Raw genomic sequence first — 244,988 nt, 5'->3', positions numbered from 1 at the left:
TTTGTCCTCTCTCAAGAACGAAACTTTTACCGGTGATTAACGAATGTTGCCGGCCAGACCCAAGCATGTATTGCAGCGTTGTTCCTTTTTTGTAGAAGCTATGTAGAAACACACGCAATATAGCATAGTGTGTAGCCACCTTGGTACATAACAAAACATTTAAACAAGTTACAAATTAGATCATCTCTTTCGTTTAATGCCATAGGCGTTTCCCCCCAGGTACTACTGTTCACTGCTCAATGCTCATGTGTTTGCTTTGTCTCCCGAAGCTGAAAAGCGTGCTCCTTCTCATATATCTTTATGAACAAATTGTTTTCAATATGTATAGCAAATTAGCCTATATGTATCGGCTCAGCTGCGAGAAACGACCAGAACATTGTCAGAATATTGCTAATTAAGTTAAGCGTCGAAGCAATTAAGTCCGTCATTCCAGTGTTTGTGTTCTCTTTCCATTGCACCTAACCACCAAATGACGGTCAGCTGTAGGACCCAATTAGGCTTAGTTCGTTCTGATGCTTACAGAGACATCAATGCTCAGTGCGCACTTTTAAGTCGACCTATACGATGTTTGTTTTATATATGTATTGGTTAATTCAATCTGTTGTTGCTAGAGTTCTTTGCATCCCCTTGATAACCGGTAAAAGCTTTTTTATCACGACACAGCACCTTGGGCTTGGCTCATTGTAAGGCATCATGCATCTCTCTTTGAAAAGGAAACACAATGCTGAAAAATAAAATAATGACACGTTTTGTTGCTCTTATTACCCCCACCACGGAAGGCATTCGGTAGGAGCGGTTTAGCTTCGACTTTATCCCTTTGCTCTTTATACTCTCGTGCCGATTTTACTTCGCTGCGAATGTGATTCCTGGTATATATTATTCAATATCATGCAGTGTACGCTTCAGCCTATGATATTTGCAGTGGGGAAGGATCTTGTCCGCTGGTTCACTGGGAAAGCTTGCTTTTCCTCTTTTGCTCCCTTTATTTGAACAGCTTCTATTTAGCTCGTTTTTTTTTCATTCCCCGCCGCGCGTACATGATGCTTCTTATAACATTGACGAACTTAGATTTGTGTTGGTTGGTTGGATTTAGACTGTTAGGAGTATGCTTTTTATTAATAATTCAGCTATATTTCTTCACTTTAAAGCAGAATCCTTATACATGGCGTAATACACCATAACGATGTCATAACCCATTCATAAGAGCTTTGTTAAAGGTATTTTACAGCTGCTTTAGCTTTAACCTTTTACCTGCATTCATATTTATCCCTTGCTTTTGAGTTTGTTCTCGATTTGGCATGTTTTGCCACTTGCGATGGCTTTTCGCACATGCTTTCGACATCTCATTGGACGTGTTCCTTGCTTGCATCGCAAAATTATGCACGAACTGGTTATCACTTTTGGCATACATGGTCTCCCCATGAAATATTTCACTGGAATCGGCTGTGTGTTTACTGCCCTATTGGCTTGACGTGACACTGAAGTCCTGAACCTTACACAGCAACTTTTCTTTGTTTACACTCCTTTTCACATTGCTCGTATTGGTACGTCTGCCGTTGCGAAGATTTTTTCAACCAAGTGTCCCAACACCCCTGAAGCTTGACCTTTGAGTACCCCCACCACCCATCTAAACCCCTCTGACTCCTATGGCTGCGGCGACTCCGTGTGACTCTCAGGGCCGCGGCGGCGGCGGAGTCACATGAGTCACATGAGCTACTTCAGCCCGGCTCCAGAGCCCGTGACCCGACCCCTGGCGCGCTCTGTGTCCTGGACTACAGACAGGAGAGGCGGCGACTCACAGGTCAGTCCGAGCTGTATACAGATTCGGCACAGGTGATCGAGATATCCCCACTCTCTTAGTTTAGACGGAAGGGGTTACAGCAGTGTTGCTGTCCTCAGAAGAAGCTGATATATTGTCGATTTAATGTGAAAGAAAGTAAAATGTCTGTGAATTAGCAGTACTTGATCTAACGTGGCCTAACCCTAGCCCACCAGGTTTTAAAATCTGTCCTGGCTTGTCGCTTGTCCTGGTGCACAGGGCGTCCTGCCCACTGGTGCCCTCATTTGATCGGTGTACTCCTACCTATTGGTGCTCTCCTGTAAATAGGCGCCCTCTCACCCGAGTCCCGAAGGCGCCTCCTGTAGGTCGCCACCCTGCTACACATTGCTACCCTTCTGCTGGTCGGCGCCCTCATATTATTGGCGCCCTCCTATCTATTGCGCCCTCATGTGAAATTTTGATGGCCGCCCTCCTCCCTTTTGGCACCCTCTTGTTGATGCCGCCCTTCTAGCCATTGGCGCCCTCCTACCTATTGGTTTCCAAGTCCCTCCTGTTGAATGCTAATCGGGGCCCTTCTACCTATTGGCGCCCTCTTGTTGATCGCCGCCCTCCTATCCACTGGCACCTTCCCGTTAAATCGGCGCCCTCCTCACAGACGCCCTCCTGTCAATGTCATGCTCTTGGGCAAAGCGCCCTCCTCACCATTGCCACCCTCCTGTTAATCGTCACCCTTCCACTCATTGACGACTTCCTGTTGATGACCGCCCTCCTACCCATTGGCGACCTCTTGTTGATCGCCACCTTCCTATCTATTGGTGCTCTCCTGTTCCTTACCGCCCTCTCACCCATGGTGCACCCTCCTGTTGATTGTTTATCGGAGCCTTCTTACCTATTGGCGCCCCCTTTTGATCGCCGCCCTTCTACCCATTGGCGGCCAAGTTTCGGTGATTGAATGTGCTAACACTGTATGCATCTGTGAGAAGGTCATGAGGGCTGGTCAAGGTAATTTGGATGAGAAGCCCGAGAAGGCTAATCGATCTCATGAGGTACAGCCCTGTTATGGTTTCTCTTTCTGTTGTTGCCGCCTTCTCGTTGTGCGCTTGTGTTTACGCACCTCGCGCTCCGGTATCAATCCGATATGGTGATCTGGTGTGTATGCCACCGCCAATAAACTTTTCTACATCGTCACCCATGGGCGAAGCTTTCTATACAGCTTGTGTGGCACCGGCCCCACCAAACCTTAGGTATTTTTTACACCTTCAAATTTGGTAAAAGAGCGGGAAGAGCTTTGAACAGTGAGCACGCAAAAGATGTGCCTAAAAAGCGGAGGAAAAGGTTGTTTTCAAAAATTTCGCGCGCCTTCGGCACAGCATTTCACAAACTCTTCTTTACTAGGAACTTAGTACCATGCCAATAACTTGCAACCTTTTTGTCACGTGTGAGATGAGCCCGCGCCAGGAGGTTTCTTCAGACATGCGGTTAAAAAAGATCCGAAAAAGGTGTCACTACGTTACGAGCTTCCGTTTTTTTTCCTGGGGGAGAGAGGGAAGTGGTTGAGCGGGAGGGGCACACCTTTTAGTACATTGCTCTTACACGTGCTCTAAAAATGCAAACCATAGTCGCTAAAAGCAAGGTCATCAGGTCATGTCAAGTGATCTAACTTAAAAAAAGTTTTAAGCATTGTCACTTAAGCTGAGCGGGTGACTTGACCTTTTTTGGCCTGGAGTAAAAACAAAATACACACGATGCCAAATCAATGCAGCATAACCTATATACCAAGTCACGCAAAAAAAAAACTGGTGGCGTGGAAAAAAAACACCTCCACCCCCCCCCCCCCCGCTGAGCGGATTTTTATCTCGCGACCGTATGGCGCCCTCCTGGGGTGAGGTGGCGCCCTCCAAACCCTTGCCCCCCCCCCCTTCGCGATTTTCTAAATACGCCGCTGCTGGTGCACCTTCTCTGTCGTGTTCCAGTCTTACCTTCGCTTCACCTGAAATTCCCTGTAGGGCTATTTTGAACCTATCCTGGACTACGTGAAACCCGCCCGATCCTTTTCTGACCCTAATCCACCCTGATCCTCACCAAATCTTACCCTATGACATCTCTCCAGTGACCTGCCCTTCCGTGATCGAATCGGATTTCATCTGACTTAATCTGACCTAAACTGACCTGACCTCGCCCCACCAGACGTATCACACCTCACAGCTCCGCCGGAGATTATGATGCCGATCATCACAAGGACGGCGGCCACGCCTCAGTCATCTCCCCACGCCACGCTGGAGAGCAGGCACAACCACCGGCACGCTGCCCTGGCTGACGTCATACAGGTGAGAGGGGAGAGAGAGAGAGGGAGATAGAGAGAGAGAGCAGGCACAACCACCGGCACGCTGCCCTGGCTGACGTCATACAGGTGAGAGAGAGAGAGAGAGAGAGAGAGAGAGAGAGAGAGAGAGAGAGAGAGAGAGAGAGAGAGAGAGAGAGAGAGAGAGAGAGAGAGAGAAAGAGAGAGAGAGAGAGAGAGAGAGAGAGAGAGAGAGAGAGAGAGAGAGAGAGAGAGAGAGGAGAGAGAGAGAGAGAGGAGAATATAATGTCATAAAGGGGACAGAACTGTGAGGAACTGATGATTTTGTAGACTTTTAGGTGGTAGTGGGTGAATTGTGCATAGTGATTCTTGATTGAAGGAAACATTGACAAATATGTATGTCCATGGTATTTTTTTATACTTTTTATTTATACCATTTTTCATTAAACTCCACTTTCCTCGTTTTGGCTTGATTTTACCCGGCTTTAATTTCTAACTAATGATCCCAATAAATGCTTTCGATGTCCAACATCTCCCGATGACTCGTTTCCATCTATCCCGCAGGGTGGCGAGTGCCGGAACGGCTCCGGCCTCTCGGGGGCGGGACACTGTTCACTGAGCTCCTGTCCGTCGACACCGGGCCGCTCTGACGTCAGCAGCCACGAGCCAATCGCTGAGGAGGGAGAGGAGGGCACCTCCGAACAGGAGACACCGCAGCCCACACTCAGGTACGCCACCGTTCCCTCTGTTCTACCCTCAGGACAGCCAACTTCTGCATGTCTGCAAACCCCTGTTCTGGGCCGGACGGTCACCGTCATCCGTTGTGGGTGGTAGCTGCAGCCTGCAGCTATTTCAGAACCTGGGTGGTCTGATCAGGGGTGTCAATATGACATGTCCATTTTTTATTACAGATAAGTTTTTTATTATTAATATCGACTGACTTATATGAAACTAGTAAGCGATAATACCAAACTCGCGCGCTGCTAATACGCGCAGATGACTGCTGTGGCAAACATCTGTTTTCAACACGAGAGACAAAACGCTCCATTGTCTAATTCTCATTGATACCGTAACGATTTTGCTGTCCAGTTAACTGGGAACATTCAACATTCAGCTCTATTCAGTTTCTGGATCTCAAACGATTTACTGCTTCAGAGCTTGGAAATTGGCCAACGCGTCTCCCGGAGCCGGCGTCTTCAATTTGGCCGCTTAGTGTGGCGCCGTTGTCGCATTTAAAGCAGACGCTATTTTCTTTCTTTCCGCTTATTTACGCAGAAGGCAGCCACTTAGGAAATCGATGTGACTTGTCGGTAAAAAGCGTTCAACTGCCGTTCGTTAGTTGCTTGTGTGTCGCGGTTCTGCAGTATAGTTCTGTAGTATGGTACAGGCGAGGGCGTATTTATATCGGTTAGGTATGTGAGGAAGAAAGTTTAAGTTCGAACCTATCAACTGGTAGCCCAAGGTCCTGCTTCACAGCAGAAGACGTCATATCCGAACAGGAACGCGGGGTCTCGTTGTCGTTTCTTATATCAGTTCTAATCACGCAGAAAATTACTGTGTGCAATCTTATTTTGTTGCTAGGGACAAAAAAGTTAAATCGATTTAATTGTCGAATTCGAAAAAAAACATCCTAGCAGCATTTCGCTCAGCGTTCGCTTTCCTTTCAGCTGAAGTAAACCCTTCCTATTTCCCACATACAGCTCCAGACTACATCATAGCGCCTGCACGCTGGTCTACCGCGGTCTCTGAGCCAATCAGAAACCCATTACCAGCCCCTGTCGACGTCACCGGGACGTTTTGTGACGTCACAGGGGGTGTTGACCGAGCCGACGCCTCGGTATTTGCAGAGTCCACCGCAGGCCTTTTGATGTGCCGACGCCGACCGCGCTGGGCTGGACCAATAGTCATCGGTTGATCACGTGAGCTGTTGCTGTCACTTGGCGCTAGGCTGTGCAGAATGGCAGGGTCACGTGACACTATGGTGTGGAAATGTTGGCACTCACGTGATAGGACCGATCTGAGTTGACGGGAAATGTGTTTTGCGTTGTTGTTGAAGGAGGTGTTAGCAAGAAGCATACGATGCAATGCTTCGACAGGGTGCTTGTTGTGTTTCTGGGCTACGGGCGCTTGTTAACAGGTGCTTGTTTCGTAATGCATAACTTGTTTTTGCTTATTTTCATCGCTATTAATATTGCGACATAAGCTCGGTTTTAAGCTACAACACTGTCGATCAGCCAAAACATGCAAAAACACATGTCAAACATCGTGGCTTGAAATCCCCGAACGGAAAAAGTTGACTACATATTTATTTGCCTCATCCCTTACTACATATTCCGCAAGTGTTCTACGTACTCGCCCATATGCTGACTGTTGCTTGCCCACCGATAAGCTTTAAAAGTCCCATTTGTCCCGCCTATTATTCAGACGAGCGTTGTTCGTCCTCGGGTCAAATAATGACCTCCGTGTGTAGGATCCCTCCCTTCCGCTGTTCTTTCATATCCTTGGCTCTGATGAGTCTTTCATCGGTCCACGAATGAACGCCCTTTAACCCAGACTCAGCTCCTGTATTTACACGAGTCTTATCGGCTCCGTTGCTTTTGCAGGCATACATGTAGCTACTAGTGGTGTCAATCGGAACTTGAATCTTCGGAATTCCGATTTTGTCCAATGTCCAATTCGGAATTCGGTTGGACAATGACAGCAGGCTTTCGACAACTTTGGACAATCGCTTGCTACACCTTAACATTTTTATAAAGTAATCGTGTTTAACATTGATTGGCTATTAGAAAGCTCAGCTTTCGATATGATTACCACTTTTGAGCTGGTAACGATACATTAAAAGCAAATTAAATAACGGTGTTGAGTGTAAACTATTTCTTAGATGTCGGACATCTTTGAACAAATGGCTGGCTTGGACATTTTTGGACGGACAGTCGACGTAAGTATTGGACATTGGACGGACATTGGACATACGTTTTCTGAAATTGACATCACTAGTAGCTACTAATCACTGTTCATGTCTCTACCGCTGAGTTTTTCTGAGTTCTGATGAGTTAACTCCCTTTTCCAGTCGTCAGGCGAGCGTCAACCGCGGCCAGCCTCGCTCCTGTCTGGCCCGCAGCAGGAGTGTCAGGAGCGGTCACAAAGTCGAGATCGATGACCCGGCGTCGGCACCGACGACTGACAGGTCAGTGGGGTCAGTCGGTACACAGGAGAAGTTGGTGCAGGTCAACAGAGGTCAGTGTATGTAGGTCAGAGGGGCCAGAAAATGACAACAGCGGATACCGGCTGAGATCATGACGGGCCGCCGGGAGGCGTTATTTGGCAAACGAGCGGCGTTGGAATGGGTCCATAGAGAATTAAGCAAGGAAAGGTTGGAGTAGGTCAAGAGAGGTCAAAAGATCCTCCCCGCATGCTGTGGGCAGCTTTGTCAACACCTAATCTAAAACTGTACAGTCATATTTCAACCATCCACCACGACCGCCTACTACGAGCGCTAACTCCTATAGCACTATACGCAATCCATCAACTAGCACCATCCTCTAGCTGCTAACAGCATCCACTAGCACCATTCGCTAGCACTCTCAGCTACCATCCGCTAGCACGCCTAGCTTTTAGCACTATTTACTAGCACCATCCACTAGCACTAGAACCACTATTCTAGTACAAGTGCTACCCCTGTGAGAGGAAGCTCGACATTGGCAAACAATATGCTCGTCTCGAGTGGCTGGCCCCTGAATGGCTGACTAGAATCGAGCCGAGCACAGCCGAGGAGACGACTTTGGGAGGGTCTCATTTGGAGCGACTTCTGAGCACCGCCTGCGAAATGTTCAAACATAGATCTGAAGATGAATGGGAGGATGAGAAGGATCAGACGGGAGAGAGGGAGAGAGAGAGAGAGAGAGAGAGAGGGAGGGAGAGGTGAGGTGAGGTGGGTGAGTGAGTGAGTGAGTGAGTGAGTGAGTGAGTGAGTGAGTGAGTGAGTGAGTGAGTGAGTGAGTGAGTGAGTGAGTGAGTGAGTGAGTGAGTGAGTGAGTGAGTGAGAGTGAGTGAGTGAGTGAGTGAGTGAGTGAGTGAGAGAGAGAGAGAGAGAGAGAGAGAGCGAGGGGGAGAGAGAGAGAGAGAGAGAGAGAGAGAGAGAGAGAGAGAGAGAGAGAGAGAGAGAGAGAGAGAGAGAGAGAGAGAGAGAGAGAGAGAGAGAGAGAGAGAGAGAGAGAGGATCGTGCTGAAAGGGAGTGAAACTGACTGCATAGGAGACGAAGAGCGTTGATGGAAAATGAGAGGATGAAGAAGAGTACGATGGGATGCTAAAAGGGAGGTGTAAGAGGGAGGTCAGAATTAGAGGATCCGAGGTGAGAAAATGAGAGTGCGAAGAATCGGAGATAGAGAAGCAGCAGTGGACTAATTGGGAAAGAGGAGTGAAAACCTCTGTGAAAAACTGTTCAGTGGGGAGAGAGAACGGTATTGGAGAGGTGGCGAGAGAATTGCGTTGATCGTGTTGGTCTCAGAGGCAGGTGCAGTACGAATTGCAAAAGCCCGATAAATTGGAACGCTTTGAAGCTGCAGCTACAGCCGCAGTGACATTCATCGAGCAGTGGCGGGGGCGAACGACTTTTGGTGTCGCCTTTAGCTGGATTCGAATCACTGGTTTTGTATGGGGTCAGGGGCGAAAGGAGAACGATTCGTAGCCCAAAGAATTGATTGAGAAGAGGCAGGAAGCATCTGACAAAAGACGGTTGTCCAGGGCACAGTCGGGGAACAGGCAGGATATATATTTTACAAATGGTCTGTATGTAACGTACATGAAGATTCGCACAAATGCTATTGCTAAAATTGCAGCTTTGTTTATTGAGGGCGACGTGCTCATATTTAAACAAATCGAACAGTGTTTTTTTCTGCAGCGAGATCTGAAAACGCCAAACGCAGACCGACAAACGCTAGTGCACTTTGGAGCAACATTCATAATTCACTCCGCAAAATGTACGCCCGCCCGACGCGTGTCATAAATGTTCGTTAGTGTTGGTCGATCCACGCGGGAACACGTTGAACGGAGATTTATATTCTCCACAGACAAGGCAACGGGCGGGAACTTTTGTAGGCAGGCAGAGTGCTACCATGCACACGCGTGTTAAAGATTCGTAACATTTTTTTAGGTGGTGAGAAGCAACGATCTCTCTTAAGTGTCCGAATGTTCGAAAAATTAGGTACTGCATTTTTTTTCTCCCACAAAAGGTATGGGTAAACAAGATATCTAAGTATTTTGCTTGGTTTATTTTCGTAATGTTAACCCTAATGTATTCTTATTCCCTAAATCACAACCACTGACTGTAATAGAATTGCTTCTTACTGATTCATGGCTCCTCACTTCCCAGACTGTCGGGGCGAGACGAGCTATACCAGCGGTACAACGGTCGCGTGAGGAAGTTCTCATGCGACTCCCAGCAGCGGCCACCGTCCAGCGACGGCTCCAGAAGGCTGAGTTTCTCCGACACACCGTCCAGCTTCATGGCCAGCCGTCATAACTCCTTCGGCAGTCGCCGAAACTCCACTGTTAGCCGGCATAACTCGTTTGGGAGCCGGCCTAACTCACTGAGTAGTCGGCAGAATTCCTTTCGGAGTCGAAACAACTCGATTGGAAGCCGGTACTATTCGATTGGCAGCCGTCAAAACTCAGTTGGGAGCAGGAGGAATTCGGTCACCAGTCGACAAAACTCGTTTCGGTTCAGTCGACAGAGCTCACTGCATCGGCAGGTAAGCGGAGCTGTTCATTAACTAAAATCCTAGAAATTTATTGCTACATCGTTCCGTCGTCCCATCCTCAGGACATTCAAATCCTTCTCCTCCACACCTCAATCTCCTGTTCCGGGATGGACGGGTTAACATTATCCCATGCGGATAAGGAGTAGCCCGTAGCCGGGCATGCGGTGACTGTCATGGGGCTGGGTGGCCTGTCCACTGGACGGGCTCAGCCCCGGTGACTCACTAGGGTGCCCGCCCAGACCAATATCTCCCCCTAATTTCTATCATCCTTCCGACTCTGAAATGGTCTCATTAGACCAAAAGAGCCTAACCCAACAAAGCAAAAACAAACTATTGCTACTAGAAATCCTGTTGCTAAAAAAGTACCTCCTCATTCGTCATCGCGATCCCCATGACAAGCCCATCGGGATCCTCCTCACACTTCCCTTTCCGGACTGGTGGTCATTCCTTTCAGACACCCGGTGGTGGGGACAAGCCCTCTCTGGATTTCACCCTCTCTGGGTGACCGTTTGAGCGGCAGGGCGGGCTGTCCTATTGGGACAATGCCGTCCTACCGGGTGGTCTCGGCCACTGCGACGCACCGTCGGTGGTCCGCACAGTCCAATGTTTACCTCCCATCCTGTCATGCTCCAGCTCTGCAATGGCCCGTTTAGCCAGAAAGAGTTTACTTCCAACCAAACAAACAAGCAAGACATGCCTATTTGCTTGTTATTTATTTACGGGTATATCGTAGGAGCTGAAGCGGATCTGTAAATAATTTTGAGTTTAATATAGACTTCAGCTTTCTGCATTTATTTTTCACCGGTTGTTTTATGGGATGAGAGCTGGACCGGTTAATAAGAGCGGATAATGATTGCAGCACCGGCTAATGGAAATGTGCGTTGAGACGTCGTGCCTATATCCAGATCAGTTAAATTTGATTAACTTTTGAGTTGTCAAGGATCATTTTTATGTGTGTACTCAACGTGAATGCTAGCGACATGCTAGCAATAGCTGTTTTTTTTTTTGCATCCCTCGCCCACTTAACCCGGCCGGGCCCGGGGGGTAATCCCAACCACCGCAGCTCGGGGGGGGGGGCGTTTTTCGCCCCCCCCTGTCTAACTCCGTAAATAAGGGAGCTACGGAAACAAAAGCGATACCAAACGAAAGGTCCTTACGAGACGATTCTAATGCACCTAAAATTTTTGACCTCAGGTCAATTTTCAAGGTCAGAGGTCAAGGTCAAAGGCCAAAACCGGCACATGTGTAGTGATCTCAAAGGAAGCCTTCTAGAGGACGGCAGGCTGCATCAAACCGGCAAAATTGGGTGTCAAACGAAAGAAGAGAATCTGAGGATTCTGAAAATGTGCTCCAAATCAAAGGTCAAGGTCAAGGTCACGCTCAAAATTGACCTCAAACTTGGCACTTTTTCGCACATCTTGCGTGCTAACTTCCAAGATGTTTTGAAATGTTTTGAGGCTTATCAGTTCCCTATTTGTGATTCATCTTACGATACAAGGCTGCTCAAAGGTCAAGGTCACAGAAGAGTATCCCTGCTAGAGGCTATTTCACTGATTCAAGTTAGTAATAATAAATAAGAAAATTTTGCCATCCGGAAGCTCTAAATGAAGGCTTAGAGGAAAATAGATGCCAGATTCGTGATCAGCGGGTACAAATCCATCATAAACGACCTTTCATGTGTCAAGGTCAACCAGAGGTCATTCGAGGTCACATGAGGTCAACATGAAACTTGACCTTTTCCGAACAAAATATATATCATTCGACGCGGCTTGACAAGGCGAATGCGATGGTACCACTGCCGTAGCTCTAGGACCATTTTTGTCGAAGTTATTTGCGAAAAACTAAAACCACATTTCGGGGTCGTTGACCTGACCTCTGACCTCAGGTCACCAAAACTATTTTTCTATTTTTCTCTAGATCAAACGCTACACAGCCGTGCTCGTAATTTGTCTTTATCTCTAAAACTCTATTTTTAGCAGCTATTTGAAGTTTGCGTCTGCGACGCCGAAGTTTGCCGTACAGGGGTCTAGAAAAATGGACCTTGTGACGTCATCAAGGGGGCTAGGTCAAAATTTTTTACTTCAGAAGATGTCAAATTGATGTGAGAAAAGGTATTGAAAGTTTCGCCTTCTTATCCCTAAGCGTTCGGGAGTTATCGCAAATATTCGCCAGGGGGGGGCCGAAAAACGCCCCCCCCCCCCGGGCCCGCGAGGGTTAAACTCTTACCCTCTACATAACCTCATACCTCCCCCCTCACACCCGCAACTCTGATGTCATCACACCGTCATGACGTCACCATGGCAATCGCCTGCAGTCCTCGGTGTGCTCCCGGTCGTCGGCGGCGCCCAAGTTCACCGTTCTCGCGCTGGACACGATACCCCTGGACCGGAGTGGCTCGGCTCTCACCAACTCCATATCACCACATAAGAAGGTGCCGAAACTGCTGGGTCTCTTCGAGCCGCTCGAGTGTATGAAGAAGAGGGCTGACTGGTCGCTGTATCTCTTCGCCCCGGATAATGTGTAAGTAGGAGGTAGTATAAAATTGGGGTAGGAGAGTTGGCAGTCCCTTAGTGAAGATTGTTAGGAGAGTGTGTGGGTAACGATGTGAGATAGATTGAAAGAGAGGTGTTTTGTCTTCAATCCCTCCTTCAATCCCTTTCAGTCCCCATTGCGGGGTCGAAAGGAGTTTGACTAGACTGGTCTGGATCACGGCTTTGTTGAGGCTCTTCTTTGAAACAGTGATCTAAGAGTGCACCTCTAAGGCGATCATAAATGTTCTATCGAGGTAATATCAAAACGACATTATTTGACGACTCATACCAGCTCGAATATAGCATTAGCTAGTTCAACGTTCAACGTTATTGCTCATTATGTTTGGTTACCTCGCCTCCAAAAGTGCTCGTTGGTGCAAGGCCCACATTATCGGTGAGCCTCGCATTATATCGGTGAGCGTTCCCCATTACTACTGTCTCCCCCCCCCCCTCTCCTCACCTTCATGCTACAGCGTGCGGCGACTATGCCGATGGCTGACGGCGCAGCGCTGGTTCGACCACACCATCCTATTCTTCATCGCCCTCAACTGTATCACGCTGGCCATGGAGAGACCCAACATCCCTCCCGACTCGTACGAGCGGGCCTTCCTCGTCGCCTGTAACTACCTCTTCACGGTGGTCTTCGGACTGGAGATGCTGGTCAAGGTGGGTGCATTTAAGAGAGAGGTAGGGTGTTGGAGATGTAGTTGTTGTACCGACCACTCGGTTGGATGTGGTACAAACAGCTAATTGAAAACGTAATTGCTTGAGTCCCTAGTCGGCTTAAAAACGTGACATAGTCCGTGGGTTCTAATATGATTAATGTTAGATTAAATCGCATTGTATTCAATATTCATAGTTGTTCATGTGCACAGGCGACACTGCGAACGGTGAATTGAGAATCGTATCATGATAAATATCCTTGTATTAGTGGTATGAGGCTACCCGAATCCGATACTACTTACCCCGCCGCGCTTTAGCAGCTAATCAGAACTGAATGTTACAAGTTCGACTGATTTCCATGGGAGAATGGAATGATTAGCTGCTCGCTTTCTACTCCTTTCCTCGGCATATCTTCGTCATTTCATCTAAATTGCAAATGATATTGAAACAGCGTAACAAATATGTACATACTCTGCCCCAATCTCCGTAATCGCCATATGCGGATTTTTTGAAGGCTATATGCGGATTTTTGGAAGACTTTATGTCAATACACACATGCCTACATACATACATATGTAATTATTCTGACCTTTTCCCCTTGCAGGTGATATCCCATAACCTGTTGTACGGCCACAACAGCTACTTCAGTTCGGGCTGGAACGTCATGGACGGCATCCTGGTACTCATCAGCGTGGTTGACCTCTGCATGTCTCTCATGTCCACCGGCTCACCAAAGATCTTCAACATACTCAGGGTTAGTTGTCTGAGAGAGGGGGAGAGAAAGAGAGGGAGAGAGAGAGAGAGAGAGAGAGAGAGAGAGAGAGAGAGAGAGAGAGAGAGAGAGAGAGAGAGAGAGAGAGAGAGAGAGAGAGAGAGAGAACACGATAGCGTTTAGAGGTTGGTCAAGCGTAACTTTATCTCATCAGTGGTAACAGAAGGTAGAAGGTGTCGTCTAGTTTTCGGAAAACTATTACGCTCACTGTTTTTATTCTCTGTCGGTAAGTTTGTCGTATGTTGCGCTCATTTTCGGTTGCTATTCCGTGCTATGTCGGTATGTTTGCCGTATATTGCGCTCACTGTTGGTTGTTATTCTCCTGTTGTGTTGGCAGGTGTTCCGCTTGTTGCGCTCACTGCGTCCCTTGCGGGTCATCAACCGCGCACCCGGTCTGAAGCTGGTGGTACAGACGCTGCTTTCCAGCCTGAAGCCCATCGGTAACATCGTCCTCATCTGTATGACCTTCTTCGTCATCTTCGGCATTCTCGGCGTTCAGGTTTGTATCAAGGCTGAAACGCTCTTTCTGCATTCAGGAAATCGCATGCGAGAGCCTATTCAAATACATTATAATTCTTCCCGCATCAATCGCATCCGAGAGGTGCGTGCGATTGATGCGAGCGTGCTTCCATGTATGTTATTAGGCTCTCGCATGCGATTCCCTGACTGCGGAAAGAGTCTGTTTCAGACTTCAGGAACTAGTGAAAGGCAGAAGGGTCACATCCGGTAGAAAACCTCTGTGTCCTTGGCTTTCTTAGGTATTTATATATTTAATTAGATGAGGGCAGATTGTTGCATTGGGTAAGAGGCTTCAGAATATTTGCTAATGTGTTCTGCGCAGTGAACACCATATCATTATTATTTGCATGCAAACATAATTGATCAATGTCGGGAAATAACGGCTCGGAAGCACAAAATTAGAAGCGACATTTCAAACTGTATATTGCCGAATCGATAATGGCTATACCATTAACTGAATGCTGAATGATTAGCTTCAATCAAAGGGCACTTCAGCAAGGTTTCAATAAGCAATTCCAAACACATCTACCTACGACGAATAGCGCTAATACTACCTCACTAGCATCCCCCTTTCCTCCACAGCTGTTCAAGGGCACATTCTACTACTGCGACGGTGACGACTTAGTGGGTGTCACCAACAAAACTGAGTGTCTCAGTCGACCGGGAAACGTCTGGGTCAACCGCAAGTACAACTTTGACAACCTGGGCACGGCGCTGATGGCCCTGTTCGTGCTCTCGTCGAAGGACGGCTGGGTGAACATCATGTACACCGGTCTGGACGCAGTGGGGGTGGATCAGCAGGTGGGAAGGAGTTGCTGAATCGTCTGGAGGGTGCCTGGAAGGTGGCGCCAGTTTGTTGAATTTGTTGGTTTTTAAGCTTCTTTTGGTTGTTGTCTTTAGATCTTCTTTGCCAGTATTGAGAAGGGTTGTGTGAGCTGAATAAATGCATAATTATTTTCAGTCCATGCGATTGAACGAACAAGAAAGGAGCCACAGGGGAACTTAACGGGACAATGAGAAAGCTTGTCGATATTGTCATTTTGATAGTGTGATTTGTAAAGCTGTCGATAATGGTTTTAATTCTAGGTTTATGTCCAATTACATATTTGCTCTTTCCAATCAAACATTATCGTGATATTTCTATAATTGACAGGCAGTCAACGCCTACCCAAAGCGTGGTGTGTAAAATCAGACCTATATAACATACCGTGCCGTCCCACTATCCCTCCGCAGCCGATCGAGAACTACTCCGAGTGGCGTCTGGTGTACTTCATCTCGTTCCTTCTCCTGGTCGGCTTCTTCGTGCTCAACATGTTCGTCGGAGTCGTGGTGGAAAACTTCCACCGGTGTCGTGAAGAACAAGAGAAGGAGGAGAAGGCGCGCAGGGCCGCCAAACGAGCCAAAAAGATGGAGAAGAAGAGGAAAAGTATGATGCTGGCCAACGGCTGCGGTTGGTGGAGACATCTTGTGGCGACTTGTCAAAGCTTAACTTGGTTTGTCACCGCTGCTCGCAGCACCCGTTTGCTTGCGGCCGGCCGCCCTCGGGGTCACCTGGTGCAGCCAGAGACCCAGGCCATGTTTGACGGTACGCTACTAGCGGGTAGTAGCGGCTACCAGCGATTTCGGATTAAAATCAACAAACTGGAGGCTCACTTTGCAGTTTATTGATGTTTCAATGGGAACCGAAAATGCTAGAAGCCACTACTACCCTCTAGAAGCGTGCTGTGAAACAGGGCGGCGGGGTGCGGTCAGCCGCTTCACGGCCTGCCTTGGTATGGTTTGTCAGCCGCCGCACGATGCCTACTCCAGGACACCGTTTTTTTTTTTTTAAATAGTGACGTCATTAGTATATGACGTCATCGGTATGTGGCTCAAGAGCAAATCAACGGTGGACGAGACAGGTATTATAAGCTCATGCTTAAAATTTTGATCTCAATTCATCCGTGAGATGTTTTCAAATCAAATTGCTCAGCTTGCTTCATTCAGTGGTTATTGATGCAAGGTGACATTTGGTCTTGCAGTCTCGATTTTTCGCCACCCGTTGCATGGTCCACCGCTGGTTTGTGACACTATTTTTAGCTAGGGATAGACATTAGCATTAGACTGCTCATTGTGAAGTCACAACTTGCGGAGTAATTGATTTTGTGTTTATTTGAAACAAGGTTGACTCCCCGATAAGCATAATGTATCTTCATCTGTCATACAGCTCACTGTGGTAGTTGCGCTTATTTCCTGAACTAACATGAATCAATCACACGAATAAAGCCTGTTTCTTCTTCGCGTTACTAAAAATACGACACCGTACTTTCCTGAGAGCATTCCGCATGTTTTGCTATCAATAACAAAACATTAAAATGCCGGACTCCTATCGCTTCATTGTTAACCCTATTAGTGGCAGGTTCCTGGCTACCCCTATTAGTGGCAGGGGGGCTGTTTACGACCCCCCCTTGATATCTCGAGATCTAACGGGCCGATTTTCAAAATTCAAACGGCATTCGATTTCGCTCAACGAGATCTACATTTCTAAAAAAAACAAAAATAAAAAATGTCAATAGGGGGGGTAGAGGGGGGGGGGGTAAAAACGGGCAAATTGCAGATACACTTTAGACTGTTTATCACGGCCAGGTTTCTGAACCAATCTTAACGCAACTTTTGCCGATCGATAGAGAATGAACCAGGAATTCACATGGATCCTAAAAATATGCATTTCCAAAAATCATAGGCGGATACAGATCATTGAGATTGGGGGTACACAAAAAGTATAGTAAATAAGGTTTTTGTTGGTACTGTTTCTAAAAAGGGTGGCAATGGTCTTGTTATGTTACAATTTTCTTATGAGAGAACGACTAAAATTGTATTGGTCATGCATAGGCGGTGTCAGGGCACCTATGTTGGGAGGTAAAAAATAACCCCCCTTTTTGGACGCCTGGATCCGCCTATTATAGCAAAAACGTGTCAAAAGAGGATGCACAATAACTTTGTATATGTTATCACATGATACCTTTCATTCACTGTTCGTAAAACTGGTGCAGCATCGTGATCTTCGCCCAAATGACTCGCTTCACGAATAGGACCCCCCAATTCCCAGTGCTCTGGAGCCGCCCCTGGTAAAGTTATGAACTTGAAAGTTTCAGGGAATGTGCCCAATTTAGTTTTAGGAAAAGTCAGAAAATTTCAGCATCGTAGCTTCAGCGGTTTCGGAGATATTCCCGAAAAACCTGAGGGGTGGATAAAAACAACCCCCCCCCCCTGCCACTAATAGGGTTAAACAATCCAGCAATAAAATAAGTGCATCGTCAATTTTTGAGCACCGCGTGGTTTTCTAGCTTGGAACTAACAGCATGTTCAAAAATGGCTCATCTCGCTGTAATTTTGTCCAACGACACCCGAAATCGAACTCCACTGCCCACTTGTTCTTCGCTTTAATTTTCAATCTTAATGTCCTAACACCTTTTCAGCACCAGTATGGGCTGACTGTGAAAACTCCGCTCTCAATCAATCTTGAACACTTTCTCATCACCTTTTGGATGGTTGGCTTATGCCTCTCTTCACCTGTCATCACACAATATTGATAAGTAATGTTTTACGTCGCTTTATTACGCTCTCTGACCTTCCTTTATGTGCCTCTCTCCACCTATTTCTCCCCTCTCTTCCACAGAAATGCGCGAGCAGCCCTACTACGCCACGTACACGCCCGGGCGCCTTCTCATCCACAACATCGTCACCTCCAAGTACTTCGACCTGGCCATAGCCAATGTGATCGGTCTGAACGTGGTCTCCATGGCTATGGAGTACTACAAGATGCCCGAGGTAGGCAAGTGCTCTATGTGAGCCATAAGATATCCGAGGTAGGGCTCCAATCCACTGTTCCGTAATTTTCCATCCTCAGGGCAGTCAAACCATTGTTCTCTAGACCCTCTGTACCGGGATGTATGGTCATTTTTATCCGATGTGAGTAGCTCCTCAGGAGCAGGCTCAGGTGCGGTGGTGTGACCGTTAGCGGGGCTGGGTGTCTGTCCACGTGATGGGCTCAGCCCCGGTGGAGAACTATTGTTGCCGCCCATGACAATCTCTTCCCTAATTCTTATCATCCTTTCGAGCCCATTTGGACCAAAAAGGCCTAGCGCACGACAAAAAAAGGAATCAAAGTACCCTATGCCCTAATGATGCCCGAGATAGGACTTCAAATGTCGTCGGTGGGTCTCACGTACCCGAGCTGAGTTTTAGATGTCGAGTTGTGTCTCCAAGTGATCGTGGGTGTTTTTCAAGTCGACAGTGGGATGTCCCTAAATTCAGGGGAACTGAAAATTATTGGCCAGCTGTAAATAGAGGGAAGGCATCTTGTTGACGGTAAAAAAAAACAGCGTGATTTAGTTAATAGGTATGAAGATGCGCTTAAGAATTTCATATACAACACTATAGTGTTGTGGTGAATGCCTCTATTTACTCGGTATTTATGAAGGAGGCAATGTGAATGACAGCTTACGGTGTTATGTGGCTGATCTGTTCCTAACATAACCGTGATCGTTAGGAGTTGCGGTACGCGCTGCGCGTCTTCAACTTCTTCTTCACTGCCGTCTTCACGTTGGAGATGCTGATGAAGGTGGTGGCACTCGGCTGGAGGCGCTACCTCAAGGACAGGTTAGTGAACAGGTCAAGGTCATCGGCTGTCTGATTCGGCGTTTTGTCACAGATGTTGGTAAGAAATTTGACCGCAATATAAGGTATGCATTCTACTAGTTATATTTTAACATTCATTTATCTTACGGTAAAAAATGCAGCACTTGGCACTAGCTTTGGTGGTTCATAACATGCACGATAATAATAAAAAACTGGATTTCGGTATCATGGTTTTGTCCATGTCCTTCGACTTTGACCTCTGTTTCCTTTGTGACCTTGCTGTTATCCTACTTTGACACCTAACCTATAACCCTAGATCCCTAACCTCTGGTCTCTAACCGCTGACCTTTGACCTCTGACCGCTGACCTCTGGCCTCTGACTTACAGGTGGAACCAGCTGGACGTCGGTATCGTGGTCCTCTCGGTGGTCGGTATCGTACTAGAGGAGATGGAAAACGACCTGATACCCATCAACCCGACCATCATTCGAGTCATGAGAGTCATGAGGATAGCCAGGGGTGAGTATGAGAGTCATGAGGATAGCCTTGGGTGAATCTGAGGGTCATGAGGATAGTCAGGGGTCAGTGCGCCAACTTGGGACGGGCTGAGGTTTCAGAGGTGGGTGACCCTTTGGTCACGTGTCTGCAGAGGTGGGTGACCCTCTGGTCACGTGTCTGCAGAGGTGGGTGACCCTCTGGTCACGTGACCGAAAAGTGTACATTGCATGCTATGTATCTAATTGAGCAGGGTCTGTTGATTTGTTGATGTAAAGAGGTTTTGATGGAATGACTGACGGAACGAATGAATCAACGGATAAATGAATGAATGAATGAAGTGATGAATGGATGGATTAATGAAATAAAAAGGTATGAATGAATGGCATAATATGGTAAGGAATGTGTTTTGAACTCTAACCGAAAGGAAATAACCCATGTCGAATAAAGTATTCAACTTTGATGCAGAAGAAGGAATAAAATCGTCTTTAGATATGACGGTCTATTAAACAGGTGGGTGCATCTGTATTTAGTTGATATCTTTCCGAAATTCCGTCTCCTTTGTTACGATTTTATCGTTCTAATTCAACGCCAGTCTGACTGCGAATTGTCGTTTTGTTTCCAGTGCTGAAGCTGTTGAAGATGGCGAAGGGAATCCGGGCCCTGCTGGACACGGTAATGCAGGCGCTGCCGCAGGTCGGCAACCTGGGCCTCTTGTTCTTCCTACTGTTCTTCATCTTCGCCGCACTGGGAGTGGAGCTGTTTGGTCGGCTTGGTGAGAGAGGAAGAGTTCGGGAGGGAGAGAGAGAGAGGGAGAGAGAGACAGAGAGAGAGAGAAAGAGAGAGAGAGAGAGAGAGAGAGAGAGAGAGAGAGAGAGAGAGAGAGAGAGAGAGAGAGAGAGAGAGAGAGAGAGAGAGAGAGAGAGATGTGGCCTTGGATACCAGGGAAAAGGGGACATGGGTGCTGGGTAAAATTCAGGTTTGTTGACATGTGATGAGAATGCGGATACTTTTGAATATGACAGGCCTTGCTTGGCTGACTGCTGCTGTTTTTATTGTTTCATGCGTACTTTTTTAATGAATATGATTCTTAAATTTTAATTGTAGGAATTATATATTCGTTTAGACGTCTATCAATCACATTGGCATGAAACCAATGCAATCAATGCAAATAGTTACTGAGCACCAGGAAACGTCAGTGTGCTTACCTGCAAGTAACACATCAATTATGACACTCCAATTCATCGCGTTTTTCAGAGTGTAAGGAGGAGTACCCCTGCCAGGGTCTGGGCGAGCACGCCAACTTCAGAAACTTCGGCATCGCCTACCTGACGCTGTTCAGGGTGGCGACCGGAGACAACTGGAACGGCATCATGAAGGACACGCTACGGGAGAACTGCGATTCGTCAGGTCAGAAAGTTGTCAGTTTGGTAATCGGGACTCCCATGAGTGGCTGCTTATGGTGATGGCCAGAAACTGTAAACTGTTGGCCATAATACGGAACAAGAATTGTGTGCAGTTGATGATTGAAGTCCCAAGAAACGACTTTATTTAGTAAACTGTATTTCATCGGATGTGCAGGGTCTCTGTACATCTCACGATGATGATTTTTTTTCGCAATCTCTAACTGATGTTGTTGATAAAAACAAAACAGGGCGGGTGAGTCGGATAGGATTATAAAAGATAATGTGCTGGTCCATTTATGTACAAGCGTTACGCATGTATCGTTGGTGAAGATGAGGGTTTCAGCAATCAATACGTTAAATGCGTTAAATACCGTCATCCTAAGAGAGTTAAGACCATAATTACCCTAAAATGATATCCATCTACTAAACATATGTCGACACGACCATGTTTCTTCGCCGTGTTTCATCAAAGCACTATGCAGCCACGCATCGACTCCAACTGACCCCTGGCTCGCTCTTTGTCGCCAGCGGACTGCATCAAGAACTGCTGCGTCTCGCCCGTGATAGCCCCCATCTTCTTCGTCGTGTTCGTGCTGATGGCTCAGTTTGTGCTCGTGAATGTGGTGGTCGCGGTGCTGATGAAACATCTGGAGGACAGCCATAAACAGGTGAAGTGTTACAAACAGATCACAAACATGTGAGGTGCCACAAAGAGGTGAGATGTCACAAACAGGTCACAAACAGATTATAAGCACTACACAAACAGGTAAGGTGCCACACATATGTCACAAACCGCTCACAAATGGGTGAGGTGTCACAAACAGGTGAAGTGTTACGAACAGATTGTAAGCACTACACAAACAGGTGAGGTGTCACAAATAGGTCACACACAGATGAGGTGTCACAACTCACAAACAGGTCACAAACAGGTGAATGAGGTGTCACAAACAGGTCACACACAGATGAGATGTCACAACTCACAAACAGGTCAGAAACAGGTGAATGAGGTGTCACAAACAGGTCACACACAGATGAGATGTCACAACTCACAAACAGGTCAGAAACAGGTGAGGCGTCACTAACAGAGCACAACCAAATACGGTTTCACAAACAGGTTACAGACAGATGAGGTGTTACATCTCACGAGATGTAACACATAGATCACAGACAGACAATTGAATCGCATATAGGTTGATTGTCACAAACAGGTTACATGCAAAAAAGTCGCAAACAGAAGTCACAATTGTATTGGTTGTAACTGTCAAACGACAAACCTTCAGAAGGCTACAAACGTGCGAAATTGAGCCCGCTTAGGTGCTCAAAAGCACAACAATCCATAAGTATGGGTGTCGTCACCGCCGTGAGTGATTGAAGCGCGTTTTATGGTTTGTGAGAGTGTGTAGTTAAAATGACGGCTGGTTAAATGAATCAAAATCATTTAGTGGTGCAGCACAGCCCGTCCTGAGAGATATATTCAATTTTGGCTTGGCAAACGGTTTCTGCGAAAAAACAACAACACGATTTTGACACAATGACGGAACAAATAACACATAAACACAGCGCCAAGATCACCGCCACTGGAACAGTCCGCACACTTACCAAACGTTACTCATGTCGCCTCGGCGGTGATGAATGTTCACTTGTTCAGGCTTATACATTTATCGATATAAACAAAAGTTCTGTTTCGTTTCAGGAAGTTCGTTCTTCGTTCGTGTCTTCGTTATTCTCGGCTTCGGTAACTTGTACAAATTTAGTTGAAATATAAGTCGTAATTTCACATCTTCCAATCAAAATAATGGGCTTATTAACTCAATAGCCCAAAAGCTCACTGGCTTTCAAATTCTTCTCATATTTTGCCTTTTCAATTTTCAAATATTTACACAAATAAAACATTTTTCGCCACCTCGTGCATAAGTCGCTCCTGCTCCACAGCAGCGATGATCGAGGTCGCGACACCCTCCCCCCGCCAGTGTCCCACCCCTTGGGAACACTATACGTCAGCGTCATCAGCGGCCCCTTCAAGAAAGCACGTAACGTCAGTGAAGGGGCCGTGAAGTGGGCCGCTCAAGTTCCGTCTCTGCACCAGTCCAGCACACCATACCGCTCGCTCTCTCTCGTCTGCTGCTCCTGGGTCACCAGCTGATGTCGATCCTTCCTGCATGACGGAAGCGCCTCAGACATTCTCGTAAGGCCCCATGGTGTCGAGCTGATCCAGCCAGGATGACGTTCTCCCGTTGACGTCCACAGGTGCAGAGATAACGGCGCAGTAGTCGGACGGCTGTCTTGGCGGACGGGCTGTGCGGACTAGGTCATCAGGGTGTGTCTATCTGAAAGTCTATCGCCGAGACTAGCGCTGGCATATGTTACATGATATGAATGATGTGAATGATGTGTATGATGTGGTGACTGCAAACTAATCTGCTGTACTTGCTGTTACTTTGTGTTTGTGTGTCTATTTGTGCATGTTCAGTGCCATTCTTGGATCATATTCCTTGGCATCAGGATCACCACACATTCGTTCCTTCTGTCTTTCTTATAGTTGGTTTGCTGCTTCCTGAGGTCGTTCGAGGAAGCACACTTTGTTTGCTGGCCGTTGGTAAGTCAAACCATTGCCAGTTCTGAGTTGCAAGGAGCGGACGTGGCCATCAGCGCTTGGCGTAGTGCGGGTCACGGTCGCTAGCGGCCAGTACCCCCGTGGGGCTTGGTCGTCCACCATCATGACAACATCCCCGACTTCAATATCTCCGGTTCCAAGTGCCCATTTTTCACGTCGCATCAGATTCGGGAGGTATTCTTTCCTCCATCTTGTCCAGAAGTGGTTGGCGATCACTTGAGCATGTTTCCACCTTCTCTTGCTCAGTAGAGCTGAGTCATCAGTTGATCCTGGCGGCAGATACAGTTCTGGCGAGCCCAACAGGAAATGATTCGGAGTCAGTGGCTCGGGGTCATCTGCGTCGCCGCTGCAGTATGTTATTGGTCGACTGTTGACGACATACTCGACTTCTACCAGGGCTGTCGACAGAACCTCGTCTGTCACGACTTGCCGACCCAGCACAACTCGCAGGGCTCTCTTCACAGACGCTACAAGACGTTCCCATATACCTCCCATGTGGCTCGCCGTGGGAGGATTAAAGTGCCACTCGATCTGTTCTTGGCTGAGCTCGTCCAAAATTTGAGACTGGTTCCACTCCTTGATTGCAGTTCTCATCTCCTTTTCACCGGCTACTATGTTCGTACCGTTGTCCGAATAGACCACTGATGGCTTGCCTCGACGTCCAAAAAATCTCCTCATGCCCATGAGGAAGCTGTCAGTGTCTAGTGACCACACAACTTCTAGGTGAACAGCTCGGGTGCTCAAGCATGTTACCAAAAGGACCCAGCGTTTCTCGGTCTTCCGGAATTTCTTCACTTGCAGCGGACCGAAGAAATCTAAGCCGACGCAGTGAAATGGGCGGGTCGTGTCAAAACGGTGTCGCGGCAGATCTGCCATCTTCGGCTGAGACGGCTTCGCCCTCCTATTCCGACAGAAGGAGCACGCATACAGCACGTGTTTCACGGTCGCTCGACCCCTCGGTATCCAATATTTGCTGCGGATCATACTCAGCGTGTGCTCCACTCCAGCATGCAATGCTCGTTCATGGGCGTCTTGTATTAGCATGCGCGTCACCTCATCCTTTCTACTTAGGATGACTGGATGTCTAGCATCTTCACATATAGGAGCGAGGGAGAGACGGCTGCCGGCTCGCAAAAGTCCCTGTTCATCCAGCATAGGTGACACGCTCAGCAGAGGGCTGGAGGGATGCACTGAACCGCTTGTTGCTATCTTTTTGATGTCAGTTGAAAATGCTCGCTGCTGCGCGTCTTTCAAAATCATCATTTTTGCCGACTCGATTTCAGGACCATTCAGTGCTGTAAGAACCAACGTACGTTTTTGCACAGCGGCTTTCAGGTTGTCGATGTATCTTTTGATCCATGCTACGATTCTAGTATACTTGTTCCATGACGAAAATCGTGCTGGATCTGGCAGTACTGACCGGTATGTCTGGACCTGAGTGCTCAAAATATGCGGAGTCCTTCTCACCTCTGGATCGGCGTGGTCCAGATCTGATGAACCCATTCCTTGAGAGGGCCAAAATTCTTCAGTTTTCTTCAGAAATTCTGGACCTTCCCACCATGACTCTAGGTCATTCAACGTGGCGCCGGAGGCTCCGCGGGAACAGGCATCCGCTGGGTTCAAATGGCCCGGGACGTGCTTCCAATCTTCGCAGGAGGATAAGTCCAATATTTCGGCAACTCTGTTCGCCGTGAATGTATGAAAGCGGCGGCTCTCATGCTGGACGTAAGCCAGTACGATCTTGCTATCTGTCCAGTACAGAGTACGGGAGAGATGGTAGGTGATTGACTGTTTGATACTTGCAGCCAGTCTACAGGCTAACACCTAACACTAATATCCAGTCTACACTTAATATCCAGTCAATCAAGCCCAAGCTGCTAGAGCTATCTGACGTCCTCGACTGCAATCAAATCGACCTGCTGTGTCTTTGTGAGACATGGCTACGACAGTGGTCGATAAAACTTCCAACGTGCCAACGCTCGTTGGAGCAAGATATTAGCAATGCTTCGAAGAGCTGGAGACAGTCCGCCCGTCTACATGGATGCTTCCTAACGCCTAAAATACAGCATTGACTTATGACTTTCTAATCGTCCGGTTCTAAGCGTACCGCGTGTATGTTCCCTACTCCTGGTCACCCTTCGGTCACCCCTCGCCGGGTCGGGCCAGTCGGCTATTTTTATCCTCTTTCCGGCTAGGCCACCCGCTGAGCTCCCGACGTGCCGCGCCGTCTGCGAGGGACCTGACCCTTCTGCCGGGACAGGTTTCTCCAGGTGTCTCCAAGGAGCCATCATAGCGCTAAGGGTGTGCTCCGCATACACATACATTGATTTTCGGCCTTACTAGCAGGGCCGCTGGCACGCGTTGGCAGCGCCCTGCGGGCATTTTTTTCGCTTAGGGTCATTTTGTGGTAAGGAGGATCAGAAAATCACCCTTCCAACTTTCTCCAGGCCTGGGTGTTTTATCGGGCGCGCCTGAAAACGCACAGTGGACCGAAATCGCACTTCGATTGCGTTACTTCGTATTAGGTAATACGATAAAAAGTCCGCTCTTTTCTCAATCAATAAGGACAAGTGCGTTAAAGCACACATATAAACTTTTGAATTAGAAGCTTTAAAATGCTAAATTTCAACATCTCTAGCTGATGATAATCGTTAGTTGTTTCAGACTTTGGCGCGAAAACGTAGGCATTCAGATCCACCGTGCGACCGGTCACCGTATGCAGTAGTGTGATGGTGTGAGTTGGGGAGTCAAGGCCGTGTGGGGAGAAGGTGAGGAGATACCGGTGTGCCGACGCGGCGGATGGCAGTGAATTTTCAGGATAGGTAGCAAAAGGCTCATTCCCAGACGTTGTGCCAAATTTTGCGGCGCTACGCGACACCAACTTTTACGCTATTCGCGAAAAAAAATTAGGGAGGCTGCCCCCCCCCCCCCCGCCAGGCGAGGGCTAAGTTGGAGACAGTGGTGGGACTAAGATGTTCGTTGGAGCAACTCCAAGCATTTTATCGACCTCTGGGCTACGACCGGCCACTCCGAATCGCCTGCTGGTCCTGCCGGGCTACAATCTGTACCGCGCCGACCGTCCTGATAACAGTGGGTATGGAGGGGTGGCACTGGTCGCCAGGGAAGGGTTGAATGTTAAGTTGGTAAAAATTTCCACCGAATCGGTTCCAAATAGTAAACTGGAGACACTGTGGACAATTGTAAAGGCCAAGAGCAAACGGCAGCTAATCATTGGCATATTATACCGGCCTCCAAGGAAGCTTGTGGGGGATGTCGAGGCCGATTTTATGGATCTTGACAACCAGTATCAAAGCATACTAAGTGCTTATCCACTCACTAAAATTGTGCTTTGTGGTGATTTGAACTGTGATTTGCTAAAACCACGCTCTGACCACTGTAAAAGAAGTCTTCACGATTTTATCACAGACTACTGCTTAGTGCAATGTGTGACTGATGCGACGTACTCTACAGGATCATTGCTTGATGTTTTGATGACAAACTGCAGTCAGATGATTCAGCATTGTTACACTAGTTTTTGTCATTTTAGCCCTCATAAGATTGTTTTCGCCTGTATGCCTATCCCTCGTGTCCGCCAGCCTCGTCGTATCACTAGATCTCGCTGTCTTCGTCGCATCGACTTAGATGCATTTAAGCTTGACCTCACTCTAGCTGATTGGGATCAGGTATTTGCTGCACCAACAGTCAGTCTGAAATGGGAGTACTTTCTCCAGTTATTTTTATCTATTCTCGATGTACATGCTCCATTGAGAACATTCCGTATCCGAAATGTTGCAGCCCCGCCAGTAAGTGTGGAAACGAGAGAGCTCATGCGTTGCCGCCGTGCAGCACTCGCCACCGGCGGTCATACCTCATCTGAGTACAAAAATCTGAATCGCGCTGTACGATCGGCCATCAGACGCGACATCCGGCTAGACATTCAGCGGCGGATCAATGATGGAGGTCCAAATTCCACATGGCGAGCAATAAGGTCTGTTGTGGGCACAAAACAGGCTGATAGAAATTTACCTACAGCAACGGCTGATCAGCTGAATGAATATTTTGTTAGCGTTGGCCCACGAGCGGCGAGCGAGGCAAGGAACTCAGGGCCGACCCCTGACCTCCCATGTCGCCTACCGCGGGTGGGTGCCTGTGCATTTAAGCTCACCCCACTGACTCTCCCAGAGCTGCGTGATGTGATATTTCAGATGAGCGGATCATCTGCCAGTGGCCAGGATGGCATCAATATCCACATGATCCGTATATCTTTTGCTGCAATTGGCAATGTGCTCCTGCACATTGTCAATTCTAGTATTTCTCTATCTGAAGTACCTTCTTCTTGGAAGCACTCACTTGTTTCTCCAATTTATAAGTCAGGAGAGTCCTCTAAACCATCCAGTTATAGACCGATTTCGGTAGTTCCCGTGATCGCCAAAATCGTAGAACGAGCCGTTCACCAGCAAGTTTACAGTTATGTTTCTAGTAATCATCTTCTTTCCTCTACTCAACATGGTTTTCGTCCACGCCATTCAACCGAAACAGCTCTGCTGACCGTCTCTGATTATATCCTCTCCGCTAATGATCGAGGAGAGCTTTCATTCCTGTGCATGCTTGATCTAAGTAAATGCTTTGACGTAATTGACCACTCCAAACTCCTAACAAAATTACAGCTACATGGGATTGATGTCTCATGGTTTTCAAGCTACCTTATGGGCCATATGCAAAGTGTCACATTTTCTGACAGCTTGGGAAACCTCCGATGCTCCAAGCCGCTCCCTAATAATATCGGTGTATTTCAGGGCTCAGCGCTAGGTCCATTGCTTTACTGCATTTTTGCAAACGATCTCAGTCTATTTGCTGATGATGCGATGATCGTGCAGTATGCAGATGACACACAAATTTTAGTCAGTGGTAAAAAGGCGGAATTCAATCTTGTTGTTAGCAGGCTGGAACTACATAGTGTTGGAATCTCTGGGGTCATGGTTCCGAGCTAACGGGCTCAAACTTAATTCTGAGAAAACTCAATTAATGTTGTTAGGTAGCCCACAGAATTTGCGAAACATTTCCAGCTATGTTGTAAAATTTAATAATTGTAATTTGACTCCTGTTTCCGAAGCGAGGAATCTTGGAGTTCATTTTGACTGTGCCCTTAGCTGGGACACTCATGTTTCTGTTGTTGTGCACCGTTGTTTCGGAATTCTTACCGGATTGTCGCAACTGAGGGGCCATTTACCGCCATCTACCATTTCTATTCTAGTGGATGCCTTAGTTTTATCTCATATCCGCTACTGTTTATCCGTTTATGGTAATACCACAAACAAAAATCTTCTTCGGATTCAGAAAGTGATCAATTATGCCGCCAAAGTCATTTTCCGTCGCAAGAAATTCGACCATGTGTCCGATCTGCTTCAACGTTTGGGTTGGTTGAAAGCTAATGAGCTCGTCCAGTACCACACTATGTGCATGGTTCATAGAGAACGTCGCGCAGGCGAACCTGAAGCACTGGCTGAAAATCTCATTAAAAGCTCAGAGACCCGTGACCGCAATACTAGACAAAACAACACATTGTACGTACCAATGTCACATACAGAGATGGGACGAAGGCGTTTCTGCTGTCGTGCACCTCGCCAGTATAATGCGCTGCCACATGATCTGACGTTACGCTCGACGCCAGCTTTCCGGAGTCACTTAGTAAGCCACCTATGTGACAGTCGCACCGTGACTGGGCAAGAGTGACGTGGTCCGATGTCCGAACTATTAGAGCAATGACTATCGAGCGATTGTTGTTAAATGTGGATGATTCGTCTCGTGTGTGTATAAGATGTGCTATTTTTTACAGCAACCTATAGGCGTGGTTTATGATAGGGCAGGAAATGCTGTGTACATATGTTGCATGCTTTGTACTACATAACTGAGACTGTAATAGCCCCGAGTACATCGAGGATTGTCTCATTAAATACATTACATTACATTACATTACAGTCGAGCTATGGTGAGCTGTTTCAGTGGTGCTAGTCGTGTTTTCGCCATAACGAATGAACAAAGAGCCGTCTGCTCACCTTCCCCACGGCGCTCGTTCGTCATTCTAACGTACGCCACAGCGCCAAAGGCCGCTTCTGATGCGTCACAAAACACATGAAGCTGGTATTCATCTGGTTCTTGTGTCAGCCTTGCTTTATAACAGCGAGGAATGCGGATATTTTCAAGGTAGTGAATCTCGGATTCCCATTCAAGAAATTCATGGCGCTCAGTTGCCCGCAGTTGGTCATCCCAGCCGTAGTTTAGTGACCACAGTCGCTGTACCAGTATTTTGGCGCGTAGCGTGAATGGGGCAACAATACCAAGCGGGTCAAAAATCATTGCCACTCGTCGAAGCACTCCTCGTTTCGTCTCTGGTACCTCTGTAAAGCGGCTCTTGACACCGATCAGGTCCATTTCCGGTATCCAAACACATCCCAGTGCCCGTTCCAAATCTCCCTTTTGACGCATTAAATCAACGGCGGGAATACCAGAGTTGTATTCTGAATCTTCAAGAACCTCTGAGTGACTGCTTACCCACTTTGCCAGTACAAATCCTCCCTGACCAACTATTTCCGTGACTCCATTTTTTATCATTTTGGCTTTCTCGACTGTTCTAGCCGAATGCAAAAAATCGTCCATATAAAAGCTTTGACGTATCGCTGAGACGATAACAGCAGATTCTGCGTCATCCCTGTGGTCATCTGCGGTTCTCTGAAGGACGTAGCTGGCTGCCACTGGACTACATCTAGCGCCAAATATGGTCACTAGCATCCTGTAATGGTCGGGCGTCTTAGACGTGTCCCCGCCTCTCCACAGAAACGTCAGCGCGGGCTGATCTTCGACTCGCATCTTCACTTGATGGAACATCTCGGTGATATCCCCCATAATTGCTACACGTTCCTCACGGAAGCGGATGAGGATCCCCACCAGGTTTTGCAGCAAGTCTGGCCCTGTGAGAAGATTGTCATTTAGTGACGTTCCTTGACATGATGCTGCTGCATCAAACACTACACGCAACTTTTTCTTGTTAGGATTTGAAACCCCGTGATGTGGGAGAAACCATGTCTTGGGGTTCATCTTGGCAGCTTCAACTTCCTCTTGTGTCAACTTGCGCGCATAACCCTTCTTAACGTATCCCATGAGCGCCTCATCGTATGCTGCCGCCTTTTCTGAATTCTTGCTCATGTTCTTCTCAGTTGAAAGTAGGCGATGGTAAGCTATATGGTAGTTGTTAGGCAAATGAACATCGTCTGTTTTCCACAACAGGCCCACCTCGTAACGGTCCCCAACTTTCATCGTAGTCTCGTCTAAAATCTGTATGGCTCGTCTATCTTCGGTAGACATTGATGTTTTATCCACGTATTTTGTACCAAAACATTCAGTACTCCACCATTCTTGGACATAGACTGGCACCTCTTCTGACTCTGTTTTTTGAACCAACATAATCTGCCGTACATGCTCAGGGACAAGATTGTGCAGTGAGCCGGAGAGCGCCCAACCAAATGCCGTCTTAACGGCGACAGGCTCCCCGGGTTTGCCCATCCTAGCCTCCAGTTGAAGTACAGCCTCGATAACATTAGCCCCAAGAAGAAGCTCAACCTTTTGTCCATTGTAACCGGCTATGTCAAGATCACGAATGTGTTTCCAGCTTTGCATGCGCTTTTCAAGACTCGGAGTTTTAACGTACAAATCGGGAACTGAAAATGCCTCCGAGACAAATATGGGTTTTGACCATGGCTCGTGGGCGGGGACAAGACTCAATGTCACCCTATGGGAAATTTGTTCCGTGCCGCGACCTCTCACCGTTTGGAGTTGGAGTCCTTGTTTCTCTCCGGTCAGTCCAAGATCAGTAAGAACTTCTTCACAGCAAAGTGATGTTTGTGATCCGGGATCGAGAAGTGCGTTCACGGCCCGGGACCGCCCTTCATTTCCCAGAATGCGAACACGCACGACCTGAAGCAAGGTGGCTGCGCCGTGGTCAGGCTTGGACGCAGCAGCTATAACTCGAGTACCGGGGCTGTCCGCCGTGTCCTCGATCCGCCTGGCCTCTGCTTCTGGGATAGGTCGCCGTACCCTCTGGCTCCCATGCAGCAAACGATGATGACGCATCCTGCACCCCTCTAGACCGCACGGCCTGGCTGTTCTGCAATAGCGCGCCCTATGCCCCCGTTTGAGGCAATAGAAGCAGACGTCAGAAGAAGCGACAATTTCGGCCCTTCGATTTGCGTCCTTCTCTAAGAATGAGGGGCATGTGTCTACGTTATGTTTTTCTCCACAGTATATACAGGCCCCGGAATGTTCCACTTCAGTGCTGAGGGCGGCTCTGCGAAGCGGAACAGCAGTCACGTCATGTTTTTTGGCTCGACTCTGTCGGTTTTCTTCTGTTGCCACTGCCGCGTAATTTATAGCTACCCGTACTTGCCGACGCAGCCACATATCAAAATTTACCAACGTTGGTCTGGAGGGCTCCAAATCAAGCACATATTGGCCCCACTCTCTCTTCAGTTCAGAGGGGAGTTTTCTCGCCACGTTATGCAAGTTCTCTGAGCTATGCAAGTCACTTTCATAACCCAGATTTTCCAAGACCGAGACGGCAGAATGAACGGCCGCGTGGAACCGATCGGTTGATTCGGGATCTAAATATCTCGGCGAAGGACAGGAAAAACAGCTGCTAAATTCGAATGCACAATGTCTTCCTCTCTTCCATAACGATCTTGTAGCGCAGCTATAGCGGCGCGGTAAAGTCGACCGTCATAAAGCATTCCGGAGATTGTTTTTTGAGCTGGACCAATGACGGCGCCCTGGAGATGCGCCATCTTCTCTGTGTCAGTCAGGGCAGACTGATTGCCAACCAGAGTTTGGAAAAGCGCAAACCAGCGCGGCCATTCCCCGGGAGCTCCACTGAACTTGGTTAGCTCTAACCTGGGGAGATTCTTCAACAGACCGCCATCGGTACCAGCGTGATGTCCAGTATGTATGGCCCGCTGGAATCCAGCGGCGGCAGGAGCGGAGGATGTTGAATCAACAGGGTTGGGCTCTCCCGTCACTTGACGGCTTGGATTTCCTTCCATATCCACACAGGGTCTATCGACAAAATCATCACGCCTCTCCCATTGCAATTCATTTTCGGCAGCGAGTGTTAACTTTGCTTCTAACTCCGCTGTTGCTTGTGTATCTCTCGCATTTTCAAGTTCATTTGCTCTTCTCAACTCTTCTTCTTTTCGTTCTCTATCATGTCGATTTTTAAGCTGCTGCAGCTCCATTTCTTTAACTTTCAATATTATTTCCGTTTTCTTTGCTTCAGATATGTGAGAGACTGAAGAACACTCGGAGCCATTGGCTGATGCATCCGGTTCGTCCTTCCTATCCACCAATGCCTTCTCTATCTGATCCATTGTATCATGGTACTGACATTCTGCTTCTGCCACATAGCTTTGGGCCTTCTTTATTTCATCTGCACCATCGAGAGTTTCGATATATTCATCATTTTTTACTTGCAAATTCGCCAAAGCTTCATCGAGCTCAGACATCATTTTCAGCAGACTAGTCCGGCTCCCCTTAGCATCGACCGCGACTTGTGCCCTTCGTCTGAGTCTTGTGAGTTTTGCCAACGCGTACTGACGGCTTTGTTTCCCCTTCGATGATGCCTCAGACATGACTGTTTTTAGCTAAGAAACTTCTTGGATTAACAATTCAGCGAAATAAGTCAGATAACTGAGAGGGATGTATGACAGAGACCTTTGAGCGTTTGAAACTGTCGTCACCGCCGTGAGTGATTGAAGCGCGTTTTATGGTTTGTGAGAGTGTGTAGTTAAAATGACGGCTGGTTAAATGAATCAAAATCATTTAGTGGTGCAGCACAGCCCGTCCTGAGAGATATATTCAATTTTGGCTTGGCAAACGGTTTCTGCGAAAAAACAACAACACGATTTTGACACAATGACGGAACAAATAACACATAAACACAGCGCCAAGATCACCGCCACTGGAACAGTCCGCACACTTACCAAACGTTACTCATGTCGCCTCGGCGGTGATGAATGTTCACTTGTTCAGGCTTATACATTTATCGATATAAACAAAAGTTCTGTTTCGTTTCAGGAAGTTCGTTCTTCGTTCGTGTCTTCGTTATTCTCGGCTTCGGTAACTTGTACAAATTTAGTTGAAATATAAGTCGTAATTTCACATCTTCCAATCAAAATAATGGGCTTATTAACTCAATAGCCCAAAAGCTCACTGGCTTTCAAATTCTTCTCATATTTTGCCTTTTCAATTTTCAAATATTTACACAAATAAAACATTTTTCGCCACCTCGTGCATAAGTCGCTCCTGCTCCACAGCAGCGATAATCGAGGTCGCGACAATGGGTAATGATTGATGACTAAAGGACAAACCTGCGAGCGTCACAAACATGTGGGCTGTTGCATTGTCACAAACACCCTACAAACAAACTACAACAAACTGCAAACAGGCTACAGGCGTCAGGCGCGGGTTTTAAGTGCTTCACATTATACTTCGATCAATTTTGTCGCAATGCTGTTATCTGTGCAGTGTGTGTGCCGTATAAGCCAGTAGATTTACCGTAGCTGTGACCTCTGACCTGACCTGACCTGACCTCTGACCTGACCTCTGACCTGACCTCTGACCTGACCTCTGACCTGACCTCTGACCTGACCTGATCTCAGATGGAGGATGACGTGGACATGGAGCTGGAGCTGGAGCGACAGATGGAGAGGGAGCAACAGCTGGACAATATCAAACAGGTTCAGAAGCTGGTAAGGAACTTATTCATTATCCAACCACACCTAACATCTTTTTTCATAAAATCTTGGAGTATTCGGTGGTTATATGTAACAAAAGGGGATCATTAGGCTGCTCCATGTCACTGGACGCACACAAGGAAAAGAAAATTTTGCAACGAAATACAACGTGTGTGTAATGCAATTACATACCTAATAGGCATTGTGTCTGGTCTGTTAGTACCACAACTTATTGTGGCAAGTTGTTACATACCAAACTTCCCCATGGGCTACGGGCTCTCGGGACAAGCCTCCCCTGCATGTTGCGCCATCTTATTGCGACTTGGTTTCGCGAAGAAGACACTCGGCCTACATTTTAAGAGGCTTCACCTGAACGTTTGATTTGCCTGTTTATGGAACTATGTCATAACGTTGAATCATAGCCTATCTATTTGCCGGTATTTGTAAAACTATACCAGAGTGTAAGATTATGACTTTCCTGTGTGGAACAGGTGGAGGAACAGTGCAACAGTCAGAGAAGGCGGGCGGCGCTCGTCAAGACACCCTCACTGCCGGCAAACTTTGTCTTTCACGACTCTTCTGAGGGTAAGATACAGATTATGTTGTCTTCAGCTAGCCGTTAGCCTTGCACACCATGGAGGTAATCGGGTTAATCTAGCCATATAAGCAGAACACTGTATTTGTTGTTATCCTTGTAGGTCGCATTGTATAAAAGATAAACCACACACAGGCAACGCCCATTTAAGGTGGTCAATGTCATGCCATTTCTGCCAGTCTGTCAATTCGTCCATCCGTCCGTCCGTCCGTCCGTCCGTCCGTCTGTCCATCTGTTTTCCTGTTTGTTTTCCTTTCTGTCTATCTGTCCACCCTGCCAATGTGCTCAGGATTACTCACTGCGGGGGTTCAGTATTTCCGCCCTTAGGAGAACCCAAAATGAGCCGTTCTAGAGGCTCAGCCTCAATCTTACCAAGCGCCGTCAATGCAATTTGATAGCACTAGCCACAGATAACAGTAGTACTAGTAGTACTACTGTTATCTGTGCACTAGCTAAAGTTGAGCTTTGGTGAACGGCTATGAAATACAACGTGTTTTCAAGCATTTCAGTCCGCTGTATAATGATGCTTTCCAAGGAAAAAGGCTCTGATACAGGTTTGCTTATTTGACACTGGTTTGCTGACACGAGTACAAATGCTATAAAATACAGTGAAAACGAAAAGGCAGTTCATCAGGCTTGCACCAGGCTCCGGCTGGGGCCGGGAAGGTGCAGATAGAGCGTCCGGCCGCTGCCGTCGGGACCGCCAAGGTGACCCCTGTCCGTCTGAACCAACAAACGCCCTTCCTTGCATTGTATCTACACCCCGCTGTGAGAGAAAATAGTTCAACACTGAGGCTGCAAGAGGTCAGCTCAGGCTTAATATCAAAGTAAAGCACGGCCACAACTTTGTATGCTTGATTTGGTAGTCAGGCCCGTTCGGTTCCAGCTCATTCAGGGGAGGGGGGATGGGGAGACATTGGGCTGGCGGACCACCGACGGTGCGTCGCAGTGGCGGGGACCACCCGGTGGGACGCCAGTGTCCCGGTGGGACAGACCACCCACCCATTCAAACGGACAGTCCGGGGGAGCCGTACCCCTAGTGGAGGACCCGAAACGGCCGGACATCGAGCGGCGTGGCCGTGCACACAAACAGTGTGAGCTGTGAACAAGATAAGGGGCGGGTCATCAGGAAAGGGATGTTGGAAATGAAGCATATATGTTGATAAATGATCATTTATTAATATTTCATAACCCATCTTTGTTGCCATCAAGTTTTTTTTTCGTTAAGCATTCTCATTGTGAGGTCACATGAAAACCACAACCTCAGTCTATGAGAAATTCGAGATAAAGAAATTACGATCGATGAAGGGCCAGGCACATTGTTGCATGGTTCCTCAGAGTTTCATATCAACCCTGCCTAGGCCCCCTGACACTGAGGGCGTTGCGAAGACGCGTCATTCTAGCACCTTACAGAAATTCGCTAATGACGTTTGGGGTCAGTGACCTTAGCTGGCTTCAACATACGGCTGATAAAAGGTCCGGCTTGAATCAAAGATCAGTTATGGCAATTGTTAGCTCTGTCCTCTTTAACCCTCGCACTTTAAGGGGGTCGAACGGACCCCCTCAGTTTTTCGCGAATAACTCACGTAAAAGCGGCCGATCGCGACGAAACTTTTAGTGTACTCGAGTTAATCGATTGTACACATACTCGGGAAATTTCATGATCCTGACCTAAGTGTTCTTTGATCTGTGACCTGATTCTCAAGACCATGTTCGGCCGGGATCGCGATTTGGCGTACATATGTCGGCTCACATTATCCGCGCATTTCCAGTCTGTTGGTGGTTATAAACGTTCAAACATGTGTAATGATGTTGGTCCCATGCATTATTGCGGGTGTTAAAGTCACTTGAGGGTCAGGTCAAGGTCATTGACCTTTGGTGACCTCGGTTCACTTTTTCGAGTTTTACATGTTTCTGGGATAGTGTTTGGAGCTTATTTCGAACTTAGCACCCATTTGAACATTTACGAAGTTGTAAACTTAGGGGGAGACGGTCGTCCCGGTTTACAGTCATCCGATCGTGGTGATCGGGAAACGTGTTCCTTTCCGAGCACTCGTCAGCCACCAGGGCTCTTCATGTCGCCCTCGCTTCCTCGTCTTCCGTCTTCCTCCAAAGCCTTGGTTTGATGAGTAGAAAAGTGTGTATTTACAAATTTCAGATTTTACTAATGTACAGCACACACGGACGTTAGACGGTATACTAAAACTACGCGCATGCGCTAGACGGTCTATCTAGTAACATGCGACATGCGCAGCGTGTGTGCGCGGATATACGAATATACATAAGCAATGGCGCACCGACACATGCGCAGCAGGTGTGCGCGGCTGTAGGGAACTCCTACACTACCCCCTCCCTAGACGGGTCGCGAACGTGACTCGTCGAGATCGCTGTGGGGATCGAACGTCGCGATCGGTGCGAGAGCGCAAGATAGATCGCGGCGGAGCTGGTTCCGGTGTTGCTGCTCTTGGATATGGGTGTTCTGCAGGCGGCGTGTCTTGCGGCAGCAGCTCCATGCTGTCCGACTGAGCAGCTGATGGTGGCACAGTCGCAGAGGCAGGAGACTGCTGCGCAGGTTGGTGTGGCGTCTCTTCCGGAGACGCAGGCTCGCAGTGGTCGATGTTGCTGGTTGGTGCGCTGGCGGCCACCGGCTGCTTGTTGGGTGGAGCTGGCGTCGGCGTCGGTCGCTTCGGTAGGTTGCCGCGAGGAGATGCGCTGAGTGAGGCGTCAGCGTCGATCCGTTGCTGTTTGGCAGTCTTCGTGTTCCGCACGAAGAGAAGTGTTGCGGCAGATGCTTTCGACCGGCTGCACGGAGGCTCGCAGCGGCGGGCCTTGTTACCGAAACGCTGGTGGTACCAGCAGACAGAGCTGTCTGGGTACGTCGGCGTCGGAGGGCGTGACGGGAGAGGCGTCTGACGGCTGCGATGTCGACCTTTGTTGCGGTGGGAGAAACTGCACGGCGCTTTGCAGCGACGCGCTCTGGCACCGAAGCGCTGGTGGTACCAGCAGATCTCGTAGGTTGACGGATGCGCTGGCTTTAGAGGGCGGTTTTCATGGCGTCGTTGATGCTGGCTTCGGCCAAGTTGCGATGCTGCGCCTTTGAGTCGACGCTGGGTGGCCTCCATTTGCCGTACTCGGACGATGAGGGTCGCGATGGTGGCTAGCAGAGCTGTGAGCCGACCTGCTGCCTCGGGTTCGGGTGCCGGCGAGCTGAAGCTGCTTGCGGGAGGAGCGGTGTGCTGCCGGGTGGCTTCGCTCGACTCCATGGTGTGGTCCACGAGTAGCCCGGATCACGTCGGGGTCACCAGTGTAAACTGAGGGACGGTCGTCCCAGCTTACAGTCATCCGATCGTGGTGATCGGGGAGCGTGTTCTGTTCCGAGCACTCGTCAGCCACCAGGGCTCTTCATGTCGCCCTCGCTTCCTCGTCTTCCGTTTTCCCTCCAAAGCCTTGTGTCGATGAGTTGAAGAGTGTGTGTATTTACAAATTTCAGATTTTACTAATGTACAGCACACACGGACGTTAGACGGTATACTAAAACTACGCGCATGCGCTAGACGGTCTATCTAGTAACATGCGACATGCGCAGCGTGTGTGCGCGGATATACGAATATACATAAGCAATGGCGCACCGACACATGCGCAGCAGGTGTGCGCGGCTGTAGGGAACTCCTACAAAGTAGTTTTGGTGCCTTCGTAACATGTTACGAAGCTGTCAGTGGTGGTTGACACCTACAATGGATAGCCGGCAGGACGCCTACTGGTTGACCTGACCTGACCTGACCCGACCTGGCCTAAATGCATGCAGACATCATCTGTGATCACAACTTACATGATATTCGTGATCAGCACCCCTAAAAACCTCACAACAGCTTCACTTTACTAAGTTCTAACAGGTCCCGATTTTTCCGTCTTTTGGGTGGTTGACCTGTTCTGGAAGGTCACCCAATGACCTAGGACCTTAAAATTGGGTATCATCGCCTTCCTCTCGTCGCTCGCAACACGCTCGTTTTTCCGCGAAGCTCTAGCTCTATCAGGGTCCAAACGGCAAGGGGGTTCAACGGAACCCCCCCCATTCGTTAGACGCTGGCAAAACACGAATACGGGCGAGGGTTAAGGTGTTCCGATCAGTCGCAAAAAAAAAACACGCCAGAGGGTTGCACCAACACTTCTCTCCCGGGGAGGGATAGACACATCAATATGAACGTATTGATTTGTATGCCATTATTGTCATTATTAAACCATTATAAATCCATTTCTGCATCCTCCAACTTGCATCTCCCAAAGCATGAACCTCTATAGTCTATACCTTTGTATGGCTGTCTATGACCTTTTCGGGAATGCAGGGCAATGTAGGCCACTGTCCATAGGCTTCAGAAGCCATTGTTTATTACAGGGCTGTCGAAAGTGCATTGTAATGATCATGAGCAAGCCGATCCCTGCAGCAGAGTGATCAGGGAGGGGCCACTTTATCGCTGAGTTTGTCGATCACGGGACCGGGCCGCGTCACCGGATGTGGCGCCTCTGACAGAGGCCAGCCGCACCGAGCTCTAAAGACGCCCTGCCAGCTCCGAGCCGTCAGTCCGAGGGCGGCAGCCGACGCCGCCGGCACCTCCTGCCAATCCAGCATGGCAGTGCACACGGTGATCGGAGTGATACTTGTCGTCTGGACCGCCCTGGCCGGGCGGTCCGCGGCGCAGCAGCAGCAGCCGGCCGCCCTGCCCAGCGCCACTGCCAACGAGACGTATAGCTACATAGCAAGAGCAGTTCATCGAGGGCTACAGCCCATCATCAGCAAACTTGAATCTCGGGTGGAGTCGCTGAACAACAGACTGACTCTGCTCGACTCTCGAGTGACGGAACTTACCACCAGTATTTTGAGAAGCAGACAGAATGAGCAGCTGGAAGAGCTGTCCAGTCAACTGACTGCAATCACTGCCAGACTCAACAGCCAACAGTCACAACTGAGCGAGCTCAACGCTCAGCTGAACGAACAAAAATCCCAACAAGAGGAGACTGCAGCCACAGTGAACAGCCTCATAGCGAAACTGGATACCATCGTTACTCAGCAAGGACATCTCACACAGACGTCTCAAGTGACTACAAGGATCGACAGCCCGCAGTCTCAATTGAGCGAGCTCAACACCCAGCTGAACGATTGCAGCGACCTGCCTGTTGACTCCCCATCTGGAGTCTACCTCCTTCTGCCCAGTGGTAACATCAAACAACCACCCGTCCAGGCCTACTGTGACATGGATACTGCCGGAGGGAACTGGACGGTGATCCAACGACGAGATGACATCAAACCCCACCAGGACTTCTACCTCGGATGGACCGACTACAAGGAGGGATTTGGTAATGTTACCAAAGAATTCTGGTGGGGTTTAGAACACCTATTTCAGCTGACGTCATCAGGCCGACGTTACGAGCTTCGTGTTGGTCTTGAGGCGTTTGACGGCATTCGAAGATACGCTGTATACCAAGGGTTCAGCGTCTCGTCTGAGGTGGACGGCTACAAACTGAGCGTCTCCGACTACTCTGGAACTGCCGGGGATGGTCTGATGCTGAGCGTCAATGTGAAGTTCTCTACCCGTGACCGTGACCAGGACGTCGACTCTGAATATCACTGTGCACAGTACTACCAGGGGGCCTGGTGGTACGGCGAGGGATGCGGGTGGAGCAGCCTGAACGGACGGTACCGGGACGGCGGTATTAGGAACCCGACTGGAATATGGTGGTGGGAGTGGAGGTTAGATGAGTCACTGAAGAAGACCGAGATGAAGATCAGGCCAACGTACTAATCTTTATGCAGAAGAGGACGTCACAGTGATGTAGCTACACCGGTGACATGTGTACCGAGCCGGTGTCACGGTATTTACTCAAACACTAACACTGTAGTATGGTTAGAGTATGAAGCTTTTACTTACAGGACGTTGTATGAGGATGCAAGTCGGCACTTTTCTGCTGATAAAAAGCATGATGTGCGATTATCCATGTATACCACACAACATGTTTCATTAATGTTATCTATATCTAAACACATGAGTTATATTTTACTCAATGGGCCTTATCTTTGACTTGATGGTGCTAATTTTTGTGTAATACTTATATTTGGGGAATATATAATTGAGATTGTTTTTTATATTTGACTTATATTTACAGCTCATTGCTATGCAGGGTATTCACGAAAATATATGATGATTGTATTTGTGAAAAATATAACTATGAAACCTAAATATGCCTCGACTTGTTCATAGTAACTGCTATTCTATAGCCATAGTGTGACAGAGTGTTATTCTTTACACTCTGCTAAGTCAACGAGCGAGCAATTGCTGCCCGAAGTGAGAGAGCGAGGGAGTTTATCTAATGGTTTCGAAAAAAAATCTCAGTATGAGCGGTCTGTCCCGGTCGCCCCGAACCCGTGAGGCTTTTCACAGTTTTATACCCATCACCCCGCAACGGCTAAACCGATCGACAAGTGGTCTTCTAAAGAAGTTCTAAATCAGATTGATCTACTCTTTAACTCATGAACTCAGCTACTTTCGATGCATATTAGTGACCAGCACGCGGCATGTGATAAATGCAAGGCCAAGAACGTCCAAGTCGTTCCGCCCACGTACCGCTTTTGAGAGGTTTGTGTCTCAGTAACCAGAACATGGTCCACTGAAAATTCGGCCAGTATTTAATCCTCGCGGACCGGTGGGCGAGCTTTTCGTCCCAATATTGACTAAGAGTTACGCGATTGTTCTTGAACGTTTATAGACAGAAGCGCGAAACGTTTATAGCATTTTCCCCCATCACTTTGACATCTTCAGAAATAAAAAAAGAATATCGTGTCCTGATGACCTCACTGGGTTAATTTCGCTAGACCTCTGCACGAAAAATATCGACGTCACAAACGCAAGCTTTAAACAGCTGCCAAAAAGAGAGCTTTTGGGCTCTCTTTTTGTAGTTTGCATGTTTCTACTTCCCAGTATTTTCAACCGATTTCGAATTTGGTACCAATTTAAACATTTACGAAGAAGCTTTGGAACCATCGTAATATGTTACGAAGCTGTCAGTGATGGTTGACTTCTTCTATGGATAGCCGGCAGGACGGCTACTGGTAGACCTGACCATACCTAACTTCATGCTAAATGCAACCTAAATGCTAAGTGTACATAGTTCTAGGTGGTCCCGATTTTTTTAGACTTTTTGGTCCTTTGGCCTGATCTGAGAGGTCAACCAACGACCTAGCACCCTAAAATTGGATATCATCGGCTCCCTATTGGCATGGGCTCGTTTTCTCGCTCGTTTTCTCCGGAGAACTTTAGCTTCATCAAGGGCCGAAAGGCTGCGGGTCCAACCCTGTTCGTTAGCGGCCGAGAAAACTCCATTACAAAGACAAATGATGAGCATGGCTGTGTAGCATATAAGCTGGAAAAATACCTTAGGCCAAGTCATTAGGTCAGGTACAGGTCACAAGCTCAAATATTGTCACCGACTGCGCATTTAATTACACATTCAAGAACCGTAACGTAAGTGACATAAAAGATCGTGGTAAAAAAGATGTTGTAGCCTTAAGGATGAGCTACAGGGGCGCAGATTCGTGATGGAATGAAGGTCAGGATTAGACACAGAGATGAACAAGTGAACAGGAATAAAGATCACGCTATACGGTCAAACCATTTCTGATCCTCAGGTGATATCGGATGTGGGAATCGAACACACCTCCCGTGCTATGCCTCGATGAGTTACGGGAAGTTGCAAATGCAAGTTGTAGCACTGAAAGTAAAGAAAGGCAGATTGATAGTGCACAGCACGAGAGGAAACAAGAAGGGAGAGCCAGGTTTACGATCCAGCAATGAGCAATTCTAATGCTTGGTTTGTCAACGCTTAGATACTGAAAATATATTGTAACTTATCTCCACACATCACATAATAAGGAAAATAAAAAATGCCTACAATCACAAATTTGCATATTTTTACTCGGTCAGCCTTAATTATCAGAAGCAGACTATGACCAACCAGCACATATTTGCACAAATATAAAACCTACGGCTTGTATCCTGATCCTCTCGTAAAGACTCATGCAGCTGTCAAGTTATGTCTAGGTGTCTGCCGTCCACCGTCCATTAGCTGGGACTATAGGTAGGTGTCAGGTAAACCAAAAATGCAAGTACTTAAGAATTTCAGAAAAAGCACCTACCTATTTGGAAAGGGACGACTTACAACCAGCTTTATTGGTTACATTAAAATACATTTGCCACTTTCGTACATCTCAAGCGGCATACAATATGTTTATATGTTATAAGCTTTTTCCAATAATTCCCCAGAGACAGTGGATAGTATACATAGGCATATCTGAGCAGTGGGTAGGTATGCCTATTATCAGCTGGATTAGCCCAAATTTGGCGGATCCAACTTCCCTGGGCCGGCAAGGAGCTTAGATATGGCCCTAACCCTAACAATGGCCCTAACAGCCCATTGCTTTGGCACTAATTTGTTTTGTTGGGTTAGGCCCTTTCGGTCAGAGCCGGAAGGATGATAGGATTTAGGGGGGAGACATTGGTCTGGGCAGACACCCTATGAGAGTCGCCGAAGCTAAGCCTATCCGAATGGACAGGCCGATCACCCCCCCCCCCCCCAAGTACTCACGGCACCTGAGCAGCGGCGCCGCTCCAAGGGAGCAGCCCGCATGAGATAAAGTTGCCTGTCCAGTCCGGACCGAAGGTTGCGGCGTGGAGGAGAAGAATTTGGTTATCCTGAGTATGGAAACGACGGACGGGCTTTGCACTAAAAGCCATCTAACACTATATTCGTAACCTCTGAAGTGTGCGATGTCATTTTCAAGTGACAAATCGCACAGGAGGATGTAGGAGGAGGGTTTCAGGATTCAACCCTCGTATGTAGGAGGGTTGAAGAAGGGTTAATGTGATTATCATCTCTCTCTCTCTCTCTCTCTCTCTCTCTCTCTCTCTCTCTCTCTCTCTCTCTCTCTCTCTCTCTCTCTCTCTCTCTCTCTCTCTCTCTCTCTCTCTCTCTCTCTCTCTCTCTCTCTCTCTCTCTCTCTCTCTCGTCTCTCTCTCTCTCTCTCTCTCTCTCTCTCTCTCTCTCTCTCTCTCTCTCTAACTTACCTCCTCTGTTTGCAGGCGACACATCATCGGTGTCTCTGCGGCCTCCTCTTCAGCGGAGTTGCGTCAGCTTTGATGCCGAACATGTGGCAGGCCTAGCTACACCCAGTGTCAGCCAACTGAAACTGCCGGTGGAGACAACCACTGCAATGCTGACAATCGAAACCAACTCTGCTAGTCGGTCTGACAACCAGGGAAGTAGCTTCTACGGCGACCGCGGCATCAGGCGAGGAAGTCAGGGAGCGGTGGCGGAGAGTGTTGGTCCAGCGGACATATCAGTAGAGCGGGCGCAGGATCAGCGCCCGACTTCCTCCGCAGTTAGTTATCTGGCCTCCTGCGTGGCGGCCTCCATGATGCCTCCAGGAACTCTTCAGGAACTCTCGTCTAGAACTCCTGGAGGGGATCACTCTGTGGAGCTGACGCTGAACCCGGGTCTGGCTCGGACCGCGGATCCGGTGGTTTTCTTAGCGAACCGCGCCTCGACTGGGCCGGGTGTGTCGTCGTTCGACCAGTCCTCGGTCAAATCCATGACTTCTGCGGGTCTGTCGGGAACCGCTGAGACGTCCCAGGCTTCTGGTCAGTCTGGAGGAAAGGCTTCCAGTCAGACTGCGCGTCAGACTTCGGGACGGACTGCAGGGAAAACTGGCGCCGGGCCTGCGATCTCAACTGTGACACAGCTTGTCGCTCAAACGCTGAACCCGTTGGCAGCCATCGGGAGGAGTTTGACATCGCCCTCACAAGCTCCGCCCCTCTCCCCCGCTGTAGCTTCCTCTGCCTGTGCGTCATCTGCAACGAAGTCTGCGGTTTCAGCGTCTGCTTCTTCTTCGTCTACTGCTGTGACGCCTGCTTCTCTAGTATCATGCACTCCAGTGTCTTCAGTTTCAACATCTACTGCTACAACAGGTTCAGTTCCAGCTTGTTCAGCTTCAGTGTCAACAGCTATAGCGTCAGTTAACCCAACATCGCAAACCTCGACATCGTGTCCTCCGTCAGCATTGCCATTATCACCAACGACAGAGACAAACAGTCCCGTATCGGAGGGCAGAACTGCGCCCTGTTCTCCTGTGGCAGAGGACGCGTCACCTCCTTCAGACTCTCCGACGATTCGCAGAGGCTCTGAGAGTGTCCCTCCCGAGGCGGCAAAGTCGACAGAAGGTGAGGACAGAGTGGAGAGAGCAGACACAGCCGGGAGCAGGGAGCGGACGACGGGGTCGGAGCGAACGCCCCTCCCTGAGCTGTACTCATTCGAGGAGGCAGCGCGAGTGCTTCTGACGAGTTTCGATACGTGTAGAGCGCTACAGCGGCCGATGGACGTGGATTCGACCAGCTGTTCGGCATGTTCGTCTCCGGCTGATACTGCGGGGAGCTGGTCGGACCTCGCCTCATAGCGATAGTGACCGCGCTGGGAGCCCGGGGGCAACGGGACAGTGACTGTGAATCACGCAGGTGATGACTGTGACTGTAGCCATAAGCAAAAACTTCAGTGAGCGAGAATTATTTAGGGATATTCGCCAGGGGCCACAACGAGTAGTCTCGGACTAAAGTCGATTGCATGCCGGGCATGAGGGTCTTAGCGATAATGAACTTATGTCCAGGACACCTTACCCCGAGTCCCTGTCGGATGACTCGCTGTCTTTGCTATGTAACATCCTTGGTCACCGTGTAGCACGATGTGCATCAGAAACGTTCATTGTCCAGCTCATACCATCCGAAGAGTCAGTGATATGATACTTGGCGAGACTTCGACAGCATCGAATGTATACCAGCAGGTGGATTCCAGCAGTAGGCCGCAGACACGGACGTATAAATAAACGTTTATTTATGGCGTTTATTTATAAATTACGTCCGTGGCTGCAGCCAATGGAGCTGTTCAAACCCTCCTAGGGCTTGTAATACCCTCGGTTCAAAGCTTTCCAACTCATGTGGACATGTCTCACTAGATTACCAATCACTGTGGACGTGCGTCACCAAATAATGTCGATTCGTGATACCAGATCACTAAAATATCCACTGTAGACCTGTGCTGCCGAACTGGACGTCAAAATGCTAGCATGTGACCCCTAGTGACACTGAATGCCCGACAACTGGAACAATGATCTGATTCGTCAACCAGAACAATAATTTGTATGCGCCCGGCCGGCCCGGGGACGGACGATCCCATTCAGATCCCGTGTGTGTGTGTCAAAGTATTACTGCAAACATGTATGCCTACATACGAAGGCCTAGCGCACATTGTTGTACTCAGAGAATGTTTATTGAAGTGTTTGTGTGTCTGTGTGCGCTTGAGAGCCGTAAGAACGTGTGGTTGGGTGGCGGTGGGCCGAACTGTGCTCACCGGAAGGTGATGGTGCGATATGGTCAGAAGTGCTCCCTGATTTAGTATCACGATACTGAGCATGGCGTCACAAACTCTGTGTTATAGACGGCGGTGGCGATAAGAGTGTTATTGTATTGCCATGTTGGTAAAAATGAGCGTTGTTGACGTTTTCACCCTGAACGCTAGCAATACATCGGTTCCGTTAAGATCGCTGGTGCCTTTTTTGCTATTTCACATCAGCACCCCCTCTTAAAACCGTATTATTTATCCCCCTTATGGTGATAAAGCTCCCGAACCATCACTCACTAGTCATGCGATATGCAAATATATATAGGATCGTATAATACAGGTCCCGCTCTTACAATCGATGACGGGTAAAAAAGAAAACGCCTGAATCCCTCCAATGCTACCAGAACCCGAGGCTCTGCTCCTGCTTTGATAATGGTAACCTAACCATTAACTATTTTAGTATATCCGTTTGTTGATGACCCCATGGTAACCGTAAGCTTTAGTTGCGACAATCAGCAACTCTTGAAGCAGGTGTGGGGTGGTACGACTGAAATCTGGTGCATCACAAACTACATCAAGCACGGACACGATACCTACTGCACCCGGAGAATATCGAGTAAGTACTATCTCATTTATATGGCGATGTCACATCAGAAGTAACTCGCCAATTATTCCACCATCATGTTATCGTTCATGTCATCATCATCATCTCATCATCATTTCATGATTCGTGTTATCTATGAATAAGTGTATAGTTGTAAAGTTCGATCGGCTGGAAACGTTAATAGTTCTCGGATAGGCTAATCAGTCTTTCACATTGTACGATGGCCCGGCTGGATTAAATGCATTGATAAAGTCGGTAGTAATAAATGTGTTGGAGGAATGCTAGTAAAATGAGATCAAATACCAAACTGATCGGTGCACAGTATCCAATTTGATAAAATGATGTCAAAGCACGGTGGGAGGTGAACTCTAAATGGCATTTCACCACCTGCTGTACACTGTGCAGTGATGCATAAGAGGAAGCCGTCGAAAATGGACTTATCTTTTTCCTATATATGTTTTCAAATATAACCTTATGTTCAATGATTGCGAAATGCAAAAGGTTCCAAAAATAATTACAAAATGAATATATTTCTGACACTGTCCTTCTTCAGTTCAGAATTGCAAATTAAATATTTGCAATTTACGATTTAATTTGCAATTTACGATTTAATTTGCAATACTGAACTGAAGAAGGACAGTGTCCGAAATATATTCATTTTGTAATTAATTTTGGAACCTTTTGCATTTCGCAATCATTGAACATAAGGTTATATTTGAAAACATATATATGTCATAATGCTGTTCAATGTTCATACAAGTACTTCGCCATTTACTTGCAATTATCTTTTTCCTTTTGAATAATTTTAATCGTTCACGAGCAGTGGCATCTCTAGGAGAGTCCATTATATTTGGTTACTAATGCTTTCAGCTTTTCCAAATGATTGCTAAGGAAACTGCAGTGCTATTACTGTTGTAATATTTTACGAACTTTTAACAGTTGTTTATTTTGGCAAGGTAGCCCACTTCATGTCAGACACCATCTCCGCTGCTCAGTCACTGATGTCCCCCCCCCCCCCCACGCCGCCTCTGTCTGCCACTGCCGCCCGCCCCAGTGGCTGTGCCTGGCGCCGCCCCTGCCGCCCCGACCTGGCCCCCGGGCGGTGACCGGCCGGCCGGAGCGAGGCTGGTCCGTCGCGCCCGCGAGCTTTTGCTACCAGCGCTCGGTGCGTGTGGTGCGGCTCCCGGCATGGTGACTGTTTCTGGAAGGAATTCGGATATTGCCTGTAAAAGGTGAGAAAGCAGCGGGCACTGCAAATTAGATATGTCGTTGTTTCGTGTGTTAGTAAGAGTTTTAAATGTTTTATATTGTTTTTGAATCAATTACATTGCGAACTTCCAAACAGTAGACTGATGAATGATGATGCGCTGCTAAGCAAACGAGTAAAAGACAAAGTAATTATAAACGCCGCTTTTTAGCGATGCATGCTAATGAATTTTAGTGCAATGGTAAATAGAAAGCATAAAGCCATTCGAGTATTTCTTACTCTCATCCTTGTAATATCTATAAATGAAATTACATAATGTTTCGGGAGTGCTTCGCTTCCTTCGTCAGCCGACATTGAATGGCATCTCGAGTTTTTTTTTTTGTCTTTCCATGTTTTGACTTTGCTGACGAAGGCACCCGAAGCGCTCCTGTTACACATGATTACTAGCAATAGTGTCGGAAGATCGTTGTTACATTTTCCAAAGTAGATGAACCACTCCGTTACGTTATTGATTACCGGTAGGCTCTGCTGCTCAGTGATAGCCCAGTACATACATCACAGTGGAGTGAACTGATTCCCCTGGTGTCGTTTCAGTACTCCGTGATGCCTGGGCGGTCTGCCAGTGTCTGCTCTAGCCCGCTGCATTGTTGACCCGAGAGGGGGCGGACCTGCCACCGGTCCGATGCTCGACTACCTCCGACCTATCGCCACACAGACTCTGAACGGTAAGTGCGCGTCTAGAGCGGCAGTATAATTTGTGTTTTACCGGTGCCGGTCGGACTATCAACGTGTGCTGTAGCTAGTTGCATTAGCATATTAGTAATATTTGCTGTCTCGCTGCGCAGCTCGATGTTTAAGATTATAGTTTGAAGTTTAATGTGTGCACTTTAACCAATGTTTTCTCGCCAATTTTGGTCATAAGCTGGGGTCTGGCTGATCCAATTATTTCGTTTGTTGGTTCATCTGCTATTCGTTTGGGTATTGAGCAGTGAACATGCGGGGGGGGGTCAAAATTCATCTCCCACCATCAGGGATTGTTCTGCCGAAAGCCACAGATATCGTGGAGCAAGCAGTCAGTCGAATGCACTTTCAGATTTCCCGATCGTCAGCCCCCGGTCTATTTAAAAGCGATACCCACAGTGCATTCGATGCTTTGTGGCTACATCGGGCGTTATGTTATGCGGCGCAGCATAACTTCAGGCGCCGTGCACTAGCGACATCTATGATCTGGATTCTAGCCGTGCGGTGCAGCATGCCTTCAGGCGCTGTACACTAGCGACATCTTTGAAATGGATTCTAGCTTTGCGGCGCAGCATGCCTTCAGGCGCCGTACGCTAGCGACATCTATGATCTGGATTCTAACTGTGCGGCGCAGCATGCCTTCAGGCGCTGTACACTAGCGACATCTATGAACTGGATTCTAACAGGGCGGCGCAGCATAACTTCAGGCGCCGTATACTAACGACATCTTTGGGCGGGATTCTAATAATAGAGCGCAGCATACCTTTGAGCGCTGTACGCTAGCGACATCGATCTATGCCAATTCTGTGCTCTAGGTTCATCTATGGGTAGGGTCGCACTTATGTGACGACTGACGAAGCTTCCCTTCATAATATCATGCCTTCATACTATAGCTAATGGTGTTGAATAACGGCAAACTTAATTATGTAGAAGGAATACGATTTTATGGCTTTAGGAGGGAGGACATAAGGGTTCTGTCGTCCCCCTCCGTCAGTGGTGTTTAGTTACCTACAGTTATCGCGCAAACATGGCCATCTAGTATTTTCTTAAATCAAACATCAACACTCAGCTTTAAGTCGGATAAAAATTCACAGTGTCGTGATTTGAAAACTAAGCACACATTTTCAGCGTGTGTTGACACCGCGCCATCTCTGTGCGACAGGTGCAGCAGTGTGGGAGTGAGTATACGAGGAGTGTGGCTCCGGTACAGCTGACACCAGACGTCCGTCCATCGGCCAGTCGCCACTGAACGGACCTCCACCGAACTCCGAAATCTCCAGCCGCCTCGTATCTGGACTGAGGTAAGTTATTTTGTTATTATCTGCGAGTCTAATTTCAAATGGAAAATGTTTTATTGTGTAAACTCAATGAAAGTGTTACGTAAACCTTTATCTATTTTGACATTCCTTTGGCTTTTCAGCTTACATCGAGTCATGCTCCGAAAATCTCATGAATTCGATCTCTGATTTCATATTATAATTGTTTTTATCCATGCTTTTCTGCATGCGTTAATCCCTTCGCACTGGTTTTTCAGGTTCAGCTCACCAGAGGGAGATGCCGGCCCCACTCCAGCACACCACCGGGACCCGCCACAGGAGTCGGCTTACCAGGTGGGTCGGTACACCGAAGAGGCGCTGTATATCTGTTGTGACATATACAGGGTGTCCGGAAAGTTCTGGCGCCTCTTTTGGACGTCGTCTAACGCGCGCTGTGATTATTGGACTTTCAACCAATCACCGCAGATATGACCCCTCGTTCACCGCTCAGCTAGGGGTCGCGTAAATATGACCTTGAAACCGTTTTCAGTGCTAGGTATATGGGCGAAGATGCGCCTTGTCGCTGAGAGCCCGCGCGCGGGGGCCCGGTGCGGCTTGAACGAGGCGCGAGTTGCAACGCGATGCGGCGTTTCCCGGCGAACGGTTGAGCAGGCAAAGGTGCACTCCAGATCGGAAATGTCTTAGAAAATATTCTCACTCAGCTACAACCACGGTATGCCAAAGCTGCTGAGACTGAACCAGCATTTCAGCGGCAATCGAAGAAAATCTTGGGTCTGATGGACACAAATGTCCCATCATCTTCGTCAAGGTCAAATAAATGACTGATAGGCTGGTCCACGAGGGGTTCCTGGACACGACAATCAAGGCGACTTGCCCTAAGGGTCATGTCGCACTTCAACAGCACGGAGCGCCCCCCAACAACGCCGCTGCCGTCCAAACCAAACTGACAGAGGAGCTCGGCGGACCAGATCACCGTGGTGAAATGAGATTAGGCCACCTTATTATCCCAGCCTTAACCCGCTCGACTAAGGCATGCTACGCGTTTTGCAGAATAAGCTCTAGGCCACCTCTCATCCCAGCCTGGAGTCCCTGAACACTCGCATCATGACAGCATGGGAGGACAGGAAATGTCCTACACCGTCAAAACCCGCAGGCGTTTCCGCCCTTGCGTCGAGGCCGTCGTCGGCACAGACGGTGGTTACAATGAATGGGCACTTAGCAGAAGGATGTGGCTTGGTGTTCCTGGTCATTGTTTCGTTCTATTGTTGAGTATCTATGGACCAAAGGCATTTATCTTAACAATGTTGAAAAGCGCCAGGACTTTCCGGACACCCTGTATGTATGGCTACGGCAAACTGGTCCTCGCGTGCGAGTCTACGAGTCTGCGAGTTTTGAGTCCTTGCGAGTCTTTCAAAGTTCAAGAATCCTTTATGCGTGTTACGACACATAGAACTATCAATTTGCCAGCCTATGAGTTTTCAGACGAGTTAATATTGGGCGAACTGTTCGCCTACAAATGTTGCAAGCGTGCTCCGATAGGCGTTCTATGGATCCGATTCCGAGTCGCAGCAAGTGCTTCATCAAGTACGAAAACCGGGACAAAGTCTTACTCAGTTAAAGTTAAAGAAACTTTTTATTATTTGAACTCGTTTACAATTTAAAAAGATTTTATAGGTCTTATTTTCAAACTATCTTCTACTTCTGACAGAATCTCTGACGGAATATTGACAGCGACCAGAGTCAATTGCCCAAAATGTGTTTCATGTAAGTGCACAAAGTCGAGACTCCAGGATTATCCATTTTCAAATCCCACTATACGAGTGGTGTTAACTGTAAAGATAACCTCTGTTTGCAAGATATCATTCACTCGGGCAGTGTGATATGCGTATTGCGTACGCATGTCAGTTTGTCAACGACGATAGAAAATTACTAACAATCTATAAATTGCAGCATATTTAAAAGCTACTTCTTCGCATCCCGCGCATGTAGTGACAGTGAACAACTCTCGGAAACTCACAGACTATTAGAGTTGCATGTTCGCAGACTCGTGGGTACTTGCACGTGAGGTCCAGCGTGGGGCAGCCTGTATTGTGTCGTATTAAGTACAACCGTTCAACCGAAAGTGACGCAATGCTACCGTGGTTTTACGCACGTTTCTTGATCTGTCTAAAGCGTGTTTTTATACGTCAATTTCAAACTTAAAACTTGTTCCCCCCCCCCCCCCCCCCGTTGCCGATCGGCCTCTGATAGAGCTAGAGCTTCGTAGAAAAACGAGCGTGTTGCCCGTGACGACAGGAAGCCGATGATAACCAATTTTGAGTTCCTAGGTCACTGATTGACTTTCCAGGTCAGGTCAAGGCCCAAAAGTCGGGAAAATGGAGCCCTGTCAGAACTTCGTAAAATGAGGTTATTGTAGGGTATTCAGGGGTGCTGATCACGAATGTCATGTCAGTTTTGATCACAGATGATGTCTTCATGGATTTAGGCCAGGTCGGGTCAGCTCTGGTCAGGCCAACCAGTGGGCGTCCTGCCGGCTATCCATAATATGCAGGTGCCAACCACCACTGACTGCTTCGTTACATGTTACGAAGTCATTTGCGAAAAACCGAGGGGGGGGGGGTCCACTCGATAAATGCGCTGGGCAGGTACTCGGCGTCAACAGCGACGGACCGAGGGGGTGTCTGAACACCTCCCCTCCTCTGAATCGGTTCCTGGGTCAAGAAGCGGCACGCGGTAAGCGGCATTCGAAAGAGCGTAAAAATCATGACGACTTTTTCCAATCATTTTCTTTTTCAGTCAGGTCAAAGGTCAAGTCACCGATGGGTATCCAATGTCAAAATTCGGCTGTTTGGAAACTTTTCGACGAACTGACGCATAACTCGGAAAAGAATAGAGCTACGCGGAATAGCGCATTCGATAGCTCTTTCTTTTAACGGCCTTTCTGTGGTATGCCCTCAACTTTGCCCTAAGATCACGAGATGACCCCCATGACCTGAGATGACTTCAGGGACATAAGGAGGGATGACGAGAGCAATTTTCTGATTCAGTGCGTCAAGTTTACCTGCTTCCTGATATTTGACAGTGTTTAGAATGACGTTCGTCCAAAAGGAGCGCCTTTGAATTTTCTTCCATTGACTTATAATGCTACACCGACGCAAATTTGACCGATCGCTCAGTCGTCGGTGTAGCTATGACAAACATTTTAACCTTTTGTGAGGAGAGGTCACTGCAAATTTGACTGATCGCTCAGTCGTCGGTGTAGCTATAACGAATATTTTAACCTTTTCTGAGGAGAGGTCACTTAACGTGACCTGGTGACCTGACCTTGAGAGACCAAGGTCTTTTACAAATTGGGCGGAAAAGATGCATTTGCATGAACACTGAACAGGTGTGCTAAAAACGGCGGCGCGGAGGTTTTGGAGCTAACTGCGAAAAACCGCAGTGGGTGTACGAACACTCCTCGGCACGGCGCGGGTTTACTACGATTTATCGTTTGTAAAAATGACGTGGTTGTTGGGCTTAGTATTATGAATCGATCGAAAATAATCGATTAGGGTGCATATGTTTTAAAATCGTGTCGAAATATAGCCCAAGGATCGACGGCTGATATCTGATTATCATACGCGTCACCTTTATGTGAATTTGGGAGAAAAATCATTGCTTGACATTTTGAGAAATACTTTAATTTCTTAAAATTGCCAAAGATACTCGTCTTGGCACACTCTGAAATCTGGCTGGAGAAATCCACCGGGAAATCCAAGAGCAGGGCCCAAAACGGGCCGCCATTTGTTTACATTAAAATGCTTCCTATTCCAAAAACGTCACCTGTCATTTGAAAGAGGTTAATTCCCTTAACAAAATAGCCCAAAAACATGTCTTTATTTGACCCTCCTGGGCCCAGCTAGACTCAATCCAAAATTCCAACCTAATGGGGCATGCCCTACGACTTCCTTGAACTTTATAGATAGGCAGTTGATATGGTCGATTGTTTTACGTTTGTTATTTTACTTTTTTTATTTTACTTCTTGCTTCCGATCCTGTCATTCCTATAGCTCAACTCATAGAAATTTGAAACTCGATGAATTACATGTAAGACTAAGTACTAAAAATTGCATACATCGGATAAGTTTGATAAGTTGTTATTTCAATTTCATTGACAGATATGTCTTCCACTTGTTCGATGCGTTTAGCTACTATTGGAAGAACCTAGCTTATAGTGACACCAATGGGCAGGTTATAACTCCTTGTTTGTAAAACCAATTAACCTTCCAGGCGGGGGGGGCAATTTTTTGCCCCCCCCCCCCTTTAGTTTTTTCGATATATCTCGAGAACCGCTGCGCCGATCGTCACCAAACTTTCAGTACCCTCCCGGGAGCAGCTAGCGCACATGGTGACCAAAAATTTTTCCAAAGGCTACGATAGGTTGGCTGCTAATGACGTCAGAGTGACGTCATTTTTGCCATTTTCGACCCAAAAAAAAGGTTTCGCGGGAAGAGCTGTCAGGCCTACAGCTTTAGAGATACAGAAAAATGTTTTGACATAAAAGGTGTGGAATTAAAAGAGCTACAAAACTGCGATTTCGGTTTTTCGAATTTTTTTGGATTTTGACCCCCAAAAATCAAAAAATAGATTTTTTGAATATAATAGCCAAAAAATCCAAAACGTTTTTTGAATTTCGAAAAAAACCGGAATATATGTGATAGCCCCTACCGCCTTCTATCTACATACCAAATTTGAGATCGATACCTCTTTATTTGGCCAAGTTATAGCGAAAAAAATGTTCAAAATTGATGACGTCAAATTTTCAAACTCAATTTTTAGCAATTCTAGACCTCGTAGCGCAAAACAAAGACCACCATTAGACTCCCCGTGACTAGCTGCATCGAATCGATACCCATTTTATGCAAAAATATCAACTTTGAAATTTGACCTTTTTTGACCTGACCCTGACCTGACCTCCACCAGAAAGTGACCTAAACCGTACCTGATGGTCTTATAACCAAACCAACACCATTGAGTTGGAAATGAAAAACTGGCCATAAAACATGCATCGCATAACCTTAGTAAAGTTGGGCTCATGTGGTGACCCTTTGGTGACCTGACCTGTGACCTGACCTGGTATGACCAGTGACCTCTAATAGCAACATATGTACTAGACAACTGGCGCCTTATCGCTGATTTTCGACAAAATGCGTTTTACTCGGTGTTATAGCGCTTTCCCTAGAAGCCCCGTGAACGGTGAAACATTTAACCCTATTAGTGGCAGGCTCCTGGCTACCCCCTATTAGTGGCAGGGGGGGCTGTTTACGACCCCCCCTTGATATCTCGAGATCTAACGGGCCGATTTTCAAAATTCAAACGGCATTCGATTTCGCTCAACGTGATCTACATTTCTAAAAAAATAAAAATTAAGAAATGTCAATAGGGGGGGTAGAGGGGGGTAAAAACGGGCAAATTGCAGATACATTTTAGACTGTTTATCACGGCCAGGTTTCTGAACCAATCTTAACGCAACTTTTGCCGATCGATAGAGAATGAACCAGGAATTCACATGGATCCTAAAAATATGCATTTTCAAAAATCATAGGCGGATACAGATCATTGAGATTGGGGGTACACAAAAAGTATAGTAAATAAGGTTTTTGTTGGTACTGTTTCTAAAAAGGGTGGTAATGGTCTTGTTATGTTATAATTTTCTTATGAGAGAACGACTAAAATTGTATTGGTAATGCATAGGCGGTGTCAGGGCACCTATGTTGGGAGGTAAAACATGACCCCCCTTTTTGGACGCCTGGATCCGCCTATTATAGCAAAAACGTGTCAAAAGAGGATGCACAATAACTGTATATGTTATCACATGATACCTTTTATTCACTGTTCGTAAAACTGGTGCAGCATCGTGATCTTCGCCCAAATGACTCGCTTCACGAATAGGACCCCCCAATTCCCAGTGCTCTGGAGCCGCCCCTGGTAAAGTTATGAACTTGAAATTTTCAGGGAATGTGCCCAATTTAGTTTTAGGAAAAGTCAGAAAATTTCAGCATCGTAGCTTCAGCGGTTTCGGAGATATTCCCGAAAAACCTGAGGGGTGGATAAAAACAACCCCCCCTGCCACTAATAGGGTTAATCTTTGACCTAACCTGTGACGTCATCGGTGACCCCAAGGTCAATGAAATTTGGTTTCCCTCGACAAATTTGACAGGGCTATCGAACGCCGTTTGAATTTTCCGGATCCGTCCAGTAGTTTCGGAGATACGGGGGGGCAAAAAAGTGCCCCCCCCCCCACCGCGCGGAAGGTGGCTGGTAGGCCCACCGCCTACCGGGTTAAAGATAAGAGATGACGTAAAACTGATGTGGGAGAAGGCACAGTAAGTTGTACGACAGTCACAGTATTGCACTGATAGGTTACTGAGTTTTTCTTTTTGCGAGTATCCCTGCCTCAGTCAATGGCTGGTTAGTACTATAATAGCATGTCTTAACATGAGTTGGCTTTAAAAAGCTTGAAGTTGTGAAAGTCATAAGTTTTGTGAAAATGCACAACTAGCTGATATTAATTGGGCTTTAAATTTATTTCGGATTTTAATTAATTTATTTGAATAAATTTTACAATTTAAATTATAAGTTAAAACGAATAACTTAGAGATCATTTCTTTCGAACAGGTTATCGCTGGGAGGTAAAATTTGCATGAGCTTTGGACATCTTTTCAGCAATCCTCGTATAACTCTTGAACAAGAAGAACTAGAGAGTCTCAGAAAAGCGCGTTCGGTATGTCGTTCCACTGGTATTTCAATGAGTTTTACTGCAGGTCAATGGTTAGCCCCACAGAGAGGGAAAACCACCAAAATAAACGAATTTTGCCGAAACAACTTGTTCCGCAGAAACTTTGGCGTCGATATTTGTATGATGCTTATTCTGCTAGCGTAGTATTACGCTGGAATTGTCAGACGCGAAATGAACTAAGCGGACCCGAAAATGCCAATCTGATGATTTTATTTCACGTAAAACTCATGACCTGACCAGAAAAGGCAGTGTTGCAAATCAATCGATCAGTGTTGACTACCCAAACGATATATAGTTATTAGTATATTAGTTATTAGTATTAGTATTAGTATTAGTTATCAGAAGTTATTATCGAAAAACCGCTGGTGACCTTTCATGACCTAGCAATGCATGTCCTATTGAATGACTGCAGACTGCAGACGAACCCTGTCATTTGCGTATGGGTAGAATGTTCATGTTTCCTTTAATATCTTGTGGTTTTGACAGATTTTGTCAAAGCAGTATGGAATTTGTGCTTCCCCTTGCTTTAGGAGTATACCGGCTACAATGGTAGGGTCATAACTCTCCTCTAACCCCAAGGTACAGATATGAAAATCCGAGATATGCAAATTGTTAGTACTAAGGCTCTGATGCAATTCGTCGAGTCTCAAAATTTTAGGAGTTGAGCTGTAGGAATGACAGGAACGAAGTCATCGGAGAATCAAAGGGGGACAACAAGTTTCCCCTCCCCCCCCCCTATCGGCTAGCAACGGCCGCTGGGCCGCCGCCAACCGCTACCTCAATAATAATATTGGAATGAGTTGTTAACACACGAATGAATCTATTTCATTTTCGCAAATATGTGCATTGTGCAGTATATAATTTGTATGTAATGTGAGTGTAAATGTGTGCGAAAATGTGTTCTTTGAGCATGATGAATATCAATAAAAATGTTAGGATTGATATTAATATGAGCATAACGTCAATCCTAACATAGCGTAAATGTCTTAAATGTTTTCGTAAGTGTGTAGTCCGTTCGTCTGAAGTTCGACCCTCACTGTAACCATATTTTTTAAAACAACACGAGATTTCATGAGTCAATGATTGGGAAGGTTCGTCAAGGCACGTTGTATTAAAGAGATGAATAATATTTATTCTAAAAATAATCCAAGTTCATCATTTGCGAATTGCAATGAACGCCTACAAGTTTTCAGACTAATTTCTCCACCTAAGTTCGTGCTCTGTTCAGAGCCGTTTACAGTAAGGGTCAAACTTAAAAACAGGCTGTATAGTTGTGCCCTACGTGTTGTACTTTGTATATATGGGCCCCAGCCATCGTCTGATAATCAGGAGTCAAATGTCTAAATAATGTTTTCATTCAGTTTTACGTCCCGGTGTGATTCCTGTGTAAGATGTAGAAAAATGGCTCTAAAGTTACGGTGGCCGTCTTGCTCAACTTTCCCTATACATTAGGTATTTGACTATGCCTACATATTTCCAAACCCCAATCATATATTCCTGACGTTCTTCCTTCTTCTTCCACAGGTTGTTTGCACGCGAAGATCTTCAAACAAGGAGCGTCAAGAGTCGGAGAACAGAGGAACCGCGTCTAACGGGGGAGGGAGAAGGGGGAGAGGGGTAATCAGGTCGGAGGTAGCGTGCCTGCCTTCTCCCTTGATTATCCCCTCCCCTATCATGTGTAAGGGAGAGGGGTAATCCGGGGGGACGGAGGTAGGCGCGCCTGCCTCCTCTCCTGATTATCCCCTCCCCCTATCATGTGTGGGGGGAGAGGGGTAATCGGGGAGACGGAGGTAGGCATGCCTGCCTTACCTCCTGATTATCCCCTCCCCTAGCGCGCGGAGGGGGGGAAGGGGTAATTTGGGGAGGTAAGTGTCCCTGCCTCCCCTGATTATCACCATGTGCGAGGGGGGGGGGGTAATCCATCCCCTGCTGTGTATAGTTGTGCGCGGGGGGGGGGGGGGCTATGTCATACATGTGAAGGAGAATACATACATGTCATCTACCGGAAGGAGAAAAATACATGTGACACCACTTCTATTGATCTTTTTATTCCATGCAAACAACACACGTATGCCACCATCCCTCCCCACGTACACCCCCCCCCCCGTTATTGGTTGGGAGAGAGGGTAACAGGGGTCCCCCGGTGGACCTGTGTCGGGGACGCGAGTGTTGGGTGGGGGAGGGGCTCAGCCAGGTGGTGACTACCGTTCCCGGTAGCCACCACCTGGTGACCAACACCCCCCCCCCCCCAACAGACACGTCCCCGACCAGTGCCGCGGACGTGCGGGTTGGGTGGGGGGGGGGCGGTCAGCCAGGTGGCGACTACCGTTCCCGGTAGCCACCACCTGGTGACCAACACCCCCCCCCCCCCCCAACAGACACGTCCCCGACCAGTGCCGCGGACGTGCGGGTTGGGTGGGGGGGGGGGCGGTCAGCCAGGTGGCGACTACCGTTTCCGGTAGCCACCACCTGGTGGCCGACCCCCCCCCCCCCAAACACGCACGTCCCCGACACGAGTGATCCACCAGGGACCACCCTGTTACCCTCCCCCACCCAGTATAAGTACTTGGGTGGTATGTCTGGGCTCCAACATACCACCCAAGTATGGGAGGGGGTAATGAGGAGAGAAGTCAGGTAAACCTGCATTCCTCCGATTACCCCCTCGGACACCATCAGTCACATTCAGTGACTGTTGCGCGACACCACCGGCTCTCCTCCGATTCCAACCCGCTGCTGCGATGTTCTTCACTGTGCTGATGGTGTCTGTGGTCGCCCGGACTGCAGAGGAGACCGGCGCCGGTCGAAAAAGACCTGCGGAAGAAGAAGGAAGGATGTCAGGGATGTGTATTATCTGACTTGACATGTTAGAGAAGTCATGCTGGCCAAAAATACACGATAGTATAAGCATCGGTAGTCGGTACCATTGTATATTTTTTGTGTATTACAGTGACATTGTATATTTTAAACATGCAAACCTATGGGGGTGACTATCTTCATCCGTGTTTTGAACATAAAGTTTTGTTATCGTTTTTTTTTTTTAAGAAGAACTGAAAAAGGGGTGACTTTGCCAAATTGCCACCATGCAAAAGAATTTAAAAGAACATAATATTTTCAAGTACTTTTTCCATTGTACACCCTGCACCCTGCACCCTGCATTGATGACATTTAAAGTGACCATCCACCTTAACATTAGTTTTGAGTTGAGATTGCCAAATTGGTGGCCATGGCCTGAAAATACCGGTTTGGGCACTCACAACATCGAAAAATGCTTTAATTCGGAGATATGGAATTTCAAACTTGCAGTTTTCGGATTCTAAGGGGCTAATGCATTGGAATGCCCCCTTAGAATTTGTGACGTCAGCGGAGATCTAACAATTTTTAAATCTTTTACTAAAACGTTTGGTAGCACGCGGTGGTACATGCTGCTTTGCGCGCAACAAGTGCCGCACTTTCAAATAAAGTCGCCAGGAACAGCGGAGATCCCAAAAAGTAAACAAAGGTAAAAGTCTAATATCTTGAAAACCGGTGAATATTTTTCGATGAAATTTGGTAGATATTCGTTTTCGCTCTTTCTGAACCGAGCGACATCACTTTCATGCCAATTCATTAACTTTTTTGAAGGTGGGAGGGTCCCTTTAATGACATGAAAAGAGGGAAATGGCATTTCGATTATAAATGACAACTTGAAAATGGTCGAGAATAGCTAAAATAGACAGAGATATGATACAGAATTCGACAGAAAAGAGAAAGAGGAAATTTTTGCGGCAATTTACCGCCACCCTCATTACCAGTGGTTTAATCTATAAATGGTGCAGATTGCCCTAAAGCCTTTTCGAGAATCGTGGCAAAGTCACTCCCGTTTACGGTATCGTTTGTCGATAACAAGTGTCACTTGTCAGACATATCCGGGCGCAGCGGCCCTCGGTGCCAATAGCGGACCGCCCGGGGGCAGGTCGGGCGGCAGGGGCGGAGCCAGGCACACGGTGGAGTGGGGTAGGGAGGGAGGGGCAGCGGCCGAGGTGGCACCGGGTCCGAGGTCCGACCACCGTCTCCCGCCGCCTCGGTAGCGAGGTTGGTGAACATCAGGCTTCCACCCGGCAGTCCAGGGTTCAATTCTGGTCTCCGCCCGGCAACCGGGGGCGGTCGCGCTACGGTGCGACCGCCCCTGCGGCCGGCGGTGATCAGAATTGTTCCTTGGATTGTCGGGTGTAAGTTGTGATGTTCATGAGGCCCCGGGCCAGTAAGTCCGGGGCCGCGCACACCACAACTATATATTTGTTTCGACTGCATCTCCCCAAATTTTGGTAGCACAACTAAATATCCATGCCACGAATCCAACTTGATTCTTGGCGTGAATATAAACAGTTGTGCTACCAAAATTTGAAGGAATGTAGCCGAAACTATACGGTTGCCAGAGAGTACGGTCATGAAATACAGGTGTAAACCGTACGTACAAAAAGGGGTTTGACACCTATCATTTAATTAACCGATTTAGGTACAATGAAAGCCATGATATTATTATACAAATAGAATAACGCTTCATTCCAGGAAAGGTCGCAGCGTAAATATGTTTTAGAACGAAGCCCGTCGTGCAGCAATCATTAAGCATTAATAATATTCAATGAATATCCTAAATGAAATCTACTCGTTCAAGATATCTTTTCCGCTTTATGACCTTCTTTTTTAAGAAATACGTTTAAGTATACCAATATCACTTTTATGTTCGTTTTGGTACGAGGCGCTTGAATAAGACAGACGAATTTTTTGTTACATGGTAAAACGGAAAACGAGTGAATATATCCTTTATCTTTTATTTCTTCGCCTGTGATTTATTGTGTTCATTGCCGCTTGAGCATCATTTCCCAAACGTGATTAAACGTTAGAGGAGACATGGCAAAATGGTACAGAGGGATGCATTATTCGCAACCGATTTTAACAGAAGCTCTTAACCCGCGACCCGTTGGGGTCTGCCGAGCTACCGAGCAGCGTTGGGGGGGGGGGCATTTTGGCCCCCCTTCCTAAGATCTCGAGAACCACGCAACATAGCGACAAACAGCAAAGTGCAAACCGTGTTGGATAGCCCCAATGGGGAACTGTGACCAAATTTCATTGACCTCGGTCAAACCGATGACGACACAGGTCAGGTCAAATGTCGAATTTTCACCGTTTAGAGGCATTTCAAGAAATGTATTGTAAAATCGAGTAAAATGCTTGTCATTGAAAATTATTGATAGGGAATTGCTCGTCAAATACATATTTTGCTATTTGAGGTCACTGATACCAGGTCAGGTCACAGAGGTCAGGTCACTGAGGGTCATAATATGAAAATATCATGTGATGCATGTTTTATGGTTCATTTTAGATGATAAATGCGATTATGTGGGCCAGGTAGCCTTTGGGGCCAGTTTAGGTTACTTTCTGATGAAGGTCAGGTCAAATTAGGTCAAATTTCAAACTTGATATTTTTGCCTACAATGGGTATCGATTCGATGCAGCTCGTTACGGGGAGTAATGGTGGTCTTCAACGTGGTGAATCCAACGTGAATTCAACGTTCAACAAATTCAACGTGAATTGCTCAAAATTGAGTTCAAAAATTTGACGTCATCAATTTTAAACAATTTTTTCCCTATAACTTGGCCGAAAAAGGAGTTATCTATCCAAAATTTGGTATGTAGATAGAGGAGTTCAGGGACTATCATATATATGCTGTTATGGGAATTTTTTATGCTTTTTCAAAACAAAAAATATTTTGGGGGTCAAAATCCCAAGATTTTCATACTCTAAGATAGCAGTTTTGTAGCGCTGTCTTTTCTCTACACGACCACATACAGAACTTTGAAATTGCTTGTTAACTGTAGATTTTGTGAGCGTTTCAAGATGTCATGTTTTTTGCTCATTTTTGCTCGAACATGACCTCAATTTGACCTCAGTAACTCCTGACCTAAGGTGACATATGACTTAAATGAAGGTGTCAAATTGATGCCGGAAAGGTACCTACTGAAAATTTGGCGGCGCTGCGCGCCGTTGTTTTCTTGCTATTCAGGAAAAACCACAGGGGAGGCCATATTGCCCCCCCCCCCCCCCAGGGGGACGGTTAATAAGCTAAATTCAAATTCATGAGAAGCTGTAAAAAAAAATTGCTAAGCTTATTATTGATTATATCAATCCTATCATATCCTAGGCTCCTAGGTTGATCTCTATTATGGTGTGCCCCCAGTCTGAAAGTGGTTCCCGCGCCCCTGCTTTGGTCCTTTCTTTTAAGTCATGTGATATTTCAGGCCAACGGAAATCACATCAACATTTTCCTATTCGGGCTTTCTTGGATTAAGTTACTATGAATCGCGAAATAATACAGCCACAATATCGCAAGAATTTGATAGCACTTTTAACGGTGCTTGGCGCCGGCCCGGGGGTTTTTACTCACCCTCCTCTAAATCGGCCCCTGGGCCATCTAGCGACGCGCCGTACCCATGACTTTAAAAATTATGACGAAAATACTTCAGTCATGTTTTGGGTCAGGTCATCAGAGGTCAACAAAGGTAAGAGGGTAGGGTACCCCAACTGTGGCACGTGAAAATGCATTGCCTAGTGGGTGCCTACCTACATGCCAACTTTCAGCACAATCGGCCCAGTAGTAAAAAAAAATATTGCAATTGGTACAAAACTGACACCTCTTCGTTTTGCACGTGGCACGTGCCTAAGGTGTCACCCACGTGCATCGAAAATAGTCCAATACTTGGTAGAAGGAATAAGGCTGCCTTACAAAAATTAACGCAAATGATTCGGTGCTGAATATTTTTCGGTCAAGTGGTTGCTGAGATATAAGCTTCGCAAAAGCGTCCGCACGGCCGGCTGAGAAATTTCTTGATGGTGTGAAGTGCTTTAGCGAGGAACATGGCGATAATAAATACGTGAAGAATCATTGACCTTTTCCACGAAAATGTAAAAACAATGCCAAATTTATATTTAATGCGGTGAGCTTTCGGCTACAAGCCTCCGTCAAACCAACAAAATGACTGGTATCGTGTCATTTTGTTGGTTTGACGAAGGCTTGTAGCCGAAAGCTCACCGCATTAAATATAACTTTTGGCATTGTTTTTAATTTTTGAGAAATTTCTTGCCCATTCTTTCTTTTAAAATCGAATTTCCTTTGATTTGTTTAGTAGCTCATTTAAACCACATTCCTCGCACTAAAAAATAAGCATGCATAGCAAACGTATGGGTAGTCATCCATTGTGTCGATTTTCAACACGATATCCAGAAATAGTCCGCAGATCTAACAGTCTATCCCTCGTTATTAGGCTTAATAAAGAGATCATTACAAATGACATTTACGGAGCACCTTACAAACAGCAAAATGGTAATGCAACGTCATTGGATTCATGAGCTGAACATGCCGCTAGTTTTTTTTTGTAAAGATTTGTCAGCCGGAAAAAAACTTTTACCTGACCCTTACCTGAACCACAACTGAAATGGACAAAATTGGTCTCCAACTATAGTCAGACTATGTTTCTAAGTCCCAGCAAACAAAGTTGAATTAGTCATTAATAACTTCAATAACGCTTTATCAACATTTTAGTTGAAAGAAGATCGATATCTTAGACGCTAATTGAATGTGAAAATGTTTTATTTTGAACGTTGACTTGAATATAACCTGTCACATAAAATCATAATTCAAACTCTAGAATTATTTCAGATGCATATTCGTGAGACCCTCGCAACGCCGCCTCGCGCATCTCGCTAGGCAAAATTCAGTTTCGGTGATGATCGGGGGGGGGGGGGGTGAGCGATATTGTTCTGTTGGAGTTTTAGTGTAGCGCGGGACTATAAGTGAAACATTCCAGGTTAAGTCCATTTTTTCAGATATGGTTTGGGTCTAAGTTTTTCATCGAAGCTGTCGCGTGAAAAGGGACATCGCTTGAATCTGAACCAAAAAACCCAATCGTTTAATTCTTTAAACTGGCTTGTTCTGGTTTGCACTACATAAATAAAATAGGCTTACAAAAATGTCTTCTATGACGACGTCACCACAGAAATGTAGCTATCGAAATCTTCCCATGATGAACGGATTATAATGGGAATTAGGGAATAAGTAATGTGATACAAATTTTGTTTACGCTTCATTTTACTACGTTCGCATTAAATCGCTTAACCCTATTAGTGGCAGGCTCCTGGTATACCCCTATTAGTGGCAGGGGGGGGGGGGGCTGTTTACGACCCCCCTTGATATCTCGAGATCTAACGGGCCGATTTTCAAAATTCAAACGGCATTCGATTTCGCTCAACGTGATCTACATTTCTAAAAAATAAAAATTAAAAAATGTCAACAGGGGGGTAGAGGGGGGTAAAAACGGGCAAATTGCAGATACATTTTAGACTGTTTATCACGGCCAGGTTTCTGAACCAATCCTAACGCAACTTTTGCCGATCGATAGAGAATGAACCAGGAATTCACATGGATCCTAAAAATATGCATTTTCAAAAATCATAGGCGGATACAGATCATTGAGATTGGGGGTACACAAAAAGTATAGTAAATAAGGTTTTTGTTGGTACTGTTTCTAAAAAGGGTGGTAATGGTCTTATGTTACAATTTTCTTATGAGAGAACGACTACAGTTGTATTGGTCATGCATAGGCGGTGTCAGGGCACCTATGTTGGGAGGTAAAACATAACCCCCCTTTTTGGTCGCCTGGATCCGCCTATTATAGCAAAAACGTGTCAAAAGAGGATGCACAATAACTGTATATGTTATCACATGATACCTTTCATTCACTGTTCGTAAAACTGGTGCAGCATCGTGATCTTCGCCCAAATGACTCGCTTCACGAATAGGACCCCCAATTCCCAGTGCTCTGGAGCCGCCCCTGGTAAAGTTATGAACTTGAAATTTTCAGGGAATAAGCCCAATTTAGTTTTAGGAAAAGTCAGAAAATTTCAGCATCGTAGCTTCAGCGGTTTCGGAGATATTCCCGAAAAACCTGAGGGGTGGATAAAAACAACCCCCCCCCCCCTGCCACTAATAGGGTTAAGCGGGGGCACAGTCGGGAAAATCCCTGTGGTCAAACCATGTTTGAATAAAATACGAACTATAATCAACAGTCAATACACTTCTGCAGTATGGCAAACGTTAGAAAGGCCGATCTGAATTTTGAAAGTTCAACAGCCACGTGCATTTATATTGAGTCGAATATATTTGAGAACATTTTTCCCGGAGTTTTCAGACGTATTTTCTTCAGCAGCTATGCATTTACAGTGACCATAGCATAGCAACCATAGTATGTGATTCAGGGACTACCTGCGGCCTTTCGTACGTATGCCAGACTCATGGTCCCCGGCCCTTCCCAAATATGACCCACCTACGAGCGGCTCCAGCGGCAGGTCACGGAGGACGGTCAGTTGTCAGCTGGACACCAGCGCCACCTGTCAGCGACAGGACAAACCATTAGTTCATCCAGTTGCCAACGAAAATTACATGTCAGTCAGTTCACGGTCACACGATAACGAGGTTCGTAATAAAAGACACGGAAGAAGGTTGTCTAAACAATATTTCATGTTAATAATACAACTTAAATCGCATGTCGACAACATACCTCATTGATTTCAAAACAAGTAGGCATTCAGACAGAACAGATTCAGTCGGTAACTCAATGATAAACCCAACGTCATCCCAGTAGGCGACTTACCGAGTCAAGTGGGTCACGTGATCCCTGGAAGTGACGTCCATTGGTTGGTGTACTGGAGCAGTGTCCCCAACTCGCGAACTGCCAGCCGTACCTACATGAAACAAAAACAAGGTTGAAATCAGTTTAGGAAGCTAAGCAAAGTCTCTCATCCAAACTATTTAGAACCTAGTGCGAATCGCGTGTAACGTGTGAAAAAGTGTAATTAGCTCGTTAATTGGTACTTTGACGCGCACCAATTGCAATAATCATGTGGCACTCATACAGAGTGTATTTGGTTAATGTGACTTTAGGCGCACGACTTCCAAGGTCAAGTGCAGCGCCCATATAGAAAGTTGGCTTCACTTGAACACACATTTGATCCGTAATTGCAGGCGTATGTCATACCTAGTTGTGAGAGAGCTGGAGTTTCCATATGCCGCAGTCCAGTTTTGACCGGCAGATGGACGTTTATCTCGGTACCAACAGCGGTACACGTACTGCCGCACATGAGCTATGGTCTGTGGGAGAAATGACACAATGCTATAAATACACTGCAGTAATATAGCCGCTCTATCGCAAAGCACAACATATGCAGTGAAAAGTAAATGGAGTGGCAAAGTAGACGATGGTGTCATAAATTAACTGCTGCAATATCATTAAAACATTCCTGCAAGATAATCCATTGCAATACTAAACCGCTGATTAAGATCCGTTGCAGTTTTGCATTACAGCGCGGGAGTCCCTGACACTGTCCACAAGGCCCACCTGTGAGGGGCTCCTTCGAACAGGATGAAAGGACCAGACGCTCGGACGGCCCCCAGCAGAAATCAGCACCACCTGTCGGCGACAAGACGAACTATTAGTTCACGCGTTTGACGACATAAAGTACAATACGCTAGGTTTCTATACAACACGGTTACGACACAAAAAATCAAGTTGTCACGACAAAATTTCCTTTAAAACATACACTTAAGATGTTATATCGAGACGATACCTCATCGATCTTACAGCTAGTAGCAGGACAGAATAGTAGAAGTCGGTAATTCTATTCTATGTGTGATAAACTCATTTTAGTCTCGGTGCACCGACTTACCAGGTCAAGTAGGTCACGTGATCCATTGAAGTGACGTCCATTGGTCGGTGTACTGGAGCAGTATCCCCAGCTCGCGAACTGCCAGCCGTACCTACATGAAACAAAAACAGTGGAATCAGTACAGGAACTCTTGCAAAGCCATTTCACAAACCAGAGAGGGCGAGGGAGAGGGAGAGGGAGAGGGAGAGGGAGAGAGAGAGGGAGAGGGAGAGAGAGAGAGGGGGGAGAGAGAGAGGGGGGGAGAGGGGGAGAGGGGGGAGAGGGGGAGAGAGAGAGAGAGAGAGAGAGAGAGAGAGAGAGAGAGAGAGAGAGAGAGAGAGAGAGAGAGAGAGAGAGAGAGAGAGAGAGAGAGAGAGAGAGAGAGAGAGAGAGAGAGAGAGAGAGAGAGAGAGAGAGAGAGAGAGAGAGAGAGAGAGAGAGAGAGAGAGAGAGAGAGAGGAGAGAGAGAGAGAGAGAGAGAGAGAGAGAGAGAGATGAATGAATACTGAAGAGCCGTTTCACTCCAAACCAAAAGTATCGATATTCGGTAGTTGATTGTGGCTAAAGGTTGAATCAACTGAGTATGGCGATGTGGCGCCCCGCCCACACTTAAAATGTATTTCATTTGGAATTTAATTTAATTCATAGTTGTAGGCGTATGTCGTACCTTGAGAGAGCTGGAGTTTACGTCTGCCGCAGTTGAGTTTTGACCGGCAGATGGACGTTTCTAATATCGGTACCAACGGCGGCACACGTACTGCCGCACATTGTGGTCTGTGGAAGAAATGGCACGATGCCATGATTACACTGCATGGGAGCACAGCCTCACTATCACAAAGCATAGAATGCGTACAAAAATTACTGCTGGATTGACAGTCGGGAAGATGCGATCGACTTACGATTTTAGGAAGGATGCACGTATGATTTTCATTTTTGCAAGAAATATCAGAATAGCAAACCACAACACAACTTGAACTAAAATGTAAACCTCACGCTCGGACCTCGCTGTAAGTGTAGGAAAAGTAAAATTAAATATTACATTGACGAATTGTAAGCCAGACCAAACAAATTCGAACCGAACCAGCAAGCATAAATCTTGTTGATGAATTATAATTCTAAAAGGGAATGAAATTGTTACTTCTGACTTTACTTCTGAATTTCCCACAAGTGAACTTTTAACCCATACCGACATTAATTACATTAATGAAACGATTAATAGAACATTAATAAACCGACCGGAGAAAAGCGTCCCAACCCAAACCATTCGGTGATTCGGCAGAAAGTACTGCTTGATGTTCAGATATAGGTAGCGCCAGCTAACTGCCCCTCACCCACCACTTGTGCACGCCAAAACAATCTCTTAAATAATTCTAATATCGGGCTGGCTTACCTCGTACAATAATTGAAACTCCATCCAGAAGCCGTCACCGCGCCGGGAGCAGCACCGCACACACCGGCCGCTGGTAGCGAAAGCCCGCGCGCGCGCCGGACCAGCCTCGCTCCGGCCGCCCGGCCACCGCCCGGGGGCAGGTCAGACGCAGGGGCGGCGTCAGGGATGGAGCCGGGGAGGGCGGCGGCAGACACGTGGGGCGGGCAGAGGCGGTGCCAGGCATGGAATCTGGGGGAGCAGCGGTGCTGTTTTCTTCAACTTCTTCGCATTCAAATGCTTAGTACCACTAAGCGGTACAAAGAATTGGTACGCCTTGGTACCGAACAAGAAAGGACGTGACAATACTTGTCAAGAGAACGACTACAGTGAAGTTGGACGCCTGGGTCGCAAGGCTTCGCGTAATATTCCAGCAGCAACAACAACGATAACTTCTTCGCATAATGTGTATGGCGTGTTGTGTCCGTATATAAAGCCCCATGACTGTTGATGCTGCAATTTTTTATCCTGCAATGCCTAAAATGACCTGTTCCGATTAAAAGCATCTCACGTGTAAGGCATTCTCCATCCTTCTCTCGCAACCTCAGCGACAAATTTTTGTTTCATTTCTAGCGTTCCCGCGCCCAGTCTAGTCGTGTCGTGTAATATTTTGGGCTTTATATCAGCATAAGCTTTAGCTGCCAATTAGTGGCAAGCTAAATACTTTTTCTGCAAAAGCTACTCAGCCGAGATTTATACGATATTTTGTTCCGCTATGATCGAAACAACGAATATTGCAAGCACTTCAATGCCACTGTAAACACACCATTTAAATATTTGCAGGTAAATTTATTACAAATCTATCTTTGCACATAGCGTATAATGACATAACAAAAGCGTATCTACACACATTCACAAAGTGCGGCGTCACATCTAAAAGGGCCGCTGCCACACAATATGGACAGAGGACGTATTTATAAAATGCTCTCGGGGACAACACAATGTGTACGTCCGGACGTCTCTGCCCCCAGGCACTGATGTGTGACGTCATCTCCTGCTCTGGTGACGTCACCGACACCACAAAGCCGGCGGGCCGGCAGTCAGGTACTTACAAGGAGTCGGCTCCGTCCCACAGAGCAGTCAGACACGCCTAAATGCCGCCCATGGCGCGGAATCTACGCCAGACGTAGTTTGAATGATGAGCAAGGCCTCAGTTGTGAAGCCAAGCGATGTCTAAGTGGCCAACCACGCCCGGTCATCGCAAACTGTCGCACAATGTCGCAAAACGTCGCGCCCCGTCCACAGCACAGCCTTCTTACCCTCACAGATCTCATCTCTCCCTCGTCTTTCTTCATTCTTAAACTTTCCATCGCATTTTGTCGTCTAGCCATAAGAGCACACAACGAAAAACGTCACTAAAACGACACGCGCCCGCTCTTCAGTGTCCCTCGCTCTCCCCAATCCCGCCAAAACAGATGCCAATCACGCATCGCCACGTCACAGATGACATCACACACATGTATGACGTCACACGGCTGACTAGAGGCACCGTCTCGCCTCTCGTATTCAAAACAATACCTCCACAGCCACACACTCGCTCAGAATTTCCAAAATACCGTTTTCCGTTCATAAAATAGCAGAGCGACATCTCTGGACAAGTTGACGAAGCACACCTGATATCGGTCTTAGCTGAACCGGACCTCGCCGCGGCCAAGGCGCATTGTCAATGTTTCAGAGGAAAACATTACACCATCTGGGGGTGTAACATAGCACAAAAATAGACAAACACCATCTCTGTGTGTTCCGAATACACTCGGCCGTGTGCGCTCAGCTAAGTGCCTGCATGATTAAACACAAGTGAGACGGCAGAGCTTCCATCTCACGGTTCACATCAATTACGGTAAATCCGTTGTACTGAATCCGTTCGCAAGCCGCCTCCTGCGATTTGATTGTCTCAAGATGACCCCTTTCTCCTCTTCCCGTCTTCTCTCTTCTCTTCCTCCCCATCCCGTTCAAAACATCTCCCTTTCTCTCAAACAATCGCCGGTTAACCATCCCCCACCCAAATCCTCCGGACGCACGAGTCAGCCGCCCCGGCGCACCGGTCGTCCGCTCCCCTACACCCCCGGCTCTCGCCGAATGGTCTGACAGCGCGGGTCATAGAACCCAGCCCGGTAGAAGGTCTCGTTGTCGCCACTGGAGACCGTCTGGCGGTATTCCGCCAGGCTGAGCACCTGACATCGGTGGCTGATGGTCTGGACGTCATTGTCGTCCATGTGTGGTGACTCGAACAGGCCGCCCTGTGGGGGAGCGGGGAGGGTTATTAACGGGACTAGGGACGCAGCAAATCTTCCTATGAGGAGGCGGAAGGTCAGAATTGAAACCAGAGACACTGAAGATAAACCTGTGGGAAAGAAGACGGTCAGAAACGGAAAGTAGGGACAAAGAGGACTACCCAAATGGAAGGTAAAGAGGGTTAGAAATGAGAGCAAGGGACAGAGAAGTCTTACCTATGAGGAGGGGATGGGTCAGAAATAGATATAAGAGACACAGAAGACTACTACTCTACAGGGAAGTGGGAGGGCGAACCCACAGCAAAGTACTACCGCCGATGTAAACTACTGTGAACTTCTATTAGTCATAATTACTGCCATAAAAACTATCCTGTGGTAGAAAATAAGGTACCATCTGTGGGGTTACTGATACGTCACCGTCAACAAATTACCCTATATTTCATCCACCTTCTCATTCACTCCCACGCCACACACACACCCCGGCGCGTCATCTCACCTTGGGTTCGGCCAGGGGCCGATCCAGGCCACACGTCTCCTCCGGATGATAGAACCAGGCCACTTGCACCAGCATCTGACCCGACGTGGTCTCCCAGAGAGCCTGAATCCTCCCCACGTACGGCCGGTCAGGCAGGCCAGCGGACAGGAACACGGCACAGTCTCCGACGGCAATGCGCTCAGCGCCGCGGACGATCGCCTTGTAGACCTCTCGCTTGGCCTTGCCCTTGCTGGCGGAGCGTTTGACGCCCTTGCCGTCCCAGTCCCAGAGCTGTCGCTCGGGGAGGAAGGCCGCCATACCGGACGGGTGGCGCTGGCGGTTCGACTGGGGAAAGAGCGATACTGGGTTAAACCAGATAAATATACAATATGGAATCAGCTACCAGACCAAGGGCCATGCAATGGTTTACCACTAAAGCATTACGCCTTATGAGCGTCGCATGCAAAGAAACAACTTTGAAACAATGAGGTTAGTGCTTGTGCGAGGAACATGTTCATAAATAGTAGAAAATGTAAAAACATGACCTTATTTCCTCGATAATTGCCAAAACTAATGCTGTACAAATATATACTTTATTTGAAAAAATGTAATATTTCGACCACAGGTCTTTCTCAAACAGTTTCAAATTAGAAAAGATGATTGAAATTTTTCTAATTTTTCTAATTTGAAAACTGTTTGAAAAAGACCTGTGGTCGAAATATTACATTTTTTCAAATAAAGTGTATATTTGTACAGCATTAGTTTTGGCAATTATCGAGGAAATAAGGTCATGTTTTTACATTTTCAACTTTGAATCAAGTTTAAATAGGTCTTCATCCGGTCTAGGGGTCAGCCAGTGGCGTAACATAGAACGTATTTAACAGACAAGATAAACCGTACTAAATATAACGACTGCCTTTCTCAACAACACATTTACCCTAGCGTCACAACACGAGTGTCATGTTCGTCAATAGGAAACATGGTATGTACTGATAAAAACAACGAAAGTCAGCGCGATGGTACCTCACAGGCATGAAAAAAAATCAAGATCCAGCATTGTCACTCACCTCGCCCTTTTTCTTCTTCTTCCCTTCAGCCGAGTGGTGTCGATCTCTCGTCTCCTCCTTCTCCTGTTTCCGGCTGGGACTGGGCGACTTGATCCTCAGCTTCAGGTCCGACTCCTGTTCCACCACGTAGCCGTCCGAGGCGGCCGACTCTCGCCTCTTCGCCGCCTTCTTCTTCTTTTTCTCCGCGCGCTCCTCGGCGGTGAGAGGCGGCGAGCCGTCCACAGAGTCCCTCTTCTTCTTCTTTTTCTTTGGTGCCTCATCGCCATTCTTGTGGCTGTGATGTTTCTTGTGGCCATTCTGTAAATGATGGTTCCCGTTCTCCTCATGTTTCGAAGCTTTCTTCGATTGTTCGGATTTCTTCTTTTTGGACGGTTCTGTCTTTCTATCTTTGGTGTGTGCGGACTTCTTTGATTTACCGCCCTCGAGATGCCTCTTCGAGTCGCTAAGCATCGACCCGTCTCCCTTCTTTTTCAAGCTGCCATCAACCTTCTTCCTCTTCTTCATCTCTCCCTTCTTCCCTTTCACTCCATCCGATCCTCTCCCAGCCTCTCCTCCATCCATTCCATTAGTGGACTCGTCTACCGAAAGTAACCTCCCCTCCTTCTCCACATTGGACTCGTCCTTCGCCTCCTCCGTCTGTCTGCCGTTGGCGGCCGGGGCCGGGGCCGGGGCGGGGGCGGGGGTCGTGGGTGGGTGATGCTCCCACCGCTCCTCTCCCACGCTCTGACGGCTGGCGGCCCTCTGACTGGAGGTCACTGAAGTCCCCGAGGAGGCCCGACGCCTCCTCCGACTCAGTGTGTCTAACGGGTCTTGATCGTGTTCTGTGAACATAGATAAATACAAAGTCGTCAGGCGGAGAGAGTCACCAGTTACTTATAAAGTAGATTTTCAAAGCTACGCCACGCATTCGTCAGCCAACTTTAAAAGAGCTGACGCTCTCGCAAACAGAATTCAGCGATGAAAAATAAATAACTTTCATGGGACAAGACACACTGACAGACAGTACATGCTTCAGTACATCAGTACAGTACATGCTTGTACATGCTTCTCCACAAGTTTCCATTTCAAGAGCATCTCCAACGAAGATCGAGATCTAAAGAACATATCTCAATGCTTCAACACCTCTACACATCACGACACTTTAATGAAGGGCTTTCCTACAACCACATCTTCCACTTACCAACAGTGGGGTAGTTGGCGGGCAGCATCCTGATGCCCTCCAGTCTCATATATCCGCTGTCTCCATCGTCAAACTCCACGTACAGCATGCCCGGCTCTGGTGATACCCCTTCGGTGACTGTGCCCGGGAAGAGGCCGCGCAGCTTCGGCGACCAGTTGGCCAGCACGCGGGTACCCGGGGTTAGGGATGAGAAGGAGGCCGGACGCACCTCCCGTACCTGAGGGAGGGAGGGGGGGGGGGTAGATGTGAGCCAGGGGAGAGGTGGATCACTGAGCAGACGCCGACGTTTGAGTGAGTTCAACTTGAACTGAGTGTGCCCAACTGAGCCATCAGACTACGTTGATCTGGGTAATGAGTGTGTGTGTGTGGGGGGGTGGAGGGGAGGGAGGTGGAGGGAGCAGCGACGACGATGACGAGCTGATTCAAACAACTTAGTATTGAACACAACGATAGCATCCCCTCTCTCTCTCCCTCCCCTCCCCTCCCCTCCCTCCCTCCCTCCCTCCCTCTCTCCCTCCCTCCCTCCCTCCCTCCCTTCCCTTCCCTCCCCTCTCTTTCCCTCCCTATCTCCCTCCCTCCCACCGTCCCCACTCCTTACCGCCTGGTTGAGCAGCTGCTCCTGTGTGTAGATGTTCGGCCGGTGGCACCTCTCGCCCTCCACAGTGACGCCGTACAGGTCCGGCGGCTGGATAGGCTCCAGTCGACTCCGGTAGAACAGGCCGTCAATGAGCACCAGAAGCTGAGTGATCTCACTGAGATCAGCCGCCGACAGCGCCGGGTCACGCGAGCCTGCGGAGGTCACACGGAGGTCAGACAGGGTCACGGGGGCCTGCGGAGGTCACACGGAGGTCAGACAGGGTCACGGGAGCCTGCAGAGGTCCCATGGAGGTCAGACAGGGTCACGGGAGCCTGCAGAGGTCCCATGGAGGGTCAGACAGGGTCAAGGTCACGAGTCGGATCACGGGAGCCTGAGGAGGTCACACGGAGGGTCACACATGGCAATGGTCACCGGTGGAGGTGACGGGTGAGCTAACATGGGGTCTTTGCTACTTGCGCAGCAGAAATAAGGTCAGAAAAGGTTCTGATCAGTTTAAAGGTTAAAATATGACGGGTAGATCAGGTAAGAGAGAGCATGGACACGTCAGCAAGCTCACGTCACATAAAGACTGACAAGGCTTAAGTCTGAAGTCACGTTAACTGTCAACGAAACGATTTGAAAGAGTTCCTTTGATCACGAAATTTCGTTACTCGATTTGTCAATATTTCGTAATAAGATGCCGAGCGGGGTCATCACATCCAACATCAGCAGGTTATTCGATTCATATAAGCTAGCCAACGCAACGCCAGGAAGACTATTCCTAATCGTAGCACAAAAACGACATGCACTATCATCTTACCCGAACAGCTGAGTCCGTTAACAGCACCAGACGACTCGGAGGTTGACCCCGACTGGGGCGCCGCTGAGGGCGCCCCTGTGGGCGCCACAGCTGCCGTGGGCGCCGACTGGGTGACCCCGGGCGCCGAGGGTACCGCCGAGCCTCCTGATGACACCGTTTTCACTGTCGAGACACCAGCTCTGTCCCCACTGCTGTGGTTGAATCCGTTGCTGCTGTAGCCAGGACCTCCAACACTAAGTGACCGCTCAGTTTTACCCATTCCCGACAGCTCTCTGTGCTTCTCTGCGTGAGCGTCAGAGCTGCTCTTGCGTCGTTTGGCAGGCGTGGAACCTCCCGCTTCTCGCGAGTCAGCTTGTCGCTTAGCTGGTGCTTCGCGACTCACTGATCTAGACTTGGACGATGTGGAGTCTTTACTAACTGATCGTTTTCTCGGAGTGGGGACTGGTGGCGGTGGTGGCGGCGGCGGCGGCGGCGGCTCCTCACCATCGCTGAAGCTGTCCTTCATGATCACCTCGGCTTTCAGCTTGGGCTTCAGCTTGGGTTTCAGCAGAGGATAGCACTTCTTCTTGGCCACGATCGTCTCAGTGTCATCGGGAGAGAACGAGTGCTTCTTGGGAGGGCAGAGCTTGCGCTTCTTTCGGGCGGGGTCGGAGCCCAGGTGGAAGTCAGATGTCTGAGGCACGTGACGCTTCTTACACTCCGCCAAAGCCTATAAATAGGTCAGAATACCGGTTAGAGACTCTCAGATTATCGTTAAAAACGCTTCTACTATCGTTGAGACTCACCTCAACTACAGTTAATGACAACAGACGATCGCTACATATCATGTGCTGATGGTGCATGATCTAACGCGGGTGAAACCCAGCACTTCGGCCTCCAGCACGTTTCCATATCTGTAAGCTACGGACTGTATAAAATCGTTTGGTGGCATAAGAATGCAGAAAAGTTTATTAGAGAATTGCCATTTTCAGCATCCTCTAACTGACACTGTTTCTCAATGCCTTGTCCGATAGCCAGAGAGATACCATTGTGCCACAGTTCAGACGTCTAACTCTCTATCATTCCCCAATCCCCAACTCACCCGTATTCCGTTGGAGTAGTTGTTCTCCCTGCGACTGCTGAACGAGTAGCTGATGGTGTCGGCACACGCCGTGTCCTCCCAGACGTCCAGTCCTCCTTCCTCGCTCTCTGTGTCCGACACCGCGCCCTCCTCCGACTGTCGGGAGGACACGGCGGCTGGAGGAGGGGACGCGCGCGGCGGGGTGCGGGTACTGTCCGACCGACGGCGCACCGCCGAGCGCCGAGCGCCGCGCACCGACGGGCGCCGCTTGGCCGGAGATTCCGAGCTGTTCTTGCGCGGTGAGAGGCGGTGGAGTTTGAGCTGCGCGCGGTAGAGTCGCTGAATGTCCGCGAGCTTTGAGTGGAGCTCCTGGATGCGGGGAGAGTCCTCCCAGAAAGGTTCGATGGTAAACCGGACCTGGGGAAAGATGAGGGAACGTTAAACTAACATTGCGGTTGGTGTCAGGTGAACATTGCGTTCAAATGATGACACAGCGCCAGGCAAAACAATCGGTAAGCGGACTTACACGGGCAGGACTGTTTTATGACGGCTGAGTAGAGAACGGACTTTTTTTAAATTTGATGGCGAAATTAATGCGCGGACTATTTGGGGTGTACAACACCTGCATTTATTGATACTGAACTGCTCGGAAACAAGCTTGCCGTTTAACAACCAGCAAACGCTCAACAAGACAATTTATGGGACGCGAGCGTGCGATATAACTATCAAAGAGCAGGAAGCCAACGGGCAGCACTTTACCATCACGACACACACATAATCAATACGATATCCAAACCACCCAAGAGCCCCCCACCCCCACCCCACCCCGCCTATCAATATCTACACATCCTCCCCTCTATCTCCCACTCATTCTCACCTGCATCTGGTCGACTGATGCGCCGGTGCCGGCCGCCCGTCTCCTCAGCCAGTCTCGGGCAATCTCGGCACTCTCCACGGAGCGGTAGTCCCTCCTCCCCGCCGGATCCACTGCCGGCCTCTTCCACATCTCCCATCGGGGCGGCACGAAGAACACGCGAGGCTCCACCACGCGCGATAGGTGCTGTTCGGCCACCTCGCAGAGCGCCGAAAACGGCCCTAGAGATGGAGTAGAAGTCTGGGCGGGCGCGGCGGCGGCGGTGCTGGATAGAAGATGAGCGGCAGCCAGTAGGGTGGCTAAATGATCAACCTGGGTTGGACGTTGTATAGAGGCAGCCTCACAGAGAAGTTGCAGCCCATCGGTCGTTTCTGATGAGGAGACTGTGGTTGAATTCGTGACGGCACTTGAGAAGGCGCTCGTGACGGCGCTCGTGACGGAGCTCGTGACGGGTGAGATCACTGTGACGGCTACCGTGACGGGTGGGAGGGGCCTCAGGTCGGCCGCACAGCCCGCCAACACCTGTAGCGGGTCCGCGCTGGCCGACGTAGGACGAAGTGGAACCGACGGAACCGGCGACGCCAATCTCTCGGGTCTGTCGGCTGTTTCTGTCACTGATGACGCCACTGAGGACGCCACAGATGATGTTACAGACGATGCCACAGATGAAGTCACGTATGATGGCAAAGATGTCATCACGCCAGAGCTAGACTCCGTGGCTGACTTTACAGACCGTGGTGGTGCCAAAGTCACCTTAGATTCTGTCGAAGCTGGAACCGTCACAGCCTTCGCGTCAACTCGTGTCGTTTCGCTTATCTCCTGTGATGACTCATCGTCTTGAACCACAACGCCGTTCGAATGTCTGGAAACTGTTACAGCTGTTTTTGCCGATGTTTCGTCTACTGTTTCGGCAGCTGTTTCCACAGCTGTTGCGGCTGTTTCAGGAGCCGTTTCAGCAGCTGTCTCCGCAGTCTCAGCTGCAGCGTCTCCTTCAGCCGGAGACAAATCTCCCTCGTCGGACGGAGATCGTTCGGAGATCACCAACTCCGCCGGAGACCGGTCCAGCGGAGATTCAGACGGAGATCGACCGCTGGGAGATCGCTGCGGAGAGTTTACACCCGACGGGGAGTGTTCTACCTCACTCTTCACCCCCGCCCGAATCGAGTAAGGCTCTTCCGCCGCCACCGTTTGCCGCGGTGTCTCCTTCGTCTCCAGATGCGTCTCTTCCGTCTCTTGCCGCATCTCTTCTTCCGTCTCCACTGTGGTCTGTTGTGGCGTCTCGTCATCCCTGGCCGCCTGAACGGGAGTCACCTGTTCTTCCCGCGAGGCCCGCTCGGGAGACGGACACTCGGGTGAACTTCTCCCGTGTGAAGTGTGACTTAGCACGCCGTTGTGGTGTGACAGGTCGACCCCGTTGGTCTGTAGAGAGACCTCGGAGTGGTGTTCAGTTACAGACGCCGAGGAGTGGTCCTGTGTGAGACGGTTGGACACGGGGGATGACGCCTGGTAGCTCAGTTGGGAAGGTAGTCCTGTCCGGCCCGCCACCGACACAGGCGGGTCAGGGACCGCGGGCACAGACACCTGGTCGTGGTATACCGGTGAGGTCGCCTGGAACGGATGGAGGCGACAGTCAGATGTGCGTTAATTGTTCATGAAACGTAATTACATCTTATTGTAGATACCAACCTTAGTAGGAAGTGAAAACGTAAATATTACAATAAATGTCACTTAAATGATTACATTATCAAAAAGACAAACCAATGAATGAATAAATAAACGAATGAATGAATGAATAAATAAATGAGCATGAAAAACGAATAAATGAACGAACGACAATGAATGAATGGCGATGAATGAACGAATGAATGGGAATGAATGAATGAATGAATGAATGAATGAATGAATGAATGAATGAATGAAAATGAGCGAATGAATGATGAAAGAGTGAATGACCACCCGTCGGCCGTCCATGTGCCGCACCACTGACCTGTGACCGGGTGCTGACCTCCCGTACAGTACCCCCGAGGTCGGCAGAGGGCGCCGCCTGAGACGACGCGGCCGGCAGGGGCTCCGGGGCCAGCACCGGTACGGCAGACACCAGCTGCGTGTGTGACGTCACACAGAAACAACACGACGGTGACGTCAGAGGGGGGACGATAATTGAGGTAGCTGGGAGACATAAACTTTGCTTTACGCAAAAAAAAGTGAAAATTAACGTCACAATTTCATAGAAATACAAGCCGGTCACGAGGTTATTCGCATTATTTGAACATTTCTTCAAAAATGAAATATAAAACTGATGAGCACGGATGGAAACTGGCAACTGCAATCAAAGAAACATTTGGCTAATTTCATTTTTAACGAAAATCCATCTTTCGAAGCTCCTGTCACCTACCGGCAGCTGGCCGACGGACTGCATCGGATGTTGAACACCAGGCGGCGGCGCCGGCACGGCCGAGTGTACACCGGGTGCGCCGGGCACAGCCGCATGGTGTACACCGGGTGCAAGATGCTGCGGCTGAGCAGCCGGCGCCGGCTGAAGTATGAAGGAGGCAGGCGGCTCGGCAGCGTGCGTATAGTAGACCGACTGTGAAGAAAAACAGGAGACACAAGGGTTAGAACAGCCCCGGTACAGGTCTGTACCGTACGGACAACGTACTACGATGGTGTATGAGCTGTACGACTCGTAGGTGCCATAATCAGCAGCTGTGATAAACGTAGATACTGTGCAACGTGCAATGTGATCAATTGAGTTAGCAAACCTCGGCGGTACGATTTCTTTACGAATACGCCCCTGAATACGATACGCCCCTGTGACAAAGTATCGAACGAAACTTAGCTACGTCAGCCGTCCGCACCGCACTGCTGTCGATTATTCGGGGGTGGGACATCCATTTATGAGGGACCCTGGTGTTTTAATTGAAAGCAGAGCTGTTCTCATCCACTCAGCAGCAAAAGTTTCACCGGTTGTAGAATCTACCTATTTAGACCAAGTCTTCAATCAAATCCACATGCACAACCGTCACTGATAGAGCAGCTTTTATTGAAGTAAAGCTAAAATGGCTTGGAATTCCCTTATTCCTTAAATTTACGTCAACGATGACGAGAAGAAGAATGATACGAAGAATGGCTGGCATTTTAAATGCAGCAGTCAATACTGTTTTAGCCGCATCATTACACGTAAGCTGAGCCTGGCCAAATGGCAAGCAGCCATCAATTGTTTACACCCACCACCCAAGAAAATGAATGAAACTGAGCGAATGCAATACAATTAATCATGACATCCGGCGCCGTTCAATAAAATGAATGAAATGAAAATGAAGAAACGAAAATATGTTCCCAAAATGAAACGAATGCCTACAGATGGATAGAAAAGACATAAGTATACCACATCCCAATGATGCACAAAGAATTCGCTCATATTGCAGTGTCCAAAATATTTACCTGTGCGCCATTATCAAGGAGACCAATACTCATAGTACCAGACTGCCGTACAAAGTCAAAACCAATTACGTTGGGGTGACCTCTGAGCTGAGGTAAGGACCTCTGACGGGGCGTAATCGTCTATGCCTTTGCACAGCAGAATGGACCTATACAGAGGCCATCAGATATCATTGAACATGTTCTAAATACGTAAGTCAAATATGCGTTGCTTCTTTTCGCAATGTTCCCCCGTACTGGCCTGTAGTGGTGCTGGTATGAACTGACCAGTATTGGCGCTGATATGACCTGTAGGGGCGCTGGTATGACCTGACCTGTATGGGTTCTGCTATGATCTGTAAGGGCGCTGATATGAACTGACCTGTAGGGATGCTGGTATGAACTGACCTGCAGAACGCTGGCATGTACTGTAGGGACGCTGGTATGAACTGACCTGTACGGGCGCTGGTATGAACTGACCTGTATGGTTGCTGCTATGACCTGTAAGGCCAAGGGTGCTGATATAAACTAACCTGCAGTGGCGCCGGTATGATGTACTGCACATTGACGGGCGGCGGTGGGGGATGGTGGCCGCCGGCCGGACTGGGAGCCACGTGACTGGGGGCCGGCTGGATCGGCTTCAGCCGGCTGGTGGGCTCCTCCTTCTTGATCACCTGAAAATGATACAGAGGTTATCGGCGATTGTTCACGGTAGGTGTTTAGATAAGATACTTTTGGGCCGAGGTGGCTATCTGAATACGTTCAACGCATCACTGAAGCTAGTATAAGAAAATATCTGGAGAGAAGGAAGACAATGATCGGCACTTTGCTTTGCTCGAGCTTCAAGTTGCGGCAAAACAAAACACTACAGACAAGGAAGAGCATGAGCCTCCGTTCCGTCGTTTCCATCCTCAGGATACTGAAATCCTTCTCCTCCACTCCGCAACCCCCACTCCGGGCTGGACAGGCAACTTTATCTCATGCGGGCTATTCCCTTGGAGAGGCACCGCTGCTCCCGAGGGAGCGCACCCCGTAGCCGGGTGCAGAGAGTGCTTGGGGGGCTGGTCGGCCTGCATCCTTTCGGACGGGCTCAGCCCCGGCGACTCTCTAGGGTGTCTCCCCAAATCCCAGACCAATGTCTCCCCCTAATTCCTATCATCCTTCCGGCTCTGAAATGGTCTTGTCAGACTGGAAGGTCCTAACCCAACAAAACAAAAACAAAAAACGAAGAGCTTGAGAACAAAATAAAACAGCACTTCCCTCGGTCACCGCTAGATGTCTGGCTACAGCCACCCCACGACTCGATCCCGAACTACAGCTTACCTGCGCGCCGGTAGATGTCAGCAGCGTCTGTTCGGAGGTGGCCTGGATGTAGAGCTGGGGCGGCTGAGACGGTAGCACTGTGAGCTGCGGGGACTGGAGGGGAGACACGCACTGGTACGGAGACCAGAGAACGGTGGGCCGCGGCGCCGGCTCTGTGGGAACAGCGGGGGAAGGAGGTCAGTTTGGGGTCACAGGTCAGGGAGCTGGGGAAGGTGGGTTGTGGTAGTGACTGGAGGCACCAGGTCAAATGACAATCTGAGTCCTGAGGTCAGAGTCTCAGATCAGGACCCAAAAGACAAGCTGTTATAAATGTATCCGACGTCGGACTCCATCGAAATTAAATTGTTTGATATTCAGTTGAGATTAGCGATCCAAGCGCAATCTCATACCCACCAAACGTACCTAGCTCATGAGTCATGACCATGGGACCGAATCAGCCGGATGCACACGCAAACAAATGCTTTCAAAGTTCCATCACCACGATATCCCTTGACATAGCACCTTCTAACACAGCTTCATTCCTCTCATGACGTCATTGTCCTCCAGTGACGTCACGCGCCATATACACTCACCGACTGATCGCGGTACGAGCATTAGATGCCCGGTGGCCGGGTCGCTATGCAGCTGGACCTGATAGCTTGTATATAGCTGGGTAGCTGTGGAGAGAATACACGGGGAATCAGTTATAAAGGAGGAGCGAGACAGTAGGGGTGAGAGTTCGTAGGGTCACCGCTAGGTGGACGCGGTAGTTACTGGACCTGTCGCTAGGGTGCCTGCTACTATTAACGTGGAGGGGAGCTTTTTTTTTGTAAATTTAGCAAATGTTCGAATGGATAGATTGACAGAAGTAGAACCGAGGCCCACGCTAAGCAGAGCTTGTTGCGTAGAACGACCCCTGCCGCCCGATCGCGCAATCAGAAGCGGCGGAACACCTTCAATTAACCCGGCAGTTGCTGGGGTATTTCGCCACCCACCGTTTGCTGGGGGGGGGGGGGCGTTAAACGCCCCCAGCCCATAACTCGAGAACCAATAGGCGTAGCGAAACGCACGAGACGGCAAACGAAAGAACGCGACAAGACGCTTCAGATGAGTACTTTAAAGTTGAATTTTGAGGTCACAGGTCGGGTCAAGGTCAGGTCAAACACCTGAAATCGGGCTTTCAGTAGCATGGATTTCAGGACTTCGCAATGGGCGCCTCTCGTCATAAACTCTGTCAAAACGGTGCACAATCCATCATATAAGGCCTACAAGAGTGTCAGCTCCATGTAGGGGTCAATCAAGCATAGGTCAGGGTCAAGGTCAGGTCAACCGGGTAGGCACATATCCCCGAAAATCAAAACTGATATTCGCGGCCTGTGACACATGTTTAATGGGTACTTTGGGGCGTAGAACACGATGGTGACATTCATTTATCATATGTGTACGTGTTTGGCTCAAAAAGTTCAATTTAAGAAATGCATGTATCATGGTCGTGAAGTAGTCACGAGAAATTGCCAAGATTCAGTTCAAGATTTTGGAAAATTCGGAACGATAATCAATAATCGAAGATAGCCATCTGATTGTGCATGGTATTGGCAGTCTAATGGCGTTTACGGCATGTCTGTATGTCTATTCTGTGATTTTATATGATTTTTTGAACATATGCCGTTTTTGGTCGAAAACTCAGAAATCATGACGTCACTAAAACCTCGATATCTCAAAAATTTTCCGATCGATTTTTTTGAAACTTTGGCACAATAAACTTCAATCAATTGCCTACAGGTACGCAAAATTTGGCGCGCCTGCGGCGCGCCGTTTTTATGCTGTGGCCCGGCGAAAAAAGTGGGGGCGTTTAACGCCCCCCCCCCAGCAACTCGCGGGTTAAGGGGGGGGGGGGCATTGCCGACTTTAGGTCCCATTCTTTCTATGCAACGCTCATAGGGCTAATGGTAAAATGCCAAAATCAAAGGGGGGCACGGTGCCCCGGTGCCCTCCCCGTTCCGCCGCCTATGCGCGCGATGCCGGACAACGGTACAAGTTAGATGTCCAAGTTTAACGTGCCCATCAAAGCCGGACACGGCCTGTCCCACTCAACTGACTTCAACTGGCTGCGGCTGCTCGTGCACCAACCGCAGACCATTCCCGCCAGGAGTCTCAAATATCGAGCGCGGAGCGACTTGAGCCCGGCTATCACTACCGGTAGTCTTTAACCCTATTCCTGGGGGTCTACGTCAAAACAGCTAGTGACATTTGAGCTAGTGACTTTTGAGCTAGTACAAATCAGCTAGTGCCTCAGAACAGCTAGCGACAAAATCGCTAGCGTCAAAATAGCTAGTGAAACAAAATAGCTAGTGCTTCAAAATAGCTAGTGCTATAATCGCTAGCGTCAAAATAGCTAGTGAAGCAAAATAGCTAGTGCCTACGAAGTGCGAGCAGCTAGTGTGATTTCTTTCCCGACGGGTCCTTTAAGAAGATTGTGACATGAACATTGGCATTGAGGTGCAGGCCATGGCGCCAAAATGCACGAACATTTCTTTAAGGCTTCAAAGGAAAAGAAGGAGGCTCGAAGGCTATGCACCAGAACCGGTTACTAGAGCAGGAATCCAAACGCCAGAAAAAAAATAGAATTGTTAGGCTAGGAGAAGCAGTTGTAAGTATAGTTACGACCTAATGACCGAATCATACTTTTGTGACCGATCAGATGCTTGACGAATTGGTGAAGAAGAATGCATGGATGCTCGAAGGTACTTTCAAAATCTGACCAGTAACTTTCAGTTTCAGTCAAATATGCAAGATTAACGTGGTTGTACGCGGTGCTTTAGAGGGGTGCAAGTGGTCTCAGAGGGGCGCCGTACGTTTACGTCTTCTGGGAAAAACCTTTGGCAACATAGGTACCGAAAATCTACGAAACTAAGTCATTTACGACAACGCACGTGTATAATTGACATTGAATTTGGCCAACCTAGAGCCCTCCGCGATGTCTTTCCTACCATCTCAGTAGAGGGATTTTTTTCATTTGACTCAAGCTATTCTGTCACTAGCTATTTTGATCCACTAGCTATTTTGCTTCACTAGCTATTTCGACTCTAGCGATTTTGTCACTAGCTGTTTTGAAGCACTAGCTATTTTGCTTCACTAGGTATTTTGACGCTAGCGATTTTGTCACTAGCTGTTTTGAGGCACTAGCTGTTTTGCACTAGCTGAAAAGTCACTAGCTCAAATGTCACTAGCTATTCTGACGTGCACCCTCTGGTGACCTGACCTGAGGTCAGATCAACTCAAAATTTTCAGACATGTTGCGTAGAAGCCTTTTTTGGCGGGCTCCGCCGGGACAAGAAACTGGCGGGGGGGCCGATTCGGCCCCCCCTTCAGATCTCAACTACACATCGCAGCGACAAACGGTAAACGGCATCGGATACGCACGGTCAAGATCTACAATTTTTACTAAGGTCATTTTCAGGTCAGGTCAAAGATGACGTCACAGGGGTCGAAAAAGTCAAAACGGCGGCGATAGATATGGAGAGAGTTTTTCTCGAATAACTTTCGAATTAGTCAAGATAGGAACAAACTAAGGGCATCATCGTGATCCTCTCGTCAATCCGCATCGAATGATATAGGTATATGTTGACCTCGAAAGGTCAAGGTCAAAGGTTGACCTCAGGTCACGTGACCTCGAGGTCATCATGTATATCATTCGATGCGTCTTGACGAGCTGAACACAATGAGACCATCCACGCGTCTGTATCTTGTTCCTGTACGGAGTTATTGGCCAAAAACCTTTGGTGACCTTTGATGACGTCACATGACCTCACAGCTGTCCAACAGCAAAACAGACCTCAAGGTAGTGAAGGTTGATCGTATATGAAGTCATGTATGGTATATGGGGCCATTCCGACCCGTTTTAGTGGTAAAAACAGGGAGTTGATTTTTCCTCCATTGACTTATAATGGGGAGGTCGCGAAACTGACCTGACCTTAGGTCACCGATATCAAAATTCCGAGATATACAAATTGCACATACTGGTATCCTAACTAAAGCCTGAAGAGAAGAAATTGATCGGTCAAAAACTCTAGCTCTGGCGTGATTGCAAACTTTTCTGAGGTAGGGTCACCAAACCGCCTCTGGTGACCTGACCTGAGGTCAGATCAACTCAAAATTTTCAGACATGTTGCGTAGAAGCCTTTTAGGAAAAGTCAGAAAATTTGAGCTTCCTAGCTCAACGCGTTTGGGAGAAATAACCAAAAAACCTCAGGGGGGGGGGGCTCCTGAGGCCCCCCCGCCAGGAATAGGGTTAAGATTTGCCAGCTGAGCTACGGGACAGGCTAACTTCAATTAACATAGGGGCAGGGCAGACACGGGTTGTGGGAGACAATGACAAAATTCACATTTATCTTTTAAACTTCTATTGCCTATGCCCGTAGGCCTATGAGGCTGTTGTAAGTGCTGCAAGAAAGCCACTACGAACTTCCGAAGAACTTGCAAAGCTGAGGCTTGGCCCAAACCTAACCAGAATGGTCCTTGGCCATCGTGTTTTTTTTTCGTTTTTCGTTTGAGCTCTCCGATGCTGATGATGGTGAGTTGATGTAACAGGGCGCAGCAGCAACGAGGCTTTAGGTATTGCGACTATTTCTACGGAAAACTGCAGGACCTTCGAAGGCCATTTTGGGCTCTCCAGGGTACAATTCTTGGACCAATTAACTGCAGGTTGCGGGCCATTTGAAAATAACACACAAACACATCCGTTTAAATGCTGGGGATATAAAAGAGAGATGATAGGTATGTCTCTCTCCTCGAGTTTAACAAAGGCGGCTTAAAACGGGGCTGAAATGGTGAGGAACTGGGAACCGCTCAACGGATGAGGTAACCGATAGTCGTGGGTGCGCTGTTCATTTCCTTTCTTGCGCTGCCAAAAGCATTATGTTTATAATCCGATGTTGTTGTAATGTTCATAATCCGATCTTTAAGAGCCGAGAGGGGCCAATGATAAGGAGCCACGACTTCCACCCCCCGGTCTCCTTTCTGCCACAAGCCGCAGGTAGAACTCTGAGCATTTGACATCTTCAAACTTCCGAGCACCTGGGGCATTCCACGATAGATCGTACCAGGCCCGTCACCCTCATCTCTCAGATTTGAATGAAAATCGGTCCTAGGGGTAATCATAGGCCCTAAAGACGCCTGGCAAAATATCAGACTTCTCAGATCAAAACTTTTTGAGTTATATTGCATTACATTTTTTTAACTTCGGTATGTAACGGTGAGTTTGATGGCTTATAACTCAAGAACGGGTTAAGCAACCAACAAAAAGTAAACAACACTAAGCTTGCGATGAATCAAAAATTAATATTATTATTTAAAAATTCCAAAGAAAAAATTTCATTGTTGAGCAAAAACCTACATCTTTTTTCATTTGCCTCTAATGACTTTTGGGACCAAAATTTTTCACATTTTTATTTTTTCAAAATAATCTTCATGTCATTGCAAATCGACATGCAAAAAATTAGAAAGGTGTTCTTTCTATAAGTTCCTTATTTTCCCTCAAACAAAATGGGTTTCGGAGGGGTTGATACGACCCCAGCACGCCGTTTCGCTTCTAATAGAGCTAGAGCCTCGCGGAAAAAACGAGCGTGTGTGCCGTTACAAGTCGCAGCGATTGGTACCCGATTTTAAGGTCTCAGGTTAACCGGTAGCGTCTGAGGTCAGGTCACGTGACTGAAGTTACGGGTTCGGTTTTTAGTAAACAACTTCGCAAAAAATGGCCGCAGAGCCGCGATTTTGGCATAATTGTGTTCGCCTAGCTCAGGTGCATCGAATGGTATACTTTTTGCTAGGGTGAGGTCAACTTAAGTAGTTGACCTCGGGTCAAGGTCAGGTCAGAGCCCCTCAGGTCACGAAGCTGGGCAAAGGGTATCATATGGCATATCATTAGATTCGGAAGGTCTTCCCGAGTCCATTGGTGGCTTTCCCGACTCTCTAGCTTCATTTGATCGGGAGTTATTGACGAAAAACTCGTACGACCCTAGTGACGTCATAAATGACGTCACGCAAGGTTAACAATGCAAAAGTAAAGCATTGGACTTTGCAAGGAGTGCATGAAATCACGATATCATGTACGTGGGGTAGTTTTAGATCATTCTCGGTGCCAAAATAACAGTTTTTATATTTCCCCATTGATTTATAACAGTGATGTCACGTGACCGACCTGACCTCATGTAACCTTGAAAAATTCCCAGATATACAAGTTGTGAGACCTCTGGAGGACACCATGTATGCGTCCTGTAACTTTCATCTCGGACAGCTATGGTCATTGGCGTCCAAAACAATGTCAGAACCAAACAGCCTTTTTCACCCTCGCGCTTATAGGAAAGAGGGTTGAATGAACCCTCTTTTCACTTTTTTCAGATGACTCAGACTTGAATTGAAATTTCAGCAACCCGTGATGTCACTAGGCAGCTTTACCACGCCATTTGAAAGCTCCCCTCCCGAAATCACTATTCGAAACCGTTATCGTGACGTAAAATAAATACATTTATAGAAAGAACACCTTCCTAATTTTTTGCATACTTCTTAACAATGAGCCAAATATTTTTTTAAAGAAATAAAAATTCAAAAAAATTTGGTCCCAAAGTCCAAAAAATACAAATGAAAGAAAACTCGATATGTCATATATCAAAAATAGCGTATTTTTCGAAATTTCAAAAATACATATTAATCTCTGTTTCATTGCAAGTTCAATGTTATATAACATTTGGCATTTGAATAATCCGTCTTAGAGTTACAGCCCGCCAAACTTCGCGCTGCAAAGCAAGATCTAAAAAATGTTATACACCATAACTCAAAAAAATACTTATCTGATAAGCCTGAAATTGTTACAGGTGGATTCAGAGCCCCTGATTACCCCTGAGACCAATTCTCGTCAAATTCCGAGAGATGAGGGTGTCAAATTGGAAAAAAAGTGGTACGATCTATCGTGGAATGCCCCACCTAACCCATTATCGGTTCCACCTAGCTCAGATTGTGGACCGGAATTCCACCGATCATATGACTATGCTGACGGGACCAGCGAGGTCGCTGATCAACACAGTACCGACGGGCGGACCACACCGGTCGCTGACGTCACGGCCCGTCAGACTGGGGGGCGGGGCCAGCTGATTGTGACGTCACAGCATCGTGACAGCTAGCGACGCCACGCGGTCGGGAGGGGAACTAGCGCCGACCGACCCGTCGACGCGACGGTAAACCGAATCGGCGACTGCCGGGCCCCGAGAGGCTTGAGAGAGGCGGGACCGGCCAGGCTTTGGACAAACTTGCAAACGAAAAAGGTGGTGGAGACGGATTATCGCATGTAAACGAGACGTCAACGAAAATACGTGCTTCCTGTTGGAAAGTCTACCTATAGAAAGATGTGAAGTTTTCAGCACCCTTCAAAGTAAGTAAATTAATTATCATTTATCTGCGTTGCACAGAAACCAGCAACCAATAACCATGTTTCTCTCATTTTAGGTTTGAGGGAGGATAAAAATGTGAACGCAACCATTTTTGGAAAAGTTAGCGACAGGTACTACAGGATCAGCCTGAAAGTCGGTTCACCTCTAGACGCGGTTGGGGCTGGCCGTCTTCCTATTCCGTAAAACTCTGAAGCCACCATGGTGGCCACGAACAAGCGATGGAAGCCTATCCATTCGATTCTCGGAAGGAGACGTTTTGATTTGAACACACACCTCGATGACCATACGAGTGCAATCGTTCACCTTTTTCAGTAGCATTGGCCATTGGACCACACACTCTTCATGTCGGGGATCGTATGTAACGCTGAAGGCATTTGCAATAAACATAGAAGTAGGTAGGTATATAGTTAAAATGAATGGTGAGGGACATTCACACAAACACAAATATTCCCTTTTCCACTGCATCATCTCGGAAAATATTCCAAAAGGAAAGCACTGAGCAGAGATGCCGACACTTCCCTCAAATGCAAATTCACATCGAAACCCCTACTCCGAAAGAAAGGGAAATAAATGTTTCCCCTTATTTCCGCGCACCCTTTTCTTAATTCTTTCTTATTTGTTCCTAGCAATTCAGCCTCCATCGGCACACACTTTTCTGACACCGCCCTTCACCCCTGCCCAGTCCAATGTTGTGTCCTTACCTGCATAGGGCTGTGGTGTGGGGCCGAGCCACATGGGCGGCAGGGGCGCCGGCTGGGGGGCTGGGCTGCCCGGCACCCCCCAGGCGGCCCCGGTCAGGTCACGGCCCGGCGCCGCGCCCGTCCAGACCGGGCCGCCGAAACCTGCCGAGAGGAGGACAGACAAATGAGCATGACACTATGACAGAGACAGTATTAAACCTGCCGGGAGATGACAGATACATGAGTGCGACAGTGTGACATAGACGGTATGAAGCCTGCCGGGAGAAGACAGACAAATGAGTGCGACAGTGTGACATAGACGGTATGAAGCCTGCCGGGAGAAGACAGACAAATGAGTGCGACAGTGTGACATAGACGGTATGAAGCCTGCCGGGAGAAGACAGACAAATGAGTATGGCAGTGTGACATAGACGGTATGAAGCCTGCCGGGAGGGGGACAGACATATGAGTGCGACAGTGTGACATAGACGGTATGAAGCCTGCCGGGAGAAGACAGACAAATGAGTGCGACAGTGTGACATAGACGGTATGAAGCCTGCCGGGAGAAGACAGACAAATGAGTATGGCAGTGTGACATAGACGGTATGAAGCCTGTCGGGAGAAGACAGACAAATGAGTATGGCAGTGTGACATAGACGGTATGAAGCCTGCCGGGAGAAGACAGACAAATGAGTATGGCAGTGTGACATAGACGGTATGAAGCCTGCCGGAAGAAGACAGACAAATGAGTATGGCAGTGTGACATAGACGGTATGAAGCCTGCCGGGAGAAGACAGACAAATGAGTATGGCAGTGTGACATAGACGGTATGAAGCCTGCCGGGAGAAGACAGACAAATGAGTATGGCAGTGTGACATAGACGGTATGAAGCCTGCCGGGAGAAGACAGACAAATGAGTATGGCGGTATGATATGGACAGCATGAAACCTGTCGGGAGAGGACAGACACGTGAGTATGGCGGTATGACATAGACGGTATGAAGCATACCAGGACTGTCCAGGGAGAGGACAGGCACATGAGTATGGCGACATAGACGGCATGAAACCTGCCGAGAGAGGATAGATACATGAGTATGGCTGTGTGACAGCATAAAACCTGCCGGGAGGGGGACAGACACATACATAAGTATGGCGGTATATGATTATGGACGGTATGAAACCTGCCGAGAGAGGAGGATAGATATACTCGTACATTAGTATGGCGGTATGATATGGACGGTATGAAACCTGCCGAAAGGGGATAGACACATGAGTGTGGCGGTGTTACACAGACGATATGACAGAATAAGAGTGTGACACAAACGGGGTATGATGGCTATAGTCTGATGATATATATTGATGACAAGTAGGATATTTTGGAGTCCCGGAGAGCGGTAATCCGCTCCGAACATTCCACTTCATGCTTCAATCATCTTCCGAACTCGGTAAGCGTTGAAACTTAAAAATATGGACAACGGACAATGAACGGAGATGAGCTAGCCCGAGGAACGATCGCAAACCATGATTGTATATTGTATTGTATATGCCGGGCAATGTATAGCAAGCAAAGACATGCAATATGTAGAGGGTGAAATAATGTGAAAGAAATTACAGATGCACCTTGAGGAAAGATGCACACTTGTCCGCACCGCAGGGCAGCTGCATCTTTCCAAATACACGTTTGGCTGCTTTAACCGGTTTCCAGCGATCCCAATCGTGTACCACATCTGTGGCAGCAGTCGCCAACCCGCTCTGTCGGTTCTGGATTCTGGACAGAGCTCCAGATCACCTGTCTGGATTCTGGCCTCGGCTCCAGACTGGCTGTGTCGGGTCCTGGACGCGCGACTCCGCGTCTGGGGCGAACGAAACTTGAGACGTGGACAGCGCACATGTGGTGGGAATCTGTGGGGTAAGCGGGCCGCCCGGACGGGACGAAGGGACGGGACGAGGGGACGGGACGAGGGGACGAGACGAGGGGACGGGACGAGGTGACGGGACGAGGTGACGGGACGAGGGGACGCCAGAATGAGTGATGGTAGCAGGTCGCCGTCGAGGGGATTTAAACGGGACGATCCCATGTCGGGAGACACATTTTGTGCATTGTAGTCATGGATAGCTGTTATAGGTCGCACTATAGCAAATAAGCGCATTTTTCATTTCCCGTGCGTCGCCCACACAACGAAACAAAAGGCAAAATACTGCTCGCTCAGCAAGCAAATACGAGCATTCTGAGTGTCAAACGAAAGTCAACGAAAAAAGATAACCAGGAATCGAAAACAAGTGAGTTCAGACAAACTACTGATAGTTCAGAGGTTGAATTTGTGTTTATAGCTGGAGCGTGGGATTTCCATTTACACCATTTACAGCGTGCACAGCTCAGGCCGTGCACTGCCAACTAGGCAGCATTTAGGACGGTACAGCACACACCGAACCGTCCGAACCGAAATGCAGCGCGAGCAGCACGAAACATCCTTTATCTGGCGCGACCCGCAACGAAGCAACGGGACAGAACGGTCCCGTCTTTCAGAACTGATGTGTCACAGTCGTTACAGGTGGTGGACAACTGGGGAGGACTTTATATCGCACAGGCACACCCATCAGGCCAGACCAACGCAGTCTTTAGGGCCAGTGAAGCGCAATCCATACTTCATAGTAGACCAGTCCAGCGTACGCTATTGGTCAATCCAGCACACGTTATTGGTAAAGTCATTCAATATCGCACACTCATTAGACCAGTCCTGCGCCAGCTACACAGCCGGTAAAGCACAATTCATACCACGCCTCCATTAGAGCGATACCCACGGCGTCCGAGTCAGCACGGCGCAGTTAAAAGGACAATACAATAGCGTGGTTATCTATGTGGGATCTCCCTGTGCACCCCCCCCCCCCTCCCCCTGAGTGTTCACACTGAGTGACGGCGGAAAACTGGGCAAAGAACAGGCAACTGTATGGCCAGCAACACGAATGGATAGCACAGGCTGAGCGGAAAGCCCCAATCGTGTTCAGGGGACGAGGCGAGGTCCTGTCTGGGTAATGGGTAATCAAATGGGTAATGGGTTGTGGTATTGACACCTCACACTTGGCACGAGCTCCAGCTACGGTCCAGTCGAAATCTGACTTTCATTATTTCAATTCCTAAACGCTCGTCGCGCACGCGATAAAATCAATCCACATTCAATGGAATGGGAGATCTTGTTCTTTTTTATTTTAGTCCAGAATTTGGAATCAACGAATTTTCAAGACAAGCACCTCGCAAATTGCATACGCCAGCAAGACGCACCATAGCTGACTCCACCATAAACAATTATTTATCTCAGACTTCAAATGAGCCTCTTTCTTCAGCAGTGCCTTGAGACGCCGTGAAGCGGCTGGCGGCCGCGCGGTCCTCTCGGGCCGATCATCGGGGACTGGGGGCGCGCCGTCCCCCGCACTCATTCAATAAAACCACCCCACTGGAAACAGGCCCACAATCGCCGGTCACTAGGGCCATCGCGCCGCCCTGAGAGGCGGCAATGTCGCCCTTACGGCACCTCCCAGCGCCGCGAACGCCATGCGAAGGTGACTTTCACTACGCGGGCCGCAGCCGCCGCCGCCAGTCCGCAGTCAGTCCACCGCCGCCGCCGCCGCCGCCGTCAGAGTCGCAGTCAGTCCGCCGCCGCCGCCGCCGCCGCCGCCGCCGCCGCCGCCGCCGCCGCCGCCGCCGCCCGCCGCCCGTGCGCCTTTGAGCGTGTCACGCGCGACGACTGAAGATTCACGCCATCCGCACGCGCTATTTGAATAAATGAGCATCTGGCCCACAATTGGAAGAAAAGATCGGAAAGATCGTAGCGACGATCTTTTCAGTCGACGACAAAAAGGTAATTGTTTAACAGGAAGGAGATAAAAAGTGGTATTTGGGTGCCGCCCGCGGCGAGGCAGGTGGCTCGCGCACGGCGCCATCGCGGGCACCCCAGCTGAGTTGAATGATGTCAGAGATGTGAGGAGATCTACAGGACAAGTGTGGTGATGACGGCAAGGAGATCAATATCTTCAGAGCTCTGCAATATGCAGGACGCCTCCTGACGCTTTTCAATGTCAGCAAAAACCAGGAAATACTCATGATTTTCAACATCTCTAACTGAATTCTTAAATGTCAAAGCAGTTCAGCATTCATCCTCACGTGTACAAACGAAAAGTATTTGTTTAGTATGCGTACTGACAAATGTCGAGCAGCCGTGCAAACTGCGAGACTAGCGCATTTCTACGGACGGACAAGCGTCCACTGAGGGCCTGCACTATGCACTGTTTGCCTCTCAATCTATCGACGCAATAATCTATCATCGTTCGATGCACGATCAGTCTCATTGGTGAGCGATTCGCTGCATCAACACAGTCAAGTGACCTGCGGATGGACTTCGACCAATTGACTTCGAGGAGAGTTGACACGGCATTGGTTTCGTGGCGTCCTCGAGGCTCACAGCGCAGCTACTGGAGGTCACATCAGCATAGCCAATAGCCATGTCAACGCCCCCAGGATCCCATCATCGTCCCTTGCTCAAATCACTTTACCTCCAACGGTACATCTTCACCATTCACGGCCAAGTTTCACCCTCTTGAGCGTCGTCGCCCTTCGAACGTACCACATCACCAACCCTCGGGGTCGGGTCGACATTCAACATCGATGTTAAGCATTCAACAATGAGGTCAACTACCATGAGCAGATGATCTATCCATAGGCGGCGGAACGGGGAGGGCACCGGGGCACCGTGGCCCCCTTTGATTTTGACATTTTAACATAAGCCCTATGGGCGTTGCCTGGAAAGAATGGAGCCAAAAGTCGGCAGTGCCCCCCCCCCCTTAATTGAGGGTGTTCTGCCGCTACTGCATCTATCATCGTCCTCGAGGTTCACAGGTCTCAGCGGATATAGATTGGTATTTGTTGGTCTATGGGACGCCGTATACGGCCGTCTTTGGTATGAACATGTGGCCAATAGCCGTGGACGGAATCCAGGGAGGAGGGAGATGACGGGAACAGTGGAGCGTTTGTTCTTCACGGAACGGGACCATGGATGTTGGTGCTCGCCGCGTTTTAGGACCCATGAAGTTGGGGAGCGGAGCGGTTGGTGTGTGGTGGTGTGGCATGCTCGAAACCAAATTCTGCCGTTGTTCTGTTCCGCGCCTCCCGCTTGAACATATATCTCGGGGGACGGCGAGGGCCAAAGCAGCTTAAATGCATCGATAGCTTGGCTTCCAAACGAACTGAAATTTGTTCAGGAGGGGCGGAGAGTGGTACTGCTCTGAGGAGGTAAGCAGGTAAAGATATCTGGTATTTTAACGAAGGCTGCAAAGATGGCTTTGCGATAGGCCGTGGCAATGGCCCCCAGATAAGCCTCTCTGCTATAATTTTGCTGGCATATCCTTCTCACCAGATGTATAGTCTCTGCTCACCATTGACGCTAAAAGGAGAAACGTTTCTCCGCGAGCTAACTCATCAGTGATCATACTGACGGAAAACATTGTTCATAAGCAAGCCTCTATCATAAACACGATACCTGCCTGTCTGACCACATTGAGGACTGGTCAATACGTCCTGTCCCGCGGACTCATTCGAGGAACAGTTACCACTTACCTGGTCAGCACTATGTGATCAATACCTCCGTCCAGCTCTATTTCAGGCCGGCTCAGATTCCCCGAACGAATCTGAGTGGGTTCGACGAGGGCCCGGGCTCGGCCGACGTCAGGATATGACGCCGCCGTCAGTATATGACGCTGCCGTCTAAATATGACGCAGACTGTCCCCTGTCGCAGCCTTTGAAGTCAGGGCCAAGTTTGAAGTTCACAGTACGCTGACAGGAATTGACGGCAAAGTCACCAAGTTCATGAAGTTGGTCGAGCGTTGATACCTCGAGCCACAAAACAGCCCAAAAAGGACACAGGACGTCGCAAAACATGTCGGCTTTGACAGAACAGCGCTGGTTCGAATTCGGAGAATGTTCTCAAAACTTCGAGCCATGAGACAGGAGTGCATTCCTTCAGCTGGATGCTGCTAAGCTTGATGGGTCTCCCGGATCTAAGCCCGTTGAACAGCTGAGTGTCTCAGGTTGAACCGCTGTGATTTTGCAGCTCAGTTGAATCGGCAGGCGCAGCTGGTGAATCCACTTGTAAATGAACCACAGTTGAACCCAGTGTAGAGCGACTCAACAGCTAATGTTACACAAACTCTCATTTCTAACCACCAAACAGATCAAAGCAAGAGGGTGCTTCGGTTATCCATGCCATTACGAGTGAGGTCTTGGATTTATTTCTGCTACAGCGAAGCTTCAATGTTTGCCTTATAATTCCGAGTAGAATCAATGAAAAGCGGGTTGAATTAGCAATATGCAATGGCTCACGTAACGTGGTCATTACTGAACCGTAATTTTGCTGATCGGTGAGCTTCGAAGATTGGAAATACGAAGAAGCTATTGCCGCAACTTGAAGAAGGATCATGTTAAGCCTTTAAAAGAAATTCAGACAATGTAATTGGTGATTTAATGATCAAGCATTCAAAGAAATAATAATGGATCTGGTAATAGGGTTAAATAAGACATATCATTGGCGGAATTGAAATAAAAGAGTGCGGAATTACCTCATTAAAACTGAGTCAGTACCTTTACCTTCATTATTTCAAATACATAGGTAGAAACTAGAAATTCTGGCTCGCTTCGCGCGGGCCTGAAAAAAAATGTCAAAGCCCCCCAAAAAATCCAGTCCAGCTTGAAGCAATCATGTAAAAAAAGGACAATTCCTAAAAGTAGTCTCCGAATAATGCATCTCAGTTCCGTCGGGTCAACATGAGACTCCTGCATTCTGCAATCCACAGTGATGAGATGCGAAAGAAGAGATTATGACCGTATAAAGATGTGCCCCATCAGTCCGCAAATAGTCGAGCCGAAGTGAGACACTCACGAGTGTGTGCTAGGAAACGCAGCAGCAGCAGCAACTGTGCACAGTCGTGCACATCATTCAGCAACCGAATCAACCCAGTCTTTCACTGAATGCTCCTGTGCCAACCAAGAGCGTTTCTTCCTATCCAACGAGCTTCGAGTTCTGAGCAAATATGGCCCACAAAAGTACATAGAAAGATAGCGATGAGTCAGACGTCAAATGGGACTTGCAGAACTGATACGGCTCAGCAAACAGCAATGTGATATTGCTTCAGTAACAACTGACGCACACTTTGGCCAATGAAAAAAAAAACATTTTTTTACCACGTTTTCGTTCAACAATAATTACATATGTAAAGATGAAGGACTTCAAAGAATGTAAATAGAGTGAATAACCTTATGCTCATGTTATATGTTGCAAATTGATATAATTAAAACTAAATTGATATATTTCGATATTGCACCGTCATCAGAATGATGACAGAATGATTCTGATGACGGTGCAATATCGAAATATATCAATTTAGTTTTAATTATATCAATTTGCAACATATAACATGAGCATAAGGTTATTCACTCTATTTACATTATTAATCATGCTCAGAAATACCATAGCTTACCTCCAAGGACTTCAAAGAAATTCGGATAACTTTTTGGGACACATTCTGTGTGTTCAATAACAAAACACGCATGACATTTCCCCAAATAAAAAGTGTTTTCAGCAAGTAAACCGCAAACAGTTTGCATAGGTCACCGATAGACGTCATTGCTGGCATACCTGGCAGACTCAGCCGGCCGGCGATAGATGTCAGCACCGTCGGCTGGGCCGCACACTCGGGTTCCCGCTGCCGGGCCTTGGCGATACCCACCAACTTTCCCCCAGAGGCTGTGGAAAACATCAAAGGTTAACGGATAACGTCAGGGGGGGGTCAAGGGGTCGTTATGGTATGTGGAGAGGGATGGGTGTAAGACACATTGCTAGAGAAGAGAGATGAAAGGGGAGGATGGGAAGACACTACGAGGCGAGGGAGCAACAAGGAAAGCTGCCTCACATTTACATGCTTATGAAGCATCCAGGATGGAGTAGGTGTGTGAAGCATTTTAGCCGCGCTTCATCCAGCCGGGCATTATCATCCTTCTTCAGCTAAACAAAACTTTAGCACAATTGACCGATCAGGCAGACCTAGGTTTGAGCGCAGCGCCAGGCCTTAGGCCTTCAAAACACCAACAGATCTGGTGTTGTTCTGACCTCACGATGACGCCCCTCTCGCAGCACCCACCTGTGGCTGGCAGCACCGTCCTGGGTGCTGAGCTGACAGCAACCGGCCTCCCGGCCTCCCCGGCGCCGGGCGAGGCCACCTCGGCGCCCGGCCCCGGCCCCGGCGCCGCGAAAGGCCCCAGCCCGCTGATGGAGATCATCTGGTCGGGTGTGACGTCACCGATGACGTCACTGCTGGCGGCAGCTGAGCGCCGCCTCTTGCGCCGCCTGGGGGGAGGGGAGGGGGGAGGGGGTCAGCCGGCTGCAGCGGGGCGGGCGTGAGCAAGCGCAACGAGAGGTAAATTGGAAAATGATGCACTGTGTATTGACTAGCATAGTAAGGAGGTTTATGAGATGGCCTTACGTCTAGCTGTCTAGCCGCCGTGCCTAATTGAAAATATAGCATGCTTCTGCTCGAGGTAAAAGCGCGGGAAACTCACGGCCTGGGGCCATATAATGCTGTATTGGAGGAAGCCAATGCCTTCAAAATTTGCTAAGAAGTGGCAGTGTTTATGTTGCTTGTGATCGTCTCTCAATGCTGTGTCTCGCACGGTGTTGAGGCAAAACAGGATCTGGATGTTTGCTTCACCCATTATAGAGTTCAGTGGCTTCACCAGAAACTATCGCGTGTCAGCCCAGACCAGACGTCAGCCGTAACATTCATGGAAATAATCACCAATCTGGCATCTGCCCGCTCGTTGAAGAGGCAAATAAACAAGTCCTTAACAGGAATGATGCCACGGGATTTCCCATCAAACAAAGCCGCAAACTTCAACAAATCTGAAAATGAATTACAAATAGAGCCACACCCCTTTTGTGTTTAAATGAAAGTGGACACAATAATAGGGATGGACGTTACCATTTCGCCTAAGCCTTCATCCCACCTGTCCGCAGGACACCTACTTAACTCCAAAATCCAGTCTAAAACTTAGCAGATTTGAACCATGTACTCTTTGACCCTATAATCTCGTACGAGGAAGTAAACAGCATTTACATTTTACACCGAAGATCTGTGCTGGTTCTAGTTGCACACCGCTAGCTTTCGGCTCCATCCAGGATTCAGATAAGGGACTAAGTCTCGGGCTAAGTCCCTGGTAAACAGTCACAAACTGCCAACTCACGGTGGTCGCGGTGTCAGAACAAGTTTGACGCTTAGTGAGGCGACCCCACAGGAAGGCGAGACGTGGTGTCGCGAGCCATGCGGGAATCGAAACATCGGAAGGGATTGTCGTTCTCCTACCCAACTTGAGCTTATTGACGTACAGTGGCAGTGGCAGCACTGGCAGCACTGGCACTGGCAGGCAGTGCTGAGCAGTGCTGAGGGCAGGCAACACTGGCAGCGGCCAGTGCGGGAGCCATGGGAGCCCGATGGGTAGGGAGTGGTGGAACATCAATCTGCCCCCGAGTGAACAAGATAAGAGTTCACGAGTTCACGCGGAAGGTACAGGTATGCACAATGCACAGGCACATGTATGTAGTTACTCTATCCACACTTGGAGGAATTTTTCCACTTGGACTCTATCCACACTGGAGGTCTTTTTACATAAACGGAGTGAGTCTGAGCATTTAACAAGAGAAAATACTATCTTATTCAGTATTCACGAGAGCAGAGAAGTGGTAATCGGCGACAAATGGAGAGAAACATCTCGTTAGACACCACGACTAGACTTTGAGCAACTTGCGTGGCGTGTGATTCACACAAACCGTTGGTGCTGTCAGCATTTACCGGGATTTGCCCATGTTTATACGTGGTTGTATAACATCTAGCGATTTTAGGTCTGACCGCCTTTGCAGGATCTGACCAGCCTGCTTCGCTTCACGAAAAACCTCACCCCGTCGAAGTTGAAAGTCATGTCAATACCGACTCGGAAATTCCGATTTCCATGGTAAAACCGTCATTTTAAAATGTTGTTCAATGGATGCCTAAGAACAGTGTAAAAGAGGTCCGGACAAAAAAGGAAATTTATGTAAAAATACACGAGAGACATGGTACATCCAGATACGGCTAGGCCTTCCGTGCAATCTGTCACCGATTTTTAAGGCAACAGCTTCGCGGAAAGCACATAAGACAACAAATAAGACACAAAAGGCAATTAACCTTCCAGGAGTGCTGAGACCCAGCCCGGCGATTCATGAGAGCTGACAGCAGAGCTATAGCACAAATTTATATTTCCTTTATCACCTTAGCCCTTGACTGTGTTCAATCCAGTGTTCAAATGTTTCCACAGCAGGGCCTCGTTTCTTTCATAAAACGAGTCCGTAACTTACGCCGTTTTTTTTTTGTCTTGTATTGCAAGTGCATGTGAAGCGATGACGATAGTTTGAATCGTTGAATTTATTTATCTTCGAAGCAAAAACAGAAGGGAGAAAGGGAAATAAATTTATCGCTTCACATTCGCTTGCAATACAAGCCCAAAAACCGGCGTAAGCTACGGACTCGCTTTATGAAACGAGGCCCAGGTCACGGTGACGAGTGACGGAGAATTGGAAAAACATCGATGACTGGCGAACTGAAATCTGAATTCAGTATGCTTTCACATGGAGGCAGTGATTAAAATTCAACTTACTTCAAAAAAAGTTTTGTGTGATTTTTTATCCAAAGAGACTGCATTGTGGAAATATCGCAAACATAGGTCGAGGTATGCCCTCAGGCGTGTGACCTCTGGCCTCACGAGTCCAAACTGACACCCACACGCGTGTATGCTCATTTGACACGGCCTAAAGTTGGCGTCAATATTTATCGGCTTAGTTAGTCAAGTGTAAACTATGCGCTCGCGGCCAAACGAGTAAAGTTTCACAATATCAGGCCCAGAGAAGCGATGGGGCCGTATAAAGGTCGAGGCTATACACCGTGCGTGTGTAAATAACCAGAAATGGAAGTAGGCTGCTTCATATACGAAGTGCATAGTTGTGCACCCGTAAACCAGAAACGCTGTTATTCACCTGCACAATAGGTACAGGGCATGTAAACAGAAGGCATGACGGGACATAGGAAATGTAGGCATGAGTTTGAAATGTGGACAATGTGTACGATAAGCACACAACTAGGCGCAGTCGGTGACAGACGAGTCGCTTCATTATACTAGATGCCGGCAGCGCTCGTGCGTTGCCTTGGGCCAGAATTGGAGGATCCATAGCCCAATGACTTCATTAAAAAGAAAGCGTTGAAACATCCATGAAATGCTTGAAAGCACGTGAGATTCATGTGGAGATCTACCTACAGTAAGATATGAATTAACTGCACGTGCATAGTTCATGTCCCAGGCACCCTAGTGCAGTCATTTTCATAACATCATGTAGCGTTTGTCTAGTTCTATCAGTGTACCGACTTTTGTGTCGCTAGATCGACGTTTCCCGGGATCAGAGGATCCCTCGTCAAAACCGTTATCCGCCCCCCGCACGCGCAGCTTGCACCCCTCGGATATTACCTCGCCGGAATGTCGTGATCAAATGTATTCTTCTTATGACCTGCAAGTTTTGAACCAGTTAGAGCTGCCGTTTACCCTGCAGGCGTGGCAACGTACGAAGGGGTGCAATCGGCTTGCACGTGCATAGCTCATGCACCACAGAGTTTAGCTCAACCAAATGTGCATTATTTTGGGGGCCTTGCCTGGGACTACCATTGAACCGATTTTCAGGTTGATAGCTTAAAATTTCTTTGAGCTAGAGGACCTCACGTCAAAACGGTTTTCCGACCCCAGCACGTGCAGCCTGCACCCCTCGCAGACGGTGACCCCCCTGGAAACTGGTTCAAGGTGTTACCGATGTGTCCCGCCAGTATGGCTTTGCCCGTGACCTCGGGTTGACCTGTAGCCTTGACAAAAAAATTCGTGTCACCGAAACTTTGAAGCGGAATAGCATGTGCCACGAAGCACCGAGCGAACCGAGGCCAGCACCAAAAGTTTACCTCGCCGGAGACGAATCAAACGGTCCCACTTTCGTCCCGATCGGTCCACCCATTTTGACTCCAGGTCCAAAAAAGCTTGGACAAACTCGCACACATACTCACTGACAAACAGGCTCGGCCGAACTTTTTTTCAGCGACCCACCAATGGGAATTTCCGGATGCAAAAGCATGCTATCGCATGCTTTTGATCCTCCAATTCTGGAAAACGGCACTTATTCACTTAATTTGTCGTAAGAAGATAACAAAAGAACCTATGATTCAGACCGTCAAAAAACGCAGGACCGGGACCGCAGCAACTTTATCCCGATCGCATTCATACAGTGTCGATGTCCATCGCCCTTCGATAAGGCCCTGTAAGCGTTCCCTCGGGGATGTCCAGCAGCCGTCGCGACTGAGTAAAAAAAAATCTACCTCAAATGATCTCAACTTTTTTAAAATGTCAAATGTCTATGTAAAGTCACGAATCGTGCCACACATTACAACGGCTACAGAAAATGCAAATGACAACTACACATCTGCAATAATAACCAGATAACCGTAATCCCTCCCAAGTTTGACCTGAGTACAAACTCGATTCTACTCAACTCCACTCAACTCATTACTCAGAACTCACCGGCACCACTCGCTGTAGCGGACCCATGTTTGGCTCAACGGCCGGGTCCTACAGCAGTCCGGTAGTTCGCCGCCCGCTCCAGAGATGTCGCTCTCAGCGCCTGGTTCGTCAGCCTCTCCAGAGATGGCGCTGGCAGGCGCCGCCTCGCCCCCGACGGCCGCTCCTGCAAAGGCGAACGGATTTGCGTTAGACTACGTCATTTCCGTAGCGAAATGCCGATGCGTCTCGCGAAACGCTCGACCATTTATTATCAAACGATTTTGAGTCTGAGAACGAACAAGCGCACAAGATCATGATCAAGGCGTATGCTAAACGTAAGCTGCAGGACCGAAAATCGGTGGAACGGGGAGAGATCGGGAAATACGGCACGGCAGACTCGGTCACACATGGACGCGACACGAAAAAAGCGGCATCGGGCTAGGCGGGAAACGGACGAAAAACGGTTCCTCCAGGCCCCAAGCACAGAGGGAACACGATAAATGTGATTGTAATTTGTAACTGTGATCGAGCAGCCGTGAAACAAATTTCTCAGTGTCAACGGAGATTTGAAATGTAGAAGCGTACGCAAGCTCAGTAGGTGAGTGAAAACAACGGGGACATAAAGTGTGAAGCATCCCGCACGCCATTTCCGCAGCCCCACGGAACAGAAGGTGATCACGATTTTCTCCCGCGGGCCTAACGTCATGTCAGAGGTCACACACCGCTCCTCGCCCCCGTTCATTAGTTTGCAAAACTTCAAGACACATGGCAGTGCAGTGGCGGCGAATGAGCGCGGTGTGCGTCTGTTCATTTACCATAAGCAGAGCAAATGACGGCTATCCCCGACCTTAGGCGCTGACAGTGAATAACATTGGAATTGCCTCGGCGCAGTTTGTGTATTTTATTTTTGTCGAACTTCATTTACGAACGCCTTTCCATAAGCAAGTCATTGCCTTCATTCATTCTCTTTATTGCGATGACTTCCTTTAATTAATTTATTGCACTAACTTCATTGTGTCTCTCTTTGACTTTTATCGGCAAAAATAAGGAAATAATATTGATAATTGACAATAAGTGCAAAAACTGCAGGTAGAAATCCGTCAAATCTTACAACCACACCAATCAAGTTTGCAACTATAAGCCACCAAAACACCGGAAATACCTCACCTTATCTCTAGAGTCTAGATCATCAACCAACAGCCGAGCGCATTCCATATTTCCCAGACTGTCTGGTTAGCAACAGCCCCCCCCCCCCCCCACTAGCCTCTTGCCTCCCACGCGTCGTAAACACCGAGCCATAGCAACAGACAGCGTGGGATGAGGGGTTGTGGCCTGGGGGGCAGTCGGAGAAGGCGTGCGCTCCCCCCCCCCCCCTCCTCCGCCGGAAGCGATGGATATGCGCGGGCATAACACCAATAATGGGTTTTTAGTTGGTCATAAGACGCGTAAAAGATTCCAAGAGCTCGGGTACGGGTAAGCATCTGTTGTGGTTTTGTCAAAATGTTTTCTGAGTTCTGAACACTGAGAGTTGATCAGTAAGCTAAGCATCCTTAGCAGACAGCGCAAATGTTAAGAGATAGCAGCAGCGAGAGCTTTCGTCGGGCCTGGTCATGATAATTCCTATATGTACACGGATTGTCTTCAATAATTGAATGGAGATAACATTCCAAAATACCGCATGCTTTGGCAGGTATTTTCTCTTTCATCCCCGTGTCAGCTATCGTAGAGATACGACCTAAAAGCATGATAATACCCAACAACGTTGCAAATCACGGTATGCTAGAAAAAAGCAGCTTGACCAGTGGCGGCGGAAGCTAATTTTGGATGGGGTGCAAAGTTTTCTCAAGGGGCCCCTCTGGAAGTTTTGGGCCCCCCCCCCTCATTTTTTTGAGTGATAATTATTGATTTATGAAAAACAAAGATTTTGGAAAACTATCCCCATACACACAAGTTCTGTAAAAGGTTTGAAATTGCAATTTGCAGTGTACATACCTATCTCAAATAATAAAAGCATAAAGAAGCAAATGCAGCTAGTTTTTTATCGGCCAATCTGTTAGTCTAGCCACCACCTGCAGCGTCTCAAACCACTTTGCTGGATCCGCAGTGGACCATTGAGGGCCCTACGAGAACGTTCTAAGAAGACCGTGTGTTAGAAGCCCCTTGGAAACCGACCACATAGAGATTCATCCAGAGACCTACATGACTCCCCAGACTGAATGAGCCCTCCGATCAGGGTCGGTCCCTTGAAAGTTGCTGAAAGGTTTCAGAAGGCAGTATAGGCTCGAAAGTCTTTTGAGGGCTCTCAGAAACCGGCATCGGACCCCAAAAAAGCCTGTATGGAGGCCCTCCAAAGCCGGGATGGAGGCCACAGGAGCCGATGTTAATCCTGAAGAGCTGGTATGGAGGACTGAATAGAGGAAAGGGGTCTCCGTGGGGCCTTCAGGGGCAAGCGTTTGAGCCCAAAAAGCATGTGTGGGGTCTTAGAGGCAGGTAGACCCCAGGGGTATGCACGGGGTCCCAGGAGCTCGCGTGTAAGCCCAAATATTCGGCTGGCGGCTACCAGAACCAGCATGGGGATTCTTAGAAGCCGCTTAGATCCACATTTCATTGGTCACGAGTCCCAAGAGTCGATGTAGGGACCATAAAAGCCGTGTAGGGTCCATGGCCCTACACCGACATTGAGACTCTCAGAGGCCGGCGACGGGGCACCAAGAGCAGATAAAGTGCCTCAACAAGCCGACATGGGGCCTGAGAATCAGTGTGGAATTCCAAGAGCCTGCGTGAGCTCTCGGAGACCTTCGTATTTCGTAAGGTCCACAAAGGTCGTTGGGTCCTCTGAATCTGAACTCTGCGGGGCCCTCAGAGGCCAGCATGTCTCCTGGCACCTGCCTGCGTTGAGTTGAGACCCTCTGAGGCCGTCGTAGGGTTCTTCAGAGGCCAGCGTTGGCCCTTGAAGCCTTCGTTAGGCCCTAGAAGCCGTCAAGAGGGCCCTCAGAGGTCAGCATGGCCCCTGGAGCCTGCCTGCGTCGAGGCCCTCAGAGGCCGTCGTGGGGCCCTCAGACGCCAGCGTGGGCCTTTGGAGCTTGCGTTGGGTCTTAGAGACCATCGTGAGGGCCCGAGAGGTCGTCGCCAGGGCCCTCAGCCCCTCAGGGACCGTCCTGGGGTCCTCAGAACCGTCCTGGGGTCCTTGTGAGGGCCCTTAGAAGCCTTCGGGAGGATCATCAGAGGTCGTCATGAGGGTCCTTGGATTAGTGAGGGTCTTCGTGGGCCCTCAGATACCTTAGCAGGGCTCTCAAAGGCCTTGGTAAGACCGCTAGAGGCCATCGTTAGGGCCCTCAATAGACCGTTGCAGGGCCCTCAGATGCCGGCATAGCCCCTGCAGCCTGGTTGTGTTGGGGTCCTCAGAGGCCGTCGCTGGGCCGTCTGAAGCCAAATGGACCCTCAGACTTGAGTTGGGTCTAGGGCCGTCACGAGGGCCCTCAGAGACCGTCGTAGAGGCCCTCAGAGGCCAGCGGGCCCCTGGAGTCCTGTGGGACCCTCAGCGGTCGTCATGACTCATGAGCGCCCTTAGTGGCCGTTATAGGGCCCCAGGGGACAGAGGTCGTCGTGAGAGCCCTCAGAGATCATCGTAATGGCCTTCAGAGGCCGCCATAGGGGCCCTCAGAGGCCAGCGTGGCCCCTGGAGTCTCCTTGGGGCTCTGGAGTCTCTGTGGGACCCTCAGCGGTCGCCATGAGGGCCCCAGGGGACAGAGGTCGTCGTGGGAGCCCTCAGAGATCGTCATAAAAGGGCCCTCTGAGGCCGTCGTGGGGGTCCTCAGATGCCGCATGGGGACACCAAACGCGCCGCTCGGGACACTTCTACCCGGTGTGGGGGCCCCAAAGACTAGCATGGGGCGCTCCTGACCATAATTGGACATCCCGGATGATTCCACATCAGTGTTCGTTTCCCGAATCCCGATCACTGGTTTTCAGGAGAAAATGTACTGGATGGTGCGACGGGCCCCTTGTACGGATTTTGGAGGTGCAAAAAGATATGTTTGCACCCCCATGTTTTTCGATGGGAGTGCAGCTGCACCCCCTGCACCCCCTATTCCGCCGCCACTGAGCTTGACTCGCTAATACTTTTACCATATTATCATATTGCCTCACAGGGCATATCTAGGAGTTTCACAAATAAATGCCTTGTCGAAGTAAAACAATGGACACATTCGAGCAATGCATTCAAATGCATGCCGTTTCGCAAACAGTGTCACTCCCCTATTCAGCTCACAGACAAAGCCATAGCCTCATGGGCGGGAACATCCTGTGACAATTTGAATATCGCATGCCCTATCGTCTTTAACTTCCGACGCTTGTCAAAGCGAGTGACAAGCCATATCTAAAGCCACGAGGGACGGCATCGCACAGAACGTGTCCGTTCGATAGAATATCTGGCCGGTCTGATCGGGCACCGGGCGGAAATCCGTCGACTCTAATCACCGAGCGTGACAATGTTATGTCCCATGACATGTTTGTCAGGAGCGTGTGCTGTTGGTTGGTTTCCGGTTCGGCTGAGCTCCTGGTTTGGTTCAGGTTTGGTTTAAGAGTCACGTTTGAAAAAGCGCAATGCATTTAGCATTCACCGCGCGCTTCGTTATCAGTCGGATGCAGTGTCTCTGGCAATGTGTCTCAGGATAACAAACGAGTTTCCGCTTGCTACCCGTCTCCGTCTCGTCTCCGCTTCGTCTCTCGTCTCCATCTTTTTATTTGTCCATTTCCGCGCCCCTCCACCTTCGTTCCTTAATTTCTGTTCCTCAGTTTTCGTCAATCCGTCTCTTTGTCCCTCCGTCTACGCATTTACGTCTTTATAGCTTTGCCTCTCCGTCAGAGTCCATCCCCTGTTCTTTCACATCCTGCATGCCCGATGCCGGCTTCAGCGTCCGCCTAGTCATCCAAAGTTTCGCCTCTGCCTGTGTCTCTCAATCTCCGTCTATTTTTCCAAACTTCCTTCGTCTCCCCGCTCCCGTCTCCATTGGTCCATGTTCGTTTCCCCATATCTACACCTCGTCCCCGTCTCTCCGTCTGTCTGTCTCAGGAATGTCTCGGGACCGGAAGGGACGCCACCCCCCCCCCCCCCCTCCCGTCTAGTCCGGCTCTGGGGCCCCCACGTCTGCTCGCGTGTCCGAGGAATGCCATGGGCTGTTATTGTTACCTGAGAAGGCGACAGGCTGGCCGGTCGACTGAGGACGGGGGAACGAGGGGTTCAGGTGTCCCCGCGTCCGAGAGTTGGATATTTGTAATGTGAGTGAAAACAAATATCTAGACCTAACGGTCTTCCCGACAAACTACGAGGGGCGTTCAAAAAGTTCTCGCCCCAACCATGAAGGAGTTGGAATTTCGGCCTGCAACGCGGTGTGTTCAATGATGTGTTATAGGGATGTCCACTTACGTAGCCATTAACCAATCTGCCCTGTGATTGGTTCAGGCTGCTAATTAATCGTAACATAGTTTGCTATTCCCGGTCAGAATGGGTGAACCCCAGAATAGAACAGTGATTTGGTTCATGTATTGCAGAAAAATGCACCAAACGTTATTTATGAAAAGCTAGTGCCAACACATGTTGAAGTTTGTCTTTCTTACAGTAGCGTCAAAAAGTGGGCATCTCTGTTCAATTTTGGTCAACAGATCATTAATGGTCACCCCCGCAGTGGCCAGCCATCAACAGCATTGACTCAAGAAAATATGAAAAATAAGCACTTCTTAATGAAAAATGACAAATGTTCTGGTCTGAAACAACGCAGCAGAAGCGGAGTTGTCTATCATGTTCCTCAAAGCCATTCTTCGACAGCGTATTAATATGTTTAAGATCTCTGCAAGATGCATCCCCCGTTTGCTGACTCCAGAGAAAAGGCAAACTCGAAAGGAGGCGTAACGCGAAAATTTTGGCCCCTATATCGAAGATCCAAAAGAGTTCATTGAACTACTTGTTACCGTGGAGGGATTGTGGGTGTCACACATCAATGTCCCAAAATTTGTCGATTTGGGTGGGAAACGACATCTAAATGAAGTTCATTTTCCACTCTCACCACCAATTTTTAAGAACAATTTTCCACTCCCAACCAAGAAAACCTAGATTTTTTACCTATAGAAAGAGCAGTTGTGTGGATGCTCAGTTAGCATCAAACATTCTACACCATAAAATAAAATGTATGCTTTTTGTCGTTTCTCACTCTTTTTGGATCTCATTGAATCAGCAGTTTTCCACTCTCTCCCCTCTTTTTGGTTGGTAATTTCCCCCTCTGACACCCAAGACAAAACTCAATTTTGGGACGCTGTCACACATTGACCCTCAGGGCGCGACCGAGTTGCACAAGTGGCAGCACACTGAGTAAGGGCCACCAAATGTGTGCGACGTGTGTTAAAGTCAGACGGCAAGGTGACAGTGGTTTCATTTTTGGATGATGGCGGGGCTCTGCTCGTCAACTTTCTAAAACAGGGGCGCACAATTAATGATGAATGCCACACCTCCCTTCGATAACAGTAGCGAGCAGCAGATATCAAGGAGAGACTAGGGAAGCTGACTAAAAGTGTGCGCCTGATCCAGGACCACGCACCAGCACACATGAGCAGGGTGACGATCAGCGAAGCAGTGAGCTGTGGCTTCGGGTTGTTGTCACAGCCACTTTTTTCTTCGTACCTTGCACCCTCAGGTTGCCACCTCTTCCCCAACATAAGGAAATTGCTTAGCAGTGGCAACTTCGCTGACGGCAAGGAGACAAAAGCAGCCGTCTTGGACGTGCCAGATGCGTCCAAAACCCACTTGGCTATGGAGACCCAGGGGCCTCTCGCGAAGCGCTGCGCGAAATATTTTTGTCTTAACGCTGGTTATTTGACTAAATGAACATTTTTGGTCTAATAAGTCGACGTCGTATCTCTGCTCCTTCATGGTCGGGCCGAGAACTTTTTGAACGCTCCTCGTATGAGGGAGGGCAAGAAAGGATAGCTAGTCGGTGCATCAAGGGAGGCAGATTCAATAGTCTTGGTCCGTCCTGACCAGGACTGCGGAGTCGATGGATTTACGGCGACTCCGACTCCGACTCCGACTCCGGCTTTCAAAAACCAACTCCGACTCCGACTCCGACTCCGGGCAGAAATGTCGACTCCGATCGACTCCAACTCCCGACTCCGACTCCGCACACCTGGCAGGGCTGCGGAGTCGACAGATTTTCGGTGACTCCGACTCCGACTCCGGCTGGGGTTTCCAATATCGACTCCGACTCCGACTCCGACTCCGGTCACAACTGTCGACTCCGACCGACTCCGACTCCGACTCCGACTCCGACTCCGCAGCCCTGGTCCTGACCAGTCCAAACTCTTGGTCCAGATAAAGTGAACGATGGGGCGTCACACAGTGGCAAATCGTCTCTCTGGAACACCAGTGCAGTGGTCCTATAGAAAATGTGAGTCCCAGTGCAGCGGTCCTATAGAGAAACTTCGCCAGACCTGCATTTTGGATCGGGGTTGTCTCTCAGCCTTACAGCGCAAGCGAGTACTTTAGTGTACACATACACAAGTTCCAAAATGTCATTGACCTCTTCCCCGCCACGGATGTCTGAAAGAGCCCGGTCGGCCCCTCCCCGCGGCTCTGACACCCCCCTCCTCCCGTCTCCCTCTCCCTACCTCATCACGCTGTGCGGCCGCTCCCCATTCAAAGGCAATATTACAAAGCGTATTTAATTGTCGCCGCCGGGTGCTTCCATAGATAAGCCACAATTACCTGCCGTGCCTCTTTAATCGGACAGCGCCGGCGGCGGCGGACGGCCGGCCGCTTCCTCGGCCGTTTGTTTACTGTCCGATTATCGAGTAACTCGGTGCCAGGTGCTGTGGGACGGACGGGGTTGGTTCATTTGGCCGGGGGCGCCGGCGCCCGGGACGGAGCCGCGGGGCGCGCGCGCGGCCGGCACGGGCGCAGACGGGCGCCCCCAGCACGCGCTGCCGGCTACCGGGCACAACATATCGACCTCGGATGTCGGATGCTGTGCCAAACGATGCTAGAATGTGGTTAGATTGACTTTCAGCTAGCAGTTCGATACACTCAACGCATGAAACGCATTATTAAAAAGACGCAAGGTAATTTTATATTGTGTAGAGTAGACTCTTGATTTTAATAATTCAAGGGCAGATCGTTTTTCTCTGAAATGTGGGAGAACGAAGCTCGAAAACCATCACTCACTTGGTTTCAATATACTACCTAGAAAACCGCATGTAACTTACCCTTTTCGTAAGTCTACAACACCTTTTTACATATCTCAACATATGGTAAAAACATCTTCCCTGTCATCATTCCCCAAACTCACAACCATTTCCGAGTAATCTCAAAATATTCAAACACATTCGGTGTCTTGCGGCGCACGACTGTTGAATTCCGTCCCTGAGTCACCCCAGTCCGGCCCGAACTCGCCGATACTATCGCAGACCGGACTGATGACGTCAGCAACCGGTGGTGACGTCATCTGAGAGCGCGGCACGCAGCGCGGCCTCTGCTGAGTCTACGCTTTGCACGAACCGACTCGACCATCCGATCACATATTTCTAGCCGAGAATAAGCCACTAAAGACTAAAGAGATACGTAGAGAGTATACCACTAACTAAAGAGGGACAAAATATATAGAACGGATGAGGATGACGTAAACCGGGCTGAAGTCTCCCGTGTTGTCGCTGTGCAAGTGAATTAAGGTCAGTTTATGTCACGCACCGATTCCATATTACACATTTAGGTATTTGGTTACAGTTGCTTGTCGCAATGTCAGCATATTGCGCTGGAGTTGAAAGTTGCTGTCAACTAGATGCAAAATAGTGATTCAGCTGCTTTAATCATCACATTGATGCCAAATGGCAAATGTCGCCGAAGCCTCCTTAAACTCATACCATCATCACACTGAATGTCTGTCGTTCATGATTCGGATGACCAAAGGCTGACATAAATTGGAATTGGGACAAAGACTGCGAAACCCGGATTTCAAATACCAAACAGTTTGCTTTACAAAGCATTGATCTACAAGACACTGAAATGAGACATTCCATTGGCCAGTTATGATTGAGACAGATGCGTTGGCTGTTGAGAATTTGCGGTATGCGCCGCTTGTCAATGTTTAAAGGGGTAACTTTATTCACAAACGGGTAGCATGTCGACACGCGCAGCGATGAACGAATGATATGTAAATTCAGGTTATATGAATAAATAAACGCACACGCATGAGTAGTAAGGCTAGAGTGTTCCTAGGGCATCGAATGCAATGGTTGCGGGCTATATTGAGACAAATACTATGCAATAGAGGAAAGGGAGAGGGAGAGAGAAAATAGGAGTCGAGAAGGACAGAGAGAAAAAGAAAGATAGAGCTAGAGAGACGAAGAGAAAAGGAGAAATGAAGAAAAAAGGAAAAGACGTAAGTGGGAGACAGGGAGAAATACTGGGGGAAGGAGATAGAGAGAGAGAGAGAGAGAGAGAGAGAGAGAGAGAGAGAGAGAGAGAGAGAGAGAGAGAGAGAGAGAGAGAGAGAGAGAGAGAGAGAGAGAGAGAGAGAGACAGACAGACAGACAGACAGACAGACAGAGACAGAGACAGAGACAGAGACAGAGACAGAGACAGAGACAGAGACAGAGACAGAGACAGACAGAGAGAGAGAGAGAGAGAGAGAGAGAGGGAGAGAGAGGGAGAGAGAGAGAGGGGGACGAGAGCTGAAGGTGGGCGTGGTGATGGGCGTGTCCGCGCCTCTCAAACCCATCACACTCCTGTCCGTCTGTCACATGGCGTGCCGGCGGAATGACAGCCTGACACATCCGTCATCAACGCCGAGCAGTCACAGACACATGACCCGCCGCCCGCTCCGACGGCAGAGCTGCAGCTTTTCGACAGCCGACGGACACATCAGAGCTGCCGGTTTGTGACAGCCGCCGGGCACATCAGAGCGGCCGGTTTGTGACGGCCACAGGCCACACGCCCGGATGCGTGGGTTGAGGCCATTTTATAAGCTGGTTTTTGATGGTGCAGGTATGATAGTTCGGAGAAATGATGCTGATCTTGATTGATGATCACTAGCAGAAGATAAGGCCAGATTATCTATTCAAGTGCGCTGGGATGGGTACCACAAAATCCATGACTGCATCTCACTGGAGCGCCATGGCCATACTCCCTTCCCTTTCGTTTATGATATAATCGCACGTGCTGCTATAAATGAATTCTGGAAACTGGAAATTTCTGTACATAAAACAAGTTTTAGCGAGCTGTTCCGACAAATGTAGGTATGACGTAACTCGAACAGCATTCGTTTAGAATGACCAGACAGGTTTCAGGTTTCATAAACATGAATACAGCGTCGCAAGCAAATTTAACAAATACAATCACAGACGATCACGTTAGAATCACTGACATAAATAATTAGCCAATTGGTGAATGTACTGGAAGGGGGTTTTGTTTTGCTACATTAAAAAGGTGCGAGCCTACCGCAGCGCAACTAGCGAACGCAACTATTGACACCGCGCGCAGAACACGATAGCAACGAGACGGCAGCATTCAGTACCGAGTAGTTCATATGGGACAGTCGATGGGGAATGTCGCCGGGAGAAATAGCGTATTCATTTCTGGCGAACTACACGTACCCCAAGTTTTCTCCAAAGAGTGGAACATTCGTAATTTTCACATCGTACATCAATTAATCTGAGCATATTAAGCTACGCACATGTTTAAAATAACGCCGCGTTTGCTTTCCATGACTCCAAGTTGATAAACTCGAGATAAACGAATGTTAATCAAATCAGGTAGGGCCGTTTTGCCGTGCTTGCGACGCTAACTATTCGTAGAAGCCCAGCGAATATTGCTCAGCAGCAAAATTAATGATACGGGCCGAGAGAGCGTCAGAAAACGTGTTTCCCAAATCCCTGGAATCACTGAGGTAAATGACGCGAGAATCGTTACGCTATTGCCGGATGCTCTCAAGAAACAACGCAGAACGACGGTGAATAACATTGTGTACCTATTGTTCGTTAGTTTCGTCATCGGCAAGAAGCTAAATATAAATGCAAGCGTAACAGGCATGAACCGAATGAAATATTGCTCTTTTCTTTTCACGCATCATCAGTTTGCAATTTAACCACCATCAGATTGTACGAGACAATTTGATTGTCACCCAAAGATAAACGCTAACAGTGGGAACAAACAAGGCGTTTAAAATCCATGATATTTGGGCCCTATATCACTGCGACCATTGTCTCTGTATCGCATTCCAATGAAAAACATAAAAACACCTCCCCGTTCAGCAAAGTCAAACTCGCCCTTTTCATCCTCACGCTTGAACATGCAAGATAAACTCGTATATGCCCCAAATGTCCCTGGCATGCGTCTGATTTTACATACTCGCTGAATAATTTAGTACAATATGCAACTCGGCCCGCGTCTGTCACCAAGAAGAACACGGTTCTAAACGCGACTCATCACCCCGGCCATCTCTGACGGAGTTCTCGCAAACACGATTTTATAAACATAATTCATGAGGCGGGCGCACGCTACACAAGCGAAATGGCGGAGTGGTTAGGTGGCGTAGAATTCACCCAGGGTTTGCCGTTGCCACCATCGCTGCCGTAATGCCATGCCTATCGCCGTGCACAAAATGGCGGCGCCTGTGCACTGTGCACAGGCGGGCCATAGCGGCGTGCACTGTGCACGTGTGCACGACCCGCTGGCACGCACGGAGCGGCTCGTGGGCTCTGTGCACTTTTGGTGCACACCGCACACGCTTCTGAAGGACCGTGCGGATAGGGAGGGACACTTGTGCCGTGACGGCATAGACAGGAATGACGTCACCGGCGAGCTATGACGTAATAAGGGGTGGTCCGCCGCGGCATGCAACGCATGATGAGAACGTAACTTTGGGCTGAGGGGAGTGAGGGAGGAAGATGAAAGGGAAAGGGGAGGAAAGAAAGATTCAAGATAAGGAGGAAAATTGCAAAGGCGCGGGTGAAGCATTTAGGGAATTAGTGACTTGCAACCAAGGCCATGAGACACCCACCACAACCGTCCAAAATAAACAGAAGAGGTATGGCGTTACGAAACCTGTTCATAATGCGGTGTTCACGGAAAAGGCTGACGGTTTCTCTCAAGTCTTGCCACGCCAAACATGGCCGTGGGTTTCATGCACCTTTACATCAGTTCCAACTTCCATGCAAACTTTTGACAACGCAAAAGATAGAGAGCAAGCTATAATAAGGCTCATCGTATGCGTAACGTTCAAATTTTTGTGGTAGAAGATGAATTGAAACAGCACTGCAATAGCATAGGACGTTTCAATAGCATCCGCCTGGAAACTCCACGTGAATGCGTAATATAAATCGTTCTAGTCACGTCACACGTTCCAGACGTTTCGCGTGTTTTCTGGTCCGGCAACTTCGTGACGAGCCGTTTCAGAGCGTGAATCTTTAATCACGGGAATGTCCGTTTTGCCATGCTCCATGGAGTGCCACCCTCTGTGCTGTCTGCAAATTCGTCCGTCTGTTGAAGTTCATTATTCTGTATTTGATAAATTTTTCTGTATTTGATAAAATTTTTCATTTTGACATTATTATTTTTCATTTTCTTTTTAAAACTGGTGCCAGAAGTGCACAATTCGCGAAAAAGTATTTAAAACTATTTAACATATTGGTACTATGTTGATACTCTCTACGGCACCTACTGTATGATGGCATAGCGATGACGTCACACTCAAGCCAATCAGCGTTCAGAAGACAGACTCGTCGGATTGTGTCAGATAAGCTGATTGGTTAAAGCTGAGCTAGTTGGAGCTGATTGGTAAAAAACCAAAGCCTCGCCGCGGGTGGCTGTATTGTCGGATAAGAACGCATTCCTGGGATAAGGACGCATTCCTGGCGTATTTTCTTTTAAAATTGCCGATAACTACGAATGGAGGCCGAAATCGGCCGTAAGGAGGTCGACAGATGGGTTTTCGGACACGGGCTACAAGATGGCTATCTCAGTTTCAATCCCCATGTTAAAGGTGGCCCTTTTCCTTTAAAGGGACTATCCAACCTTTAACATGGGGTTTGAGTTGAGATAGCCAAGTTTGCGGCGAGGTTCAGAAACCACTATCTATCTAGGTTGCAACCCCCGCGGCCTCTTGGTGTTGAAGAAATTCGTTCCCTTCATTTGAAAATGGGCCTTGTACAAGGCCCTATCTTCAACATGGAGCGACCGTTAGTGTGACGTCACCTCGTTTAGTCATTCTGATTTAAATGGGTTTGTTAGTTGAAAAATCGCTTAAAAATTGGTCTGAACTTTGTTGTGGTGCCTACAGAGTAAAAAGAATCAGCTTTATGACAGTAATGTGGCCTGGGGAAGGAGGTAATTTTGGGCTGTGACGTCACATATTTGAAAGTTTGTGTTTGGAATATGGGAAGCCTAAGATGTTTAATGAAAAATAAATGCCAGAACCGTGTTCCTGGTCATCCAATCTATAAAGTCGGGCACAATTTAACTGGTTTTAACAACATTTTAGAAGGTGGGATAGTCCCTTTAATAAGGGTAACAGGAAGTACAAAATCAATATCTCGAAATTTGGATGTGTGACCTAAGGTCAGGTCAATTTTCTCCATTTTAATTAGAGAAAATTGAAATGCACCTCTTTTGGACGAACGTCGTTCTAAATACTCTCATACTGAATCGGAAAATTTGCCCCAGTCACCGTGATCCCTCTGTGTGCCCCTGAAGTCATCGCAGGTCATGAAATGTTCCCAGCAGTTTACTGGCAATAACTTAAATATGGAGGACTTCGGTCAGTGTCATTGGTGACGTCTGAAATGCCATGCAAACGCTGATATTTTGAGCGCATGTGGCTCAGAAGCCCACATGCGCGAAATTCGAAGTAGGCAAAAATAAAGGCAAACGAGTAATACATAATATAAAATTGATGTTTCCGAATGTCAGGAGAACTATGCTTAGGCGGAGAAAAGCCGTCAAACTTAGTCAATGCCAATCCTAAAGAGGCAGACAATGAAGAAGACGCGAGAAGAAAGGTAAGCGATTACCCATCATCCAACATGCATAGTTCTTGATATCTGGCTATCAAAGACAGTCAAAACCACATTGCCACAACTCACCAGGCACCATCGTTTCCGTAATTAAAACCAGTAATGTACGTTAATTAATTGTCCAAGCGATTAACATTCCTGGCTGTCCTAATTACTGATTCTGTCTATTCTGCCTAACATTTTAACTGTCTAAATCCTCCCTAGATATCGCTCTTCCCACGGTTGCTCCTCCCTTCCTTCCCCAATTCACGAATCTTGCACAAGCTCGGTTACGAGACGAAGAGAAAGTCACCCGGGCGTTAGTCTACCAGTGCACAGTGCACCACGGTGCACAGTGCACACAATACCGCACACGACTGGGCCAAACCGCCCTCGAGCCGGATTAAATGGAACCGCCGCCCGGGGCGCCGTGGGCAGCACGCGTGGCGGCGGGGCAGGACCTCCCCTCCCCCATCCCCTCCCCGGCGGCGGCGGCGGCTCCCGACGCTAGCGAATGGGACGGCGATACGGGGCTGCAGAGGCGCACACAGGGACACAGACGACGGGGTAAGACCACGTTCATATAATACACTCCACCGGACTTCCTTACTTAGCAAATAGCAACTACCTACCACAATTGAGAATCATATTTGTGCCAAAGTCAACTCGATGTAGACCCTCCAAACTACCCCACCTGACTCCGCCCGTGGCCGGCGGCGGCGGCGGTGCCCCGAGCCGCCCGGCCGGCTCATTGTTCGTGAGCCGGCGGCGGCGGGCCGCTCAGATCCCGGCAGACGACCATAATACACGGTAATTGGCACGCCGGCCCGCCAGCAAGAAGTTTGGAAAGGACGGGAGACGCGGCCACGGCCGGTTCGGCCGTGCTGTGGCGCTCCCACCACTCTTTTCTCTGTTCCTGCTCCCCTCCACTCTGCATTTGGCCACTTGAATATGCTGGATTTTCTCATGCCTATGCCTGAAGCATAAGATCCATACTCCATTTAATCTCTGTTCCTCTACTTCACTTTCCTCCCTTCTACTTAAAACCTAAAACATCTAATTTTCATCGTCTCTCCTTTAAGTATGTTTTCCACTATCCAGCATCCACTGACCCGTTGTGCCATGTCCCATGTCCAGCGTCCTCTAGTCCTCTCCCTCACCTTCCTCCCACTCCTCTCCTCTACCCCATTCATCCCGCTCCCGTCGCGCTCTCTCTCGTCTGGGACCGCTCTGCTCCAGACACACCCGCCGCCGCCGGTGTGTCCGATTATCGAATCCTCGTCGACAATCAGAGTGGTGGCTGTGCTGGGCGGCGGCGGCAGCGTGTCCGATTATCGAGTGACGTTTGTCTGGGAGTCGGCGGTGGGGACGACAGGCCGGTTCTCCGGTAAACAAGTGGGGGACGCACGGACGGGGCCGGCCGCCGCGCCGCATGGGGTCTGCTGGGCGGCGGGGAGGACGGTGAGCGCATGGGATGGTGAGGGGAATGGGACGCGAGGGTGCCTTAGGAATAGGAGGGGAAACTAAGGCAGGTGCCTTGAGAATAAGATAGGGCAGAAGGGTCCCTTGGGAATAGCAAAGGACAGGAAGGGAAGGGGAATATCACAGGACCAGTGGAGAAGAAAAGGCGAGGCCGTTCCGATTTACATACAAAACTGAAGACGTGGAATGGCATCAGCGCTATAAATTTAGAGAACTTCTCAAACACGACATGAGGAGAAGCCAGTGGCGGAGACCGGCGCGGCGGAGGCATGGGAGGACCCGGTGGTAAGGACAAGTCATGAACATTGAACCGTTTTTTATCCTCGCATAATTCGCAGCAAAAGCGTGTCATACATATCAGAATTCGTTATTGCTTCAACTATCAGTTGGTCATACAGTTTGTAAACCATGTTTGCTAACCATCTAAGAGATATGACGAAAAAAAAGAATGCCCCGCACTCGTTAATCAATCAGGGAACAGCGAAAATAGCCGAAGGTTTGTTGTCAATAGTTAAAACACTATTCTTTAGAATTGTGTTTTCTATTGAAAAACAAACAAATCTGAGTTCCCTGACAATTTGGCAAAAGTATAAGCGGAATGCAGACCAAATAGCCATTCCACCAGCCGACGTAATAGCTCGTAATGGGAGGACAATGGCGTTGCAAGGGATCCCAAAGCTAAGCACGACAGAAATGGACATTGAGATAATAGTCAGGAAGACCAAGGAGACTCGAGTAGGCATGAAAAGGTGGAATGCTGCATCCACATATCCTCATCAATCACAAGTGTTTCATTGCTAAATTAATAATTACTGATTGTCCAGCTAACGAGAAAAATGATGCATGTTAGAGCGTTCATCTTTCTAGCAGACATTATAGGCCCATGCATGTATACCATGTCTAATGAATGGTCCTGCGTTGTTTAATATGGCGCCATGACTCCATAATCAAAACTAATTACTAAATTGCAATGCAACGTAGGTTTTTATATCAATTCATGGGCAATTCAGAACAAACGTCGCCATTGTGTCGGCTAAGGATCACTGAACGACTGTCAATAGGACAACTAAGCCAGTAACAGCCATATATTAAACCTTCCAAAAAGTCACCGCGATAGTAACACAGTAACTAGGAAACTCGGGAAGTAATGAGCCATTGGAATGAGTCAGTGACAAGCGTGGTCACTCAGACACACAGTCAATCGTCGAACACTCACTACGCCGATCAGGAAATAGAATATAACACAACTTACCAAGCTAATCAGAGGGTTCCTGAGCTTACTAAATGCCCCTCCAACCCCACCCAATGCCACTACTGCTACTGAGCCAAGCACAGAACTCCGAACGTTGAACGCAGGTAACCACAGCTTCTGGGTTATGGTTCCGCTGGTGAGGTGTTCCAGAAATCACGTCATGCTGCCTGCGGCTACCGCAGACACTATAATGACGGCAGGATCGGCCACGGCAGCGCAGAATAGGCCTTCAGTTCTAGCACGGCTTCTGGGTGGCTTGGAAAGCAATATGGACTTCGGCGGTGGCGACAGTCAAAATTCAGAGATTACTAGATGGCATGTTTTGCGCTATAACTGTGCGTTTTGGTAGATGCGTTTGAGGGGGCATTAGTTTAGGTGTGGGAAGTTATGATTTTTATTTGTCTTATTTCGTCGGAGTTGGATATTTGTTTGAACGGCACGGTATGCTAATGCTGGTAACCTGGTTGCGGGTTGTTAGAGCCTTTTTTATGGTTTTCCTTTATCGAACTCAAACCCAGACTACCCTACCCTAACCTACCCATACCCTACCTTACTAATAACCTACACATAGTTACCCTTCTCATACTCGATTAAAGTAACGCACCAAATTTGAGCGCAATCGGCCCAGCCGTTCTTGAGATATAAAACTGGCCCACTGCACGTGCGCACGCGCTAGCTGAGACTCCAGATGACTTGTGCCAGCCACCTTTCTAAATTGTCCCCAACAGTGTACAAAATTTGAGCGAAATCGGCCCAGCCGTTCTTGAGATGTAGAAGCGGACCCCTCACGTGCGCACGTGCAGTCGGTCCACCCCACCTGCGACACATGACCATGCATCGCCAGATGAGTGCCCCATCCACCCACAGTCAAAGTTTCAGCGCAATCGGCCCAGTAGCAGCTGAGTTATTCCTAGTACAATAATGTGCTGTTTACTGGTAGGCGCTTATTTTCAGTGTTTGGAATTCCCCTTGGCGGGCGGTGCATTGCAGCCCATGCTTTGATGGCTATTGTCAAAAGTTGAATGGCCTGCCGGCCATAAGCCATCGATCGGATTTTGTCGAAAAATACGCGTAACGTTAACCAAACACGGTCGTATGTTTGAGTCATTTAATCACAAAAGTTTATTGACTTTTCGATAATGTTTTGGGTGGAAATTGGTCAGAAAAGAATGTTCATTCCGAATATGTAGGTTTCATAGCGATTGATCAGCGTTTCAAATACGTTTTGATGTTGTGAAGGACATCGCGCTCCGCCCGAATCAAATTTTCAAATTAATTTTTCATTATTAAAGAAATGGTACGGATCATCACTTTTTGTTTGCTATTCTCTGATTACACGTACATTTGCCTGCAAAATGATACAACATCGATTTCATTCCGTCAAGCCGTTTTCCAGCGGCATCGATTTTCCCGTCACAATGCACGAAATCGGTCATTTTTTCGCAACTGGGGGTGCTGTCTTGCACGTGGCGCGTGCTATGCTATGAAACCATATCGATACGCTAGTTCCATCTCTCCTCTATCCAGTGGTGACAACCGCTTTTTGCTGCGCCCACCCGTTGCCGATTTATACAGCCGGGAAGCGGGCACCGCAGGCCGGTTTTCGTCCGATGTTCGTTTTGACCGTTTCCCGTGTTAACCCTATGGCGCACGCGAGCGCGTGCTGACGGCGCACCCCTGGGCCAATCCGTCCCAAATTTTAATACAGAGGTGACATCAACCCACCGATTCGGCATGCCAAATTTCACGTCGATACGCGGCGCCTTTCAGGCGCAATAAGACACATAAGGCATGACAGTCGCAGGCACGCACGCACGCACGCACGGACAACTTATAAATCATAATATAGATCTGGCAGTGAAGAAGAAATGTAGATCGCAAGCACGATCATTTATCAACAACCCAGGTTGTCAAGTTATTTTCATATCAAAATCAAATGAGGTCGTCAATATGTGGTCTTCTGTCCTTTCTTCCAAGCACTTGCAAGTTAAAATCAAGCAGAAATTCAGACACAACGAGCATTGCACATGTTACAATGTTCACTGCTCTTGATTTTAATGGCAACTATTGGCAGACAATGAACACCACTTTGCAAGGCAGACAACAACAGAAAATGGCATCGAAGCTCCATTTCTGAAGCGTGATCTGTTCCTTGCCTTTTCCTTTGCAATCGCACTGAGCAGCTTTCAATGTTTCATACGTTTGGCCCACATCACGTCACATTTCACGCTCAGTGGTCGTTACGAGAATACCGCGAAGTGTTCGCTCAGGAAGTGCATTATATCACCCAATTATAAGACCGAGCTATGCAGGAGCCCTTCTACGAAACCATTGAACTTCAACCGAGCGGGACAGTAGACCATTGGAAATGATGGTCTGCAGCTTTTTAATGATCCTCTCTTTTTTAATTGTTCTTTTGGAAGTCAACAAACTTCACATTAATGAGAATGCACAATGCGCAATGCGCAAATTGCGCATACCCTTCAAACACATATACAAAAGGAACAGAAAGGTATGAAATGTATGGGAACAGGAATTCCGTGTGTCATAACAGAACACAGGGCAGCATTCGCTAAACGTATCGAATAAGGCAAGCAAGCCAGCGGAATAATCAAACTAGCGATATCACGGAAAATGTCACGCTAAATCGGCGGACGTCAGAACCAATAAATCAACCATCAGCCCATCCCCTCCCTTTCCCTTTCCCATCCATTCGACCCCGCGCGGCGCTTGCCCTGAGCACAGTGTGCACTTGACCACTTCTAGGAATCGTGTAGTGCTTCCAGCTCCGCCGCCACCGCCGCCGCCTCCACCGCCGCCGCCGCCGCCGCCGCCACCCGCCGCCAGCCCACCAGCGCGCGCTGCGATCTCCAACCTTGCTAGACCGACGGAACATGACGGCGGCGGCGGCAGCAGTGTCTGACAGTGAGGCTAAGGATGGCGGCGGTGACGGTGGTGGTGCAGAGGAAACATCGAGTGGACGTACCGTATTTAGCTCTTATTTCTAGGCAATGGACATTCGTGAATAGACAGCGTTAAATGCTGGAAGTCTGCGTCTCTTTTGCATTTGCACAGTGCATCTAACGCATCTTGCATTTTATCTAAATGTCGCGGTACAATCCATTCTCTAACGAGACTTCTCACCTACAGGTTCAACTTTCTACCACAGCTAATGGTCAAAAGCGTCACACCTGACTTGCTTCTGTCGCAGACCACACCTCGACAGCAACAACCTTCCCCAATCGTTCATCACCGATGCATAGACTGGGCGAGGGAGTCCGGGGGGAGGGGAGAAAGGATCAGGCGTGGGGGAGAATAAGGGGATTTTCATCTCGCGCGCGAGGGGCTCTCAGCTCCCTCGAGCTGGCCGTGGATCAATCCGCGCAGAGAGCTGGGATGGAAACAGCTGAGTCGCCGATCGGAGGGTATATGTAAAGGGAACGGCACGAGCAGCTACTCAGTGAGACTGCAGGTGGTGGACGAGTGCGTCGACACTGATACTTCAGCAGAGGGCATGGTTGGAAGAAGAACTGGGCATCGGAAGTTGGCTCACAGTCATAGTCATTAGTCATGACATGCCATCATAATCATTTGTCAGGTATGCGGTAAGCCCCAAATTTAGATACATCAGAAAAAAATATGTTACGATTTCAGCACCACTTATTACTTAGGACCCCAACAACCTTATATTCGCGGTAGGTACTTAAAGCAAAAAACTAATAATGCCGACTTTGAATCAGCTTGAAATGAGACGTAACATAAAACTGAGCTCCCTCTTCGCGTCCGTCCCCTCAACGATATAAAGATATATATTCGCGGTAGGTACTTAAAGCAAAAAACTAATAATGCCGACTTTGAATCAGCTTGAAATGAGACGTAACATAAAACTGAGCTTGCTCTTTGTGTCCGTCCCCTCAACGAATGATCTAGAATAAATCTGACCTTGCATGGAAACCCGTTCCAGGATTTCCGCCGCTCCTCACCTAGCAAGCTTTACAACATCGCCAGCTGAGTGCCTCTGAATACATCTACGCCTGCTCTGTTCAATAAAATGAAACCTACTTCACTCAGCCCTAATTATCCCGCTCTTTCCTGCCATTTCCGTGCCGCACTAGTAACTTATACCAAATAACCACACTCTGGTCGGTCCAGTCCTGCCACCATTGTTATTTCATGCAGCTGGGCGAAGCCATCCAACGCATGGCACGCACACTCCACCCTCCCCTCTGCCGCCGAAATTGCCGTCGCCAATCGATGCCAGAGACGGTCGCGAAATCAATGGCGCACGTGCGTCGGCTGTGCGTCAGCTGATGTGCGTGTAGGGGGGGGGGAATAGGTGGGATAGGGGGGAGTGGAAGCCAGCTGGGGTATAGGTGAATAGTTCCTGTTGTTCACAGAGGGAGAGAGAAGCCGCGGCGAAAGAAAGAGAAACAGGGGACTCGGTAGCAAATAGTGTATGGAACGTGATCAAAGGCACTGACTGAGCCAGTCGCTTACGGAGAGGTGTATAGTTAAGACTGAAAGCTACAATAAATGGAGGCTGCACCAGAAGGTTTATAACCAAAGCCATCCTCCGGGCACTATAGCCAAAACCAAATACCCGACCAATCCTCCGTAGCCTCACACAATTCATCAATTACAGACCATTTTCATTCTATACAGCTTACATTAAAAAGTATACTGAGATGAAACTCGAGGGGCTTTTCGAGGACGCGATGCAAAATCGATCCTGGTCCAACTCGGACGACCTGACCAGCGAGAAGTCCATCCTCGAGCCCCGCACATCATTTGGGCGCCAGCAGCTGCACAGTCCACAAAGGCTTCCCGTATGAAAAGACCACATATAGGCATCAAGGAGCCCGGTGTAAGACCCTCACAGGTGTAGGGAGGGAGAGAGGCCACCAGGCTTTCAGCATGGGGAGTCTCATTACCCGCTCCGGTCACGAGGATTCTACGAAACACAGAGAGCTTGGAGCTCAGCTTAGATATTTGCTTGCTAAGCTCGTACTTATGCACTACGCGCCAGACGCGTGGCATTTGAAAGAACGCTCGTCTAAAGGGCATGAGTATTTACAGACGAGTCCAGTAAGTTATACTCAGTCCGGAGGTTATGATATGGTGTAGATAGACCTAAACCGTAAGCAAGCCACAGTCCCTCACTTCTAAACCACTGAAGTTGCGAATGGTACACAGCTTGGAGCAGTGCGTCTACGGTACTAGCTTTTCATTTTCGGAAATGACAGTCTTAAGTAATGAGCGAATCAACCATTCACATTGAAATGTAGCCTCGCTGCTGCCTACACATCACTTGAACTGCTGCTATGTCCCACGGGCTACAGCTCTTCCTGACTAGAATGAACCTTGATTTTAGAGATTTACCAGAAACTTCTCACATACGATTCAATATAGTCATAGTCGCTAAAACGCGTCCTGCAAGGACAGCGCAGATTACTCAGCATATCTTAACAATGAAACGATGAAAATTGCAGGAACAGTTTCGCTGTGCCATTTGTTAATTGCCGTCTCGTCCAGGCACTTTAGGCGAAACAATGCCAGTGCCATGGAAAAGGATAAAACTGTGATGCAGAATTAAGCGGCACCACCGTTTCTTAAATCAAATAACACAAAACATCAGTACCTATATGCAATTCAGTTGCACCCTTCATGAGTAAAGGTCGCTCGAAAATTAACAAGCGAATGACTAAATAAAGAAGGCCGTGAAGGCTCAAAGACCAAACCGTCTTTTTGTTTTAATGCAAACTCAACAATTTAAATGTCATCAAATCATTAAGTCTGCAGAAAAGGCTCAACGTTCGACAGCTCCAAAACACAAGACAAAATTCGCTTGCAACATCGGACTTCAACCTCAACCAATGTATAATCCACCCCTGGTCATCTGCATGAAACAAGCACGACTCGGTATAAAAAGCCAGTTTATCTATCAAGCCACAAATTAATCAACATTTTAATTGCATTTCACTTCATTATACGTCACGGCTAATTTATTTCAACAATTAATCTCATTAGTGCCTTTGCGGCAGATGCAGGAGGCGGGGCTTGTCGTTGAGGTAGGTAATGGAACAGTAAAAAATACACAGCTAATTCTTTGAGAAATAGTGGCGAAAATCTCAAGGGAACACACAGACTCATATGACACTCGCCATTGCACAGTCTGATTTAAAAGTCTCCGCCGCCGCCGCCGCCGCCGCCGCCGCCGTGCAGGTGGGGCGGCAGTCGGAGGCGGTCGGAGGGGAGGGGTGAGGAGGGGAGGGGAGGGAGGAGCTCCGAGCGGTGGGGTGAAAGCATGTGCCGCGGCGGCGGCGGCGGCGGCGGGCGACCTCACGTGCGGGCGGCGGCGGCGGCTGACGGGCGGGCGGCGGGCGGACGGCGCAGTGGTAGCGAGCGGGCGGGGGCGATTAGAACAGTTTGTTACACGAATCGAGCCCTCTGTTTTATGATCACGCTTTTTAATCAACCGGTTTTACTACGAAACAGAGGAACATAGTTCCAATGGCGCTGTAAATGCTATCAATCTACCACTTTCACGAAGGATTCAGGATACGTCCATCCCCGTATGCATACGAGCGCACGTTGCCAACCGTATTTCCTTGAAGCTAGCTAGCATCTGCCAGCGTTCTTCCTTTCCCCAACTCATCGTCAACATTTTCTCATCCCTCACGGCACAGACGACCCAGTCCAGCGGGACCATGACCCCGCGCCACTATCGGACACAACAGATACCCTATCTCCAGTGTTTGTGTGTCTGAGCGTGTGTGTCAGTGTGTCCCCGAAAAGTCAACAGGCCGCCAGAAGACAGCACCAGCGCATAACACTGATGACGCGAAGAAGAACTGAGCCGGACACTGTCGTCTCGGAGGGACTAACAGGCTGGGCGGACTGGCTGGAATTGCCTGTGGATCCTGGCTTCTGATAGAATCAGATTCCATTGGATCCACGACTGCCGGTCGGACTCTTGTACCCAGTGGACTCTGAATCACGTTGGACTCTGTTTCCGATGGGCTCTCCATTCTCAATAAACTCTGTTTCTGAGCTGATAGAGTACAATCTGTACTGACTCGGATGCCAGACGGAGCCTACAACTGATATTTTAGCTTCTGCTCATGTCAAATATGAGGTGCTACCTTTATCGCTGATGTTATAATATTCCATCTCGTTTGTGTTTAGAAAGGCGCACCAGCTCCAGCAGACAAATCCTTTTTTCCAACGTTCTTACTCAAAACAACTGTGGAAGCACTGGACAATATGTAACTTGCCATCAGTAACTAATTCCAAGGAAGCTTCTAGTAAGAAGCTTACATAGCAACGCTCAAAGCCGCCGACTCCCAATGAATGACGTGGTCAGCTGTCCGGAAGTGGCCACCGGAAGTGGGGACCGGAAGTGGCAATCGGGACGCGAGGAACAGCCGCGTGAGCGTGAGCTCGTGTATAACGATGACCTACTATGTACGCCGTACGGTCATCGCAAGCACACAATCACATCTAACACTTATGGAGAGTCTCCTGTCAAAGATCCACGCTGTGGAATTAGAAGTAGATGCTAGATCCATGGTTACGATAGACAGGCGGTGTGAACAGATCATATCAAGGATGGAAAAGTCTCCGTTTTCAACATAATCCGAATCGTTGAACGAGTGATTTGAGCCTGCAACATTCAAGATACTAAGGATTTATATCCAATGACTATTCGTTTATGTTCACCATGGTTCAGCTTCTTCTTCTTTTTTCTTTTCGTTGTTAAATTTTGATTGTTTCTAACGTCAGCATTGTAGACAGACCGCACCCGAACAGCGCTATTTTCGGCCATGAAAGAACGCTATTGTGATTATGGTGACGATATGAGACAGGAAAAATGATATCTGCGACTATTTCTGCCGTCATAAGGTCACAGCATGAGACCAGAAAATGCCACAGTGGAGAGAAATACAGAACACTGGGAGAGAGAGAGAGAGAGAGAGAGAGAGAGAGAGAGAGAGAGGGGGAGAGGGAGAGGGAGAGGGAGACGAAAGATGAGGCGTGAGCAAGCATTTTTTTCTAGTTTGGTGTGACACATAAACCGAAAGGCTTAACTTTAACCTTCTCCTAAGATTTAGAACAATTAAACCAAGGACAATAGCCGGATATATCTATCAGAATCGATAATGGCGTATCTCTCCACATAAAAAGCTATCTTCTTCGGCAAAACGCCAACGAACCCAGGGCGGTCTATAATGACAACAAAACCCCCATCCTCACCAACTCTTATCACTCCCTCACAGAACCCGTTCTTGACACTGCCTCTGACGTCACTGCGTGTCCTGATGACGTCACTGATGACGTCACAGGTCGGTATCGGACACGGGCGTCTCGTGCACTGTCAGCGGTGGTGGGACGACACCGAGCGCCTGGAGCGTCCGCGGCGCAAACAACACCGAAATATGGCACCACTGCAGTGCCATTGCAGTGCACACCGCGTGACCGGAGCGCCTGCAGACGCAAAAACGATCTCGGCGTTGGTTTACAGCGAGCAGACAGCACGGGCAGACGACGACGCCGGTGACTCGGCATCGGTGAGAAACTCACGTCCGCTCACTGAGAACTCACATAAGCTCACTGAGGAACTCACGTCCGCTCGGACTGTGTTCGAACTGCGCTCACGGGTGAAGTGAACGAATATGGAAATCTAATGCAGATTGCAGGGGAAGCTCGTCTTAAATTTGCTCGCCATTTCATGTTATTTGAACGACCTCATATGGTCTACGCCTACATTGTTTGTCGGAAAACTTCCCCGCTAAAATGTTTCTGATTGCCAGAGACATTGTGGTAGAGCCACTGTGGTCCTGTGTGTGCTCTGCTTATATTTCGGGCCAGAATCTATGCGTGGCCATGTGTGAACAGTTGGTAGCCATACTGATTGCTGACAGCTTTACCGCAGGTGTGCTCTGATATCGGGCAGATATTTCCAACTCTCTGTTCACGCAAGCGAACGCATCGAAAAGCGGACATGCGTGCCCTCGCAGTCGACGCTCTCATTACTCATAGATTCGAAAATGAAGTATTCCTTCATATTTCACTCTAGAGTGAGTCAAAGCTTAAAAATGTATTCTAGTCTATACAACAATGGCATATTGTAGAACATTTCGGTCCACGATTCACTGTAAAGTGCGTCAAGTCTCGGAGTGCAAAGATCCGCAGCACGATAGAGAATCGAAACTTGTCGTTGAGTTCCGATCCCTGCTCAAGCTAAACCAAGTCAAAGGTTGAAGATTTGCTAGAGGCTAGACATATGCAATCATCTCAAACTGGAGACGAGACTTAAAGCCATTCTCGATTTCCACTGTCCAGTTCATTCTACTTGACGGGGATGGGCAATGGCTTCTGATTGTTTCAATGGGTAGGATGTAGTTTACGTCAGGCTTGCGATAGAATGGATAAACATATCGTTTCTTACCCAGTGTGAAGCTTTTGACGGAACTCAAAGCTACCATACAATGCACAGCTCCCGGGAAAGCACAATTTCCTTGGTGCGTACTGCGCGTCATAGCTAACCACTGCTGGCAATTCACGTCTCTTTAGGCACACAAGTCGCAAATGACTTATATCGGTGGTGCAACAGTGTGTTTATTTTACATGCCCATTGTAGCAGGGCGGTAGTGTTTTACTCCTTGTGGTCCACTTAGTTTCAGTAAAATTCATGAAATTTTGCAACATCATCGCTGTTTTGCAGCGGTGCATATGACCGCAAATCAGAATCGCACGTTGGCCATAAAAAAATTACTGAAGACTTTCGATATCACAAATGCCATAATCGTTACAAAACGAGTGAAAAGCTTAAATGATGCAGGTAAAAGTATGAACTACTATCTTACCTACGTCACATCGCGAAACAGTAATAACACCAAGTGCGCAGTCCGCTGGGTAAGGGAGGAAACTCGCCATAAACTTACAACCTTATGTAACACATGCACGCTTATTTTCACTCCTACCATGAAATCTCTATTCTACCTTTCCAGGTAGCGTAACAATGCTGGTGTGCCTCTAGGCTTGAATTGAAGTTTTGCACACTAGCATTGTGTCCAGGCTATTCTTAGGTAGCTATGTAAATAAGGGAAATCTTAGGTCCGGCTATGGAAATATTATTCTAAAAAAACAGTCTGTGGAAAATAATTACTGTAGCCCCAGGCAGCTTCTAAGATTCGTTGCTGAATCCTATTGGGAATACTTTCCAGATGAATATAAATGTTGCATCACATCTATATGAATTTCAGATAGGGAACCAGCTTCAACAGCGTCACACATGACGTAAGCATGGAATGGATAGACTATTACGCTAGTTTCAGTGAATAATAACAGGCATTGACGCTGATTCCAGAGAACTGATTAATATTGCCAAATAAAACAGGTACTGCAGTAACTGGTCACAGGAGTTCCAAGTCTTATATCATCGATGAAAACGAATATATTAGCTGAAAACATGTAACTTGTATGTGCTCTGATATTTTAGATTTACAGTGAGCTTTAATATCTTTTATATTCATCAAAACTCAAACATTTGAAGCATTCAAGCTATCGAAACATAATATAATCACGCCAAAAGGCGGGACGCTTTGCAGGCGGTTGTCCCAGGAAGGCGGTTGTCTGGTATGACACAGGTCTTTTGGAAAGGCCACTACCGTCCGAACTTCATGATGTCTAGTGGCCACTACAGCTCTGCAATTCATACCGCTCGGCGCTTGCGCATACCATCTCATTCTTCATGGCTACTTCCCCTCCCCCTCCCCTCCAAAAAAACTAATTCTCCGATCTAGGCAAGAGTCGTTTCTCCAGTGCTATACACAAATGATAATGGCTGAGCTCGGAAAATGGCATTGGCATCTGTGAGCGACAAGGGACTTACGCACGCAAAAACTGCCTTCAAACAAAAATATGTTCAGCGTCTTTAGTCTGCACGTTTCACCCAATCCATACAAAATCCACTTTTCAACTTCGGGGGTTGTTTTGTCAGTAATGCGTGAAATGACCAGTGACCATTTCCAGTTTGAGTCTAAAATCACAATAAATTGTGATCCAATTTGACATTGCCATATTCAATCTCAATTTACGTCCACCCTAATCTCGTTCGTTCTCTAGGCTCGACCGTCGGCCCATGGTCGACCGTCGCCTCACCACCTGGGCTGGGCCTCGTATCATAAAGCGAGTCTGTAACTTACGCCGGTTTTTGGTATTGTATTGCAAGTGCATGTGAAGCGATGACGATAGCTTGAATCGTTTAATTTATTTATCTTGCAAGCAAGAACAAAAGGGAGAAGGGGAAATAAATTTATCGCTTCACATGCTCTTGCAATACAAGCCCAAAAACTGGCGTAAGTTACGGACTCGCTTTAAGAAACGAGGTCCTGGCCTCGCAAACTCCACCCATGGCCCAAATCCCTCCCTACCTCCCTACCCCACTACCTGGTCCCATTTACCCTCCGCAAACACGTTCAACCCTTCCCGAGCGAACCCGTCACGTAAACATCTCCCGCGAACACAGTTCGTGGCCTCCGGTGTACCGATCTCGAGCTCTCCCCGGCGGCTCCGAGACTCGCTTTGTCCGCCCGCCGCCGCGCCGCCCGCGCGGGTCGCGGCGGCGGCGGCGGCGGCGGCGGTGCGTGGCTGGAGGCGCATCGGCGGCGGCGGCGGCGGCGGCGGGGGAGGGAGAGAGGGAGGGAGGAGGAGAGAGGGGGTGGTGTCAACGACCGACTGATAATGCCGCAGGCAAAATACGCCTCACGCAGTACGCACACACGTGGGGGACACGCATACAAGTGGCGGAAGTGTGCGTGGGTCGGGTGGGTAGGTGGGGCTGACGCGATAGGGGCCATAACGCTGGTCAGGTTGGTGGGTATGTGGGTGACATCCCCCAAAACTCACCTTTCGCAGACCGCTGGGGCGACTTGGATCGTCTCTCTCCACACTTTTCGTCGGTTTCCCGCTCGTTTCGTTTCGGCTGGACGGTCGCACCGTCTCGAGTTCGGCTCACCACATTATCACAGTAGGGCCTGAATAGCGGCCGCGGCGGCGGCGGCCCGCCGTTTGCCGACACACCGCTTGACACACGTTCACTGCAGACGTTCGGCGATCCTCGCACTGCGTCGGGTGTCACTCCCGACGGTAGCACACTCTTCTCTGTCCTCACAGTCGCCCCGCGATCGCCGTGCAATTTCGCGTCGCTCTCCGCACGCGTCCGCAGCACCACGTCGGGTTTCTCGGCCCCGTGCGACTGCCGGCGTACGGCCGGGGGCGAGCGGGCGGCGGCAGACAGGCTCCGCCCCGCGCCGTCGGCCGGCGCAGGTGATTGGCTGCCGTCCGCGGTGGGCGGGGCGTGCCGGCCGGCCGGGCTGGCCAGGCTGCGGTCCGAACTCGGGTGCCCTGGAAGAGAACACGCGGGTTGTAATCGCGACCCGTGCTGTAAAATTATACGGCCAGTCGCGCCGCGCGTGGTGGGTTGGCCGACGCAGCTCTGGTTCAAGACAGGTCAGGGTGCGGGTTCCAGACCAGCTGATGGCCAAAAGATTGCACCAGTCGACAGTAATGGCCGCAAAAACTGCGTCAGCGTCGTCACGACATCTGGACATGGGTTTGCAGTCGGCTGTGTGCGTTAAATGAATGAGCGGCCTGGATCATGACGTGCGCTTGTCACACGACGGTGACGTTCAATCAGCGCGAACGGAACAGTTTGAGTGATTTCTATGGTTTGCTGTTCAGATTTCCGTCGGGTTGTCAGTTAGGTATTGCCACTTCGGTTTTCATGTTGGCCTAGCGTTTCCGCCAAAAATAAGCGGGAATGGAGAATTTCTATAATTTCACCGTTAACCCACCAAACAAGCCTCTACCGTTTTAACACCACGATCGCATTAATATAGCCGTAAATAACGTAGCAACTAGCCAGAGCATTCCGCCCATCAGGCAAGCTGAGTCAAACTGGGCTATGTGGGTTTATGTTTTTACTCACAAAGATGTCTTCCATTTAAGCCGTTTAATTTTCTTGAGAAGGCGTTGAAAATATCAAACCCACATACTAGGGTCTACAGGATTCTTCCCACGGCATGGTAAAGTGACTTGTTGACAGACATTACCATGATAATGCAAAGATCAATGTGAAAAGTGTTGCTGATTCAGACGCGTATCCCCATTGCATCCTTACTCTGAGAGCCGACTCCATGATAGCCCGATCTAATCGTGTTCGTGTCACGATTCCCAATTGCTTTCCAGATTCGCGAGCTAACGATACACCTTACCTACTCGCATCCTCCTTTTTAAATTTTATCACAGCACATTCATTGATCCGTGGCGTCAAGTGTCAAGCATCATTGGAATTTCAGCGTCATTGCTGTTAGTGCAGCTATTGAAAATGCAATGACAACGCTAGCAATAGCTTAACAACCATGATGATTTCTTATTTTAATGCTTCCGAAGTTATCGGCGCCGCTAAACAATAATCAAGATTTTCCTTCCGAACTGAGTCACGGTGTCAACTTCCGCACCAGACAAATACAAATCACTATCCACTATCCATTGCTAAATGAACAGTATAAAACTGCGCTTGAAAACATAGGTTTCTACCCAAACATCCACCAAAGCAACGAACAATAACATAAGTCGCCCCTCCAGCGTAACATATTCCATTAAACTATGGGACTACAGACATATGGACGCAGACAAACTGACACGACTTTTGATGGACACTGACTGGGACAGACTTTTGGACTGTGACTTGGACGACGCAGCATATAACTTGACTGACGCTCTATTAACTGCAGCCAAAGCAGCCATTCCAAGTCGGAAAATTACAATAAAATCTCACGACAAACCATGGCTTACCATTGAACTTAAACGAGAAATACGCAAGCGGAATAGGCTTTTCAACATAGCAAAAAGACGTAACACGGACGATGACTGGGAACGATGGAGACGACAGCGAAACAAGACCACAGAGACAAACCAAAGACTTAAAAATAGACACATACAAAACCAAATTGACAAACTTCTTGACCATAAAAAGGACCCACGATCATATTACAAAATTTTAAACAGTATTATCGGAAAAAGGACTCATCGTAGCATGCCACCGCTTATAAATCAAGACGGCATACCAATCTCAGACGACTTTGACAAAGCGACAATCTTAAATGACCACTTTGCATCCCAGACTCGACTAGACACACACAACTTGCAAATGCCTGAAATCCCTATTCCTGTTCCCCCTATTCCTCCGCTAACGGATGTCCAAGTCACCGAGCCCGAAGTTCTCAAAATTCTAAATTCCTTAGACATCAACAAGGCAACAGGCCCGGACAAAATTCCTAACAAATTATTAAAAATGTGTGCACTTTTACTTGCTGAACCTCTGTCCAAACTCTTTAACAAATCACTTCAACTAGGAAGGTTCCCCTCACTTTGGAAAAAAGCCTGTGTCACTCCAATCTTCAAGCAAAAGGGATCTAGCTCAGATCCAACAAACTATCGTCCTATTAGTCTTCTTCCCAATCTCTCTAAAATTCTCGAAAAAATCCTTTTTTCCAAGATATATTCTCATTTGAATGGAAACAACTTACTTTCAGAAAAACAAAGTGGATATCGTCCGGGCCATAGTACACAAATTCAGCTCTTGTATCTAACTCACCAGCTATACTCTGCTCTAAACAAAAGTCAAAACTTTACAGCTATCTATCTTGACATCTCGAAATATTTTGATAAAATTTGGCATGATGGACTCCTTTTAAAATGCAAAATCGAGTGCAATATTTCCGGTTCTCTGCTAGCCTGGCTTAACTCTTACCTTACAGATCGCGAACAGGTTGTTCGTGTTGGAAACAGTCTATCATCATCCCAAAAAATACTATCCGGTTGCCCCCAGGGCTCGGTGCTTGGACCTCTTCTGGCCTTAATTTACCTCAACGATCTATCAAACAAGACCAAAAATGACGCTCTCTTTTACGCTGACGACACTTCACTTTACTCTTCCCATCCCCACGACAGTCAGGATCATAGACGCTCCTTGCAGAACGACCTGGACGAGATTAAACGATATGGGACTGACTGGGCCATCACCTTCAACGCTAAAAAGACACTACAACAGACATTTACAAACCGACGAGACAGCTGTCCTCCAGCACTCACATTTGACGGGCAGGACATACCGACCGTGACAAGTCATAAACATCTCGGACTGACACTCTCGACGGACCTTCACTTTCGCGCACACATCAATAACGTCATTCGGACAATTAACATTCTCCTAGGACCGATATATCCCGTGGCTAAGCTTCTTCCTAGACCAGTCTTGAACAACATTTACTCTACCTATATAACACCTCATTTCGACTATTGTGATATTGTTTACGACGGACATTTGACATCAACTGACGCCATCCGACTCCAGACGCTTCAGAACCGCTGTGCCAGACTTGTAACAGGGACGCTTTATCGAACACCAACTACCGCATTACTTACCGAACTAGGATGGGAACGACTTGAGACAAGACGATTAATTCATAAGCTTCTATTCTTTCACAGACTTTACTTCAATCATCCTCCTCTCCCTTCATACATTAAAGACATATTGACAGAAACCAGACAAGACGCCACGGGACTTAGACTTCGCAATGCTCAATCTCTTACTTTCCCCCCTACCAATCTCACTTCTTTCTATAGAGCCTTTTTTCCTTCGACAATAAGACTCTGGAATACTCTCCCAGACACATTGCGTAACACCTCATCCCGCTCCGCTTTTGCTCGTCAAGTCTGGCAGCGATTTGGGGCACCAGAGCCACCCACTTTCTTTTCTTTCGGCAACAAAACGCGTAACACACTACACACACGATTGAGAGTGGGCATGACGACTCTCAAGGCACACCTGTTCAATATACAACACCCCAACACACCCAGCCCAGTATGTGCTTGCGGTTATCACGATGAGAACACAACTCACTTCATACTCTGGTGCCCACTTTACCATACACAAAGAGTAAAACTTATAAATGCAGTTCGAATCATCACTCCCAATTTTGACAATTTCTCAGCGAAATTAAAACTTGATACCCTTCTCTTTGCAAAAGACTTAAACAAGCATCAAGGCACACAAATCACCCATCACCTTCAGACATTTATTGTAGAGACAAATCGGTTTACCAATACAACATAACTGTTTAGTTAGTGCATTTAAGTACCATTGATATTAATGCAACACACTGCTTACATAACACTACACTACATTACAAAACACAAAACATGACACTATGACGCAAGCTGGCCCGATTGGAGTCGTCCGTCGCCTGGGGCCGGGTACTGTCTGCTTTTTTGGCTCGGCGGGTTTCGGGCGGGGTCGACGCTTTCTGATACTTTGGTTTGGTCATGTGTTCTTTGTTTAACTTAATTGGAGAGGCGCCTTTGATTTAAGCTTTTTGCTTTTGCGCCAATCCTCTATTGTTTTGTTCGTTGTTCTTGTTTACATATGGAAAAAATACAATGAACTGAACTGAACTGAACTGAACAATGACTTCGAGTTCCACGGCCGCTAAATTCGGCGGCACACGGACTTAACCCTATTAGTGGCAGGCTCCTGGCTACCCCCTATTAGTGGCAGGGGGGGGGCTGTTTACGACCCCCCCCCCCCTTGATATCTCGAGATCTAACGGGCCGATTTTCAAAATTCAAACGGCATTCGATTTCGCTCAACGTGATCTACATTTCTAAAAAATAAAAATTAAAAAAATGTCAATAGGGGGTAGAGGGGGGTAAAAACGGGCAAATTGCAGATACATTTTAGACTGTTTATCACGGCCAGGTTTCTGAACCAATCTTAACCCTCGCCCGCACATGGGGGGGGGGTTGCCACCCCCCCCCCAGGCAGTCTTTTTGCTCTGCACTCCACATTTTTAGAGCTAGAAGGCTGATTTTTCGTATAGCTGCTCGTCTATCCTTTCTTGATGTCCACTGAAAATTTCAAGTTTCTGTGATTTTTGGTTTTGGAGATATGACCTTGTTTTTCAGGTCATGTCATGACCCAAATGGCCAATTCTCAACATCTTGCGTTTGCCATGGGCCTTGTGAGCTTTTGACACCCTGATTTCGGCCTATTTTGCCAGTCTTACCTCCCACCTATCATGGAACATGTTGTTCGACGATGTACAGGGGTCAAGGTCAGGGTCAAGGTCAACCTAGGTCATCTAAGATAATTGCGTTTTAGGCAAGCTGAATTTACTTTTTGTGAAGTTTTTTGACTGCATTTTTGGTAAAAGCTTCTCAGATCATGATTTCATGTGATATGGACCCAAAAACAATCGGTGCACACATCAGTATACACACAGACACACACAGACATACAAACACATATAATTGACCTTGACCTAACTTGACCTGAAATGACCTCAGCAGCAAAATTCTGGTCGGATAGTGTGACAAAGAGGTTCTAGCTGGCTTGGCACCAGAAAACAGCATCGTCTTCGGTATTTGATAAGCAGCGCACTTGATATCCAACGGTGACCCAAAACAGCAACATTTTTTAGTTTGACCTGACCTGGAAGGTCAATGACTGACCTGAGAAGGTAAAACTGGGTATCATTGGATTCGTCTCTTCCCAAAGAATCTTTTTGGTCTTTACTGCTAAGCTCTATCTCCAACAGGAACGAAATGGCGCGGGGGGGTGGCAACCCCCCCCCCCATGTGCGTTCTAGGATGGGAAAATGGCATGTGCGGGCGAAGGTTAACGCAACTTTTGCCGATCGATAGAGAGTGAACCAGAAATTCACATGGATCCTAAAAATATGCATTTTCAAACATCATAGGCGGATACAGATCATTGGGATTGGGGGTACACAAAAAGTATAGTAAATAAGGTTTTTGTTGGTACTGTTTCTAAAAATGGTGGCAATGGTCTTGTTATGTTACAATTTTCTTATGAGAGAACGATTACAATTGTATTGGTCATGCATATAGGCGGTGTCAGGGCACCTATGTTGGGAGGTAAAACATAACCCCCCTTTTTGGACGCCTGGATCCGCCTATTATAGCAAAAACGTGTCAAAAGAGGATGCACAATAACTTTGTATATGTTATCACATGATACCTTTCATTTACTGTTCGTAAAACTGGTGCATACAGTTATAATACATCAGCATCGTGATCTTCGCCCAAATGACTCGCTTCACGAATAGGACCCCCCAATTCCCAGTGCTCTGGAGCCGCCCCTGGTAAAGTTATGAACTTGAAATTTTCAGGGAATGTGCCCAATTTAGTTTTAGGAAAAGTCAGAAAATTTCAGCATCGTAGCTTCAGCGGTTTCGGAGATATTCCCGAAAAACCTGAGGGGTGGATAAAAACAACCCCCCCTGCCACTAATAGGGTTAATAGTTATTGCTAAGTGCCAAAGCGTACATTTCAAATTTTTTTAATCAAAACAAGTTTTTAACACAAAAATAAAACCCTACTTTAGACAGAGAAGCGGCAGTGCACTAACGACATTATTATTTGGTCCGCATGCTAATTGTGGATGTAGCAATCGTCTCAGTAAGCAAACAGCAAAGGGGCTGGGCCTCCCAACTAAAAAGAAAACTCACAAAAACTCAGGAATTGTTTGTTTTCAAAAAGCCATCTTTTACTGGGACCATCTTTTCGTGTTCTTCTTTTTATGAGGACCGAGAAACTTAGTCACGAACACTCCTTTAGATTCGAGGCCTCATCAGCCCATTTCAGTTTCTTAGACGATGCTAAGTTGCTATTGATGTGGCAAACGCTGCACTGAGTGATGGTGCAACACTGAAGTTTAATTCCCGCGTTTTAGGAGAGGTGCACCTGCCTAATACACGTGATAAACTCCCTTCAACTCCACATACGGTGCAGGTGAAACACTTAATGAACAAATGGAAATAATGATGCAGTGCAAATGCTAAATTGAATTATTGAAGAGCCATTTAGAGCCAACAATGTGTGCGGTTGTTCACCATTGTAATAAAAAAGAAATAATAATTACGCATGTGTCAATGTTTAATACAAAACTGCAGGTAGATTGAAAGCTTGGTGCATTCGTGTGTACCTATCATTGTGGGTTTGGCTTTGGGTTTGTCGGTGCTACTTATAATTTGTGAAATTGGCTGCATTTAGCCCAAGTTGTCTAATCAAACTAAGAATCGACCAAATGAAGCCGAGACTTATAAATAAAGGCCGCGGTGGGACGCACGTGAGTTCCCGGTGCACGTGCGGCGGTGGAGGGGTTTCGCACGTGCCCACATGCCACGTGACACGTGGTGGTGGTGAACGATGCGTCACAAGGCTTCATCCGCGACGGAAACTTATCGGAGAGGAAGGACATAATAGACAAGGAAACGAGACGCCCAGTCAGGGTGACCCCTCTCCCCCCCCCCTCCTCCAGGTCACTCATAATGTTTCCGTCATAATATAACGCCACCACCACTTCCCGGCAATCAGCTGATTGCTGCCGGCAGTCAGCTGATTGGTGCCGGAAGTGTCGCTCAGCTGACTGAAGTCTGAGAGGTGTTTTATGAATTATGAATTGACACGGAACTGCCGACGACTCGGTGCAGTGAGGCTCGGGTCTGCCGAGGGATAACTGAGACGCACTCTAACCAGAGCTGTGCCATGATTTTGATATGAGATCCATGATCCATCGTGTTTTATTTGATACTTTAATATTTGTAAGCGCGGTTCTCGACAACCTCAAGATCAAGGTGCATGTTTAATATTTCCTACAGGGGCGCGGGAACTACTTTCCGACTGGGGGGGCACACACCATAATAGAGATTAAAGGGACCCTCCCACCTTCAAAAAAGTTTATGAATTGGCATGAAAGTGATGTCGCTCGGTTCAGAAAGAGCGAAAACGAATATCTACCAAATTTCACCGAAAAATATTCACCGGTTTTCAAGATATTAGACTTTTACTTTTGTTTAATTTTTTGGGATCTCCGCTGTTTCTAGCGACTTTATTTTAGAAGTGCGGCGTTTGCGGCAGATGTTGCGCGCAAATAGCATATACCACCGCGTGCTACAAAACGTTTTAGTCAAACATTTAAAAATCGTTAGATATCTGCGCTGACGTCACACATTCAGAGGGGTATTCCTAAGCATTAGCCCCTCTGAATCAAAATGCTGCAATTTTGAAATTCAATATTTCTGATTTAAGGCATTTCTCGATGTTGTAAGTGCCGAAACCGGTAATTGTGAGCCAGGGACCCCATTTTGGCTATCTCAACTCAAATCTAATGTTAAGATGGGAGGGTCCCTTTAACCTAGGGTACCCCCAAATCTAGTTTTCTCACCGGTTTTAGGCCACTTATTTTTCACCCCTCGGCCTTTTTAACAAAAAAAGAAAACATTTGCAAACAAAGTGTGGTATTCCGTCTCAAAGCTGTGGGGGCACCGCCCCCACGGCCCCAGAGTTGGGGGGGGCAAGCTGCCCCCACTGCCCCCCCCCCCCGGCTCCCGCGCCTATGATTTCCTATGTTAAATATTTCAATGCATGTGGTGGCGTCTGCTTGACTATAGACGTTTATCCGGGAACTATTAGATAGAAACGTAAGACGGAAGACGGAAGTTAAGCAATGCACCGCATGATATAAATGGGAAAGGCAATGGGAACGTGTTGTTTTTATATTAAAATTGGTTACACATGTGTTTCGGGAATAATCCCTTGGTCACACCATATAAAAATAACTACCTATATCGAAATACAATCGAGGTCGAACGGGGTCGAATGGGGACGTTCACAGACACTCACAGATTAGCAATTCTATACATGACTGAAAACGTTACACTGCTTTTCGCCCGGAACCCCTACTTCCTGAAATCATTTTTCAAAATTAATTGAGCAGTGTGCTTGCTGAGTTTTACTTTACCCGAATTCCCATTGAAATTACTAATCGTAGAAATAAACGCTGCTTCCACCGCCTGTCGGTTACGCTTATTTAATCCCACGCATAGGTTTGACATCGCCGACCAGTTTGGCAAATGCCCCGCGTCATCCACATGCTGCACTATGGCGTTAGATTCTTGGTGATTCCGCAAATCTCTTTTGTGTTCCTCTACCCGTTTAGCTGCACCCCTGTATGTTTCCCCTATGTAGCTTTTTTCACAAACGCCACATGGAATTTTATAAACCACACTGTTTTGGTTGCTTGCTTTCTTCTTGCGCCGTAAAATATCCTTAATTGTTGAACCCGATGGAGATGTAATGTTTAAGGCTCCCCTGGTAAAGCTTGTGATCACTTCAGATTGTTCTGACAGAGGTACTGATATATATTCCTTTCTTTTCGTGGCATTTGAATTGGAGGATCTTGAGCGGATCTTTATAGCTTTCTTTTCTAGCTGAAGGAGAAGACCCAAAGGGTAGCTGAGTTTGGTAAAAGTTGTCCTAATGTACTCTAGCTCGTTCTGTAAATATTCCTTTGAACAGATAAAATCCCAAAACGACTCCAGTCTTCGTTCTTTGACTGTGCGACGAATAAAAATGGATAAAGTCATTCTTGTTGGTCGGTTTCCGGTATACGGAAAACATCAGTCTTGATTCTCGGTTCCAAATCAGTGTGTCTAGGAAAGGGAGCTTGCCATCTTGTTCCTGTTCGCAGGTGAACTGTATTTTCGGGTGCACGTCGTTGAGCTTTCGAAGAACACTGTCTAAATCTTGTTGCTTGTAACCAATTTTAATATAAAAACAACACGTTCCCATTGCCTTTCCCATTTATATCAATACGTCTATGTAATAATAATAAAAATGCACCGCATCTTACTTATCATAGGATGTCATCCCTAAATGCTGTACGTGATTCAAGACGAAGAGCTGTAAGATAATCTCATTAGAAGGCATTTCATTGGGTAAAACCCACATCTATGTACATTACGATTCTGACACTGCAAGTTGAGAGTTGTCTCAGCGACACAGGAATTTTTTCACAAAGAATGTGGTCAACTTGCAAATAAATGTAAAATGTATAGTACTGTGGACAGAATGCTGAGGTATATGATTTATCACACGCATAATGCATATTTTGGCTAAGTTCGGGTCGCACACGGCACATACTTCAACAAGCAAAACTAAGCACGATTGAACCGATGGATAATTGCACTGACCTGCTAGCCGGCCGCCGGGGGTGACCGGTGACCTTTCTACGGTCACTGATGACGTCATACGCGGCGACATGTGACCCGAAAAGGTCAGACCTGTCGGGAAATAGAAAACAGGGAATCAGCGAGTTTGATGGGTTCAATGACATAGAACAGCAGTCGACGAGTTTACATCGGTCAGTTACATGACAAATAGCTAGGTAAGTAAAAAATGCGAAAATGCTGGAAATGAGATTGGAATTACAGGATAAATGAAATGAATGTTAGCGTCAATGGTTGTGGTTTACAGACTCAGATAAAGAAGCTATAGAACAGCTATACTTCTGTCTATCATTTCCTAGAAATAGTTCCGGGAGCGCAGAAACATCTCCACTTGCCAGTGAGGGTTTGTTGTAATGTCGCTGAATCCTTTTCCCGCCCCTTGTCTCGGTAAGCAAATTCCAAAAGGTAAGCAGAAATTAGAGTCGACACTTAAGCGTCACCACATACCCACAGGCTCAGCCGGCTGCTGGCATCGTTTATCAAATGCTTCCGCTGACCGTATCGGGCGTACATAGGTCAGGCTGCAATGTGTCAGCTCAGACCGCGATATTGTGACTCAGAACTGCAGCCATTCAGCACATTCTAAAGTCGGGCTGTATTTTAAGTCTCTCTGGAGAAGAACTGCGATGATTTAAAGTCATCTAGACAAAAACAGCGACATTTCAGCACCTTTCAAGCAGTGGAAGAGACATTTAAACAAAGTTCCAAGTGAGGACGCAAAATTGCAAATATCTTTGAAGTAGGGCTGCAATAGTTCAGGATTCTTCTCCCGCCCCTCAATGTCATTAGCTGTTGATCATCTGACGTTCCTAACACCAGTGTGGTGAGGTTTAATAGATCCCAAACGGTCTTCTTATTGGGTCTCGAGCCTAGCTAACACAGACTCAATGTTCCTCAATATCAATGTTTCAAGAGTCACTGCAGTTTGAAAATGCAGCCCATGACGCCGCTTGACTTATCTGAACCAAGCCTAACAGCATTGTTTGCAGTGATCTTGTACACTGATAGGGGAGTCCCAAAAGTACTCGAGGCTTTTCTGAGGAGCTCTATAATCCTAACCCAATAAGTACACCCGACTAATGGGAGTACTAAGTTCAAAGTGCGCTGTGCTTCAATCATTTGGTTTACCTATGGGTCGAACAGCAGAGGTTTACGTACCGCGCAACAAATACCGTCCCATTCATTGTTGCTTACGTTCTGTGCAGATGCCCATTTATAAGTGTGGCTAACCTTTCATAATGGTCTACCTGTGGGCCTGTGGACGCATCAGAGATAGTAGCAGGGATACATCAATGGTGATGGGTGCATTACGAAGTATGTAGAACACACTGATATATAAATCACGTACCGTATGTACGTATTTCATTAAGACCTAGCAAAAGGCCGCAGTTGGGGCAGTAAATTACGCCCCGTATGTATAGTGTAAAACGTGGTTAAACGTAAAAGGTTGACTTCCAAATGCGTAAATTACGTACCATGCAGCAGCGGGGTCCAGCCGTGGGCCGGTGGCGGCGGTCGACAGGGCGAGGCGGCCCCCTGAAGGGGCACCGCCGCCGCCGCCGGCACGCTTATGGAGAGCTCTGAAACCGAGAAATACGCACCGTCAGGGACACATCCAGGCCTGTTAGACGATATTTAAATTCATGTTGCGCCGATTTTCATAATTCATATTATGAAGTCTCCTTTGTCAACATCAAAGCTTACAGTCCAAAGCAAGCCAATATGTGGTTTCTCGTGCGGAAGATAGGTATGGACGGCATCGTGTTCAAAGAAGATCTGAAGTAGTGGCAAACTACAAACACAAGTTCACATCGACTTCCTATCGTTTACAAACTAAGCCAGTCAGTTGCTGCACGTGACTTCCACAAAACGTTTGCAAACAGTTGTAAGCTGGTCACGTGATCAAAGTTCTGTTCTCGTAGAAGCACGTGAGCTTCAGCTTCTTAGCAAAGTGACGCAACTTCGATGCCAAGGACCCAGTAAATTACTTAGACGATCTACGACTGTCTTCCGTATGCTTGTTCTGAATGACGAACCGCAGTGGAACAGGCCCTTCGATGCGATCTCCGTAATGCCTAATGCCTATTTTGGTTCGGATTGGAAGATTGGGGGACTTTGCTCTGAGCTTGGGTCAGTTTCGTGGCATACTCAGAAGTCAGAGGACTTGGAAGAACTGGTGAAATTATCGCGATTCATTCTCTTCAATTCGTACTGATGTTTTCTTCTCTTTTGGAAACTTATACCTCCACATGAGACTTCCCGTCACGTTCTTCCCTATCTCACGTGACCCCATACCTCGTGTTAGATATCGTATCACGTGACTGATGTGGTGGTGGCGGAAACTCATCGATCTCTCAGAGCTAATACCATGCTAATACACACCAAAGGGGAGTAACCCCAGTGTGTGCCGTGCTGTACAGACTGCAGAGGCAGGGGTTGGGGACTTCTTGCGTGCCACCGACGTCGGTAGCGGAAGACCACATCTGTGATCGGCGCGAGGAAAACTGAACGGAAAAAAGGAAAACGGAGCGCAGGTGTCTTTGAGGGCCGAGCGGAATAATAAAGTGGAAGAAAGGGCGACTTCGAAATGGCGCAAACAGGCTCTGATAGGCAGTGGCGCGGGAACCGGGGGGGCTAGGGGGGGCTGAGCCCCCCCAGCTTTTCGGCTGGGGGGGCTCGTAATGTATTTGAGCCCCCCCCCCCCCCCCCCCAGCTGGAGGAATCGAAATCGGAAATCTACCAACATAATTTCATAGATTCATACATAGGCGTGGGAACCGGGGGAGGGGGCAGTGGGGGAAGCTTGCCCCCACAACTCTGCGGCCGTGGGGGCGGTGCCCCACAACGTTTCATGAGGCCAGGAACCGTCGGGCAGCTTGTCCTCCCCAAATTAGGGGTTGTGGGTCACAAAGGAAGAAAGCATGTAAGTGAAAAATCCACCTATTTCACTGGCTCGGCAACTCATTTGGCAGATAAAAACCTTTACTCCAGGTTGCCAAAACGGTAGTTTCTTCACTCAGCTGAGACGGAATACCTCACTTTTTGAAAATATTTTCGTTTTTTTTTTGTTGAAAAGGCCAAAGTCTGAAAAATAAGTGGCCTAAAACCGGTGAGAAAACTAGATTTGGGGGTACCCTAGGTTGATTTCTATTATGGTTCAGCCCCCCCAGTCTGGAAGAAGTTCCCGCGCCCGGCGCCACTGCTGATAGGACCACTCCGGGGCACGTTGGATGAGGGCGATGTAAATCAAGACTGGCAATGCAATAAATACGACGCACCGAGAACCCTTTTAGATTCACAATAGATTTCTTCATGGGCGTAGGAACCTCAAGAAAAGTGTGCGTGTGTGTGTGTGGTGGGGGGCAGTGAAATTTCAATGTCACTTTGTGGGAGCCCCATTACCCCTTGGCCCCCCGGCTCCCTGTTCCTGCCCCTATGGATTTTTTTTTTTGACGAGCTTAATAATTTGGCCACGAGCTGGTCGCTCCTATATATGCGAAAATTTTGTAGGTTTTTATATAATACGTTTAATGATATGAAATGATTTGAATGCCACTCATTCAGATGCGTCGCAAAACAGGGTCGTTTAAAGACACCATCATCATTTATAAGTCATTAGCAGCCAAAATATAATTAAACACGGCAACCATTCCGAGTGCTGATAAATTAGGACACAGATTACCGGGACAAATATGAGCCTTACATTAAAACCACCAGTCCCATTGGCCGTTTATCATGCAGCCTGAGCTGTGTCCCAACATCAAGCGCGCTTAACCTTGGCTCCTTAGCTTATTTCATACAAAGTTCCAGTTTTTAAACATTGCAGAATTATCCTTTCTGGGATTCAAATAACAACAAAAAAGACGATAACTTGGGAATAACGGCACAAACAATTCACAAATCACGGTCACGTCAGTGCATTATATTGTTTCATTTAGTCTTTAAGCTGAAGGCCGGTATGATACCTAGCTAGGCGTAGCATTTCTTTAAAGGTTAATGGTAAATCCATTCGTTATCATAAGCCTTGTCAAATCTCGCCCAAAACCCTTCCCCGGTAAATCTGCAGCGCCAGTCTGCAGAGACCGCCCTGTCCTCTGACGGCCGGTTTGCGAAATAGTAGTATCTAAACTCGCCGGGAGATGTCCCTGCTATCGGTACCGGCAGCGCTCCCCTATCACGTCCGCGGCAAAGCGCTCAGCCGGAAGTCCCGAAATCGCCGACTTACAACGTTTAAACAAAAGACATCGGACAAATAAAGAATCATAAGATTCAGGATTCTTCTATTGTGATAAGCTGATCGACTTAAAAAGAGAAAAGTAGAGCTAATGTTAAATGTCATGACAAATCAAAATCGGGGAGCGAGACAAATGCCTATGCCCTATTCACCTACACCAAGGAGTGATGCCTTATTTATCGTTACACATATTAAATATTGTCGTCATCCAACTACATCTGAACTTCTGAAGTGATTTTATCCTCCTTATCCATCATACGGCCAGCCCGTCATCATCCTTAACCCCGCTGAACTGTTCCTAAATCCCGTTTGAATTTGTGAGTAGATCACTCAACATAGCCCTTCCCGGGTGACTGTTTGAACGTCTTGGTGACCTATCCCCCGGGACACTTCCGGTCCAGTGAGACGAACTTAGCTACTGCGACGCACCAGCCGTGTAACTAAATGGCTGGTGTAACTAAACATGTAACTACTATGCGTTTCAGACCCTGTGGAACAGTCCTTTTCGGCTATTTCTCGTTGCATATGCGTTTGATTTTAACCAAACTTTGGCATTGGTAGTTTGAAATCCCTACCTAATTTTTATCAATATGATCTATTAACGAAAAATGAAAAATAAGGGCACTTGTCATTGACTGATAATGTTAAGGTCGTCAGAGCCCTGCTTAGAGGCTGACACAGGCTGGGCGCTGTCTCCCCTCTGATTGGTCGAGACGCACTAGCACACTGCGGCTTGGCTCCGCCCACTTGCGGTCCAGCCTCGGGTCATGTCGGCGGCAGTCGCAGTCCGACCGGCCGGCGTGCGGGCCGCGCGCGCAGCGCAGCGGAGTGGAGCACTACTATGGACGTCAAACCCCTTGAGACCCCACTTTTTTGCGATAATTTTCAAATGCGTCAACTCTCGTTGACAATATTCTGGCAATGTGTGTTTCAGAATCTGCCGAAACTTTTATTACTAAGGTATTTTGACGCCAAACGATTATGAAAGGTACTTCTCATTCACTCGTAATGCTAAGGTCAATTCAGGCCCGGGCAGAGGCTTGCGCTCGGCCGCACTCGAGCCCCGCCACCAGCGCCATCTGCTCTTAATGTCATCTACCAGCGCCCGCTACCGCTACCAGCTACCGCCCACCATCAAGCCTGAACGGAGCGAGAGTCGCGAGTGACCGGTCGCCGGGCAAGGAGCGCCGGAGGGGTAGGGCGGAGCTTAGCGCTGACGTCATTACGTTGCTCCACCCCATGAGCGCGTAGCCTCTACCCAAACAGCAGATTCGTTCCGTAAAATTTAACATTACGAGTGAATGAGAAGTACCTTTCATAATCCTTTGGCGTCAAAATACCTTAGTAATAAAAGTTTCGGCAGGTTCTGAAACACACATTGCCAGAATATTGTCAACGAGAGTTGACGCATTTAAAAATTATCGCAAAAAAGTGGGGTCTCAAGGGGTTTGACGTCCATAGTAGTTTGCATGTCATGAACTTTTAATAAGTTGTTCTACGACAAATAAGAACGGAGGAAGAAAGAGAAAGGAAGAGGAGACAAGGTGACAATGAGACGAACAGTAAACGTTGGCTAGTGGACAACAAACAATATGCATATAGCCGCTAGAGCAGAGACAGGAGACAAAGACGGTAGGCGAAAGACAGACCACAGACAAAAAGATGGTAGACCAGAGACAAGTGACGAAGATAGAGATTAGGCTATAGACGAGAGACAATATACTATAAACGTATATACGAGAGACTGACAAGGGCGAGTGAAGGATGGGAGATCATTAACTCTCGATATTGCAGATCTACATTTTCAGATTGAGTCATCCTATATCTTTCCCTGTTTTATTGTTTTTCGGGCCTAAGATCTATCAACAACATTCTGAAAGCATTATGGAAATATCATGGAAAGATTTACCTATTATTTTCACCCTCCCCCCAAAAAAATTATTCTTTTAAACAAAAAAAAAAAACGAAATACCTAGAAGTATCTATGTGGATATCTTCAATTAAATAAGGCCGTTGAATGCAAAGACAGTCCGGTGAATTCTGTCCCGTTACTCCTTAAATGCACAATAGCCTGTAGGAAAACGGCTGCGGGGACGCTCGCTATAAATTATTGAAAATAAGATTATTTTAAGTCTGCATAGGGAATAACATTCTGTAGCTAGAAGGAGTGCTTATTGTTTTATACATACACCGATCTGCATTGCATTCTTCAGCCTTATTCTCTCCGCGCGAGATACGACATTTACAATATTCACGCAATGATGCCTGCGTTAGCGTGTGTCTCGTTCCAGTCCGTCAGAGCTCCGCACCGCTCTGACCCCGAGCGGCGAATGACCGGTCCCGGTGTCGCGGCGCAGTGGGCGGAGCTTAGCTGCGGCGCAACAGCTGACGCTGCAACGCCATGCTAGCCTCTACCACGGTGCAGAGTTTTCCGATCAATTTTTACCATTACGAGTCAACGACAAGTGCCTTTCCTTTTGACATTTTGTTAAAAGACCATATTAGTAAAAATTAGGTAGGCCCTTGCAACACATTGTGTCAAAGTTTGGTTGAAATCAAGCGTATAGGTAACGAGAAAGAGCCAAAAAGGACTGTTCCAGAGGGTCTGAAATGCGTAATAGTTATGTGTAACTAAATGTTCAAGTGTAATGTCGTTCTTCCCCATCTCATGACTCTCAAATGATATAAATAGACCGAAACAGTAGCGGCGGAATACCTTCAATTAAGGGGGGGGGGGCACTGCCGACTTGTTGTCCCATTCTTTCCATGCAACGCCCAGGGCTAATGTTAAAATGCCAGAATCAAAGGGGGCACGGTGCACCGGTGCCCTCCCGTTCCGCCGCCTATGGACCGAAAGAACAAACCCCATAATGAAGTTACCTCGAAACCACGAAACGAGACGCCGTGTTTGTCAAATTAAGTTACATGTTACCATGTCTGAGCAGGTCCACCTCCGCGTTCCGCCCACTCTAGGTCGTTAATAATACTGATGGCGTCATAGAACAGTACGATCGAAGACAGGCCGATGCACACCGACCTTTAGTCGCCAACGCGCCATATTTCCACCGTATCCATATACCAGTATGTTCAATAACTAAGTTCCGTTTTGCTATAACTCGTTTATTTTTTTGGCACATCTCAACCAAACATGGCTCACGGCTCGACGAACTCGCCCTGCAGGCGAACGCATCGGTCCCATCGCTTGGCCATGTCCCGGATGGCCGCACAAAAGCTTTGGGTGGGGGTCTTTTCGCCATACTGGTAAATGGCAGACCCGAGTGTAGGCCGCGAGCCGAACCTCCGGCCTCGGATATTTTTCTTCATGTCTGCGAACAGCCAATAGTTACTGGGTGCAAGGTCGGGAGAGTAGGGATGGTGTTAGAGCACCTCGATGCCCTCTGCCTGCAGGGCATCCCTCGCCACGAGGGCACGGTGAGGAGGTGCGTTATCCTGGTGGAGGATGAACCGACCACGGGCCTTCTCGGGGCGGCAACTGGCGATTACTGGCAGGAGATGGTCTCTGATGATCCTGGCGTAGGCTTATGTCTAGGCTTTCTGTTATCGCCTGGACAGTAATCTTTCTGTTGGACATCACCATCTCCTCCACTTTGGCGACGTTAGTGGCTGTGACCATCGTCCTCGGCCTGCCTGCACGTGCCAGGTCGCGCACGCTCTCCCTCCCCTCCCCAAACTTTCTCTTCCACTTCCGAACTGCGGAATCACTAAGAGCATGGCTCCCGTACACATACACGAGCATGGCGTGGATGTTATAGCCGCCGACTCGCCCTGGATAGCTAGGAATCGTATCACTGAACGTTGATCCTCTCGGGTGGCCGATGCCATTTCTAAAGCAGTCTAAAAAAATGGTGTTATTTGATCTACTCCATATCGTCACAGAAATGGAACAAGAAGCTGAAAATGTGGTCACTTCGACATAAAGGTCTGAATTTTAATCCCTGAAAAAATTACGTGCGCAGACCGCGTGAATTTTCTGTAATTGCTCTCCGGAACTTACTTATTGAACGCACCTAGAGCTGCTCCGGGAAATTGTAGATGTCTGTAAAAGTAAATCATTGAAGAACTGTTTACAGCAAATTGAATGACGAGTGTTGATAGGGCAATGCAGTTTTTTTTTGTCGAGTGAACGATTTTTTCCAGTAAATCCCGTGCCAGGCCGGGCGCTCCTGAATGCTTAATTTTGCTCAAGTTTCAGCCTGTGAGCTTGTACCGTTGGAGCTCTTGTCTTCGTGGGGGAGAAGCTACTCAAAACACAAAGCTCAGGTTTTACAGGACATTATCGACGGTGTCCAGTCGGTGGGTCCGACACTGCCTCTTCAAACGAACTCTGTGATCCGTGAGGAAGAAGTCGCGGTAATCGCCCAAATCGGGTGATATAACACCGGATTAGCCCAGTTCTTGGCTGTTTATCTTCAGTCGTGACGAGATATCGGACCAGTTTTCGGACAGACGTGACCGGTGGTTAGGTTTGAACAGAAACCACATAAACCATGAAAATAGGCCGCAATTTGCTTGCTATTTTCGATTCCCGCTCATGAATATGCCTCGATTGAAATCGCACTTGCATTGCCATAAATGTAAGCGAGCGCTTCCAAAAATATATCGACTTCAAGAATTGAAACACACGATCGATAACGCTGGCAAATGTCTATGCACTTCTTCGTCGTATCATTTTCGGGTTGATAGCATACAAAGGGTACCAAGAATACAAAAACCGTGGACTTTCAGTGATGTTTCAAAAATGTACCTATATATGCAACCACTTCTTGTAAATGACAGATTTTGCCTGCAACAGGATTTCTGCCGAGCCCATCCCATCAGCATTGCACCACCCTTCCCCATGAATAACGTCATTCTCACGGTCAAACCCTTCCCAGGTATGACGTCATCACACCACCCACTGAATGACGTCACCTCTCCGACTCCGGTATGACGTCATCAATCCAATATCCTGAGTCATAGTAATTGCGCAAGACCTTACCGCCAGGGCCCCGGACAACGCCCCTTATTTGTCACCTAATGGGGGCCGGGGGATGGTGACCTACAGCCATTGTGCCTGCCAGTGACCTGAGTGACACTGCACTGCAGTAACCTGGGCTGCGTGAAACTGCACAGTACTGCATTGACATGAGTGGCATTGCAATGCGCTGACATCCGTGATACCGTACTGACTTGCGTGATATTGAAGTGACGGGACTCTTGTCAATGCGGTGTCCCGCAGTGCAGTTTCTGTGGTTTGTAAATAATCAGACATCATTGAGTTTTATTCACGATCGATGGCAACACAAGTCAAATTCCTAAAACCAGTGGTTTTAGGAATTTGACTTGTGTTGCCATCGATCGTGAATAAAACTCTTTCTGTGGTTTGATGATAATTGACTGTGACGCATTGTTTGTGACAAATTACCTCGCATTTTCCAGATCGATTGGTACCCACTAATGAGTGATTGGATTGGGATTGTTAAGACCGTAAGATTGTGATCAATTTGGTCGGATTCCTCCACTCCGACCAAGACAAATAATGTTTTGCTAAATATGACCTGTCGTTAAAGACGACACCCCCCCCCCCCTACCCGCCTCATCGGTGACGCATCCCGAGGAGAGACGCATGATGACGCAGCATTGGGAACGCCACGGAAATCTGGGGTGACCGGAGAGGGGGTGACGCAGGAGGGGGGGGGGATGTTGTGGAGACGATCCTCTGAGTCAGCCAGTCTGCCCCGCCCCGACATTGATTTCACCCCTCCCCTCCCCCACCTCCTCCGCTTGACTCTCACTGAGAAAGTGCTGAACTAGCTCAACTCTGGCACCGAACAGAAGTTGACCGATAATGTAAAATAAGTCGTGGTGATGGAAAACGGTGGAAAGGCGGACAAATTGCATAACAAATTGACGTTAATGCAAAAAAGGACAGAGTGAAAACCACTAACGAATGTTCCGATCAGAAGTTGAGGACCATAGTCCGTCCGGCCATTTTTTCAGTTTGTATATGTTGCAGGCCAAGTGCGAAGGCTAGTCCATTCGCGAATGGCCTAGTCCAAGTGCGATAACGCACTTGGACTAGGCCGTTTGCGAATGGACTAGTCCATGTGCGTTATTGCAGTTGGCCTAGGCCGTTTGCGAATGGACGGGCGTTTATGCTCCCAGTCCAAGTGCGAAGTCAGGCCAAGTGCGAAATATCCAGCAAAGTGACGTCAACTTGGCAAGTCAACTTGGCATGTGCAAAGTCCCGCACCGTCCCGGTACACCACACCAGAGCAGAATGAATCGAGCGCCACAAACTCGACCAAGGTCAGGTCGGGTCATCAGCGGGGAGCCCGGAGCACGGTACTAATGGTCTCCGCACACCGCGCGACTCTCCGCTGTTCGAAGGTCACGGGGATATTTGAGCTCCCCAGATCCAGATCGGTGGCCGAAGCCTGGCCAGCGGCAACACGTTGCTATAATTTCCGCGTTGTGCAGGGTTCAGCGGAAAGTCGCATCCCGAATGGACCAAGTGTGTGGAGACCTTAACCCAGAGTTGCGCCAGCTCGCAGATCTGCTCCGGAGAACAAACTAAACATATAGACGCAGTGGCGTCGCCACGGATTTTCGACTAGGGGATCTGGTCGGACGGTCAGTCAAAGTAATCCCCACCAAATACTGAAAACTCCTCGGATTTAGACAATTTTATTTTGAGAATGCACCAAAATCGTTTTTAAAATATCTTATTTTATTCTTGATCGATTTTCGTGGCCAAAAGTGCGTGTGTGTGGGGGGGGAGGGGGGGGGGGCGTCGGACCGGCATATTTTCAAGAATGTGTGTGTGGGGGGGGGGTCCGGACCCCTCCGACCCCCCCCCCCGTCGGCGACGCCCTTGCATCGACCAGCGGTCCCCCATTCATTCGGAATCGTACCCCAATCCGAGGATCCATGCTTCCGGCGGCTAAGTGCAACGCCACAAACCCGTCCGTTCGCAAACGGCCTAGGCCATTCGCGAATGGCCGGCCATTCGCAAACGGACTAGTCCGTTTGCAAACGGACCGCCATTCGCAAACGGCCTAGTCCATTCGCGAATGGACTAGTCCGTTCGCAAACGGACTAGCCTTCGCACTTGGCCCGTAACACTTTGTAGCATTTCACAACGCCCAGTCCCATTCACAGTCCCAGTTCCACATGAACTAAGCATTTCCGTGAGACGCCAGACCCTCACATAACCCTTCCACATGTGGGTCGGTCATATCTCGAACTACAGAGTCGCATCTCGGGCTGGAACAGAAAACAAACAACGCTTTCTTGATGAGTTTATACTTCCGGGTGACCTAGTTTTCGTGGTGCGAATATGAAGAAGAGACGTCAAGGACTAGCCGCGAGTATTCGTTGAAAAAATAACTGAATATGCATTTAGTAAATTTTCGTCGACTGTTTCCAAAATAATTTCGATTCATTTCAGAGTATCTGCATTCTGCATATATGAAGTCAATCTTGGGAATGGCATCATAGCCTATCAAAACAGATAAATCAACTTAACAGATCCATCATGTTTCATTTATTTGTCCAATGATTATCCAATCACCACCGCCACCCACGCCTTCACACATTGTACTTGACTCATGAGTCGTGTCATGAGTCATGACTATAGGATATGATCCCCCCCCCCCCCGGCTGCCTGGCATCTCCGCTCCTCCACTCCCTAACGAGAGGTCAGTGAGGTACCGTCCATAACGCGCTGTCTGGCGCGCCGCATTCGTCCCGTCCAGACATTTCCGGCGCGGTGACGACAGAATGAGACAGACCGGCGCGGCGGCGGGGGGGGGGGGGTCGGGGGGGACGCCGTCGGTGCCCGTTAGGTTAGAGATGGACATGGGGGGGGGGCTGACGTAATTTCCGGTTCGGCTTAGCTGGTGATGCAGAAATGCAATGAGCTGTTTAAAAGGTTATCATAAAAACTAATGAATGAAATGTCTTAGATTTAAAATTTCATTTTGAATGACAGGACCACATAGGCTTCCATGTGGTCCCTTTTCCATGCTATGTTTTTGGGTAAAATACCAGAAAATGCATTAAACCCACGAGAATATTACCGCATATAAACATTTACTACTTTTTATCATTAACTGATCACTTGCAGTTCTTGTCAAGGATGGCTGCCTGCTTATTGATTAGGTATGAAACAAAATTAAAAGCTTTTCAAATAGACTGCCAAATGCAAGACGCCACACGAAATGTCCCGAGAGAATCACTCCAAGAGTAGCTTTACGGTCACGTTTGCAGTGGGTGGCGGCGGCCCGTCGAATTCAGTTCCAGTGGCACCCACGCCTCCCCGGCTTACCACCATTAAATGCCAGGTTATGTAACCGAAACTGATGCCAGTTGGGCGGATGTTTGCCAAGAGTGCTATTAACTTCGCCGGTGTTTGTGATGGATAATCGTAATGGAAGGTGGCTTTTGATGGATGGAGGCTAGAATATCACGTTTTGTTTAGTTTGATTTTTTTACTATCGCTTTGTCGTACTCGAAACATATTGAGGTAGGGCGCCACACTCCCCAAAGCTTTTTTTCCCAGCATAACTCGGCATTTTATTGTTATTCAGACTTCTAGGTATTTTCACTGCACAGTGCATAGTCGACTTCCAACACTGCCACATTTTATCAGCAACATGCATTGTGTAATGTGTGTACAGTATAAGCTTAATAAAACCATGGATAATGAAGAACTATATTATTCATCCAATAGAAAAATGTAACATTGAATTTCGATAGCAGGCATTAGAGCTTTATTTACATGATGAACAACATAGGGACGTATGGATATGAAAAGTGTTAAGTGCTCTATATGGCCAATGGTCACCGCATACAACCATATGACTCATCAATGTAACGGAGCATTCCAGTGGTAAGCGTGAATCACGTGACCACCGCCTGCCTGGCCGCAAATATAGCGTCATGTTTCCAATATAGCCAGTAATGGTTGCCCGACAAATCCTGTCGCGATGGAATGCACATTGGATTCTGGGGCTCTCATGAGACCCATATGGCAACAGGCGCTAATGCGTGGACATTTATCTACTGTGGTGACTGGCATGTGATCATTCCAAACGAAAAAAAAAAAACAGAACTTAAAGCGATGGGATTTCTTTTAAAAGCTTTTATAATCTGTAAATGTTAAATACGTGTACTGAACATTCTTTTAATTCGTTAAGTGCTTGCTGAATGTAAGGCATTTATTTTAATCGTTTAATTGTTTTTTGAATGACCTCCTTACAAAATTATACTTTTCATTCATGTATTTTTGTTTTAGATGAATTTTCGGCCACGGGCCATGATCACATCAATGCCAAATATAAGAATATTGGAAGACAAAATACAAATTAGGTACAAGTCGAATCATCGTCAGTTTCTATCTTTCTACTTTTCGCGTGATAAGAATGACAGGCACTTTCACACTTGGTAATGGGTACCTACACTCAAGTAATCGTTACACTCGCACATATCTGCATGGAAACATGAAAAAAACACACTTAACCTCATCCTATCACTATAAAGGTAACACTTTGCTTTCCATGATACACATTTGGCACAAAATACTTAGGTATGAATTACTGACTTATGAATGTGCGTAGGCATGATGTCTGCGGCGAGTGATAACAGCTACAAAATGTGCCAAGAAGATATGTTTCGGTTGAGAATCGGTCTGTGTTTGCGAATTTGGATAGATTCACATATTTTTCTGTGTGGATGGTCACTTGTCTTTTGCAGGATTTCTACCGATAAAGGTGTGTTCCCTGAAGTGTCAAGATACTCCTGATGAGTGGCGGTAAAATGATCTCCGATGGGCGTATCCGGTGTTTTGTTTTTAGCGTTTCTAAGGTGTTCGTTAAATCGCAGCCTGATGGGTCTTTTTGTCTCTCCTACGTATGTGACATCCTCCCCCCTTACTTTGCACAGCGCACAGGTGATTTTGTAGACTACCCCAGAAGTTAAGCATTTACCTTTAAGACCAGACTCACAAGCATGACATGTCCGTGTGCCAGACGGGCATTGTGGCTGAGAGAAAGCTGAACGAGTTAGAGCGCTTTTGAGAGTTTTAGTGTTACGCCATGCTACGCGTACGTTTAGTCCTGACTTTTTAACGATGGATTTCCCTTTGGCATTTACAGCTTCATCAATGTAAGGAAGAGTTAAGCATCCGTCCAAAGAGTCGGGTTCTTTTTTGCGTCGAGAGGGTTGCCCTCCTGCATCATCTGAGTCCCCCCTATAGCTTTGTGCGACCTCTCTGTGAAGTCGTCGCACGAGCTGTTTCCGGTAGCCGTTGGCTTCAAATAAGTCAGCTGTATTTTTTGACGGGAGCGGGAGGTGGCGGCTGTATGGGAGGTGGCAGCCAACGGCTACCGGAAACAGCTCGTGCGACGACTTCACAGAGAGGTCGCACAAAGCTATAGGGGGGACTCAGATGATGCAGGAGGGCAACCCTCTCGACGCAAAAAAGAACCCGACTCTTTGGACGGATGCTTAACTCTTCCTTACATTGATGAAGCTGTAAATGCCAAAGGGAAATCCATCGTTAAAAAGTCAGGACTAAACGTACGCGTAGCATGGCGTAACACTAAAACTCTCAAAAGCGCTCTAACTCGTTCAGCTTTCTCTCAGCCACAATGCCCGTCTGGCACACGGACATGTCATGCTTGTGAGTCTGGTCTTAAAGGTAAATGCTTAACTTCTGGGGTAGTCTACAAAATCACCTGTGCGCTGTGCAAAGTAAGGGGGGAGGATGTCACATACGTAGGAGAGACAAAAAGACCCATCAGGCTGCGATTTAACGAACACCTTAGAAACGCTAAAAACAAAACACCGGATACGCCCATCGGAGATCATTTTACCGCCACTCATCAGGAGTATCTTGACACTTCAGGGAACACACCTTTATCGGTAGAAATCCTGCAAAAGACAAGTGACCATCCACACAGAAAAATATGTGAATCTATCCAAATTCGCAAACACAGACCGATTCTCAACCGAAACATATCTTCTTGGCACATTTTGTAGCTGTTATCACTCGCCGCAGACATCATGCCTGCGCACATTCATAAGTCAGTAATTCATACCTAAGTATTTTGTGCCAAATGTGTATCATGGAAAGCAAAGTGTTACCTTTATAGTGATAGGATGAGGTTAAGTGTGTTTTTTCATGTTTCCATGCAGATATGTGCGAGTGTAACGATTACTTGAGTGTACCCATTACCAAGTGTGAAAGTGCCTGTCATTCTTATCACGCGAAAAGTAGAAAGATAGAAACTGACGATGATTCGACTTGTACCTAATTTGTATTTTGTCTTCCAATATTCTTATATTTGGCATTGATGTGATCATGGCCCGTGGCCGAAAATTCATCTAAAACAAAAATACATGAATGAAAAGTATAATTTTGTAAGGAGGTCATTCAAAAAACAATTAAACGATTACTGAACATTCTTTTTAATTTGTTCAGCCTCACGATATGGCAGCTACTAAAGCAACAGAAATACCTTAAGTGCAACGGATGTTTACATCCATAGCAGTAGCACAGGTTCATTAATCGCTGATTATTAAATACGTACATACCCATTACCCATGCAGACGCTGGATGGCACCGGACAATGTCCAGGCACTGCCGATAGCCGTCTGATCACTGGAGGAGTACGGTGTCAACATACCTGAAAAACAAGGGAGGATCGGTCAGTAAATGTTTAACCATTAGTTAATGCTCGATGGCAAGAATGGTTAACGTTGTTCACACTTCACATTGAGTCATTCAAATACAGTAAAAGGTTCTGGAAGATAAATCGATAACAAAAATGAAAGAGAAAGAATACACGCCATAAGCAAATCAATATGGCAATTCGAGTCTGCTTGAATTTGCTCACCAAGCCACAGTGGAGCTTTTTTATTAGCCAGTGTTCACGTCACATGTCGATTTTGTGTTCAGTGTTACGGTTACGCGAGTAGCGACAAAGAAGTTTGTAAGGTGTTAGCTACAGCCATTGCCCGCATGTTCACAGCTTTTGCGCCAGTGCCAGTCCAGGTATACGCAAGAAACAAGAGCAGATTTGCCGCAAAGCAATCATATAATTGGACAAATGTGTAAGAACTGTTACAACATCATTCATTGTACTTAATCGTCACCCTTCGTCTTCACCAAAAATGTTTAAAACAACAAAACCGCAATACCTCACGTCTCCTTGAGCAGCAATAACCACTCTCAAAACCGTCCACAATGTCCACGGAACTTTAGGGCGGCGCTGACTGGCTGTTTCGCGGCTGACGGATGCAGCTCCTGTTCACTGAACAAAGCGCAGCTGCTCACAGGCGCGGCGGCAGCGGTTAGTTTTTGTTGTTAGTATGACTGAGGTCGCTGTGGTGCTGAGTGTTGACCGTCTTCAGAGCGGACAATGGGAGTGCAGAGTTGGCAAGGAGCTGGGAACGGCACTAGATAGTGGTGACGGGGTATAGAGCGTGAGAAAAGGAGTGCTGAAGACGTCCCTTTGTTCGTTTTCAAATCATTGGCGAATTTAAAAAAAAAATGGCAGATTTCAATCATTGGCAGAGTGCAATGCAAAATTGGAGACAAAACATCCTGTTATGCACGATCCCAAATGTTGCAATGTGTAACTCTATTCTCAAGACAGTTCTGTTTGTTGAATCAATGCTGCCATGCTCATCTACTTTGCTCAGGTATCTGGGGATACTTATCTGAGTGTCGTCTCTCATTCGCGACCTTGTGGCCCACCACGGTCCCAGACCATGACCGATGTTATCCCACTGCCGCCGCCAGTACCTCACTGTTATCCCTTTATCGGTGTGGGAAGCCCGCTCCCAGACAAGAGCGGATTGGACTAGAGACTAGCCTTCCAGACTACTTCAGATCCCCGGAGACTAGAGCGGATAGGACTAGAGACTAAGCTAGACCTTCGGACCAGAGCGAACCAGACCAGAGAGAATACAAGAAACTTTACCATCGTTGACTACAGTCTTAGAGGCTAAACTAGAATGGATTATCCTCCTGGCCCGGTGGGTGGTCTGCCTGTCGGCGCGCCGCCAAAGACAGCGGCGTGTCAGAACCGTCTCCAATTCGCCACGTCTGCCGCACTGCACGCGTCAGTGCACACACACATGGTGCAAGAAGCCACCATCGCACCGGCAAACACGGCATGTGCTGGCATGCCACCGAAAGGGATAGAGCCGGTACTACTGCAGATAAGGCAGCTCACACATGTGACCCTCGCTAGGCATTCTTTTTTGTTGCGTACATTTGTCGAGTATAAATGTGAGTCAAACTTATAAATGAGCATTTCAATTAACGATTCGGTTGGCATGTTACCAACATGGTTTCATTATTCATTATCAGCAACGGTTATGTGGATGATAACAACAAGTAAATCGGCAAAGCACGTTAACAACCCTGTTATAAGTTTATAAACATCCTCTCCACAATATAGCATCGTAAAATGAGCTCGTTAGGGCATTTAATACCAAGGAGCACAAAATAGCGAACAGAGCGATAAGAGCTCGGATTAAAAATATCCACGGTGAATCGAAAATACACTGCACCGTAACTTGCGGTTGGTGCACCGCATCAAAAGTTCGCACGGCTGGGTGCCTTTAAGATCGCATAATATTGCATGCAAATGAAAACAAGGTGATGGATGCGTTGATTATCGTCAAACTTATATTGCGCATTTCATTAAACTTCTGAATATTTGCACATTCCAGTCTTAACATAATTAATTGCAGCGTGTTGGACGCCTTAATGAAGTAACAAATTTTGTAGCATGGATGGTGGCGACCGATAAATAAAGTAGAAATGCACGCAAACGTTCACTTTTGGCATTATATGGCAAACGAACGGTCACTGTAAAATGTTTGGAAAACTTTGCGTATATCGCAAACTAACGGTCACTCTAATTTGTAGAAAACTATACGCTAATCGTCACCGGTGACTCTTCTCTGACTGACTTCTTCCCTTCCCGGCGAGCCTTTCTCTCCTTACCGGGCAACCCAAGAGACATCCTATACCCTCTCAGCTTTGACAAATGGCCCCCGAGTGGCATTTACACCGAGCTGCTGAACCAAAAGCGGTATTTCCAAAGCCCAGACGGCAGTGACGAGCATTTCTATCACCGGTCCCCCGGTCTGACTTCCGAGAACTCCGTCCGGGCCAAGTCCGGGCTCAAGGCGCCACTTCTACCAGCGTAAATTAATTATTTGCCGCCAGGGGAGGGAAGGTTGGTACAGTGAAGTCGCGATGTGTTTAGAAGGACAGATGAGTCCAGTGGCGCGACCCGGAGGTCTAAGGGCTTCAGGGAAGCTTCGAGGAAGAACTGTCGCAGCCCACCTCAGGGATCACAGTTACCAAGCTGAGTTCCTCAGACGGAGTTATTGGATTTAAGTGCAGTTTTGAGTTAAAGTCTACTGTACCAAACGACTGGCAAGTGCCATGCAGACCTTATACAAGTTTCAAGGCCGGCTAGGGGTGAGGTTGTTCGTTGCCATGTCGCCTATATCATGAAAGTACCGGATAGAACAACCAAGTTAATCCTCACAAAAAGAAGATTTATCTTGGAATGCATGTTGCCCAAGGTTATTGGGTAAACCCCCTGCCTCAGTACACCTCAGGTGTGTTGAGATGTACCGGACACATTTGCCAGACTCAGTCGCAGGAGTCCGTTTGTGTGCTAAACTGCGAGTAGGTTCCGACATTTCTCGGTATGCACGTAGGTATTGCGGACAGAACATTCCTAGACTGGTGAGCAGTGAAGCTAAGTGATAGGTATCTAAAATAAGTTGAGAGTTCCTTCAGTTCCAGAAGCCGTTGGTTCGAGTGAAGTGCCGCAAACGCTGGTTGAAAAACTTTCAGGTTGTCCAATAAACTTCTCCAGTGAAGGAGACCAGAGGGAAAATAAGCGAAAGCTTCCAAAAAGCTACTGTGGCTCCACCGAAAGAAAATTCATAAAACGTCAGTGGCTTAGCAGCATGTCAATAGACCAAAATGCCTTTGGGATAGAGAGTGAGACAGTGCAGTAATTGATTCTCGAATATCGATGCTACTGAGGCGATGGAAATCGCCCATCAATGAGGGTTGGCCAGCCGTTGAGAATTGACCATCGATGGAACTTGACCGGTGATTTGGAGTAAACCAAGGGTGAGGATTTAAAATAAATGTGGTTTACACCAGCGATGGGCCATCTATGAAAATAAGCCAATGATGAGAATTGGCCAGCGTTGAGAATTGACCATCGATGGAAATGGATCGGTGATTTGGAGTAAGCCAATGGCGATGATTCAAAATCAATGTGGTTTACACCAGCGATGGGCCATCGATGAAAATAAACCAATGACGAGGATTGGCCAGCGTTGGGAATCGACCATCGATAGAAATTCACCAGCTTCACCACCAAAAGGGTTTGACAAATGTTGGCGATTGATCAGAGATCGGATTTCCCAATCATTGGTATATATGCCAATGATTGGTCATGATGAATGATGGTCATATATGACCATCGCTGATGTGATAGGATCAATAATATTGACCAGCGATGACATTGATCAGTGATGGCCAACTAAAATTCACCATCGATGTCCGCCATCGGTTGCCAGACAGGAGGTCGCTGGGTTGCCAGACGACCGACCAGTCCGTCAAACTGACGGCGATTATTGATTCCCAAACTGCCCCCCGGCTTCCCGAGGGTTCCGTGGAGAGGTCAGCTTTCGTGTGTATCAATGTTCATGGGTCCATGGGGACTGGGGAGGTTAAACTATAACTGGAAATTTGTATCCGTTGATTTCAGGTGTGGAGAACGCCATGTCAATTTTTCAGCGCGTGATGGCTTCACTTTCTTAGGTCACATTGATATGGGTGTAACCAAGGCATAATGCCTAAGCTTATCTATCAGTTTTACGGGAGGTCATAACACAAACAGGCGTTGCTTTTGCAGGCCTGCAATTAATTTAAAAAAACTTCACATCTTAATAACATTACGTGCATGGCACTTGGTCATGCATAACACGATAGCACGATAGCGTGTCTACGCACAACCAGAGAAATTATGGCCATAAAATGTTCGGTAGTGCCATAACCGTTGGATTGGATCGCCTGATTTGGAATCGTTACTTTCTGAGCCACGACCAGTAACTTAAGGTAAGAGTAGTCATTCATCAGAGGTTAGAGCCCCAAAACATCGATTTCTTAGCGAATGGCTCGGCTTCTGCATGGTTTGTTCGACATGTTGTGGAAGCATAAACGCACACCACTTCAAAAACCTTTGGCCGGAGTTTGGCGCTGTAAAGCGAAAGTAAAACACGGCCAGTTGCCAGTTGAGTTTGGAAGAAATTGACCAGCAAGTGGTCAAAAGAGGCTCTCTGAGACCATTGTTTGTGAGCTTGTGTGATTGGTGTTTTTTACGCATCTTTTTGTTCATATGACCGTTATTGTTGCACGATAACAATAACGCATCAACACTCATTTCATTGTGGCCGCAATAGACACAGAAATACTTATCAAAACAAAAATAAAGTTTCAGTTGTGAGTCTGTGACCTTTTCTAGCCAACCTGTAAACCATTCACTGTCTTGCAGGCTTTGATGCTCACAGCTGACCTTTGAAACCGCATATTCCAATGTCATTCACAATGAAACTCGCAAGTTTTATGAGGCTAGTGCTGAGTCCCTCACGAAGCGCCGTGAGCATGACTATAAGTTAATGGCTTCCATGGCCAGAGCTGTGAATTCAGGTGCTATTGAAGGTCATTGTACGCAAGATTACTTTACTACTCATGGTACGCACATAAAAAACCGTGGGGTTATTGAACTGTGGAGAGCGGGCCAGCGAACGGTTGTCATGACAACGAATGAGATGGGTTACTGGCGTATGAGCTGAAATACAGCAGCCCTCCGTCGAAATTCAAACGTCAAACGAATACCTCGCAGCGAAAAAGTAGTGCCAGCAGCCAGCTACAGCAGCAGCCAGCGAAGCTACCACTTCGCTATGTACTCACTCGTAACTTCTCAGCATTTCGCAGCAAGGACAGCTAACAGCTAAAATCGAATAAGCCAAGGCACACCTAGTCGGCTCTATATTCACTTCAGAAAGGCTTTATAATTTCACCTTGGTTCCATCTATCTAGTCATCAGCTTTTATAAATCTCCCAATATCCGTAACTTTGAGGCACACCGTTCAATGGAACAAATGGAACAAACTTACTTATACCCAATGACCCGGAAAAATCACCGCTTATACAGTCAAGCTCAACTGCCGGCAAACAATCGCATAACAGGCAACAGCCCTGTAGCCAGCATGTGATTCATTTATCGCCTGGATGGGTACGTTGGCAGTAAATAAGACCCATATGTGGAGGGTATTTGCCGGTATTTCATGAGCTCAGCCGAGCGTTGTGCCTGTGTCAGGACCAGGGTTTCCCGGATAGGAGTAACGGGGAGGGGAGGGGAGGGGAGAGAGTGAAAGAGAGAGAGAGAGAGAGAGAGAGAGAGAGAGAGAGAGAGAGAGAGAGAGAGAGAGAGAGAGAGAGAGAGAGAGAGAGAGAGAGAGAGAGAGAGAGAGAGAGAGAGAGAGAGAGAGAGAAGAGAGAGAGAGCATAACAAATGCACGAATGTTACGTGTAAGTAGAGCTACCACCGACGTGGAAACACTTCTACCGTGTTTCCAGAAAGAGCACATAACAACAATGAATCACAAACTAGAAACACAAACACATACCAACCAACCACGTTCATAATCCGTTTGAGGAGTCGGACAGTGGATTAAGTTCTTTAAGCTGCTGGGAGACTCGGACGCTGGCAGACATGTAGCAGGAAAAAGCCATTGGGAACTCAACAATGTGAGCTTGGACCAGTTTGGTTGGGAGCGAACTCAGCGAACCGAAAACTGAATCATATAAGATTGAGCTCCATGGTCGTAGATCAGACAGAGGTGAACCCAATGACAGGAGTGCAGCCAAGGAAAGCAGCAACAAGTCCAAGTTACGCTTGATGTTTAGGTTCCAATCGCTTCAAAAGTGTGGAGTTGTGGTAACAGGTTATGGTTAGGCTTTTATAAGATAAAATCACGAATAAATCAGTAGCCTAGCCAACGACCCATGGGTCTAGCTCTACCGCTGTTTCACCAATGTCCATGGCAAGAAAAAATGTCGTTGCTGGAAAAACGAGATGATCGCTTTCAGCACAAATAACTATCCCGCAATTATCCCAGGAAATAAGAACTGTTCTCAAGTCGATACCCAACTCTACCCCACCTCTGAGACCAACGAACTGGCTTTATAAGCTGATTATGCCTCTTATAAATCACCTTTCACATGACTAGCTGTTAGATCAGACCTCTCGTGACTCCAATAACCAGCTCAAAATGGATATACCTTTCCGTCATCTTCCAAAGTCCCTGGATATGGATCAGAAACTGCGCAGTGAGCACACTGGGGTGTTGGAGCCCGACTTATCGCTGCCGAGACAGAGTGTCAAATGGGCTGACCCCGCAGCCGGCTACACTTGAGCGGCGTGGGCAAGGCGAAAGGTCAACCGGAAGTAGGATAGTAACAATCAATAACGTGCCGGTCAAGGTGTTTATGACATTAACGTAGCACAGGGCATTAACATGTCAGTCAGTTTGTGACAGGGTGTGAAATGAGATAAGTTGGCGTCTGTATCAGATGTCTTCGGGGTTTGTCAGGTAAATATCTCGGTTAACATTTGTGTTTGTCCTTATTTGTCTTTGTCTTTTCCCCTACGTCACAACAAGTGACGTAGGGGAAACGTCACTTGTTGTCACCTAACATAACCAGCCACCTCGCCTGTACCCACGTCACCATGCAACCACGTAACGTAACCAGTAACCACCCTCCTTGCCTCAACCATCACCAAGCAGTCAGGTGCCACACAACATAACCAGTAACCACTCTTCTGGCCTCTGTTCATGTCAGAAGTCACCAAGCAGCCGGGCAACCACGCATCATATTATTGGCATTGTCCAAGCCAGCGGAGAACCACGCATTATAACCTGCAACGACCTCCCTCGCCTCTGCCCTGCATGCCACCAAGCAACCAAAACACGTAACCAGTAACCACTCCTCATTCGAGTCACCCGGCACAGCTGTCCGGTGCAGAGAACCCATTGCATCACTCGCCCGGTGGGCTTTGTGACGACTGAGACCATCAATCAACCAGCATTGGACGGTGCAGGTGACGAAAGAAACTTTCCTGTGCAGGCAGCACTGCAAGGGAGGGAAGGCAGGGGACAGACTCATGAGTGGTGACTTCGAATGACGACTTCGTTGGCACCGTTGATGGGCGTTTCTATTTAAAATGTCCATTGCTCCCGCTTCAGAAAGCCTTTGCTCTTTAGCTTTAGGTTCCCTAATGATTTCTTTTTAATTCCATTTAGCTCGTCACCTGGAGTCTACGAAACGCGGCACCATATATTCCGTAATTACATGGGAAACGATGCTTCTATGCAATGCCATACTACGAATCGATTCCACCCCTCATCCTCCCCTCCCCGTTACCGTTCGCCTCTCCTTCTAACCCAACTCCGCCTCCTTCCCGACCCCGAGCAATGCACCCCACCCCTCATAGCCTCATCTACACGCTATCAAACCAGTATACCCAGTACCCGGCACTCCAAGCCTGCACCAATACCAATCCCCTGCGCCGAACAGCTGATATTGCGTCACAGAGGGTACGTATACCCAGAACCCTCTCTGGGCACAGACCACGTCACATCAATAGGGGTCATAGGAGCCGATGGGGTCACGGGGGCTTTTATGCACTAACGTGTAACACTAGCGGATGGATGCATACGTAACTTGGTGTTTGGTGGCTCGCCCGGTCATGCTAATGCATGTTGCACCATTAGTGCATTGGTACACAGTGGTGCAGTGGTGCACCTGGTGCACTGGGTCTAAATGTAACAGTGGGGAGGCGGGATCGATGGTAGTTATACGGTAGAGGAGATGGTAACCACTAAACACAGTACCTAGGTAGGGGGAGCAACACCGCGGGTGTCTGCTGTGGGAATGTCCCTGGTCACCGCAGGGGTGCTGGATTCTGGAATGGGTGCTGGAATGGAGTGATGGAATAAACGGGCTGTTGGAGCTGAAGGTCGAAATGGCGTTCTGAAATGTCGATGTCCTTTTCATGATCGGTGTTGCACAAAAAGTTATGATACGTTCTTAAAATGAATCCACCCATTTCAGCAAAAGTACTGTCCGCAAAAGCTATGAAGGCTGTGGATTGTAAGATCACGGCACATTTTCGAGTCGTGCTGCAGTTATGTTCCGATCCATTGGCCCACTGCCTCTGTCTCTCCCTCCCATCGATGTCGACCTTTTCCTCCCACATCGCCCACAAGATTGGCTGACCTCTGGACAGCCGAACCAATGGATAGTGATGACCGCCGGCGACCGTATCGGACCCGCTGCCCCCCCCCCCCTTCGCCCTCCCCGGGTGGACCAGTGCCAGCCAGCCCACACTACAGTGTCGGCCGAGTAAAATAGACCCACTGATAAATACCCGCGGCGGCAGGGGGAATGCAGCCGGACGGGGTCTAAATGTCGACCCGGGGCAATGAATGAGGACGGCCGGTTTAGGCCTGGCGTGCGTCCAGCCACTCCAGACATGTGTGCTAGGCATGGCTGGAGGATATGTGTTGTAGGAGGTGAATTACATGGGCCGGGATCCAGGTCGTATGAGACATTGATATTAAGCTCCCCACAGTGTGTGAGAGCTCACCTACATGTGCCGTCTTTTTCACAAACAAGCCGAAACTGCACAAATCAATGTTCAATATGGAGCAATCAATGTCTAGAATGAGATGCCTAAATATCTCAAGTCCTTCAGCCAGACTTCGGACTTCTATTCATATTGTTTTCTGCACGCGACAGTACGATAAAATGTCTCTAACAGTGGAAACAAAACACAAGTGATCCCATGCATCCATAGGAGCCCCCGTGGAAAGTACCTATAACCCAGACCTAGAGACCAACTGAAGTGTCATTCAACAGTTCCCCCTCTACCTTTCCCCGCCTCGCCCCACGTTCCGACCACCCAGGGGCAGGCCAGGGGGATGGACTGTGACCTTCGCCTGGGCGACACACACAAGCATGAATCAGAGGGAAAAGAGGCCCACGGAAAGGGAGGAGCGAGAGAGAACTGAGTCACCCAGGGAGGGGTGATCTCGGGGGGATGTTGGGTTGGGAGGAGGGAGAGGGTCCAGTCGGGAAATGACTGGAGCCGAGCCGACGTCGCTGCACTGAAAACTTTTTTACACCTTTCCTGGGAGTAAGCACCCGAGGAGGGTGTAGCTGATATTCTGCGTTTTTTACCCTCGTCGAGCCCAGGCCATGGGATACGAGCCCATGGGATACGAGCCCAGGCATAAATGCCTGAAGATCGAGCCAATAAAAAGGCTGGAGTGAGGGACACGGGAAGGCCAGGCAGGGAAGGGAGGGAGGGTAGAGCCGCCAACAAAAAGACAAGAGAGGAGATATTTGATGCCGAGAGGTGAGGCATGGGGGTTGGCGCTGCGCAAAAGAAGATGAGTGGAAATCGCCATAGCATACGATACCGGGATAGGATTGGGCGGTTGCAACTGGGAGTTACTGGATATGGGAATGTGGATGCCTGATCAGACTGATATGGAGAACCGGTAGCTTTACGAGACTGAAGTAAACCCTGTGACTAGATCCACATTAGATCCGGAATTCCGGATCCTGAATTCCGGATCTGACTCGAAACCCGGAGCCGGAGCTGATGAGGCGCCCGGCCTCCGCCGACGCCCCCCCCCCCCCCCACGGCCCACCGCCGCCGCTCGGGCGTCACCTTGCGACGCCCTTGAAAACGGCGGCGACTGACAGAGGCGGCGCCAGGCTGCCGTTCTGGGGAGGTATCTGGCACAGGTGTTTTACTTCACTGTTCAACATTCACAAACTAACGCTTCTACAAAAGGCGTAACTTTTAAGATTTGAAAAGAACCAAAAGCCAAGGTAGAACATTGGGCTCCCCGTCGTTTGTGACCTGGCTCCGCCTCTGCTCGACGGCAGCGTGGACGGGTATTGTGGTACAGCGACACAGAGTGACACCTTTATCGGCAGCATCGTCTACGGCAGGTGGACAAACGGGTCAGTTCCTGAGGGGTCTCCGGCTTTGACATTCAGCGCACGAAATACAGGTGCTGCCGTTGGAGGATGGCTTGCTCGAAACGGAAACGGAGAATTCAAACGTCAGAAATGAGCAACCGTTGCAGTGAACCGTTTTGCTTTGGAGAGCGATGAATTGGTACTTGAATTGATTCGTTGACAATTTATGGACTGAAACATCGTTTGCTTTAGTAACGTTTAGCTCTTACCATTATAGTCAGAGGTGGGTGAATGAAATAGTTATATCATTTCAGATAAGAGGCTCTGGGTAAGAATATTCCAAGGATGCTCCGATTGATTTAATCTACTCTTTTCTCAGATATACCAAGGTCCTTTAGTAGCTTTTCCATTGAACCAACCGTCCCACCTGCAGCTCGATGCTTTAATTGGGTACATCAAGACAAAATCGGCTTTCATCTTCACAAGCTAAATGCAGACGGCCGCAGCAGATTTCGCAAAACTGAGTTAAGTTTATCCACACGTTACAAAGACTTTCTGGCCACAAACAAGCTACGGAAAGACAAATAACCCCACTTCCGAGCTCCAATTTCCAGTGCTCAAGTTTGGACCCTACGAAGTGGATGTTATTGCCGGCCTGGTAACACGCCCACTAAGAGATCTGGTATAACCAGACGACAAATGTAAGCCCCCGCCTCTTATATCAAATATAAGCAATGTTTTTGTCACATCTTTCAAGTGCACAAAAGAATCAAAGGACTTGCCCAGCAACTAGCAGCGCATCCGTTTTACCACGCCACGTGAAAGCAAGTCACGTGCGTCTTTTTTCAACCCAATCATGTCCTATTTGCTGAGGTCAACGGCATAGCTCCTGGCGCTCGAAGCTCATCCAATTACTTGACCGCCAGACAGGCGTGTCACAGACAGCCTCAGACTGTTTCCATGGCAACAACCGGTGCCAAACACGGCCTCAAAAGCCAGTCGGTAAAAGCCGATTCAAGGAACCACATGTTATACGGTCGTCTGAGCCATTCACGACGTTAGCGGAGGCTTTTAGTGGTGTTTGTGTTCGGATTATAAAACCGGAAAGCCGCAATTATCACATCATTTTTTGATACAAAACTGCAAGTGGCATTGCATGGATGTTTCTCCAACGAAAGAAATGACTAAAACGCAAAGCGTTACTAGATCACAAATATGCATTATAAAATAATATACATTACAATATTCTTAGTCTACACATCATAGCCAGTTTCACGGACATGGGTACGTTTGCCGCCGCAGCAAATCGAGTTTCCTGTCTACAGTTCTGAGTTCCTCCCAACATAACACACTGCACTCAGTGCAATGCAGACTCGCAGAGCTCAAAGCTCAGGGAATACAGGCGGATAACGGTAACATACAACACACCATGGGCAATGTGGATGGTTCTGGAGCCGGAAAGGCACAGCCAAAACACTCCAACAATGGTGACTAAACTGACAGCGGCATGGTCTTAGAGCCGCTCAATGTCCCGTGGCCAGACGACACCCAGTCGAACCTTACGTAATAGACGCGCTCGTCTCAGTTACGTCTTCGGGCAAACTGAATTAGGTGCTTTGAATCAATCATCTGTTTGACGCAATACATCGTCCATGCCTAAGGTCAATTTCAGAATACCGTGAATCAATCATATTTTTTATGTCAGACTATACCACAATAACCAGACAATTTGTTTTGCATCCTGATTTAAAATGCACGTAGATGATTTCATTCAATGAATGTGCAATAACTACTTGTTGAAATGAGACATTGTTTGCTATTTTCCCCTTTATCATGCGACTATTGTTGATGTGATGCACAGCTATTTTGCAAACTAAATGGCAATGCTACATGTGCTTTTTTCGAAGTCTCTTATATCTATTATCATAGGCGGCGGAACGGGGAGGGCACAGGGGCACCGTGCCCCCATAGGCGCGGGAGCCGGGGGGGCAGTGGGGGCAGCCTGCCCCCCCAACTCTGGGGCCGTGGGGGCGGTGCCCCCACAGCTTTGAGACGGAATACCACACTTTTTTTGCAAATGTTTTCTTTTTTTGTTGAAAAAGCCGAGGGGTGAAAAATAAGTGGCCTAAAACCGGTGAGAAAACTAGATTTGGGGGTACCCTAGGTTAATCTCTATTATGGTGTGCCCCCCCAGTCGGAAAGTAGTTCCCGCGCCCCTGCGTGCCCCCCTTTGATTTTGACATCTTAACATTAGCCCTATGGGCGTTGCATGGAAAGAATGGGACCAAAAGTCAGCAGTGCCCCTCTCCCCCCTTAATTGAAGGTGTTCCGCCGCTACTGCCTATTATCTCTCAAAATATTTCCAATGAAATCCTTCCCTCACGCTACTTCGCTGTACTCCACCGCAGACTATTCTGGACTATTCCAGAGATCCCCGAGAGCAGAAAACAACGCTATGAATCAGCCAATCTCAGCAGAAATATCCGCTCGAGTGCACGTGCGGCGCAGAGGCGAGGACCTCGCCTGAAGAACGGGTTGGGATTGCAGGGACTCCGCTTCTTCGAAAGTCGCTCACGGACGCACGCAAAGGCATTGGAGCGGGGTAGAATTGGATGTTGCTGGAGCACCACTCGCATGCATCTGAGAGTGAGGCATTCGGCATTCGGCACGGTATTGATGAAGAGCATTAAAATAGGGACAGCACACAGACCACGAAACGAACAATTAAAAATTAATATGCGTTTCGGTTGACGGTTACATAACTGCGAGAAGAACTACGTGTTTGATATTGAACCAACTGAGCAGTTAGTCTTCTAAATGCTGTGATGAGCTGCTGTGACCCTTTATATTATCAGGATCACAGCAGCTCTCTCGTTATTATTACTGTCAATAGTAATTATTACTCGTTTATAACCTACGAGTGCTAAGCACCCTAAACCCCTGAGTGTCCTGTTACCAAACCGAACAAATAACAAATTTGCGGCTAAACGAAACACTTGATCGATATGCGACATGTTCTTAGTGCCCTTGTCAAGCCTCATGCTTAGCGGCACGGTCGTGGTGGTAGCGCCCGCTCCATAAAAATCACCCGCATTCGACTCCGCACAGCTGCTCAAAGCTCACGTCAAACACCCAAAGATACGAGCCCCAATGACATCAACCCTTGCAGACGTCTCCATCATGCAGTTCATGCACATTGCACCGGCACGTTGCACACCTGCCTTATAACATTGCTGGGGTATGAGCGATGAAGCATTGTCAGCGGCAATCACGATTCCCGGCAAGCAGCCATAAAATCCAGAACACTTGGGCAGTCATCACCAGGTGAATTTACCGGGAGGAGTACCGGAGGCCAAAACTCACGTGGAAATTCAGATCAACAGTGCTGCGCTCGGTCGTGATGATTCTTCAGGATCGCATCAGAACCCTCTATGACCATCGGCTACCTTGGTTGTGGAGTTGGGCCAAGGACGTGAGCCATCTGGTTACCACCCGCCTGTGTGGCTACCGTAGTAGCTCGTTCAGACCAACCGCCTGCGGTCGCGGGAGTGCATAAATGGCTGATGATGAGTGATATGAGTAACTCCGTCCATGCCAATGACTGTTTGATCGTTGGTCGGTGCACAGTGCACAATGCACACGTCTCTGGATTCAGGGCATATTTTAAGGCACTTACTGCGTCCCATTCTGGGACGCAGCCCCCTCGCCTTGGGACGTAGCCCCTGCTGATTTGACCCACTGCGTCCCTGCCCTGTGCCGTCCGGTTCCCTGACCTATGCCCTGCTGGGTGCCCTGACCTGTATCCTTCCCTCTAAAATGTCCTGTGCCATGCCGTGTGACTTGCCCTGCCCTACTTTCTGCCCTCCTCAGTGCCCTAGTCTGTTCCTTGCCCTGTGCCCTTAGTCATAGCACGTGCCCTCTGCTCAACTTTGGGACGCAGTTAAAAATTGTTAAAATATGCCCTGTCTGGATTATGGATTCCATTATCGTTGAATGTCTTGACACCACAACAGTATGCTGATTCCGAAAATCGTTTCCAAGATTTTGGACTGTCCTGTCCACAAGCACCAACAAGCATTCAGGCGAACAATACCCCACAACACACTCCTGGCTAATCAAAGGTCAATTTTTGACCGAACCATCGAACCGCTTCCGACACCCCACGCGTCACCGTCCTACGTCATCGTTCTCACTCCGTCCTTCCTTCTCACCACCGGGCCGGGATGCGAGCGAGGTCTCCCAGCAGCAGCGCACCGCAGGCGGTCTGTCGCCGCGGACCCGGACAGCACCCGGGTGTGACCTTCAGCGCCGACCAGATGCCGTCCCTAATGACTAACCGAGCCACCCTACCACCACTACCACCGCTGCCGCCACCGCCACCCCACCACCGCCCGCCACTGCCGCCCCGCGGTCGCCACCCGCCGCAGCCCGCAGTCTACCTGGTGCTGGTTTGTCGTCGTTCATGACCCTGGGTATGGGGAGGGAAGCCGTGCGAGCTAGCTGGTGGCCTGTGTGATAGGGGCGAGATGGGTATGGCAATACAATGGCACTGCAATGTCCATGGGTTAGAAAAGACGCGGTGGCCGGTGTAGGTGTAGGGATCGGGAGAGATGCCGGAGAAATGTGACGCAGTTGATCTAATGAAAAATGATGTAAGATGTGGCCCGTGACTTTGCTCTGTGACAGTGGCCAAGCCAAGCTACTGTGCAATGGGATAACAGCATCATGACGTCCATAGCTTGTGATAGAGAAAGGGAAGGACGGTTCTCGACAATGGATGATACACACGATAAGACTTAGCTTCATGACCATCAAGTTATATTCAGATTTCAGTGATAACTTGCAGCCTTCACTATAGACTACCTAAAGATGTATGGTCATCTATGGCTATTGGATTTCCGTTTAGCTCTTGGTATCACATCACTGGACAAAACAACGCAAGCCATCCTCCCTACACAACCAACCACGTGCGATTGTTCACGAGCCACCGACCACGTGGGACTTTGAGTGCAGATAATGACTGCTTGGCGGGAGCGGCGGCCAGGGTCAAGGTTCGTTCACGAGCAGGGTCGTCACCGCGTGGGACTGGCCACTACCCGGTGTGTTGTGGGGAGTTGGATGACTGCCGGGAGCGAGGGAAGTCAGGTACGGGTTTCCATGAAGTGTGCTGTTGATTGAGTTCCAAGTGGTTTTTAGTGGTTGTTTTCAGTGTGATATCGGACGAAAGGAAGGGAAGGGTTGCTGCAAACACATCTCTGTCATGTGGAGTGAAGGGAGTGGAGTGTCTAGTGGAGGAATCAGAAAGCAGGAAGGCTGGGAATGTCATGGCATTCCTCCCGTTAAGCATTGTATTTTCTGAATGGCGAATGTAATATCACTGCAGCTGTTTAGAGAAGCAAAATGTGGGGACAGAGAACCACAAAACAAAGACCAAAAAGACTAAAAGAAGCAGACCTTCTTTCCATTTTAATCGTGCACTCCTCCCCCCCCCCCCCCAAAAAAAAAATCGTTAGCACTCCATTGAATTCACTTTGGGAACTAAGGCAAATTTGCTCACGAAGCTACGAATTACGAGAAGACACACTGTACAGACGCAGTCATAATCCAATCGTCGTGTTGCGCCAAGAAGCCATCGATCACCTCCGTTAGAGAGGCGATTATTTCAACACGTCCGCTGCCAGACACGCCCCGCTAGAAGCCGCCGTGTCCGTGACGAAGAAAACAGTCGGCGAGGGCGACTGTGGCGAATTGATTACCTCACTGATAGCCGCCCACACCCATCATTTGCAGAACACAAAGGGCGCAGTGCACGGGTGCTGCAGCAATCTAGCGAAGGGGACATGCGGATCGAAGCAGGGGTGAGGGCAGAGAAGAGGCGATGTTTTTCTGCTGGAGTTTCTGTGATTTCACCTACAATGCCGTGCCTGCAACGTGGGATATCTAGTGTAGCAGAAACGATGAGTTTGTTTGGCAATCCTGCATATAGCCGATGATGGGATTGGGACGAATAAACAAACCTTGTGACACATTACCATCATATCACCACGCAATACACCATCCATCATCTCAACGGCAACGCCACATGCCGATTGTCGCCTCATTTGTTGTATTGTCAACTGCTCTCGTGACGAATACAGCCCGGTGCTTCTTCTGCAGCCGTGCTCCATAATATCGTCAGACAATACCGATTGCACGCGGCTCTGTTCACTTCGCTCGACGGCACCGCCGTGAAAAACAGGCGTGCAACGCTCCACCGGCAGATAGCGATATCTGCAGCGCCAGGGCGGCCACGCCGACTAGTCACGTGACCTGCACAGTTTGCAGCAGATAACTGGCCGTGCAACGGTCACGTGACCTGTGCAGAACGTCCGCCTGCAGACCACGTGACCGGCAACCAGGTGTTGGCCCGGGTTATGTGCAGCTAGTAGAAAACCGTGCAGAAGCTGTAGAAAAAAGCCCACTGACTGACCACCGTCTGTTGCAATGTCAATCAATCAATCACGTGACCACCAGAAACGAGCCCCTAGTCACTTAACGTCGATTTTTTTCGCCCAAACGTAAAGTGATTAACGGTTTGTAATCACAGCGCATAAATTGTAAATCAATCAAACGCCCAGGAGAACCATTTCGCATACATAAAACATCTCAGCGCCGGCGTGAAAGCGGTGTTGCCCCATTTTCTGCAACCTCTTGCTGCTCCCTATTGCAAGCGATACCTGATGTTGCAGCAAGTGTGGCTGTCAGGGTGCTACCCTTCCTCTACAATCTCTCTCTCTCCCCCCCTGGCCCTCTCTCTCTCTCTCTCTCTCTCTCTCTCTCTCTCTCTCTCTCTCTCTCTCTCTCTCTCTCTCTCTCTCTCTCTCTCTCCTCTCCCGAGATATGCCGGCAGAGGCCGGAGACGTTGAGACGTCAAAACGCTCCAGCAAAGGATTTAGTTGACGGCAAACCTGCGCAGAAGCGCTAGGGAAGCGGCAGGGATCCGCAAAGGGATATGCTCCACTGCCGACTGCATGTTGTGCAACATTTACAGCGCGGCTGTTCGCCTGAGTGCGCCAGGAACCACAGCATTGCGTCATAACTGCCGCGCCGGGAGGTGAAGGCACGACGGAGAGGGTTTGGGATGGAGAAGAGGCGACGTAGTCTTGGCTGGAGGTGGTGATGTCACCTCTGTTCGTTCGAACACACAAGGGGAGGTGATTAAAGGGAAGAGGTGTGGAAGGGGAGATGTGAGGGGAGATGTCGCACCAAGGTCCAAATGACGTCATTCGTGGGATTTTTTGATGGTATCGGCTTTATGATTGCGTTTTGTTTATTGAATAGTCTCGGCATTACATGCAAGACGAAGACGCCCGTGGTAGCTATGTCAACTAGTTATCTACACAATCGAGTCAAAATTAAATCGGTAATGTTGTTTCCAGTATTTTTCTCGTTTGCCGAATCAAAATTCTTCCCAGCTTCCCAGCAAGGATTCATTGCAGAACAATGAAAAAAATAGTTCACTACAAAGTGGCTTCATATGAAATGTTAGAACAGTCAATCTAAATAACGAGAATATATGGAATGTCCAGTATCCACCATTCGAAAAAAGGAAAAAACTAAACGGTCAGCCCTTAAAGTATCTATTTCATTTTGCTTTCAGCATTACCATTTTTACGAGACATCACCTTCACTTCTAAAACTAACTCCATCCGTGTCAGCTGTTCCGATGTGTCACCAAGTTCGTGAGCCCACCACCTGGCCAGTGGCCATCAAACCCCCAACACTCCAACATCGCCAAGGCACGATTCTCGACATTATTTGACGGCCGACAGCAGCAGCGCCGTGCAACAACGGCACTCAGCGGCCGGTGTTGCCATGGGAACGCCGCACTGCAGTGTAAATCACGTGACTTATTCCCACATAGTACCCGGTGTTACCATGAGAGCGTCGTACTGCAGTGAAAATCACGTGACTTATTCGCACGCCGCATGCGATGTGATCATGTGCAAGAGTGAATCGGTACATTTGACGGTTCATGGGCTGGTTGAAAGCTCATTGATGTTAATCAGCATGCAGTTGAGGCCTGGTTAATTGCTGGGATCAATTTAAACAAAGCATAGGCAGATAGACAATAATGGCGCGATTTCTGTCATAGCATGAGCTGGTGGTTGCGTTACGCGAAGAGCTTAAACAGCCATCATTCATGACAACATCAAAAGTAACGGCATAAGTAAATGATCCATCAAAATACAATACGGTCCATGTGCTCTTTAGATTTTAACAAAGTACCGTCATCTGAAACCTCCACTTACCAGTTCAACAACCAAAAACATTGATTAACGTTAGCACTCAGACTGTTGTCACTTGACACCTAGTCTGGACTGTCTAGACCGGCCGGCCACCTGTCTCGGGTGAAAGTAAAACTGTCCCGGTGCAATACACGCCACACCAGTAAACCAGCCATGGTATAGCGTGCTGATTAAGTCGCTCCGAGCCGGTATACTGCAAGGTAACAGCCTTGGCGCCGTATTGGCTCGGCTGAGCCGGCTGGAAGAAGCCGGTCGAAAGAAAGATAGGGGTGACCGCCATGGCCAAGCAGACAGGCAGACAGATAGACGGACTCATAGACGGATAAGAAGACAGAGCGCTGGTGAAAACTCGCGTCCAGCCAGGAGTTACACCTTGGGAGAGGTTCGCGGGAATCTTGACCTCCATAATTTTGTCGCGGGTTTATTTCCGATGACGCTACCTATATGTATGAGGGTTTGTATTTTTTTGGCTCGGAGCCCTCAATCCTAAATCCGTGGCGGAGTCCCTGTGTCTGGCAAAGGGTTCTCTGCATGAAGCAGCTTCAAGCAGGCGTATGACATACAGGCACGAGGAAGATTGTATAAAGTATTGGCGTGCATGAGGCAGCATATATGACGAGGATAGCGTGATCGAGACAGCGAGAAGCCAAACCACAAATATGCCGCCACACATCACGAAATATACCCTCGTGAGGTGAAAACTGGGAGCTTATGGTCAGAGGACAGACATATGTGAGCACCTCTGGTAAGGGAGGCTTTGTGACGTATGGATGACGTCATGTGAGGTTGTCTGACTGGAAATGGAGTCCGGGGAAAGTTTACCCAATCAGGAGATGCAGTGTTGGCTGCAACTCAGGTGATCATCCAAAATAGGAGTGAAAGTCATGATGTTGCTAGGAATGGATGAGTGATATTATCTCGGTCGATGACCAGAGAACTAGCCTTCAGTAAATTCAATGTTATCAATATTTGAATATTCTAGAGGTGATAAACACTAACGGTGGCTTCCTACAGATGAGGCCTATAATCATAAGAAACCATGTGTTCAAAATTATCTACAGCCTTGATAATTTAGAACTGAGACAAAGAAAACTGCCAAAGTCACTTGCATCAAGCACATTTCTTTATCCAATCACCCTAAGCGACAAAACGCCTTTCTTTCGTTGTTACTATAATTCTAAACGTCCCAGAGAAAACCAGCAGACGGAGCGAACCGAACTTATAGTGGAAGTTTTTCCTTCAGACATTATCCAGCTGTCAGACATCGAGACGTTCGCTGCACGGCATTTAACTTCGTCGAGACAGATACAGATACAGATATTTATTCACAAAAGGTCCACTCAATAGTGTGGCTTTTCACTTCCGCACGTCACAAAATAAGACATGAGTAGACATTCATACGCAGCTGCGTAAACAGGGTAGGGGAGAGTGGGGCAAAGCGGCCACCCGGGGCAAAGCGGCCACCCATCGTTTTAGCCCTCCACATCTGGCGTCAGTTCCAATTTATGGTTTCTAATTATACTTATCTTCGCGGCCGTTCGAATGAGCCAGACCGTGGTTTCACGCCCATCGCCATTGTTCTGTGAAACACGGAAAAGCATTTCTTGCCAGGTTACCAACTATGTTTACAGTTTTTAAATGTTATCTTATTCCATAACCATTTGGAATTTTTATAAGCGTTCTTGTCCATGCATTGTGTGGTTATCGTGCATGACTCCTACCAATTTTAATGCTTTTTACTCCACTTATAGCTGAGCTGGAATATTTTTGGCTCGGACGGTATGCGCGGGGCAAAGTGGCCGGGGCAAAGTGGCCAGCCCCCAATTGGCCATAACTTGTTTCCATCTGGATAAAAACATTATTTATATTCAAATGTGTCGTCAGGCATTCAGTTTGACCATTTTTCGGTTACAAGAGTTACCAAATAATGCAGTTAAATGTTTTTCTATGAAAATCCTTTATTTGTTTATCTACAGGTGGGAAGATAACTAAGTAAACATCCATCCTCGCTTAAACCTTGTCACCATCAAATACCCTAGTCGTTTATGAGGCAACTATTCAGTTTCTCATATCGGGACTTGAGAAGTCGCCGGTGGCCGCTTTGCCTCAGGGATGGGGCAAAGTGGCCAATATGCTATAGGTTTAAAGTTTTGTCAATATCTCCCATATGTGAACGCCTTTGGAAATGAAACGCAGTTGGAATAAAAGGCAATTTAATAGGGATCACATTGGTATAGAAAGAATCTTTCCAAGTTTAGAAATCAAGCGTCGGTATCGTAAGAAGCGTTAGGGTGGCCGCTTTGCCCCACTCTCCCCTACGTAAACAGACTGCTTGAGTCTGCTCCCCGAGGTGATGATTGCAAACCAATTTCCGTTTTCTGAGCATCTGAGACTCGTCAGGAGTTGATGATTCTCAATCGAGAAGGCTTGTCAAGCTGTCAAGGTGGCGCTTTATGTCAAGTCAGTCGTGGACAAAGTATAATATTGCGTATAATCAGAAATTGTCGCAACTTACATATGTCGGTGATGTTTCGAGTTCAAATCATATGATTATTGCCCAATGCCCGTTGTCTTTCGATTCCTGGAACTTTTAGCACTGGATAATAACGTGTTCACTGAATGGAACATATGCAGACACAATGGCCAATAAAAGCAATTACACTCCTTGTTGCAGACAGCTGCTAACAATTACACTGAATGAATGCAAGACAAATTACGCCTGATGGACAATTACTGTCAACAATTAAATTTTAAAAAGGAAACGATGGATGTACAACGTCAGTCCAATATGCAAGGTCGTCATCTTCTTGGAAATTATTCATGATTTTATTTCATTTTCAAACAAAAGCAATAGTTTGGCCTTCTGACGAAATCGTACGCAAAGTATGCATGTGTATTGCAAATGAACGAAAGAATCATAAAATTTTGTTTTCTTACACTAAAGAAGACTGGGGACTTCACAATGGGCACCACTTTTGGCAGCCTAATATTCCACCAGTAACAGTTAACACTAGTGTACACGTGTGTTAGTTGCAATGTGTTGTTCCCTGCAACGTGACCATTAGAAAAGGGCGGGCAAGAGCTTTCGTCGTTCGCGGATTATTCTGGCTAGTGGCTGGTCTTGTTTCATGGTTACACGACTGACCTGCCATGCATGTGAGGACAGGCTGGAACATCACATGACATGTTATGACATGACACGACAGGTCAGAACAACACAGCATGGCGAAATGATACCGTCCTTAGAAGTCCAGACTTGTAAACGATTCAAAAAAATTCAATCAATTCAATCACGACTCACTTGATGAAATGACCGATTCAATCAAAACTCAATCAAACAGTCTGATTTTCCAAGCGATTCAATCACGACTCATAGACCCTGTGATTCAACTCAATCACGACTCATCCCATTATCAGCGATTCAGGGAATGACTCAACTCATGATTTAACTCAACGCGATTCAATCAAGATGTTATCTAAAATTTATACATATGTGATATCAATTTAAGTCATTTTTGGAAACTGATACCAAACAGATACCAACCAAATACACTAAGAAAATACTAAAAATCATAGAAAAGTACTAAATCTATACTGAACTCAACAAAGTTGTAGATATTTATATAAATACGGTGTAAAGATGATAATTTAAGTACAGAAAAGACAAGCTCTGTTACAAATGAAGCTACCAGAGACTTATAAAAATTCATTTATCTGCTTGGCGCTTGCAAAAGGAAACATGCAAAATTGCACAGGACACTACCACATATTATCAGCATCATCGAAAAGGAACAATATTTGCAAATCAATTGTGATACCAAACTTAAATAGCTGGTGATCAGCCATTCAAAAAAAAATATTGATTGATACTTTATGAAGCAGTGGTAAAGCCAGTAAAGCATTACACAGGACTAGACATTTTCGGCGTGCTACAAGTTTTCTTTACTATCAAGAATACGGAATATCGACATATACGAAGTTATTCAATAGTTACATAATATAAACTGAATGCTCTCATGATAAAACTACCTCAACCATCCATATTTTCAATGACAAAACAACAATTCCAAGCCCGCCCCACGTAAAGGCCTGGCTACCAGGACGCGTTTTCTGCGTGCGTTTTTTGCTTTTGCGAGTTTGCGTGATTTGCATAATACGGTTCTAGAAAGGAACAATATTATGTTTTGTTTTTGTTATATTTTTTATAAAAAAAAATTAATTATTAAATTATCATAAAAGGCTTTATTAACGTTTATATAATATACGCAAAACATGCAAGCTCGCAAAAAACGCACGCAGAACACGCATAGTGTAGCCAGGCCTTTAGTACTGAAGTACGCATGCGCTAAGTGGGCAGCCATCTTTAATTTAGCAGCAGAACCATGGATTACTTAACTATATAAAATACATAGTTTATATTTTTAGATTCAATTAAGCATATTTATGCATGCGTGTAAAACAGTTTTATCCTGTCCAATTCATTAAATAAAAAATATCCAACAGTAGAAATCTAAATTGGTTTGGCAATATGTATTTAGCCCAGCACTAGGTAGTTGCAGCGTATATTGACGCAGCTGCGACATGAAAGCGTATTTTGCGTGGTTTGCATGTGGCAAATATTGCGAGCAGTCTGGCAAATCTCTAATCCGAATTTAGCATCGAATGCAAAACTGTTAGCGGTCCTCGAAACTAGAAGGTGAAGAACACCAAACGGATAAAGATTGTTTGTTGAGCTATGAAAACAATAGTTTTTGGGTGATGGTGGACGTGATGGGAAGGTGGTTGTTTTTTAATACCTAGTAGGGTATGTATCTACTTTTGTGTAATTTGTTTGTTTGTTGATTGGGGCTTTAGGGCGCGCCGACTGCTAAGGTCATTTTGCGCCCATAACGTCGTACTAATAAAACAAGTGTGCCACAAGAAAGAACCTTCTAGATACTAAGACTAGAAAGTAAGACTCGATATAAAATAGCAAGGTAAGATAAAACAGCGCAAAGGTGTCGTCCTAGACAACTGACTAGATGAAAGGACTAGAGAGGGCTAGTTGGATTGGGGTCAGGTCGAGTATATCACTTGGAAGTTGATCGAACGGATAAAAGAAAAGATGTTGCCGGATAAAACCCAGGGTGACTCGTCACCCAGTAAGCGGCGGATAGTGGTACCCGGAGCGATGCGCCCGAGGTAGCGTGTCCGGTTCGGTTCAGCGAGAGGACAAGATAAAAGCACGTGAGAGACAGTGAGAGGCACGGTACACCTGCGACAGGTGGGCTGCTCTTCTCCGCGGAGGAGATGACCATGCGTGGCATACGTATGGCCGATGCGCAGCCTACATAAGACGACTTCGTTATGTCTGTTACTTTGCATGGATGACGACCAAGGCTCGAGAGTTGGCTTGATATCTCTCAGCTTACTGCTCGCGCGCGAGTCCCACTCTGCCTGCCACTGCGAGAGCATGGAAGATCGTACGACGGGATAGTAATCCCGGGCAGGCAGAGGAAATCGCCGAGTGTAGGGCGCTGCGGCAGCGCGTCTCGCGGCGGCGTCAGCAAGCTCGTTGCCTTGGATTCCAACATGACTGGGAATCCAGCAAAACCGGATAGTCTTTCCGGACTGTTCCACCGAAGTTAGCCGAGTTAAAATGTCCTGAATGATCGGGTCGTCAGGATTAAACCGTCGTAAAGCCAACAGACTGCTTAGTGAGTCTGATAAAATCAAATAGAAAAAACCGTCGGACACCTCAATAAAACACAGAGCCTTTTCGATGGCGACTAGCTCTGAGGAAAACACCGAGGCGCTGGGTGGAAGGGAAAACGAGCGGGTGTCCCGACCAGCGACAAAAGAGCAACCCGCTCCCTCGGATGTTTTTGAGCCGTCTGTGTAGACTGAAATAAAACCATCATACGAGGCTATATGCTCCAAGGCTCTGGTTTGTGCTTCATAGGACAGCAGGCTATCCTTTTTTACTTCGGAAAGCGAGAGGTCTACCTGCGGCGGGGCGTTTCTCCAGGGTGGAGAAGGCGTTCCCCAGATACGCCGAACGCCGCGCAAGGCTATATTCGATGTAGAGAATAAACCTCTCATGCGTGCTCCGAATGGATGACTCGTCCCATTACCAGATGAAGCAATGTGACGCGAAAAGACGTACGGGTACGTCGGATGCGTCGGGAATTGACGTAGTTTAAGAGCATAACGCATCCCCAGCGTCTGACGGCGGAGAGAAAGTGGCGGCTCGTGCGCCTCAGCAAGAATGCTGCTCCTGGGCGAGGTGCGGAATGCTCCGGTGGCTATTCGGAGTGCTGCATGATGGACTGTATCCAGGACCTTCTTGCTGGATTCACTCGCTGAATCATAGACAAAGGAAGCGTAATCCAGCTTCGATCGTATAATCGATCGATAGAGAAGAAGAAGGGTCCTGCGGTCCGCACCATAAGATGTGCGGGCGACACATTTTAAAACGTTCAGGGATTTAAAACATCGTTCCCGAAGCGTTCTAAAATGTTCTCTATACGTCAAACGACTGTCAAAAAAGATTCCAAGAAACTTCGCCACCGGCCGAGTAGGAATCACCTGTCCATGGAGCTTGATTCCCAAGGCTAAGTCGTCACAGCGGCGGCGGCAAAAGTGCATAGCGACGGTCTTCGTTGTTGAAAAACGAAGGCCGTTGTCGTCGCTCCACCTCTCCAGACGGGTTACAGCGAGCTGCAACTGTCTGGCAACGTGACGGGCGGTCGTAGCTGAAAACCAGATCGCGAAATCATCGACAAATAGTGATTTGCCGATAGATGGTGCGAGATTGTCGCCAATGTCATTGATCGCCACAGCGAACAGCGCCACACTGAGCACTCCGCCCTGAGGAACTCCGTTCTCCTGAATAAAACTGCTCGAGAGACGGCTGCCAACACGGACTTTGAACCGACGACCCGATAAAAAGTTCTTGATAAAGAGACCCATTCGGCCACGTATGCCGTACTTATGTACTTTGGAAAGTATTCTGTGTCGTAACACTGTATCATAGGCCGCCTCAATATCAAAGAACAGTGCTCCAAGGTGCTTCTTTTCAGTAAAACAGGTGCGTATCTCGGTGTCAAGGGCTAAGATGTGGTCCACAGGGCTGCGGTGTTTTCTAAAACCGCACTGGGCGTTTGTAAAAACACCGTGATGTTCCAGAAACCAGCTAAGACGCACATTGACCATCTTCTCCATCAGCTTTGATAGCGATGATGTGAGAGAGATGGGCCGATAATGGAGAGGGTCATGTCCCGACTTGCCAGCCTTCAAGATGGGAATAATAATGGCTTCCCGCCAGGTCTCAGGGAAGGTGCCAGTCTCCCAAAGCGAATTAAAGGTTGCTAGCAGCGCCTCGAGGGCAACTGCGGGGAGATGACGGAGCATGTCGTTGTGGACAGCATCCGGACCTTCTGAGACGCTGCGCAACGAGCTGATGGCAGACGTAAGCTCAACCATGGTGAAAGGCTCATTGTACACGAAATTTTCAGCTGTGCTGAAGTCCACGGCGGCTGGTGCAGGTCGTGAGGACTCTCCTCGGCAGCGCTGATAGAGTGCACGGCCTATCGTCTCTGCGACGTCTGAAGGGTGAGATATGTCCGTGTTGTTCACTCTTAAAACCGGGAGCGGAACAGAGCTGAACCGGCCTTCAATGCGCTTCATGCGTGCCCATATCTGGGTCGTAGGAGTAAAACGGTTTAAGGAACTTACGTAAGTGCGCCATGAAACAGCCTTTGCCTCTTTTAAAACGCGTCGGGCAAAAGCCCGCGCTTTCTTAAAAGCGATGAGGTTCTCAGTGGTGCCACTCCGGTCAAACTTTCTAAAAGCGCGTTTCCTGGCACGAATCGCGTCTCCGCATTCCTTGGTCCACCACGGAACAGGAGGACGACGAGGCTGGCTCGACGTCTTGGGTATGCACCCGTTTGCGGAATCAATGAGTAGGGACGTAAACTCCTCTGTGGATATCGCAGAGGTGTCGGCTCTGGATAGAACAGAGGCCTCTACGGCGGTCTGGAAATCGCCCCAGTCGGCCTTCCGAAGATTCCACCTGGGTGGACGGCTGCCTACTACTGGGGACTCCTGGTGCTCCAACCACACCGGGAAATGGTCGCTCCCGAGTGGGTCGTCATGGACGAACCAGTTAAAAAGCTGAGCTAGCTGCGGGCTGGCTAAGCTCAGGTCCAGAGCCGATGTTTGACCGGAGGGTGTTGTAAAATAGGTGCGCTGTCCTGTATTTAAAATACAGAGCGCCTCATCGCGGATAAAAGATTCTAAAAGTCGACCACGAGTGCCAGTCGTGTCGCAACCCCACGCCAGGCTATGGGCGTTAAAATCGCCGACTAGCAGGACCGGAGGTGGAAGTTCATCGACAAGTCGATGTAGCTCAACCACCGGGAGCGCTCTACCTGGTGGTAGGTATAAAGAGCACACGGTCAGTTCCCGGTGGTTGAGATCAAATCTGGCGGCCACCGCCTGCAGGGAAGTCTGCAGCGGCACCTGGCGAGCAGGTACGCTGTGGTGAACCGCCAGAAGCACACCTCCATGGGCAATGGTAGGGGTGTCCAGGTCTCTTCTAAAAACAGAGTAGCCCTTGATGACAAAGGTGATATTTGGCGCTAGCTTGGTCTCCTGGAGACCTAAAACAAGGGGTGTGCGCCAACGGATAAGAGACTGTAGGTCCTGGTAGTTGGCCCGGAGGCCTCTACAGTTCCACTGTAGAATAAAAGGCGTGGTTAAAAAGGCGCAAAAAGGGCGCGTATAACATGAGGCAAAGGCGCACGCAGATACCTGACTGGCCACAAAAAAGGTAAAAAACACCGAGAGAAACGCACCTGGTAAAAAAGCGCAATAGCGCGAAAAAGATAAAAGGATAAAAGAGGAAATGACTAGAGTAAATGACTAGACTAAGTCCTCTTTTTCCGAAGAGGCGCTCCCCCGTAGCGGATACGGGGGTGCCCCGAGCCCTCTCGGTGGAGTCTGCCTTCTGCGGAGGCAGATCGGGCGTGACTCAAGCCCTGCTGGGGCTTTTTCGCCCGAGGAGCGTCACCCTCCGAGGGCGACCAGCTCGGGGGCGTCTGCCGTTTGGCAAGGCGCCCCGGAGCCGCAGGGGGCTGAGGCTGCCCCGACGGGGATGTCGGGGCGGCGGCCTGTGTCCTTGACACAGGTGTGTCTGGCAGCGACGGCGGAGGCCGCCGCTGCTGCGAGAGCGAGGGAGGGGGCGGGGGACCCATGATGGGCCGAGTCCCCGCCTGAGGGGTCTCCGGGGTGTCAGCGGCGACAGCCGCATTGGCACCCCCGGAGGCGGAGGCGGCAACAGAGGCCTCCTTAGCCTCGATGGCCTTTTGAACGAGGCGAGCCCTCCTCGCCTCTCGTGCCCTCCTCTCCTCCTCTCCCCGCCGCAGAGCCTCCTGCACCGCCGTGGGCGGTCGGGGGCGGGGCGGGGTGGATGGCGCCTTACCCTGCGCCGGGGGGCGCCGACCACCCTGCCGGCGCTGGACGACGGTCCAATCGTCTCCTTCACCGCTCGCAGCTGGAGCGGGACTGGGTGGACCCCACACTGACTCTTGAGCAGTCTGCTCTGTGTCACTCGGCGGCGCACCAGGCGCCGAAGAGTCCGCGGAGTCACCAGTGGCTACGACAGTGAGGCCAAATCTTTTGAGAAGCTGCACGAGCTGTGCCACGCTCATCTGGGAGGCATCGGTAGCGTTTGTCACTTTCACCTTCTGGGCATACGAGGTCTTCGGGTGATTTTGGTTATATACCTCCCGGGCCTCTTTGAATGACAGATTCCTGGTAGCCTTGATGGTGTTAATCTCCTTCTCCTTGACGTATGTAGGGCAGGACCTGTCATATGCGGAGTGCAGTTTCTGCCCCTCTCCGCAGTTGACGCATCGAGGGGTCTCCGAGTCACACGTATCGTCAGTGTGGTCCTGAGAAGCGCACTTGGAGCATGTGGGTCTACCCCGGCAGTTGTCCTTCGTGTGGCCGAACCTCTGGCACCGATAGCAGCGCATGGGTGCCGGGACGTATGGGCGCACGCGGACCTTGATGTACCCCACACGGACCTCGTTCGGCATGTCGGTGGTGTCAAATGTCAGAATGATGTTATTTGTCGGGACCGTGCCTCTTCGCGTGAGGATGCGGCGGGCGGCTGTCACGCCGTACTCCGAGAGCCCGTCCGCGATGTCCTCGTCACTCACGTTCCTCAAGTCGAAGCAGTTTATAACTCCTCGAGAGGAGTTCTTGGAGCGGTGTGGCTCCACCGTCAGCGGCAAAGAAACGAGCTTCCGACCGGAGGCACGTCCTTCCGAGTACACGAATCGAGTGGCAGTTAAGGCATTCGTCGCCTCTTCGCCCTTCCGGAACTCCACCTCAAGTGCTCCGTCCCGCATGCGGTCGCAGCGGACGATGCTGCCAAACCGGTCACAACCGTCCTTTCGCTGGAAGGGCGACAAGGAGCTCAGCTCCCTGTCTGCGCTCCGGAAGATGAGGATTCTGGGATTTTTCGGTCTTGGAACGTGCAACGTTCGCCCGTCGGCCGAGGCCGGCGGGCGAGAATCGGCCGAAGCCGAGGGATTGGTGAGAGAGGGGGAGGAGGGGTTGGTCAAGGTATCCATGCGAGTCTGTTGGTCTCCGCCAGCTCGGCCGCCGACGCTCCGCAACGGCGCCGCTACAAGGCCTGGGACGGCCGAGCTGACTGTACGGGACTTGGCGGCACCTTCCGAGGGGGAGAGAGAGACTCACCACCCCCCACGGTCGGATACCGCCTCCTCCCTTGACGCCTCGCCGAGTCACCGCCAGGGGCAGCGACAGATCAGTCCCACCGACGGAGGACGAGCACAGGTGCCCGAACCCCGCCGGCGACACCTCTCCGACACCACCCCCGGCGGCATCACGACTGGGAATGGCTCCTCAAGTGCGGCGCCCCACTGAGTGTCCCGCCCTTACAGAACTCAGGGCCAAAGAGGCGTGTTGCCCAGCCACCGCGACTGGCTCCGCACGGTGGGGGGCTCAACCTCCAGGATCCCGTTGTCCTGGGGTACGGGTCGGCTCGCCTAGCCTAGTAAAACCGGCTGGTACCCGAGGGGACGCCACTCCCCTTACACTAGCCCAACTCGGCTGTGTTCCTGCGGGTGCAAAAAACAACGAAAAAAAAAAGGGGGAAAGGAATCAGAAAGCTGTGATCGAACGAAACGCGGACATCCGGTGAGAAGCAAAGCAAAAGCAAACAAAGAACGCTCAAGAGAAACAAAACCACGGAAACCAAGAAAAGTCGGGCCGTACCATCTGTCCATTCAGTGATCAAAAGCAAATCGTAAGCAAGCATGGGTCAAGCTGGGGCCGAGGGGGCGCTACTCCCCTTGCTGGCCGAGGCCAGGACCGCCGCGGGGCGAGGGCCCAAGGAGCCCAGTCCAACAGCGACCCAGGCCACTGCCAACCCCCTGCGGGGCTTTTGTGTAATTGGGAGCCACCACGGCAATATGTGACAGATCCATCAACGCTCATAAGCCAAGGTATTCCAATTATTTACGGTGAAAGGTAAACGCTGATTCTGCTGGGAAATGTAAAGTGAGTGAGAAGACCATGAGTTAGATCAAGCAATTTATGACCCTTAGCCCAAAATCAAATCAGTAACTAAGGTTACCAAATTATAATGTAAACATGCATTGTGTATTCATCAATATGTTTTGCTTACTCACAAATGTCCTGATGAAACAGGGTATTGAAAATATAAAGATTAACATGATATCTAAAACATGTGTGTTGAGCAATGTGCGCCTGCTTACTGCTACTGTTAACTTGATTACTATACTGATTTTAGGGCAATGGAAAGAAACATTACATTCATTTTTTCATCTACATGCACTGACATTTATGTATAATTTGTGTTTACAGTTTGATTAAAAACTTAAAGCAAAATTTTTTTTTTCAATAATGATAGCTGTGCGCATTTATAATACTGACAAAATGCCTAAAAATTTTGCAGTGCATTGTGTGTGACTATGATGCAAATGCCACATATATTTGTACATAATATAGTACTAAATATGGTCATAACTTAAATTTCCAGCACATGGTGATTGAATCATTTTGTTAATTCAATCAACTTGAATCGATGAGTTGCCGATTCAATCACTTGCAGTTGCCATGTGTGACCGATTCAATCAGGGTTCATATGGTGACAAGAGGTGATTCAACCGACTCAATCACAGTGAGTCGGCATTTTCAAGCGATTCATGAGAATCGATTCAATCAGAGTTGAATCGCTTACAAGTCTGCTTAGAACCACGACATCGCCGTACGACATCATCTAGATTCTAGCCCTATGGACCCGTCATCCAGGACAGGGCTCATCTTCAGGCCCAGTGAAACTGATGGTATGGCTGAGGTCAGTAAAGCCGGGTTATATATCGCACTAAGCGACGGCGCTCTTGTGCAGGAGTTTTGTTTGAAGTGTTTGTATAGGAAGAAGCCTGATGAAGATGTTCGGGCTGGCAGAGGCGGCGGAAGGTATTTTGGGATGGGGGGGCACACCTGATCCTTCCCGGAACCTATGGTACCCCCAAATCTAGTTTTCTCACCGGTTTTAGGCCACTTATTTTTCACCCCTTGGCCTTTACAACGAAAAATCGAAACGAAAACATTTGCAAATAGTGAGATATCCCGTCTCATCTGAGTCAAGGAACTACCTTTTTGGTAACTTGGAATAAACGTTTAAAGCTTTCACACATGAGCTGTCAAATCAGGTATAGAGGGGGATTTTTTTACTTAAATAGGTATTGTCTTCCATTCAGCTTTTCTTTGAGGCCCACGGCCGCTAATATAGGGAGGACAAGCTGCCCCGACGGTTCCTGGCCCTATGAAACTTTGTGGGGGCAGCGCCTGCGCCCCCCACGGCCCCAGAGTTGTGGGGGCAGGCTACCCCCATGCTGCCCCCCGGCTCACGAGTCTATGCCGGCTGGCGTCTGGCAGAGTCGCGGGGAAAGGCCTGTGGCACGCTCAGACGCGCTTCTGTGACGTCCGCATGCCGGGCCACTCGCGTTCCGTCCTACTCTTCCGGTTACCGGTAGCTCGTAGATAGCTGCTTGATTTCTGAGCATTATGTGTGGAGGGCGTTTGGTGGAAATGTATGATATTTAGAGAATGAATATGTGCTTACATGTTGTCACAGTCTTCTGCGTTAGAACGCTCCATAATGAAGGTTGTTTCTGGTTAACATTTCGAAAAGGTAATAAATCTATGAAATTATGTTGGTAGATTTCCGATTTCGATTCCTCCGGTTGGAGGGTCTCAAATACCTACATTACGAGCCCTCCCCCCGCCGAAAAGTTGGAGGGGCTCAGCCCCCGCTAGCCCCTCCAGCCGGTTCCCGGGAACCGCCCCTCTGGTTCCCGCGCCACTGCGGCAAGTCCAGTTCAAATACGTGTAGCACGCTGTGGCTGTCACCGTGACTGTTGTTCGCGTTGAACAACTTGCTTCCTTTAAACCAATGACGTCATTAAAGTTAGCCAATTATTGGCTATTGCAAACCTTTTTGGTTGGTAACACTCGCACTGCAAAATGCTAGCCAATGTGATCAAAATATGTACGACGACATTGTCAACAATATCAATCCATTCCAAATTACTCGCTCTATTAACTTAAAAAGGTACTCAGCCAAACTGGCATATGTTCATGACGTAGTATGGAAGTATTGTGGTACTTCGTCGATAACAATTTGGGGGGGCAAAAAGATATGTTTGCACCCCCACCCTGGAAGATGGGGGGGCGCCGTGCCCCCGCTGCCCCCCCGCTTCCGCCGCCACTGCGGGCTGGTTTGATTTTCATGGACAGCCAGACAGACAGCAATGGTCATAGGTGCTTGGAGTTAGCTGTCTAGTCTAGCTGTTAGAGTCTAGCTGATTTATAGTGCCGATTTCAACGCTTTCGCATTTAGCGGAGCAACATCGCTACATGGCCAAATATTGAAAACCTAGTGACAGGCTTCAGTCTTTCGAAGAAAAGTTGCACCTCCACATTTTAACAACCGGCGAACCACCACTTCATCAAGTTCGACGATTGCGTGCCATCGTGTCATCGCCACCAACCGTTCCGGGCCTCCCAGACGACATGCCATGCTACCATGCCACGTAGCCAGTGCCACCGCGGCCTTACATACATCACTAGCGCACTGGCGACAAACGTGGCGCATATGACTCGAGTCAGTCTGACGCCGGGCTTCGCCGCCAGCACCGTCGCAGTCGATAGCTCGGTCACAATCAATACGTGTCCGAGCGGACGATCGCAGAGCGTTTGCGAGAAGAGTCGGAGTTGAAACCGCTCTGACTGGGGTGGGGAATGAAAGATCAGAGATCCAGGGTGGGGATCTGGGAGAGGATATCTTTGAACAAGGATCCGGGGTCGATAATCAAGGATCTGGCATCTGAAGTCTGAAATATTGGACGTCAGATCCTGGATTTGAGATCAGGACCATAGGATCTGTCACCCAGGATCCAGGATCCCGGATCTGTCAGATAATTACGATCTGGGATCTATAACATTGGGCATCAAGGATCAATGATACCCGATCCAGATCTACGATCGTAGATCGGGTATCTTGGATTTTTTACGCTGAGGGAAAATGTACTTGAAGTCGAGAGCCAAAGTCAGAGAATGTAAACCTTCTAAATCAATATTTCACCCAGATTTTACCTTCATTGGACAAATGACCTTGTAGCTCCCAGTTGATGTTTTCTGAGCCATGCCATTCAGCTGACATCGTGAGAAGAACATATACTTTACAAGTCTTCAGGGATGACCTACACAGCTTTCCATCTGGTCCTATAGATCCCAACTTCGCCACATTTGTTTCAACATCATTTCGGCTGAGGATGCACGACAGTCACGAACTTTAACGTCTCAAACTTTACGAAGGTCGGACGCCTCCCGAAGTTGGCGAATAAATCGTACGTTGGAGTCGTGTTTCGCTCGCGAAAGTTACGGCGGCGTTTGCATACGGCGATGGGCGTAACATGTTGCAATATGGTTTAGTGAGCATATGAGATCCAGTTAGCGTTTTAAATGGGTTAAGCTGAAATGTTAAACTGATTTCAATAGCGCCAAGCGTTGCAAAAAAAAAGTAAAATAATTCATGACAGCTCATAGGGTTGAGATCGTACAAGGTTATTTCACTGCAATATTCTTCATATATTTATTATATTGTGCAGTGTGCACCCATTTTTTTAGCGCATTCGGCCTACACCAAAAATGTCCGCATTTCTTGCAATTTGCCATGTTGAAAACGACATTTGTAACATAACTGGACGAAAGCAGAAACGTTTGAACTAAGAAGCACCAACAAAACACTTGCAGCGCACTTCACTCAGAAAACATCTCTAACGACTTCAATCAACTTCAAGAGACAGGGGGATATCCCTGGCTTCGCTGCCAGCCACACTGTCAAGCTTGACGTCAATCAGGGAATGTTGCATATGCACTATGCAGTCACATTATACACTTCTGAGGGGTGGGTACTATCCCCGCTCGGCCCGGCGAACATCGGGGGAGTCCCTGGTTCTGAGTTCATGAGTCAGAGTCTGTGCACTTGCCGACTGCCTCAGGGCAACTCGTGAAAACCTGGATCTACTGTTTCCCTTTTTGTAGTTAGGTACTGCTGAAGTCAGCACCCGGTCAGGAATGGGAGAGGACTTCGGTCAGCTCTGGAGGTGCCAGTCGGGACTAAGCAACTTAGATTCAAAAAATCATTAATGTGTGAGCCAATCAACATTCAATTGTGTGATTTTTTAAATGAAACCTAACAATACTGAACACAGAACAATTGTGTTAAATTTGGTTGGAAAGCGCTTCTAAATGCTAAGACACGTTTTGAAATCACCCCAGCTTATGATCAACCAAACACCGTTGCATTAACGAAATGTTTCTGGGACATACATAAATAATAAATAAAGCTGTATCGCTGAATACTACTCAATTCCAGACTGCAATTAAATTCAAGTGCAGGATGGTTAATTTGTTGTTTTCTCAGCATTGCATTTTCCCAGACATAGGTAATTTCCTCTTCCAAACGAGCCGGGCACCAAACGACAAAGTACTCTCGCGGGGGCAAGTCTCGCCAATGGTCTTAGCGTTCTCAGGAAATCCCGGTATGATTGTAAAAATCAAGCATCAATGCAGGCTGCAGCAGACAGCATAACCAGCGAGATTGGTATAAAGTGGTGAAAGAACGTTGCCCCATAATTTGGCATCGTTCGAAATTCGCAGTTTTGTTTTCCTTTTGGTAATGAAGTCTATATGATTAGTGTAAGCGCTAATGCAAACAATTAAAGTGACTGCTGTTCACACCATCGACTCGTACACCGCTTATCCATAACTCATCCTGCAAATAACAAACTATAAAAGGGCACAAAAAAACCCAAAAGCGATTATTTAAACTGACGGCAGCATAACTGTCATGTTCATAGGTGGCGACTGCCGCCTTTAAGTCGACGCGACACTACGAAACGCAATCACCAAACACATTCGGCACAATAACATTCAGTAGAAATGGTCCTTTCAAGCTCGTAACGGTGCTGCTTCGAAACGTGCCGCTTACAACTTCGCTTGCTTTGTAAAGCGCCAGTTCACCGTACGTTAAGAAGTCACATGTTGGCACAATAGAAAACATGCGCGGAGTCGGAAAAGTTTGGTAACAATATTTGAAAAACAAAATGAAAGGTAACGATGGTGGACACAGGTACGTACACTGGCAACTTAAACAAGGTCGTGAGCATGTCACACAATTACAATGAACATGTTAGCGAATACATGAATTGATAAATGCATGAGACGCCGGTTAATGCATCATTCAACTTTGCGCGGCAATAACGATTCAAACGGAACGTTGAACTGTTGTAGAAACGGACAGCGCCAAAGCTTAGCCCAAAGTAAGCCTATGGCCTTGGTTTAGACCAGTTTCGAAACCTAGCGCGAGCAATAGGTAGGTAAGAGCTTGAAAAATTGCTGTCAAGTTTCAAGAGTATGAAATCGATACAAAATCCGGTTTATTTACCCAGAGGCCAGTTTTACCAACAGAAAAATAGCTGCCTGTCGGAATGTTTTGCCTAAAGGCCGCTTCACGTAGGGCGCGTAAACGGTAAAGCCCTATCCACTTGCGCGCCCATAGCGTTATGTGAGGCAACCTTTAGGCAAAAAAAAAAAAATCCGGCAGGCGGCTATTTTTCTGTTGGTAAAACTGGCCTCTGTACCAAAATTCTCAGCAATATCTTGAATTAAACCTAATTATAGAACGTTATCTTGCTGAGTGCTAACTTTAGCTCAAGGGTATGATTTTTCCGTCGGTCGTGGGGATCGTGGTCAGGGATCGTGGTAGCTATTTTCTGCCATCGGCAATCGGCACGGGCCGAACTTTGCAAGGATTCTCGGGGACAGGGAAGCCTCACATCAATGCGGTGATGGAGTTATTTGTGTCTGTTACACCAGCTGCTCAGATATGCAGGGAAGCTTTCCAAAAAATATAGTTTCCAGCCTTAGTTCCAAAGTAATTCGGCATTCCAATAATATGTTTGTTCCTTGAAGTTCATTAATGCCGTTGCTTATCCGTCGTCACAGTGCTATTCATTCTTCAAATTTTCACAATCCTATAAATCTGGTGCCCACAGTGCATTCAGTCAAATCAAATCCACTATGGACAGCATGCCCTTGCACCCCACTCGCAGGATTCACTGGCCATTTACAGCGCCTCTGCACCTTTCGCGCCTCTGCACATCACCGCTGACCTCTCAGGCCCGAATTGCCAGGTTCAGGACAGCCGTATCCTGAACGCCACAAGACATCCTCTCTCGCACCCCGCTCGGTAGATTCCCCGGTCAAGACGGCTCAGCATAAGGCAGCTTCTTTCCCAATGTACCACCTCCTACAAAGTGGCCTCTATCGCAGCATCGTGTTCGATAGATTATGTAGTCAAGGCATACCTCTACAAGGTGTCCTCTCCCGCACGCCACCCGCTGGATTCCCCGGTCAAGACAACCAACTACAGCACATCCCTCTCGCACTCCAGTGTCCGCTACAAGATAGCTCCTTTCGTACCAGTCCCTACTGCAAGGTATCCTCTATCGTACGCCGCCCGGTAGATTCCCGGTCAAGACAGCCCGCTGCAAGCCATCCTCTCTCGCGCCCCGGCAGCTGGGCCCTCCAGAGCCGCTCTGAAGTGGCCATTGTTCCGTTTACGACCACCTCGATGGCTGCCGGTCACGTAAAAACCCCGGTGCGCGTAGCTCTCACCACCAGGTCAGCGCGCGCGGCGCCGAGCTCAAAGAGAGGTGGGCCAGCGGTGCCCTCGGGCGGTCCCGTAGCTCCGCTGCAGAGTGCAGAGTTGAGGGACAGCTAGGTGAGTTAGCTGGTGCTGCCAAATTATGGTGTCTTTCTCTCCAACTAAGGTCAGTCAGAAGTAACGAGGAACCGCGTGTGCATGTAGATCTTATAACGCTTGACATTCGCAATGGCGCAACTTTTCTTGACGCCGCATACCGTTTATTTACGCTTCTCTAAAATTGGGGTCACTTTCTCTCCCCCCTCTCTCAATAATGAACCTTGCAATCATCAAAGTCCCTTGTATCTCCCTACCGGTTCACTGTTTGCCGACTTGCCGCGCCGGATACCACTCCTTTTCTAACCCTCCCACACCCTCCTCCAATCCTCCCACCAGGGCTGCGGAGTCGATGGATTTTCGGCGACTCCGACTCCGACTCCGACTCCGGCTTTCAAAAACCAGCTCCGACTCCGACTCCGACTCCGGGCAGAATTGTCGACTCCGACCGACTCCAACTCCCGACTCCGACTCCGCAGACCTAGCAGGGCTGCGGAGTCGGCAGATTTTCGGTGACTCCGACTCCGACTCCGGCTCGGGTTTCTAAAATCGACTCCGACTCCGACTCCGACTCCGGTCACAACTGTCGACTCCGACCGACTCCGACTCCGACTCCGACTCCGACTCCGCAGCCCTGCCTCCCACACCCATCCCCAGTCCTCCCCTAATCCTCCCACACCCTCCTCCAATCCTCCCAAGTCCCACGGCCACACCCACCTCCGACCCTTCCACACCCACCACTAATCCTCCCCAAATCCTCCCACACCCACCTCCAATTCTCCAACCCTCCCAATTCTCCTCCAATCCTCCCACACCCACCTCCAACTCTCCCACACCCAACCTCCAATCCTCCCACACCCTCCTCCAATCCTCCAAATCCTCCCACACCCTCCTCCAACCCTCCCAATTCTCCTCCAATCCTCCCACACCCTCCCCCAACCCTCCCACTCCCTCCCCCAACCCTCCCACTCCCTCCTCCAACCCTCCCACACCCTCCTCCAACCCTTCCCATCCTTCTCCAATTCCTCCCCATCCTCCCAAATCCTCCCAACCCTCCTCCAACCCTCCCACACCCTCCTACCAGCGCCCAAAGTATTACGGCGGACGTCAAAGGCGCGCCAGCGCATGGCTCGAAATAGACCCGGAGTCACTTGAGGGTCGGTCTGTCGCTGGCCCTAAGCTAGCTCTGACAGCAGAGCATGAAAATCCAATCGGAAAGCGTCGGCGGAGGCTTATCTTCAAAGGTATCATTACAGTCATTGTGTGTGTTCTATTTTGGAGCTCGCGTGCAGTCAAAAGTAGGTAGAATATGATGAGCTCCAGCATCCAGTTTGACGTCAAACGATACGACTTGACATCATATCTAAAGCAGGTCTCTATAGTATAAACCGTCGCAGCGCACAACAATGTTCGCCCACGAAGCCTTCGCTTTCTTCTCAAATCTGGTTAGAATTGCATAAAAATGCCAATGGGACACTCGGACTGAAAGTTCAGCCCCTCATATTTCTTGCTGGCATTCCAAACGGCCAAATTTCATTTTCAAATTGACACAACGCATCTGCCAGAATCAGAATCACTTGGCACGATCGACATATGTTCCGCGTTACCTCTCCATTTCTCCAAATCGGAGATCGTAAATTTAGAAGCGGCGACCAGCATTCCCCGCGTTTTACCGACTGCGAGACAGCACATCCGCGCCATGTTTTGTCCCCGATACGGCACCGCGCGCTATGTTTGTCTCTGTTGTCCATCGCGCGCCACATCCGCCTCCTCTGCGTCATGTCAGCCGCGATCGACACCGGCGCGCCACATCCGTCTCGGTTTGCTTGCCACTGCGTCATGTTTGTCCCCGTGACGGTAACTGTGTCTCCCGCAAAGCCAAGTGTCCGGCTTGGAGATCGCACGGGTTGGGTTGGGTGGGTTTGGTGTCTGGCTCAATAGTCAATACCATGACGTATCGTGACGTGACGCTCCGTGCATTGATGTCCCGTGACGTGTCGTGGATATGACGTGGATGTGACGTGGACGTGGGCGACAGACGTGCCATGGCGAGCTGTGTTTAGTGTCACAAGATGTCGAATGGCATGAAGCAAAGGCAAGGCATGACACGTCGACATCCTGAGGCATGAAATGTCTATACTGCCTACACATGTCTTATGTCTAATATCACGGGTATTGTCACCGACTCAAGCTCAGCCCCTTCTGACTCATGACTCCACTGAGTCTCTACCCAACCGACCCGAGTCTTTGACATCACACCACTTTGTGTCTGATCCCAACTTCATGCCTGTCCGAACCAACACCTTTTAATCTGTCACAACGTGACGGTCTGAGACCCCACCCCTGGCGCACCCCTGTCTGCTGAGTGCTGACCCCTCCTCTCCCAACTCTAGACCTGTCAAGACCACGTGCTGTCTGATCCGCCCCAATCAGTCCCGCGTCAAAACCGTGCCGCGCCCCATTTCCGTGACATGCCTCGCCCCGTTCCCTATAACCCCCTGCATGTCACACTCATGCTCAGTGACCATGGGTTGCTCACCGCCGCGCCGTGCCCACTGACCCTCCTCCCTCAGACCTACCGTTATGATCCCGTGCCGTGTCAAACCCCGTGTCATGACCCGTGCCGCGCCCGTGCTCACCCCGTGCCGCGCCCCAACAGTCAGCCAGAGCCTCTGAGTCACGCGTCGGAAGTGGCCATTCATTACGGAATTCCGCGAACCGGTGGTCCAGACGACATCCAAGGGATTACTGAATCCCAGAGCGCCAGTTTCGAGCAAACTGCGCGCCTAAACACGGCTATTCTGGGACATCTGTCCGTGCAAGGTGAGGGATTCGGGAAGTTCGCTGTTTTGAAAGGCTGATTGAGGGATGCTAAAAATATGTGTGATCGGTGTGGGGTTAGATTAGATTTAATTTTGCATCCATGGACATCAGCTACACAAAAAGCTCCATGAATATGGTTATTTGGAGGAGCCAAATCAATTTGTCGCAGATGTGGAAAAGACTATAGATTTGATGCATTTTTATTTGGAAGCGTGATAGTTTGCATGTGACAAGACATCACTCATGCGAAAGCTTCATAAAGCTTTCGATGAGAAAACGTTCTCAGGTTTCAGGCGAACTCATAAAAGAAATAAGTAGCATAACTCTGAACCTCTTTAACCACGAACAACTTCATTACACAACTGAATAGGAATTAGGATCGCATATGATTCATTGGACTATGACGTCGGACTACGACTATGACATGCGGATGATGCGTTCGCGAGTGTTTTAATGTAATCGTCGATGTGTTTTAACGTAGCTTTTGCCATTGTATTGGTATCATATATTTTTAATTGGGTCTCATTCAGCTCCTATGTCAGCATGTCACATTCCTGACCGGATTCTTAATACCCACCCCGTGGAAGAATTCTAATAAATGACTTTGACTTTGACTTTGACGTCCCATTACATCAGCCACTGTATGACGTGATATAAAATCTGTGCGTGACGAAATCCGACCGATCCGACCAAAACATACGTCATCGGAGTACCTAACGTCACTGAAGGCACGCACCACACAACGATAGCATTGCGCACAGCTTCGATACGCGCAAAGGTACACGCTTTGTAACATCTTTGTTAAAGAATAGACATAGTCTTTTTCCGGCGTCACTCGCACGTGCTTTTCCACTGGCGAAATGACGCACTTTGCGGCGTGTTGGTACTGCGCCATTCCGTGATATATCTGGGTCTGAAGAGCAGATCCATTGTTCAAAACCGTCTTGGAAAGCCTCAGCAGACGCCGTGTCTGCAGCACCAGCCGACGCGCAAAAAGGAATAACAAGGTGTTATAAGATTAGGATTTCAGAGCTTTTCTAGCAACAAGGAAAACATGGACGAGTGATAAACATCTGTGGAGAATTACACGAGCGACATCCTAAGGCACAGTAAAATTGGCACTACAACCGCCAAGTGTAGCGAAGTTTACGGTCGACTATGGACAAAAAAAAAACGAATACACCAAATAAGTACAACGGCGTCTTAGTGAACTGGATGGATTATGATGGAACGTTAGTAATGGTGAAATTTTAAATATTCCACACGTTGAATAGTGGCCAGGCGCCACTATGTGCAGGCGCATGGACCATGAGGGCCACATCACGTGTCACATGTCGTGCCTCTCCGCTAGGCCACGTCGTGTCACGTGGTGTGACGGCCCGGCAGTGATGTCATGACGACCCTGCACCTCAATAACTGAGAGGCCAGCTGCACTGGGGTCAGCTTTTGGTGAAAATCACTCCGCATATTTGAATCCAATTGGTGGGTATTTCGAAGGGTTGCATTTTGCTGTCAGCTGTTCATAAAATAAACCACCTGATGATTGGATAATTGTATGTGTAGTATCTACCTACAGATTTCATGTCGCAGTCGAAGCAGATTGACCACTCCACGGTTCATTATCCTAGTAGAATAAGTCGCAATCGCGATAGACTAATGCTTCCCAGAACGCATCAAGTCAGGTCGAACAGACCGACCCATGACTTCCCAGGGCAGTATAGACCAGATCCCATTTTTACCAGCTCGCGGCGACAACTCGCCAGTCATTGTCTAGGGTGCGACTGCGGACCGCCAAGGCAACGTGGAGTCTACCGATGCCTTACCCATTTCTGTCTACGAGGCGAAGGGTCAGGTTGCAGTAGACCGACCCCACTAAAACCCTGGTCGCGGTGGACCAAACCCATCCCTCCCCAGCTCGCGCCAGGTCAGGTCAGCGGGCCGTTTTCGGAGGAGCGGACCGGCGCCTCGTCGTCTCGCCGTATTAATCGTCTCTCCCGACGCCTGAGAGCCTCCTTTGTGGCCGCTGCCAGAGATGACCCGACGATGGGCCCCATGGTTGGGACGGGGCGCGGCTGGGCGTTCGGCTAGGGGCTTGGCTAGTGGTCGATGTGGCTTGGCTAGTAGGATGTAGTTTGGTTTGTCTGTTGTGGCATGGCTAGTTTAGCTAGTTTTAAGTTTTTAGGCAATGGTTTGGCTAGTGAAATGTGCCTTGGCTATAGGGACATGGCTTAGATAGTGAAACGTAGCTTGGCTTGTCCAATGTGACTTATCTAACAAATCTTGAATGCAAATATTCAATCCTAGAGTAAGATATAAGAAACTTTGAAAAATAGGTAGCAAAAAATGGATTGAACTATTTGGCTATAGGGAGGTTGCAAACACTTGTATCATACAAGTCTTAAGACCCAAAATGCAAAGTCATATGTTATGGAGAGCTCATGGTAAAATAGATCTAAAAATATATTCAAGCACTTAATTACTGATGACCTCAAGCATACCGTGTTCACATCACCGGGCAGTGCCCCATGAGAGCGGGCCAGAGGGCGCCGGGTGCAATTACATTAAATCCGGCAATGCATCGCCAGCGGGGCGTTTAATTTCACGGCGGACGGAGCCCACACGTCTGTCCGATTCGCTACACAAATAGACCTACTGGGCGACTACGTGGTGACGGAAAGACGCCCACAGGGTGGCTCAATGTGCCTCACAAATAGTTTCACACGGTTACTAGTGGGCAAGTACTTGATTGTGATATGACGCCCGCAGGGTGATTTAATTCGATACACAAATAGTCCCATTCGGTGACCAATGGGTGATTACCTGGCGGCATATAGGCATCCACAAGACTATTCCTAATAAACAGCCCGATCTGTGACTATTCGGCCACTACCTGAGGCCAGTAAGGACCTCAAGCGGTGGTTAAATGTGTCGCACAAATAGTTTCCGACGGGGCTCACATGATTGTTAGTATCATTCATTATTTCGAGCCAATGTCTGAGCTCACCTCAAGTGGAAAATCGAGAAGGCTCGGACGGAGCTGCAATTGATGTTGGATAATCACTCGGAGATTACATGTATCAGCATATTATTACATAAGGGCAGGGCTCAATATGAAATTGTGCTCGCCGACGCAATTTAGTTTAACTTAACTCGGATGTTCCGGTACGGATGCTCCGAGATAAAGAACATGAGGCATTGTTTTCGGGCTGCTCTTGTCATCAAGGCAACAATCACCTTCCCCGCAGCGCATTTAAACTACCTGGAGTCGCCTCTGGCCGCTAACCACAGGGCCATGAACTTGCACGGTCACCCAAAGTTCCCAGGGTGGTCACGACCTGGCAATCACAAAGAGTTAGAGTTGGCAACTCCGAGTTACGGGCAGTGAATGGCGAGCATGACGGCGATGTCCCTTTTGTCAGAGAGGTCGTCAAAGGGCAAGAAAATGAACAGAGACTTGTGTCATTCTAGACTGGTGCAGTGTTGTCATCACCAACAGAAGCATTAACATTTGTTAGAGCCAGTCGCCACCACAACAGTCATCATCAGCTATAAAAGAATCGCCGGTCGCCGAGCAGCAGCCCCCCATAATGGACAGCTCAGAGCGTTGAAAGCAAGCAATACACCGCATTTATCAACCCATCTACAAATATGAGTTCGTGTCTGCTGAAATTCACAGTCCATTAGAATACAACCGAACTTTCGTCTCCAAAGACAACCACTTTAGCCTGAATTATAAGTGCTAACTGCGGTGTATTTTCTTCGGAGAAGCATCACCTGACTCTCGATGGTTCTGTGGGAGGGGCACGGGGTGCCAGACAGACCATTGGCAGAGCCGCCCGGACCAGACAATCAATAGGTCGCCGCGACCGCCGTGGGCGCAGATCGACCCCCCCCCCCCCTCCCCCTCCAACCCCGCGCTTCCGTCGTCACTCTCATTTCCAACACCGGGACGGGAAGAGCCAGTGGTTTGAGAAACGTACATGAAGCAAACCAGAAACAACAACGGTTAGTAGACATGTTATACGAATTCACAAGCTTGATAACAACAATGCCTTTGCGTGCTTCATAAACACGCACGGCTTTGTGTGTTTATTGTTTATGACAATTAGGTACTAGAGCCGAAACATGTGATATCAAACTTTGTCAACTCATCATATCAATGTAATCGACGTGAGCGAGCACAATGGAATACGGTTGTCAGCATGACAAAGCAAAATAAGATCGTCAGCAAAAATTGCATTCATCGCCAAGCTAGTATCGTGTGTGACGGGCTATATCCGTTTATCCCATTTACTAACCGGATATGATTTCAGTGATTTACTTCACTAATCTGGCTCAGGCACCCAAAAACGGATATCACATTTGCTTGTCATCTCCTTCTTCCACGTCAGTACGTTAACCGAGCCTAATCGAAAACAAATATTCCTTTCAGATATTCGAAACGTTGACAATCACCGATCGTCAAACATCAGTAAGCTATGACGATTTTGCTGTCGTGCGTTTCCCAGCCAACACAGGCGCTCATAGATTACGCCGTAACCGTAGTGTCACAACATAAGCCGAGCCTATTTGGTAACAATTTGAAGCAGTTCTTTTAGCTCCGTCCGCCATTATGGGCTACAAAGTGGAGGGCTAAGTGAGCTACACGACAGTTCAAGCCATTAAATGCGATGATGGTCGCCAGCGAGCTCACAGGCCTTTCAGTGAATTAATGAAATTGAAAGTAAATATCGCATGAACAGACCAAAGTGAAAACCGAGACGTGTTTACCCTTCATCACTTTTGAGACTAAATTAAATCTGATATTTGAAAAACCAGTGGCGCTAAATTGTAGCGAGCATCCGAATCAGGGCATTTCCTTCAACAATCGACAACGTTGATATTACTTTATCTCACCGTAAACTCAGAAACAAATATTAAAAACAGCTCACCTGACAATAACAGCAATGACACGTTACCCCATTACTCCGCGAGTCTTATACTGGTTAATGGTTATTGCTGTTTACATATTCACACGTCAAGAGCGCTGGACAAAATAACTATACCGCACACGACCGGTTTGAAAAGCAACTGCCCTTCTCCACCACTTAATCACACCTTTTTATCAGGATTTCGAAATAAAAACCGGTCTTATGTCGGTAATGTGTGAGGTCGGTATTGCTAGGCTGAATATTATCATTCTGACACTTCAGACCAAGTTCTGAACCAATTGCTGTCTCCGTGTCCCCGTAGATAAACGCTTCAACGTAAATCCAAAACTTCTTTACAGTTCTTGGAGAGAAACGCCGAAAATAAATATGGCCAATGTCAACAAAATCAACTATACAGAGGAACCATCGCATGTAAAGAGATAAAAACGTAACCCATAGGCCCATCTGCTTATTTGTAGCGTTGCGGAGATTTGCTAGAATTCGGCTCCTTGCTTGCGACAAGAATAAAAAGAAAAATAAGGTAAAAAGTTACAAAAAAACGATGTATTTTATGGGAGGAGATGGAAGACAACAAGAATATAAAGACTAAATTTCCAAGATATATAGAGCATCGTTTGTACAAATGAACAGTGAGCACCGGATAACCATTCATCTAAGAGTCAGCCATCAGTTGTGCATTCAATTGCACCCGGCAATGCAGAGCACATTTATCACAATCGTCTCTTCATTTTCGTCCATTACCTTGACTAATGATAAGACGTATGATAGGTATGTTTGCCCATAGTCCCTAGATCCTAAAAATAAACGATGTTTTTTCCTCATGAACAATCATTAACGGTAGACAGCCCTGCATACAATCTAACTACCAGATTGAGTGCATCGTTCTATTTGAAAGTGTTCGATTTCACATTCCATTTAGACCGAAACAAGAACGCACTCCCTGGAGTGTACGCAGAATCATATTGCATAGGCAATCCGCATAAGGGTCACATATCAACTAAATATAGAACGAATTCATAACTGGTAGAGCGTATCGCATTGTAAATGTGACGGGTCATTTGGTCAGGTCGCCTGGGCATTTCTGTGGCACGAGACCCCGCAGTGCCCACAGGGAATTCAAACAGAAGGGTCACATTACGACATTGTCTCTGATAAGGCCGGCACAACATCGGATAACTGAGGGGTTTCGTGATCTAATAAATCTGTTTCGTCCAAGGACCAACATCCACTACCGTTTTCATTTTCCTCTTCCTGATTTATCAGAACTTCGTAACTTCCCGTTTTTCAAATCTTTTCGAAAACGATATAACAATGAATGAACATAAGATTTAATTTATCATCGGACGAATGGAAGAGCATATTGAAGGTAAGAGCAGAGGCAAAGGCATAGAAACGCTGAGCGAGGCATAGAAATGCGAGCCATCTTGGATAAGCTATCAAGCATTAGCCAGCTTAGCAGATTTCCGTATAGCAAACCAGTTTTGTCGCTAAAACAACGATTTAAGATAAGGTCCGAAGAAGGAACGCTTCAACAAATACCATAAATGTAACCGAACAACTAATGTCGTACTGCGCGTAAAACGTCAGGTTTGGCGATGGAAATGGCTTGAAACCGTAACTCAATTTCAGAACTGAGCATTGATGTGTGCATTGCGGCGATGCACAAAACCGATTGCGTACCTCAGTCTGAAGAGTTTCTGTGAGGCGTCTGGCGTACCTGAAGTGTAAAGTGGTCCCATGTGTACCTCTGTGTAGGGTACCATTGTATGAAGTGTACCTGTGTGTATCTGTGTATGTGTACCCCGCGTGGTACCGTACCTGCCATATGTCCCGAATGCCGCAGTGCCGGAGTCGCTCCGGGCACGGGAGAGCCCAGCTGATTCCGGGGAGCCCTCTCCGGACCGCGCGCACGAAACGAGAAGCCGGACATCCGCAATGCGCTCACTGTGCCTCAGCACTGTCTCACTGTCTCAGCACTGTCTCACTGATGTCTCACTGATGCCTCACCACTGTCTCACTGATGTCTCACCACTGTCTCACTGTCTGATGTCTCACTGCGTTCGCTGTCTCACCACGGCCAGTAACCCATGTTATTGTCGCTGACAGACAGCTTTGTGTCACCAATATTCACCCCAATGTCTCACTTCTGTCTCGCTGATGTATCAGGCTGTCTTGCCCACCACTGATGTCTCAGCACGCCAGCCGATGTATCGCAACCGTCTCACGGGTTCCTTATGACTATTACAGAGTTTCGCCAATTCCTCACTGGTTTTATCACTGTCTGCAAAGTGACAGCCAACCTTTTTTGTTCACATTCCACCAATGTGTCTCCCTCAGAACTTAAAACGACACGACCCCACTTTTAGTCTCCGCCGTCCAACGTTTATCGTTCAGTCTCGTGGTTCACAATTTTCTGCTCGGTTTTGTTTTTCCTCGCTGCACACTGTATCACACCGGTAGATTTGTGCCTCATTTTGTCTCCCTGACGCATCAATCCGAAAGGATTTGAACCACCATCACGGAGTTCAGTTGTTGGCGTCGATCCGAGTTTGCAGGTGTCAGAAAGTGTCATTCAGTGTCAAACGATGACACTCGGTGTCACAATTCCTCGCCGTGAAGATCACAAACTATCACGGTAAAATCCAACAAGACCGCAGTCCTTGCCTCTATAAATCACCGCAAAGTCCAATCACACCTTCTCCGTTGTCTGTTTTCAACACTGTCCCTAAAAGCACGCACTTTTGTCGTCCACGCCAATGTCCAGCGTTAACACAATAAACCCTCCCCTGTACCTCTACTGTCGCCTCGAGGGGCGATCTCAAACTAGCAACCGTCCGACCGCGTCGGCAGCCCCGCAGCCGGCTCGAGAGCATCCCGCAACGCCGTAACACGCCTGCGCCCCTCCCCGCACCACGGCCGGGCCATCAAACAACGCCGGAGCGGCGCGGCGAGACGAGCGGCCGAGTTAGCACGGCCGGTGGCACGGAGCCCGTTTCGTTATTGGCGGATGGCTCCGAATGGCGGTGGGACGGGGCACAAGCGAGCCCGCCCCACGCTCGATGGCTGGCTGGCTTTCACGGTCAATGTCGGCCCGCGAGGGGGGATAGGGGGGGGACGCACGACTGTGGAACGCACAACACATGAGGTGGGGGGGGGGGGGGGGGGGGGGGGGGGGGTCGTACGCCGTACGCGCGATGCGTGTCAGTGCCAGCTGACGTATTGAACGGAATTCTAAGAAGCTGACGAGCGCGGTGACCAGACCGGCTCCTGGCGAGATATTCAGCCATACGCCGACCGTTGGTGAATCATAGAATGGGCAGAGGTTCAAACGTCAGCTAAAGGAACTTAGGAAGGCGTAACGCGGAACAGGTTCAAACCCAAAGTTGATTTGCAAAGCTACGTCGGTACCTTGTGAAGTTCAAATGTAACTGACAGATAGGTATGTGAAGGCTTTTGGAGACAGAAACGCAGTCAGTGTGATTTGCAAATATACTTCGTAACATATTTTTCAGTGATGCCTCAGCAATTTGATCTGCCCATGTCACGTGTCACAAAATCAGTAGCGGCGGAACACCTTCAATTAAGGAGGGGGGGGGGGGGCACTGCCGACTTTTGGTCGCATTCTTTCCATGCAACGCCCATAGGGCTAGTGTTAAAATGCCCAAATCAAGGGGCGAGGGGATACGGTGCCCCCCATAGGCGGCGGAACGGGGAGTTCACCGGGGCACCGTGCTCCCCTTTGACTTTGGCATTCTAACGTTAGCCCTATGGGCGTTGCATGGAAAGAATGGGACCAAAAGTCGGCAGTGCCCCCCCCCCCCTTAATTGAGGGTGTTCCGCCGCTACTGGTGCCCCCCCCCCCCGTTCCGCCGCCTATGCACAAAATATGTTGCATGACCTTTTTAATATATTAAATATCAAATGATACGAATAATAATCGAATTATAAACGCTGGAATGAATGTTTGCTTTATATCTAAATGTCTTGCTAAATAGCTTTAGTATTTAAAGTGATTGTAAACATCTTCTCTACACGGTGATCTGGAAATTACATTTGATCTAATCTTGGGTAGTTGTTATAGAATCCGGGGAATCACAGCGGGCGATATCAAAATGCTCTGGACTCCGACTTCCCAAATCCCATATCGACCGCTGCAGGTGACGTCTTGGACAGAAACTTTAGCAGAAGCCGCAATGTGCAGCCCTCCGTGAACCACGCGAATTAATTACGAATGAAGTGGCAGGAAGTTATAAGTGCTATTTCGACATTGGCCCGCGACGAATAACACACGAAATGCTGTAAATTGGTGTGAAATTGAAACTTTAAGGAAAACATCGGTTGTTAAATTTATAACGTTTATTTACTTACGCATAGGAAACTGGAAAATCAAACGTTGACAAATCGTTCGGGGCGCAAGACTGGGGTGGCGTCTTGTAAATGTAATTGGGGCAGGCGCACTATCAATCCAGTCTGGTCAGGGCTCCACACCTGGCGTAAATCCGGACTTACAGTTTACACCCCCGGGACCCGAGTATTGCAATGTGACAAAAGATATGTCTGCTTTTACTTTTGTCTCACCTTTGGCTTGCTATGCCCGCGATTGTTTCGCTTTACTTTTTTAATAGTTAGTGCACGTTCAATTCACTTCCATCTCCAATAAACTGTTTGTTTAGCGTTGAAAGCATTGCGAGCGACAATGGGATCTAAATAACCGCATGTTTACATGTTGTGGGAAAACCGCGTAAGCTCACACGTTTCCATTCATCAACATGCTAGATAAGCGACATAAGTGGGAATAAGTTTCGTAAGTGACACTCTGAATGAATGAAGATTAGATAAGTCGCAAAACAAGACTTCACCACAACATTACAACAAGACGTGAGCACGGCGACTTCATCAGAACTTGACGTCAATGCCCGAATCGACAAAACAGCTCCAGCAGAGCTCACGTGATAGCGCACCACTTATCTACGCACTACGCAGCCATTCTGACGCCAGTGACGTCATTAAATCGATACTGACGTCACTGGGGGACATTGGCTTCCCACCAACACGATGACTCAAATCGGCCTGTTTTGACGCTGATATGGCGATGCTGGTGGGTGGGCGATATTTTCAGTTCTGGTAGTTCCAGCGTGGGATAGTCGTCTGTAAGTCTCCAGCTCCCAGAAAAAGTTATTCCGATAACAGTAATGCGCTGATGCGTTGTGGGAGGAAACATTGCCTGCGTAAAGCTGAGCAGGCGGTAAGATGAAATTGAAAGTTCCAGAGGCATCTGTCGTGAATCATTGACATGGAAAGTTATGCATCTGCATATGCGATAATGATAGTCAATGCCAAAAATACAGCAATGCTTGTGAGAAACGATGTTAAAACGCTGAAAATGATACATTTTGCACTAGGAGCGCCAACATCAAACGTGGCAATTCGTGGTCGAATCATTTGCAAAAGGTATTGAAAATATTTGGTACGAAACAATTGGTATGTCGCGAATGCGGCAATATTACACTGAGGCAGCCAATAACTCAGATTAGAACGCTCCATGCATTTGTTTTATTATCAATCTTCATTTATTTTCACCTCCCACCTTTTCATTTATTTCTCACTCGGGTTCAACTTCAGCAAACTTTACGAATAGATAGCCAGACTTTTTAAGTCACCTTCCTTGCATACGCCAGTGAGGTCAGTGATCAGTGACCATGCAAACGCAAGACCGGTGACTTGAGGCATCCGAGAGGTAACTTTACAGGCGCCAGAGCAGTACCTTGAAAGGCGCCGGATCGGTGACTTTATAGGTTTCACGTGTTTATACAGGCGTCGGACATTACAGGACCTGCGCATCAAAGGACATTACAGGAAAACCAGCGGCTTTACAAGCGCCAGGTCGGTGACTTTACAGGCGCCAGTGCAGTGACTTTACAGGATATACAAGTGACTTTACAGGCACCAAAGCGATGACTTATTACAGGCGCCAGTGCGGTGTCCTTGTCCTTACAGGATTTAAATGCGGTGACTTAACTGAGGCGCCAGAGCACTTGACGGGTCTTACGAGTACAGGCGCCAGAGTTCTAATATTGACTTTACAGGCGCTAGAACACTGACTTTACAGGCTTCTCTGACTATACAGGCGCCAGGGCGGTGACTACCGACGCCTGGGGCCGGAGCGGTCACCAGATGCGACCACAGGTGTAGTTTGTCGGAACTGCCGCCATATCTGCAGCGGGGTCGAGCGTAAATCAATGCCAGACCATCACCGCGCCGCCAGCCGGCTACTTTTTGTCGACTTTTTTGTGGCATCCTTTTTGGCGAGGCAAAACAGAAGTGATGCTACCGTTCTGATATTGTGCGGTAAATAATGTTCGAAAAAGGGACTGCCGCATGGCGAAATGTCATCGGTAGGTCTAATTGCTGTCAGCAAAAACGAGGGAGAATTTCAAATGAGGTTATTGAAGACCATCAACATCAATATTGAAAGTCAATGTTGAGTAAGTACTGGTTCCATAGAGATGAAACGTTCAATAATAGTAAATGGCGAACTTTTATAGCCTAACTACTGAGGTAAAATGAAGCCAATGAACGGTTAGCCCGCTTTAGCCAAAGCTAAGTAACTCCATGACATCAATGAGGTCGCTCAAGTGACATATTTTGATAATGAATTATCTTTAACAACCAGTATAGCGCCTTTTGGGGCGACTAACGGAGCGAGCGAGGGGGTGAGTCTTGCACGTGCGAAATTTCGAGGGGGTATCTCCAACTGACTTGTGCACGGCACCCTACTGACCGGTTTCTAGCGATGTGCCAAATTTGAGCACAATCGGCCCAGCCGTTCTCGAGATCTGGAAGCGGCACCCTGCACGTGCGCACGTGCAAAATGGGTCCCAACTGACTTGTGCACGGCACCCTACTAACTGGTCCCTAACCGTGTACCAAATTTGAGCGCCCTCGGTCCAGCCGTTCTCGAGATCTGGAAACGACCCCTGCACGTGCGCACGTGCAGCAGCACCCCAACTCTGGCACATGGATATGCAGTGCCTAGTGGGTGCCTACCTACATGCCAACTTTCAGCGCAATCGGCCAAGTAGTTACCGAGATATCGCAACAATTACAAAAGTGACACCTCTTCGTTTTGCACGTGGCACGTGCATAAGGGGTCACCCACATGCATCGGGAATAGTCCAATACTTGGTAGAAGGAATGAAGCTACCCTACAAAAATTACCGCATGTAAATCGGTCAAGTGGTTGCTGAGATATAAGCCTCGCAAAAGCGTCCGCACGGCCGGCCGGCCGGCCGGCCGGCCGCTCATACTCAGAAATTTCCGTTATTCTACGTAAGACTCCGCTCGCTTCGCTCGCTCCGTAATCAGCATTGTATCTCGGTTATATACAGGGTGGGGCAGCATAATCGGGAATGCTTTTTGGGCTCTGGTCATGAGTAGGCATGGCATTATTTTGATAAATTATATCATGGCAATGAAACGCCCAAAAGTTGTGCATCATCTGACATGACTACATCCATGAGCATGCAACTTCCTGGAAAAGAGCAGCAAAATAGTTCGACGGTGCTCCAAGTGCTTTGCGCGCGCCCATAGACACTAATGTTAAACGAGTAAAACAAGAACATTTTGTTTAAAACAATGCCATTCCACGTAAAGGTTGCTGGACAGGTCAACGTGTTATCACGGACGATAAGGATTGTGTGGGGATACTTAGGACAAAAAGTTAACGTAATCGTCGTAAAATAACTCTTAGCAGAGGACATACAAGATGACTCACTTGAATATAAGGAAGAAGCTCTTGAGCATATTAAAAAGAAACAATGTTCAAAACTTCAGCGACCAAAAATCTTATCACCGACTGGAATACGATAAAAAAGAATGGCATGCCATATAGGGGATTGTATCGAGAATATTGCAGCGGTCATGCAAAGTAAACATCCTGTTGAGGTGATGGACCTATGGGTGGTCTTCAAGGGAGGTGCACGTGGTGCACCCTACTTCATCGAGCCCGGATAAAACGAGCACCTCTGGTAAATACATCCACACTCTGGCAGACTCACGTGGAGTCGTCGGAAGAGAGGATCACTGACGGTCCAGATCACGTCTTACGAGGACTCTGTCCGTGCTGGTACTGCAGTGAGGACGACATGTTATTGTGTAGGGCACCTCCACCTGAGATGAACCAAAAACTTCTGGTCCTTCAACTCCGCCGATTTAAATCCGACCAAATTCTTTATATGGAGCGTTTTTTGGTAGAAGTTTAATGAACAACTTATCATCAGTAAAAACGGTCTTCAGTGCAAGGTACGAAGCTGATGGGCGATCATGGACAAGCAGGAGGCTGCACGTGCATGCGCGTGCTTTTGGACCCGCCTTGAGAAGGTCATCGACGCGAAGGGCGGTCAAATAGGATGAGGGATAGGTAAAAGGTGACCGATTGATGGGATGTTGTTAAAATAGTGCTTGGAGCTATATTTTTAAATTCATGACCAAATAATCCCGTTTGATATTTATTCCCGATTATGCTGCCCCACCCTGTATTGCACTTTAACGCTAAATGTGAACAAAACTGGACCCTGTGTTTCCAAATGACTCCGGCGAACAAAAACATTGAACAATGAAACGGAAGTGAACCAAGCCCGTACTCTTCTCGTGAGTTCTATCAAGTGCCACTAAATCACATATACCAAAAATATTGCATCTAGCAACGTGGTCACACCACGCTTGTCACACGCATTCTTTGCATCGCTTGCCTTACTAACCCAGCTTCGTCGTAGAGCATATGCTCGTCAAGACAGCCCATATTTAGCCCGGATTCAGCCCAAACATGTAGAGCATCACCAGATGTGTGTCACCAAGCTATGCATAGTTTAAATTAATCTCACTAGCCCCTAGGCGAGTGGCGACAAAACATCTCATCAAACGTCGCTTTACTCTGGTATCTTGATCGCCTTTGCCGCCGTGGTTCTCCCAAACCTCCCCCTCCTCCCATCCCGCCGTCGCGTCCGTCCCACAATTCGTCGGTGGAGAGCGCCCCTCCCCTCCCCTCCCCCCACGCGGGAGGGTCGCTCCCCCAGGAAGGACAGCGTTCCAAGGTCACCTCCCTGTCAGTCCTGCGCAATACACGAGGATGAGGGGAGAGAAACAAAGGCGGGCACTGTGTCAGGAGAGGGAGGGAGAGAGAGGAGAGAGAAAGAGAGAGAGAGAGAGAGAGAGAGAGAGAGAGAGAGAGAGAGAGAGAGAGAGAGAGAGAGAGAGAGAGAGAGAGAGAGAGAGAGAGAGAGAGAGAGAGAGAGAGAGAGAGAGAGAGAGAGAGAGAGAGAGAGAGAGAGAGAGAGAGAGAGAGAGAGAGAGAGAGAGAGAGAGAGAGAGAGAGAGAGAGAGAGAGAGAGAGAGAGAGAGAGAGAGAGAGAGAGAGAGAGAGAGAGAGAGAGAGAGAGAGAAGCATTACATTCTAACGGTAAAACAAGATACAGCCGTAGAAAGAGCGGCAGATGCATCCACTACCCAATGCAACAAGCTAGAAACATCGTGAAATGACTAGCCAATAAACAACCAGATTGACAGCATACTGTCCGAATCGCAAAACATCAAACCCTCACTCTTCACTGCCAATATCGTTGCAAAGAAAGATCATCTAGTCCAGGATTCAGACATGGATCAAATGGAAGGGAGTAAAGCCAGCAAAGAAACAATTTATCTACTTTTTTGTTTTGGAAAACGCAATTGTCCTTTTTCACCTTTATTTTATGAATATATGATATATTCATTCAAAAATCGACAACAGTGCACGCCTTAAAGACAGATTTACACACAAAAATGATAACGCGACATGACAGGACAACCAGGACGACACAACTACATGCGATCTAACTATGTAACACAAATACTGAGCATGTACCAACGCCCACACCAAATCGCTTATCTATCTTACCCTGGTGACTGAATCGAACGGGCGTGAGGCACTTCTACGCCAGTAATTCACAACTATATAAATGGGAAAATAGTTACCACTAGACAAATCAGACGTGAGCGTATTTGACTATAAAAAAGCTATTTAGCGCCATAATTTTGCCCGCATAAAACGAAAAAAAAGCGAAACGCAGAACTAAGAAGTGATCCAAAGAAGTGAAGTGAAGTCCAAAGAAGTGATTTCTCAAATTCATTCATTTATAAATTAACGTAACCTAAACATAACACGACCCATCTAAGCAAGGTGTACTAATCTATGTATGCTGTACTACAGACTGAAATCAGCTAGTAAATAGGCTATGGAAGCACATGGTCATTGAAACAAATACTGGCTACTAGAGATGATCTCATAAAAATACGTTCATCAATCTGTAAAATAATCCCCCGCCGTCAAGCCGGCGCGTGTGCATCCATAAGGCCACGGCAACAGACCAAAGTCGCCTCACCAGGTAATTACATAAGGCGAGGGTGAGCTTAGTGTCTCCTAGTACCCAATGACCGAGCTATCTGCGACTGAAAAACCAGTTCACCAACCTCCACAAAATCTGGGTACATCAGCTTATCACCGCATCAGTTACACAATACTGAGAATCAATCACCAACGACTCACAAAAGCCACACGAAAAGTTGGATTAATTGAACCTTCCGCAATATTACTCCAAAACAACACGGCTGGATTTCTGACGCGTAGTTTTCCACCGCCCGACTTTCCTCACCTTTATTTGACTCAGCCCGGAAGTACGCAGTCACTACGCAGTTACCGCTCCCTCCCTCTTTCCCTCCCTCCTCTGTCCTTACATTCCGGTTCACTGCTCGCTCCCGGGCCGTCCAGAAACCCTCTCTCCACGCCCTTACAGGCGCGGAATATCGTGCTCCAGTTCAGGCGGCAGGGCGATGCCCTTCTCCTGAGCAAACTTGCGGATGGCCTCGTACTTCTGGTAGTAGGCTTCGATCTCCTCACGCATACGCCGGTTGTCGTCGATAGTCCGGAGTCGCTCGCGCTCCTCGGCTGATTTTTCAGTCTCCAGCTCGTCTTTCTGCTCCAGGCGCTTGACGCGACAGCTGGCGGACGGAATGAGAAGCTCAGGTTGGGAGGTTCGCCACGTGGCGCTAGCGGCGTGGGACGAAGGGACGAGCTCGTCTCCAGCGGGACGATATCACAATCCAACGATCAACGGAAAAGGTAGGAGCCAAAATTTGTAAACCACATGTGTAAGTATAATTTAGCAATCAACCTTATCCATTCTAAGATGGTATTTCATCCAAGCTATTTCGCCGACGCGTAAAGAGTTTGCAGCACATGGTGGTTGGGAGGGACATTGCTCGGGGTTAAATGAGCAGAGTTGATACGCATTACAAACGGACTACAATGGTGAGCGAATAGGAAAATCCGTTCCTGATACGCATTTACTTGCTCATGTAACCCCGGTCATTAACAGTATACAAAGGTCGTTGAAAACAGTCCAAAACGCAAGACATAAACTTATATCATGTCTTCCTTCATGGAACCTTTTCCGCTTGAGCTAAACACTGTTACAACAGCAAGATGATGCTAGCATACTGAAAAATGTCACCTCGAAATGAACATCATGCCAAAACCCAGAGGCTTGGGAACTAGGCCCACCGTACAAACTACATCACCTCTCATAAGCATCAACAGCAAGACCAAACGAGTCGGAGAAAGGTTCACGAAAGCAGTAGCGGCGGAACACCTTCAATCTAAGGGGGGGGGGGGCTGCCGACTTTTGGTCCGATTCTTTCCATGCAACGCCCATAGGGCTAATGTTAAAATGCCAAAATCAAAGGGGGGGGGGCACGGTGCCCCGGTGCCCTCCCCGTTCCGCCGCCTATGCACGAAAGTAGTTATATTTAATCATTCCCAGAGTCAACCTCCACATTCTGCAATTCATATTCACGTCTTCAAGATTCCACATCTCCCAGCCAAACCCCCGGACCCACCTAGCGGCATATCCCCTGTTCTTGAGTGTGCGCCTGCGCTGTTTCATTTTCACCATCTCCTCCCGGCTGAGTCCCCTCATCTTCAGCTGCCTGTTGAGGTCACGGACGCTGATGGTGACCAGTTCGTCATCGCTGATCAGGGATGATGGAGGGCTCAGTGGCGCCTGAGGGAGGGAGGAGAGTTAGCCGGGGGCAGATAGTCAGGGCATCGCAGCCCCCTCGCCTTGGGACGTAGCCCCTGCTGATTTGACCCACTGCGTCCCTGCCCTGTGCCCTGTCCGGTTCCCTGACCTGTGCCCTGCTGTGTGCCCCGACCAGTACCCTTCCCTCTAAAATGTCCTGTGCCATGCCCTTTAACCTGACGTGCCCTACTTTCTGCCCTCCTAAGTGCCCTGCCCTGTTCCTTGCCCTGTGCCCTTAGTCGTAGCACGTGCCTTCTGCTCAACTTTGGGACGCAAAAAAAAATTGTTAAAATTATGCCCTGCAGATAGTCCGTACGGTGAGATGGAAATTCGTGGATACTGCAAGAATGTTATCATCCGAGGAACTCCCCGACTGAATGTCACCCATACCGTCAATCATCACGGATACAGTTTAGGCAATCGCTTCACAAAGGTGGCTAGTGTCGTGATTTATTAGCTACCGACTCCTTAGCAAATACAAGAGCTATGACGTCAAGTGGCATATTCTCTACGATACAACGTGATATCAAATGACATGACAGGTATTCGCCAATGTAAAGTAACGCTGATACCGAGTCCGACATGCACTTATGCAAGATTAAAATAGCGCTCCTATCAATTAAGCCTACATTGGAGACCGAGTCAAGCGCATTGGACTCCTACTGGCAAACAATGGACGTCAATCGTGATCTAGCAGTACCCAGCATCGTACGTGCGTGCTCCCGTTCCTTGCTTTAACCAAGATCACTCCCTCCGTTATATCGTAGTAAAACCCATTTAAATCTAAATCCCTTTTTCTGTACCGCCCAACAAGATGGCCAGGGCTCCACTGGCGATCGCTGTTGTGACAGTACTTCTGATCAGTCAGGCAGTGGCAGCCTCTCGTATTAATTGTCAACAAACAAACTGTGAATTCCATGTTCTACCCGAGTGTCAGGATTCCAAGAGTGTCTACTGCAACCTGAAGGATCGGCCATACTCACAGGTGAGTGGTGATAAATATTATGGCAAAAACTTTGTTTTGTTAAAGAGCAGGGGTGGAGCCGCAACATCGTCAAAGCGATGTGCTTTGCAGTGGTTATCCCAAGCTATCCCAAACTTTGCACTGGTTTGCACACTACTTGTCTTAAAGTTTGGATTTGGCATTAACTACTATGGCTCTCTGTATCTACTGACCAAGTTAAATAATATCATGCGTAGTCAATTCTGCTTCTTCTATGTTTTTTCCCTCTTCTTAGCAGGGAGTGCCGCGAATTTTTTAACTTTGATTTTGATTTTGGTGTTAACGTAAGGGTCCTGTGCGTCGCTGGGACTGAGTGTGGGGCACTCCTGGTTGCCTGATAATTGGTAACGGACTACTAGATAGAAAAAAAGTATATAATGTCATGGAAAGCCGAGAGACTAAATGTTATCGCTTAGCTGGGGCGGACACATTGTAACTGTCATTCAAAAACGGTTGAAACACCAAATTTATTCGGGTACACTACGAAGTCCCACACCGAACTTGCAAAATGTGGAGCTGATCCGTGAACGTGTGCACGTGAAAGATGACACCCCAAGTGACTTGTGCCCGGCATCCCTCTACCAATCCTACCAAATTTGAGCACCTGCGATCTGGATTAAAAGTTACTGGTCGAACTGTATCATAATCATCAGCCTTGTCTTTTTTCTTCCAGATCAACCTAACGTCTGCATCATTTCCGAAGCACGTCCGTGAGATCACGATTAGAAACGTCCATGAGCTGGTAGTTGAAGCGGACGCCATCGCATCTCTGCCCTTCATCGAGACCATCAAACTACACAACATCAGCACCTTGACACTTCACCCGCGCTCCCTTGCACGAGACGTCGCGCCTGATTGGACAGATGGGAGAGTTCACGAGGAAGATGTCGAGGTGCAAGAGGGTATGCTCTCAGAAAAGCGAAATTCTCGATCAGAGGTCCACATCAGCAATGTGGAACATTGTCGCGTACTAGGCATGGCCGTCACGTCGTCACGTCTTGGATCTCTACACATGCAGCAAGTAACAACCCTAGAAATCGAGGATGGCGCCTTCAGTGCCAGCACTGTTGACAACATCAGGTTGGCAGAGGTGAAGTCCTTGACCATCTCCAAAGGGGCATTCACTTCCAACGTAACCATTAAAACCCTGATGATGGAAGACGTGGACACTCTCACGCTGCAGTCGGGGGCTTTCGCACAAAGGGCGAAGATTCGGAAAATGTTTATAAAGCGAACACCAAACCTGATAGTTACCTCGGGTGGAATCAAGGCGGACATCGACATGCTGACACTCGAACATGCTGAAATGGAAACTTGTGAGGAAAATACATTCGGCAGCAACATCAAATCACTGTCACTGGTTTTCTCACACATCAAATACGCCAAAGCCGAGTGTGTCGCGGCTGGTAAGAGGTCAAAGAAACTGCTCGTGGACACTTCACGGATCGATCACATGGAGTGCCTGGCCATACACGGAACCATTGACCAAGTGGAAGCCACGGGCAGCGATTTTGGCACTGTTGTAAGAGGAGGCTTTACATTGAATGTTACAAGGTTCTCCGTTCAAAAAAGCACATTTGACGAAGTGTCTGGCGGGGCCCTCGAAGTGCATGCTAGCGACGAAATCAGTTTTGAGCAATGCACCATCAACGTTTTAAAAAGAGAAGCTCTCAGCATGCTTGAGGTGAAAGAAAGCCTCAAGGCTCGAATCATACTAGAGAATCTGAAGGTGGAAACGCCCGAAGACGGTTCGATGCAGCTTACTTCCAGGGAAAACATCCTGATCCAGAAGCTAGAGGTCGGCATTCCCTGCACATGCGATATGAAGACGGCAATAGGTTTGACCGACATCGAGAATGGTAATGACGCTCGAGCCAAAAGACAAACTGCATGGCCTTCTCAGATTTGTTGCAAGAATAACGGTACTTGGCCAACTTTGAAGGAGTACGAGCTGGCGTTCTGCTCGGATCCAGTCACCACAACTAAGGCCCCCACAATCATGTCCACGACTGCAACCACAGAGCGTCCCCCCATCGTCAACAGCGATCGTGCCAACAGGCTGACGCAGAAGCTAGACAAAGAACCAGAGTCAGATGAGCCCTACGTTGGCCTTTCCAATGAGTGCATCATCATGCTGGTTGTAACTTCCATCCTCCTTGTACTCGGCGCCGTCCAGCTGCGTATCACTATCCCATTCATCCGGCAGCATGGCACCAACTGGCGATCGGCAATGAAGAAGATGGAAACCACCGACAGCGAGTCAGTTGGATGGCGCGAAGTGGCACGATACGAAGAGTGTCAAGATCCGATATCCATGCAACGCCTCCTTGGCGCCCATGTACCGACTCGTGACGCTGGAACGATGACAGAGCTCACGTTCTATCAGACATCAAGTCCGAGAGTCAGTCACGCCAGCACGGCATCCGGCGAATCAAACAGCAATCATCAGAGGGATTCCGGAGTCCTCTCGGATAACTACCTTCAGTTCATGGGGACATCTACGCCGATCGGAGCATCCGGAAATCTCGCACAGCACCCTGGAGGGTACATGGTGTTGCAGAGCCACAACACAGTGCCTCAGAGAGGACGAGTCGTCCGCGGCCGGACTCCGAACAGGCGCAGGTGGAAGAGCGCGGGAGAGATCCGCTATTCACTGGAAAGAGGGGGCCCGGTGCCTGGCTACCCCATGAATCGACAGAAAGACCCACGTGTTCAGCAGCTGGCGCGAGATCCGCGCTGCAGGGCACTTCAGGCGGGTCAGTTGGAATCGGAGCTTTAGGAACCCTAGAACGCCAGCCTTGCGGCCTTCGATCATCAGAAGCTAGCTTAGCAACTACCTGGGGACAGTACTTGGAATGCTGATTGTTTAGGAAGGATTCTGAAGTCGACCCTTTTATGTTTACTTCCTTTCTTAAAGCTTCAAGCATTGAACAGTGACATTAGATCAGTGTCATGAATTGTGATGCAAAAAAAGATTAGCTCAGTACACGATGAAAGTTGAAACGATATTTTGCTCTTGCACCTTACTGATAGCACCAGCATAGTTGCAGCTCTTCAATACCTATTTTCTGTATTTAATGAATCGAGGTTTGTTGGTGACACCACGTCCATGTCTACACATCTCAATTTGTCAGATATCCGATTTGTTCTGGTTGACGGGATGTATTAGCTGACACGTGACTCAATGACCAAACCCCAGATAAATTTATATTAGGTATATTTATAAGATAAGTTGTATATATGTATGGATATGATATGTATTTTGCAAACTGAGCCGCTTGAAACAGTCGTGCACCTTTCATCGATTGTGTCCGCGACATGTTGTTATCAAGACCGATATATCGTAGAGTGGCTGATTGTACCGGCGCTATCGCATACCACAAGCACCAGATATTAGGCATATTATGACGCAGCTTCTAGGGATAAGCTGCAAAATGCAAAGGTCCGGTTAGCTTTCTGCGTCACAGCAGTGTCAACAATATGAATGTCAGCATGTGCTTATTAGAAAATGTGTTCAGACTGTATCGCCATGCTACGTTCCTGTGTGAACTGGCTATGAAATAAACTGATCCTAAGTGATGATCATAGCCTCAGTGTCGTCCCCGTCTCGCTAGCCCAGTCTGACCCAACATGACCCATACATCGCCTCAGGACTGTGACCAGTCTGACCCGACATGACCCATACATCACCCCAGACGAGGAATGTGCTTAAGGCAGCCCGCATGTTGCAATATTTAGATCACCTATAAAGTGCGCTGCCTACTGATAGGTGATACGACACACTACACAGTAACATCAGCATAAACTTATTGACAGGCAACTGGCAGCTGAATGAAGCTGAATGCGCCACTGAAGCAGTAGCAGCGGGGCAGTTGGTTCAGACTTCAGGGTATGGGATGACAGAGAAAGACATAAACATAGACTGTGCGGACCACCAGGGGTGCACCGCAGCGGCAGAGACCGTCCCGTTGAGTTGTCTCGGCAGCCCCGCCCTACCGTTCAAGCGGTCACTCCAGAGAGGGCGAAGTCCAGCGGGAAGAGATCATCCCTCACCACCGTAAGTCTAAATTGGGTGAACATTAGTCAGTCCTGGCAGAGCGCTGTGAAACAAGGATGCGGATGGGTTGATCACGAGGATAGCGAGGACCGATCAGTTGCGAAGTCCATACACCTGCCGGTGCGAGCTGCCTGCCATCTGCCGGCCGAGTCTCACACCAGTGCTGCCGGCGCTGCCCATGTGGGGTCGCTTTCGCAGCACCTCGATGGGAAATTTGTTGATGAGACGTTACACGAGTGATCTGTGATACCTAAAACCAAAACGACAGTCACCTTGCCCAGAAAGGGAATGCAAATCTACAGATTGTGAAGGCTATAATTAGTTTGAAAAAGACGTTCAGGCTTGCAGTACCTGTTTCGCTCGCGAAAGTTACGTTTGATTAGTTGAGCGTCAAACACTGTGTGCGATTTAGATATTCGTTTTGGGCAGCGTTTTAGAGGCGCGATTGCGTCAGCTGGCCGACGCGTGGCAGGTATACTAAAACCTTGGTTGTTTTGTTCTAGAAAAGGTGAGCCACGCCCCGCGCTGAATGTGTGAAGATATAGAGGGTACGGCTGCTATAGTAATTTAAACCCACGGTCAGATGTGGTAATTTCATTTTTGTTGTGTTGGTTGAAAACTGTAGAAGCCGTCAGTCATGATTGCAAGCTGAATACATGGCCAGCGATACATTTAAATTACTATAGCCATTCGGTTTGAAGTTTGAGCAGCCAGTTCAAGCTACAGTTTGGTTTGTTCTAAATTCTGAATTGATTTTCATGAAAAGGCTGTGTTGTTTTGATTGCCTAGTCAAGCTGGCAATGAGTTGTGTCAAGACAGATGTTGTGATGAGTGATGCGGCAAAGTTGGCTCGCTGCCAAGACAAGGTGAATGCCTCTCAAAAAGTGCAAGATGTGGAGAAAAGTTTCTGATGTTGATGTTTAATCTAATGGTGTTCTGTTCCTGAAAAAGTATATCCTTGTGGTGTCACATTTTACTTGTCATTGAAAGTTTGCTCTGGTAAAGCTCAGTTCACGTATTGAAGTCTCTAAAATGGAGAAGGAAAAGCTGAAGTTAAGGACGTCAGCAAAGAGAGCTTTTACTAGGCTAAACAATGACATCACAGATACTATTGAGCAGGAAGGTGATTTTGAACTCATTACAGAGATGTTTCAAAATCTGAAGGAAGCATGGGCTTAAGTGCAGGAACAGCATGAACAGTATGTGAGCTTTCAAGACGAAGAGGATGATGACTGGCTTGAGGACGTGTACCAAAAGTTCAGTGAAACTCAGAAGAAGTTTTTCTGTGCTAAGAAGGAAGAAGAAGGGAAGAAGGCAGAGGCAGTGAGGAAGGATCAGAGAAGCAAAATCCAGCTGAAGCCTGTTGATTTACCAAAGTTCAGTGGAAAAGTGAGAGATTACCCTCGCTTCAAAGCTGACTTCTTGAAGTATGTGCTTCCACACACAGATGAAGAAGCAGCCGCATTCACACTGCGCATGTGTCTCTCTGAAGATGCACGGGACAAGGTGTCACTGTTAGATGAAGTGAAGGACATGATGGACAAACTCGATGAGGAATATGGGGATCCATCTGCACTTACCGATCTGGTGATGAATGAAATCAAGAGGTTTGACATGAAAGGAAGCAGGAAGCTGATTGATTTCATCGATGTTGTTGAGAAGGCGTACTTTGATCTCAAGAATCTGAACATGGAGAAAGAGATATCGAACACGACCATTGTCAGCATCATTGAGATGAAGCTGCCAGAAGATGTGAGAAGAAAATGGGCTGAACGAGTGAATATGGATGACAGTCCTGTAGACAAATCTGACAAATTCCCTCACTTGTTAAAGTACCTGTTAGAAGTCAGAAGAACAATGAAGTATCTGTCTGCAGACCTGAGGGATCCTGTCCCAGCTGCCAGGAAAGGCCAGGTTCACAACGTGATGTCCAACAATGTGACGGCAAAACCAAGAGCGACAAAACAAATGTGTTGGTTACATAACAGCAGCACTCACTCCATTGAGGAATGCAAGGTGTTCTTGAACATGAACATGGAGAGAAAACAGCAGGTGGTGACAGAAAATGGAGTGTGTCGAAGCTGCTTGAAGCGTGGCCACAGGCAGCAGGAATGCAGAATCAGGAAGAGGTGTGAGGTCAGGAACTGTGCAGGAAACCACCACTCTCTTCTGCACCTGGAGAAGAAAGCCACAGGAGCTGCCTCAACTGTGATGGTGGCTACAGATGCAAGTGAGGACATTTGTTTACTACAGATCATGGAAGTGGAAAGTGTCCAGAGGACAAAGCTGAGTGTTCTATGGGATGGGGGAGCCACTATCAGCCTCATCCGGAATGAGCTTGCTGAAGAGCTCGGACTGGTTGGGACGCCCTGTCAGCTCTCTGTTATGGGTGTCGGCTGTGTCCGGAAAGTGATTCCCTCTAAGAAGTACATCCTTCCTCTGGTGGACACACAGGGAGAAGTGGTTGAGCTTGTGGTGTATGGGATTGAAAAAATCTCTGGTGCCATAGACCCAGTGGACGTGAGCAGGATCAAGGAGCTGTCTGATCTTCACATCAGGAGACCGACTGGAGAAGTGGATGTGCTGATCGGATATGAATATGCTGGATATCATCCAACAGTTCAGGATTCAGTGGGACATCTGCTGGTGCTGGAAAGCAGGTTCGGGAGGTGCCTCGGAGGATCTCATCCGAAGCTGAGAGATCTAACAAGAAGAGTGCACCCGCAGGGTCAAATTCTGCACATACGAGCAGATGAGGTAACCTTGCAGGACTTCTTCAGCACTGAGTCCCTGGGAGTGCAGTGTTCACCAAGGTGTGGAGGATGCCGCTGTGGACGTTGCCCGCCTGGAGGAAAGGACTACACTCTCAAAGAAGAGCGCGAGCTGAAACTCATCGAAGAGGGTCTGAGCTACGATCCAGAACAGAAATGCTGGGTAGCCAAATACCCCTGGATCAAGGATCCAAAGCAGTTGCCAGACAACAGGATGACGGCAGAAGCCATCATGAAGTCAACTGAAAAGCGACTGAAGAGGAAGCCAAAGCATGCCAACGTGTATCAAGCTCAGATCGAAGACATGGTACAGAGAGGAGCTGCGAGAAAGTTGACTGAAGAAGAGCTGAGAAGCTACAACGGTCCAGTCCACTACGTCAGCCATCATGAGGTCATCAAACCTGACTCCAAGTCGACGCCATGTCGCATTGTCTTCAACGCCTCAGCAAACTACAAGGGTCATGTTCTTAATGACTACTGGGCGAAGGGACCTGATCTGCTGAACAACCTTCTTGGAGTACTGCTCCGGTTTAGAGAGAGATACGTCGGAGTGACAGGGGACGTTAAGAAGATGTACCACTCGGTAAGCATCTCGACCCTTGATCAACATATGCACAGGTTCCTGTGGAGAGACCTGGAAGAGCGTCGCAGCGCTGACACCTATGTGATGACGGCAGTCTCGTTCGGCGACAAGCCAGCTGGAACGATCGCCACACTGGCGTTACGGAAGACTGCTGTGATGGGTCAGGATGAGTTCCCTGAGGCTGCGAAAGCCATCATCCGAAACACGTACATGGACGACGTACTCGTCAGCGTCGACTCAAGGAAAGAAGCTGTCAAGTTCACAAAAGAGGTAGAAGAGCTGCTGGACGCAGGAGGGTTCAAGATGAAGAGCTGGATCGTCACAGAGAATCCGAATCAAGGAGAGAGAGACGGCGCAAGCGAAGACGTCCAGAGGAAAAGACGAGACCGCCAGCAAGAAGAGCTGAGTGCAGACGCTAAGGCGGCGAAGTGTGCAAACGAAGAGCTTGAGAGGACAAACGAATCTGAAGCGAAGAGAAGTCAAGCCAAACAGGAAGAAACCCCAAAGAGTGGTCCACCGAGAAGCGAAGAGGGCACACATGTGAAAGGGGATGAAGAAGAGAAGGGGCCAAGTGAGAAAAGCCGCAGAAGAGAAGATGCAGTGAACCGAGGAAGTCCTGAAGAGAAGTCTGGGGAAGGGAAGTTCTTGAATTCAGATACTCAGGAACAAAAGGTCCTCGGAGTAAGATGGGACAAGGGACAAGACTGCTTCTGGTTCAAGGTTGGGCTGAACTTCTCGCCTAAGAGCAGAGGTGTTAAGATAGGTCCTCCCTTAACTCTGTTTCAGCTGCCTCAAGGTGTACCTAGCGTGCTGACGAAGAGGATGGTGCTCGGGCAGGTGAACAGCGTCTATGATCCGCTAGGACTGGCTTCACCGTTCCTGATCAAGATGAAGGTTCAGTTGAGAAACCTGTGGAGCGAAGCGAAGCATCTGGACTGGGACGACCCTCTCAGCGACAGCATGCGAGACGAATGGGTGAGCCTGTTCCGCGAGCTGTATGAGATGGAGAAGATCACCTTCCCAAGATCAGTGAAACCTGAAGGTGCTGTCGGAAACCCGTCTCTGATCATGTTCAGTGACGGATCCAACGATGCCTACGGTACCTGTGCCTACGCGCGTTGGGCACTCACGGACGACACCTTTGCCTGCAGGCTGATCTGTGCCAAGAGTAGAGTGGCACCCTTGAAGCGTCAGACAATCGTTCGGATCGAGCTGTGTGGAGCTGTGCTAGCTTCCAGGCTCGCCAAGTTCCTGCAGCAAGAGATGGAAGTCACATTTGAAACTGTGATGTTCCTGGTGGACTCAGAAATAGTGAGATCAATGATCCAAAAGGAATCGTATGGCTTCAACACCTTCACAGCGGTCAGGGTCGGAGAGATCCAAGAAAACACCGACCCCTCTAAATGGTTCTGGGTTGAAGGAAAGCAAAATGCTGCGGACTGCATCACGAGGGGAAGCAAGCCGAGTCAGCTCGGCCAACACAGCGTCTGGCAAGAAGGGCCGAAGTTTCTCCAGACACCGATACCGGAGTGGCCGTTGAAGCAGACGTCAGTCCAAGATCTGCCTGAGAGGAACGAAGTGATCCTGACCCTCGCGTGTGAGCGCCGAGACAGCCTGGCACAGCGAATCGACATCACTCGACATTCGAAGTACTCGAAACTCCTCAGAGTAACAGCAAGAGTGTTGAACATGTATAGCAAGGAACCAGCTATCACGTTCAGAAACGCTGCACGACTACCAGACTGTGCTGCGCTGGAAGCCGCCGAAGTCTTCTGGGTCAAAGAAGCGCAGACGACCATCATGGACGGCTTCAAGAACGGCAAGTTCAGACGCCTCCGCCCTCGGATACGTGAAGACGGGATCGTGACAGTAGGCGGTCGCATGCATCAGGAGGAAGCCACCTACAATCAACAGGAGCTGCCTCTTCTTCCTGCCAGCCACCGTCTGTCCCTGCTGTATGTACAGCATGTCCATAACCAAGGCCACCTGGGAGTCTCAGCAACGGCAAGTAAAGTACGAGAACGATTCTGGATCGTGAGCTTGACGCGGCTCACAAAGTCTGTGCGCTACAAGTGCGTCACATGCAAGAAACTCGACAAGCGAACGGAAGAGCAGATGATGGGATCGTTACCAGCTGAGAGACTGAAACCGGCGCCTGCTTGGACCTATACATCGCTCGACTACTTCGGTCCATTCTGGATCCGCGGTGAAGTAAACAAGCGCTCACGCGGAAAAGGCTACGGAGTCATCTTTAACTGCTTGCTGACAAGGGCGGTACATCTTGATTTGGCAGCAGACTACTCGACGGCAGGATTCATGCAAGTGTTCAGTCGTTTCACATCGCTGCGTGGATACCCCTCCGTCATGTACTCGGATCCCGGGTCACAACTGACAGCATCCAGCAAGGAGCTTCGCGCTGTCACACAAGGGATCGACCGAGATACTCTTCAGGCTCAGGGATCGAGTCACGGTCTGACATGGAAGTTCAGCGCTCCGGATGCCCCATGGCAAAACGGCTGCTCAGAGGCTCTGATCAAATCGGTGAAGCGAGCACTTCAGAGTGTCATCGGAGAGCAGGTGCTAACGTTCCCGGAGCTCCAGACCGTGCTCTGCGAGGTAGCGAACCTACTGAACGAGCGGCCAGTAGGACGACATCCAAAAGACATCGAGGACGGTACTTACCTCTGTCCGAACGATCTCCTGCTCGGGCGAGCCAGCGGCAGAGCGCCCTCCGGGCCCTGGTGTACTTCAGCTACATCGGCTCAGCGACTGGTCTTCGTCTGGAGACTGGTGGACGACTTCTGGAGAAAGTGGACGAGGGACTACTTTCCGTCCCTGCTGGTGTGTCCTAAGTGGCACACTGAGCGTCGTAATGTGTGTATAGGTGACATTGTTATGTTACAGAGTTCGAACGTACTGCGCGGCACCTGGCGTCTGGGTCGTGTGACTGCGGTGTTCCCCGGCCGAGACGGCCGGATAAGGACGGTGAACGTGCGGTGCGGCTCCAGTGATGGCAGCGGAGCGTCGCGCTCTGCCGGATGTGTGGAGCTGACTCGTCCAGTCCGAAAGCTCGTCGTACTGCTTCCGGTGGAAGAGAGCTGTGCTGCTGACTGAGTGTATCAGCGAACTGGTATGTAGAGAACCAGCGGGCGGCGGAGTGTTTCGCTCGCGAAAGTTACGTTTGATTAGTTGAGCGTCAAACACTGTGTGCGATTTAGATATTCGTTTTGGGCAGCGTTTTAGAGGCGCGATTGCGTCAGCTGGCCGACGCGTGGCAGGTATACTAAAACCTTGGTTGTTTTGTTCTAGAAAAGGTGAGCCACGCCCCGCGCTGAATGTGTGAAGATATAGAGGGTACGGCTGCTATAGTAATTTAAACCCACGGTCAGATGTGGTAATTTCATTTTTGTTGTGTTGGTTGAAAACTGTAGAAGCCGTCAGTCATGATTGCAAGCTGAATACATGGCCAGCGATACAGTACCTACATGAATGGTTAGCAGAAACATAGGTCATCGATAGATTCTTGAATCCCAGTCATCAAATCACACCACAAAGTTGCAGGTTTATAGGTTAGGGATACAATAATCAGCATATCTTTCATTGATATCCAGACACAATAAAAGCCAAAAGAGCTCTCAAACCAATAAGCCGTGACTCTGCCAACCCGTTTCCTACCTGATGGTACGATGTTTGAGGTGATGGGCTGGGACCCCTTTGGTCATTACTAGGTGTCATCAGTGACTGAGCAGGCAGGAACGCTGCCTGCAACCACAGGCCGGCCTCAACGCAACAGTGGGGACAGCGTGGAAGACACCGAGGTTGCAGGAGAGCCCAGCAGCCGGCGAGACACTGCGGTGACGGGAATGTGTGGAGGGTAGTCCACTAGTCAGTGTGGCACAGGGGAATATCTGGTGGGTAGCCCACTCGTCTGAGTAGCTGCACAGGAGAATATCTGGAAGGTGGCCCACCAGTCAGTGTAGCACAGGGGTGACGGGAATATCTAGAGGGCAGCCCACCAAGCCACCAGCCAGTAGTGCATAGGGGAGCGAAACAGTTTGTCTGGAAGAAAGCCCACTAGCCTGCCTGACAAGTGACAAAAGAAGATGGAGAGTTTTGTTCACATTTAAAATATATTGTGAAATAGTTTAAGAACAGTCTCAATGAAGCAGGGAAGTCAAGCAGAGAACAGAAGGATGCCCAGGAGGAAGAAGAATTTACTCCTTAGTATGGGAAGCCTCAGAGAAGGTAAAATACCTACAATGAAGCCAACGAAAATAACTCAATTTTTATTGTACAAGACAAAGATGTAGAATGACGAAAATTTCAAAAAATCGATAAAAACAACAACAAAAACTTGTCTTTTAGGGAGCACTTCCAATACCTGATGTAACTGATCTCAAAGGCAATAGGCATGCCCTGCTCCCCATAATTACATATAAGCTAAAGTTTTGGCCAAACCGCTCACGAAAGCATTAGGGTCACAAAGTACAGCTCATATTCGAAACACGAGCGACATGATGCAGAGACTAAAAGAAATAGACGTCTCTAACAATAAGCTGGCCAGTTTTGATGTGTCACCACGTCCCTGTAGATGGGGCTTTTTTATAAATTTATTCCGAACTTTTTGATTGGAAGGATTCACAAGGACAGAGCCCCTGCTAAGCGAAGCTTGTTGCAGTGACCCTGCCCTCTACACTCCGATCGCGCAATTCCGGTTCTATGGCAGAATTTAGAGTCCAAAGTTTAACGTGCGCACATAGCCGCGCACGGCCAGTCCCCTCAATGACTTCGCCTGGCTACGGCCTGCCACCAACCGCAACCATACCTGTCAGGAGACCCATAACCGTCAAGCGCCTGTCGCGCTTCGAACCCGGACTGTTGTAACCGGGAACGCGTGCTCTCACCACGCGGAGTCCAACGCTCTACCGACTGAGCTACGGGACCGGCTCTTACGCCATCAAAAGACAAAAAGTGCTAAATGCCACAAATGACAGCAGACAGCATCCAGCCATTACCAAAAGATCAGTATATGCAGATGGTGACATTATACATGCAGTTTAAATGTTCCAAATTTAACAGATCAGAGTATGTTTGGCACAATGGATTAGCCATGGAATCACCGCTGAGCTCCATTGGCACATACCTTTACATATGATAGACTTTGAATGGTCAGGATTTTAAGATATAATCGGCCCTGGTTCAGAATGGATGCATTATGTAGATGCATCATGTACAATATAATAAAAATACAAGCTGGATACATTTTTTACCCTATTTTGTTATGATCCAAAAAAATGGTGACTCCATTGACAATGATGGGTTAAACCATTATTATAAACAAAATCCAAGATACCTACAGCTGAACCTAAGTTGTGACAGTTAGAAAATCCGACAAACATTTTTTCTTAATACTTAAACAAACCTTACTTTCCTGCTGCTGCAGAACATCTTTAAATCGTTTATATCTTCAAAGCCAGCCCATAGGCGGCGGAACGATTTGAGACAAGGGGGGGGGGCACCACCTCAAGGAGCCAAACCTAGGGTATCCCCAAATCCTGTTTTCTCATCGGATTTAGGCCACTTATTTTTCGTCACAGCCCTGACACGATTTTTTTATTTTTTTTTTTACTTCACGAAAATGGCAGTTCACCCCCATATGTGTGCTTAACTTTAAGCTGATCCTCAAGTACCTATGTGTTTGTCTCATCCTTATTGTCGTTGATAAATTCCATTTATCCTACATGTATCAAATTCCCAAGAAGCCATCGCAGTACTAATCAGTGGCGAATCCCAGGGGGGAGGTCACATGGGTCATGACTTAGGGCCTGGGGTCACCACATGCCTGCCAGGAGCACCACAGACCTGACAGCCGACAGAGGCACCACAGGCCCGCCAGGGGTACCACAGGCCTAGCAGGGGCACCACGGGCCTGTCAATGGCACCACAGGCCTGTCAGGAGCACCATCGGCCTAGCAAAAGCACTACAGGTCTTCCAGGGGCACCACAGACCTGCCAGGGGCACCAGAGGCCTACCAGGGGCACTATCGGCTTTGCAGGGGAACCACCGGCCTCGCAAGGGCACCATGGGCCTGTCAAGGGCACCACAAGCCTGTCGGCACTTTAGGATTGTCAGGGGCACCACAAACCTGTCAAGGGCACCTGCGTTCTAACAGAGGCACCACAGGCTTAGCAAGGACACCACAGGCCTGTCAGGGGCACCACGGGCCTGTCAGGGCCCATGGCCACCTAAGTCATGTCAGGGCCCACGGTAGGCCTGTCAGGGGGCAGAGTAGGTAGGTACCACAGTCTTTCCAGGGGCAACAGCGGCCTAGCAGGGGCACCAGTCATCACATGCCTAACCAAAAATAAAGAACAGAAACTGAAAATAGGGCACCACCAAAATTAAGTGGCCGAAATCCGTTGAGGTTTTAATTTTGGGTATAGGTAGGGGCACCACTTCGATTCATGACCCTCCCCTTGGAGTTTTCCCGAATCCGCCCCTGGTACTAATACATCAAATTTAAGGGGGGCACCTTGCTATTGGTGCCCCCCTTGCAGAAATCAAGGGGGGGCACGGTGCCCCGGTGCCCCCCCCCCATTCCGCCGCCTATGAGCCAGCCATTTATTAGCAAATCGGTGCTCTTTTTGACACTATACAGCAGTCTGGCAAACCTAGGAAAGAATGGAGTTAAAGCGCCTGAATCACTTAGCATGTGTGCTGATCACTTGAAATGTATGGTTTGGTGAAATTTGTGTGAAAAGCTGTGAGAAAAACCCATAGAAAACATGCTCTCATGATATAAATGCACATGCATCAATAGTCGCTGCACTTTAAATCCGTTCTTTCTCAGGTTTGCCAGACTATAGAAAATGAGTTGGGATTTCTAGTAACATCAGTGGTGGAACAATATATGTTGAGTGTTGTCAATTATCTTCAAATGAAGTTAGTCATTTTTATGCTGTAAAGAATAAAGTACCCCTTGTGTTCATCAGACATCACTCAGGATCTGCCTCAGGTTGATGGGGGAGTGACTGTACCTTCTATAGATGGCCTTGACTTGGTCTAGTTCTGGTAGAGGTGTATTAGCAGATATTCAGATGTCAAGAAATTGCTTTGCTTTTCCTGAAAGCATCTAAAGGAGCATTGAAAAGACTTGAGGTTCAATGACTGTTAAGTGTTATGAGTATATGGCTGACAGCCATCTGACACAACTAATATGTAGGTACCTACTACCTATCAGCTTATAAGCTTTGTGCAGACAAGGGTTTCTGCAAATTGCAATGTATGTTCTAGAATTTGTAGTGCAATTCTTGAGGATTGCAATATTAGCGAAGAAAACAGTTAATGTGAAGATGAAGTACGGAGAAGATAAAAACAATCTAACCTGACCTAACCTTACCTACTGACCTAGAACACTGAACCTACCAAACTCAACCTACAACCTACAAACCTAACAAACTATCAGCCTAAAACCTACCACCTACAACCTACCAACCTACCAACATACCAACCATGCTTCATCTACACATATATCAAGAAAACTTCCTCTAATAAATACAATAGATAGAACATGCATTGAGACACTTCAACAAGTGTCACACCATTATGTGGTGATCATGCTTTAAGCATTGAAAGGAATCCAACCCGAGCCCAGATTTGCATTCAGTTTTTGGCATTAGTAGAGCAGACGTCACACGAAGGTTTTCCAGCCAAGCAGAGGCGCTGTAGTCTTAATGTTGTATGTTGTAGGTTTGTAGGTTGTAGGTAAGGTTGGGTCAGGTTAGATTAGGTTTGATTTGGTTTGGTTCGAAAGAAGCGTCTCCGGGTATATCTCCTTGGTTGGAAAACCTTCATGAGAATGTGCTCTACTAATACCCACTTTTGTTTGTTGCTGTCCCACATTATGTAAGAGAAACTTAAATATGAATAATTTGGTCATTAAATTTGAGCAGCTTAATAGATGTACATGTTACAGTAAAAACAAATACAATTTATTACTAACACCTAACCAATAACCTCAAATTTACCTACCAAGGACTTAGATCAAGAGAGTGATTAAGGTGCCCAATGGCCATTACACAATAAATTGGTCCCTACCTTGCGCGATCCGTCTTTCCTTTCAGTCTTCATGTCAGTGAGCACAATTTCTTTCCTTTTCAAACAAATTGAAACAGAAATACTATAAAAAAAAATATATTTCCAACGCGCTCCCTTGTCCCACAAACTACAAGCACCACAACAACTGGCAAATAAGCGCCAGAACTGTCTTTTTCTATTTCGATGACGTCAAACGTCCAATAGGCCTGAGGGCTGTTCGGGTCCCTGCAGCATAGATCTGTGCTGCGTGCGTCATACTTGGGTGACGTCAACCGCCTGGCTCCGCCCACTCTCCGCCGGCACGCCGCGGCCGAGCGTCGCTGCAGCCTATGGGCCTGTTCCAGCGCCTCCAGAAGAAATTCTTGACTGGAGGCTCTACCAGAGGTTTTACTGGAGGCGCTGGAACGCAATCTGGAGATTTCTGGAGATTGGCGTCATAGATACCAAAAGAATGACGATTGTTCTCTCTTGAAACGCAAAATTTGTTTTCAATTTTTAGTTAAAAAGATAAATAAAATTATAGCAATGTAATTTTCTTTACATTCAAGTTGTAAAATAATCAGTCAAATGTCCTTTGTTTACATTCGTGATTGTCACATGTGCACCATAATTTAGACCAGAGCCTCCAGAGAATTTGGACCTCTCAACTCTCTGGAGGCTACTGGAGGTTCTGGAGCTTTGGCGAGAGCTTTCTGGAGCTTTCTGGAGGCGCTGGAACGCTCTCTGGAGGATTCTAGAGCTTTCTGGAGCTTTCTGGAGGTTTCTGGAGGCGGCTGGAACAGGCCCTATTTCAAACGCGGCGAACCGTTGCGCGGGTGGACTGGTGATTGTCGCTCAAATAACGTTTAAATTGCGTTCAAATGTGGTTAATAGCAATGTGCCACCGAAAAGAGTGATAATTATACCCAAAAAACAACATACAAACCGCTTACAATAAGAAATATCGGACGGTAAACTTTAATCCGCGCCACTTTCGCCTCCTGCAGCACCGAATTTCGTGCTGCAGGAAAACGAAGCATGCTTCAGTAGGTGACGTCACACAGCCGGTGACGCAGTGGTGTGGGCGGGACTAACGGGCGACGAAGTCCTCACTGCGCATGCGTGCTGCAGCATATTTCATTTTGGCTGCGCAGCCGAACAGCCCTCAGCACTAATCGACCGCTTGCAACGCGTATTTGGAAATTCCGGCCTCGACGAGCGTCTGTGGTAGAAAACCACCACTTTGGTAGGGGAAACTACTGCTGTCTGCTACCATTTGTACTGCATGTGTCGCTATAGTTGCAAGTTGCGACATCTATGCAGGCACGTATCCAGGATTTCGCTCAGGGAGGGGCGACAGCCGAGAAGAGCCCGGAGGTTAGCTCAAAGGGGCCCCACGGCCACTGCTTATCCTGGTGTGAAAAAAATCGAGAATGTCGAAAGAACGGTAATTTTACGATAAAATTCGGCAGGGGCGTCGACGCGTAAGGAAAACTGGTCCGACTTTTTCTCGGGGGGCCCCCACCGGTGGGGGCCCCCAGGGGCCCCCGTGGCCGCAGCAGGGCCCCCGAGAGCCCCAACAGGGGCCCCCCGCGGCCGCAGAAGGGGACCCCGCGGGCCGCAGCAGGGCCCCGCGGTGTCTAGCAGGGCCCCAGAGGCGCAGCAGGGCCCCCGCGGTCTCTAGCAGGGCCCCCCGAGCCGCAGTAGGGCCCCCGCGGTCTGCAGCAGGGGCCCCCGCGAGCCACAGCAGGGCACCGCCTAGTCGAAAAAGTGGTCCGACTAGTCGGAAAAGTCGGACCGGTGTCGACGCCCCTGAAATTCGGCATATTGTAAATGATAATGCATTGTCTTGCGTTAGTCGACCTTGATAAAATGTTTTCAGTTAATTTCAGTTGAAGATCGTTTTTGCAATTCACTTCCATTGAAATTTGTTAACCCGCGCCGTGCTTGTGGAGCCTTTTCACGCCCCCCCCCCCCTCAGGTTCCGAGACCATGTTTGGCCGGAATCGCGATTCCGCGTACGAGTATGTCGGCTCGCATTAGCCGCGCGTTTGCAAGTTTTCCGTGGTTTCAAACGTTCAAACATGTGATTTGATGTTGTTTCCCATGCATTAGGGTGGGTGTCAAGGTCACCTGGGTCAGGTCAGGTCATTGACCTTTGGTGACCTCGGGTGACCTCGGTTCACTTTTTCGAGTTTTACATATTTCTAGGCTAGTTTTTGGAGCTGAATTCGAATTTAGCAACCATTTGAACATTTACGAAGTAGTTTTGGTGACTTCGTAACATGTTACGAAGCTGTCAGAGGTGGTTGACACGTACTACGAATACCCGTCACGACGCCTACAGGTTACCTGACCTGACCTGACCCGACCTGGTCTAAGGGCTTAAAGACATCATCTGTGATCAAAACTAACACGATATTCGTGATCAGCACCCCGAAAAACCCCTTAACAGCCACACTTTACGTTTTTCTAACCAGTGGCGAATCCAGGGGGGGGGGGGCAAAATGGGCATTTGCCCCTCCCAAGCGGCATAATTTTAACATTACGCCCAGGGGGTTACGGTTCTATGCTGCCACATAGGGAGGGCTCAGTAGACAGATGACGTCACGGGGTGTCAAGGTTTTGTCGATTTTTAAGACTTTGCTGTGCAGTAAATTATCTTTTTTAGCCTCTAAGGGAGCCTAAAGGTTAACATCAAACTGCCTTAGAGTATAGAATCTTCGGAAGCTTAATATTGGCGAAGGTTGGTAGACACCCGCTGACGTCATCTGTCAAGGTCACCGATGTAAACAAACTGCTAACCATTCTACCTCCTATATACGGCCTTGATTACGCCTATGGACGAGGCATGGAAAGAATCGATAAATTGTTATGGTTTGCCTCCCCCCCCCCAAAAAAAGTCTGAGCTGGATCCGCCTCTGTTTCTAACAGGTCCCGATTTTTCCGACTTTGGGTCATTGACCTGACCTGGAAGGTCAACCAATGACCTAGGACCTTAAAATTGGGTATCATTGGCTTCCTCTCGTCACGGGCAACACGCTCGTTTTTTCTGCGAAGCTCTAGCTCGATCAGGGGCCAAACGGCAAGGGGGGGGGGGGTTCAACCGACCCCCCCTACACATTAGAAGCTGGCAAACGCCGCACACATGCGAGGGTTTAACTGGTAACGGCCTGCCACCAACCGCAACCATACCAGTCAGGAGGGCTCATAAACATCCAGTCGGTCCCGGAAGTTGAGGTTAAAACTTAAAATTGTCAGGCCCAGGCCGCCAGCTCCGTCCAACTGACCTCACCTCGAAAAGAAAAATTTAAAATGTTCGGCATAGCTACACCGACTGAACGATCGCATTGAAACGTTCAGCGGTTGATATGAATAATGTTAAAAATTGGTATACATATCACATTATTTCTTAAGTGGTTAAGCATTCTCAGGTACTTGGTATTCCTCACTTATCACTCATGGGGTCACTGGCGGGCTCCTCATACATAGCGACACATGCATGGTAGCAGACAGCAGTAGTTTCCCCTAACAAAGTGGTGGTTTTCTACCACAGATGCTCGTCGAGGTCGGAATTTCCAAATACGCGCTTGCAACCATTCTATAACTCTGTAGTTCTACAGTCTACTAGCAAGGCCATATTGTATTGTATTGTATTGTATTGTATTGTATTGTATTGAACAATCATGAGCGATCCACATTCTGAAAGTGCGTGGCGATTACTGCTCATATTGATATATACCGTTTTTATTTCTATGTATATACGTAGGATAGACCACCGATCGGAACAAACGAGGCACCATTCGGATCAAAGTAGGTACCTTATGGGCTTATACGATTTTTTTCAGCTGCTTCGAACATGGTGACCTCAGGTGACCTCAAAAGGTGAACTTGGCGCTTTCGCTTATTAAGCCATTATATAGGCTTATTGTTTGTGACTGACGTGACTGATCAAGGTCAGGTCAAAGGTCGACGAGCATAATTCCGAATGACGAGTGTATACTCTCGGTGGATCTCAAAGCAAACGACAAGTTAGTATCTATGATCGCACGGGATCCTGCGTAGAAAATGTATACGCGATTTAAGATTCCAAGGGATCTAACGATAAATCAAGAACAGGGATCTATGATCCGAGGGGATCTAACCACATCTAACCAATGAAACCATGTTAACAGTTTCCAGTTCCATGTCAATAAGTGTCGCAACACTGTGTGCTATAGTGTTATGTGTGATGATATAAGATCTATGCATGAGCACCTCTGCGCTTTGGAATAAGTGTTCGTTGAAGATTTATGTGTTGACAACAATTGAGTAAGTATTTATGCATAATATCTAATCGGATCTCATAGGATGAGGAGAGGGTAACCATACAAGTAATAGCTTCTCTATTAAACTGTTTTTGCGCCCAAGCCTGCTATTTTCGAAACCTTTAAAGCCACAACTCATGTGCACTGCGATTCTGGAGTCGCTGGTGTCTTGCGTACACCTTAGTTTTAACTGAGTTCAAATGGCATAAGACTTCACAAAACTCATATTCCAATGCTCATATGTCGTGTTTTTACTCTGACTGCTTATCCATGTTCGGTGTTACACTAGTTTTGATTAAGTAGTGTCATCAGTTGAGTTGTAATGTGACAATTATTTCATAAATATGCAAGATATTATAAGTATATTATACCCGAGTGCAGTATATTATTATATACATTACCCTTGAAAAAGTTATAATAAACGAAACGTCGGGTAATTTTTGTTGTAATATCTTGCATATTTATGAAATAGCGTCATCAGTCATCTTTATTTGCGTTGCCTTCCGTTCATTTTGTTGCATTCAAAGGTTTTGTCGATTCTACTCGAGTTCGTGACCGAGAAATATTTGAAGTCTGGAACCATGCGAATATAGAGATGCCGCGAGCTTTTTCTGGATCGACAACAGCGTCGACTATGCATCTAAACTGGTTTATGGACGAGGCTACCATGAGAAGCAATAGCATCCTTGCATCAGAGTGGTCGGGGAGGAGCCACTGAAAATGTTTATCGCTCAGTCTGTCGGTCACGGGACCGGGCCGCGTCACCGGATGTGGCGCCTCTAACAGAGGTCAGCAGCACCGAGCTCTGAAGACACCCTGCCAGCTCCGAGCCGACAGTCCGAGGGCGGCAGACGAGGACGGTGGATCACATGCTGTCTCAGTGTCCGTGTCACCATGTCGGCCCTCAGCAGCCGGCTGGCGACGCTCCTGACTTTGGCCGTGCTCATCGTGACGGCCGGCTGTTACGATGGCAAGTCCATCCCCCTGGATGAATACGTACAGCAAGTGGTGCGTGATGAACTGCAGTCCATCGTCAGCACGCTGCAGTCAGGAACGGAACGTCTGGAGAACAGGCTGGAGTCTAGGATGGAGGCTCTGGAGCGCAGAATGGAGGAGCTGACCGGCCGACTGGACAGCCAGCAGACTCAGCCGGACGAGTCACAGACGTCTCAACTGGCTACAAGACTCAACAGCCAGCAATCGCAACTGAGCGAGCTCAACACCCAGCTCAACGAACAAAAAACGACTCAGAGTGAGGTTTCAGTCAGAATGGATAACCTGACCTCCCAGGTTGACATTCTAGGATCCAAGCTGGTCGGAGCCATCAACAACACATCATCCCAACAGGAGCGTATTGATGACCTAGCTGCTAAGGTAAAACAGCTGACCCCTCCCCGTGACTGCAGCGGTCTGCCTGTCAACTCCCCGTCTGGTGTCTACCTCCTTCGGCCCAGTGGTAACAACAAACAACCATCCGTCCAGTCGTACTGTGATATGGACGCTGCCGGAGGGAACTGGACGGTGATCCAACGACGAGACGATATCAAGCCCCACCAGGACTTCTACCTGGGATGGAAAGACTACAAGGAGGGCTTTGGTAAAGTTACCAAAGAGTTCTGGTGGGGCTTGGAACACGTTTATCAGCTAACGTCATCGGGCCGACAGTACGAACTCCGCGTTGATCTGGAGGCGTTTGACGGTAATCGAGTATACGTGGTATACCAAGGGTTCAGCGTCTCCTCTGAGCTGGATGGGTACAGACTGAGCTGTACCAACTACTCGGGACCTGCCGGGGATGGTCTGAAGTACAGCGTCAATGAGAAGTTCTCTACCCGTGACCGTGACCAGGACAGCAACGCTAACTATCACTGTGCACAGCTCTATCAGGGGGCCTGGTGGTACGGCAGGTGCGGGGACAGCAACCTGAACGGACGGCACCGGGACGGCGTTATTAGGGACTCCACTGGAATATGGTGGTGGGACTGGAGGGGATATGAGTCACTGAAAAAGGTCGACATGAAAATCAGACCAACGTACTAATCTACACACTGTGGTGTGTAGATACCCCGGTGACATGTGTACCGAGCCGCTGTCACGGTATTTAGTCGAACACTAACACTGTAGTAGGCCTGAGGGTTAGAGTGTGAAGTTCTTACTTACTCATGTGACGTTGTACGAGGGTGCAATTCGGCGCTTTTCTGCGGATGAGAAGTATTATGTGCGATTATCTATAGGACTCAATACAAGTGTCCGTCGGTCTCTCTCCCTCCCTCCCTCCCTCTCTCTCTCTCTCTCTCTCTCTCTCTCTCTCTCTCTCTCTCTCTCCCTCTCTCTCTCTCTCTCTCTCTCTCTCTCTCTCTCTTCCTCTCCCTCTCCCTCTCCCTCTCTCTCTCCATCTCTCTCCCTCCCCCTCCATACCTGCCTCTGTTGATCCTGCTCCAGTTGAGACATCTCTGCCTCGGCCCTCTCGGCCATTTTCTGTCGCAGCTGCAGCTCCGTGTCGGCGTCCGCCTCCAGCGATTTCAGGTGGTTGTCGTTCTTTTCCAGAGCAGACACGTCGGCACGCAGCTGCCGCTCTGGGGGCGTCACGCAGAGGGAGGGGGCGATCAGCGACGAGCGGGGGATACTCTGTGCGACATGTCTGGAGTCAATAAGGCAGACCGGTACAGAGAAAAATGGTCATAATACGTCCCAGGGACGCGGGTAGTGACGAGGAGGGAATATATTACGGTGATTTTGAGCACAGGTGTGACGAATCAGAACACAGTAGCTTGTATGCTTGTTGGGGTCTACATATCATGTATATTCAGCAAGTCGCAATGCATTTTTGCACCGATTGTAACAAGTCTAATAAGCTATGCTACGCTACGAAATATAACATGTATAATTACGAGCGAGCGAGCGCAGCGAGCGAAGTGAGTCTTTTCAATATAACGGAAAAATCCCAGTATGAGCGGCCCGGCCCGGCCTGTAACGCTTTTGAGAGGATTATATCTCCGCAACCGCTGGACCGATTGGCCTGCGGTCTTTTTTTGCTGGATGGCCCCATCCCTTCTACCCCGTAATTGACTACTTTTGATATATCTCAGTGACCGTCGTGGCACGTGCCACGTGAAAAGTCAAGGGTGTTCAAGCTGTTTTGCAAAAGTAGTGATTTTGAGAGGCTCATATCTCAGCAGCCGCTTGGGCGACTGACTTGCGGTAATTTTTGTAGGGTAGCAGCATCCCTTCTTCCAAAAATAGGATACTCTCGATGCATGTGGGTCACCCCCAGTGCACGTGCAAAATACAACAATAAGAGGTGTCAAATTTGTTCCCATTTTAAAAAACTCGGTAATTACTGGGGCGATTTCGCTGAAACTTGGCATACAGGTAGGCACCCACCAGGCAATGCATTCCCATGTGTTGCGGTTAAGGTGCTACTGCACGTGCGCACGTGCAGGGGGCGCTTCCAGATCTCGAGAACGGCTGGGCCGATTGCGCCTGATTCGGTACACGGTTTGGGACCAGTTAGTAGGGTGCCGTGCAAAAGTCAGTTTGGACCCCGTTTGCACGTGCGCACGTGCAGAATGCCGCTTCCAGATCTCAGGAACGGCTGGGCCGATTGCGTTCAAATTTGGTACACCGCGAGCGACCGGTTAGGAGGGTGCTTTGCGCAAGCCCGTTGGAAGTACCCTCTCGCCCTTCCGCACGTGCAGCCTGCAGGGCTCACTATCTCGCTCGCTCGTTCTTCGCCCAAAAGGCGTTTTACTGGTAAATTATAATAAAGAAAACAGCATGCAACCGAAGTGTTTGAGATGAAAAGGATCGATTCATTTCGAGCATCTATTCGTCTCCATCGCTCTAATTGTCATTCTCCCTCCCTTCCTCTCTGACCCTCCCCTCCCTCCCTCTCTCCCTGCCTCTCACCCATCTCCCTGTCGGCCTCCAGACGATCGCCAATCTCGCCATGTCTCTGTCGGACGGCGGTGAGCGTCTGTTCGGCAGCTGCCCGCGCCTCGGCGGCCTCCGAGAGCCGCTGCTGCAGCTGCAGCTGCTGCTCCTGCTGTCTGGCCAGCTGCTGCTGCCACTCGTACAGCTGCACGCCGCACGACTCGCCCTGTTTGGTGCGGGACCGCTGCTCCTTCCGCTGTCAGCGGGGGAGGGGGAGTTGTTGGGGGGGGGGGGGGTGAGGATTGGCCGTGTCCACTCGCCAGTATCGGGGCTGCACGGAAGAGAAATAGTCTTCTGGTCACCGAACACGACTAGTAACAGCTCCGGCAGTTCAGCGTCCCGTTCAGCCACAAAGTAGCAGATCTCCAGTCCACCCTACCAGTACAAAGAAGCCACTTTTACCCACTGGATCCAGGACTCTCTGGTATAGGACTCAATACACATGTCCGTCGGTCTCTCTCTCTCTCTCTCTCTCTCTCTCTCTCTCTCTCTCTCTCTCTCTCTCTCTCTCTCTCTCTCCTCTCTCTCTCTCTCTCTCTCCCTCTCTCTCTCTCTCTCTCTCTCTCTCTCTCTCTCTCTCTCTCTCACTCTCTCTCCCTTCCTCCCTCGTTTGTCCGTCCGGATTTAATAAATGAATGTTTTGTATTATTTTGATTGCGTACCATGTCACGTCTAACTATTTCGTCTATGACGATGGAGCTAATTATCTTCTTCTGACTCTGATGTTAAGAGCTAAAGATGCTCATTTGGAAACCACGATGTGCAATACGTAGGTACCTACATATACATCCATCCATCCATCCATCCATCCATCCATCCATCCATCCATTCATCAATAGTCGTCAGCACTACCAGGTCACCACTAGTGCTCTTACCATCCTCCTTCGGTCACCCGGCTCTCACAGAGATGCTCCAAGGCCGGAACAACACCTTATCGAGTGTTGTAAATCGGAATTGACGACACTGACTTAGTTCTGTGAATGACACGTAAATGAAAATTGGCTTTGACATATTGCGGTCAACCGTAGGTATAAAATCTCCTGTATATATCCTAAATCCTATAGAAAGAAAATATCTACCTCGCGTAGGTACATACACCTTCGCATACAACAGAATCATGACAGGAGCTACCAAATACCGTCTAAAGGAAGGTTCTGCAGTTCATGAGGTTTGCACCAGACTCCGGCTGGGGCCGGGACAGTGCAGATAGAGCGTCCGGCCGCTGGCGCCGGGACCGCCAAGGTGACCCCTGTCCGTCTGAACCAACAAACGCCCTTCCTGCGGCCCGATGCTGCGAGACGTCAGCACAGGTTTGGTGTCAAAGTAAGCACGGCCACAACTTTGTTGGCTTGATTTGGTGGGCAAGCCCGTTCGGTTCCAGATCATTCAGGGGAGAGGGGACGGGGAGACATTGGGCTGGCGGACCACCGACGGTGCGTCGCAGTGGCGGGGACCACCCGGTGGGACGCCAGTGTCCCGGTGGGACAGACCACCCACCCACTCAAACGGACAGTCCGGGGGGTCGTATACCCCTAGTGGAGTACCCGAAACGGCTGGACATCTAGTGGCGTGGCCGTGCACACAAACAGTGTAACTTGTGAACAAGAAAGATGGTCAAGTGCTGACGATAGGGAGGGTTGGTACAGTCGTGTACAGGTTGATGGTCCCCTACTCTTTATCCAACGGGTTCCTATGGCTCAGCATTGGCAGCAGCCGCCTGGTACCGGTAGGCTGTGCCGCATGACCCGAGAGTGAAGCGGCACAGTCTACCCACGCCGTTTGACATCGGCTCGGGTCGCCGGGTGGAGCGCTTTGTAGACCAGCTGTCGCGTCAGACCAGCGCGGGGGGAGGGGCTCGTCTCAGTGGTTGGCGTGGGCTGGCGAGTGGTGTGGGGCGTGTTGGTGGACCATGGGGGCTGGGCGGGTGTGTGTGGTCACTTGCTGCATTGCACATTTTGCGTCAATTGCATTCCTGTTTTTGCTAAGCACAATGCACGGAAGACCCAGCAATATTCCTAATTTACTTGTGCATTGTGCGAAACGTGATTTGGCACGGTATCGAGGCAACCATAGGTCTTGTGCTACATATATGCATGATATTTAGGCAATACGCTTATGAAAATGGTAGATTGATCGGATTGATCCTGGATGTCAATTCGTATGCTAAATGTCGACATGTATTAAATGAACGAATGAATCAATCAATCAATCGACAATCGACATGTAGATATAAAACCGTATAAATGGCTCGCAACCACTAAAATCAAACCAGATCCTAACTCGGAAAAGCAGCCGGAGCCCCGATGAGGCTCGAACCGGGACTCCACGTTGAAAGTTTTGCCAATGATCCATCATCATTCCACCAAGCTAGAGCGACCGGCACCCGAAACCACAAAAACATTCATTGACTTTGCTGCCGACCTCCCGGCGCCGCCGCCCGCCCGGCCAGACTTTGCCCCGGCCGTGGCCATCATCCGGTGTAGCTCAGCGTAGGAATGCTAGACTGTCAAACTGGCCGGTAGTGAGAGGCCCGGTTCGAGACGCTTCGCGTGCTGGATGTTTATTTCTGTGTCCGAGGCTATGCGATTAGTCCACTTTTCAGAAAGATTATTTGGTGACGGGTCTGTTTTCTTTCTTTGCTGCAATTCATGAGGAGACCGTATGGACCCTTACCTGTCCTTCCGCACCTCACTTGGGAGATGGGTGTTTGAACACCCCTGGGTTTTGTGAATATATCTAAAGCGAATTTTTGGAGGGTGGATTACGATCGATTCTATGCGACAAGTGACCACACACACCCAGCCCCAGGTCCGCTCACTCCCTCCCCACATCACCCCCGCCCCACACCACACTCCAGCCCGCCTCATCCACCGAGCCGAGCCAAATAGACAGGCCTCACCCTTACCCCCCCCCCCCCTCCCCCCAGCCGGTGTAACGCAGCGTCCGGTCAAATCGCTATACCAGGCGACCCGAGCCGGTGTCATACAGTGTGGGTAGGCTGTGCCGCTTCACTCTCGGGTCATGCGGCACAGCCTACCGGTACCAGGCGGCTGCTGCCAATGCTGAGCCATAGGAACCCGGTGGATAAAGAGTAGCGGACCATCAACCTGTACACGACTGTACTTGGTACCTGGTATGAAACAGAGATAACGCCATTGGAGTCTTTTCCACATTTTATAACCCATCTGATCTGCTTCCCAGGATCAATACTATTGACTGAAGGGTGGGGTGGGGGGGGGGGGGGAGGTTAACGCTCCCAGATTACCTCCGAAATTTGCATCAGGGGCGCGGAAACTACTTTCCGACTGGGGGGGGGGGGCATACCATAATAGAGATTAACCTAGGGTACCCCCAAATCTAGTTTTCTCACCGGTTTTAGGCCACTTATTTTTCACCCCTCGGCTTTTTCAACAAAAAAGAAAACATTTGCAAAAAAAGTGTGGTATTCCGTCTCAAAGCTGTGGGGGCACCGCCCCCACGGCCCCAGAGTTGGGGGGGGGGGCAAGCTGCCCCCACTGCCCCCCCCCGGCTCCCGCGCCTATGATTTGCATTGTAGCGAGCCGAACGAGGCGAGTCGGAAAAATCTGATCAACACGCATCAAAACCAATACTAAAATGCGGAATTGGAGTTCACGTGACTGATCAAGGTCAGGTCAAAGGTCGACGAGCATAAATCCGAGTGACGAGTGTATACTCTCAGTGGATCTCAAAGCAAAGTTAGTATCTATGATCCCACGGGATCCCGCGTAGAAAATATATAGGCACGCGATTTAAGATTCCAAGGGATCTGACGACAAATCAAGAACAGGGATCTATGATCCGAGGGGATCTAACCACATCTAACCAATGAAACCATGTTTACAGTTTCCAGTTCCATGTCAATAAGTGTCGCAACACTGTGTGCTAGTGTTATGTGTGATGACATAAGATCTATGCATGAGCACCTCTGCACTTTGGAACAAGTGTTCGTTGAAGATTTATGTGTTGACAAAAATTGAGTAAGTATCTATGCATGATATCTAATCGGATCTCATAGGATGAGGAGAGGGTAGCCATACAAATAATAGCTTCTCTATTAAACTGTTCTTGCGCCCAATCCTGCGTTTTTCGAAACCTTTAGAAACCACAACTAATTTGCACTGCAATTGTGGAGTCGCACATTGTGGTGTCTTGCGTACCATAGAGATCTTATATACATAGAGATGACATGCACTTAAAATCGTGGCGATTCAGTGGGTCTTTTTAACCCGGCGGCCGCTGGGCCTCCGCGCCACCCGCCGGCCGCTGGGGGGGGGGGCATAAAGTTGCCCCCCCCTTTACTTCTGCGACGATATCGTCGCAACGCGTGGAGATAGAGAAGCGAAACTTTGCACACATCTTCCTGAATACCTAGCCGAGGTTGTGTCCAAATTTGGTGTCGATCCCATTTGAAATGACGTCACAGTGACGTCATAAGTGAAATTATAGATTTGCGACTCTCATATTCCTCACGATACATCACATATATGGGACCGAATATAAAGGGCCGATTATTGGTCAGAAACGAGATGGAAGTGTAGTAACATGTTTTAGGATGACAGCAGGTGCTGTCTAGTTCATTTACAGTCGAGTTTCATGCTCAGCGTCATCAGAAACGGTCCATATCGGAAAATGACAAAACTTTATGACGTCACTGTGACGTCATCTTAGGTGCTACAACCACTAAACTTTCCTCAAACATTGCCTAGGTATTCATTTGAAGCTATGCCAAGTTTCACGTTCATAGCTCATCAAGTTTCGGAGATATTTCACAAAACGTAAAGGGGGGGCAACTTTATGCCCCCCCCCCCCCCAGCGGCTCATGGGTTAAGCAACTTATTTTCAGCCAGTATTGTGCCAATATGGCTGAGGCATTGTTAGTCTGAAGAAATCATTACGGAGCGAGCGAAGCGAGCGTAGTCTTTCGTAGATTTAGATTTAGTAGATTTAGTAGTCTTTCGTAGATATTTCATACTCGGAAATTTCTGAGTATGAGCGGCCGGCCGGCCGTGGTTACGCTTTTGCGAGGCTTATATCTCAGCAATCACTTGACCGATTTACATGCAATAATTTTCGGACGGTAGCTTCATTCCTTCTACCAAGTATTGGACTATTCTCGATGCATGTGGGTGACCGCTTATGCACGTGGCACGTGCAAAACGAAGAGGTGTCAGTTTTGTAATTGTTGCAATATCTTGGTAACTACATACTTGGCCGATTGCGCTGAAACATGGTATGTAGGTAGGCACCCACTAGGCAATGCATATCCATGTGCCACAGTTGGGGTGCTGCTGCACGTGCGCACGTGCAGGGGTCAATTCCAGATCTCGAGAACGGCTGAACCGATTGTGCTGAAATTTGGTACATGGTTAGGAACCAGTTAGTAGGGTGCCGTGAAAAGTCGGTTGGGACCCACTTCGCACGTGCGCACGTGCAGGGTGCCGCTTCCAGATCTCGAGAACGGCTAGGCCGATTGCGCTCAAATTTGGCACATCGCTAGGGAACGGTTAGTAGGGTGCAGTGCACAAGCCCGTTGGAAGTACCCTGTCGCCCTTCCGCACGTGCAGGGCTCACTATCTCGCTCGCTCGTTCTTCGCCCAAAAGG

At 48.3% G+C, this 244,988-nt stretch overlaps 6 protein-coding genes and 2 long non-coding RNA genes across 9 annotated transcripts; 5 read left to right on the top strand and 3 right to left on the bottom strand.

The window, feature by feature from the left end:
- Window positions 1-1,676: 1,676 nt before the first annotated feature.
- LOC122393366 (voltage-dependent T-type calcium channel subunit alpha-1G-like) lies at window positions 1,677-46,471 on the top strand (the record flags this gene model as incomplete). The annotated part of the gene is made up of 20 exons (XM_043389309.1): window positions 1,677-1,801; window positions 3,968-4,107; window positions 4,647-4,810; window positions 7,153-7,269; window positions 9,455-9,833; window positions 12,157-12,362; window positions 12,847-13,039; window positions 13,641-13,790; window positions 14,146-14,307; window positions 14,910-15,128; window positions 15,561-15,753; window positions 17,986-18,137; window positions 18,859-18,968; window positions 19,335-19,465; window positions 20,067-20,216; window positions 20,699-20,851; window positions 21,376-21,515; window positions 34,165-34,254; window positions 34,731-34,824; window positions 43,963-46,471. Coding segments are annotated over 20 exons (4,438 nt in total), but the record flags the coding sequence as incomplete, so codon positions are not given.
- LOC122393382 (techylectin-5B-like) lies at window positions 39,425-40,944 on the top strand. Its single transcript, XM_043389332.1, has one exon. The coding sequence runs from the start codon at window positions 39,460-39,462 to the stop codon at window positions 40,630-40,632; it is 1,173 nt and encodes a 390-aa protein (XP_043245267.1). The 5' UTR covers window positions 39,425-39,459; the 3' UTR covers window positions 40,633-40,944.
- A 1,535-nt stretch (window positions 46,472-48,006) lies between the features above and the next one.
- On the top strand, window positions 48,007-58,915 carry LOC122393384. The gene is made up of 5 exons (XR_006258688.1): window positions 48,007-48,106; window positions 48,676-48,806; window positions 49,985-50,123; window positions 50,357-50,432; window positions 58,405-58,915. It is a non-coding gene; the product is annotated as an uncharacterized LOC122393384 (long non-coding RNA).
- Window positions 58,916-59,401: 486 nt separating this feature from the next.
- On the bottom strand, window positions 59,402-69,082 carry LOC122393385. Its single transcript, XR_006258689.1, has 8 exons — window positions 69,009-69,082; window positions 68,286-68,392; window positions 67,640-67,730; window positions 67,312-67,383; window positions 66,952-67,064; window positions 66,568-66,658; window positions 66,241-66,304; window positions 59,402-59,691 (listed from the first exon to the last, which is right to left on the bottom strand). It is a non-coding gene; the product is annotated as an uncharacterized LOC122393385 (long non-coding RNA).
- A 730-nt stretch (window positions 69,083-69,812) lies between these two features.
- On the bottom strand, window positions 69,813-204,487 carry LOC122393361 (protein piccolo-like). Its single transcript, XM_043389303.1, has 21 exons — window positions 204,343-204,487; window positions 143,240-143,344; window positions 141,729-141,818; window positions 131,518-132,015; window positions 102,861-103,023; window positions 98,363-98,568; window positions 97,861-97,968; window positions 90,200-90,340; window positions 82,647-82,730; window positions 82,075-82,226; window positions 81,285-81,425; window positions 79,727-79,918; window positions 79,319-79,432; window positions 77,335-78,939; window positions 76,479-76,874; window positions 75,398-76,106; window positions 74,599-74,789; window positions 74,001-74,217; window positions 72,821-73,641; window positions 71,775-72,098; window positions 69,813-71,284 (listed from the first exon to the last, which is right to left on the bottom strand). The coding sequence occupies exons 1-21, from the start codon at window positions 204,452-204,454 to the stop codon at window positions 71,102-71,104; spliced, it is 6,552 nt and encodes a 2,183-aa protein (XP_043245238.1). The 5' UTR covers window positions 204,455-204,487; the 3' UTR covers window positions 69,813-71,101.
- A 7,760-nt stretch (window positions 204,488-212,247) lies between these two features.
- On the bottom strand, window positions 212,248-231,303 carry LOC122393381 (transcription factor MafG-like). 2 transcript variants are annotated; one of them, XM_043389330.1, is made up of 4 exons: window positions 231,147-231,303; window positions 226,724-226,810; window positions 214,453-214,616; window positions 212,248-213,555 (listed from the first exon to the last, which is right to left on the bottom strand). In XM_043389330.1, the coding sequence occupies exons 1-4, from the start codon at window positions 231,177-231,179 to the stop codon at window positions 213,345-213,347; spliced, it is 495 nt and encodes a 164-aa protein (XP_043245265.1). In that variant the 5' UTR covers window positions 231,180-231,303; the 3' UTR covers window positions 212,248-213,344. The 2 variants fall into 2 exon arrangements, with proteins under 2 accessions (XP_043245265.1, XP_043245266.1); XM_043389331.1 differs by lacking the exon at window positions 226,724-226,810 and having other exon boundaries at window positions 231,147-231,301.
- On the top strand, window positions 215,315-219,217 carry LOC122393380. Its single transcript, XM_043389329.1, has 2 exons — window positions 215,315-215,619; window positions 216,311-219,217. Exons 1-2 carry the CDS (start codon window positions 215,449-215,451, stop codon window positions 218,414-218,416), a joined length of 2,277 nt encoding a protein of 758 aa, XP_043245264.1. The 5' UTR covers window positions 215,315-215,448; the 3' UTR covers window positions 218,417-219,217.
- A 4,985-nt stretch (window positions 231,304-236,288) lies between the features above and the next one.
- LOC122393379 (techylectin-5A-like) lies at window positions 236,289-237,749 on the top strand. Its single transcript, XM_043389328.1, has one exon. The coding sequence runs from the start codon at window positions 236,327-236,329 to the stop codon at window positions 237,470-237,472; it is 1,146 nt and encodes a 381-aa protein (XP_043245263.1). The 5' UTR covers window positions 236,289-236,326; the 3' UTR covers window positions 237,473-237,749.
- Window positions 237,750-244,988: the final 7,239 nt, after the last annotated feature.

This window comes from Amphibalanus amphitrite, unplaced genomic scaffold, assembly GCF_019059575.1.
Source record: "Amphibalanus amphitrite isolate SeventyFive unplaced genomic scaffold, NRLGWU_Aamphi_draft 000532F_arrow, whole genome shotgun sequence".
NCBI lineage: Eukaryota > Metazoa > Arthropoda > Thecostraca > Balanomorpha > Balanidae > Amphibalanus > Amphibalanus amphitrite.
The sequence above is the reverse complement of the archived record's forward strand: the minus strand, read 5'-3'. Positions and strand labels throughout refer to the sequence as shown.

Excerpts from the sequence above, each read along its gene's own strand:
- LOC122393382 (XM_043389332.1), top strand. The coding sequence starts at position 39,460 with ATGGCAGTGCACACGGTGATCGGAGTGATACTTGTCGTCTGGACCGCC.
- LOC122393361 (XM_043389303.1), bottom strand. The coding sequence starts at position 204,454 with ATGTCCGGCTTCTCGTTTCGTGCGCGCGGTCCGGAGAGGGCTCCCCGG. Across the intron at positions 143,345-204,342 it reads GCATTCGGGACATATGGCAG|AGCTCTCCATAAGCGTGCCG; the intron begins GTACGGTACCAC and ends TCTCGGTTTCAG. Across the intron at positions 79,919-81,284 it reads TCATACCGGCGCCACTGCAG|TCGGTCTACTATACGCACGC; the intron begins GTTAGTTTATAT and ends TTTTCTTCACAG.
- LOC122393380 (XM_043389329.1), top strand. The coding sequence starts at position 215,449 with ATGGCCAGGGCTCCACTGGCGATCGCTGTTGTGACAGTACTTCTGATC. Across the intron at positions 215,620-216,310 it reads AGGATCGGCCATACTCACAG|ATCAACCTAACGTCTGCATC; the intron begins GTGAGTGGTGAT and ends TTTTTCTTCCAG.
- LOC122393381 (XM_043389330.1), bottom strand. The coding sequence starts at position 231,179 with ATGAAGACTGAAAGGAAAGACGGATCGCGCAAG. Across the intron at positions 214,617-226,723 it reads CTCAAACATCGTACCATCAG|GCGCCACTGAGCCCTCCATC; the intron begins GTAGGAAACGGG and ends TCCCTCCCTCAG. Across the intron at positions 213,556-214,452 it reads AACAGGGGATATGCCGCTAG|CTGTCGCGTCAAGCGCCTGG; the intron begins GTGGGTCCGGGG and ends TCCGTCCGCCAG.
- LOC122393379 (XM_043389328.1), top strand. The coding sequence starts at position 236,327 with ATGTCGGCCCTCAGCAGCCGGCTGGCGACGCTCCTGACTTTGGCCGTG.